The sequence below is a fragment of the Cheilinus undulatus genome, linkage group 18 (assembly GCF_018320785.1).
Source record: "Cheilinus undulatus linkage group 18, ASM1832078v1, whole genome shotgun sequence".
Lineage (NCBI taxonomy): Eukaryota > Metazoa > Chordata > Actinopteri > Labriformes > Labridae > Cheilinus > Cheilinus undulatus.
Genome location: NC_054882.1, coordinates 8257657 through 8537785, shown reverse-complemented (window position 1 = coordinate 8537785; position 280129 = coordinate 8257657). Strand labels below are relative to the sequence as shown.

Sequence of the window (280129 nt, the reverse complement as noted above, 5' to 3'; positions counted from 1 at the left end):
ATGAACGTGGTGTAATTTCCACAAATTTCCTCTTTCAACATAATATTGTTGATTGGCCGGTTTGCAAAGACGATTAGATATTGTTCCGATAGGGGCTCAAAATTTTACACAACTCTTAATTTAAGCGACGAAAAAATATCAATCCAATCTAAGACTAGTTAGTAATTTAATACATTTAAAAAAAAAAAGAGAGAGTGAAACTAGAAACAACAACAAAATCACTTCAGTCCCAAAATTTTCTCAGACGTCTTGTCCTTTTCTGATTCAGTTCAGTAGTCAATTATGTTATTCAAAAACTTTTAATCGTGATTAATCCCAGAATTTTTATTGTTAATCGCAATTAATAGCATCCTTTTATTGAAGGCCAATAGTTCCATCTACTGTCAGTTTTTTTTATTTTGCTGTAAGTACTGCTGCTATTACACTGAAATTGTTAGTCATGTGTTGAATTTCACTGCCTGTTTATCATGATAAAATCCATTGGAGTTATATCTAGCATAGCTAGTATTTATGTATTCTTATTATTATGTCTGCTGCAAACAGAATTGTCCTTTGGGAGCAAAAACAACTTTCTGTTGTAATCTAACTTTATAAAATTCCTCTATTTTGTATTTTAAACTGTTTTTGTGTCATTTTGGGCTTTTTTTTTTTTTTTTTTTTTAAAGAAATGGCCTTAAACAAATGGCAAATGACTCCAAGACCTTCTTTTATCGGTAGATTGAAGATTAAAACATGGCCTTAACTGGCTTATAGAAAAAAGGATTTAATAAGAAACTAGAGAACAGAGAGGTAAATGTTTGCTACAACAATGCACAGGTGACTTGACTTTTCCACTGAGCTGTTTGTGAATTTTTTTATCAAACTGAAATGAGACATTAAAGAGCAGAGGTGGACTTATTTTATTATCACTGTGGCTGCAGAGAGGAGCTACAGTGGTTTAACCAAAGTGAATAAAGTGCTGTGATTAATCTTGATAAAAAAAAATAACGATAATGTACTAGTTGTGGATCTTAGTTCATCGCAATCAATGCAATCAATCTTGATAGCCCTAGTGATTTTTCAAATAAGTCATGAAAGAGTAAAAAGAAAAAGAGATATACTGGGTACCTTAGGCTAGTGGCTCTGTTGGTCTATTCCCAGGACCTATTTACATGTCTTCAATTACATATTTCTGACAAGTTTCAACTCAGATTTATTTAATAAAAAATGTTTTTCTATTAGACTGAAGAGAACAATTTAGTTAGCCTATTTTAAGACAAAACAATATACAGTTATATTTGCAGCCCAAATAAGCTAGCATGAAAAGGGAAATATTTCCTGTCATCCATTTTGTTACCAGTCTTTTGGTACATAAAATAAACAACAACAACAACAACAAAAAAAAGTGTACAAACTGAGTGAAGGTATACCATAGCACTCGTTGGTTTCAAGAGTTTAACTGTTAGATTACCAACTGGCAATTAATTCATTTACTTAAATACTGTAAGTAAGCTCACCATGGTGAAATGCCTCCCCCATAAATATTTGCACAAATCAGTCTATTTACTGTACTCAAATACTGTAAAAAGCTCACTGTGATAAAAAAAAAAACTCCCTTCATGCACATTTGCATTAATCAATCTACTTATTGTACTCAAATACAGTAAAGAAGCCAACCGTGGTAAAATGCCTCCCCATTCACACTTCCACTGATAAATCTACCTTAAATTGTTTTACCTACTTCATGTAAATCTGCCCAAATATTTGCATACTTTATATATCTAATCATTTCTATTAAGCATTCTTGCACCCTTTGCACATCTTGCAAGCATACTGTAAATGCACATGCTGTATTAGAGAAAATACCTGACAAGAGCATGTACATATTTTGATTTTATTTTCAAAGATACTTTTCAGTTTTATTTATTTTTGTATTTAATGTTTAAGTCCTATTCATTGAGAACAAGGCTAAGTCATATTCCTTGTTGCGTAAGCAAAGCTGATTTTGATTTCAATGTTTACATGGGCCTAACAGCATTGTTTTATAAAGGAATATTATTTTTAAGGTTATTTTGGGCCTTCTGCCTTTATTAGGCAGGATAGCTGCAAAGAGATGGAAAATTAAATGGACCAAACAGTACCAAGATAGGGATATGGGCCTGCAACCAGGCTCTGCATGGGCACCTGCTCACCAACTTGGCTTAAGGGGCACAAAAAAAAACAACAACAAAAAAAGAAAAGATATTCAACTAGTAGCAGAATGCTTATTTTTTTTCTCCAAAGCATTGATGACCCACTAAAAACGTCTCTGTGACCCACTTCTGAACCCCGACCCACCAGTTTAGAACCTCGTTTTTAAGCCACTGTTAAGCAAAAGAGACATGAAGACATTCTTGTACATCTGTTAACGATAGCCTTCTCTATTTTCTGGAGACTCAGCTTTTGTGACTTGCAGTCCTTTGATGAACGGCTCCAAACCCTAGCTCTAATTCACCCAACATTAAAGAATGCCAGGGCGGGTAATATCATTCATCCATCCGCCATGACCCTTATTAATTTATAGATATAACCACTTAAAGCTAACGATCCCCTATATTGTCTTCATAGCTGGAAGGCTGACACAACTACGTCGCGTGCTCTCATGTAGGTAGGCCCTCTCATCACGCGACTACTGACCTGATTATAGAAAAGCAGAGCAGGGGCCCTGTTTTTTTCCCCTTCACATAAACACTGAACTGTAAATTCAAGCATAAACCTGCAGTACCAACAGACGCAGCTGAGGGGCGGTAAACAAATTTACTATAATGACACAACTTCCGGCAATGGTATACCTTTCACAGTAAAACTTGATACAATACAATGGGGCCTCATGCCCGTATTTACTTGTGAATATTGACTGAAACAATATAAAAACATGAAAAACTGTTAGGTGCTTTTGTTGGTTCAGTCGGTGCATTAATCAAAAGGTTATGACATCTATAAGAAACATTTGGCTTTATATAATAAACAGACAACAGAGATTTTTTATATGTAGTAATGAAAAACATGTATTTTAAACATTTCTGGAAATGAACCTATATTAGAATCATCATAGAAAACAGTATACAGAAATCAATATATGCAATATGATATGCACAGCAAACTATAGCTTTTCTTTTTGATCATGCACATCAGGTTTTAGCTATTTCATACACACACATCTCATATCTGGTGCAATGTAAGTTGGGCAGTTAAGTTAGTTAAATAATAAATTGTGGGTCTGAACCGTACCATCTGTGGTACCTGTTATATACCTTACTCTTTTACCTTCCTAATCATACTTTTTAAAAAAACTATCATATTTAGGGCAGACTTTCTTTAATTTAAACCACTGATGTATTTAATTATTGTGCATATTATTTATTTTCTATTGGTTACTATTATTATTTTACTTTGTATATATTGGGTGCTCTTGTGTTCATGCTTGTTATTGCACCATCGTGCCAGAGCAATCTGGAACCAAATATTCTTTCAGGATGAAGTTCTGCTTTATCTTATCTTATCTTATCTTATCTTATCCTATCTTATTCTACCGGTGCAGATTAATTGTGTTCATAATTTCTTTCTTTATATATATATATATATATATATATATATATATATATATATATATAAAGGCCAAACAAGGGAAAAAGATATTTAACAGCAAAAGCCTGTTGTGCAGGGTATACATTGGTGTACATTGGTATACACAGTATACATATTTTTCAGTCTCCATGGTGTACATCCACTTCTAAATCCCCTCTTTAATGATAGCAAAAGCGACAAAAAGTAATCTGAGTACATTAGTGTGCTGCTTTGTGTTGCATTACTCCCAAACACTGCACAATCTTAAAATGCATAAGCCCATAGCTGTCTGTAGGGATGCATTAGTACAAATATCTGGTATTGATGCTGATACCAAGATAAGTACTTGAACAATCATGATATTAGCCTTTTATTGCACAAATAAGTAGTCAAAGTTAGAGACATGTCTGCTGTTTGGTGATATTTCAATACAAACAAGGATGACTAAAGTAAAGGAGAAGGAAAATTATGCACTGATAAATTGTAAAGAAGGGGGATAGGAACATCTGATAAAAAAAAAAACTTTCATAATAGTTTTTAGAACAGTTATGGTATTATTAAGTACTAATTTTGTACCTAGAATTGATGAGTAATCAAAAGCAAATACTTGTACTTGGGTCAAAAAAACTGTAGTATTGGTGCATCCATAGTTGTCTGTGGGCAAGTGGTCATGGTAAAATTTGTTATTCGGCTGATAATTTTGTAATGATAATTACTCCCGGACACAGCAATTTTAAGGAGAAATATGTATATATTAAATGCTCATTGTTGGGGGAACTAAATATCCGTGTCTTTGTGTATAACAGGGTGAGTTTCTTTTGCTAAATGGGCCATTTAAACAAATGTGGGGAATAAATTTAATGCACAGCAGCTTATCCGGGCATCACTATGCCACTTGCAATAGCTGTAACTCTGAGTACATCCCTTCCATGTTCTGTACTGAAACCATGTTAAATTGCATTTCCTTACACAAAATAACGATTAAATAAAATCAGGTACATGTTAAATTAGCTTTCAGTACAGTTTTATTGCTCTCTCTAATTTCACAACTGTCTAATGTTAAATTTCAGGGGAATTAATTTCCTAGCGAACTTACCTGCAATGCTCAGTGTGTACGGTAGATGAGAAACGCGGGCTTTTATTTTGTTAATTAACCGGAAGTGTCTCCTCCCTGCACGCACAGCGTTACTTAACAAACACGAGACCTCAGTTTGACGTCACTCGGGAGCCTGGCTCGGCTGTCATCCGCCGAAAAGGAAAGGGCATGACATGGAGCTAAATTTTCCTATGTACAGTCATATATGCGTCGTGGACTGTTAGAAGCGTAGAGGAATTGTCGTTTTTATATATTTCTAGTTAGCGGTCGTATTGTCTCGACGTTTTGAAGAAACGGCGGCTGGCTAACCGGCTAGCTAGCTCGCAGACTTACTTACTGTAACTGTTAAAGGTATTGAGTTCAATCTGAAAGCCTCCGCATGGCGTTAATCCTGTTTACGAGGTCTCGGGCGCCTTTAATGAAAACGTCCCGTTCGTTAAAGAATGAATTCAGGAAAGGTAAGTTCAGTGTTTTCTTAATTATCGCCATGGATTTAATAAAAAGCCTACAATTAGCATATACGTATTAGGAATTTGTGGTGTCATGGCTTAGCAGAGGCAGGTGGTCCTGGGTTGGTGGTGTTTTGGTTTCCAGGAAGATGGTGGATGACTCAAGGTGACAAATAACTCTGCATCACACTTTAAGTCGTAAATTGCTCACTATTTTGAGCCACTTTACATTTAACATTATGCATCTAAGCTATATTTGATGTGAAGTTAAAGTGTTATCACTTGGCGACATTGGGCAGCTCAAGGATGTGCAGGAAATCAATACAGGAGCAAAACATGATTTTAGATTCAGGTTATTTAAGGACAGCACGGTGCAAGTAGAGGCTGGCGAGCGCCCCCTCCTTCCACTGCGGTCTGAGGATGCTCGTTATGGCAGACAAGATCCCATCTGTTTATCCAGCATCTCCAGGATCTCCTTATCCTTGTGCTGTGAGGACAAACGGGATATAAAGCAGAAGAGGCTGTATTTTGGATGCTAGGTGCGCTGATGCTGCTTACTTAGCCCTTAGGATACAGCTTATCTCACCTATCTGGATCTAAGACAATATTTTGTTATGCTGGGGCACGTAAATGTTGCTGATTCATTCGAAGCTTTGCCAAACAAGGGTTGCTGATAATATTTTTATTAATTTATGGGTAATAGAAAAACTAGGCCTCATCTTGTAGAGGTACTCCTTTTATTTTAAATTGTCTTTTAACTGCATTTCACACCAGTGTCAATTAATATGTTCAATAAATCATGCAATACAAGTATCCATTGCTTTGTACCATAGTTAACCACAGACTACTTTCATATCTCTAGGATTAGAGCAGGTAGACACACATAAACATCACAAGGCTAGCCTGTATCTTGATGCTAACAGCACAGTCCAGGGCCTAGTGTGCTTCCTAAATTTGCTTTATGTGTCCATACACCTGAAATACACTCAAGGTATTCAAGGATACCAAGCAGCTAATCCTCTTTAAAGGCTGAAACCAGTCAATATTTAATTATAATCAAAGAGATTATTGAGTATTTTTTCAGCACAAATCATTGTTAGTACAAAATTGAGCTGTGCTTGAAATATATGCTTAAAAACATTGTGGAAAAATGCCTCCACAGCAGACAAAATGGCATTACTTCCTCCTGTTATTTGCCCCAGTTAGTTTTAAGGAAGCCACATAATCACAATAAATAGCGCTATTGTCACACAAAACTACAATCCGTACTGCAGTAGAGAATTTATGAAAATTGAACACAAAAGAGACTTATATAAGTCATCAATTCACCCATTAACCACCATAAGTATTGCACTAGATCAGGGGGCCGGGTTCTGGATTTAGGTCTAACCTGAGGGCCTAACAGGGTCAACATTTAACCCTGTTAATTTTCACCAGTAACAAAATATGAAAAAAGCACTGATATTAAGTCATTTTGGAATTCAAGTCAAAACGATAAGTTTAAAGCTCAAGAAAATCATTTTAGAAAGTGAGAAAAAAGGTCTAAACACAAAATTAAAATGTAAAAAATGTGTTTTTAAGTAAAATGAATGAGTTTGTTAAGTCAAATTATGAGATGAAATTCAAAATCATGAGTTTAAAAGTCAAAATATGACTTAGAATTTTAAACTGGGAGGCTAAAATGTAAAAATATGGGCTTACACAGCCAAAGTTGGGGTTTAAATGGTCAAAATATGAGGGGAAACATGAAATAATATGTTTAAAAGGTCAAAATATGACTAAAGATTTAAAACTGTGACTCTGAACAGTCAAAATGTGATATAGAAAGTAAAAATCATGATTTGAAAAGGTTAAATTATGGAATTAAAAGTCAAAATCATAAGTTTAAGCCATCATTTTCAGAAACATGAAATCAAAGCACAATTTTTCTTCTCCAATATTCCTGTTTTTTTATCTCTTGATTTTCACTTTTGACTTTTTCAGATTTTGATGACTTTAGGAAGGATATTTTAAATAATCAAGGTTAAGTTTACAATTTTATACTGGTGAAAATCTGCAGACCTCATACCGGAGGGCCGGTTGTAATGGAAATATGCTATGATCTTCTGGGCCAGAGTTGGCCCAGGTGCCTTGAGTTTGACACTGCTGCACTAGATGTATATTATTTAGAGATGCAAATTTTCTTTTACCAGGGAATCCTGACCACTTCAATCACTGGTCTGGAACTTAGCAGGGCTTTTAAGTAACTTTATATCACCACAATGCTTTGATAAGCATTTCACTTAAGTTCTTATACAACCAGATAAGATATGAAGATAATGTGTCTCCATTTTCATTGTTGAATACAACAAATGGTTGCAGCACTGCCCTCAATGAGAGATGTAAAGGTCGTTAGTGGGTAGACGAAGCATTAGAGTAATGTCTTCACATTAGTTGGTGCATTAAACCCATGCTTATAAATAGATGAGAGGGTTGTAAAGGGAATTTGTCTGTCTGCAATGTGCCGCCTGAGACTGTGCTGCTGGCTTCAGGCCCAGATTATCAGACAAGTTGCATGATGAAAGGTCAGAGGCTTTTATAACTGCACCTGAGACAGAGAGAGATTCATTTTGATGTGGATTAATGGACGTGCTGACATTGAGGCTGTCTGAAATGTAGCTGTCGACACTATGGTTGTCTCAATTGCAGATTTTGAAACTTGGATATGATACTAAGAAAGATGAAGTGATTTCACTACCTGTTTGATACTGCTAAAATAAAAATACATCCTAATAGACATCCAATATTGTGCTGTTTCTTGTTTTAAAATCCAAAACTTGCAGGCAGTCTGACTGATGATTAGAAGTTTGGACAAGATATCCTCCAAGTGTTAGCATACAGAAATTGCAAAATTTCACATCTATTTCTTGGCACTATCGACTGTTTTTGAGCCATTATTTTTAAGATCTAAATTAGTAACTTTCGACAAACAGTTGAGAATAAACTTGTAAACTTCTGTGCTTGAGCACAGTAGTTCTAGTGACCAATAACTTTTTGTTTTACTGCTGAACATTGACCAGAATGCTGTCTTTGCAAAGTAGTTGTGTAGCGGTTGTCAATCAAAGGTTGTCAGGTCAACAGCAGTAAAGATTATAGTGTTATCTAACAGTGTCAATAAACCTCAGAAGAAACAATAAAGTTCTTGATCATTTGATTCTAGTCATGCATGTGTCATGAAGACAGAGGATGTATTTGTTAAAAGGCATCTGTCACAACAAAAGACCACTTTATTTGTTTATTTAGAGTGATCACTCGTATGTAGTTTCTCCAGCTGAGCTCGCAGTTGTTTCCACTCACTACACACTCTGAGATGCCTGATCATGCAATTTTCTGCAGTCTGCACCAGCATTTACTCTGTAAGACTGGGAGAGGGAGAGTAGTCCCAGGGGAAATAACCTAAAAATGTCATTTTAATGGCTTCTTTGAATGGAGATGTTTGGCATTTGAGAGCCACTAAAGCCACATGGCGAGAAAGCCGGGCATCTCTAAATGACACACAGTCTGGACTCTAGCTTACCTGCATTCTGTGCTGTGAACACAATTGTTTTGAGTGTATTTCATGTCTGTTTCTAAGCCATAAACAGATGCATACGAAGTGAAGCTAACTATGTGGCCGTAGATCTGAATGCAGTGCTAACAACGGGGCTGTTTGGAGAGCTGGCAGTAGGAGAAACATCTGTGATGGGTGTATTCTCTGGGGTAAACCAATTACGTCGCCCTACTGACACTCCTGCTCTGTCTCTGTTACCTTTTCACCCAGAGCTAGACATGTGAGATGGCACTGCTTCAGACCCAGCAGAGGGCTGACTATTACGTCTTATAAACGGCATGTATGGATTGTTTTTAGTGCATTGAGCTGTTATGAAAGAATTCAGAAATCAAGTAACAGCCACACTTGATCCAAATTACTCATGGGAGCACATCAGAGCAGTGACTCCCAGCCTGTTTTGGTGTCCCACTGTGAAGGAGGAAGTGTTATTAGGCTGCAGTTTTAGCTCTTTACAGCCAGACAGCTGCAGGCTGCGGGTCACACGTGAGTGCTGCTGCACGTAAAAGTCAGGCAAGCTGAGCGTGACCATGTCACGACCTCTCCTGGCAAGGCCCAGTTTATTTTGAGTCAGGACCAAAACTAGGCCATTACCACAGTAAAATACGACCAAAAATGGCCTATTTACGCTATGGGTTACTCTGCAGGAACAACAGTAGTGCTTAATATGCTGAAGTAGATGCAGAAATCTCGGTAGAAACCCTGTGATGTAGTCTAGCCTGGAGAACCTTAACCAATTTCTAAAGAGGCTGAATCACAGAGAAACAAAACAAACATCATTTATAGGTCACCAGACTTGTTTTTATAGCAACATTGACCTGCATTGAAAAAAAGCATTGCAGCAACATTTCTTTGATTTCTAACCTCATTCCACAACTGTATATCCAAAGATATTTATTCTAACAGATGTTTAGTAAACAAGCTTGGTTATACATTACTTTGTGATGTTAACAAAGCTTTCTGCTTACGGGAATCGTTTTGAGGTTGGGTTGGATTTTGTGTATGACTCATAATCTTCCCTCAAGACTTCAGTTATGTTGCAACAGAGCAAGCTGCAACTACACTGCCATAGAAACAAAAAAAAACAATTGTGAAGACAGCTGAATTGATGTCTCTGTGTATGCATATATGCAGCCTTTCTGGCTGGTTTGGAGATTCTTCTGCTCTTTCTTGGTTTGTTAGGCCGGCAACACAATAGACGATTTTTTTTTAATCTTAAACGATTTTAAAATCGTGAGAGACCACAGACTTGAGGACTGTTTCCAAAGATTTTTCATCTTTAATCCTCTGAACGCACACACTAGACGACTCAGCCAGACTGTCAGATCACTGGAGACCACAAAGCTGCCGACCTGCCTCTGACCTCGCGTGATCACATGACTTCAGAAAAAACAAAACAAGACACCGATGTCTGTTGATACCGTCTTGCTGTCTCTCGTGTCTCTCATCAAACGTGTTTGATATTTACGATTCGGGATTTTGGAGGCTATGACACGATTTGGAGCAGTAAAACAAACGTGTTGACACCGCACACATGAAGATTATTCAGACAAATAGTCATTTGCGACAAGGCTTCTTTCGGGATACGCCCCCATGATCGTTGGGGGAGGCAAATCTTGCCCTGAATCGGGCTTAAAATCCTGTAGTGTGCGGCCGGCCTAGGTGGGGATGCTGAGCATCCACTCTATTGATTTTCTGGCAGCCATTTTGTTATTATTTTTCTTCTGCGCCAGGTATCTCCTCCTTCATACTTAGTCGTATCGACACTGTTTAAACTTAAAAAAAAAAAAAAAAAAATCAGTTTCTTCGTCATTTGACTGCTATGACTCTTCTCATTTCTAACTTTTACAATTTTTAAAATATAGCTATTTTCATGCTATTTCCAGCTGTTTTAAGGCTACTTCCAGCTATTTAAGGTTACTTTCAGCTTTTTCTAGGCTACTTTCAGCTATTTTTATCCTTTTTTGAAATATTGAATGCCGTTTTTAGCTACTTTTATGCCATTTTATGCTATTTCTATGCTAATTTCAGCTATTTTTGTGCTTTTGGCTATTTTCAGCAGTTCTTGCACAACTCAGCTCTCAACATCTCCATGCAATTTCAGCTGAAATTGCAGTTTTGATCTAGTTTGATTTAATGTCATGCCCCAGTTGAGAGGGAGTCAGTATGCTTTCTCTGCGAAGTCTTCAACGGCAAAATGATGCTTTTGGGCTGTGCAAAACAAACGTCCTTCACTGCAAAATCCAATCAGAATACAATGTTAATGCCTTCATTGCATTGCATAATACTCTTAATGCATGATGATAGGTCCAGGCCTGCAACTGTGGAACATTTAAAATGCTGGTTTATCTTTTGATTATCTGTCTGTAAGTTTTTAAAATAAATGTCAAACAGTTGTGAAATATGTCTATGACCTAAAAAAGAACCCCAGTATGACTTACTTCTACAGATGGCCAGATTTAGCAAGGCTAAATTTAATGAAAATATGTGATCAGTTGACTGTAATAAACACCTCTAGTCACAGGTATTGGATTTTTGCAGACATCTGAAATGCAGAAATTTCCAGATGCATTTTAGCCAGAATGGACACTGATAAATGCACTTTTATTATTGTAAAAATCCCCAAGTGTCTCTTGTCCAGTGAAAGGCTGAGTCAAGTAGCTGAGAGAGAGTGAGGAAGTAGACAGTCTGATAGTTGTTTTACGTTTGGAGCTTCATTCAAAATATTCAGGGCTCAAGGTCAAGGAGCCCCCCTTGGTGAAGCACCCAAAGCAACTTTCTGTTGCACATTTAAGATCAATATATGATTTATACTGCAGAAATGTTGGCTATAAATATCTGCAAGACTTTTCACGTCTGCCAAAAAACCAATAATCAACATTTTATGCTAATATGTGCCGGTACTGATATCATGCCTATGATATTGTGCATCCCTTGTGGTTAATACACATCTTGTGTGTGGTAAACTGTAATTATACAGGTGAACCAAACTGTTAGCCAGCAACTACTCTACTAAGCAAATGAAACTGAAATGCAGCATCTTCATCTTCAACACTGTCGCAATCTGCCTGCTTCTGAGTCATCCTTTCTTCTTTGACTCTTAAAGCAGTTGTGGTGAAATCCCCAACTTAGTTGCCAGTCCTGTTGGTAAGATAGAGACCCAGTTTTGGAATCCATGTTGAAACATGCTGGATGAAACTTGTTAAACCTTGCTATCTAAACAACCTGACTTAATGTTACATTATAATTTGGTAAGGTTGGGCCAGTAAAATGACTGATTATTATTGTGTTAATTTCCATAAACTAACATGTAATAAATGAATCAACACATTGTATGTTACAGCTGTCTTAACTGTAGCATGCTTGTTGCAGTGCTTTGTGGCAGAGGTTCTCAACGTTGGGATTGGGACCCCGTTGGGGGTCGTGAGACACTGAGAGGGGGTCTCCAGATGTCTTAAAAAACTAAGAATATTTTTTTAATGATACTGTTGCCAATGTCTTAAAACCCATTTTTTGTCAAGTTTTAAACCCTCTCTGCCTATTGTTGGCTCTGTTGACCCATTATTGCCAATGTTAATCCCTCAATACCATTTTTACGCCACATTTCACTATTTGATGTGCCAGTTTGACCCATTTCTGCCTATTTCCTCCTCAGCTAACCTTTTTTGCCAGTATATATCAGTATTTCATCCCATTTCACCCAGTTTTCACTTATCTTTGCCACTTTAATGCCATTTCAGCCACTTTTAATCCCCTTTTACCACCTAATATGCCCTTTTTTGCCACTTTAACCCATTTTTGCCATTTTTTTTACCACTTTTATCCAAATTTTGGCACTTCTATCCCATTTCTGCTATTTTTAAAATCCAATTTCACCACTTTTCCTACCATTTTTTTTTTGCCATTATTTACCAATTTTGGCTATTTTTAACGTATCTTTATTCTGTTTGTAACAAAAGCATTTACAGTTTTAAGAGGGCTACTTACTACACAAATAAATTAAAAAGATGTTTGTTTCTTTGATAAGAGTGGTTATTATTTAGGTTAAACAGAAAATACCACAGCTTAACTTTACAATGGACCATGATTTTGCTGGCCTCCAGTTTGGCTGGGCCCCAGAAAGCTCTCCCATTTTCACCCCTAGTGGGTGGCCTTGTCTGCACATGACTATCCTTGAATGTGCATGGCTGTCAAACACTTTCAGGTACAGTGGAGGTCCCCGGTCTCTGGCACTTGTATTTTGGGGGTTGCGGGCTGAAAAGGTTGAGAACCACTGCTTTATGGGATTGTATAGACTGATCTCCCTCATAAATGATAGGATTGATACTGGCAGCCATAAAATGTGACCACTGGGTCATTCTTACTTGCTTCTATATTCTATATTTGCAAAAAATCAGCACTCAGTTTACTTTCATAGTTGATGAGGAGAAAAACAGAAGCTATTCGTACATTTTCTGCAGGAAAATTGACTGAAATTCATTTAAGTGGATTTTATTGGGTGTAAAAACAACATGTGATAAACACTGATGTAGTACCATAGGTGACAAGTTCAGTGTTTCTCTAATTATATTGCCTTACATTTTCCAAATGATTTTATACTTATCTGGAGACAGGATTATGCTGTCTTTTTTGTAGTATTTATCATATTACAGTACTTTGAACATCCAGCCCTGTGTTAATTGAAGACAGTCTAGTTTTTGAATGTGCTTTAAATAGATTAACTAAATAAAAGCTTAGCAACCAGAAAAACAGCTTTCACTCTGACCTAATGCGACATGATGTTAACTGACAGAGGTGTCAATGTGAAACCAAAACTGTTACTCCAGGGTGTTAAAACCACAACGGAAACTGTGCAGTAGAGTGAAGCTGCCTGCACAGTCCAGGTGAATGGTACAGTGTCAGAGGCGGTCTACTGTATTTCCAGGCTTTTCTGATGGTGCTACAGTTCCCGGGCCGCTGGGCCACAAAGGTTACTCTGTTCCAGTAAACTCTGTGTCCTCCTGGCCGCCTCCCAGCCGCAGCTTGTCATGTTCTACCAGGCCTTACTGGATTCTCTCCAGCCAGCCATGTGAGAGCGAGGGGAGGGGTGTGGCTTGAGCATGTGCTTTAAGATGATTGGTGGAAAGAGTCTCACCACTCCGCCTTCTCTTTGCATGTACGTCACACTCATGGCGGCCTCAAGGGTTTGGGAGCCTCAGCGTGGGCCCCACAGAGGGTGTCAGAATCCTGGCCTCAAAGACAGGTTACTGTAAAGATCTTAACAGAGGAATAATGCACTATGTTTGTTTGAAATATAACCTACAAAATAAATGATTTAGATCAAGTTGTAAAGATAGCTTTCAACAGACTGGTGGAAGAATAACTACATGAGAAAATTATTTACTAGTAAAGTAGAGGTTCCTCTTTGTTCATTTCTTCATAACTGAATGCTCTGTTGCTCTAACATAATCAGTTTAGCCTTGTGTCTAACTTTATTGCCAGCTGATAGAGGTATCGCCTGTTTTAGGAACTGAAGATTAACCCTTGAAGGCCAAATTGTTAGATATTCTTTGTTTTGGGAGAGCTAAGGTATAACGGGGTAATACTTGTCAGAAAATTCAATTAAAATGGAGAAGTAATGAAAAGCAAAAGCAGCAGATTTTTGTGACATATCCTGAGAAAGAACAGTCAGGAAAAATAAAGACAAATATCTTTGGTTTATATTATGTGTTCGCTAAAGGCACATTTTGCTGGTTTCATATCTGAGTAAATACTTTTTTGTATAAAGAGACATTACTGAAAATACATTCTGACCAATCAGAGTCTAAACGTAGTTACCGCTGTGTAATTTGCTCATTTGCTCATCAGCAGCATGCTGTTTGTTTGCTTGTGTCTCTGTCTAATGGCTTACTATCAGAAGACAGCTGCTCATGTTTTCTTTTCTTCCTTTCAGGAAAAGTACAAGATGGTGCCTGTTTCAACTGCACAGCGCTCAGACTCTCCAGTCAAAAGTAAGCCTCATGATTAGGGATGTATATTATCTTCATAATACTGTTTTTTATCATATTGGTTTAAAGAGTTAAAGCTGCAGTGTGTAATATTCAGCCTAGTAGCATTTAGCTGAACAAACTTGGTAAAATAAAACAAAACATTTCTCAGACGGTCTATCTAAATAAGTGTTTAGTCATCAAAATTCAAAAATAGCTATTTTGAATAGAACAACTCAGAATTAACCTTTAATTCATACGTAGGGAGGGTCCACTCCATGGATGCCGCCATCTTGGATTTTTAGATGTTTGGTAACATAGAGGAAAAAAGGATAAATAAAGTTATTGTATTGTATTCACATTACAGATACACATTAAATTCAACTGGTTGCCACAGTTTCCAGCAGAGAAATGCAATCTAGAACCCACTTCTAGATGTTGATATTCAGTTTTACACGCTGCACCTTTAATTATTGGTGTCTGCAGATATGAAAATTTCTGCAGATATAAACAGCTAATTTATTGCCTGTACATATAAGCAGTATGGGCTGTGCATTTCATAAAAAAAAACAATTCATTTGTACAAAAGGACCCTTGGTGGACATAAAATATTCAGCAAAATAGGTTATTTCTTATGTTAAGAAAAGTGAGGTTAATTTCTTAGCACCTCATTTGTGTCAGCAGACATTTATACCTACTTGTTTTGTTTTTTGATGCCAGTAACAGGCAGCTTTTGGATACACTACAACCATTATGTGGCAGTAGAAATGCATTAATACTGAAAAATAATGGGAAAAATATCATTTAAAAGATAAAGATAGTAGTCAGATATAATCTTGCTTGTTTTTCTTTTGACATATAATTATATAATAAGAATAAAAGAACTAACAGCCTGATTGATAAGATTGCTCACACATTTGCTGACCCACATAGTTATGTTGATTTTGGATCGATTTGGGAAAATAATGTGATTGCGATTTTAACCACTATTGTGATCGCAATTTAGTATGCGATTATTTCTTAACCTCCTCATCTCATGTAATTTCCTTGCAAAGACAAACAATAATTCATTCTAAACTATAACCAACACAATATTTGATTAAACTGGGGCTGAACAATTTTGAAAAAATATATAGCTGTGATGGTATTTTCTCATTTTGCAAATTGGATATGAGCTGTTGTATTAAAGGGAATGATAGTTTTATATAATCTCATATTTAACAAGACATACACACAAAAATGAAGAAAATAGGATTTTTTTGTACACTGTTCTAAAAATATGCCACAAGAATGATTACATGATATGTAATGCATAATATCTTTGCTACGAAAAAAGTTTAAAACTAGTATTTTGAAACAAATTTCAGATAAAAGAAATATTGAAATCTCTGCAATTTGCAGCAGCAAGAGGTTGCTATTAAAGTTAAGGTTTAAAATGTTAATGAGGAAGAAGAGGGACGCAGCTGTAGCTGGTTTAATGTTCATTTATCAGGCACTATTTCGTTTCATATTTTCTTCTAGCCTTCTTAAAAATAAAAGACAATATTGTCATATTATCATCTTAATAACGTTAAATCATAATATAACCCCTGACTTGAAAAAATGTATATTTTGGCTATAACGATTGAAGTTACATTATGATGTTTGCTTTGTACTAAAATATTAACACTTTTCTTCTCAGTGAGTATTAGAAATAAAGGCCTGACTCCAAATAAAGAGCCTCCTTCCTATAAACGCCTGGTACCCTCTGCAATTTTGCAAATAAAGACCCCAGTCTTTATTTTTGGATTAATAGTTTTATCAATATCTGTTAATGATGGTCCTTTGAGTGCGTGCATGCAAACTTCATGCCACCCATAAGCAGGGGTCTAGTTGGGTACCACAGTCAAAATGTCCGGATCCACCTGTGCATACTTGTTAAACTGACACACTGCAAGCATGTCATGCCTCTTTGGCTGGCACCTGGGTGAGGGCTCTTTTGATGTGAGAGTAGGGGTAATAAGAAGGACAGGGACTCTGATATCACTCCAGACAACTGCTCAGAGATGTATGACCATGTTTCCTTCATTGATGAGGAAGCTTATCAGACAATGCGGCGCACTGCTCTCTTTAAAAAGACATCATTTAAAAATGGGATTTTGCTGTACAGAATCAAATCAGTGTTTTGAAATACCATTGCATTTATCTACTATATCCAGGTCCCACTATTTTTGCACTGATAGAGCAGCATGCTTGACTTGTAAGTGGCGATAAAGGTTTTAAAAGTGGTGGATGAACAAAAGCTGTGTCTCAGTTTATGACCAGGTGCTGCACAAGGGTCTTTGTGTCAAAGATGAAAACTTTTCCAAAAGGAGCACATGAGCGGAGCAGAGACATTGCTCAGGAATTAAGACCATGAAATACATAAGTCACTCACACTTTGCTGAAATAAAACAAGTAAATTATGCAGCTTTTATTAAATAAAGTTTTTGTGTCCTACATTTGGAGTGTCTACGAGTTCAAATGAATGGCAGGGGAAACACTGAATATACATGTTGCTAAATGTCTATAGTCCCCAGAAACACCTGAAAATAACCTATTAAATGTAAAAACTCAAGGTCTGTGTGCAGAACCTTAACTTTAGTGTCAGAAGACTGAGATTGGCATTGTTTTCTGGTGCCTCACTTATTTGACTAAAAGGGGAAGTTTGCTTGTGCAAAAATGGGACACACCTTTCTTTTCTAAGCACTAACATCAATTTAAAGATAAAGTCTTGAAAGGTTGCTTAAATGCAGTTATATTTCAGAAAGCAAATCCTAAATTCAACATTTTATTTGCTATATTTTCAAAAGAATACACTTCATTAAGCTATCAGAAACAACGTCTTAGAGGGACAGATTTTGAGCTTTACACGTCCTTTTGCATTCAAGTTTTTGACTTAGTTTATAATATCCTGGCTGTGTGATCTTTCTGTTTGTGCAACACTGATTATAATCTACTTGCTTTGTTGATAAGTCAGTATTTTCATTTCAAAGTACCAGTTTTTAATGGAGAACTTAGTCTGAAACGTATTTTCTGAAACTCTCGATCCTATTGTCTCCTCAGGCTTGATGGGCTCCGACTCAGTAGTGTAGTCTCTGCTTTTGGCCCTTCCCTCCCTGTATCAGACAGCATCATCGGCCCCAGCCAGAGTACGGACTCACAGCGACTTTACTGCGGCTTTGTATCGGGGGCCTCCTCTCTACCTTACTCTGCAATCACAACGGGTCCCCAGTGGACGATAGTGCGACCACAGGACGCCTATGGTGTCCGGTGGATACACACCTCCAGAAGAAGACTGGACGATTCGAAGGTGGAGAAGTCGCTACGTTCGTTAAAGGACAAGAAGAAGAAACTGGAGGAAGGAGGGCCGGTGTACAGCCCGACTCTTGATGCAGAGCCTGTGAGAAGGACGCTCAGGCAGCGGGTTATAGATGAAATCAAGCACTACTATCACGGCTTCAGGCTACTGTGGATTGATACCACTATTGCTGGGCGAATGTTGTGGAGGGTGCTGAATGGACACCCGCTGTCCCGTCGCGAGAGGAGACAGGTGAGGTCTGCAGGGAATGCATCCTGCTTTATTTTTAAATTTGATTATTGAATTGAATTAACTGTAGATAGTGAATTACTTGCAGCACAATCAAATGTGGCCATTACCGGGCCTCACATTCATTCACCAATTACAGTGACATGTTTACTGTTGGCCTGTGAGCAGTATCATTAAATTAGTCCTCCAATAACGGTTTCAGGTGTTCTCTTTTTGGCCCCCTTATGAAAAATGATGACAGAGACTCAAATGATAAAGAAAGAGAGAGATTATACAGTTAGGAAGCTAAAGTGCTATATGTTTTTGATTCTGAATTTGTTTCTGGGGTAGCTATTTAGTTATTTAACTCAGTCACAAAGTTGCTCTTTCTTGGATTCTATGCTAAATCCCCCCCCCAAAAAAAACTCTCAAGTATTCAGGTAGATGTTTGTACACAGTATTTTAATGATTTAAAACAGCCTGCAATGCAATAATTATTATTCATTTGAGATCTCCCTCTCATTATCTGCCTCCATCTTTTACTTTTCTCTGCATGCATTTGTTTTTGCTCCGGTGTGTCGGTTAAAGATCTGTTTTAATGTACTGTAAAATGTGGAGTATGAGTCACCCCGGTATATAAGCTGCAGTCGGTTTGCCGCCATCCTGCACGGTCATTTTGCTCAGCACATTCCCCCACATGCAGTTTCTGTGCAGCTGTATCACTCTTTTACTACCTGTTTTTGATTTGTGGAGTTTGTGCATCTACTAGCTACAGTACAGAAGCTGATAAGTCATTCTTCCCTCCTCTGCCTGCCACATGTTGTCCTTTCTGATGAGTGTTTCCAGCACTCAATGGTAACAATAGCATGAATGATATACTTCCTGTTTTCTTAAAAAGCCTGATTTTGACTTAATGAGGAAGAAAAGCAGTTAAAAGTGGCACCAAACCCCGCCCCACGTCACCAGTGTGACGTTGCATGCCATAGCAAGTTATGCTATTATACAAGTTGCCCTGGGATAGTATTGTTGCTAACAAAGCTAAATTAGATTAAAAAAATTGGTTTTAAAAGTGCAGCCATTACACTTGATTTTATGGTAGCTTATCTATCAAACATCTATAAAAACAAAAGATTTCTCTGGCCTCAGAAACTGTTGGAAATATGTGAGATAATATCAGTACTCAACATAAGAATATGTATAACAACGGTTTAGTCATTTTTTAATCTATTTGGACTGGGGCTGAACGATTTGGAAAATAATCTAATTGCAATATTGCGATTTGATATGTGATTGTTTCTGAGTTCCTTATCTTATGTTACTTTTAACAAACACAAGCAATAAATCATTCTATACTATAGTAACACAATATTAGATTAAATACGGGGTAAAAATGTTTGAAAATAACTTATTGTTCTGATTTTGACTCATACTGCAAATCAGATATGAATTTTTGTATTAAAGGGAGTGGTAATTTTTATATCATTCTCATATTCAATAAGAAAAATGCATAAAAATGAGGAAAATAGTTTTTTTTTGCAGACTATGCTAAAACAATGTCACTTGTATGGTTGCATGAAAGCTGCAAAAAAGGTGTAAATTGGTATTTTAGCAAAAAATTCAGGTTAAAGAAATATTGCACCTTCTGCGATTTGAAAATTGCAACAGGCCATATTGCAGTTTAATCTAATTTACAATTAATTGCCCAGCCCTAATTTGGACTAAGGATGCATGGTACTGGGTTTTTACAGATATGTGATGTGCCGATATTTACCAGTTAATTTTAGCTAATACTGATATAAAAAAACGCACTTTAAATTAAAACAAACAAACTTCATTCCATTGAAAAGACTATCCAGTTTAAGGAATGGGGATGACTAAAGAGGAGACTTCCACTGATGTTGGGCAGTTAACCCTGCCTGAAACTCCACAAACGTATTCATACATGATGCCAATATAGGCCAATATTTTTAATTGATGCATCAATCATAAGTATCAGCAGACAATTTTATATCTGCCAATAACATTAATCAACTTTAAGATAATATTTGCCGACTAGTATGGATCATGCACCCTGAATTTAGACATTTCAGTAAGAAATTTGTTCCTTTACCTCCTCCATCCACCGCTAAATTTTTCATACATGCTCCCCTTAAAATTTCTCTAAAACATCATGCAGACTGTCTCTGAAATCTTCCTCACTTGCTTAACCTCACAGACTGGGGTTCTTCCATAAAACCGTGACATAAAAAGAACAACATGGAAGTGCTGGATGAAGAAACAGAAACCAACAACATGACAGTTTTCCATTATATCAAATATCAAAAGAGCACATATTGACAAGCTGGCAAGAAGAAAACAGTTTCCTCACATGCAAGGAGATTGCACTGGTCAGTCACTTTACAATGTTTGGATGGATATCAGTCGTAGAATATGAATGTCATCAAGGGGCTTGGCAGAAAAAAATCTGGGTAAAGTTAGGTTGAAAAATCTGCTGATTTGGGTAATTTTTAGGAGTTTTGTGCATATGTGATTAGGGTTGTACATGTGCTTCATTCGAAGGGTAAAAGGGGGGTTGTCTGAGGCATTAAAAGGATGCTGCACATCCTAAAGATGGTAGACAAAGCAATGAGAGCATAATTTTCTAATGACATTTTTTAAATTGAGTGATCCACAGTCTTCACAAACGAGTAAAAAAGGGCATACTGGTGAGCTGAAAATGGTGTTAAACTCTTTTACTACATCCAACCAGATTACCCTGGTTGTGTAACATAATCTGCACACTGTATCATGTCTTGCATGCATATTTTTCAAAATGTCTGAAAGTTTGCAGAATCTTAAAAAAAAACAAAAAAAAACAAAAACAATATTTGATTTGAAAAAAGGAGAGCCAAAACCTGCAGTCCATCAGCTGTTCCTAGTACAGGAAGTAATTGAGGATATTTTTCCACTCTCATTTAAGGTTCAGAGAGCAGATAACCAGCAGGTTCAGAAGATTACTGAAGACTTGGCGCGCTTTATGTCCAACAACCCAGACATCTTGTTCTGTAGTGTGTAATCCACAGCTTCTCCCACTTAATGAGATCAGTTAAAGAAACTGGCTGCACGCTGAGTTTTACACCGAGCAGGTTGGACTTCTCGATCAAAGCTCTTTAAAGGCTCTTGACTTGATGCCTTTGATTAACTTTAATGCCAGCCAGTGTTTACAATTCACCAAAGTTTCTCTTCGTTGCAAATCTTGTTGGAGTTGCCACCAAAGAATTGTGCTGTAGAAAAAATAAAACTGTCTTGGCTTTCTAAATGTCACATGGAGACGGAGTGTTAACATGCAATGCAAATATTTTGTTCAATTATGTGTGCACAACTTCAGTTGATATTAAGATTTTAACATCTCTTATTCAAACCAGATGCATAATTTTGAATGATTTTTTAATCATTTTGGTCATATTTGGAAATAACTGTAGACATGATAACTTCTGTGGGTTTTGCATGCTATTAAGTGATCTAGTGGGTTAAAAGGTCAGGCTCTTCTGATACTCTGACATGACTTGCTCCTTGTTCTTAATCCCCGTGCTGTTTGACATTAAGACACGTGTCCGGACTGAGGCCCGGTGCCCATTCAGTCATGTAATGCTGGTTTGGCCCACGTCGAAGTGCCATTTCAAGGAAGTTGAGCTTGTCAGTTCAGGTGACACTTCGGCCTTCATGCAGGACAGCACGGACTTGGTGTCCGTGTGATTGGTATGTTGTGAATGATCCTATTAATGTGTGAAATACTGAATGACTTCTGATGTTGACTTGGCCTCCATAACCCTTGTCTTGGAATCTTCTCACCTACATGATCCATTCATTCTAAAAAGATTTGTTTTATAAGTATGTGGGAAGTGAGGTTGCCATGAAACAAGATTATTATTAATCATAGATACGATTCTAGTAAAAATCAAATGTTATTAATACCTTCAACTCTACCAGGGTAATAGAATTAAAAGACCTAGGCACCAAATAACGGGTCATTTCTGTTTTAATCACCAAAAACGGCAGGCTAACTTCTTTATACTGTCTCATGTCTGTCTATCACAAATATGAAATATTGGCAAAATTTAGGTTAACATTGCAAATGTATCTTTGATATTTAGACTTCTTTTTCTTGCAGTAGCTTCTGGTCAAACATATGACTGAATATCAGCAGTTTTTAGTAGTTTTTGATACAGTCGATCATTTAAATAACAGACTGTATTGTTGTAAACGTTTAGTTTTGGTAGATATTTAGTTTTGGATCAGGATTCAAAAAGTGGGTTGCAGAGCTGTTTACCTTGTAAAGGTGTGTCTGGATAAAAATAAGACAAAAAGTCCTTGATGTATGGAAGTCTGAAACGGATATACATCCATACATTAAATTTTACATCGCTTTCCTGTAATAATGAGTATAATTTTTAGCGTGTTTTAAGATTTCAGCTTATTTATCTCCTTTTCCTGCAGTTACAAAAATTGTTTTCCCAAGAGAAGGAGGCTATCCCTAGAGAAATGGCCAGCATTTCCGTGCTATCTTGAGTAAGATGAAATGTATGCATGCCTGCTCTTTGTTCAATCATGGTTTGTTTCGTTTTAGGCCCAAGCTGAAACATCTTTATGAAATGAAAGTAAAACGTATTATTATAATTATCTTTAACTGATTCATGACTTGTCTTCAGGATGGGGAGCTGCGTTCTCAACCACTCGAGAAAGACTGCTGTAAAATATTGATTGGTTGACTAACAAAGTGTCAAATTCAGGTCTGAAAAAAATATTGTATTTACAGCAAGGCTTTAATCAAGATCCTACCTTTACATTCGTTAAACTGAAAGTCTTTGTCGCTGTATTTGACTCTGGTTCTCACATTCATCCAGGCCTAGCATCACGTAGTTGTTATATGCTTATTTTAACTTGTAAGGGCCTCAACAGAGTGGAAATACAGCTAAGTAAAAATCCTGTAAAGGTAAAAAAAAATTAAAAACCTATGGGTGGAGTGTGGTCGTTCATTATCAGTCGTTACACCTCCTTAAACACAACACATACAGTAAGATAAATACAAACATGTCCTAATGTAATTTAAGTGCGTTGTAGTGACGTTAAAGGATGTAAATGCGCTGTGAAGCTACATTGTAAACATGCTTGTTTCCGGATGTCCTTAATCTGCTCAGACCTGAAAATGTGGATTGTCCAGTTCTCAGTGACTCACTGAGTAAAGGAAAATTTGTCAGTTAACCACATCCTACCTAAAAGGAGAAGATTAAATTACTGGATTGCAGAAGAGAGAGATGTAGCATCTAAACACACAGCAGGAGCTTCACATCCAAAATCACACATGGCTGTTAGTTATAAAGCGCTAAGAGCAAACAGCACAGAGGAACACCTAAAAAATTATTGTGAGATTAGAATACTAATATATTGGCCGTCTAAGTACAAGATATGTCATTAAATATACATATCTTTTCCAGTAAATGCTGCAGTATCAAAGGTTTTTCTTATACAGTTTCATGTTTCATCAGATAAATTCTTCATAGACAAATACAATTATTGAATCTTATGAAAGGACAAGTTTATAAGCTAAGAATGTAACTAAAATGTTTATGTGATTTTGTTAAAAGTGAAATGGTATCATTTAGAGTTGTCCCAGTTTACAGTTTGGTATTGTACCAGTAAAGTCACGTAGTATTACTGGTGATATTGTTATATTGCATAACTGTTTCTAATATCAGATAGATAGATACTTTATTAATCAAAAGAGAAATTCAAGTATATCAGTATATATGTACGCATATATCAAAGTAACAAAAATAGAAGTCCTAGGCGTACTAAATTGGAAATCGATTATTTCTTCTTTTTAAAGACCAGAAATTGGGGTCCGACTCCTTCACCAAATTGCACAAAAAAAAAAAAAAATCTGCAAATGTTTTTGTGCAATTACACTGTTTTCTTGCCTTTGTTGTGGATTTTTTTTTCTCCAGACCTTAAAAAGCACCTTTCACATAGAATAGATTAAAGCCCCCAACCCTGATAATATTGATCAGTGTTTCCTAAAGTGGTCGCAGAGATTCTGCTGCTGGGCCACGAGAGGTCATTTACAATAGATGTTGAATTTATCTTTTTAGATTTGAAATTTAGTTTGAAGTGATCTTAAAATACACTCAGTTGAAAGTTTGTAATATATAACATTTTTTTTTTTTTCAAGAAGTCCTACAACTAACAAAAGAATCCAGAGGATATAACTTTGACAACATGTCAACTTTATATGAATTTTTTTTTGGTCTCATGTCATGAACCAGTATGTTTGACTGGAGGCAGATTAACTGGTTAAATGCTGTTAAGCATTCAGCTACACCTGGTTGTTACCCGGTTATAAGAAATCATCAGTGCCTTTGGAGACACTGCAATGAAAGGAGAAAGTTTGGGGAGTCACAAAGTATGTTTAAAGCAGAATATAAAGGTAGCGCTGCAGATGCCCAGTTAAAACAGCTGTAGTGGCTTGTTGATTGTACTGTACTTTGTGCCTCTGCAAACATACACTGTCCTAGTAATGAAATATCTCAAATTGATGCATTTGCATTGAAATGATCTGTCTATATTTAGATATTTTGGTTTAAATACTGTACTTTAAATCTCTGGTCTTTTAGTATAGTTGTATGTGGGTTTTGTGGTTTCAGAAGGTCTCAGACTTGGCCATAGCATGCTAAATTTTGGGAAAGGCTGGTAGAGATTTTCGTTTGATGTGTTATGTGTTCATTTATTTAACACTTGTTACTGACTAGAGTCAAAGCATGGAACATCCTGAGGCCTTAAATGGGATAGTTTCCTTTTATTCTAACTCTTGTTTACAAATGTTAGCCTTCTTTCAAGCTACAATTTGCTGTTTAATTTAGCAGAGGCGGTCCTAGTGTAGCATCTTTGCTACATCATAAAACAAAGCTAGACACTAGAAAATAAAGCAAGATCAAAATGGGGAAATAGGGGAAATGCCACAGGTTTAATGACTAAACACTGGAATCAAATTTCTGCACACGGTTTATATCCAACAAATACAATGGCAACATGTTGGTGCAGAAATGTCTGCTTGTGAGAGAGAAAACATAACTTGATAGTGCTGACCTGAATCTCAATCCAAATCTGAATGGACCTCTGCTGCTCTCGCTTTCATGTAGGAGCTCTTGGTTAAACTATGACTTAAGAATCGTAGTTTTTTTTAGCTTTTGTACATTTTTAAAGTATTTGATATGAATAATAGAGAGTGTGATGTGTAAAACACCTGGTATCAAAATGTATCAAAGCCTTGACAGTTTAAATGTATAATTCAGTTGTTTTTAGAGTTTAAAGTTGTTGCTTTTAGCCTGTTCTGTATACTGTGTGATTATGTTGAAAAGACTGAGGAGGTGAATTCTTCCAGTGGTGCTCAAAGCTGATGGTCAGCGCTGGTGATGGCCCTAGTCTCCCTCCTCCATTAACTCGCATCACAGACCCATCTGTACCTTTTCAAATGTAGCTGACTCCCTCTGAGCACCCTCCACCCTCCTTTCATGTAACCTGGGCTGGTTTTTACCTCCTTAATCTCCTCCTTTCATATTCACTCACAACACTCAGGCCTCCATTTAAGGCTATTTTAATCTGTCAGCCCCTTCCTCCCTCCTTTTGATGTGGGACTCTGGGAGATGATATACATGTCAATAGCTGGTGGACAAAGGCCTTTTCACTCATGCCAGCCTAAATCCCTCACCCTACTTTTCTGCTGACATGCAGGTGGAAAGGGCGGAGAAAGAAGGACTCGTGTTTTGGCCTCCACTCCTCAGGAGCTGTTTCTGTAAATGCCTGATTGGGATTGTGTCCCAGGACGGTCAGTAAGCCACAGTTGGACAGCTGTACAATAAAGTGGCCCACTGTTGGCCTGGTTCTTCTAATCTCTGAGGATTGTTCAGGTCTGTGCTGAACAAATGCGCTTCCTGTTGGCTCAAGGGGACAGTTTCTGAGCCTTGTGAGGCAGAATGTTCACCGTTCACTCTACACCTCAATGCAAAATAATGCACCAATGAATTAGGAGGTTTCTGTTGCTGTGGAGATGTATGGGGCTCAGGGTCAAAAGTGCTGACTGCTGGAACTGTTATTAGAGGGATTGAGCACAGCGATTGTACATGGGACAAAGAAGGATGAGGTCAACACTTTCATGCTGTTGGCTTTTCTCTGTTGCCCTCTGGTGGAGAAATGCATTAAGGTTATTCAAAGGCCACACACCCTAGAGCAGGACTATTTAACTTTTCACTTTGAAGAAGGCTCAAATAGGAAAATAACAAGGTGCAAAGAGGCCTGACATTTTCCTTATTCTAACAATTCACTTTTATTCTTAAAGCCTTGGTAAGATGCTGTTAATATAAACATAAAGTTGGATTTAACATACTTTTAGTTGGAATGCCTTTAAGGATGATCAGCTGGGAATTATTAAGAAACAGAGTAGGGCAAAAATATCCCCCAGTTTAAGTATAAGACACGTTCGGTGCAGCCAGGGGAGAGGAGGGTTTCAAGTTAAAGGACTTTACAATTTCACCTGTACTTTCTGCATATGATCTGGTTCTGTTGGCTCCCTCACCTGAGGACCTCCAGAAGCCACTGGGGTTGTTTGCAGCCACGTCTGAAGCTTATATGACAACCCTAACCCTCCAAGTCCAAGATCATAGTTTTCTGCATGCTCCCATTGGATGGATAGTGAATCTGCTTTAAGTGAAAAATTAAAATGTAGCGCAGTCTTTGAGTGTGAGCTTGACTGCTGGATTGGTGCAACATTGCAGGTGTTGTACCAGACTAGCTTGCTGGAAGACACAGCATTTGATTTATTGGTCAGTCTACGCCCCAACCCTCATGTTAAGTCATGAGCTTTAGGTAGTGACTGAAAAAATACGATTGTGGATACAAGAGGCCAAAATGAGTGTCCTCTGGATAGAGATAGGGTGAGGAGTTCAAACAACCAGAGGGAATTCAGAGTAAAGCTGATGCTCCACCGCACTGACAGGAGTCAGCTGAGGCGGGCATTTCATCAGAATAGCTCCAGGATACCTCCCTTTGGAGGTCTTCCAGGCACAGCCAACTGAGAAGACACCTCAGGGTAGACCCAGAATGTGCTGGAAGGATTTCTTCTGGCCTGGAAATGTCTCGGGATCCCCCAGGAAGAGCTGGAAAATGTCACTGGGGAGGAGGATGTTTGGGTCAAATTAGTTAGCCTTCTGCAGTGGTTCTCAAATGTTACACCTAAACTAGAGAATCAGTAGGACCTTACATTATTACTAAAACAATAGAGCGATTCAAGATACTGTTACAAGTTTGAAAGAGGATATGAATATGGTATGCAACGACCACAGTGACCCAGCCCTGGATAAGGAGAAGAAAATGAATGGATGTCTGGACAGATGAAGTTTAGAGTAACAACAGCTGTGTTCTATACTAGTACATCTGTGTGAAAAGTTGGTGTCATTAAGTGAGATGAAGTGCACCAACCGAGCATGTAAATCTTTCTCCACCAATCCACATCTTATCTGCATAATCAGATGTTTATTTTCTTTTTGCCATTTTTGTCTCAGCCTTTTTTTACAGATGCAGTCTCGTTATTTATGTATCTGGCACTGATTTGGATTTTCCTGAATGTCTTTAGATGTCAGCACTTTAAAAGAGTTAATTCTGATGCCTTTTTCCCCCAATCTGTCTCTCTAGTTCCTCAGAACATGTGCAGATGTCTTCAGACTTCTTCCCTTCCTCGTGTTCGTCATCGTCCCCTTCATGGAGTTCCTGCTTCCTGTAGCTCTAAAACTTTTCCCAAACATGCTGCCGTCCACATTCGAGACTCAGACCAAGAAGGTAAGCCAAACATTAATGCTGCATTAAACAGCCATGATGCATTAGATCAGTTAAAGCTCTTTTTTGCTGCTATAGGGCCTATTAAATATTTGATTCCAATACATTAGTGTGGCTCCAGACATTTCTAACATTACTGTATCATTGATCATGTGCCATTGGAATTATTTATTCACTGCAAGGTGGTTTCAAGTCATTTTTTGAAATTGCTTTGTTTTTTTTAATCCAAAAATCCAAAACAACTCAGTTAACTAACTACAGAATGAGACAAAGAAAATCATTTCTATTTTCTACAGTTTACGTAAAAAAAGCAAATCTGTTTCTTATTTTAGAAACATTTTAGTATTTGTTTAGTATTTGTCTGTCACTAATCTGAATCCTCATGTGTGATTTAACTTTCACTCAGGTTCTTGATGAGGCGATCAGGCTGTCCTTACGAGGGTTAATCCACTTACAGTCTGATCTACAGCATTAAAGATCTTCTTCCAATAGTTGTGTAATGCTTGTTTGTCAATGTATATAATTCTACAAGACTCAAAATCCCCAATTGTCACAAAATTAAAGTTAGGTGGTGAAATGTAGTAACTGTCAGTGCAAAGGGCCATGCAGTTAAACCACGTAAACACATCCTCATGGACACAAAAATATCAAATAATAAATAAAATAAATAAAAATGCATTTTATGTAACCTTTATTCAACCCGAAAAACCTCATTGGGATTAAAAATCTCTTTCCTAGCCAAGCAGGCAGAGGAAAAAAAAGAAAAGTTTCTGATAGACAGTCAATCAGTCAAAATTTATTTATACAGCACTTTTCATACAAGACAATGTACTCCAAAGTACAGACAGATAAAGGAGATAAAATAAAAAAAGACCCTAACCCACTCCACCTAACCCTCTCATCCCCACCCCACATTTCAAACACAATATTGGCAAAATACATCATAAATGAAAAGCACTATAAGAACAGGAACTTACGTACCCAGTAAGTATGGAGGAACCGCCATCTTAAAGGTTTAAAATGAGGAAACACTGGAGGTTAGGTTAAAGTGTAGAATAAAACCATTAAATGAAAGAAAAATAAATTAAAATTGAGTAAAATACAATTAAAGGGTACTGTAAAAAGAATAAAAACACTAAAAGGTAACTCAGGGAAATGCTCAAATAAAAAAAATAAATCACTTAAAGAGAACTTGGATAAGCTACTAAGAGCTGTGACTTTACATTCAGAAACTTTAAATAATTATATTGCAAATATTTGCCAAAATAAATCTTGTCATACAAATATCAGGAAGAAAACCTACAGCTAGATGTGTCTACTTCCAAGTTTTTCCACATATTCTATATTAATATGTACATAAATATAGGAATACATAAGTTTAGAGGATAAAAATGCCAAAACAGAATGTGATTCGTCAATTGCTGTGCACATTATATTACAAGAGTTACAGAACTTTTAAGAGTATTGTGTGTTAATTTGGGTTAAATATTGTTGTTTTCTTATATTTTTAGTGTTCTTTGAGTTTGGGTTGTGCAAATCAGCATAATTAAAACCATGATGCACAACCTTTAAAGTCTACAATCATGCTGCCTTTATTGCTGCAGTATATATGAATGGATTAACAGTTTATATTAACACACAGATCAAACAGAATTTTAAACAATGCCTCACAAATACACTTAGAGAAAGTTGTTGTGCAAAATTGCATTATTGTTTAACCTTCATATTTTCCATTAAATAACACAAGACGCACTCCTGAAATAAAAATACCACATTGCACATCTTATCTTGTTATTATGCCGGGTTATTCTCACCACGCTGAAACTGTGACTTGTTTTTAGGAGGAGAGGTTGAAAACAGAGCTGAGAGTCAAACTGGAGATGGCTAAGTTCTTGCAGGATACCATCGAGGAGATCGCTCTGAGAAACAAAGCTGCCCAGGGAAACGTGACAAAGGAGTTCTCCACCTTTTTTCAGAAGGTTTGTGCATCAAGACTATAGGAAAAGGCTTAATACCGCCCTCTGGTGGCAATAATGATGAAGTGTGTTCTGTAGGGGTTGGAGTTGGCATGGAAAGTAATAAATGTACAAATTTACTGTGCAGATTCAATCAGTAACTTTCTTTTCTACACTTGAAAGTAAAGATGTAATCTGTCTTGTTCTGTTAGAATACATGCATTTAAATTGAATCTTAGTATAAGTTTAAAACCAGGTGAAACAAACAGCTTCGGTTAAATAACCTGTAAATGTTTTACCTCATGATTCAGATGTTAAAAGCAGACTCTTCCCCTGCTTTACATTTTGGCCGCCCTTCCTCTTTCAGAAACATTAAGTTGCTGCTTTTTTGTCTTTGTAGATCCGGGACTCTGGGGAGCGTCCCAGTAATGAGCAGATCATAAAATTCTCCAAACTGTTTGAGGATGAGCTGACTCTGGACAACCTGACCCGACCTCAGCTGGTGGCTCTCTGCCGTCTCCTGGAGCTACAGTCCATCGGGACCAACAACTTCCTCCGCTTCCAGCTCATCATGAAGCTGAGGGCGATCCGAGCTGATGACAAGGTGTGAATAAACCTCTGTGATGGGCCGCTGCGCTTTAATCAGAAAAAAAAATCAGAGGAAGAGCATTTTATTGTTGCATCTTACTTGCATTTTTGTGTTTTTTTTTAGCTGATTGCTGAAGAAGGCGTGGAGAGTCTGAATGTCAACGAGGTGCAGGCGGCTTGCCGTGTCAGAGGGATGAGATCTCTTGGAGTCACAGAGGAAAGACTGAGAGAGCAGCTAGGCCAGGTAGAGTGGGCACACTCTGAAGATTCCTTAAATCAGCCTCTACATGCATGGAAGTCATTTTTTTCAAGCATGTATTTAATTTCAACACAAGTAAACCTCATTCTACTTGGTGAGGTACTAATTTGAAACCATGGTGCTTCATTTTTTGTGTCAAGAGTCTTTTAGTATCAGTGTGATAGACAGGTGGAGAATGTGCCAAGACAAAGGAAAGCTGTTGTTAAAAATCAGGCTTATTCTATCAAACATTGACCTCTGAAATCTTCCCATCAGGGCTTTCAAGTAATGCATTTATTATTATTTGCGATTAATCACATTTTTTGTTTGTTTAAGATTCAATTACTTTAAATTTTTAACAAAAGCTCTCAATTGACAAAAGAAATCCTTACTTGTGTGCTTATTTGTGAATCAAATTAAGTAAAAGAGATGTATTTAATGGTGCACTGCTACACCAGTGTGGTCTGAAACCAAAACTAAGAGTTAGGAGTCAACTGAGTACTTATTCTGTGAAATACTGTGTGAAACACTGGTATATGTGAGGAAATAAGCAGGAGTGCATGTACAGAATGACTCACTGACATCTGCTGTTAAAGCAGTTGCATTTTAATCATGAAATAGGGGCAGATTATATCAGATCATTCGTCTCTCTTCTCCTTTTCATACAAGAAAGAAGATTTTAAAAATTATATATTAGCTTAACAAAGCTTCAGATGACTTTTGACTCAACTACTGACCTGTCTTCACATTTTAGAGTAAAATAAGAAAGGTGTATCTGTGTCTTTATATTCCATTTCTGTAAAACAGTAAGGATTAGGAAGAGTAGTATCCAGCTGCTGTACTGCTATGATAGACTGTTAATTTTGTTACAACATTCAAGACTGAAGTATCCCAACGCATCCATCTCTGTTTTCAATTTGCTGGGATTATTACAAAGCAAACAGTTTGTTTATGAATTCTTTAGAAGATTTGAAATCCTCTTACTTTTATCCACGCTTTTACACATCTTTGACTAAACCTGTTTCAATGTTTTGCTCTTGCAGTGGTTGGAGCTTCATCTGACTCAGCAGATCCCCACGTCCCTGCTGCTGCTGTCCCGGGCCATGTACCTTCCAGACACCCTCTCTCCTGCTGACCAGCTGAAGACGACTCTGCAGACGCTTCCTGAGATGGTGGTATGTAGAGAGTCTAGAGTTTTTATGAATTGGAGAAGCTCCCATGCTCAACTATGGACAGGCAAAGGTTGTGTAAAAATTATTCCTCTGAAATAACTGCACAGATATTGGTGCTCTGTTTTCTCTCTAGACAAAGGAGGCCCAGTTGATGGTAGCAGAGATGGAGCTCTCTAAGGTGGACAATAAGACCAAACTGGAGACGACGCTGCAGGAGGAGGAGGCCATACGCCAGGACAACAAGGACAGAGAGATGGAGAGGCTGGCAGATGCTGCAGAGAAAGCAAGGGTAACGAGACAGTTTAGTAGTATAAATATATCCAGACATGCACAAAAAAGGTCCATAAGTGTTTTACTAATTTATTAAAAGATTTATGAAAGCAAATTTGAAGGCAAGCAGTCTTTTAAGGCTGAAAGTCTAACAACATGTCATAACAGCACGCGACACAAGTGAGCATGAGCAGCAAAGTCCACTTTCTATTCTGAGCCCCAACAGACCAAAAATTATATGTGCAGTTTTATGCAGTGCAACACTTTTACCTTGATATCCTGTGTAGATTTTCTTTCCGTTGCTTGCCTAAACAATATGACAAATTTCATGTTTGTAGTGTCTGATTTCCTCTTTTAATATCAGCCAGTATTGATACCTGTTTTGTAACCAAAGGTCACAGAAGCGCTAGTCCTGATCAGCCCATACTGGGTAATTTATTGTGTCCTATGATGTACCAGCCTATTTTTGCAATTTAGATATTGAGTTCACTTGTAATCTTTAATGAATTCTCCCTCACAAAGGCACTTGTCTTATAAAATAGAAATGCTATTTGAAGTTTTAATACGTACAAACACCATTGGTCACAAGAAAATAGAGATTATATTGCTTTTAAATGCATGATATAGAAAAGTTTTGAAATTTTTGCCAACCTTACACTCAAGTCATCCTTGTTTCTTTATCTTAAAATTGTAGGGTGAACGATTTATCTCTAAAAATTAATACACATCTTTTCAAACTAACTTTTGAACATCTAAACCATTGATTTGTACATTTGTAATTCTTCTGTCTTGTTTCATTTTTATGCTATTTTTTGTTTATTTGTTTTAATTTTGTGTCCTTTCACTGGAAAAGGGGCTATATTCATAAAAACTTACCTGCTTAGTTACTGACAATACTCACCTCTAGTTTTCTGTACATTTGACCACTTGCTTTGTTTCACAGGAGGAAGAGATGGAACGTGAGAAAGAGCGTATCAGAGCTGCTTCAGAGATCCTGAAGGATACAGCGCCTGTTATAGAAGGAATGAAGGTAATGTCTTTCAGCATAACGTCTGAGATCAATGAATTTTTAGTATCTAGTACTTTTGTCTCTTTTTTAATACTGTGTTTTCATTTTTTAATCACATAACATTTTTATAAATGTTTAGTGATAAAAATGTCTCAAAAGCTACAGCTCTTATCAGAGAAATGCAGATGGTTCAAATACTGTCTGCTCACGATTTGCCAACATGATTGATTTTATATTTTACAGTTTTACTTCACGTTAGACTGACCACTAAAAATAACCATTTCTTGATTTAGGGTTGTTGCGGGAAGTTTTTTGCTTACCTTACTGAAAAAAATCACACAACACACCACATTTATTTGTAGAATTTCTAAAGTGATTTTATACGAGTAAATGTAAAAATCGAACTTGACACTTTGAGAAAATGGTATCATTTTGCCTGATCCTACTAGATGCATTTCTGCTGTTGCATCTCTGTGTACTGCTTATTCCCAGGACTGTTATTCCTGTTATTTTAACATGTCGTTGCCTTTTCATGCTCCACTTTTGCGTCTTCTGTACCACACAGTTTGCACAGTGGCAGTCATTCCTGCGCTTCCAGGTTAGGTTTGATGATGTCTCCTCCTAAAATGACCCTCACATCCACATCAGCCTGTCCCTGCTCACACCACTTCTGCTCCCTTTCTCTTGAGCGGACCCAGATGAGGGTTAAACAGCACTTGCGTTCGGTTCTGGCATTTGATGAAGCTATTTTCAGTCCGCAGTTTGATCTCAGGTTCTGAAGCAGTGAGAGGGTGATTTAAATTACAGGAAATAACCTCTAAATGTGAGGTTTAATGGCTGTGATGAGATGAATCTTGACATCGGCCTACTGTGAAGAAGAAAAATGAAGCAAAGGAAAACCACTAAAGCTCATATTTAGCTTTGTGTGTTTTTAATGGGGTAAAGGCAGAAATGTTTAATCTTTGCAAAGAGAGCAGACAAATCACAGACAAGAAGCACTGGAGTCAAATTATATCTTATTATTTCTATCTTTTTATAGCTAAAATACAGGCAGCTATATTTTTCCTTACCAAAACAAAACCCTAGTCCTCATGGCCAGCATGTTCAAGTATTTCCTCACTTATTATAGAAATCTCTACTGAGATGGGTAAAGAAATGCCAGATATCGTGCAGATTCTGTTTAGCCCACATCACTGTAAACCTCTCCTCTTTTCCTGGTGGATCCTTCCAGGCTGTGTCACTGAACAAGATGAACCCTTCCTTCTTTATCTAACAGTCTTTGTAGCTCCACAGAGTCCTCCTCCTCATGTGGTTTTGTGTTTTTGGGTTATGGGGTGTATCCCAGTGACCACTAGATCTTCTCCTTATTTACCCATTTTGTGTTTTTGGGTCGACTGTTATGTGGGTTTACATAAAATTGCACATTTGGAACTCATCGAGTTAAGGCACTTTTTGACCTACTTTTCAAAGCAGCTAAAGGTTTTAGTCCAATACATCCACTTTGGAAAGAAAATATGATCTTTATTTGTCTTTATTTTATTTGCCTTTTATTATCCACCATTTTATATGTAGTCTCTAAAGCAGTATAAAGAAATAGGTTTAATTTATGTCACTGGATCTGTCTTTACCTGAGTGTTTTCTGTTCTAGGGTGAGGAGATCACCAAAGAAGAGATTGACCTGTTGAGCGACGCGTGCACGAAGCTGAAGGAGCAGAAGAAGCTGTTGACACTGGAGAAAGAAGAGCTGGAAGAGCTGAAGGACGATGTCCAGGAATACAATGAGGTGATTTTCTTAGCTTTGGTTTTGCAGAGAAGAAATAGATTACAAAAAATCTACTTTACAAGATTCACTTTCAAAACCTGTTTTTGATCCAAAGAGTTGGCTGTGAACTTTATAACAATGCCACAAATATACCAGAATAAAATGATGAGACAAGCCCGGTTATAACTGCAGCACAGTTACCAGCATCACAAAATGAAACGACTGAAAATTTGCTCCTGTTGGTAATGTTTTGCAAGCAGCTGTTAACTGCTCAAAATATGTGAAAATACAAACAACAAACCATAGAAGCAAAGCAAACTGGTTGGGGTTTGCACTATTCTTTAGCAGTTTTTATCCCTCATTTATAATCCAAACGAGCAGTAGCAGCTATACAGACACTACGCTAAGTGGACTTTGCCAAATGCCTTTTTTTCACGAGTATCTGTAGCATTACCTGTAAATATCTCTGTGCCCTTAATATTTTTCTTTATTCGAGAGTATATCACCAAGAAAAGATGAGAGCAATGTTATAGAGTCCCATCCTGACTTTTGCAGCAGCTGCAGATGGGGAAATTCTACCTTTAAAAAATGAACCAGATTGGTTTCTCTTCTGCCATTTTGATAAGTCCCACCCCTTCTTGTTTTTGATTGGTCAGTTAGGGAGGAATAACATTGATGAGTGCATTGCTGTCCTAAAAGGTCAAATATTTTCAACTGAGTGTGAGTGTAACAGCAAAAAACAGCTGATGCTAAGGGTGTTTCAGTGCTGGACTTTTATTTATTTTATTAGAATTATTTTTATTGAATTTTGATGCTGTTATGAAGATTAGATCAGAATAAGAAGGTAATAACCACAGTTTATTGGACAAAATAAATAAACAAGAGTATTTGACTGTTGCATGTCCAAAAACCCCTCTGTTTCAGCCCTGCTCAGAACGAGCTGTTTCTGTGGCTTTAAGAGTTAATGAGCTGTCTGACAGCGCCCCTCTCAGGAAATGGGTGTGGCTTAGGAGGGCGGAACTTTCTTCCAAGTAGGGAGGGCCAGCTGAACCTAAACACCTGTTAAAAGCAGTTTTTTTTAATACTAGAAATAAACTGGTTTACAGCCAGTTAAAAAAAAAAACACAAACGTGTCTCATTAGCTAATGTCTTCTTGTGCTCTTACTGTATGGAGTGTACATTTTTTTGTACCACAATCGTTTAGATTATATTTAGGAAAAACCTCACTGCGCACTGATAGGCGAGTCTCATTTGACTGACAGATAGCTGGACAGGCAGAAGCTACGTTTCTGTCAACCAGAATGTTAGCTAGCTAAGTGACAGGAAGCCAAGTTAGTGAGCGGGCCGTTAGGTTGATCCAAATTTTGGTTATGGAAGTCACCGCGGATTGGCTTCAAGAGCTGTTTGAGTCCGCCTACTGTAAGCAGACAACTGACGTCACACAGGCTTTGTCCAATTTTTTTCTACAGTCTATGATTTTGAGAAGAAAGAGAGAGGGAAAGGGAATGGATTTTTCTGATTCTTCGGGGGATTGTGGATGGGCCAGGGGCACATAATTTTGTTAGAAAAGCCTGAAAAGTGATTTTTGAAGTGTATGTGACCTTTAACCAAATACACTGACAGGGGCAATAAAGCATGTGGTTAATGCAATTAATAAAAATCAATAGGCTAATTATGGACCTTAATCACATTGCAGTTAATACATTAATTATAATTTCACTACTCCAAATACAAATAGCAGCTCAGTAGTTTTTATGAAGACATTATAATATGTAATGAAATAAAAGAGGGATAATTACAACAGGTATGTTTGCAGTAAATTGATTTTCAACACATTTAAGTCTCATAAATGAACAATGGAAGATGTCTGTTATCCTCTCATCTTAAATATGAAATAACTCCTTAACTCAGAGAACATTTAAGTTCTTTTATTTGATATAATCCAGATCAAATGTTGAAGAACTTTTCGATGTTTTTTGCCTACTGTGTAGCTTAAATGCCTGTATAAGTGTCAGATACTGCACAAGTATGTGCTTAGTTTGATAGTGTATTCATGTTTGTCTTTCAGGATCTGGAGGAGATAAAGAAGGAGCTTTCTAAGACCGGACAAGAGAAGGTTGTCGAGGAGTCAAAGGCGAGCCAGCGTCTGTCGAAGAGAGTGAACCGAATGATCGGTCGCATCGACAAGATCATCCTGGAGCTGGAGAAGGACAAGGTCATCCTGGACGGACAGATGGACAGTGGGAGCTCTCCACCTGTTGGGTAAGACTTTACACCTCACATGTGACTCCTCAGATAGTCAGTGTAGGGATCTGTTCTATGTGACCTCTGTGGTGTAATGGTAAAATGTGAGTGTGTATGTAGATAAGTCAGGGTGTGTTTGGCCTAGCTTAGATTAACACACCATACGTTAATGCTGTGATTGCTGTCTGTGCTGTGTTCCATCTTAGAAGCTGTATGTGTTTTTACTTTTAAGAAATCAAGCTTTTAAAAGTGAATGGTGCAGAGGCAACTTTTTCATCATATATATATTCAGAGAAAGTTTGAAAATGTTGACTTTGTACCATTTTCTTTTTCTGTCATGGCATTTAAAAGCTTAATGATCAGTTTTTAAATTCTATTTTTGTCTTGTTTTTAAGTAATGATAAGTTTTAAATCCTCATCTTTGTTATCATCATTTTCATCTTCATCATCATTGTTCACATCGTAAAATGGTGGTGGAGATAAATTAAGGAACAAATGGTGTCCCAGAAAATAAAACAACATAAATTTCAAGCTTTGCCTGTTACCAAATCACAATCATTCAACCAAATCCAGTTCCTAATTTATTCCAAATTTTACAGATTGTTCTTTACTAAACATAGCGATGCCACAAGGTAAGCTCATCTGTGAAGAGTTGCCATCTGCTTGCTTGCCAAGTACTGACATTGCATCATGGGTGTTGCTCATCAGCTGCTGAAATGAAGGGTGCATAGATCCAACACTGATATCAGATACTGGCCCCATACTCGCTTTAAATGCTGGATCTTTGATTGGGCAACCTGTTGATATCAGTGTCTAGAAATACTAAGATCAATGCATTCAGACTTGAAATTGTGCTGCACAGGATCAACAAGCTGCACTCTGGTTGTTGTGCTCATGTTGTATCTCAACATGATGCTCTTGAATTAAATCATATGAAATAAAAACTACTAACCCAAACTACCTGATTGATCCAAATCAACATAGTTGCATTCATGAGATTAACACAAGGGTAGCTAACATTAGATTGCTAGATGCAGAGTCAGTGAGGAAATAAAAACGCAGCTAAAACAGTTAATTTTGCTGAGTTAAAACCTGATTTTAGCCTCATATCTTTAAAACAAACCCCTCTTTAAAACCATCTACTAACTCAAAGTGAAGCATGAATCAGCTTTGGCCTATCTTAACCCATCCTGATTAGAGATTAAATTTGATTGGTGTGATCTGGGAACCCCGACTGCAGCATGCTGACTTCTCCACCACATTTTACGTGCGGTCAAACCTTGTAACCGTTTCCTGTATGCAGTCTGTTCTACACCTTCAGGGAGAACCTCGTCAGCATCGACGAGCTGATCAGCGTCATGCGGCAGATCCAGAACATTCCAGAGCACAAGCTGCAGAGCATCGCCGACGCCCTCGACGACAACAAGGATGGGAAGATCGACATTGACGATGTCATCAAAGTACGTATGAAGGACGGACACTGATTGGAGATAAATGGCTGCAGACAATGAACCATTTCGTCCAGTGGTGAAGTGCCGTGCATTTACGGGTACAGTGCCTGTAAAAAGTATTCACCCCCTTGGATGTTTTTCTTTTTTATTGATTGTATAAATTAGTCATGGTCAATATAATTTGGCTTTTTTGACCAAAAAATACATGTAAATCTCTTTCATGTCCAAATGAAAGCAGATTTCTTCAAACTAATGCCAATTAAATAAAAAATGTAATGTCAAATCAGTGACTGCGATTGACCTAATCCAACAGAGGTCCAGCCAGTTGGTGCTACTTGTCTCACAGTTAGTGAAATGGAGATCACCTGAGTACTGCGAATGTGCCTCAAGGGATTCTAGTATAAAAACACCTGTGTCTGGAAGGTCCAGATCACTGGTTAATCAGTATTACTGGCTACGATTACACCATGAAGAAAAAAGAACACACCAAGTAACTTAAAGAAAAGTTTATTGAAAAATATAAATCAGGGGATGGATACAAAAATGTTCTTCCCTGGAGTTCAGTTAAATCCATCATCAAGAAATGGAAAGAGTATGCCACATGTGTATTTCAGACCGTCCTCACAAACTGAGTGAGCGTGCTAGAAGGACACTAGAGAGAGAGGCCACCAAGACACCTATGACTACTCTGAAGGAGTTCCAAGCTTCAGCAGCTGAGATGCAACTGTTGCATGGGTTCTTCACCAGTCAAAGCTTTATGGGAGAGCGAAGCTTTATGGGAGAGTGACAAAGAGAAAGACACAGTTGAAGAAAACATATTGAATCTTAACAAGAGTTCTCCAAAAGGCATGTGAGAGACTCAATGGTCAAGTGGAAGAAAGGTTTTTGGTCTGATGAGACCCAAATGGAGCTTTTTGGCCATCAGACAAGACACTGTTTGGCATGTCAACACAAACACACCATCCCCACTGTGAAGCATGGTGGTGGCAGCATCATGCTGTGGGGATGCTTCTAGGCAGCTGCTCTGAATGGCTTTTAAAGGTAGAGGGTAAAATGAATGCCGCAAAATAGCTTGGGAAATTTGTTTTCAAGTAAGACAATGACCCGAGGCATACATTTTTGGTCAAAAGCTAAATTGTATTGAAAATTGAGTAAACATCCACGGGGTTGAATGCTTTTGATAGGCACTGTACATGACAAAAGCATTTCAAAATCACCACAGGATTTCTTTTCTGTATTTTATATTCCAAGAAGATGTTAAGATAATTAGATGTATGTATAAAAATGCTGTCAAAGACTTATCTGTGATGGGCATCTTATGAATTTCCTTTTCTTGCCTCATCCCAGGTGGTGGAACTGATCGACAAGGAGGACATCGACATCTCCACCACTCAGGTGACGGACATCATGGTGATGTTGCAGAAGGAGGAGAAGCTGATCGAGAAGGAGAAGGCCAAAGAGAAGGCGGAAAAAGAGCAGGCAGCTACACTCAACAGCTAACTCATTTTCCACAAAGACACAGAGCACTTGTAAGGAAAACAAACAAAAACATACCACTGAGAAGTTTGCGGCTGGTACCTGGACACAGAAAACTCTTGTATCAAGTTAGCAGAGTCCTGAGGTAACCACCGCCTTCTCAGAAGTGTCATTTCACTAAAAAATTAGCTTCTAATAATGTATAAAAAAATGAAATGGAAGGCATATTGCCTACAAAGCGCACAAAACAGACAAACTCTTCTGAATTAATCATGTACTATATGTGGATATTTGGATTGTGTAAATTAGACTATTTAATTTATTAACACAGGGAACATGAAACCATGGTTGTTCTCCAAATGACAGTAGGTTGAGGAGAAAATTGATGAAAAAAATTATGTTTGAGGATATATAATGAGGAGATTTATTGTTTAAAGTTTGAGGTGAACCGTCTTGCCTTTCCTTTCCATTCATGTCATCATCTCAGAGAAATGAGGGATCATTTCTGGACTTTGCACAGTAAAAATCACTGTCATCACTACTATTTCTTTTACTCTTTGATTTTGTTTATCCATCCTACATGCATATTGTAAAGTTACTTGTTATTTTTTTATGAATTGTACTCAGACAGGGTAGCTTATCGCTGGATTTAGCATGCTTAAATGGTGGCTGCAACCAAATATGTAATAATACCGAGCAAAGTAATTTATCCAGTAACACAAAATTATGTGGAAGTTTAAGAATTTAAAAAGCTTTAATTCATTCTCACAAAAAAGGCATAACTTTACATTCATTATTTCAATGAATAACCAAAGGTAAAGGAGAAACTGTGTTATAGAAGTGTTGAATGTATGACTTAGTAACCAAGGACTGAAGCTAGAAATACGTATTGATAATTATTAAACATTATTGCACTGTAATATATTTTGATTCTGTGGTTTATATATTGATATTTCACCTCAGTTCAGCACCGCTCTTCGTATGATTTCCATTTGCATTTTTTTAGCTTTCAATAGCACGCCAAAGTCGCACTTTGGCACATTGAAAAATCAAAAATCATCTAAAAACGTGCAGATAAGTGTTTTCAGAGAAACATCAGTACACTGATTTGGTAGGGAAAATTGTCAGTATGGCATATGATGTTTTGAAATGTTGAGCGTAAAGTAAGAAAAGACCTTTCTTCATGAGGTGTTCACAAATCAGTTTGACAATGCCTGGCTACTCAGAAGGCTGCTTTCTGTTATTTATAACTCTCATAAAGAATATTTAATATTATTTAGCATCAACAATTGCAAGCATCTGCTCAGCTTTGTCACTGCTGCATGTGCTGCAGACAGTGCTGAGAGGACTGTAAACAATATGTTTGGGGCACACTGCTGTGTTATGGCACAGATTTGTCCACAGGGGGCGCCAAAATCAATGTAAATCATTTACTCCTCACTGGAGTTTTAAGCATAGTTTTCTGTATTACATCCTCTCTAAAAAGTGTTTTCTCCTCCTTTTTCTGAAAACGTTTGTTGATATCCATTCATCTGAGATTGGATGTTAATATGACAGATATATTAATCCTGCTCTAATAAAAGAGTATTAACTAGTTGATATTTAATAGCAGTGTAGATAATATCAGTGTAGGGAGACAGCAGTGACAGTTGGATGTCTGTTTAAGGGAATCGTAGTGGTTTAGCTGTCTAACTCTGCTTCTTGTGAACTGGTTTAGTTGGTGCACATAGTGTTAAAATGCAACGTGGCCTTCTCTTGACACAGATATTTTGGATCAAATACTGTATATTTATTTTTGAGTGTTTTGTAAAGATAGATATTCTACTAACGCTGGTGAACTTGATGTCGTTGATGACTGCAGAAGTGGAGATGATTTCAGCTGTAGATCAATCAGGATGTTTGAGGCACATTCTGATTTTGATTTATTTGCGCTGTGGCGGGGAATGTGTGCGAAGCGGAAGTGATAATGTCAGATAATATTTGAGTCAAATATGAACCATTTCAGTCATCTCTCTCTCTGTTGACATTACATAATTTATATTTACGCTCCAATCTGCTTGTCCAATGTATTTGTTTGACTGCATACTCCAATCACGGCTGCACTTGATTAATATTTGATTTAATATTTTTTTTAATAGTTTAACATATGAAGTGTAAATAAAAATATGAGAAAAAGACCCTTTACAAGATCCCATAAAACTGATTATCTTAGTGTACAACAAGAGGAAGGCGACACCAGTCTAGATGGAGGAACCAGCTTGCTGAAGTATTAACATATTTGAAATTAATTTTTACGTAGTGTTAAGTTTCTTTTTCAAAGTTTTCTGCAGTTGCTTGCCACTAATACTCTCCTGACCTCATAGTTAGGGATATTTTTTATGATACACCACATTGATTTGCCAATAACAAGCACCAACACTCTATTTTAGCGGCTTTATAAAACATACTGCTCATAGATATTGCCCTAAAGGTCAGAGATGCAAAATAAACCAGTGAAATCCAGGAGGGAGGCACTGTAGCTATTAACAGAGGAGAGGTGCAGGTGTGCGTGGGTTAAAGAAAAGAAAGAAAGGAGAAAAAGCACAATTAACATGGAAATCTAGTGTACCTAAAATAAATAAGGCCACATTCTGTGGGAAACAGTGGCATAAAAAGCCCTCAGAGAATATTTCAAAGTGGTGCTTAAGTTGAAGAAGCTCCATCTAATATGTTTATTGAATCCTCTCTCAGACGTGTGGACGATTAAGATCTCGTCCTTCTTGTATCAGACATCATCTCAGCTCAGACCTGACAGGACCAGGGTTCTGCTCCGTCTGGGACCGGTCAGACTGATGGGTGCCGGGTAAACACTCGCCCCTACATGGTCTACAGCCAGCTCCTCTGAGGGGTTGTGTTTAGGTTAGAGACGATCCTGTGGGACATGGCACGCTCCCTGCAGCATAAATCTAGCATCAGTGTAAACACGTCAACGAAATATTTTGACAGCTTCTCGATTACACTTGGCAGGAGAGAGTGGTGTGTGTGAAATCACGCCTTACGGGACAAACTCAGGGGAGCGGTGTGTACATTAGCAGTGCTGCCACTGTTTCTATGCACGGAGGGGCGAAAAGTCTGCATGACAGGGACGTAATCCAGGCTGGCAGAGGTCAATTTATGGGCTTTAGGCCTTTAAAATGAGCAGAATTTGAATACAAAAGCTGATGAGTTCATATAAATTGTAGTGTTTTATTAAATCCCTTAGTTTTAGCATTGGAATCTAACTTCTGAAATGTAATAAGGCTTCAAACTGTCAAATGCATTCAACAGATTCATGCTGAAATCCCTCAATTTTGAAATGAAAAGGCCCTTATCAATATAAATCTTTACAGAAAGCAACATGCCAACTCTAAACACAGACTTTAAATGAATAATGTTGCTTATATTCACAAAACTCAGACCTCTCACATTTCTCAAACCCCTAAACAAGCCTCCAGTCGCCCGTCATGTTAGGTCGTGAGTGTGCCTCCTCTTCTCTGCCTGCAGTATTTGGAGTCTGTCAGATTTCATGTCTCACCGCTCGCAGCAGTGTTGCACTGTGTTGTTCAAGCTGCTTTCTTCTAAAACATAAGATAGGGTGAAGAAAGAGATGTAATTGGCAGGAGACGCATTATGACAGCAGGCAGGTATCGCTCGTTTGTCTTTGTCGAGTCAAATAGCAAAATAAAGATTAGTTTCCTGTCTTGTTTTTTCTTTTTTAGTAACTTCATTCAGACATTTTCAGCTACTTTCAGCTTGCTGTCATTGCCTGTTCTCTTTTGCTGCCGTGTGAACGCACTATTCATTTTGGATTCAGCAGGTTTGTGTTGATGTTTGGACTCAGGACTCTGGTTTCAGGGGCTGATGATGGCCTCAGTGCGACTTAAACCGTCCATAAAGATTCCTCTTGAGTTTTAGGAGTGAAGTTGTGAACAAATATGAGAAGCAATATGTCATTTATGCAACTTGTACCTTCCTGAATTTTCTTGAATATCTTTTGTGAGATGCAACAAGTGTTGAATTTGTTGATGAATATTGTAATATATGTAAATTAGAAAAGAAAAGGTGCTGAAAGCAAAGAAACAGAGGACTAAAGAAAGTATTGTTTGACTCTCCTCTTTATATAAAGCTGCTTATTAAGGTGATGCTTGTGGTGGGTTATTGTACAGACTTTTCAAGGACAGATGTTCATGCTATTTTTCTTTTTTAAGTATTTTGCACTAGCGCATTTTATCACTAGAGGATGCTACTTTTGTAGAATATATACACGAATAAATGAGTTTCTCTTGAGACAGGAGAAGGGAGAAATAGAGTCTAACAGCAGGATCAGCAGCCTGTTTAAAGTCAGGAAAATATGAAGCAGGTTTATAGTCTGTTTCTTTTTCACTTAGACCTAAAGGAGCAGCTAAGACCGCTCTCAGGTTCATTGTAGAAGTCTGGAAGCTAAAACTAAATTTATCAGCATTTAAAATAAACACCTGTTTCTAAAATAGTTGGGGAGTTGTGTTGAAAATATGAAAAACAGATATGTGATGTTTAAAACACTGAAACCCAAATATTTAGTTGAAGACAGCACAAAGACAACTGAAAATGAGATTTTTTAATGTTATATTCGCTTTTTTCATTTGAAGCCAGTATGTTTTTCAAAAATTACAAAGCTACTTGCACAGGGGTGAATCACCCCCCATCTTAACCATCTGAGACCTGTGATAAGTAGGGTCTGATAAGTTAGTATTATAACGTCATTCAGCCGGCACTCTTATCCAAAGTGAGGCGTGGACAGTAACATTGGAGACATAGGCAGATGTTTGTGGCATTGAGGTCCTTGCCCAAGGGTCCACACTGGAAACTGAGCGTGCCCAGGCTGAACCTCCAATTTCCTGTATGGCAGTCATCATTGTAAACCACTCAGCTGCCACAGGGAAAACATCAGTCTCATGTTTGACCATATCCTTTTAAGAGAATTTGTTTGGATTTTTGAAAGGAAAATCTCTAAGAAATAACCTAAAAATGTCTATGAAAATCCTTAAACCTATTTCAAAGTATCCCTTAAAAGGTAGCCCAATGTTTCTTTAAATTTTTTAGTGAATCTTTATGATAAAGCCTAAACATTTTGATATAAATGTTCCCAAAAAATGCATGCAAAGTCATGAAAAATTTTCAAGCAAATTCCCCAAACATCAAAGCAAATCCAACCAAAATTTCTCACTAACCCACCAACCAATCAGTCAGTCTTCTTAATCTTTGTATAGCGCCAAATTATAACTGAAGTAATCTCGACAACAGCGTTAATCATGAGCCTTGTTTCAGTTTTGACTAAAACCTTCCCTTACAGGGCAGGAATGTCGAGCAGAACCAGACTTGACCAGGCAGGACCAGACGTGTTGACAGCTCTCTGTTTAAGCTGTGCTGGGGTTCGAAAGGGCTAGAAGAAGGGGTAGGGGTGAAGAAAAGCAAGAAGAGGAGAGGGACAAGAGAACCAACAAAACAACAAATGAAAGACAAATTTATGGCAGTTGTGGCTTCAAACTTATCTCCCATTTTGTAGGAAATTGCTGTAACTTTATTTATGATGTTAGCAATATGTGAAAAGAATATGAAAAAAAAATACAAGTACATTCTCCAAAATTCAATGAAAATGACAGAAACATCCAAGCATTGAAAGAAATTCCCTGAAATTACCATTAAAATTTCTTAAAATTTTGGGTGGGCAGATGGCCTACCAGTCTAAGGCGCTACCCATGTGCGTGGGCGGCCTGAGTTCGAATCCGGCCTGTGGCCCTTTACCGTATGTCTCTCTCCTGTTTCCAACTCTATCCATTGTCCTCCTCTATCGAGTAAAGACACAAAAAGCCCAAAAATAAATCTTAAAATAAAATCCTGAAAATTTCCAAGGACAACCACTGCCCCAAATTCCCAATTCAATACCCAAAAATATACAAATAAATTTCCAAAATTCCCAATTAAAATGCTGGGGAAATTCAGAGTAATTTCATCTAGTCTTCCAATGAAACTTTACAAAATATATGAACATATCCCATCAATGTCCACGACAATACTTGATCATTTCTAAGTACAATCCCCCAAATATCCTACAGCAATTTATCCCAACATTTCAAGCAAATTTCTTCAACTTCAACGGATATTTTGGACAAATGTGGAAAATATTCTAAACGCAGAAATTACTGCTATGTCGTAGAAAAGCATGCAGGATCTTTTTTCAGTATCCAGTCATGTCTCTAACTTGTCAGTATTAACTCTAAGATAGATTCACAGCTTTGAAGTCTTTTGTTGAAACTGTCCCAACTTTTTTAACCATGTTGCTGGCGTCAAATTCAAAGTAGGTCTATAATTTTTCAAAAATAAATAGATAAATAAATACATTTGGCATGGGGTCTTCGAGTGTTTCTTTTAATTAAATGGTGTTTCAGTGTTTTGCAAATTCCTACATTCTGTTTTTTTTTTTTTTTTATATTTAACACAACGTCCCAGCTTTTTTGTAAGAGTGCAGCCACCATCTTTTAGAAGAGGAAACTCGTGCTCATTAGTTGTGTTCAGGCAGAAAGCGAAACCTTAGAAAAACAAAGCAACCGCCTATTAGAGATCAACCAAAAACTGTTTTTTGTAGTTTTTCCCTCCTCTCTGCCTGATTTTTACTTCTTCTCTTAAATGCATAAAACCTTGAAGAGTTTTCCATTCACCTGGAAATGGAAGAATGCCTTCAGCGTGTGTTTTCCCTTCTGTTTGAACACATCATAAAGAGTCCATTCAGGTTGGAAATGTTTAAAAGCCTCACGATTCGCAGCCACTTTCAGCTAACTTAAGATTTCAGAGGTGCTCTAGAAAGAGAAAAGTCCAGCGTTGATCTGTTGTTATTTTAAAGACGACAGGATAAGACATCAGGGAAAAGCTCTACACGATGCAGTGTTTAATCTCTGGGTTATTTTTGTTTTTTAAATCATATTTGAATGAAAACATTAGGTATGGATCAGTAAATCATAGCCAACTGGAGTTATTATTTGAGCTAATTGTCTGCTTATTTATTCTATTTATTTAATCCAATTTTTTTTATTCATCTAAATGTAGAAAAATGACCTGAACTGGATTTGACCTGTATGAAAGCATCAGTTTTCCTATTTAGACACAAATCAATGTAACAAAACATTATTTAGAGAAATGAATCAGAAGTATCGAATAAATTTTGGATGATCCTGGATTCTTCTTTGTTTGATTTTCTTTTTCCTCTTTTACATCTCATGTTTCCCATCCATCACTGTGTGTCTCTCCTCGCTCCCACACAGCTGTTTTAGGTTGAGTTAGTGTTTTCGTGTCACTTCTAAGTCTTCCATGCAGCCATTTTTATTACTCTTCATCCCAAACCCTCATTCCTGAGTCCTTACCAGCCTCACCACACCACTGCCCCTCCCCTCGGAGAACTCCGACCTCTAAAGGCTGGAGTGTAACAGGAATTATTTTTCCAGCAACACATTTAACACTGTGAGCGGATGATTTAACAGACTGGAGCAGGATACACAAACACATGAATCACAAACAAGATATTAGCCAAACAACTTGTGTGTTGTTTTATCCATCATATAACACTTTTCAAGCACAGATCTAAATTTACTGTAGAAATAAAAAAAACAATAAGAGAGAGGATTAAAACCTTCAAAATTTGCCCTTTGGGTTGAACATTTACTGGTTTTGCTTGTTAATACAAGGCTGGAATTTTTCAAGCTTAAAACCATTTCATATCTGACAGTAGTGCTCTTCAGGGTCTTCTAAGGTCCTGTAAGAGCTTCTAAATAAACTTAAAGGCTGCTCTAAGGTTTCATTCAAAACTACAGCACTACTTTCGCTCCAGGACCTCTTTAGAGTCCTCTTAAAAAAAGTCACTGGTTTGCCTCCTGGCCCTGTCACAGTTTTATGCACGTCATCCCCCTCTTTCTTCAACCACTGCTCTTGCCTCTCTAAAGCTGTCCTTTCAAAGTAAAAGAAAAAAAGTCCGCCTGACAGTTGTATGCTTCCAGGTGTCCAGTGCCAGACTGGGAAATTTTTGCGTCAAGAAGAGGAACTTTTTGATATCATATGATTTCCTAGAAATGTTCCAGGCTAGGTCTGACCTTGCAGCTCCAAAATCGAATCAGTTCATCCTCCAGTTAGAGTGGACATTTTATGCAAAGTGTGAACAAAATCCCCCATAATGTTCTTGAGATATTGTGCTTTTGAATGAGAAAAAGACATACACTATATTGCCAAAATTATTTGCTCACCTGCCTTGACTTTCATATGAACTTAAATGACGTCCCATTCTTAATCCATAGGGTTTAATATGACGTCGGTCCAGCCTTTGCAGCTATAACAGCTTCAACTCTTCTGGGAAGGCTTTCCACAAGGTTTAGGAGTGTGTTTCTGGGAATTCTTGACCATTCTTCCAGAAGTGCATTTGTGAGGTCACACACTGATGCTGGATGAGAAGGCCTAGCCCTCAGTCTCCGCTTTAATTCATCCCAAAGGTGTTCTATCAGGTTGAGGTCAGGACTCTGTGCAGGCCAGTCAAGTTCACCCACACCTCTCATCCATGTCTTTATGGACCTTGCTTTGTGCACTGGTGCACAGTCATATTGGAACAAGAAGGGGCCATCCCCAAACTGTTCCCACAAAATTGGGAGCATAGAGTTGTCCAAAATCTCTTGGTATACTGAAGCATTCAGAGTTACTTTCACTGGAACTAAGGGGCCAAGCCCAGCTCCTGAAAAACAACCCCACACCATAATCCCCCCTCCACCAAACTTTAAACTTGGCACAATGCAGTCAGACAAGTACTGTTCTCCTGGCAACCGCCAAACCCACACTCGTCCATCAGATCGCCAGGTGGAGAACTGCGGTTCATCACGCCAAAGAATGCGTCTCCACTGCTCTAGAGTCCAGTGGCGGCGTGCTTTACACCACTGTATCCGACGCTTTGCATTGCACTTGGTCATGTATGGCTTGGATGCAGCTGTCCGGCCATGGAAACCCATTCCGTGAAGCTCTCTACGCACTGTTCTTGAGCTAATCTGAAGGCCACATGAAGTTTGGAGGTCTGTAGCGATTGACTCTGCAGAAAGTTGGCGACTTCTGCGCACTAGGCGCCTCAGCATCCGCTGACCCTACTCTGTCATTTTACGTGGCCTACCACTTCATGGCTAAGTTGCTGTCGTTTCCAATCGCTTCCACTTTGTTATAATACCACTGACAGTCGACTGGGGGATATTTAGGCGCTCCTAAATTTCACGACTGGACTTGTTGCACAGGTGGCATCCTATCACAGTACCACGCTGGAATTCACTGAGCTCCTGAGAGAAACCCATTCTTTCACAAATGTTTGTAGAAACAGTGCATACCTAGGTGCATGATTTGATACATCTGTGGACATGGAAGTGATTGGAACACCTGATTTCAATTATTTGGATGGGTGAGTGAATACTTTTGGCAATATTGTGTATGTTTTAATGACCTATGCCCTTGAAGTTTGGCCTAGTCAGAGGGAATAGTTGCACAAAATCCCTTGTGTGCACAAGCAAGGAATGAACATAAAGCCCAATGACCTTGACCTTTGGCCTTTGACCTCCATCATCTAAGCAGTTAATCCTTGGGTCAGAGTGGATATTTGTGCAAAGAGTAAAGAAATCCTTTTAAAGCATTCTCAAAATATCATGATCAAAAGAATGACTTTGAGGTACAGAGTGACAACCTGAAAAGAATGCCTCTGGCTCCAGCAGATGCCAAGATAAACAAATAAGAAAATCTGAAGAGGCTTTAAATTTTGATTTCCACTCAGATCTTGGATTCATTTCAGCAGAGTTAAAGCCAAACTTCCACCACGCATGATGAACAGAGAAAACTTCCTCTCAGTGTCATTTTTCAGGTTGACAGAGTTTCTAAATATTTCTCAATGCAGCCTTAAAAAAGTTGGAACAACTTTCAAAATATCTTCCATTCTCACTCTGCTCCATTTCTAGTAAAACTTAAACCCAGTCACAGAACTTCAGTGGCTAAATTTAGAAACACGCCATCAGCGCTCTAAAAACGCTCAAAGAAAGTTTCTGAGAAGTGCCGACAGGCTGATCGAGAGCGAAGAGGGAAGAGGGGGAACATTTACTCAGCTCCATCCATCATCACATCAGGTGTCAGGAGTTTGTCAGGGCTTCTGTCAGGACGCTGAAGTATGTCAGTAACAGGTTCACAGAGGCCGGGTCTAAAGCCTGGAGCCATTTAAACAGAAGAGAAGCTGGGATCTCAGAGAGTTTGAGCTGTCTGAGAAGAAGGAATAATGAAGGCCACGGAGGATTTTAGTGGCATCAGAATCACAAAGAGATGATGTGTACAGTTTAGTTTTTGTTTCTTGTTGAGGAAATTCTGACTGGCTTTGGATTATAACACTTAAAACATCAGCATGTGATGGCTGATGTTTGCTGTGACTGTGTGAGGAGTGTTCAATCTGATTTTTGTAGTGGAGATCAGTTATTTTACTTCTATTGTATTGTACGGGCACTGGTGTCAAATGTTTTAACTGTTTTATAGATTAAGTGTACTTTCAGGAATGAAGTTTCTGAATAGAAAACTACCTTTATGAGAGCAGCGTGGCACTAAAGTCGAGTTCGGAGATTTACGCCATTGTGTAAGACACATGGTGGATTTGAGACGCACAATGTTTGCAGGGTATTTGTTCTGTGATGAGGACACAACGAGGTATTACTTTATATGAAACCACTGCAAAAGCTCTTATTGTTTTTGTCTGATTTTGATCAAAATAGCACTAAAGTTAAGGCAAAATTACCTGGAAACTATAGCTGCAAGAGGTAGTCTCTTATGTCAAGAAACATAAGTGAATTCTGCTTACAGCATTGGCAGCTATTTTTTTCTAACATTGCAAAAGCAGACTCACCTGTCCTCAGGTGAGTCCATTTTGTAAAGCTACAAGCTGAAATGCTTATTCCAAGTCAGTGAATGAAAGGACCAAGGCAAAAAAACCTCACTGAAAATCACTAGATTAGAGGCTGGGGTACACAGGTGTATGAAGATTCAACACCAGGTGTGTAGATCCTGATTGCCAGTGATTGGCTGCAGCCGTGACCGTCCATGAGTGATGCCAGCTGGATTAAAACTTGAGTGGATGTGCTTAAAGTTTTACCCAGCAGAATTTAATCTTTTTTTCCCCTAACGCTGATGGTGGCTGGCAATAAATACACTTAAAAAAGAGTAAATTTTAGAATTTTGAGTAAAATATTTGTTAATCTGGGAAAATTTTCCTGTGTATTATTTTGCTTCTTGTATATAGAAATGAGATGTTCAATCTGGACTTGACAGATTCATATGGTGTATTTTAAATGTAATGAGATATTTTGATGAGAAATTAGACAACAGAAGATAGGAGTTTTTGCAGTGAAGTAAAATAAGCAGCTTTTGGGAGTTTATGTGAGATGTATTCGTGGTTTTCAGAGTGTTTTTGATTAAATGTGTTTAAATGTGCAGAAATGACAATCAGAGCAGAAGCAAGTCTGAAGGGGGCAATATTTAAAAACCCTGTAAAGTAAAAATAAATCTGTATTTAGATTTGTTGTATGACAGCTCACTGTGTTGTGAACCATCAGGTCAAGTTTTAGTCAAATAAAACATCTGTTAGTGTTGAAAATTAAGCTTCAAAATCATGAAAAAAGAGGCAGTAAAATCTGCTCCAGGATGGTGTGCGCATGTCTGTTGAATGATCTGAAGCCACGCCCACTCAGGAGAAATACCATCCTCTCAAATTAAAATGTTACAATCTGAATAGAGGAAAGCTCCCACGTCATTATCCTGCCCCTTGACCTTTTGTTGGCCTTATGATCAGACTGCAGCTTCCTGCCTCTGTGCCAAAGCAGAGACAAAGTCCGTTTTCTGGCACAAATGTCTGTTATGATGATCCATAGACCACTGTGGCTGATAGATTTGGTAAATTTACCTCACAGTGAACTCAGAAACATCATTAGCTGACTGTTTACTTTCAATAAAGGCAGTGACATCAGCTAACAACAGACTGTACTGAGATGAACTGCTCTGTGATTTTATACTGTAGTGTTAGAGGGGCGGGTCAGTCCCTACTGTGGGATGGTGACATCACCAGCCCACATATTGGCCCTGCCCAAATTAAACCCAGCCAGGAAAGAGGTGAAAAACTTCTCATGGTCTAAATCTAGAATTCAGTCACTTGTACTTTAGATCTCAGTGTTTTCACGTTTTCAGAAACAATATTCCAACATATCTAGAGTGTTGGGACACAAATTTTGGCTTTCACTTTACAGGGACTTTAACCAACATGATGCCTAAGCATGAATCTTAGAACCTTGAACAGGTAAAGCTTTAGCTGCTATAATGGGGAAGCTTGTGAAATACTTAAAGTCACTGGTTCCCACTACCAAAGATTATTGGAAAGGACTTGAGGCTTTAGTCTTCTCTGAGGTAATCAGAGATATTTTTGCACTTATATACAAAAATACAATAACAGACTTTCTGGATAGTTTAATTCAGAAGTATTTCGGAAAGAACATGTGTATTGGCCTATTCTGTTTTACTTTTATCAGTGAAAACAAATTAAAGCAATCTTAGTTTCCAACAATTATGCATGCAATTTCCTTCTTTTTCCAAAAAAACCCCAAAAAACAACAAAAAAAAAAAACGCTTACCCAAAACCTTCATGAAAAGAAGACTCCTTTAAGTAAAATGGTTGCTGTAAACATGTGACTGAATTTTAGATTGAGACCATTAGAAGGTTTTTTCACCTCTTTCCTGGCTGGGTTTAATTTAGGCGGGGCCAATATGTGGGCTGGTGATGTCATCATCCCACTGTAGGGAATGGCCCCGCCCCTCCAACACTACAATCTAAAATCACAGAGCAGTTCATCTCAGTACAGTCTGTTGTTAGCTGATGTCACTGCCTTCATCGAAAGTTAACACTTAGTTAAATGTTGTTTTTCTGTTCATTGTGAAGTAAATTTGCCAAATCTATCAGCCACAGTGGTCTCTGGATCATCATAACAGAGATTTGAGACTTTGACTCTTCTTCTAAGGTCAGCAAAACGTCAAGAGGCAGGCTAATAGCCTGACTGCTTTCGTCCATTCAGATTGTAGCATTTATTTTTTTGAGAGGATCTTATTTCTCCTATGTTGGCATGGCTTCAGCTCATTCAACAGACATGCCCACACCACTCTGGAGCTGATTTTTCTGCCACATTTTTCATGATCTTGAAGCTTAATTTCAAAAACTTAGAGATGTTTTATTTGACTAAAATTTGACCTGGTGGTTCACAACACAGTGAGCTATCATATAACAAACCTAAATGCAGATCTATTTTCACTTTACAGGGTCTTTGAGTACTCCATGTTTGCCAGTTTTTCATCGTAGTGTCATATAAATGTAATTCAGTTTGCATTATCTGGTTGTCAAGATACAAATTTGTTACAATTTTGATGTGTATACAGAATCGGTCTACCCGGGAAGTGATAAATGTGCAATAGAGTCCTGGTTATTTTAAATAACAAGAGAGTGAAGAATCTTTGGTGGACACTTGAAACAGCAGATGAATCCTTTTAAAGGTCCTAAATGTTGTATAAGATATATGTAAGCTTTCTTTTAATGTACAGCTTGACTGTAAATTCTCAATGTAGTCTTTGTGTGGTGGTAAATATCATCATAGACTGCATCACAAGGAAGAAACATCATTTACTGGGTTGCATGGAAATTTACAGACTACAATGTCCAATCTGTTTAACTTTAATGTTTTTGAATTTCACTGCTGCTAAGAAAATCTTCTCCACAGACTGACAACCTGGATATTTCAAAGCAGAGACTCCTTGGAGCTCCTGAGTTTTTGCACATATGTGCACGGACAGGATCAGCCTGCTGGACTCTAAAGAAATATACAGACTTTTTCTTTCCTTAAACTCCAGCTGAAGATAAAGAAGTGACTGTTTGGACCTACAGCTGAAGGCATTTCAGCTGAATATCATCTCATAAATGGTGCTTCATGCTCATGTACTGTAAGAATTCATGTCCTGTAAAAGTCTTGTGTTTTTTTTAATGATCTTCTGCGGCATCATCGGTGGGTTTTATTGTAATTTTCACACCATTTCTGTCACATTTTTTGTTCCAGTTATGCTAAATCTGGACAAAAATGTTGCTATTTCTTTTATTCAACACATCCATTGTTAACAGATGTTTGGGCATCAACAGGAAGTCATATCTGTGGTTTAAGCCAACTTTATTGTTGGTTTTGTCTTCTTTGAAATATGTAGGCTAAAGTGAAAAGAGATGGTTTATATTCAAATTTAGGGTATCTTGGGATAATTTGGTGACAGTTTCCACCCTCTTAACTTCCTACTTACATTTCAAATCCCTTTTTAAAATCTTTTTTTCCCCCAAAGTTATTTGTAGCAGCTTTTTCATCCTTCCTTAGAGAGAAGAAAAAAAAAGCATACTTGTAGCTGCACAGTTTTCCCACATAAGGCTACTCATCATACATTTTTCTGCCTATACATGGAAAAGAAAAAGCAAATGGAGGATGTACTGAAAAGAAAAAACAAAATGGTCAATTTGTATAGCAAAGAGAAGGGTATTAATGAATGCTTTATTTACGTCACTTAGCCAAGGTTGCACAGCATCTCTAACCTATAATTATTGAATTGGAACTCTATAGATTGAATCGCCTTACAGTTAAACACAGGGCCACTCACTCTGCTGCTCCTCCAGTGCCTTTGAGTGCCATTAAGTTCCCTTTTCATTACAAAGCCTTGATATTGAGTGTTGTATGAGTCCATTATCAGACATTTGAAGGCTGTATTTGCTGGAATTTCTAACCATACAGGGGCATCAGAACAAGCTGTAACTGTAACGGTTGTGTACATTTAGCTTATACAGTCATATACCCCAAAATACAGCTATTAAGGTACCAGAAGTGCAATCAAACTGGTATTTTAAACCACCACAACATCCTTGTGAGAAACTATGACCTACATTTTTTCAGCCAGCTTAGCATTAATTCATGCAGGAGTTCACACCAGCTGATCCTAATTATTGCCTCCCGGCTCCCACAGCCAATCACAGCTCTTCCTCTCAACATGATGATCCATTTAAATAAGACATACTTCTCACTAATCCCTGCTTGCATCAATGCTGCTGGCAAAATTTAACCTCCTCCACCCCAGCCTCCTCCTTTATAGCATAAAGCTTGTTGCACCCTCATATTCATATTCATGCTACTATGGATAACTGCATTTGTAATTTCAGTGTTTCAGTGAGGTACTGGACACGTTTCCAGTACCTCGTAATTTAAGTCTATCATTCAACCTCTTTTAGCTCTACTTTTGGTCTCCACCAAATCAGTCCTTCTCTTTTAGGCAGTCAGATGGGCGAGTCTCGGTTTGGTGGATGCATTGCGCCAACTGTGAAGTTTGGTCGAGGAGAGATAATGGTATGGGGCTGATTTTCAGGGTTTGGGCTAGGCCTCAGTATACCAAGATAATTTGGACAATGCTATGCTTCCAACTGTGTGGCAACACTTCGGGGAAGGCCTTTTCTATTCCAACATGACTGAGCCCCAGTGCACAAAGGCTGATAGTGGCCAATGATGATGCATTGGTGCATCTCTTATGGACACGTTTCCAGTAACCTCATAGTTTTAATCCAACATTCAACCTGCTTTTAGCTCTATTTTTGGTCTCCACCAACTCCTTAAAGTTGAAGGAAAATATGTCGTTATTAAGCAGCTATACTTGATCCTGTAGCATTCACTCTCTAATTTTGTCTGGTTTTATTTAGTTTAAACCGGCTGCCTTCTTCTTTTTGGATTATTTGTTACTAAAAGGTTGAATTTCCCTGCCAAAAAAGGCTAAAAATGATCCAAAATAGAGTGAAACTCCCTGTAGAGATGGTTGATGCTCCTCACTCTCCTGTGGAAACATGAATGGCTGCACTGCATTCAAAGAAGCTGCAGGAATCCGCCCACATTTAGTTTAAATAATACACATCACACAAACACACCCTTTGCTTGAACTACACTGGTGCTAATTGATAATGTACCACCTGCCAGATGATGCTATTACTGTTTCATTTGAAGGCTTGAAGCTGCTTGTGTAGTCATGTTGCTCCAGGCATCTTCAGTTCAGTTTCACTGTAATTATAATTTAAAACCATGTTAGAGATTTATACTCTCACTGTTCTTCCATGAGTCAGACAGCTGAATGTCACATTACAGGCCTCATGTTGCTTTAACACTGATGTAAATCTTCACAGAAATGAGGTTTATGATCCCTGTTTAGGGTGAAAACTGTTCTCATCAGTAGTGAAACTATGCTGTATAAAACACATGGTGCTGTCTGCTCTGCTTACTAATGTCACAAAGAAAGAAGATCCGAAGTCAGCTGAGACTTCTGGATTATTCACACGCTGCTGTGACCACGCTGTTCATAACGCTTGAGACAACCTGCAATAAATCTGTGAACACAGCTTCTCTCTGCTGCTCTGTCCTCTTATAAAGCTCTGTTGTTCAAATGTGACTGGATTTAAATGCTGTTTTCAACATTTAAATTCAGTCACATTTGCTCTGTGATGTTTATTTGTCTCTGCATTTATCTGTTGTGAAACTCAGCAGTAGCATACATCACATTAGCTTGTCTTCTCAGGTCTTAAGCTTTGTAAGCCACTAATAGTGACAATCCCACACTCCATTTTACCCTTACTTTTGAACCCGACCTAGAAATATTTAAACTCCTTCACTTGAGGCAGAGATCACTCCCCCAACAAGGGAGCACTCCCAGTTTTCTGACAGAGAGACATGGACCCAGATATCATTCCCTGACCCTCATCCCAACAACTTGCACTTGGCTGAAAACTGCCCCAATGTCTGGTGTCTGAAGAAGCCAGCGGAAACACATCATCTGCAAAGAGAAGAAAAGAAATTCTTTTTTTTTTTAAGATTTACTTTTGGGCATTTTTGTGCCTTTATTAGGTAGAGGAGGACAGTGGATAGAGTTGGAAACAGGGTCAAGAGTCGGGAAGAGACATGTGGTAAAGGGCCTCAGGCCGGATTCGAACACGGGCCGCCTGCGTACATGAGGACCACCTTTAACCACTAGGCCACCTGCTCCCCAGAAAGGAAATTCTGAGGTCCTCCAAACCTGAAACCCTCTTCCCTGGAGCTACACCTTTAGAGCTGTGCTTCTCAACTACTCGGGCATCAGGACCCGTCACCAACTCATTATAGTAAATCACACTGACATTTACGCCTTATATCTAAATAGCACAACAGTATTAATATATCCTATATGGACAAAAGTAAACCATAGTACTCCAGAAAAAAGTACAAGTGTAATAAAAGATACTAAAAGTTTAATACAAGACAACAAAATGTAAAAATCTACATATTTTTATGCCATATTCATAGCCTGTAAGGGCTGACTAAGTATTGTAAAAATAAATGCATAGGATGGAATTCAACAAATTAATAATGATAAAAACCATAATAGTACAAAAGACATAACAGTAATGTTCATGAGATAACCTGAAAGGTTCATTCATTGCATTAAGCCAGGAGGTGTTTTCAAAGTGGCCACTAGATGGCGGTATGTGACTGTTTCAAGGCTAGATGAATAAATGCTTCACTGGCACACTGTTTATTGTAGTTCCAGAGAGTTATGAATGAATGGACTAATAAAAGCCACAAAACAGGCAAGAAAATGAAGGAAGCTGTTGGTCTGTACACATTTTAAGCATCACTTCAGCTGGACTGAGCTTCACTGAGTCAAAAAAGAAGTACTAATTGACTTCCAAACCCTTGTAGATCATGATTGTGTAATCTTTCTGGTCCCGTTACATTTCCTTGTAGGGAAACTCCAGCGACCAGCTCCACCTGGCATCTCAGCAGAGAAAACAAACCATAAAAAGTGTTTTCAAAGACTTCATGTAACTGAGCTGAACTCAGACTAGATCTGCTTAATGAAAAGTTAACTTTTTATTGGTGGCAAATTGGCAAAATGTTCAGTGTTTTCTTTTTTAGAAATGTCAGAATGAGTCAGGATGTGATGAAAAAGTTGTAGCACTGGGCCGACTGAAGTCTAAACAAAAAGGCAAATAGAGTTGTCTTGAAGATGTAACCGAAGCGTTTACTAAAACCCCCACAAAAGAATAGAAAGAAGAACCAGAAGAGTCCAAGACCAAACTCAGATGAACAAAAATGAACGACCAAACGGTCTCATCTATCAGAGATTGGCATTGGAGAGGTTGACATGATTTAAAAATACCAACAAAGTTTTCTCCTAAAAGTCTCAGTTGAAATTGTATGGATTAACTAAAATACTGAGACACTAAAGAGGATTTTTAGGTACACATGAGTAGTTTCAGTTGATATATTGGTTGTAAATAGCAGCAGAAATTTTCAGAACTTCTGAAACTGATAATACATGCTTTAAGCTTGTACCTGCCAGTTCCAATATCATGCAGATACTATTGAGTATCCCTGAATTTTTCACCTGAACTCTAAAACCTGAACCTGTCATGATAAAAAAGTTGCTATAGCAACTGTAGTATGTATAAAAAGATAAATCCCATGTCAATAGAGAACAAACAATATGACAGGAGAGGGAGTGATGTACTGATTATTAGCACATCTTACATTTTGTTTATGTTCTACTGTGAATAAAAATGGGTTTTGAGGTTTGTAAATCAATGCATTCTGTTTTACCAACATTTTACACAGTTTCCCAACTTTTTTGGAATTATGATTGTTCATTTGTGCTAAAAATGTGCACAGAAACTGCCCTCTGAAATTGGAAATCACCCACCACAATGTTTTTATTTTTCATTTTTTAAATTTCTCCTGGCTGATCTGGTGATCGATTGTGACAACCAATGGCAGGCTGTTTCTTTGTTGCGCCATGCTTTGTCAAACTGCATGTCTTTAGACTTGGATTCTAGTGGAGATGGCCTGAAAAACTCATAATAGATAGAAAGAGAGACGTAGAAGCTGTAATGTGGCCCTCTGTGTCACTGTAGACCACTGTTATAATAGTTTGGGATTTTTCATTAGTTTTTATTTCTATTTCGTTTTCACTTTCTTTTCGATTGTAGTTTAGTTTTTATTAGTTTTGACTGCTGGTTTGTTAGTTTAGTTTTTATTGTGCAAAAATGCTTCGGTTTAGTTTAGTTTTTATTTGTTTTAGACTTAGTTTTAGTTTTTCACAGATAGAGGGCTGTCGGGGCTGAGTGAGTGTCATACTTTTTAAAAACATAACCAAACAGACTACTCTTCACTTATCAATTTATCTACTTAATGATGGTGAATAAAACTCCAGACATAAAACTACCACTATGTGAAGTCTTAACCAATCAGATCAGGCAATTTCACACTCCCCAGACTTGTGCGTAGGTGCCAGTCAGTATGGTTGTGTCAAAACTAAAACTGAGGATATTTTGTCTCCATTTTTATTTCATTTCAGTTATTTTTTTAAGCACACTATACAGTTTTAGTTAGTTTTCGTTTCTTGGGTAAAGCTTAGTTTTTATTTAGTTTCAGTAAAACTAAAATGATTTTTGAATTTAAGTTTTATTTATTTAGTTAGTTTGAGATAACTATAAAATCCTTGCTGCAGACAGGAGCTGCTTTGAATAATGGTACATGTAAAGCAATACAAAACAGTGCAAGGATTTTTTTTTTGCAAATTTGTGAACATTTTTAAGAATATTTGTCACAGAGTGACTATTCCTTTCCCTTTTAGTCCCCAAGAAATGGGACAACAAGTAAAAAAAAAATACTCATTATCGTTTACTGTGTCACATATAAAAATCTTTTAAGTTTAAAGTTTTTTCTTTTGTCTTTATAGTCCTATAACTTTATTAACATTCAAGTGACATTACTGCAGCATACATATCCTTAAAGCCCAGGTTGTCCTGAAATAAAGAACATTTAAAGTTTGAGTGTGCACCACAGGGTTGATGTTAAATGAGCTTTTTGAGACAAAAAGTCCAGATGAGACAAAATGGTTCAGAGATAGCTTAGGGCTTGAAGGGTTAACTTCACTTGTAAGAGCCAACAGCTTGAATTGGTGCTCAACCAAACAGAAATGTGGTTTTGACACTCAAAGATTGTAGGTAATGTAGTCCTGTTTCCCGAGATCAGAAATAAACCATATCTTTCTTATTGATGATATACTTGATATTGATTAATACATTAAAAATCTTTGTCATACCTTCATTACCCAACTTAAACCATCTTTGGTTGAAAAACAAGCGTTAAATTTGCTTCTAGTGGCAGCAGATTGAAGTGCAAGTTTTGTGAGTAATGGTGGGTTCAGCCAATGTAACACTATGGGATTGTGGGTAATGCAGTGCAGTTGGCCAAGATTGCAAACAAACCATATTTTTAATAGAATATCACTATTTCACACTCATGCTCAGCAGTTTTAATGTTGTGGCTGATAAGGGACAGTAGAAGGGAGAGTGGGCGTGTCTTATTTCCTTTCCTCCCAAGCCTTCCCATGATCCTCTAAAGGCATTTTAATGAACCTCAGCTGAAACTCTGGGGTTTAGTTACTCTTTAATTGTAGAGTGTCAGAAAAATGAAAGCTTCAGTCAGATAAAGTAGCTTTTTTGCAGCATAATACCTGATTACAGTGCTTCAGTGCTAATGCTAGCTGAGCTCTTTGTGTACAGCTCAATGAGTTGTTTCTGTGTTAGTGGCAGAGCAGCACTGAGGCCTCTCTGTAGCAGAGAGAGCGTCTCCAGGCCTGTCTCCCTTCCAGACCAAACACACATCCATCTACGTCTCCCGGCTGCCGCTGACCTCTGCTATCTGGCGTCGAGCTAACCTTCACTCTGGCGTCCGTAAACAGGCTGGCTTGTCACTGGGGGCCACCCAGCCTCTGTGGTCGCTCACAGGACTCTGTATTAGTGGGAGATGATGATGAACGACTTGGAGCGCTGCACACAGTGCACACAGGAGTTTTGAAAAGAGGTTATAAAACTTCCCCAACTTCTCACAGTGGCTGTTTCTTTAATCTGCTTGAGTTACACGGACATGAGTGCAGTTTGTCATTTCAGCTTTATACATTAGAGAAGTTGTCCTGCACATTTTCTTAATACAGTGCATACATTTAACCAAAAAGTAACCCAAAGGAACTTAACATAAAATCCGAACCATAAGCAGCAGCATTAATTCAGATTTATGCATCACTGAAGACCAATAATGGAATCAATAAAATACACAGTGGTAGAAAAAACCTCCTCCAGACTGCAGAGGAGGAAGATTTGACTCCTTTTTTGGTTGGATTTTAGTTTAGGAAAGAAGATTATTCTTCTTGTCATTATTTCTACCAAGCAGATTTTTCCTTTGGATTCAAGTTCTCCCCTCCTCTGCTGCTCTCAAGCATACAAAGATATTTAAGGCTTGAAAAATGCAAGCGTTTTAAAGAAATGCTCATTTTTCTCTAATGCTTTTCACCTTTTCTTAGCTGCAAATACGCCAACTTAACTTCCAAATGATTTGTAATGTCTGGAAGTTGGTGACAGGTTGTAATAAACTCTGTTCTAACTATCAGGCTGGTCAAAGTGCTCTCTCAAAGAGCCTGAAGTGGAAAGTTGATGTAGAAAACTGCAGATTTAATGAAGACAGGACTGATAAGAATGTGTTTTATCACGCATCATAATCACTAATCATGGCTTACTGGTGGATTTCTGTGAAAAATGGTCAAACATTAAGTCATTCCTTGTAAAACTGTCATAATATGAATCATTTTTGAGGTTGGTTTAATATGTATAGGGGTTGAAACTCAGTCAAATCACTGTCAACTCAGCCAGACAAAAGATACCCTAAAAATCCCATCCTTTTCTCTTCATCCTCACATTTTCTGAATTTAATGTTTTGGGGGATGGCGTGGACCAAGGGTTGCATGGGCTCACCAAAATGGGAAAGTGTAAGATAGAAAAACTTGCCTGGTCTCACGAGTCTCAATTTCAGCAGAAACATTTGAATGGTAGGGGCTGCTTTGGCATATTAAAGGCTCCTAGACCACCAAATACTATGGCATGTTCAAAGTCAAACCACTGTTGTGCTCAACCATGTTGAAAATGAAGACCTGGGCCTAGCAAGCACTGCAGAAACCTGTTTTTGTAGTTTAAAGGGAAATTTCATACAAAGAAACAGGATGCATAGGGATTTATCTTCCTAGAAGCACTTGCAGCACTTCACACTGAAGTGTGAAAAAGTCACAGCCTTCTCTCTAATTGGAGGAAACCCCGAGGGCCCTTATGATGTGGCACAGGTAATAAAAACCTCTGTGACCATCTCCTCCTGAACCCGTCCATCGCCAGCAGCAGCCACCTTTCACTGTAATTACTGTCCTGTGTTGCTTTACGGTCGTTTTCTCAGCTTCAGCTTGAGTTTTAGCACAGTCAGTAACTAACTAGTGAAGCACTGAGCATTTTCTTCTATAATCCTCTCTTTTACGTCAAGGAATGTACCTGAATAGGATAGCTACAGACTGCCAGGATCTAATGAAGGCCATAAAGAACTTATCTGCTGACCCAAAAAAAGATGATAGAGCCCTGCTTATCAGAAAGTTAATCCATGCCACCAAAACTTTTAACTTACTGGAAGAAACCATGGAAGGAACGTTGACTTCTGTTCGCTCACCTCTGAATCTAGCTGGACATCAGACTCATTCTATGTGCATTCAGTGAAAGCTACATTTGTTGTCTCTACTTATGTATTGTTGATTGACTTTCCTGTGTCCATTTATGTCCGATTCAGTGCTTTCGACTACACAGACATAAGTTTGACTGCCGTGGAATCAAAGTCAGGCAACTGTACCTAATGAAGTGATCACTGAATGCATGTTGCAGAAAGAAAAGATATCCCAATGCTAGGACTTCACAACAAATACAGATTGTTTTATTGCACTTTATATGGTTTTCTAATGTCATGTATTAGGCAGGTCTAATAAGGGGGTCATTAACATTTCTGGGTACTTATTAGTCAGTTAATTCTATACACGATGGCTTTTCGTACCACCAGACATTAAAAATGAGCATGTATCTCTATATCCTCTCATGTACAATCTTATACAGTATGCCACTGCTTCTTATTTTGTCCCTTTATTTCCATCCATTAGCACTTAGAAAAAACCAAGGACATTGACATGAACATAAAACAGACTTCCTCTGTTTAGAATGAGTCACGGCCGCTGTGACATGTTTACGGAGAGTCTTTACTTTACCGACTCTCCTGCATGCAAATCCTCTTAATGAAACAGCCAGCACCTCTGGAGTAATAATGAGTCACCAAAGCCAGTTTTCAATTTAAATGCAGATGATGTTTTCAGGTGACTGGAGGCCAAACGTTGGCCGGCTGTTCAGGTTCGCAGTTTGGCTCCAAGAGATGGAGGGCGGAGGGAGGGGCTGCAGCTTTGTGTGGCAGGTGGGAGGGCCCGATGCAGGTTGCAGCGTTGGCATGTCTGGCAGGGAGGAGGGCGAGCACTGGGGAAGAAATGATAGTTTTTAAAGGGGGTTTCCTGGCTGCTGCACAGCTGGCTGCTCCTCAGAGACTCATTAAGAGTTCCAGAGAGTCTCCATGTCTGGTGGCATCTCTGACTTCAACTGACAAACACGGAAACAAAGAAAACGCCTGATTGCTGCAACTGCTTCATTGACGGGAGACTTCAATGTGTGCAGAAGAGATGTAGTACTGAGACTGCACAGATTGTGCACATAAAAAGTGGCTGTGCTTATGCACACTAGATTTGATAAGGAGTATGGATGTTATAATACCAGAATTTAAACTTTAAAGGTGCACTCTTAAAGGAGACATATTTTACCCTTTTAAGACAAGTTTATATTGGTCTTAGATGTCCCCAAAACATGTCTGTGAAGTTTGTTGCTGAAAAAACACTCTGGTATTAGATTTTTGCATGTCTAAAAAGCCCTCTGTTTCAGCCCTGCTCAGAACAAGCTGTTTCTGTGTCTGTGGCTTTAAATGTAAGTGTGCTGTCTGACTCCACCCCTGACCACACCCCTCTCAGGAAATGAATATGGCACTACTGATTTTACAATGTTACAGACACTTTTGTCCAAAGTTAAGGACCTGTCGGGGATTTGAACCATCAATCTCCTAGCCCAAAGTCAAGAGGGTTACCCACTGTGCTATCCAGAATCTCAGCTGGTAGCTGAGAGGAAGATCAGGAGAGGAGGGTGGAACTTTCTTCCACCCTGGGACGGGCCAACAGAACATGGGTGTGGATGCTTCACTCCACGTGACATCATGAGGGGAAAATCTGAGAATGGCTTGTTTAAACACATATTTACTGAAAGGTAGAGAAAGAGAGGGTGGTAGGGAATGGATTTTTCTGGTATTTGAGGGGATTGTGGACAGGCCAGGGGCACATACTTTTGTTAGAAAAGCCTGAAAAAGTTATTTTTGCATAATATGTCCCCTTTAAGTGACTTCTGAGTAGACAAAATTTGACAATGTGTCCTCTTAAGTGATTTCTAAGTGGACAGAATTGGAAAAAGTGCATCTGAAGTACCCTCTGAGTGGAAAATGTTTGAAAAAGCGCCCTCTATGTGGACAAAATTGGACAAAGTGCCCTCTGAGTGGACAAATTTTGACAAGGTGCATCTGAAGTTTAACCTGACATACGAGATGGATTTGTGTCACACATCATTCTGTTAAACCACTCATACACAGCGTTTGGGAAAGGGCAGATGCTTTGAAAAGAAACTCGGTGCATGATTGGATGAATGTTCTGTGTGTCACATCTTTATGGGCCAGTCAGAGCAACAAAACATGTGACGCAGACGCTACCGAGCTGCAACGCTACCGAAGGAGTAAACTCCAAAACTGAATAACACGAACCATGGCGGCTGTAAACATGTCGGTACATGACTTTTGTCATTTTGAAAAGAAAACAACTCACTGCTGTTCTTTGTTCTTCGTTTAAAGAAGAAATGCTGTCAAGTTCTGATAAAACTGGTGCTTTAGCAGCATCCATGCTAGTGTCTTCTGCCATAAATGCACCGGCCTCTTATTGCTGATTGCTTATGTCATGACTCCGCCGCGCCCGAAAGTACTGCCCCTCCACGCTGATTGGTCCTGTCACTTTCTAAGTGGGCCCAAACAGTTCAGACGGGAGCTTTGCAAGATGGATTTGCCAGTGAGAAACACAGAAATGGGCGAATCCACCTGCTTTGCAAGGTTATCTGAAGTGCACTTTAAGTAGACAAAGTGCCTCTAAGTTGACAAGTCAGTCAAAATATTCTCTCAAGTGCCCTGCTAACAAAATTGGACAAACTGTCCTCTAGTTACCTGAGTTGGATAAAGCATCCTCTTAAGTGCCTTCTGAGTGGACAAAATTTGACAAAGTGCATTTAAAGTGCATTCTTAATGGAAAAAATTGGATGAGTATCCCCTCGAATGCTATCTGATTGAACAAAATTGGACAAGCTGTCCTCTTAAGTTCCCTCTGAGTTAGGTAAATTGAACAGAGTGCCCTCTTAAGTACGTTCTGAGTGGATAAAATTGGACAAAGTATCCTCAAATGCCATCTGAGTGGACAAAATTGGACAAAGTGCATCTGAAGTGGCCTCTGAGTGGACAGAGTTGGACAAAGTGTCCTCTCGAGTGCCCTCTGAGTGGTGGAAATTGGTCTAATTATTCTCAAGTGCCTTCTGAGTTGACAAAATTGAGATAAAAACCTCCTCTCAAGTGCCCTCTATGTGCAAAAAATTAACCCTGAGGGTTAACCTTGCAAAGCAGATGATTCCCCCCGTTTCCTTGTTTCTCACTGGTGAATCCATCTTGCAAAGCTCCCGTCTGAACCGTTTGGGCCTGGTTAGAAAGTGACAGGACCAATCAGCGATGTAGGGCAGTACTTTTGAGCGCGGCGGAGACGTGACGTAAGCAAGCAGCAACAAGAGGCCAATGCAATTATGACGGAAGAGATTAGCGTGGATGCTGCTAAAGTGCCAGTTTTATCAGAACTTGACGACATTTCTTCTTTAAAAGAAGAACAAAATACAGCAGTGAGTTGTTTTCTTTTCCAAAACCACAAAAGTCGTGTACTGACATGTCTATAGTCGCCATGGTTTGCGGTGTTTACTCCTTGCTTTGTTAGTGGCGAAGCTCGGTCGCAGCTACGTCACGTGTTTTGTTCTGATTGACCTGTAAAGATGTGACAGACAGAACGTTCATCCAATCACCCTCTGAGTTTGTTTTTCTCAAAGGCTCTGACCTTTCCCAAACGCTGTGTATGAGTGGTTTCCAGGTGGATGTGTGACACAAATCCATCTGGCGTGTCAGGTTACTTGAGGGTGCCTTTTACACCAAAAATACATGAGTCACCCTCCCTGCTGCCCTTCCAGAGGACAATAAGTGATAACCCTGTCCCAGCTTTTTGAGAGGGTTGCCGCCATTGAATTCAAAATGAGCAAACATTTTTATGAGATAAAGTCTCAGTTTCAACATCTAATATGTGAATAATATATTGGACTATGAGATTTGCAAATCTGTGCATTCAGTTTTTATTCAGCCTTCACAGTGCCCCAACTTTTTTTGAATTGACATTGTAGTATCTGAATGTTTCTGCATATCTAGGTACACACTCCCACCAGGCTTGAGTCTGCAGGTTTGTGTGTCTTATAAATAAAAAGGCAGAGCAGATAAAGCTTTATTGTTCCAGTTTAATCACCATCCTCCCTCTAATTGGCTGCTCTCTCTCACTGAGGGCTTTTTAAGGGCCATCATCAGCGTTTTATCACCATTAAGGATCACTCTCTCCGCCCCACACTGAGACGCTTTCCCCACTGTGCTGTTATACAGCCTGCATAAACAGAAGGTATAAATCCACAGTCTATAAATAAACTCTGAGTCAGCCGGTAGCAGCAGATGCAGGTAAAGTGAGAGAATTTGTATCCTGCTCTGAAACCCATGTAATGTTTGTTTAATAAGGAACACATTCCTCTGCAGGGCTCCTGAAGCTCTGGGCTCTGAGCTGGATTTGACTCATCCAGCCTCTCAAGTAGCAACTCATACAAGCGGACCGTACAAAGAAGAAGAGTTATTATTATTATTTTTTTTAACTTAAATGTGTTCATTAAACCAATACTAGGGCTTTAGAGGTTTTTGATATAACTTGAGATAGTGAAAAACTAAGATATTACTATATATTAGAGTTGAATAAAGGGATAGTTCAATACTTTTAAAGTGGGGCTGTATGAGGTTCTTGATAGTAGTGCACATGTTAGCCACAGGAAATGTCGGTCAGCTCAGCCCCCAGTTGATAAACTGGCATGACTGCATAAAGCTGGGCAACACTATATCTTAGGGGTGTAACAGATCATGGAGGACACTTTCTGGTTTGTACTTTGGTTCTGGAGTCATGGTTTGGTACAGGTTCAGTTTCAGAGTCAGAGTCTTTCAGCCCGGTCTTGTGAGGCCTGGATGTTGACTGATGGACAGAGGCGCCATCTGGACTCCTTTGTGACAACTTCAGCTCATCTTTGGGTATCTTTGGTAAGACCGTGTGTCTAATGCTGATGTCCTCACGAGGGCTGGGAGGCAAGAATCGGTTGTCTGAAACAGGAATGGCAGCTACACTCTTATGGGCACCTGGTGCACTTTCTCAGGCCTGATCCACCTCAAAAATACTGGGTGCCCAGGACCCAAAGGACTGGTCTAGATGCTGGGGGTCAGGAAGATACCTGGAGAGATGGGGCATGGGCCTGACGTAGGCCTGGACAATGGGAGGCCAGAGCAGTACAGGACCAAGGCATATGCTCCCTTACCTGACCTGACCTGGTCACATAGAAGAATGGGTGTAGAGGTGCTGTGGTGAGGCTTGAGCACTTTTCCCAAACTATGCTGGCCCACCGAACCCGTCTTAACCTCCAAAATTTCAAATTATACAGAGAATTTCTAATGTATTTGCCAGAATGTCATCAGGAGAATCTATCTTGCAAAGCTCCAATCCACAACGTTTGTGTTGAACCGATAACCGATCTGGCAAATGAGCGTCATTTGGGGGATACAGTTTTCCCATCATGCCCTTGGGCAGAGGGTCAAGATATGTTTAGATGTTTCCTGTTATACAGCAATCACTGCTGGGATTCCTTTGCTCATGTTTCTGGTGAATTGTTGCTTTTCATATTAGGTACTTCTGCACCATGACTGACGTTATCCATTGAGTTAGGGTGTTTTCACACCTCTAGTTGGGCTGATCTAGTCTAAATCAAGGACCAATCTGGTATATCGTGGCATTTGACATCAACTTTGGTCCGTGATCTATGGGCGCCGTTCTGCACCATGACTGAAGTTATCCACTAAGTTAATCACTTCCTGCCTGAGGCTACAATCATCACAGGGTGTCTTCTAGTCCTGCATTTGTCTCTTCACTCCATCCTTGCTCACACCTGATTTTGCTGCAGGTGTAGCAAAAAATGTGGCGATCTTTTTTTTTTTTTCTCAAGTATGAAAAGGGCTTTGCAATGTGTCAATAATTAAACTTGTAAATTCTCAAAATTTACACCAAGAATGAAAGGAAATAAGTGTTAAAAGTGAAGTGCTATAATATTCACATTACATCCCAGTTACTGAAATTCAGAAAAAAGAATCCAGGTATAAAACCAGTTTGTATTTAGGTTTGTTTTGGTCCTCCTGGTGGAAATGGGCTCTTCTTTACCAGCTCCTTTCTCCAGGCTAGTTTCTGAAGGCTCTCTGCTTCATCCAGCCGCTCTTGGCTGTAGGTGAGGACACTGAGTCATCGTCATCCTGCTGAATTATGTATTCAAGAGAGGAACAAGTTGCTGCGACCCAGACGGAGACATACTGGAAACACACAAACACAGCGTCCCTGAGAGTCTGTCCGTCAGATCTGCTTGTTTCTGCATATGAATGTCAGTTTCTGAACACTTTGGTGGTAAATGTCGGCCCTCCATTGAAATAATGATCCACATTCCCCTTTGGAAAAATGACACCGTGATTTACCGCAGTGATCCCAGACCTGTCAATGTGTCATTTAACTAATGTCCCCCTCAGTCTACTGGACACGGAGGTTTAAAAACCAGGAAACTGGCCCAGAAAATACCAGTTTAGAGTGCCACTTTAGGAAAACACAGTTACTTCTTTCAGCAGCTTCCAGGCTTTAAACAAATTACTTTAAGATTTAGAAGTACAAAAATAAAATCTCAGCAATGACTTTGACCCATCATGATCATTTTACTTTGTAATAGCAAAATCGAAATGTTATTTCTTAAGAGAGATTTCAATCACAATATAATAATTTTCTTCACCCTGAAATAAAATGAAATTGAATGGCCTAGTATTAAAAAAGCCATCATTGGTAGGGATGTCTGACTAATTCCCTTGTCTTATTCTCAAACCGCGCTGTCTGGTGTTAGGAATGCAGCCACAAAACAGTCAAAATTTATCACAAATGATTTGAATTATGGATGTCAGGTACACATTAGCTGGAAGCATGTGCATGTTTCTCCTGATAAGTGAAGAGAAATGCCCCTTCTATGCATGCTAGGCTGTGAGACTGCAGGGCTGTGTGCAAACACAGAGAAACAATCTAACTTGACACGCCTGTGTCATATCCACAGCATAAGATGTATTTCACATTTATCTGGGACACTCCCAATGCAAAGTGTTGGGAAAGGCAAGACTTTTCAAAAATTCTTGGAAGGTGATTGGACGAATGTTTTGTCTGCCACATTAACAGCGGTGGAAAAAGTACACGACTAGTGTACTCAAGTAAAAGTCCAGTTACTCTGGTTAAAACTGACTTAAGTAAAAGTAAAAGCACTGGTTTATAAAGCTACTCAAGTAAAAGTAAACAGATGCTACAAAACAGCTGGAAGGAGACTGGAAGGGAATTAAATGTCAGTCGGAAGTGAAGGGAGAAGATGTACTGGTTAACATCCATGCCAACGTAGAAGATGCGCAGAAGTGTGTGAGCAGTGATGGTAACATCATTTGTAAATAATGTATACATATCCATATGTAAAGGGAGTTTAAACGGGCCTTAATTCAGTGGATAACTTCACTCATGGTGCAACTGTGTCTAACAACAATAACAATCCCCTAGAACAGGGGTCGTCAACTACATTTGTCCAAGGGCCAGCTTTTTCCCATACAGGCACTTTGGGGACTGATCTCTTGAAAAAATGAAGAAATTTTAAAATTGGTCTTGTTGACATATTTCTGTTTTAATATTTTTAATTTTCTGTCAAATGTATGTAATTGTGAGGCTCTAACAGTGAGATCAGTCCTATTTATCACAGCCAGCCACAAGGGGGCGATTAAGATATTTTGGCTGAATATTCCTGAAGCCAAAAGTTAACAGAAAATGGCGGTTTATTAGGACTGAACTGATAATTCATGTTTAACATGCATAATATTTCCTAAGAACAGCTGACACGTGGTTTTCTGTAAATAAAAAATGGGTGAAACAAAGTCATCTTGATGAAACTGTTTCAATCTCAGTTGTTTTTGGAGTTTTAATAGCTTTTGGGAGCTTATCTATAAATAGAATAAAATAAAATGAAAATACAACATATCTTTTCCTCTGCACATGATCTGAATTTGGTGATGCTCATGGGGCGACGGGCAAAGATCTAAGGGGGGGCCGCGAGGCTTTGACTGCTCAGAGGCTGCCAAAATTAGATTTGTAAATGTTGACTAAAACCATGATGAAGCAGTTATTAAGTAGTTTATACAAAGGTCTTTAGATATGAAAAGCATGCATAGGCCTTTTAAGGATTTTACCAGTAAAACAATTAAAATCTATGTTGATATTCGGCGGCAGTGTGTCACTTTTTCGTCTCTCATGGGTCCTGGGGGCTCTGCTTTTCTTAAGGGGTTTACATGAGATCTGAAAGGGTGAGCTAATATGTGCAAAACCACCATGGTGCTTTAAGTTTGAATCTTTATTAAAAGAAATAGTTCCCAGGTCTTATTCTGGTCCTGGTTCCCTTTTTCAGAAAGTCTCACCACATCATCATAATGGCCAAATCTGATCACTATCCAGTCGTTTCCCTCTTTTGTTGTGGATTTTCCTGTGTTGAGGAAGTTTCATCATCTTTAAGAAAGGCTGCTTTGCACATTTGCATGCATGGTGTGGCGGTTATTAAGGTTATCAGACAGGAATGATGGACTAAATAAACAGAACAGACTCTCTTACACCACACACTTCCTCCCTCCCTCCTCAGACCACACTACAGATGTGGCGGGGGCTTCTCTGTGGGAGGGGGGAAAAGTAAAACCAGCGAAAGAAGATGGCTTAAAGGAGGAAGAACTCACCGACACACCGCCAAGAGGATATTTCCATCTTTCTTAAAAGCGTCTTGGTTAAATGGGAAACAAATGTGTGATTGATGTGTTCGACTTTGGCAATGACGACAGACTGAAAGAGAGGCCGGCCCCATCTCCAAACACTCGCTTTGAAATTAGAGAGCAGCGAGAGTGAAGTTATACCCAGTAAGAGTGGGATGTAGAAGAATGTGAGGCCACTTTGATGGTGAAATCGATGGATTTTCTCCAAAGCTTGTGATCAGAAACACATTAGACATAAATAAAGGTGTATATCTGAGACACGGAGGATTTAATTAGAGCTCAACCGTGAAGAAACAGCACTTAAACACAATAACATCCTAAGTGACCTTAATTGGATGTCTCTTTCATACGCTTGGAGAAAAATGAGGGCAAAACCCCCATGAAATAGAGACGCTGCATGTACAAATCAAGCTCTCGCCTCCAGGAATAACACGAGAACTACCCAACAAATCATTGACTTCCTGTCGCAGCCAGCGGCCTCTCAGCTGTCACTCAGAAATGACCTTTCCAACATGAAATCCTCTCTGGATTTGGAATCAAGCCTTGCAGTAAGGACTGAAAAACAATCAAGATTTCTTGGATTAAAATCCCACTCAGTAGCAGAGACAGTCCTCTAAATCCAGGCCTGTCCGTCAGATGTCACAGTGTCGTGTGGATAAGGTATCAAATCTTTGTGCTGGCAGGCAGACTAACACTGATGTGGATGAAAAATGAAACCCTTTTTGGCAGGAGTGACCATAAATCCCACCAAAACACAAAGACAGTCTTTTATATAGTGGATGCTTTTAATGTTTTCAAAGACAGAACAACAAGAACAGCTGATTTTGCTCCAGCAGTCATTTTAACAGAATTATTTGCACTTTTTTTTTCTGAAAAGTCGGCACGCCATTTCAAACAAAGTAAGAAATGTACAGAAATGAGAGTCTTGGTGCCAAAATATGGATTATAATTGGAACACATGCTTGATTGGGCGTTTTTATTTACTACACCTGCATGAAATTATCTTCTATTATGTTTATGATACTGATGCCAAATGCTTTTATCTCCAACCATAATGATACCCAATTTTTGCACAATTATGGGAAAAGTTATTATACATTGCACAGAAAAATTTTAAATTGCAAAGCTAGTGGATTGGCCAGATTTCATGTCCGTCTTCAGGCAGATCCATCTCGCAAAGCTCCAATCAAAAATGACTGTGCTCAGTCTGAGAATGAACCAATCAGCATCATTTGAGAAGAAAGAGGCAGTCTTAGGGTGGCAAGCCTGTACAACACTGGTGGCCAATGTAAGAGTTAGTTTTGATGTAGCAAAGGCTACCCATAGAACTAACAAACCCAGAGAATGGCCCCCCTAGCTGTGATTTATTGATCAGTAGCATTGGTGCTAGCGCCCTGGCTAACAGTTGCTTCATTTTGAAGCTGAAAAGTGTTCAGCTGTTACTGGATTCTGATGTACTCATGAACTTTCTAACCCCTTTATCACTGTTTCCACTCATTTTTGCCAAATTTGTTTCCCCTTTGAAACTGTTTTAAAATTTTAACCAAGTCATGCTACTTTAACCCTTTATAGCCACCATTTTTGATAGTTTCTTGGAACTTTTTTTTTACCCATTTTTGCCACCTAAACCCTATTTTTCAATTGCTTTTCGCCATTTTCTGCCCATTTTTGTCTTTTTTTAATCCAGGCTGGATGGCTCAGTGGGTCATAGTGGTGACTTTGGTGTGGTTTGTATCACATAGGCCTTTCAGACCAGCAGGGCTCCTTCTTCCAGAACCTATTTTGGAAGCGGCCAGCGCGTTCAAACTGAAAGAAATTTGGTTTGGAGCCTTAAAAGACTGTTCTAAGCTGGAAGAAAAAAAAAAGTTGTTTCTTCCTCGTGAACCGTGACATCATTAGTGTGAGCATCACATTCTTGGTTGTGAAGATGAGTGGAAAAATTGAGAAAAAGTAGTCTGCCAAAGGAGACAAAATGTTTGGTTGGGATCTGGCCATCGACAGAATTCCAGGTGAAGCTGGAGAGTAGTACAAGGAAGAGAAAGTTATATGCAGAACTTGCAGAAGAGATGACGAAGGCTGGGATCACCTGAACGCCAGACCAAATAACTCAAACTCAAGAAACTAAAGAAGGAATATGACAGCAAGAAAGACTTGGGGAAAAGTGGAGCTGGATGAAGTGATACATGTCCATCGTATCCTCCCACTTTGGTTTAACCAACACTGATGTGAACGCCATCTGGTTCGCCAGAAAGCCCCAAGGTTCTGAGACTCCAGAGCGGAGCCAGAACCAGAACCAGAACAGTGTCTGTCTGAAAGCATCAGTAAGGGCAAGATCACTATCTAGTTTGGGCCTTTGGGGAAGTTTCTTTACTTATAGGACAGTGGTTCCCAACATTTTTTCCTGGAGCCCCCCACTTTTATCTAAGAAAAGCTGAGCCCCCCCAGACTCACATGAATTAAAAAGTGACCGATTACTTTCAAAAATCAACATCAAATTTCATAGACAGAACTCAAAGAAAATAGGTTTATATATGTTTATTATACCAAAAGACATTTGTATAAACTATTTAGGTAAAGTTTTGCCATGATCTTAGTTAATATATGCTAATCTAATCTTGACAACCTCAGAGCAGGCAAAGCCTCATGCCCCCCACTGAGATCTCTGGCACCCCCCTTAGTGGGTCGCAGACCCCAGGTTGGGAACCAATGTACTCGAACATCTGCTTACCTGTAAGATGTGCCTTGCTTTGGTTGAAAGCTTCTGCTTTTGCCCCCCTCTTTAAACCTACATTGTTGCCAATTCAAACCCATTTTTCACCACTTAATTCGGACAACTTTTGCCACTTTTTACCCATTTTGCCACTTTTTTATAATTATTTATTGTTCGCTTAAAGCTATTTAAATTGCTTCTGCTTTTTTCTCTGGTAATCTGACATTTGTGCACATCATGTCTTAGCTTTGAAGTCTGACATATCTTTTCAAGTGGTCAGCAAAAGGTACTTTTGTTTTGAGAAGAGGGCATTACATTTTGAAAAAGGCATTAATGTAAAACAGCATAATAAATAAAATTCACATTTTGTTGCTTTGATGGCAGTGGTTATTATTCAGGTTAAAAATAAAATATTATCACAGATTGCCTTCACAATGGGCCATGGTTTTTCCTGACCTCCATGGGCCCCCCCGTTTTTCCAGGCCCCAGAAAGCCGGCCTTGGATGCGGCTTTGGTATGGAGGCAGTTTTATTTAATCAGAACTTGACATTTCTTTTTTAAGCTTTGGTTTCTTTTTCTACATCAACATTGAAATCACAGATTGTATCTTTTTTAAACAATGTGATTTTAAACAAGTATGAAAGAATTGCAAGTTTGACCACCTCATATAACAGTACTGTGAAACAGATGAATAAATCTCAGTCTCAGCAACTCCCACATTTTTAGTGTTTATGTCTAGTCTGTGTTGCAATGGACCTTTTTTCAACACTGCTCAGTGCTGCCCTCTGCAGGCAGGCGACCAAAAGACACACAGATGCTTAATTTTAAATTTCATGGTGTTTTGGGCAGCTAAGAGCCTGGCAGAGCTTCTGCTGGACGACCTGCCGCCACCTTGGCATTCAAACAGACGGCACCTTCTGAGTGCTGACTTTAGGGGGGGATTGAGGTGGACCCCCTCCCTCTCCTTACCTCCTCTCTCCCACACGAACTCTGGCTCAGTGAGGAGGAAGATTGAGGGAGGAGTAGAGAGGTGTTTTTCGTCCTGACTTTTCCCGAGATGTCCACCTTAAGAGTGAAAAAAATGAAAGTGACGGTGTTGGTGTGACAGGAGGTAGATGAGGATAGAGAGAGATGGGAAAGAGAATGAAAGATGTGTGCTTTTTCTCCACCTTCTTCTCTCTGCATTTTTATTTGTGCAGCCAGGTCCAGAGTGTTTGAAGGGCGACTAAACACACAGGCGGCTGTGAAAAGCTGCCAGCCTGCTGCTGTTGATGGGAGGGAGAGGAGCGTTTGCAGTGACGGATGCAGCCTTCTCTCATCCCCTCCCACCCATACCAGCAGCAGCACCGCTCTTTGTTTTCTGCCTCAAACTCAGGCAAACAAAAGAATCTACACTTTGGTATGATGCAAAGATTGGAAGATAAAAGAAAAGAAATTAAATTAAAAGTGCGCACAGGTGAAAAGAGAAAACAAAAAGGCTTGCATCCTTTGGATTTTTAAAATTCTATTAAAAGCACAAAGTCTGGATTTATTTCAGCTGTGTGGGCGTCTGCACACTTAAGCTCTGAGCCAATCCCATTCTGCCATGATCTCTCTCCATCCAACCATCCTGCTGTTGTCATATTTTAAAATCTGCTCTCCTCTCCGCCACAGTCAGTCTGTTGTTTCAGTACAACCGCTGTAATCCTCCTCCACCCCAGCTACCTCATTTACATCTCATCGTTGTCTAGGTCCAGCTCCTCTGAAGTCTATTCCTCATCTTGGTCTGCTCCTTTGATCACAACCACCAGGGTCTAGACTCCATAGGGGACTACCTTATCCTGCTACCAGCCTCACTATCCGTGCAAGCTCATTAAGACATCAGGGTGGAGTCTATTCGCCAAAGACAGTTCACGTTCCTGAACCTGTAAAATAAAACTATTGTTAAACTCAGTCTCTCCTGGTTGAACTGCATTTTAATCAACTAAAGCCAAGAAAATACATTTACAAAACTGAAGCTAAATGCTATTTATATATCACAGGATCACAGGCCATAATGTGCACATAAGTCAGAATGCCAGAGGTTAAAGTAAAGAAATGAACAACTTAAAAAGAGTGACAATAACTGTGAAAAGTAACCAAAACAAATGAGTGAAGAGTGGCAAGAATAAGGTTAAAATGGCAAAAAGACATGACAAAACAAGCAAAATGAGGCAAAAAGTGACAAAAATGGTTGAAAAGTGACATTAATCTGTTAAAAATGTCCAAAAAAAAAAGAAAATTAACTGCAAAAATAAGTTACAAGTGGCAAAGACATGGTAAAATATGGCCAAAAAAAGTGTAAAGTAGCAAAAAGATAAGGAAGACAAAAGGAAAAAATTGGTAAGAAGTGCCAAAGTTGCATTTCAAGTGGCAAAGAAAAGGCAACATTGGTAAAAAAATGGCGAAAAAGTGGCTAAGATTGGTTGAAAGAGTCAAAAATGAAAAAGAAATAGGCAAATTGCTGCATAAAATGGGTGAAAAGTGGTAAAAAGGACAAAAAAACTGCAGCAAAAAATGACAAAAATGGTTAAAAACTAACATAAACATGTTAAATGTGGCAAAAAAAGAAAAAAAAAAGCAAAATAAAGTAATAATAAAATAAAAATGTCAAAGACATGGCAAAATTTGGCAAAAAAAAAAAAAGGCTAAAATTGGTTGAGTCAAAAACGCAGAAAAAAGTGGGCATATGCTGCATGAAATAGGTTTAAAGTGGCAAACGGGGGCATAAGCAGAAAAAAAATGTGGCAAAAAATGGTAAAAATGACAAATGTGGCAGGAAAAGAGCTGCAAAAAATAGGTAAAAAGCATCAAAGACATGGCAAAAACGGGCAAAATGTGGCCAAAAAAAAGACAAAATGGGTGAAATGTGCTAAATTGCCATTAAAAGTCGCAAAAAAGGCAAAGAGTTGCAAAAATAAGTTACAAGTGGTAAAGAAAATGCAAAATTTGGTGAAAAGCTTTCCGTGACCAGTCTCCCAGTCTCTGCTGTTAAAAAGCACCCCCACGGCATGATGCTGCCACCACCATGATTCACAGTGGGGACAGTATTGGGCCGGTGATGAGCGGTGCCTTCTTTCCTCCAGAAATAGTGTGTACAATCAAGGCCAGACGGTTCAATCTTGATTTCATCAGACCAGAGAATTGTTTGTAACAGTCTAAGAGTCCTTTAGGAGCTTTTTTGAAAACTCCAGGAAAGCTTTGAGTGTTTTGCACTGAGGAGAGGCTTCTGTCTAGCTTCTCTGCCATAAAGCCGAAATCAGTGGAGGGCGAGAGTGATCATCTCACAGTCAGTCATCTCATCTCCACACAGATTTTAGAAGAGAAAAGAATGAATTCAAATGATTGTAGCATCATGACAAAACTGAATAAGTAAAGGGGTCTGGAGTCTGAAAACACAACAATAATAGGATATAATAAATATTTACAGTTTTTCACCCTTTCAGCACTTATTATTTATGTTCACATCCTTCAGGTAGCATTTTGTGTCCAGAATTACCAATAGCTTCCCCTCTCTGCGGTCCTTATTTCACAGATTTTTCTTGATGTTTTGTTTGGTTTTGCATGGACGGCCCCCGCCACTCTGTTGATTGGTAATTTTCAAGCACCGGCAGGCAAAAGTGCTGAGTATAAGCAGCAAATGAACCAATTTCTACCTGTCCTCCTGCTGTAATGGAGTCAGATGTACACTGTGAGTGTGGGGAACCTTTTCTCCTATGATAATCTATCCATGGGGGAGCGATTGAACCTCATTAGCTGACTATTTTAAATGTTGCATGTAAAGAAAAGGGAAGTCTTTGAGTAATATTAAACCCGTTAGTAACATGAATTTGCTGTGATATATGGTTATTCAGGGAGTTAGTTCAGCACTGGATCCTGCAGGCTGTGCAAAAAAACATCATTTTGCCCTGTAAAATGTGCATTTATCAGTCTGTTTGGATGATCTCATCATGGACAATGAAGCAGTGCTTGCAAACAGCATTTAGGAAAACCAGCAAGAAGTTAAGTTTTTGTTTAAAGACACCAAAGATTAAAGAGTCTGACGCTGACTTATTCTAGAAGACATCTTCAGGCAAATTTCGATTCAACTGACCACAGAGCAGTTTTCCATTTTGCCTCAGTCCATTTTAAATTAGCTTTGGCCCAGAGAAGATGGCTGTTTTTCTAAATCGTGTTCACATGTGACTTCTTTGTATGATACAACTTTAACGTGATTTCTGGCAGTGCTCCTGAGTCCATGCAGTGATTTCCAATGCAGAATCATGCCTGTTTTTAACCCTTTAAAACCGACGGGATCCCGGCGCTCCCATTTGCATTTAACCGTGGGTAGAATTGTAACCAAATGAGATAGAGCAATAATTTTTTTGGCATATAAAACCAGAGTAATAACACCAACATAACACACATTCAATATGTTCCAGAGTACTGTTTCCTTCTAGAAATATCCTTCCTTCTTTTGCAGAAATGTGGTACAAAAAACACACATCAAAAACAATATAATATATTATCTGGGCTACAAATAAGTTGTTTTCTTGCAGGTCACGAGTCGCACTTGTTTTTGTTTCAACATGGTCTTCTGCAAACATGTATGCTCAAAAGTATCTGGCACACTTTGAATTTAATTTCACTACTGTAAATTAGTTTATTTCTTCTAAAGATGCTGTCTTTTTTTGCAAATTGAGCACAATTTCATTTTATTTTTGTTTTTGCCACAGTTTGTAAAGATAAGTGTATTTAAAAAATGAAGTTATGAACATACTCAAAATCATTTTTTGTGGGTTGAAATGATCTTGTGCAACTTTTTTACAATTACAGTTTTGAGGGATACAGTAATGATCTCTGTATTTTGGAAAATTAATTTTTCTTGTTTTCTTGCACTTGAGCAATTTAATTTGTTACTATAGACTTATCGCATAGATATCATTAAAATTAGGATTCTGAGGGTTGTATTGATGTACAACACATTCAAATACTCTATAAAATGGCACTACAACATGTAAAAATGTAAAGTTATGCTCTGGTGGACTTGTTATATGGCAGGTCATAAAGGGTTAATGCAGTGCCATTTGAAGGCCCGAAGATCAAGAGCACCCAGTAATGACCTCCAGTCTTGTCCCTGGTGCACAGATTTCTCCAGATTCTCTGAATCTTTTGATATTATGTACTGTGGATGGTGGGATATTAGAAATCTTCATTGTTTTTTCATTGAGGATCATTTTTCTGAAATTGTACCACAATTTTAGATGCAGTTTTTGGCATTTGGGTTGGCGAAGCTTTGCCCATCTTGATTTCTGAAAGACTCTGCCTCTATAAAATGCTCTGTTTATACCCAGTCATGCCCCTGAGTTGTTGCTTATTATCCTAATTAAATGAAAAATACTCCTCCAGCTGTATTTCAATAGTATCACTTACTTTTCCAGCCTTTTGTTTCCCCGTCCCTACTTTTTTGATAAGTGATGCTGCTATCAAATTCAAAATGAGCTATTATTTTGCGATGTTGATGCACCATTAGTTCATCTTCAACAAACAAATACATAAAATAAGTATACTTTGGAATTTTATCTCGCAAAACTTACCATCATGTCGTGTAAAAATTCTCAAAGGTTTCTTAAAGTGACATTTAAGGAACTCTGGGCATTTCAGGTTCTTAGAGTACAAACACAAATGTATAAAAAAATAAAAACTCTTGGCCCAAAAGCAGCAAATGTTATAACTCATGTTTTTAAATGGGTGTTTGTAGCATAAATACGCTCCCTTTATCACCCTCAACCTGACTCATCCTTAATGAGTTCTGTGCTGCTTCTATAAGAGAGGGGTTTAAGGCCAAGAAGACTAAATTAAACACATTTAGGAGCCTGAGCCCAGGCTGCAGCTCTACCTGTGGCCGTCGGGGTTTGGGAGCCCTGCGTCCTCTGGCCGTGATGGCGAATAGATCTCACTCAGATGGGGATGGATGAGGTGGCATGTAGAGTCCCTGCAGCACTGCTACAACACCATTTGTTTTCATTATAAAGCCAAAAACCCCCTCAGCAAATGTAGAGACCACTGCTGAACACCAGAGTATTTCTCAAGTGTGAAGACTGCAGCTAAAACATGCTTTTTACCTTTTCAAACTCTGTTGTTATTCACACATGCATGATATCAGCTCAAAGAGAGACTTTCAGGTGGATAGATGATGGGACTGTAAATCTCACATGCAGACAGCTCAGGGCCCATTTTTACCTCCTCTCTGTGATTTCCCCACCATCAGCCCGTCACTCGAAGCTTCCCGAGGGTTGAAGTTAGCGACAGCCAATTCTGCTCACGGTAATGTGTTTTGTTGTCAGTGGACAGGTTTTGTGATAGAGTTGTATTCCTCAGGGACGGACCACCGTCTCTCCTCCAGAGGCAGACAGACGTGTACGTACAAGCTGATCATGAGCAACAGTTGTCTGATTTTCAGGACGACAGCGCAAAACATTTTCAAGCCTTCAGCAACACATCGAGACAGTGTTCCCCAGGCACACACGTCAGATTACAGAATAACAGAAAAAAAGGAAAACTTAAAAATCAGATAGTGTCTTTCTGTGAGATACAGGATGGTTGAATTGCTCCTTAATAAGGATAATGAATTAACCAAGGGTACAGACAGACTCTGCTGTGTCTCAATTCAGTGATGCATCCTCCAACAGTTTCATCAAGTCACAGTGATGCGTCACAGGCGGTCCTATTTCAAAGGCAACGAAGTCCTGTTTTATCCTTTGTGGCTCGACAAAAAGTTTCATTGCACACTTAACTGATAGAATAAGGAGACCTCTCAAGAGGCTTTCAGTAACATTTAAATGTAGGCAATGCAAAAATGGAGTCTGTAGGAGGAACTGAGAGTTACAGAAATAAATTATGTGTGTATCAGAAAGTACAAGGACTCTCTTAGTAAGGTTAAAGTAAATGTCTCCTGTAGAACAGCACAGCAACAACAGGAGGAACTAACATAATTGGTTGATCTTAGTCTTGCTTCCTTTTGGACAGTTCATCAAAAAAAAAAAAAAAAAAATCCAAGAGCAAATATGTGAAAGGCCTGCAGAGAAAGTTTTGTGCATAAGCAGAGAAAGATTGTGAGTACATGGAGGAAGAGTTTCGTAAGTGTGCAGGGAAGGTTCTGTAGGCATGAAGAGAAAGTTTCGTACGTGGGCAGAGAAAGTCTTGTGAGTGTGCTGATAAAGTTTCGTGCACATGCAAAGAAAGTTTCATGCACGGGCACAGAAAGTCTTGTAAGTATGCAGAGAAAAAGTTTCGTCCATGTGCAAAGAAAGTTTTTATTGTGGCCAGAGAAAGTTCTGTACATGGCTTGAGAAAGTCTTGTAAGTGCAGAGAAAGTTTTGTCTGCGTGCAGAGAAAGTTTCATATGATGGCAGAGAAAGTTTTGCAAGTACACAGGAAAAGTTTCAGCACATGCAGAGAAAGATTTTAAGTCCCTGTTAAGTAAAATCCAAAATGTGTGTCTATGCTGTAAACCAGGGGTCATCAACTGCATCTGTACAAGGGCCAGCTCAAGGCCATGCCGCCACTGTGAGGGCCTGCGCGTTAAACTAAAAAGAAATGTTTTTGTCTAAATAATTGTATTTTCTTTGAAATATGCCTTATTTGTAGCTCATACCAGTGAACTCAGTCCCCATTCACACAGTTAAATCCATCTACTGCAGCAAGCCACAAAGGGGGGATTGAGATATTTAAGCCACATATTTCTTAGGCTGCCATGTAGTTTGCTGTGAATATGCTGAGCTCTCATTGGTGGAAAACACATGAAGGACAAACAAATTTATACCGAGATCCGCTACTTTAAACAAGAATGGATTTATAAGTAAGTTTGTCATGCATCTTATCTGCTAATATTGGTTAATAATATGGATTTTTGTAAAACTGATCAAACATTAGCCAATCTTTAAAAAAAAAAATCAATCATGTAATTTTTGAGTTACTTGAATATCTGTAGGGATCATAAAAAGCAAGGTAGAAAAGATACCCTAAATACAGCAATATATATTTTTTCCTCAGCACTTTTTCTGAATTTAATCAACCCTCTGGGGGCCGGATGGGAAGCTGTGAAGGGCCTGATGTGGCCCCCGGACCTCCAGTTGATGATCATTGCTCTCAACTGTCTGTCATGACATAAATGTGATTGTTTCTCTGGTGGTTTAAAAAAAGAGAGACGTAACCAAGCAGCACAGCAGAAAGATGATTCTTCCATTCAGGTTGTAACATTTCTTTTAATTGAGAGGGTCGTATTTCTCCTGAGTGGGCGGGGCCTCACTCATTTAACTGACACGCCCACACCATCCTAGAGCAGATTTTACTGCCTCATTTTTCATGATTTTGAAGCTCAATTTTATAAACTTAGAGATGCTTTTCATGACTGAAATTTGGCCTGCTTGTTTGTTACACAGTAGCCTGTCTTACGATAAACCTAAACACAGATTTTTTTTTATCACTTCACAGGGACTTTAAGCTGATACGTCAGATTTTCATATATCCACTGAAATCAACAAAAAACACTTCTGGTCCTTTTTTGATACTATCACTCATTTAAATAACAGACATTACAAATAAGGAATCAAAAAGTATTTAGCTAATTTGACAACCTTATGTGTTATCTTTAATATCCTGGGATTTAGTCCATGGGGGCAGCAGCAGATATTTTGGGGTTTCCGCTGCAGCCAGCAGGTGTCCAGATAAATGAGATCTAATGCCGGCTGAGACGTTTCTTCCTTCAGCTGGTCACAGTTTATAGTCGGGACAAGCAACTCGAGACTCCAGATACCAGCCTGAATATAATCTGGACTAACATGCAGATCAATTTAAAGAGTCTAATGAAAAGCCAAGTGGTTGTCTGGTGACAGCAGTGAGACTTGGTTTTGCATTTTAACCAGTAGATTTGTTCTTTGTACTCTATGGAGACAAAAGACAGCTTTAAACTCAATTCACCACCTCACAGATTTTAGATTCATGAGTAGATACGTTCATGAACTTTAAACTTTTGAGTCTGTTTTGATATTTTCAATCATATTCTATTGGACCAGCAGTAATAAGCATGTCTGATGTAACAGAAATAGAGCGTTAGATTTACAGTCGCCTCATTTGTCTGTTAGAACACAGCAGTGGTTTTTAAACTAAGGCCAAATATGTTCATTGTTTCATATCAGCCCCGCCGTACTGGCAGCTCTCTGCAGGTTTGGATTCACACCTCGTTTTTGGAAAGGCTCCACTCAGCAGCTTTAGCTCATTTCCAATCAGGTTAGTTGGCGCCGTCTGCCAGCCAGAGCACAGATGTTTTTAACCTTCACTCATCAGGAAAAAGCTGAAAGAGCAATCTGCTGCTTTACATTCATCTCTCGCCATCTGCAGGTAGTCCTCGTTTTACGTAAACTGCTTAGTTAGCAGGAATTTGTTTATGACGAGAGGGAGGTCCTCAGGCATTCTCATGATAATCATTTAATTTGTGTTGACAGTGATGTTAAACTAAAATATCTAAGAAGAGGGGTAGGAAAGCACCAAATGCAGGAAAATCTGTGTTTACTTGTTTTTTCTTTACTGTTCATGTAGTTTGGATGTCCCAGGACATTTATAACCATTAGGTTTACAATCACCACTCAGCAAAATCAACAGTTTTAGGGTTTTAGTGTTAAAGGCGATATTAAAGAGTTAGTGTTAATCCAGGGGTTGAATGCCAAATTCTCCACTCTACAGTGTTGATATCACTCCATAACCAGAGTTGATGCCACACCAAGAAGTCCTGTGCAGCTCTTCTCTCTAGATACTGAAAGTACAGAGATGCTTTAAGGAGGTCTGAGGTGGGTTTTGACCTTGTACCTCCTAAAGGTATTCAGTGTATCCTCAGAGTGGACATTTGTGCAGATATCTTGTTCAAAAGAATGGGACAGAAGGATGAACAACCCAAAAACATCACGCCTCAATGAGTAATTAAAGCTCATAACCACAGTTATGTCAGCTTTGAGTTTAGCAGCTGCAGTCTCCCTAGAGTCAGAAGTGAAGTGTTTTTGTGAGAAGATTAAAGACTCTGAAGTGAAATCAAAAGTTTTTGTCTTAATGCTCTAGATATGTTGGAATGTGGTTGCTGTAAACATGTGAAAACACTGAGATCAAATGTGACTGAAAACTTGATTTAGACTGTAAGAAAGTTTTTCACCTCTTTCCTGGCTGGGTTTAATGTGGGTGCGGCTAATATGTGGGCTCATGATGTCGTGAGTTCATGCTGGGGAATGGCCCCGCCCCTCTAACACTGTAATATATAATCACAGAGCAGTTTTTCTCAGTACAGTCTGTTAGCTGATGTCACTGCCTTTATTGGAATTTAACAGTCAGTTAAATGCTGTTTTTTGTTTATTGCGAGGTAAATTTGCCAAGTCTAGTCTGTTACTTAAGGGGATTGTAGACAGGCCAGAGGCACACTTTTTTGTTAGAAAGGCCTTTGTTACTTTTCATAATATGTCCCCTTTAAGAAACTAAACTTCTGCTGCCAAGCAGCTGACAACAACCTTAAACAACTTGTGAGACTGAGAAACTCCAACATGAAATGCAAAGGCCACTAGACCAGTTTGAAAAAGGGAACCAAAGATGGCTGAGTTATAACCCTCAGCACTGACACACAATGGCCTTCGAGTGACTGGTAAACTAAGAATTCTTACTGAAAGTTTGAGAAATGCTTAAGCAGACGCTTTCATGCAAACACAAGAAAAGCCAGAGAGATGCTCTCAGTATCTCTGAAGGTGAGATAATGAATCAGCAAAGAGAGCTGGAGCCCAAGAGTATATATAACCTTCCCACACCTGGTCATCATCAAGGCTAATCAGCCACACACCTGACTCTGCAGGTGAGCTGAATGATTGCCTCACCTGCATCAATGAGCAGCATGAGTGAGTGTCCTCACATTCATGAGTTGTCCACACTTTTCTTGCACCTTTCCCGTTTTATTTTTGGAATGTGTTGCAGGCATCAAACTCATAATGTGTGTTTATTTCCAATAGAACAATAAAGTTTATCAGTTTGAATGTTAAATGTCTTGTCTTTGTGCTGTTAATTGAATTTAGGTTGAAAAGGATTGACAAATTTTGTTTTTACTCAGATTATACACAATGTCCCAACTTTTTTGTACCAGAGATTTGTTACAACCGTCATAATTTATGACCTTGTTGGTGCTTGAGCGCTTTCTCTTGAAACTTTACAAAGACTGCGGTCTAGATTGTACTCTTTGTTATTGAAAGACCAAGTATGAATCTACCGTGAGCTCAGCATTAGGGAACATCTGGCACAGATAAAAAAGTGAAGGAAAAACAACATTACTATTGTTTTCTTCGCTTTTTTTGACATTAAAAGGAAAGTGCATGCATATAAATGTGCCGGTGAATCTTAATTAGCATTTCTGTTGTTTTATCAAAAGGCTTTTCCCAGTTCTGCAGGAAAAGAGAAATAAATACACATGAATAATTGTGATAATGCCTATTTTACATACATATTTGGCCTGTAACATAAATAAATCAGCTGTTTAAGCATTCTGAGTGTTTAAACCATATTATAGCAGATTAATTCTTTGGTTGACTGGACTGATGTGAGTGTGCATCTCAAAGATTTCATCTATAATAAGAATTAAAGCCAGAGGCTTAACTTATTTGCCATGACAGTATGCAGAACTACTGGCGTAGCTGTGATTGATTGACTCAGGCTTATCCTTTCAAGTGCCCGGGCATTTATGAATCTCAAATATTGGCTGATTTCACGGATAACTCTGACGCTCGGGCTCCACGTCACGCCCGGCTTTATCTCTCTGTGGATTTGAGCCTCTGCAGGTCAAAAACCTCCAGCAGCAGTTGATGAAATTTCATGAAAGAACAATGATGAGTTAGTCACAGGGGCTATACTGGGACACGTGGGAAAGTGGATGTGTCCCCCTCCTCTCTGGTCAGCTCATACAGTCTCGGTGTGAGAGAGAGACCCCCCAGATGTCTCATTAGGTATATCATTAGGGAGACAGCTGGAAGGGGGTGCAGACAGCTGACACGGGGCTGCAGGGGCAGGATTAGCTGGGACTTCTTGGAAGGATGGGGGTTTGAGATATATTCAGATCTCATGCCCACAGTTTGAGGGTCTCATATGAAGTCCCACAGAGAGTTTAAATATGTTAGATCCCTGACTGGAGGCAAACATTTTTTGGAAACGTCCTTTAAACACATAACCACTCTTGAAGTAAGCTTCATAGCTGGTGATCTGTCCTCTTCAAAAGTCAAAAACCTGGGTGAATTTATTGCATTTTCATTCTGCCATCATGTGATATCATCACTGCAAGTCTGTATTAATAAGTTTCAAATAGTGATAGTGATCATTTTAAAGTAAATGTTGTGGGTATTCCACAGTCAACTGTTAGCAATGCTCTTAGAAAGTGGAAGCGTTTAGGAACAACAGCAACTCAGTCAAGAAGCAGAAGACCATGCAAAATCCCAGAGTGGTGTCAATGACTGCTAGAAGTGGGTAGAAGTCACAAACACTGGTGGAGTTCAGAGTTCTGAACTTCCGCTGGGTGAGTCTGGGTTTGGTTGATGCTGGGAGAGTGTTTCCTGCCTGACTGCATTGTGCTAACAGTGGAGTTTGGTGGAGGAGGGATGATGATATGGGGCTATTTTTAAGGGTTTGAGCCCCTTATCTCCTGTGAAGGCCAATCTTGATGCTTCAGCATACCAAGACATTTTGGACAATGCTATGCTTCCAACTGTGTGGCCGAGGTGGAAAAAGTGCACAACTTTTGTACTCCAGTAAGTACGGTTACTCTGATTAGAATTAATGTGAATATAAGTATTGGTCTAAAACTCTACTCAAGTAAAAGTAAAAAGTAGAAAAACAGACATGTCCTGATTAAGACTCGCTGGAGTCGAAATGCATAGATATCCATGTTAAATAAAGGATTTTTATGACATCAGAGTGCCTTGTTTTCGCAGTTTTGACTGCCATCTACACTAGTATGGACTCTCTCTGAAAGTAATCTGGCAAGTCGTTGTTCCTCTTTTTTACATTAAAAGTAAAGAGTATCTAAAGTTCACTTTAAGAACTGAGCAGCTTCTGAGGAGTTGTACGCAAAATACAAGCAATCAAAATACAAACTTTCCTTAATGGTAAGAACAAGACAATAGATCTCCAACCAGATTCTTCAGGTAAAGTCACACCTGCATTCTAAAGTCAAATACAGAGCAAACTAACAGTGTTGATAAAACTCAAACAGTTCAATTTAACTCTTTAAATGCAAACTCAAGACCTGCCTTTTTAGTTTAACATTTAATCACATTTAAGATCATCAACTTTAACATTTCAGTCCTCTAGATTTTATCTGATTCCCTCTAAATTCTTTTAGAATATTACAGAGCAGATGCAATAAAAACTTTTACCTCTAACTCTCTTTTTGATCTTTTATCCTTTATCTCGTGACAATATGGATTGTTGCCTTTTTGTATATTGTCTGATTTTAATGTATTGACTGTGGGTAGCTAATTTGCAACTTGGCCATGACAAATATCCCAGTAAAGTGTATCCCTAACAATTCACCCAAGGGCATGATGGGAAAACTCCAGCCACATCCCCCAGGTTTGAAATAGTATTGAACCAAGATGAACTGACTCTTAACAGAGTTGAACTAACTGGTGGACAAACACTGTCAAAAAAGTTCAACACTGAAGACCATTTCAATCAGAATGAAGTTAAAACTACACTAAAAAAAATAAACTCTGAAATGGTTCACCCTGAGATTTTAACACTCCAGTTTTTACAGTCTGTCAGTCAGCTGTTTTTGGATTTTGCCATGTGCTGATGTAGCACAAAGTAAAAGTACAGTTACTCTGGTTAAAACGTACTTAAGTAGAAGTAATAGTACTGTTTTAAAAATGTACTCAAAAAAGTACAAGTACCCCCAAAAACTACTCATTTACAGTAATTTGAGTTAATGTAATCATACATTTTGGACAATTCTATGCTTCCAACTTTGTGGCAACAGTTTTCTATTCCAACATGTCTGTGCCCCAGAGCTCAAAGCGAGGACTATGAGGACATGGTTTGATGAGTTTGGTGTAGAAGAACTTGACTGGCCCGCACAGAGCCCTGACTTCAACCCCAGCAAGCACCTTTAGGATGAACTGGAATGGAGATTGTGAGCCAGGCCTCCTGGTCCAACACCAGTGCCTGACCTCATAAATGCTTTACAGATTGAATGGGCACAAATTACCACAGAAACACTCCAAAATCTGTGGAAAGCCTTCCCAGAAGATTACAGTGTCTGTGTCCATCCAGACCAATCAGAAATACAACATGATGATACATTAAATAGATATTACAACAAATAAATGTATGATTCTATTGATTTGCGCCTTTCCCAAACTTGAGTATGGGACACGTGCACTGCAGAAGACAAGATACTGCAAAAAACTGCATTAAAGGAATTTCAGATGGACAAATCAGCCCTTTAGTGGTACTGAATGATGAATGAAGAGGCGGGGTAAACACTTCCAGCAGATCATGTCGAGTGTCTAACTCTGACTAAAGCCTCCATACTTCAGCCGTTAATTCGCTCTGCATCGACTCAGGGATTGCTCACGGCTAAATTACAGGTTTGCTTTTGCTTATACCATCAATGTGGAAATTAATGATGTAGCAAGTCTCGGTGAAGGCGCCTGTAACTGATGATTCCTTTAAAGGGTAATATGGTTTTCACATTAAAACATGAAAAGTACTCCATTGCCACTTTGGCTGCACACCACAGGGATAAAAAGCTCTCTGTTTGGATTATATAGAGTGAGATGGGCAATCCTGTATGACTAACACATCGTTACTCAGACTCAGATTAACAATCTGGCAGTTTGAAAAGTTTAAATATGTCATAAGTTCTCTTTGTTTTTGTGCTTTTAACTGAAATGACTAGAAAACACATGCATCTGAACTCAAGTGTTTATTTCACTTTAAATAAAATCAGCACAATCTGAAATATTTTTAGTCTACAGCGTGGGTGTCAAACTCAAGGCCTGGGGGCCAAATCCGGCCCGTGGTGCAGTCATAACCGGCCCTCAAGATCACATCATACTTTTATTGTAACTGGCCCACCAGTATGAGGTCCACAGACTTCCTCCAGTATAAAAATGAAAATGCATCCTTAGTAATTTAAAAGATCCTTAAGTCAGAAAAATCAGAAAACATAAAGGATAAAAATATTTAGAAATTAGTCAGCAATGTGGGAAAGACATTCATTTGTAATTTTATTGCATATACTCAATTTTGCATGTCATGATTACAAGTTGAACTCATAATTAAGACTTTTTCTTTCATATTTTGACCTTTTAGATTCACCTTTTTAAATATTAATTCATATTTTGACCTCCAAAAATCATGATTTCAAATTTCATCTCATTTTTTTACCTTTGAACTCATGAATTTTATCCCATATTTTGACCTTTAAAACTCATGATTTCTGACTTTTATCACTTATTTTGACCTTTTAGACTCATGATTTAAAATCTTAATCAAATATTTTGATTAAAATTGATTATCTTAATTCATGATTTATACTTCTATCTCACATTTTGATCTTTAAAACTCAATATTTCATAATTTTACCTTTTAAATTCAAGATTTTGACCTTTATTTCATATTTTGACCTTTTAGATTATGTATTTTAAATTTTGAGTTATATTTTGACCTTTGAACTCTAACCTTTGACTTGTTACACTCATAATTCTCATAAAAATGTATCTCATATTTTGTCCTTCAAATTCATAATTTTGAATTTTATAACAAATTTAAACTTTTAAACTCATGATTTCAAATTTTTTTTAATATTTTGACCTTTGAGAGTCAACATCTTAAATATTAATTTATATTTTGACATATTAAACTCCTAACCTTGACTTTTAATCCCTTATTTTGAACTTTTAGAATCATAATTTAACATTTTAGCTGGTATTTTTACCTTTAACTCATGGTTTCAGATTTTATCTCATTTTAACCTTTAAAACATACGATTTCATTTTTTTGACATATTTTTTTACTTTCTATCTCATATATTTGTCTTTTAAAAGCATAATTTTGATTTTTAATCTCAGATTTTAAGCCTTTAAATTGATCATTTGACTGTATTAATCACAACATCATGTATGATCAGTGCTTAGTGTTTTTCCTATAATTCATTTGTGGTAAAAATGAGGTTTACGGTTTAATGTTGACCCTGTTAGGCTCTCAGGTGAGGCCTAAACTCAGAATCCGGCCCCTGCTGTGATTGAGTTTGACACCCCTGGTCTACAGGTTTCTATTTCTGTCCCTGCAGTGATCTAAGCTTCATAAACCGCTCATTCTTTGGTAGACTTCTCCATTATGGCAGATTTACTGATACACAAATATCACAAAAGCTGATACTGCTCTGATTTTAGGAGTAAAAAAGTGTTCCAGGTGCTGTATAAGGGTCCAAGATGACGAAAACTTACAACTTAATCTTTTCTGAGGTTCGTTATGTGATGTAAATGTGTCATTTTGAAACGGTGCAGAGTAAAAATGCCTGGGGCTGAAGCTCCTCGTAGTGTTCGATAGTAGCTACTACTGCTCTCAGCGCATTTGAACTGCCAGGCCTCCTGGAGAAAAGTCACATGACTGAAAGCTATGAATGGATATATAACACAACATCACTTCAGAATCAAACCAAATCCCAGTCCAGTAAAATTTACTTTCCATTAGATCAGGGGTGTCAAACTCAAGGCCCGGGGGCCAACTCCGGCCCGTGGTACAGTTACACCCGGCCCGCAAGATAACATCATATTTTTATTATAACTGGCCCACCCGTATGAGGTCTGCAGATTTCCTCCTGTACATAAAAACATTTCATAAAAATGTAAATTTTACCTCGTTGGTTTGAAATATCCTTGTTATGTCATCCAAGTTTGAAAAAGGAAAGAGAAAAATGATTCTTCAAAAAGCCAAGAAGGTGGGAAAACAAAATTAATTTTTGTTTTCATGTCAAATTTTTAAATTTTGCATCTCAAAATTGGAACTTAAACTTATAATTTTGGCTTTTACTTTCATATTTGACCTTTTAGAATGACATTTTAAAATTTCAAATGACCTTTTAAACTCATGATTTTTAATTTATCCCACATTTTGGCCTTTTCAACTCCTAACCTAGACTTTTAATCCCATATTTTGCCCTTTAAAAACTCTTTTAAAACCCATGATTTGAATTTTATCTCATATTTTGACCTTCAAAACGTTCTGTTTAGGCTTTTATCACTTTTTTCCCTTTTAATCTCATGATTTCAACTTTTTATCTCATATGTTTACCTTTAAACTCAGAATTTTGATTTTTTTTTGTATCATATTTTTACCTTTTGAACTGATTATTTTGACTTCTATATCTTATTTTTACCTTTTAAACTCATGATTTCAATTTTCATTTAGTATTTTTTAATTTTTTACAATTTCATCTCATATTTTGACCTATAAAACTTGTGATTTCAAATTTCTATTTAATATTTTTGCCTTTTAAAAACTTAATTTTGAATTTCAATTTTATTCTTTGACCTTTTTAACTAATACGTTTGTCTTTTTATCTTAGATTTTGAGACTTTAAATGTATAATTTGGACTTTTTTTTAATGTCCACATCATCTTCCATCAGTTCTTTTTCCATATTTCATTAGTGGTAAAAATTGTGTCGACAGCTTCTGGTTAAATGTTGACCCTGGTAGGTCATCAGGTTGGATCTTAATTCAGAATCTGGCCCCTGCTGTGATTGAGTTTGACACCCCTGCATTGGATGAAGATGAGTATTTCACTATTTCTTCAACCACTGTTGAGATAGATGCTCAGTGAATAAGAAGACCAATGCTGAGAGGAAATCACAGTCATGTAAAAGTTATATATCCACTTTCAGACTGATAACTTTCACCTTTCTCTCTTCCTGGAGTTTAGTCTTGATGTTCCCCCCAGCACAGACTCATGTGATGAACATGAGAGTGTGATAATTGTAAGAACAGCACTCAGAGGGGCGGAGGAGGGGCTGGGGGGGTCGGGGTTTACATTCTTGGGGTATTGCATTTTGCTGCACTTCTGCTCCCTCAACAATGTCATGCCTCATCGGGGCCACAATCCTCAGCGACCACAGGGCCGAGCGGGGCGACAGCTGCCAGGCCAGAAAAACAACGGACGCCATTTTCCTCCATGTGAGCCCGTGAGAAATTCCTGGAATGGCCGTGATTGTAATGCGCTCCTATAAGGTTACATAATGAGGGCGCTTCATAAACATAATCTCTGCTTCCTTTTTGCTTCCTCTTCCCTGGACTTCACCTTCTCATCTCTTCACTGTGGGCAGGATTGCGTTATCGCAGCCGTGGATCTGTTTCACCACCCAACACTGTCTTTACATTTTCACATGATGATTGTAGACTAACAGAGCCGTGCTTACACAGCTGTGGTTTGATTGCAGATGTGATTTTGTTGTTGTTGTTTTTGACAACAGCCCACTGTGGGCCATAAAACAGTAAACAGCTGTAATCTCTCATGTTTCTGCCTGAATGATGAGCTGTAGCCTAATTATCAGCTTCTTTAAATCAACTCAAAGCAACAGCCAGAGTTTATTTTACCGATGGTGTCAGAGCCGTAGTCTGCATAATGTCAGAGCCCAGTCAAACCAGCATACATGCTCTTAAAGTTATTGGTTTCAATGGAACCAACTAGTCTTCAACTGGAGCAAAAATGAGGTTGAGAAGGCATGGCATGGGTTTTAATCCTAATCCTGCTGTTGTTTGGTGCATGTCTTCCCCCAAACTCTCCTCCCCTTTTCCAAAATTGAGTAAAACCAAGAAGCCTGCTGAATAATCTTCCAATAAAGTGACAAATGAAAGAAAAGAATTTCCATTAATTCTCATTAAGTATGAAGTCGGGGGTCTTGAGGCTAGGGAGCCATTGGTTCAGTAGATTTGCTGGTGTGCTTGCCTGGTCTCCTCCCTGTGGAGGTCTTCTGGCTGTGTACAACTGAAAGTGGACCCCAGGTTAAACTCACTGGATGGATTATATTTATCTCATCCAGCTTCAGGGCGCTTTGGAATCCCCAAGGAGGAGCTGGAAAAAGTTTTGGGGATAAAGGAGTCCGGCTGACTTGTGCATAGCTAATGAAGCTAAAGCAGCTGCAGTTTTACATAACAACTTACCAAAAAGGTTTAGCTTTAGCAAACATAAAATGATCTAATGTAGCAAACATAGCTTTGTTTGCTTTAAGTCTAGATCGGTTAGTTATTTGGCTAAGTTATCTCCATAGATTAACTTAATTTAGCTAACTTAGCTTCATTAACCTTAGATTTAGCCACATAAGCTATGTAGCTACATTATCTTCTTAGCTAACATAGCTTAATTCACTTTAGAATTAGCCACCTAGGCTACGTAGCTACATTATCCATGTAGATTATATAGCTTCATTAACTTTAGATTTAGATATGTAAGCTACTTAACTACATTATGTATGTAGCTAATTTAGCATCAATATTTTTAGATTTAGCCACGTAAGCTATAGCTACATTAGCTACAAAGCTAACTTTGCTTCATTAACTTTAGATCTAGCCACGCAAGCTATAGCTACATTATCTACAAAGCTAACTTTGCTTCATTAACTTTAGATTTAGCCATGTGCGATATAGCTACATTAACTACATAGCTAACATAGCTTCATTAACTTTGATTAAGCCATATAAGCAATGTAGCTAGGTTAACATAGCTTAATTAACTTTAGATTTAGCAACCTAGGCTATGTAGCTATATTATCTACGTAGCCTATATAGCTTCATTAAACTTTGATTAAGCAATGTAAGCTTTGTAGTTTCATTATCTTTATAGTTAACAAAGCATAATTAACTAAAGATTTAGCCACCTAGGCTATGCAGCTACCTTATCTACATAGCTTATATAGCTTCATTAACTTTAGATTTAGCTATGTTAGCTGCATAGCTTCATGTAGCTAATTTAAGTGCAATATCTTTAGATTTAGCCAGGTAAGCTATATAGCTACTTTATCTACATTGCTAACTTTGGTTAATTAACTTTAGGTTTAGCCACCTAGGCTATGTAACTAAATGATCTATGTAGCTTATGTAGCTTCATGAACTTTAGATTTAGCTATGCTAGCTCTGTATCTACATTACATATGTGGCTAATTTAACTTCAGTATCTCTAGATTTAGACACATAAGCTATAACTATATTATCTACATAGCTAACTTAACTTCATTAACTTTAGATTTAGCCACATAAGCTACATAGCTACATCATCTAAATAGCTAACATAGCATAAGCTCTGTAGCTACATTATCTATATAGTTAACGTAGATTTAGATTAGATTTACCTATGTTAGCTGCGTAGCTGCATCATCTAACTAATTTAGCTTCATTAACATTAGATTAAGCCATGGAAGCTATGTAGCTACATTATCTACATACCTAAAGTAGTCTCATTAGCTTTGATCTAAGCTATGTTATCTGTGTAGCTACATTAGTGAGGAGGCTGAAGCGGTGGGAATGCTCATCTCTTGGGTGGAAATAAAGATCCAGACATTCGGGGATGCTTTGGATGCTGCCGTTGTATCTGTGTCTGTGACTGGTGAGAGCTCCTGGTAGCATCCAGACTAAAGCCAGGGTCTTGTGAGGTCTCTTGTGAGTCCTGGACACTGACTGATGACCAGAGGCACCGGCTTGACTCCTTTGTGATATCAGGGCGTCGGAGCAGTACAGGACCAAGACTGACGGAGTGAAATGATGAACCAGCAGACGGTCCCATATGTGACCTGATATTGAAAGCATTTGGCCCAGTCTCATAGGCGAGTTCGCTGGACGGGCTTGGCTGTCCGAAGACCAACCGAACAACAACTGATGACATCAAAAATGGAAAACAGAAACTTCATGACCACAGTGGCTTTTCAGGAGTCCCCCTAAAACTCCCAATGGCCACACCACCAGTAAACATGATGACAGAGACGGCGCTTTCAGAAGTTTCCTCTCTGAATCTGACCAGACAAATCTGTTACATCATGGAAGCCTTGAGAGGCCCTTCTGAGGGGCTCCAGACCTTGAACCTCAAGTTTCTGGTTTACAGAACTTTTGATTGTTCCCTTTTTAAGCAGCTGAACAAAACCAGAGCGGTTTGCCAAATATTTGGTCTCAAACTTTATGACTGAACTTGAGAAGTTTGTTTAACCAAAACTGTCTTCATAAGCGTAGCTCTCTCTGTTCCTTTTTAATTTCATGTATTGTATAGTTGACCAACATTGTTGACAGCATGAAATAACAACCACGCCAGACAAGAGACTGATGGCGCACTTTTTCCACAACAGAGGGAGCTGTAGTTTACATCTGCGGCTCCTAAACAGACCCGTTTGAGTTCTTTGAGTTTTGTTTACGGTGCACTCGTCCTCCTCTTCAGCCGCCTCCTCTCCCTCCTCTTTGTTTCTTGGAGTACTTGGAGAGGGTGTTGCATGAAAAGGCCTATTTAAGAAGGACCTGAGGGACCCTTGGTTCTCCCCAACAGCTGCCCAGCTGTGCCCCCTTTGCTGCCCCGCCCCCCAGCCACTCAGCGAAGCCTTGACATCACAGCAGAAACGCGTACAACAGCGCCAGCAGCTACTGCCCAGCTGGAATGAAAGGAGCCTTTTTCTGTGCTCTCAGGGTGATGTGAGGGTCAGCTTTCAATTTGTGTTAGGTTACCGAATCAGTCCCTCAAAAATATACTCTGACACTCTCTGTCTGCTGAAAAAAAAGCCCTCTGAAACAGCCAAATTCCTTTAGATGTGATGCAATGTGTTATGAATGCAAATCAGTGGATGAAAAAGTGCACCTGATATCAGGAAGATTAACTCTGATTTAATACCACCACGACTTTCTCTCTCCCTGCATGCTTTGTGTCACTCCTCCTGCTTCACCCTCTGCATCCTCCTCCTTTTTTTTTTCTCCTCCTCGGGCAGGAGCGGCACATGAAAGGAGACCGAGTGAGCATGAAAGGCAATCGAGCTGACCTCCAGGCTTTTTTTTTCTCTCCTCTCCTGCCTTTTTTAATCCGTAGCCTCCCACTTTATTCACCTGCAAAGCCCCTCACCTCTCTCCTTAATGCCCGTCTGCTCCTCCAACGACCCCCACAAACTCCTCCATGTCTGTGGGTGGGATTGAGAACTTTTAAAGGTGATTAAGACTCCAGCCTCCCATTATTCCAACACCAGAGGGAGAGCCTTAATGGGCATGATTTATTTTGAAAGCACGGTTTTGTTCCTCTCTGCGGGGATGCTAAAGTGTTCTGGCTTTTCTATTAGTCTTATTTTAGCTTGAATTCTGCTGATAAGGAAAAGGGTCAGGCTATGGAAGGGGGTCGGTGTTTACGTAAGGTTGAATATGAGTTGCTGATCTGAGGCAGTCGCCTTCGGTCACGCCTCAAAATGCAGAGTGCAGTGTAAGCATGCAGCCGTAGTATGCAGGTGTGAATATTATTAGGGGTCAATGATGGAGTTATGGATATGAGGTAAGACTATGCAGGTTTAATAGTGAGGTATAAGACCAATTATGCAGAGATAAGAAGGAAGGAGCATTACAGTACTGTTAGCATTTCCCTTGGGATAAAAAAATCTCTTTTGCATGGGAATCTAGGCCTTGACAGGTCAGGTATGGGAGCATATGCCAGTTTGGCATTCGCCTGCTCTGGCCTGATGGCCATCATCCAGGCCAATGCCCCATCTCTACATGTACCCTCTCAGCTGCCCCCTCCACGATGCACGCGGTCACTCCAAGTGTCTGTACCAGCCTTTTAAGACCTGAGCGCCCAGTATGCAGTGATCTGGATCAGGCATGGTCTTGCCAATGATACTCAAAGATGTGCCGAAGAGAAGTTGTCACAAAGGGGTCCAGTTGGCGTCTCTGGCTGTCAGTCAACATCCATGCCTCATAAGAGTATAGTAAGACTTAGGTGCCATAAATCAAAAGACTCTGACTACTGTCAGCATGCTCAGATACTGGAAATGCCAAGCTTTCTTGCTCAGCGAACCCATCGCCCCATGCATGAGTCTAAGTCTGCTGCTAATCTCAGCCTTGTGGTCGGTGGATTGATGGCTTGCGCTGCCGGGGAGGATAGGCTGCTCCATTCCAGACACAGATTTGATGACAGCATCCAGGGCATTCCCAGGTACCTGGGTCTTTGTTTTGGCCCAGGAGACATGCATTCCCAACACTTTGGCCTCCTCACTCAGCAAGTTTGGAGCCCCCATAAGGACGTCTACAGTCTCAAGGATCATAGCATCATCAGCAACGTCCAGATCAGTGATCTTGACATCACCCAGTGACACCTGACAGTTCCCTGCCCCGTTACCTGCCCCATGATCCAGTCCATAAAGGCGCTGAAGAGTGTAGGGGCTAAGACGCACCCCTGCCTCACCCCAGAATCAACTGGAAAGGAGTCAGAACATGCCTTACAGCACATTCTGTACCAGAATATAGACCAGACATCAGCTAGATGAGGGAATTATGGATCCTGCAAAGGTCCAGAATCCTCTAGAGGGCATCTCTAGTCACCGAGTCAAGCGCCTTCTGAAAGTCAGCATAACCTGCAGGCAATGCTGACTTTCAGAAGGTGCTCAGTGAGGACCCAAAGTGTCAGGATTCGGTCTACCTTAGACCTCTTAGGTGAAAAGCCTGACTGTTCAGGCTGCTGGTGTTGGATCCTGCTCAGCAGTATCAGTGCAAGGACTTCACCCGGCACTGAGATAAGTGTAATACCCCTTTAGTTGTTGCACTCTCATACACCCTTTCCTTTCCAGATTGGAATAACAATGCCCCTCTTCCAGTTGGGATGGAGAGGGACTCTGCCTCTCTAAAATGCTCCTTTTATACCCAGTCATGTTACTAACCTGTTGCCATTTAACCTGATTGGTTGCAAAATGCTGCTTCAGCTGTTTTTCCCCTACTTTTTTAGATGTGTTGCAGCCATTTGATTCAAAATTGGCTACATTTTTTTTTCAATAGAGTGTCCCAGTGTTTTTGGAACTGAGGTTGTAAACGTCTAAATTAAACTAAGTAAAAGAGAAGAAATGATTTATTATGTTTAGAGATTGATGAAGTTTGGGAGTAATTTCCTCCTGCAGTTCTTAGCTTTGAAATGGAGACGTCGCTGTTTTAGGAGGAGCAGATGCCGCTACAGCTGCTGAGCACCAAAGGGAGCAAAAGAATTAAGAGAAAAAACTCAAACAACTGGATGAACTCGACATCCCATCCCCTCAAAGCACCTGTCAGGCCTGCTGGTTGCTAAGCAACAGCTCCCCTCGCCTCTCTCCTCCTCTGCGTTTTTTCCTGATCACTGTTTTTTTTTTTCTCTCTCCTGCACACGCCCTGAAAAAGTAACCTGGTGTTCTGCTTAGCAAAGGAGGTTTTTATTACCTCAGGGACGAGTATCACATTACCACACAGAGACAGGGAGCGGTGTTAGCCGCCGTGGTGTGGACAGGTTTAGCACTGAGGCTAACGAGCCTTGGAACCAGACTGTTTCCTTTTCTCTCTCTCTTTTTCCCCTCTCCCTCCTCTCATAGAGATGAACAGCAAGGCGCTAACAGCCATAAGAAATCAGGCATGGAATTATTCAAAAAGCAATTCAGTCCGAACAGTGGGGAAGATATGGAGCGGGCCTTTCACTGAAGGAGGCACCCGGTGAAAAAACACCCACAGCTTCTCTTCATTTCTCTCCATGAGTGATTAAATGTTGCAGCAACAAGCCTCAACACTCTGCAGCTTTTCAACACACAATACATGATTTAAGAAGCTAGCATAATTATATTTAGAGGAGCATGCAGGTTATAGAGCAGGTTTGGACTGAGCTAAAGTCACATTTTCTCTACTTTCAATCAAACTTTAAACAAAAGGTAAAGTCAGAATGAACACAGCTTTGTGGACACATTAATGAGCACCTCGTTTCTTTAGATTTGTCACACCAGCTACACGTGCAAAGCTCTTATCATTGAGGTTAAACATCATGCATACAGTCAGATAACAGGCGCAGTAACAGGAGAAAGGAGAGAAAATCTGACATGGCCCAGTTGAAAAAGCGTCCTTTATGCTCTCGTTGTGATGAGCCAAAGAGGAACAGCTGAGCAGACAGCCGCTCAAAGAGGAGATCAGCTGATGAGAGGCAGGTGTGCAGGAGCAGGGAACTGCCAAAGACTCTTATATCTACAATCTTCTTTATGCTTACAATACACAGGCTTTCTAAGAATTTAATCCAGCATAAACTTTTTTTTAATATCAAATGTGTGATTTTGAGAAAGCCTTGATACAAAACAAACATCATTAAATTTCTAAGTGCAGAACTTTCAAAGGTCCATCTGCCTTCATCAGTCTTCAGGGAAATTCTAAGAAACAGAAGTCATGTTCTACAGAGTAAAAACTTTGGCCCAGCCCTACCCACTGATTTAAGTGCCCCTCCCCCTTTGAAAAAGAGTTAAAACCCACTCAATCCATTCATCCATTTTCTACACCGCTCAGCATCACGGGGGCTGGAACCTATTCCAGCTGTGATTAGGCAAGAATCAAGGTAAACCCTCAGTTGGTCTTGAGTCAACTGCAGGACTGACTTATAGAGACGAACAACCATGCAACCATGCTTATACTCACACCTACGGGCAATTTAGAGTCACAAATTAACCTAATGGTGGGAGGAAGCTGGAGGACCTGGAGAGAACCCACATGCACAGAGAGAACATGCAAATGCCAGAGAGGACCTGACCCTGATTGGGAAGTAAAGCAGGAACCCTCTTGCTGTGAGGCCCACCCATTCCAATCAAATCCACTTCAGTCTAGTCCAGTCCAATTTAAACCATACCATTCAAATTAAGTCACATCAAGTCCAGTCCAATCCAGTCTGACTTATGCTGATCCAAACTGATCCAATTCAGTCCAGTCCGTTACATTTTAAACCATTCCATTAAAGTCCAATCTAGTACGGTCAAGTCTTATTCAATCCAATCCAATCCAATCCAATCCAATCCAAGTCCAGTCAACAGTTTAATCAAATCAGGTCCAGTCTGGTTCAGCCCAATCCTATCAAATCCAGCCCCATCCAATCCAATTCAAACCATTCCATACCAGTACAGTCCAAGTCCATTCCAATCCAATCCATCCATGTCCAATCTGTTATAGTCTGGTCTGTTCTTGTCCAGTCCAGTCCAGTCCAGTCCAGTCCAGTCCAGTCCGATCCAATCCTATCCAGTCTGATCAAGTCCAATTTATTCATCCAGTCCGGTCCAGTCCACCCAAGGCCATTCAGTCTAGTCCATTGCAGTTCAATCAAATCAGGTCCAGTCCAGTTCAGTCCTTTTCTATCTAATCCAATCCCATCGAGTCCAATTCAAACCATTCCATACCAGTGGAGTCCAAGTCCAGTCTAATCCAGTCCATTCTATTTCAGTCTAATCCATCCAATGCAATCCAAATGTGTAAAGCACCTTTTGCTTAGCTAGCTAATTTTTACACAGTAGTAAAGCACATCTTTTTATTGAACATGATAAAATTAAAAGCCATCACACTGGCATTACATGTTTTTGCATATGTGTTAAAAAATTAGCAACTCTCCCAACCAAAGTCAAAGTTAAGTCAGTGGTTCCACCGTGTTCTTAATTAGAGAATATTTCCTTTTTGAAAATGAAACTGCACCAAACAGACTCATCCATCTCTAACAATCACGCTTCATTAACTTCACTAAATATAATTTGGCAGAGACTTAATCACTTTCTGGGTTGGGATCACTGGAAACATTCATCCTATTCCAGTAAGAGCCACAGTTATTAAAATTTTCCTGTATTTTTTGGAGTCATTTCCACTTCTTTTCTCTAAATTACTATAAGTGTTGATGAAACTCTGAATGAAGCTGGCCTTTAATTTGCTACAAAACATATTTGCTTCTGCAGAGTGGTTGCACAGAGAAATAAAGCATAATTAAACTTTTTTTTGGAGGCTTTTATACCTTTATTTAGTGGAAAGAACAGAAGATAGAGAGAGGAGGTGTGAGGAATGACATGCATTAAAATGTCAAAGTCAAATGCAAGGTTGTATTGTTTGCATTTGCTTTCAAACCACCATGAAACATGTGTGATAGCTTTTATCTTAGACATGTAGGTTTCTCTCTCTGTACTGTAGAGAGCCTGCAGGCTGCAGATAGACCACGACTGGAAAAAGAGCCTCTCTGCTGGGTTTGAAGCAGAAATGTTATTGTCTGACTCGACAAACACACCAGCCTGGTAGCTTTCTTTCAACTTCCCGTTTTTGCAATCCTCACCACATGATTTGAAACACATTTTAGTGTTTGTATAACCCTGGAATGTTATTTTCTTCCTTGGACATATATTTCAAACTCAAAAACAAATTACCAGGGGAAACACAGTTTGTGGGAGAAACATTTACAGTATGATGCAACTGGGGAAAAAACAGACGCTCAACATTTGGTGGCCATTTCTGTTTAATCCACCGGTGATGAACAGAACCAGAAAAAACAAACGTCTTTGTAGAGTTTACACTCTATTAACTAAAGATTTGCTGTTTCAGTTAAATGGGACAAGATGAAGGTCCAGATGTGGACATGAAGGTGACCAGGTCAGATAACAGAGTTCATCAGGGAGGATGTGAGTTGATAGAGGACTGAGGACGTCAGGAAGAATGTTCCAGATGTGACTGTTCACAGAGAAAGGCAAAGATGGAGAAAGAAGAGAGCAATCAGAAAAAGAAGAAAAGATTGATCTGCATTATAAATACCCCAAACACTCCGACCACCACTGCCTTCCACTGTCCTTCTTCCTGTCTCTTCCTGTATTTTTGTCCTCTGCCTCTTCTCTTGCCCCGTCTCCGTCTTTTGTCTGTTCTGACATCCTTCTCCTCCCCACTTCATTTCCATCCTCCATCTTCTCTTCCTCTCCATCCCTTGCATCCTCTTCTTCTTCTCTACTTATTTTTCTGTGCACTGCAGCCTCCAGGAAGCGCCTCGTCAATGGGAACTATTGAGCGGACCCAGTTTTGGCCCAGTCGGGCCTCCTTGGCCCCGTCAACAGTTGTCTTGGAGAGGGACAGCAGCAGCCAGAGCTGGCAGTCCTCCCGCCGTGCTCCTTTGACCCGACTCGGCCCGGAGCTGCCGGGCTGCCCGCTTCCAGCTCTAACAAGCCGGTGGAGAGCCAGCGGTGGCGCTGCTGGTGGAGGATGTGTGTGTTGGTGTTGGTGTGTGGGCTGCTAAGTTGACTGGCTGAGCTCAGTGTCACAGCACAATAAACGCTCTGGACGGGATGGACAGTCAGGCAGCTGACGAGTAGAAGGAAGACTCTTTCATTGATTTCGAGTTTCTTTCTCCTCTGCTCTATAATAACATGCTTAATGTACATCTATACTGTAAAAAATGATAAACAGATGGATGAATGGGTGAATGACCGTCTGTTAAAGTGCAGCACTGCTTATAGAAACCATGATGGAGCCACAGTTGTGGGCATCTTCCCTAAAAAAGAACATTTCTGTGATTTTGTTTGGCTCTTCTTCAGCTGGCTGTAGGAAAACACTGCAGCAGTAAGGGTTCATGTGATACTATAATAACACAATGTACATGCTACAGTATGTAATTATGCTATAAAGCACAGCCTGTGGCTTCTTTCAACAAGAAAGGCTGCTGTGAGAAGAAATGGCAACATATACCAGGAGACGTCTGTGTCTTTACTTTGCTCTTCTTCTGCATGCAGCTCTGAAGAGAAGATGGAAAAGTTTCTTATAACTTTATCGATACTGCCAGCTTGGTAGAGCGAGTTCCTTCTTCTATGAATTGTTCAAGAGGTCAGGAGTGAAGGTCAGAGCTCACAGAAACTCTGACTTTACTGAAGACAATGTGAAAGTTTGCAGAGATGCCCTAATCATGCTGTTTCTCTGCAAATACAAATGATCTGAGGGCGTTTTCACAGTCTGAGCATTATCTGGTACCCTGACCTGAGCACATTAGTGTTTGTACACAGTCTAATTTAGTAGGTTGCAGTAGTTGGTTTGAAAATCTGCCATGAAGAAAAAAAGAGGTAAAAACAGCCACCTCCAGAAGACCAAAGTCAGCGTTACTGACTGACCAGGATCCCGTTGGAAATCTGTGAGACCTTCAGATCTGGGGGAGCTTTAGAGATTCACTAAAGAAGAATGGGCTGGGGGTCAGTGGATTTACTGGTAGATCTACTTCCTGTTTGAAAACAGAATAAAAAAAATGGGAGAAACTCTCATTATTCTGTGTCTGTCAAAAAAAATTGAAAAAAAAAAGAAAAACTAGCAATTTTCTTGTATTTTTATATTTGACAAAAAGTATTTTTTTCATTTCGGTCACAAACCCTCCCCCCAAAAAACATAAAGGGGTCCATTTTTTTCAATTATATTGTTGTTGTCTTGTATTCATGAAAAACTTGAGGAGAAAGAAATCATGTGACCCACTGGAAACGTTGAACATTTCAGAATAAAAGCCCTGATTTCAAAATGTAAGCCTGTGTTTTACAGTATAACAACAGGCCTGTTTGCTCTATTCAGTGTATTAAAAATAATGTCAGTGGTGAAAGTACTGGTGATCCAATGGTTTACATTAATATCAGGAGGAAAATGAATAATAATTATAATATGCATACTGTAATATATGTAGGACAGGCAGTAAACCAGTCACTGCCTTTGTTAGTACACATAGAAAACAGAACATTTTTGTTTTCTTTGCTTAGAATAAATGCAGAATACCACATATGTGTGCCAGCTCATAATAACCATGTTTATTTATGCACTATATAATCAAATGCACCACAGATGTGCAGCCTTTTCTAGTTTACACTAAAAGAACCGTAGCATGTATGTGCTTTTATTTGGCTCTGATTGTAAATATGTGTGAGTCTTTAACTCTACGCGGTATTTATATGTGATGTAGGCCAGACTACAGACCACAGTCATACTGTTAGCAGTGAGACTGTATGAAGGTCTGTGTGCTTTGTTATGTGCTGCATTGGCATAATGTTTGCAAAACTAGAATGACAGGAAATACGCCAGACAGCATCAAATAGACTTAAAAAATAAACATATGTTTGGAGAAAAGCTGAGCAACACAAGAAAGCCTCTCACACTGACATGAAAATGAAAAAAAATCTTTTCACAGGAGTAGAGAGGGAAGAGTCCTACACTAGAATTACAAGAGAGTTTCGGTTGCTTACCTCCCAATCTAGCAAACAGCTTTCCTCTATGACTGGGATATCTCCTCTGGAAGTGACGGCCGTCTACTGACTCCGCCATTCACAGAAAAAGACTTCACACTAAGACTGTTTTAGTTAGTTTACAGGCAGAAAGCATGAAGTTGGAGTAAAAAGATGTTAGCAGCACAAGCGTAAAATATCAGCTGATAGACATTCATAGATGTTAAAATGTTAAATTCCTGCCTGTGGAATTCCTTGCATTTTTCTGCCCTTCATTACAACTGTGTGCCACTTTATGCCAACTTTTACCTCTGCTTTTTAGTATTTATATCCCCTTTTGCCATTTTTTGTCAATTAATTTAATTGTTTTCACACATTTTTACAAATTTTCCTACTTCTTTGTGGCATTTATAACCTGTTTTTGCTGCTTTTAATGCCCCTTATTATGTTCTGCACTCATTATTTGCCACATTTTGCCCATGTTTGCCACTTTTTGCCCATTTTTTGAGTTTTCCACTTTATCCCCATTTTTACCACTTCTTTTTGGCATTTATATCCCATTTTTTCTACCGTTTCACTCATTTTTGTTGCTAATCATTCATTTCTACCACTTCTATTTGACATTAATAACCCATATTTTCTAATTTTGCCAATTTTTGTTGCTTTTTACTCAGTTTGACCACTTTTCTCCTGTGTTTGCTGCTTCTTTTTGGCATTTATTTCCAATTTTTGCTGCTTTTTCACCCTGTTTTAAAGGTCATTCTTTCCCACTTTTTGCCAACTTCTTACACTGTTTTGCAACTTTATGCCCATTTTTACTTCTTTTTGACATTAATTACCCATATATTCTATTTTTTTCCCCAATTTCTGTTATTTTTTACTCATTTTGTCACCTTTTCCTCATGTCTGCTATTCATTTTTGGCATTTACATCCCATTCTTTCCACTTTTGCCCATTTTTGTTGCTGATCACTCATTTTTGCCACTTCTTTTTGACATTAATAACTCATATTTGCTATGTTTTGGAAAATATCTGTTGCCTTTTCACAATTTTTTTTGCCTTTTTCCCTATCTCTACTACTCCTTTTTGGAATTTGTACCCCATTCTTTCCACTTATGCTGGTTTTTATTGCTTTTTTTTTTTTTTTTTTTTACAAATGTTTGCTTTTTCCCACTATTTGCTACTTCTTTTTGGTATCTATATCCCATTTTTTGCTGCTTTGTTGCCCCTTAAGTAATGCTAAACACCCATTGTTACCTCTTCTTTTTGGCATTAATAACCTATTTTTGCACTTTTTTAGCCAATTTATGTTTCTTTTCACTGCTTTTTGTCACTTTTTTGTCCACTGTTTTGTCACTTTACAACCATTTTTGCCACCTCTTTTTTAGCCAAATTTATATCCCATTTTTGCTGCTTTTAGCTCATTTTTAGTTGCTTTTCACTCAGTTTTGCTGCTTCTTTTTGCCCATGTTTGCCACTTTTTGACAGTTTTTACCAATTTTTGCTGCTTTTTGGCCATTTTTGCCACTTTTTTTTTCATTTTGTAAATTCTCATCTATTTTTATAGTTGCCTTTTTTCACAACTATGCATTTATTCTGAAGTTTTTCAGTTGTATTTTCTGGCATCCTGACATTCGTGCACATCATAGTTTGGATGAATTCTTACATTACTTTCCAGTGGTGTAGTTCAGCGTGCACATCCGCATCGTTAACTTGACCAATAAAAAGAGATTTGTTGCAAGAAAAGGGGTTTACATTATGAAAAAAAACTGCACTCGTACTACCACATGAATAAATAAAACTCGTGTTGATTAGACTGGTTTTAATTCAGGTTGAAAATAAAATATCATCATCACAGCTTAAGTTTAAGGTGGATCAGGCGTTATTTTCAGGTGTTGCCGCTCAAACCGTACCTGTACCTCCACCACCTTCCTGCAACCTAACTGTCTACCCATCAGTATTCCTGTAAGGAGTCGATAAATGGCTGAACTGTCCATCTGCATTTGGACTCTGCCCTCACTGCCTGACCTCAACCCCCTCCAGCACATAAAGGATGAACTGGAACACCAGCAGACCTTCATCCCCATCATCACAGTTGGACCTCAGTGATGTCATCAAGGCTTAATTGGAGTAAATCTCTACATTCTGATTCAAGTATTTGGTCTAAAACCGGAGGAGGGTGTGCTTTCACAGCAGCAGTTCATTCTGCCACCATCTGGTATCAAAAATCTGGTATGAAAACAACCCAAATGTGTTAAAAAGTATATTTCTAATGCTGGGAACAGGTCATAAAATACTGAAACACACTACAACACTGTAAATCATTTTTATGCCAGTAAACGCGCTCTTCCATGACACTCCTCATTTTAGCCCCCACTCTAATTGAACTCTCCAAACACGGCCTGCAGTGCTTTCCAGCCCTCTAACTCCGTATTGATCTTAGAGAACAATGGAGACCTGGCGAGGCTTTGTAGTCCGGCTCCTGACAAAGGGCCCGGTGCTGGCCGGAGACAGATAGAAATGCAGCGTGGAGCACAGAGCCGCTGGACTCGGCTGTCACTGCACACTGAGGAGCGTTTAATCTCCCTCACAGCTCATCCATCACACGCTGACAGCACCGGAGACAGCCGCTATGTTTACATGCACACGGCGTACAATTCTTAACCCGGTTACTCCAGCATTATCCATTTTTTTTTTACTTCCCGGGACAAGTAAAGGACCTCTTGGAGTAAATAAAAATTGAATACAGCCGAGCTCTAAAGGAGATCGGTGCCGGCCTTCTGTGAAAGCCAAACTGCTGAGACAGTTTCTGATGGATATTTCATTTACATGCACAGTGCCAGTCTGGGTTTGATCAATGCCATAACTCTGAATAACCTAGCTATGCTCATGATTTAATTATAGGCTGTAGGTAGATTTAAATGTCAATAACACAGCATGGAGAGCCTGCAGTACCTGCCATGGGAATCCTTCTATATTTTCCCTATAAGCTTTAAGAGGAAGCCTCGGTCACTGGGGCTGCTGGGACCTGGAGCCTTCAATACATTTTATGGAATTATGAGCTTCTTTTGACATCAGGGAAACTCAATCCCACAGTATCAAAGGTTCATGTAAAGGTCTGCCAGCTTAACCTGAATAATACTTTAAGTATGACTGAGTGGCGAGGTGGCTCTGAGCTACATTTCTATCCCACTATACAGGCCTGTATATGGTGTCACACATTTACTGCATGGCTGGAGAGCTCTCTTAGAGATGGTCCTGTTTGTCCTCCTGATACCAATCCAATACCAATACCAATGTGAACTTTCTGGACTGACTGTGCAGGCTAGCAAATTATTTTAGACCCATAGTTGACTCAGAACATGGCTCAACAGATAGAATCATAATGTACAGCAGTGATTTTCAAACTTTTGTTTGGCCAAGGCACACCAAAGGTTAAGGCAAAATCTCAAGGCACACGGCACACTATATTCAACTGGATACAAAGTAGACTTTTTAAAAATGTTAAAGTCAAGGTGGCCTATAAGAGGGGATAAGAAGGAGAGCTTTCTGGGCCCAGCCAACTGGGGAATCATAGAGATGGAAAAAGTGGGCAAAGGGTTTAAAATCTGGGTTAAAATGATGACAAAAACATGGCAAAATTGGGCAAAAAGTGGTAAAACAAAGTCAGAAATGGGCAAAAATTGGTAAAAAAAAAAACAAAAAAACAAAGTGGCCAAATAATGGGTTGAAACTGGCAAAAACTTGTTAAAGGTGTCAAAATAGTAGCAAAAAGAGGCTTACAAATGGCCTAAAAGGCTTAAATGTTGTAAAAAGGTGGTCAAAATGGGTTAAAAGTAATAAAAAAAAGGGCAAATTTGGGCAAAATAGTTGTCAAACAAAGGCAAAAGTGGGCGAAAATTGGCAAAATGTGGCATAAATGGGTTAAAAGTATCAAAAAGGTGGCAAAATAGATCAAGTGTGGTAGAAAAGTGGCAAAAAAAGGGTTAAAGTTGCTAAAAGGTGGTAAAAGGGATTAAAAGTGACGGCAAAATAATAAAAAAAAATGGCCAAACAATAGCAAAATTGGGCGAAAAGTGGCAAAAAGGTTGCAAAAATCGGTTAAATTTGGCAAAAAGTTTTAAAAAATAGCAAAAATGAATCAAAAGTAGTAATAAGAAGTGGCAAAAATGCTAAAAAGCAGCAAAATGGTTTAAGTGGTCAAAGGAAGTGGCAAAAATGGTTAGAAAAATTAGTCAACTTCATTAAAAATACTAATAATTTCAACACCAATTTCAACCCAACAATAGTTTGCCATTCTTCCCAGCTCTTTATGAGGTAACTGTTAGCCAGGATGCTAGCACCAGTGCTACTGATCCAACACACTGATATCATCAATATCATTTGGGGAGGTCCTATTCTCTGGGACCCCTTTATGTTTTTTTTTTTTGTGCAAAAACAACAAAAGTCGTGTACTGACATGTCTACATGGTTCGCGTTATGCAGTTCTCTATGGAGTTTACTCCTCGGTAGCGGCTACGTCACGTCCAATCACCCTCCGAGCTCTTTTTCAAAGGCTCTGACCTTTCCCAAACCCTGTCTATGGGAGATTTACCGGATGGACGGCAACGGTCTGGAAAGCATTTCAATGATCACGTTCAGAGAAAAACTGTCACGTAGCCACCATTCTTTGCTGCTGCTGCGGGACCTTTGCTTCTTCTTCGCTGGTCTAAAAACGGTAGCATGCAGTGTTTTCCAACAGCAAAGAAGAATTGATCTCTGGTTTGTAGCGCTAACATTTCTGCTGCGTTCCATTCGTCATCGTAACTCGTATTCCGACTTTGTTTCTGACTTCCAACCAAAAGTATCAAATGGAACGTCTCCCCAAGTCGTATTTACAAGTCATGAACTCGTTCTTTCACAGAGCACCCAGAACTCAGTGATACAACATGGTGACACAAAGCAATAAGTGTAGCAAAAGCTGTGATTTTGACCTGTTTTCAGAACCTTTTGATGTTTCTCAGTGCATTTTTAGAAATTGTAGACACAGCACTACCCTGCAGTTGCATGTCGTGTGCAGCAAATGTCTTTAAATGCAGGAAGTACTGCGCAATGTGTTGTTTTAGAGGCTCATCTGCTAGCAGCTGGTCAATGTTGCCTAAAACGACTGGCTAACGCAAGCTCGGCATCCATCATATTTCCAACTCGTCATGGTTATGACAAATGGAACGCAAATAATAATAATAATAATAAGTCTGTTTTTTCCAGGCAAATGTGACGTCATTCTCATTTCTGACTTCTGACCTCTGAGGTAAATGGAATGTAGCATTAGCATGGCTAAACAAAGCAAAATGTAAAGTTAAACCAAACGGTATCAGATCGGTGCATAAACTCATGTACTTGCCGATACCAAGACCTGCATTCTACATTTGTTTTAAACTCTTACGACTAGGATTGTTCTCAAACAGCTATCACCCTCCTTAACCAGCATCAGCAATCATTAGCTAGTCAGCCACCAGACTCAAACGTACCCACACTTAAAGATCTGAAAATAATTCCTCAGCACAACCGGAGGGTTCATCTTTCATTGTTGTTTGAGCCAACAACTTAAAGTTATGTGCCTACATTTAAGTTCAGTATCTCAGTAAGAAGCTTCCAGCTGATCAGTTTGCCTTTTTACTTTGGATTTACATGGCGCCCTTGAAAGTCAGTGTCTTGTTCGGTTAATTCTCCTGCTTCATGCAGATGCATGTTTGGACTTTCCAGCAGCAGAGATGTGATGAGATAATTTGCAATTGCAAGAACTGGACAAATTGGCTGTAATGTTAAATAAAACATGAGCTAAACTGTTATATGGTGGCATAAATAAGAGTGTTTCATCATGCTTACAGGATACTGACAGACACGTGGTAGCCACAGGGGGTGAAGCTTTCATCCTTTCAGTTATTGATCGGTCTGAGGGCTGATATCTTGAAAAGGAGCTTTCTGATTTGGTTGGGGAGAAGGTCATTACCACAAGGTGAGAGAAAAACAGGCTATTAAAATCAAGCAAAATGAGATAAAAATTAACATGTGTGACTTTGTAAACCTAAACAGCAGGATAGGAAGCTGAAATTAAGTGATAGAAAAGCAAAACAGTGACCAATTAGCTTAAAGTGTGACATGGTAGACATCTAAAAATAAAAACTAGTGCAAACGTTCAGATTTTTGTTAATATTCACGAGATGACAAAACCCTAAAATCACATGCTTTTAATCAAACTAAGCAGAAATGTAGTGTTTTAAACTCTGTGTCCTTTACCAGCTTTTGTTTTTGGCTCTCGTGGCAGCTCCGACTCCAATTTAGAGTGTTTCTAACACTCATTGTTGCTGAAAAAGCTAACTTTGACTTCTCTTATTATTTACAGTTAGGTGTGTTTTAAAGAGCCTGAAAAAAGAATGCAATTTTAACCTTAATTTCAAAAAAGTTGGGGTGCTGTGTAAAATGTAAATAAAACAGAATGCAGTGATTAACAAATCTCACAACACGTTTTATTCACAATAGAACATAAACAACATGTCAGAGTTTGCACCTGAGGCATTTTACCATTCCAGGTCAATATTAGCTCAGTTTGAATTTGATGGAAGTAACTTATTTTTAAAAAGTAGGGACAAGGCCATGCTTACCATTGTGTAGCATCCCCTCTTCTTTTAACAACAGTCTGTAAACGTCTGGGAAATGAGGAGTCCAGTTACTGGAGTTTGGGAGAGGAATGTTGTCCCATTCTTGTCTGATATAGGATTCTAGCTGCTCATCAGTCCTGGGTCTTCTTTGTGAGATTTTTCATCTTAGTGATGCTCCAAATGATTTCCATTAGTGAAAGGTCTGGACTGCAGGCAGACCAGCTCAGCACCTGGACTCTTCAAATGTAAAGCCATGCTGTGGTTTAGTAACCTGACACGCCAGATGGATGTGTTTCCCACATCCATCTGGGAAAGCTTCAATAGGAAACGTTTGAGAACAGGCAGAGGCTTTGAAAAAAACTTGGAGAGTGATTGGGTGAATGTTCTGTCACATCTTTATGGGCCAATCAGAGCAAGTTCTGATAAAAATGGCGCTTTAGCATCATCTACGCTAATGTCTTCTGCCACAGCTGCACCGGTCTCTTGTTGCTGCTTGCTTACATCACAACTCCGCCGTGCTCGAAAGCACTGCCCCTCGATGCTGGTTGGACCTGTCACTTTCTAACTGGGCCCAAACGGTTCAGATGGGAACTTTGCAAGATGGATTCGACAGTGAGAAACAAGGAAATGGGTGAATCCATCTGCTTTGCAAGGTTAGTGGTTTAGCATTATCCTGCTGAAATATGCAAGGCCCTACCTGACAGAGACATTGTCCAGATGGGAGCATATGTTGCTCTATAACCTCTATTTTTAAGCACTGATAGTTTCTTTCCAGATGTGAAAACTGCCCACACCCTAGGCACTAATGCAAACCCATGCCATCAGAGGTGCAGACTTTTGACGGCCCCTCCCCTCTTTAGTCCACAGGACTCTGCATCTGTGGTTTCCAACAAGAATTTCAAATTTCATTCATCTGACCACAGAACAGTTTTCCATTTTGCCTCAGTTCAGTTTAAATAAGCTTCAGCTAAGAGAGAAAGACAGTGTTTTTGGAAGGTGTTTACATATGACCTCTTCTTTGCTTGATACAGCTTTAACTTATGTTTGTGAATGGCAGAGTGAAGTGTGTTGACATAATGATTTCTGGGATTGTTCCTGAGTCCATGCAGGAATGTCCAGTACAGAATCAAGCCTGTTTTCAATGCAGGTGCTGCCTGAAGGCCCAAAGATCACGAGAATCCAATACTGACCTTCGGCCTTGTCCTTTTTCACAGAGATTTCTCCAGAGTCTCTGAATCTTTTGGTTAGAGCATGGGCTGTCGAGGTAAATAATCCTTTTTGTCATCAGTTTGGTTGTCATCTTCCCTTTTTCCTGTTAGTTGTCATTTTCATTGCCATCATGTTTGTTGTTGTCATCTTTTTCATCGTAGTCTTTTTCTTTGTCTCTTTGTCAGTGTTGCCTTGATCTTCATCATTTTTGTTGTCATCATTTTTCTTGTCTTCATTTTCATTATCTTCTTTTTCATCTTTTTCAACATCCCCGTCATCGTCATAATTTACGTTGTCATCTTTTTCATCATCATCAATTTCATGGTCATCATTTTTGTTGTTGTCTTCTTTTTCATCGTCCTCGTCAATTTCGCTGTTGTCATTTTCATGATCGTCATTTTCATCGTCAGCTTCTCTGTTGTTGCTCTCATCTTCGTGGTGGTCGCCATCATTTTTGTTGTGGTTGTCTTTTTCGTTGTCGCCTTCTTTTTCATGGTACTCATCATTTTTGTAGTTGTCTGTTTTTCGTTGTTGGCATTTTTGTCGTTGTCAATTTCCTCGTCGTCTTCTTTTTTGTTGTCATCTTCTTTTTCATCATCGTCATTTTGTTGATGTTGAGTTTTTTGTTGCAAGTCTTTGCAATTTCATGTTGAGGAACTTTTTTCTGAAGTTGTTTCAGGATTTTAAGACTCAGTTTTTTCACAGATTGGTGAACCTCTGCCCATCTTTACTTCTGAGAGACTCTGCCTCTCTAAAATGCTCCCTTCATACCCATTCATGTTACCAAGCTGTTGCCAATTAATCTAATTAGTCGCAAAACACTCCTCCAGCTGTTTTTCACCAATACCACTTTCCCAGCCTTTTGTTTCCCTGTCCCAACATTTTTGAGATGTGTTGCTGCCATCAAATTCAAAATGAGCTCGTATTTTTCATAAAATGGTAAAATGTATCAGTTTCACATCTAAAATTTTGTTTTATGTTATTTTATGAATAAAAATGGGTTTTTGAGATTTGCAGATTATTGCATTCTTTCTTAATTTACATTTTACACAGCGTCCCAACTTTTTTGGAACTGGGATTGTGCTGATCTGAATTGAGCCTAAAACTGTCACACCCATTTTCCAAACTATTCCCTTTTCCTGTCAGAAATGTATCCCACACGTCAACCAACAACGCCGAGCTCCTGCGATCTAACCTGATGAGGTCATTGTGCGTCAGCTTCGGGGAAAATATCCTCCGTCGCCATCTGCGGCAGCCGTGAACTTCCTGTTCACACCTTCTATCCATCGCCATGTGCCCGGCTTTCTGCGCACACGGACCGCATGAGCTCTGTCTCACTGGCGGCAGCTAAGTTTCACAGACCCACTTTAAATTCCACGTCAGTCGCGTTGTGTTTCCTCTGTGTCATCAGTCATGTTCGTTTCAAGCTGACGAAAAAGACGGAGGAGAAAAGTGTGAGTATGTGTGTGCGTTTGTGAACACTCTGCAAGGTCAAAGAAAAAGAAAACAGAAAAAAGGAGATGAATTGTTTTTGGTGTGAGCTCTTACATTTGTACTTGATGCTCCTCTCTAGGTCAGACGTCTGGTGAACGGGAGATTTGTGCTCTCAGCGGGGTTACCTGCGGAGGGCTAAAGGTTACCAAAATAAAAGCATGGGGAGATGGAAAGAGGGAGCATGTGAGAGAGAGAGCTGTCTGCCTGTGTTGTTTACCTTGAACCTGGGATGGAAGACAGTTTTCACATGTGGAACCGCTCAGATCAGCCTTAATGACGCCTAATTTCATGGCAGATAAACTAAACAATGATGCCTTTGAATCTGGCTTTATTTGTGAAGCATTGCTTCAAGAGAAAATCACATTCTTTTCCAGTCAAAGTACAACCTAAATGTTCCTTACTTATCTACCGGTCGACCTATAAGTGCACTCAGTTTGTTTCTTTGAGTTTGTTCCCCAGATTTGGGTTCTTATCCTGTTGCTTACTTCAGTATCAGGGCTCTGGGATTGGGACAAAATAATAATTCAGCAATGCATCATCATCATCATCCTGACCTGTGTGATGCAATCATACAGTTTCTGGTAAGGTGTACTAAACTGATATTCCTTGCACTTGGACTCTTCACTCTTTAACAGGATATTTTTTAGTTTGTTGCTTTCTGCTGCCGTTCAGCACCTCTAAGTTTTACTCCAGAAATGACTACAGGGGTGTCCAAACTATGGCCCAGGGGCCAAATGCAGCCCCGGGGCATTTTTAATTGGCCTGCAGCAAATTCTACAAAATAAAAGGAAATATGACTCATTTCAGATCCTGAAGCTTGTGCTCAACTGTGTCGTACTTCTTAGCTTCAGAACAAGGCAGGGCTACTATGTTAATTCTGTGAACAAACATTTTGACAAACAGATATCTTAATTACTAATATCCTGATGGATTAATGCAACAAACCGCAGCACCAATAACATTCCAGGAGCAGTGCCAGTGGTAGGCAGGTTCAAACAGGGCCTCCTGGAATCTGATTGGCTATCTATTAACTAGCCATTTAGTTGCTCATTCACAAAGCTTCATTTACCTTACATTGGATTAGTCTTTCTAACTTTAATATCCTCAAGGCATGAATACAAAAGTGGCTTCACCATTCTTATATATTTCTGTATATATGGGTCAAATACATCACAGAAATTGCTTATCGGATACAAATGCATGTGAAAGTGGTGAAAACTGCATAGGAAATAGCTAACTGTCCTTAATACTTCACAAATTAACAAAAAAAAAATGTTGAAAGGGAGTTAACAGTGGTACAAATGTGTTAAAATTGGCAAAAATGGGCAGAAAGTAGGTGAAATGGAATCAAAAAGTAGCAAAGTGGGTTAAAGTAGGCAGAAAAAGGGTAGGAGGTGGCACAAATTGGTTGAAAGTGGTAAAATCAAACAGAAACTGTGGGGAAAATTGCATAGAAAATGGCTTATTCCAGTTAATATTGCACAAATTGGCAAAAAAAGTGTTTAAAGGGAATAAATAGTGGTAAAAATAGTTTAAAATGTGCAAAAACAGACAGAAAAGGCGGTGAAATAGGATCAAAAACTGGCAAAAGGGGGTCAAAGGAGGCAAAAAAGCAGAAAGTGACACACAGTTGGTGAAAGTGGAAAAATAAGGCAGGAAATCTGGTGAAAAAAGCATAGAAATTAGACCATTGCTGTTAATACTGTACAAATGGGCAAAAATGTGTTGAATGGAAGTTAATAGTGGACAGGGGCCCACATGACTAGTATGAAAACTGTGATGGCTCGTGATGCAACTGCCACCCAGGAAACATGCATCCAGTCTGGAACAGGTATAAGGGGGTCGCCTTCATTACTCAAGGGGACAACATGCTGCGTATGCCTGAATGATGAGCATTCAGAAGCATCGCCAATGGAGACTAAATAACAGGTGTGTGTAACCTTCACTGCAACACTGGTTATTACGTCTATTTATTATCAGTTCATTTTGTTATAAAAGGATATTATGTCTGGAAATCTACTCAGGAACCAGAAGTATTTAAACATGAACAGCAAAGATTTTATGTCCTCATCAGAAAGTAGGGCGTCTCTATGTGACAACATAAGACAGGGGGCAGATTATTATTATGGTGCGTTTCCCATGAAGCCACTGGTTTTCTGCAGCACCAGGAAGGAAAATGAAGAAGAAACAGTGAAAGCTTTTATCTGTAGTTCTGTTACTTGTGTTTTATTAATATTAATGTATTCATATGGTATGTGTCGTGCCTCTGGCTTCTGTGTTTTATCTCTTGGAAAGCATGCATATTTAACACACTATTTTAAATATCTAATTAGTAAAACTGTTGGAACACACGGAGCCAGATGAATATTAACAGTGTCTGTTTCTGGGGTCTTATTCTGTTACTCTACATCCGACATCTGCATAGCAAATATCATCCATACTTTATATGGGATTTAGTTTGGAACAGTAAAGAAGCTTCAGATGGAAATGTCATGTACTCCTCAGACTCTCATTGTAGTTTACGCTACACAGGAGGAGTTATGATGTGTTAGGATGACCTTTCTCTCTGTAAATCACTGAGAAAACGACCAGAGGGAATCGTAAACACACCCTGCCCTCCAATCCCTTGAATCATCCCACAAGATGCTATTGAACAGTGAGATACCACGACCCAGACCAACATTTTTCCCTCATGATCACACATCATGGGTGAACATGTCAAAACAGCTCAGAGACGACTCTCAACAACCAGGGCCTTCCCGTCACCCTCTAATCCAGCAATTAGAGACGAGGCCAGGGAGATGGAACAGATGTTCCATAAATGGGAATGGCAGAGGGAGTCCTGGCCGCCGATGGTATTCCTAATCTCTCCAAGGAGGACGGTGGAGAGGAGAGACGGTGCAGCCACCCTGCAGCAGTACAGACAGAGGTCAAACGCTGCTCCTGTAATAACTCTTTGGGTTGTTTTAAGCACCATTGGTTACCTAAAGGGTGTACTTTGCTACTTTAAAGGTCACTGTGCTTTCAGTAAAGTGATTGTCGGATTACTCTGCTTTAAGCAGATTGACCCCCCTCCCCCACAGTTTAGTGAGTGTGTATGCCCAACAGTTTTTTAACTTTCCGAAAACATGAAGTCGACAAGCACCGCCACTTTACGCAAGTAATGACCAGGAAGGGAGAGGCTAAGAGGATCTGAGGGATCTCTCTCTCCAAACTAGTACTACAACGTCAACACCTGACAAGACTGTACAAGTGTGCCCCTTATATCCTTTCTCTCTGATTAGAAAAAATGACAATTCTGCAGACACTGAAACAGCTGACAGCAGTTTTTGCCTTCAGACATTATAAGTAGATATTTTTTTGGGTAGAAGGCTAAACTATTGAGTTCTTCAGCACAGTACAAATCGGTTAAAAATGATTTTATTTTTTCAAAAATAAAGAACTCAAAATGGCACTGTTCCAAATTATTATGCACAACAGAGTTTCAAAACATTTTATAGGTTGTAAAGAACTGAAAATGGTCATTTGTTGAATTTGCAGCATTAGGAGGTCATATTTACTGAAATCAAAGCTATTTCAATCAAAAACATCTTAACAGGCAAAGTTCCATGTTAACATAGGAGCCCTTCTTTGATATCACCTTCACTATTCTTGCATCCATTGAACTTGTGAGTTTTTGGAGAGTTTCTGCTTGAATTTCTTTGCAGGATGTCAGAATATCCTTCCAGAGCTGCTGTTTTGATGTGAACTGCCTCCCACCCTCATAGATCTTTAGCTTGAGGATGCTCTAAAGGTTCTCAACGGGGTTGAGGTCAGGGGAGGATGGGGGCCACAACATGAGTTTCTCTCCTTTTATGCCCATAGCAGCCAATGACACAGAGGGATTCTTTGCAGCATGAGATGATGCATTGTCATACATGAAGATCATTTTGCTACAGAAGGCATGGTTCTTCTATTTGTACCATGGAAGAAAGTGGTCAGTCTGAAACTCTATATACTGTGCCAAGGTCATTTTCACACCTTCAGAGACCCTAAAGGGGCCTACCAGCTTTCTCCACATGACTCCTCCCCCTCCCTGCTGACATCGCAGCCTTGATGGGACATGGTGGCCATCCACCAACCATCCACTACTCCATCTATCTGGACCATCTAGGGTGGCACAGCACTCATCAGTACACAAGACTGTTTGAAAATGAGTCTCCATGTATTTCTGGGCCCACTGCAACCGTTTCTGCTTGTGAGCATTGGTTAGGGGGGCTGAATAGTAGGTTTATACACGACTGCAAGCCTCTGGAGGATCCTACACCTTGAGGTTCTTGGGACTACAGAGGCACCAGCAGCTTCAAATACCTGTTTGCTACTTTGTAATGGCATTTTATCAGCTGCTCTCTTAATCTGTCTGGCAGAAACCTTCCTCATTATGCCTTTATCTGCATGAACCCATCTGTGCTCTGAATCAGCCACAAATTTCTTCACAGTACGATGAACACACTTAAGTTTTCCTAAAATATCTAATGATTTCATACCTTGTCCAAGGCATTACACCATTTGAGGCTTTTCGGCAGCAGAGAGATCTTCTTTCTTTCCCATATCGCTGAAACCTGTGGCCTGCTTAATAATGTGGAACGTCCTTCTGGAGTAGTTTTCCTTTAATTGGGCTCACCTGGAAAACTAATTATGACAGGTGTCTGAGATTGATTTCAGTGATCCGAAGAGCCCTGAGACACAATACCATCCATGAGTTTCACTGAAAAACAAAAAAATGAATGTTTATGACACTAAAATCCAATTTGCATAAAAATTTGGAACACAGTGTATTTGGTTTTGGAGGTCAAAGGTCAGTGCCATTTGGCCTCATATTCGTCTCTTGCTTGTATCTCCCGACTTCACGGAGGAAGTTTTTTCTAGCTTGGCACAAATGTCCGCCACGACTAAAGGATGAACTGATTAGATTTTAGAGGTCATTGGGTCACATGGTCAGCTAGTAACATTTACACCGCTCACTCTACCTGTGATTAAATATCTCACAGAACTCTAGAACCACCAGGCGGTGGTTCTACTTTAAAATTTGTAGGTTGAAAACAGTGCAGCACTGTCCCTACAGTTGTGTATTCAATGGTGTGAAACTGATTGTTACAGTCCGTTTATTTCCAACACTCGTGTTTTGAAGTTGTGTCCAACACTTTGACAGATTGCTGCTTTTGGCTGCAGACTCAGAGGGTTTTATGAACTTCTGCTACTTCTGGTGTTCACAAATACACATGCTGTGGAATTAGTTACAGTAATAAAGCGCTCTCAACACAAAGCAAGAGGGGAGGGAATGTGTGGAAAATTTTTTTACACACTTTAGTTCTATGCTTACAGGCACCCTCAACCTCCCAGTGACTGCTGAAATAAACAGTGTGACTTCAGTGAGGACAGCTCTAAATTAAAGTCAGATTCAAACAGCTCCTGATGGATTTATAGTCACTCAGGTCGGATAGTCCAGACTTTGTTATGAGAGACTGGGGGTTCCAATCCCAGTCAGAATACACTGAGTAACCAGTATGAGCCCTTAGGTATGTATGGCCAGTAATGCCAGGACCTGTCCTAGATGTAGGCTTTGCATAACAGCATCTGCTAAGTAACATTGCAACTCTCAGAACAGTAAATATCAGACCTCACATTACATCATGTGTTATTGTATTGCACGATCGTTGTCTACACTGCTTCTGTTAAGAATGAAATTCTTTGCTTCTTTGGATATTTCAGTTTTCCCTTGTAAACAGTAACTCATCGAGAGCCTTTATTAAGCATGCAAAAAAAAGGGGGTATGGCCTCTTGTAATGACGATCCTTGACAGCTTTAAGCCTTTGGTAAAGCCTCCAGGGTAACATAAGTCAAAGCATTTCATTTCCAACACAGGTACTGGTATTATTAATGCACAGAGAGCTCTGTTGAATGTGAAAGAAAATGTTTCTATCAGGAACTCCTGACACCTTGTCATCTCCCTTTTTCCTTGATACTTGCTGATTTCAAGGTGAGCAGAGAGAAAAATAGGAATGGGGGAAAAACATTGCCCTGCAGCATGCTGCATCGTGCTTTATCGTGATGTGTCACACTGCATCTTGCTGCATGATATGTCGCACTGCATCATGCTGCATCACTTGGATGCCTTCAGGATACTACCATAGAAATTAATACAATAAAGCTAACACTTGCTAGCATTGTATAGTCAAGACTGTTATGTTTCCCCTCCAAGAAACACAAATTTTTACAAGGGTCACTTATGGGGAAACTAACAAGTACCGCATGAGCCAGAAAATGGAGCTTGATAACAGTATGGGTCTTGGATTTCTAAAAGGTGGCAGGGGATTTTGTTTCCAACTGCCACCCACTGCGTCTATCAAAAGGATAGGTGAACTTAAAATCTGACCCAAACGAGGACAGGTAGGGGTCAGTTGAGTAAGGGCTAGATAAAACAACAATAGTTTTTCTCCCACACACATGCAAAGGCATTCAAAGCAAAATTTCTTTCCAAACTTAAAGAGAAAGTCGACCCTCTGACACACACAACCCAACTGACCTGAGCAGCAACCTGCTCCTTATAAAGCCTCCCAGCCCTGCTGATCACTAACAGCTCTCACCTGTGAGCAGCCAGCACAGGTGCAGCAAGATTCCCTAAACGAGCAGGGGGCATTTTCACGTATTCATAACAACGACACACTGTTATTACTGAAATATGTTGTTTATTTAATCTTTATCAGTATAATATCAAAGTTGAAAATTCTGTCATCATGACAACACTCATATATAAAACCATCATTTGCTAAATTCTCAAGCTGGAAAAAAAGGCAAGACTGGGAAACTGTAGTTCCTTGAACGGCCACTTGAGTCTGTTACTCAGTGGGACTCATTCCCCCTTAGACCCCATAGGAAAGTGTCAACATACTTGCAGTCTAGTATAACAAAACAGCTTAAGGCTGTTTAAGTATTTTTTCTGGGATCTACGACTGCCTAACATTGCTGGCTTTAATGTAATTAAAACATCTATATGATAAAATGGGATGGTTCAGTGGTTAGCACTCACAGCAAAATGGTTCCTGGTTCATATCCTGGTCCTACAGGTCTTTTCTGTGTGGAGTTTGCACATTCTTCCTGTGCACATGCATATTCTTTCTGTGTACTCTGGCTTGTTTCCTGTAAGTTATGTGCATTAAGTTAACTGGTGACTCTAAATTGCCTGCAGGTGTGAGTTTGAGTATGGCTGCTTGTTCGTCTTATGTTGGTTTGTGATTGACTGGTAACCAGTCCACTGTGCCCCGCCTCTTGACCACACATCCATCTGGTGATTGGATGAACGTTCCGTCTGTCACATCTTTACAGGCCAATCAGAGCAACAAAACATGTGACATAGCAGCTACTGAGCCGCTACCAAAGGAGTAAACTCCATAGAGAACTGCATAACGCGAACCATGGCGACTACAGACATGTCAGTACACAACTTTTGTCATTTTTGAAAAGAAAACAAATGAATGCTATTCTTTGTTCTTCTTTTAACGAAGAAATGTCGTCAAGTTCTGATAAAACCACGCTCCATCCACGCTAATGTCTCCTCCATAATTGCACCAACCTCTTGTTGCTGCTTGCTTACGTCACGACTCCGCCACTCCTCGACACTAATTGGTCCTGTCACTTTCTAACCGGGCCCAAGCTGTTTAGATGGGAGCTTTGCAAGATGGATTCGCCAGTGAGAAACAAGGAAACGGGCGTATCCATCTGCTTTGCAAGCTGTTATCCTGAATGAGAATAGATGGGTGTTTGGGAATGATGGTTGGCTGAAATTCCTTTTATTACATTTTGATGCTGGAATCATATTGGAAACTGGCACATCAGTTTTTTCCAGAAATGTCTTGGTTTCAGTATCTGAAAAGTTTTCTTTGTGCTATTTTCAATTAAATACAGGTTTTCAATGTTTCTTTCAACTATCGCATTTGTTTTTTCTATTTCACATTGTCCCAAGTTTTTAGGAAACAGGGTTGTATGAAAAAAAGAAAGAAAAAACAAAATTGCTCAATTTTTCCTGAATAGCATTTTAGAATTGCATTTTGAGAAGAACCCTGCTGTCTGAGGGGCATCCACAACCAAAGCAGCAAACAAACCCAAGTTGGTCCCTAAACTATCATCAGGTCTATTCCTGCAGTCGGTGGGACTGCAGTTCTCCAAGGAGAGCTGAAAACCAGATTGTTTTACACACACCTGTTCCTGAACATCACTCCACTACACGCCTGTCTCACAGGGAGCGCAGTTAATCGCTGATTTGGCACACTTACAGTGACAACATACCAAGGTCCAGTTTCAGGAACTTAGAACACGCATACATGAACAAATACACAGGAACAAATACACTCCCACGCTTAAACACACCCTCACACACAAATAGAAGCAGAGTAATGCTGAAAACTCCAAGACCTGTGCAAATATAAAAACATTCAAGCACACTTTAAGAACAAATACAATGCTAACAGACGAAGGAGCATACTCCCAAGATCGTACACTCTCTCGCACTCATAGAAATGCTGAACCCACACAGGACATCGGTCCATTTATGTGTGCTGCAGCAATACATGCCATACAGTTTTTATTAATGTTCACGTCTGGTTTAACAAGCTGATCTTTTAAGAATCTGCTCTTGTAAAGGGCCTTAGCATGCATGCCAAAATATTAGGAACGGTTTATAAATGCTCAAGATGCTGCCGCTGAAGTGGTTCAGGTTTAAGTTACCACCAGTAGAGCTGTGGCACACATTCATTCATCTGATAATACTCTGTTATCAGTCAGTTATAGGGACCTTTAATTTCTAGTTAACTCAGTTTCCATTAACACAGTTTTTAAATTCCACCAGCGTAAGCCAACCTTTTTTGTTACTGACTCTGAAGAGACAAGACTACCATGTTTTGACCCATGAAAATCTGTCATTTTTGGACTCTAAAGAAAAAAAGTTCTACCACAACTGAAGTTTCTATATCATTGGTAATGTTGGTCATGATTAGGGAAAGAAAATCTGTGTAAAATGTTGAAACATTTTGCCAATATGTGGCACCGCTGACTTGCACTGAAGGAATACTGTTTACATGAAAACAAAGAAGGCTTACAGCCTACATGGTAAGAATGACTGCTGATAACCTTAGCAAGAGTGGATCCTGTACTTCAGGGTTTCTGAACAGCTGGGAGCTCGCTAGAGGTTGCTACAGGAATCATGGGAAATTCAAGGGTAAAAGAAGAAAATGAGGGAGATAAAACCTTCTATATCTATCCATGAATACTGAAATCTGTATTCTTTTTTCTGTGGAAATAATAACAAGATGGAACAAATGTACAAAAGAAAACTGTTGATTTATCTTGCAAGGCTGATGATTGGCCAGATTCCATGGCTGTCAACATTCAAATCCATCTTGCAAAGCTTCAAGCTGACATGTTTATGCCAGATCTGACAACAGATGGACTAACCAGCATTTTTTTAGGGAGAAAGGGGTGGTTTAGTTTTACTGCTACCCTGCAAACAATGGTGGCTAGGTAGCTAGGATGTAGCTATAGAGGCAGTTTTATCAGATCTGGACATTTCTTACTAAAAGAAGAGTAAAGAACCACACTGAAAACTTTTTTCGGTTAAATATTTGTTTCCCTCTTCTATGGATGGATTTTGATGAAATTTTCAGGAAATATCAGAAATGGCATAAGGAAGAACTGATTAGATTTTGGGAGTGATCCGGATCACTGTCTGGATCCAGGAATTTTATAAAAGAATTCTGTTCTATTGGGAGATAGGGCTAATGGCGGAGGTCTGCGCTCTCTGAATGCTTCTCTAGTTAAATGTTAATCTCAAATTAATTTGACATAGGGTTTTTATATGGGGGGCATTGTGGATTGTAGTCAAAAGTCACGGTCAGTAATCAGATGGCCTTGTGCTAAGTTTTCTACAGTCCATGGTTGGTAGTCATAAGGAAAAAAATGTTAATTTGTGATATTTATTCATTACTAATTACAATGAATTGTGTGTTATAAACTGTATGTTAAGAAATTTTGGTAGAGGAAGGTTGCTGTTTGAGACTGAAGCTATATGTAGTTCTATGTACGGCTGTTTGGGACCCTCAGATTCAGAGAAATGCCTGTCTCTGCTCTGGGCTTTTATTGTGAAATGCTGTTTGACCTTCGTGAAATGACTGGAGAGAGTGGCATAGAGGGAAGCAAGTGGTAATAAAAAAAAAAATGTTTTAATTATTTGTAGATTTTCTACATAGACTTGTTGTGGTGATTTATTTCTTTGGCAATGGCAAACAACTTCATTATTTACATGAAAGTAAAACTCTGATTGGCCCACTTCTGCTTCACACGTATAACTGCTCTGATTCATTCTAAAAAACTAAAAACTTGCTAATTAGTCTGATGATATCACACTATAGATCCCAAAACAGACAGAAAGAACACCTGGATAAGAAATCCAGCCGTCTAATAGCAGTAACAGATGCTATACAATTCTGCCTAGAGGAGATTTGTTTATTAAACTATGAAAACCAAACTTCAAAAACTATTTCCTAAAAAGCATGGACAGAACTTAAACTGTTGCGAGTAGCTTTGATTTTGCAGCTGCTTCTGTGCTCCTGGATTAAAGAGGAGAGGAAAAAAAAAAGAAAATAAACCAATCCAGAGCCCAAGACTAAAGGTTTCTAGAAGATTCTCATGAGTCCAGACAGGCCTAGCCTTGAGGCCTCACCCGTGCTGAAAAGCTCAGCCATTTTTATCGCCGTCTGGCTTCATGTGCTGCCAAGAAGCACTTTAATTGTTTCCCTTTTAGTCGAAGCCACAAAGCTTCAGCGTTCCAGTATATACAAACTTCTGGCCCCTTTTTTCTGCACACGACTGAAAATAATTGTGAGTTTCAGGCTTTGAAAGAGAAGTCATCTGTGTGTTTCAGTGTTTGAAGTTATTTTGGTTTGTCAACAGTGAGAGGAAAATCAAAGATGGCTGCTGCAGGGACAGACTGTTTGTGTCATCATGAGGTTTCAGCGGCTGTAGTAACAGTCGGGGGGCAGCATGAACCCAGCCGGCCACTTTCAACAGCTTTTCTCCCTCATTATGAGAAATTTGATTATGAACTATTTATATTTTGGAGGTCAGTAGTCATAAATATACTTGACACTTTTGAACGTTTTTTCTCAAGGATGCTCTGAGAGGTTTTCTTCAGACTTTACACAAATGTTTTCGCTGACTCAGGGATGAACTGATGACATTTTAGAGGTCATCAGCCAAAGATCAACATTATGGGCCTTGTGCACATCCTTTGTTTGTGAACATGATATCCTAAGTATGCTTTGAACAATTTTCTTCAAACTTTGCACACATTATCACTGTCACTCAAGGATGAACTGGCCTGATTTTGGAGGTCAAAGGTCAAAGGCAAAGGCTCTGATCCACCCATCAGCCAATCGAACTTTATTCATATAGCACTTTTCATAAAAAGTGCTCTACATACAATGCTATGAATAATTAAGCAAAGAATACATGCCCTCATCACAAACCCCCATCCCACAACCCATGCACCAAGTGGGAGAATATGTTATAAATGAAGAGCTTGGTAACCAAGGATACCCTATTGTTTTCCTCTTGGTCATCATTTTCCCATGAGTTTGTTTTTAATTTGCCTGCCTTAACATATCTGAAAAGTCCTGAATCTTGGCACTTGCATGAAACCTGGTGAGATATTTGACATTTTGATGGTTTTCGTCATGGGTGATGGGAATTGACTCGCTAGCGCCCCCTAAACCAAGCTCAAAATTCAGCACCTCAAGGCTGTTTTACCTAGAGAAATGAAATTGTGTACACATATTCCCCTTACCAGAACGGACAAAAAAGTCTCTCATCATCATGGTGAATTTTCAACAGGAAGTCTGCCATATTGAATCAAAGTGTAAAATTTAGTGGTTTTCCAAGGGTTGATTGAGGATGAACTTGTCCGAGGGGGTTCATCCAATCAAGCTGAATTTTGGTATACAGCTAGAAGAGACATGAATGATGAAAAGTTATAAAGCTTTTGTTCAACACTCAAAGGGCGTGGCTGTGATGAGCCCCCAACTTGCATTTTTTTAAGAAACAGGAAGTTGTCTATAACTCAACACTGCATGGTCCAATCTGACTGAAACTTTCCAGGTTTGTAGAAAGTCCAGTCCTGAACAGATTCATGAGGTAAGATTTTGTACAGATCAAAGCACCCCCTAGTGGTGACAGGAAAAAACCTAGCAGTACAGCATTAGCTACCATTTCAAGCTGATTCAAAACATTAACTGACTGCAGCTGGCTATTGTTTCAGACTAGGCCACAAAAAGAGTTTTTTCCAGATTGCCTTTGGGCATTAGATACTTTTGCACCATGGGTGAAGTTATCAACTCATTTAGGCAAGTCAAGACTTTGGGGACCATCCTCAGCATGGCAAGGATAAGTAACAGAACTCTGTAGAAGAGCAAATTCAGTTTTTCACTGAAAAGCTGGAAATTGCTTTAGAAAACAGACGAGGATGATGAAGTAAAATTTAGTTAAAAGGCAGACTAAACTGTAGGTTTTGAGTTTGCTTTCAAAAATATCAACATTAGGTGCTGCCCACAGGTTCCAGGCTCTGTGAGACTCATATGGTAGAAGCAAATTATACAAATAAGGCTGTTCAGGCCTGATGGTCAGCCCTTGCTTATAGCATTTGTACCACAGAAAGTACCGGTCCTTCTCCTTGACCCACCACTCAACTTTTACTGCCATGAAACTGGACGCTTTAGAGGCATACCTCCAGGTAGTGGGTCTAGTTTTCTTATTATCATTGCTGAGAACAGCTGTTTTTCTTCAGATGTTTCTTTAGATTTTATGTGTAAATTCTCACATTCTTTACACTTGTGATGTGCGAGAAAAATGCATCAGGTGGTTTAACAAGCCATGATGCATCTTGTCTTTGTGTTTTAATGGAAAGTATCCACCAGTATCTAATGCATGCTCCTTTTTCATCCAAAAATTGGTACCCATCATTTTATGGCTAATGAACAGACAACTCTTCCTCTCTGCTGCTCCTCCCTCCCTCAAAAGTTTGGTGAAAGGTGGTTTAAAGGTCATACAGCCGCCTGAAGAGGGCCAGAGTGGGTTTGATGACCAACAGCCAATGGTTGGCTGAGAGGAGAGCGGGGCGGAGAAATCAGGGCAAAGGAGAGCAAAAAAGGGGGAATGGGAAGTAGAGAGGAGGAGGAGGGAGGAGGAATGGAAAGCGTCCACCAGCGCAAACACCTCTGAAACAGAAACATCCATTTAGCAGCGAAAACAAGCCCCCCTCACAAGACCTCCGTGAATGGGCCACTTCAGCCGGCCGAGGAAGTTCCAACGAGGGGCAGGATGTTCCCCTCAGGACGCACTTGAGACGGGCTGAGGGCCAAAAGCCTGAATACATAGACCCCCTCTCTCTCCCACTGTCACTGTCCAGCTTTGCCCTCCCACCCGGGCAGAGTGGCTTTAGTGCCCCCCCCCCCCGAAAAACAACCCCGGTCCTCCCCTTCTACCAGCAGTTTAGGAGCCGCAGCCAGCAAGGCGGCGAGTGAGGGCGTGGAACTGTACTCAGCAAACAAAGACAGAGAGGCAAAGACTCTCTGTGATTAAAGAGCAGTTAAGATGCTATGAGAGGCTAATTTGTTCACTGTGTGACAGAATCAACAGGAACTGAGGGCAGAAACATGCTGCTTGCATTTCCTGCAGCAATTTAAGGTGAATACAGCTTTGGTCTGGAGTTATACTGAAGGTCCTTTACCATCCAGCATCTACTTATCCATCAACCCCCCCCTCTCTCTCTACAGCCTCATGTGTATGCCTTTAAATATACATATATATATAAAAACCTATTTTAATACTCTTATTAAATGTAACGATCCATGTTCAGATGTAGAAATTAGACTGTGGCATGAGATATGATTATAAATCATGAGCTGCACTGGTCTTAATCCACAGCTTAAAGCCAGATAGAACCTGGTTCTATCAATACATGTGCACACACTTTAGATTTAGACATTCACATCTCGATATCTCTCTGCATTGAGATTGCCTCCAATGATGACAAGACTTGTTTTTTCCAGTGAGGGAGATGTCACCCCACACCATCACACTGCCTCCACCAAAAGATGTTACTCTGTCAGTGCAGAAATCAGCATAGTGTTCGCCGCGTCTTCTCCACACTTTGACCCTATGATCCAACTGCCGTAGGCAGAATCTGGACTCATCACTGAACATAATGATCCTCCACATGTTCAGGTTCCAGTGCATGTATTGCTGACACCAACACAAACGGGCCTGACAGTGGAGGGCGGTCATGGCAGACCTCCTGGCAGCCCTATGAGACCAGAGATTGGCTGTTCTGGGTTGTCTGGACAGAGAGCCGTCAGCCATATCGCCCTGCAAACCTTGACTGCAGAAGACAGCCTATGGTACCTAAGTGCTGACATGGTGAGGAAACGGTCTTCTTGGGAAGCTCACTTTGCGGCCTGTCTCTGACATCCCCGTTATACGGAACAGGTGCTGCCAATCAGCCACCTGATGTGGCACCATTTAAAAGGGAAATAAACAGGCTTTCCAATGGTATAAGATTTATTGCCAAGAAGCATTGTTACAACAAAGAAATAATCTACCAAACACAAATTTCCTTACTTTTTGTGCTAAGTTTAAGTGTGACTGATTTCTGGATTTAGACCGTTAGAAAGTTTTTCACCTCTTTCTTGGCTGGGTTTAATTTGGGTGGGGCTAATATGTAAGCTGATGATGTCATGAACCCACAGTGGGGAATGACCCCGCCCCCCTAATGCTACAATGATATAAAATCACAGAGCAGTTCATCTCAGTACAGCCTGTTGTTAGCTGATGCATTTACTGAAAGTTAAATACCCTGTAAAGTGAAATCCAAAATTTGTGTCTTAAAGGGATACTTCAACATTTTGGCAAATTTGCCCATTGCCATAATCCCTATAGTCTTACTAATTGGTTTGTTACCTTTGGTTGTTGGAGCAAGCTATTTTTAGATCGGCGCTGCTGAGTTAGGAGCTGCCCTGCCAACGCAATGGATTCTTATGGTATCCTGGCCTTCCCTCATGGTCACAACTTGTCCACGAGAGCGTTTTGGAGTTGTTGGATTGTGTATTTGATGAGTTTGATGAGGGAAAGCTGGAATACCGTAAGACATCATAGTGTTTGCTGAGCAGCTCCTCCAACTAAAGGTAATGAACCATTACTAAAACTATAGGGATTATTGCAATGTGCAAATTTGCCAAAATGTTGAAGTATCCCTTTAACGCACTGGATATGTTGGAATACGGTTGCTGTAAACATGTGAAAACACTGAGATCTACATGTGACTAAATTCTGGATTTGGACTGTTAAAGAGTTTTTCACCTCTTTCCTGGCTTGGTTTCATGTGGGCGGGGCCAATATGTGGGCTCATGATGTCACAAGTCCACAGAATGTAGTGTTAGAGGGGTCATTCCCCTCTAACACTACAATATAGAATCACAGAGCAGTTCATCTCAGTACAGTCTGTTGTTAGCTGACGTCAGTGGCTTTACTGAAAGTTAACAGTCAGTCAAATGCTGTTTTTGTTCATCATTAGGTAAATTGTCAAATCTATCAGCCACGGCGGTCTATGGATAATTTAAAGCAGTGTTACTCAACCATACTCAACCAAAGAGCCAAATTGTTGAAAAATATCTTTGCAAGACCCACAATCTGAGTGGTAAAAAGTGGCAAAAAGGGGTTAAAGTGGCAAAAAAGTGTCAGGAAAATGGGTGAAAAGGGGCAAAATTGGCAAAAGGTGGAAAAACTGGGTAAAAAAAAAATGGGGAGAAAAACAGGCAAAAATGGTCAGAAAGTGGCAAAAATGCATAAAATATGAGTGGAAAGTGACTAAAATCGGCAAAACGCAGCAAAAAGGTGGGAAAAAAGTTGCATGTAATGGCGAAAAGCAGCTTTATTGAGCAAAAAGTAGCATAAATGGGTGAAAAAGGGCAAAAATGGGACAACGAAGGGTTTGAAAAATTGATATGAAGTGGCAAAAAAGGAAAACAGAGGCAGAAATTGCAAAGGGCAATGGAAATATACAGACAAAAAAAAATAGCTAGAGGAAAAAAATGAAAAACAGAGGGTCGTATTTATCCTGAGTGGGCGTGGCTTCAGCTCATTCAACAGACACACCCACACCATCGTGAAGTAGATTGTACTACCTCATTTTCATGATTTTGAAGCTTAATTTTATAAACTTGGAGATGTTTTATTTGACTGAAATTTGACCCAGTGGTTCATAACACTTTGGCCTATCATACAACAAACCTAAATACAGATTTATTTTCACTTCATAGGCTCTTTAAGAAAAGAGCCTCAGAGGTTTTAAGACAGAAGAAGACTGATCTGATCAGTGGAGACCTGAACTCAGCAGTGATGCAGACGGGGGGGAGACTGAAGGAGAAAGACAGTGAAAAATGTTTATGTTTAATAACATTATATCACATATATATTATATACATTGGTGGCTGTGACAGTACTCTTGTGTTCACACTGATCAAATGACTTTGAGGTCAAGCGTGCTCAGATCCGGGCTCCGGTCCCTGATATGAAACCATAAACGTGCCTAACATCATTATTGTAAACATTATTATTGTCTGAGCCAAATAACAGCCTCAGAGCTGCTCTCTGACTCCCCGCCTTGTTAGCGTGTGCCGTCCCTCTCCAAAGCTTGTTTATATTGAATGTGACCGACGTCAAGTTTGTGTTGGGGAAAAAAAAACCTCGATATCCTCTCCGCTGTACTAACAAAGCGCTCAGACAAAACAAACGGAGACACTCGGCAAACAGACTCCCTGCTGCGTGCGTTCTGTGATATTTTGGTTTCATTTCATTAACATAAACTTCTAAACTTCTGACGTGTTCCCCCCGAATCACAGAGTCTGTCTGGGTTCTTGTTTGCCGTGTTTTTACCACCGGATCTGTTTGTTTTTGTGAAATACAGCGATGACAATGAGCGCTATTATAACATGTTTATTGAAAACCTTTTTTGACAGTATCAGAAAGAGAGAGAGAGACAGAGAGAGAGAGAGAGAGAGAGAGAGAGAGAGAGAGAGTTGTTTTTCCCTGGTGGAGATGTTTGCTCTGAGGGCTGTTTGTGCTGGAATGTTATGATCAAAACAGGTACATCACAACAAACAAGCTGGAATTAGAAGGAAAAAAGCCACAAAATACTGAACGGTTGTTTCCACCTTTCTATGCTAGAAACAGAAATAAAGAGCAAGAGGGAAATAAATCAGATTTAACTTAACTTTTGAAGCATAAATCACAGGCACCACTTGTTTTTTCTTCTGAAAGCCCTTCCTTGTGCCATTCCAATGACGCTATCCACACCTTTGTAGTTCATACAAAATATTTTCTAGAGAACCTGGAACTTGGGTGATTTTCCGGGGTCCTGAAAGATTAAATCAACACTAGTGACTCCAAGATTAGACGTCTTTTCATCCATTTATAATCCAATTTTTGATAATTCCTGCAAGTATTAGGTAGGCCTGCCACCATATTGTCTGTTTGTATCCCAGAATGCATTGTGACTGGGTTGTGACAACCAATCGTCCGCTGTTCCATTGGCATGTCATGCTTAGCCGAACAGAGCATGTGCACAGACTTTGAAACTGTAGAAGAGAGACTGAATGACTCATAATAGAGAGAAAATGACACAGAGAGGCTGTGACGTGGCCCTCAGAGTCACCTTATGTCACAGAATGATTATTTTGTTTATTTTTTGGTCCCAAAGAGATGGGAGAACAAGTTTGTGCATAAAAACCCTTAATCATTATTTAGCAGGGATGCTGAGCATCCATACTATTGATATTCGCGTCGGCCATTTTGTTTATTATTCTTCTTCCGTGGTGGCTATCTCCTTCATACTTTGTGGTATCGACACCATTTAAACTTAAAAAAAAAAATGTTTTCTTTGTCATTCGACTGCTATGACTTTTCTCATTTCTAACTTTTAGGATTTTTAAAATATATTTTCAGCTATTTCTATGCTATTTCTATGCTTTTTCAGCCATTGAATGCAATTTTCAGCTACTTTTATGCTATTTTCAGCTTTTTTAGGCTACTTTCAGCTACTTGTATCTTTTTTGAGCTATTGAATGCCATTTTCAGCTACTTTTATGCCATTTTATGCTATTTTTATGCTATTTTCAGCTATTTATGTGCTTTTGGTTATTTTCAGAAGTTCTTCCACATTTCAGCTCTCAACATCCCCATGCAATTTCAGCTGGAACTGCAATTTTGATCTAGTTTTTACTGTTTTTAATACATCAAAATCTCTGAGTTTTCATTTCCGTTTGTTTTTCTTTTGTCTTTATTGTATTGTACCAACTTTTTTTTAAATTCATGTGACATTACTGCAGCACAGATATTCTCAAAGCCAGGTTGTTCAAAAGAAAAGGACGTTTAGAGCTTGACTGTGGACCACAGGGTTGATGTTTTAAAAGCTTTTTAAGACAAAAAGTCCAGGAGAGACAAAATGGTTAAAAAATAGCCTATAGGGCTGTTAGGGGTTAAGATGCAAGACTTCCAGCCTCTCCTTTGCTGTGCATTGATGCAATTGCAAAATCAGTGCTGCACTCTTGCTTCCAACCCCACCAACATCCCACCATCCACCTGTCGGCTCCAACAGGGGGTTTAAGATACTCAGTCATCACTCAACAAATTCTAAAACACTACCTGTGTTCTTCTGCTATATGAATGCTTTAAATGTAAGCAGCCTATGGAAACCCGTACATGAACATGGTAAAAACCCACTTTGCTCTTTTTTTCTGAGCTGGTGGCATCGCCATCCTAGCTTTATCAGACACATTTCAGGCCAAAACTACTTTCCTGCTCAGTGGATTTTTAAAATTCATCAGACGGTGCCAAACAATCCCAGCTGAGTCTGGAGCTGTCACCTGTATGTGGTTGCTGCTGTTAACCAGGCTCACCTTTCACCAGCCTTTTCCATCACCTAATATTTCAAACCCAAACAAAAATAAAACTGGATTAAACAAAGCAGTCAGACAATGTGTGCTCCCTTCAAAGACCTTCATGAGAGAGGTGATTAACTCAGAGGGGAAAGAAAAACTCAGAAAAATAAAGAAAAAAGAAAAATGCTACCCAAAAGGTCATGTTTGGAGCTGTTAACAACCGTGTCAAGCATTCAAAGTGTGAAAATAAAATCATCCTTGACTCTTAAGGTACTTTTGTGTCCCTAAATAGTGAACTATTCAGTTAAAAATTAAAAACAAAAGTTTAAAAAGCTCACAGAGAAACGGCAGCAGGCAGGAATTAGATAATGATGAATCATGATGATTTTTTTGGTCATGGCTATCAAACCCAACCTCGCAAAGCAGATGGATACGCCCGTTTCCTTGTTTCTCACTGGCGAATCCATCTTGCAAAGCTCCTGTCTGAACCATTTTGGCCCGGTTAGAAAGTGACAGGACTGATCAGCACTAAGGGCTATATTTTCAGGCACGGCAGAGTTGTGACGTAAGCAAGCAGCAACAAGAGACGGGTGCAATTATGTCGGAAGAGATTAGCGTGGATGCTGCTAAAGCGCCAGTTCTATCAGACGTTATCAGACGTTATTTCTTCATTAAAAGAAGAACAAAGAACAGTGGTGAGTTGTTTTCTTCTCAAAAACGACAAAAGTCGTGTACTGGCATGTCTATAGTCACCATGGTTTGCTTTATTCCTCAGTAGCTGCGCACGCGCACCTTGGTCGCGGCTACGTCACATGTTTTGTTGCTCTGATTGGCCCGTAAAGATGTGACAGACAGAACGAGTTTTTTTCAAATCCTCTGTCCTTTCCCAAACACTTAGTATTGAAGGTTTTCCAGATGGATGTGAGAAACAAATCCATCTGGCGTGTCAGGTTATATAAAACTGTGGTCCTTCGCCATACTGTGAGACAGGTTGACAGATGGCTGTTGTCTTGGTCCTGCGACCAAAGTTAGCCTGGGATAAAAATCTGGGAGTGTCAGAAATTTAGGATGACCATTTCACAGTGTGACTGCTGCTATGACCTACATCGACAAACCAACCAATGGGAATGCAGCCAAAAATGACAGAACCATAGATGCTCCACTGGCGCAAACATAAGAACGGACACAATGCCAAAGACCAGAAAGTGAGGAGCTATTCAGCAGCATTTAGTAGGAGTTGTCATCGTACAGTCTGCACACATTAAACTTGATGTCGTATGAGATTTATGATGCATGGTGTAGCAACCAGAAACATGTAGGATTGCTAAAAACGCACATGCTGTAGGAGGCTTAAAGCCTGGATGAGCAGTGTCACACAACACTCATATATGGTCCGTTTCCACAAAGCGGTCTGGTTTGGTTCAATAAAGTTTGTCACAGTTTAGCACATTAAACTCTAATCTTACCCGTCTTTCCTCATCTGAGGTCCTTCTGATCAAACTCCAGCCTCATCCGCTGTGGTGGGATATCTGTCTCTATTACGAGATCCAGATCATTAGGATCATCCTCTGGTTTCATCAGGGGTCATCGACTACATTTGCTCAAGGGCCAGATTTAGTCTTGACAGAGACTCTGGGGGCCAAACTTTCAAAAAAAAAAAAAAAAAAAAAATCAAATAAAAATGTTGGCCTAATTAACATATAAATGCATTAGTATTTGTGTTTTCTTTCAAATCCCAGAGAATGGGCCATATCCACTTGGGATTTAGCACCAATATTAACTTATATTTCATACTTTTTAACCCATTTCCCTACTTCATTTGGCCATTTCTCCAACATTTTTTGCCACTCTCAACCCATTTTGATAATTTTTGCCACTTTTAAACCAAGTTTTGCCAGACTATTTTTGCTATATTTTTGCCACTTTTAACACATTTTTGATACTTTTTGCCTCCTTTTGCCTCTCTAACTCAATTCTTGCCATTATTTCCCCTATTTACCCCTTTCCCTTCATGTTTCATTACCATTTGCCACTCTTTTATCCATTTCTGCCACTTTTTAATCCCATTTTTATTACTTTTTGTCCAGCATTTTAGCTACTTTTAACTCATTTTTTAAAATTTTCCCTTTTTTCCTATTTTACCATTTTAACCTCTTTTCACAACTTTTCCTGCCAATTTGTGTCCCTTTTTGCCACTCTCTAACCCTTTTTTTTTTTTTTTTTTTTACCATTTTATCTGGCCATTTTTGCAACATTTCCATCAGTTTTAGCCCATTTTGTAAAATATATCTTTAAAATACTTACCAATAATGGCTGACAAGGGAATTTTAGTAAAAATGTTCTAAAACTATTTCAATATTAATCATCTTTGGTTGATTTAACCGCTGCAGAAATTTAAAACCCAAATATATCTTAAAACCACTGCATCTTCTTTTCCTCCTTTTCTGAGTTTAATGATCTTCTAGGGGCCAAATAGGAAGCCTTGGGGGTCTGATGTGGCCCGTGGGCCACCAGTTGATGATCAGTGGTCTACGCCATTGGACTGGACTGTATGTAAGAACTTGAGCCATCTGTTTAACTTGCACTATAGATCCGTGGAGGGCAGCAATACGCTTTGGTTGCATCTAGTCTGCCGAAATTCAAAAGAAGAAGGTTGGTCTACTGAAGAGAAAGGCAGTGCAGACTTTAAACTCAGTGTGCATCCTAATTCTGCATCAGTCCCTTTACCCCGGGCATGTCCAGCTGGAAGGAGACATCAGGAAAGACCTAGAATGTGCTTGAGGGGAATGTCTAAGTTGACTTGCTCAGCCTGCTACCACCGTGACCCGGCCCTGGGTTAGTGGGATGATGGGTGGATCGTCTGGCTTAAGGGACAAAAACATCTGAAATGAAACCCTGAAACCCAGTTTTTGGTAGCTTTTATCAAACCAAATTTTGGATTAAAAATATGACCCAACTCACTGGGTCAAGGCTCTAACCCAACCCTGCTGAGTAGAGATAACTCAGGGTTGGGTCAGTCCCTTTTGGACCGAGTGCTGGGTTGAGTTAAATAGTAGTTAAGAGGGTAAAGATACAAATATTATAAGGAACTGGAAGCCTCATTGACTCTTTATCTGTCTTGTGGATTGCTTTCACAGAGTTTGCAGATAAGAATGCTTTTTATTGCTTTGTGCCATTAGCAGGCCATGATTTGTTCCTTCGTTCCAGCATTTTTGGGCACGCAGTCATGATCTACTTTTATTTCCACAAGCAAGACAACCGTTAAAAACAACACATCCTTTTAAAAGTGACATTACAAAAGAACTTATCTTTTAAGAGGGAAAAGCTCGATAAGTGTGAGGAAATAAGACGAGGGAGGACACCCAAACAAAATTAAACCAAATCAAAGATAAATAAAGCCAGAGGGGAGCAACAGTACTGAGTAAAATGACTACTCTACATCACCATCATCATCGTCTTCTGGCTCTTTAATGAAAAACAACACTGAAAAGCAGATAGCTATGAATAAAAATACTCTCACCATAGGGAAAGCTTTTACCCAGCATGGAAGAATAAATAAAACAAACAGCATCCGTTTCATTAGATCCATCCAAACTTTACACAAGTGCCTTCTTGTCTCGTTCAGTTGGGAAGAAAAATCAGACTAATATGTACATAGCCTGCTTCTAGTGAGAACTGCTTTTTATTTTTATGGTTTTTTGCATTTATACATTCAAAATGTGACCAAAATGAATCAATTCATCTTCTTCTTTTTTTTTTTTTACACTAAATCGTTTGAGGCACTTCATAGATTCGGGCCAAAATTACAAAACTGTTCAGAAAAAAAGAAATACCATTAAATGTGTTTAACCTCTCACTTTACAAAGGCCTTCTTATGGTGCTTACAACAATGAAAAGGTACACAAATCGGTGATAAAAACATACAAATTGACCAGTGTAGCATCATATTTAAATACAAATTCTCACTCTTTAAGTACTTTAAATTTAAGGAAGCTCTCATTAAGTACTGACACAGTCTTGTTGGGTAATCACAATAAATTTCTCCACATAAATTCAGTTCACACACTTGAAAAAAGGCCATTGCACAGTAAAAAGTTAACACTGTTTCCATTTAGCAGCGAGTGGATCGTGATTGTGAACCCTTCAATGCCACCTGAATGCTCTTTCCCTTTTGTGACTTTGCTAAAAACAGACTGTAAACATTTCAACCCTTGTGTTTTTTTGGGGTCAGCTGGAGTTACGACTGCATAATAAAAGGGTGGATATACATTTGGCAATCCCATGATCCTCCCCTGCACGTGAAACCACCGCCAGCCTACATTCGACAGTGCAGTATTTGGTTCAGAGATCTAGAGAACTCGGTGAGACAGACTTTAAGACTAATTTGGCACTTTTACTCTTAGCTGGAAGAAGGATCCACCTCAGACTTCAGAGTCTCTTTTAAAACATATATACTGTTTATATAGTTTCTTTTCCTGCTGTGTGAACTCACGCAGCATGCCTTCATTTCAGTTTTAATACTATAGAGCAGCGATAAAATCTCAAGCGTCTGGGCAGGTTTTTAGGAACGCTCAAGCACAAAAGGACGTACCAGCTTTACATTTCTGCCTTTAAGCTGATTCATCTATCCATAAGTGTGCACACAGCTTGTTAGCCTCGACCCTGTCACCTTTCTTTTACAACATAAGAGTATACAGCCTTCAGAGAGAGCTTTAAAAGAAAAAAATCCTCAGAAACTAAAGCATGTTAATGTTAGAAAACACCACATAATAGTTTATACAAACCCAATCCCGTGCAAGATGGAACATTGAATAATGTAATTATTCTACAACTTTTCAAGTCCCAACTATTTTGAAACATTTTGTCCTTCTCAAGTTCAAACTGCACATAATTATCATCTAAATAGGAGGTGTATTGGTGCAAAATATAACTTCATTTTACATAATGTCCCAATTTTTTTAGAAATGATGTCCAAGTTACTATTTCAGACTATCCCATCTAAGTAATATTGACTATCAGCAATTAATGTCAAAGCTACCAGATAAAATAACAAGAGTCTCTGTTTTTACTGACTGAAGCCACTCCTGAAATTGGAGCAGAAAAATAATGCCTTTTGTGGACTCTGAATCCCAGAATGCATTGCAGAATGCATATCCCTTTAAATGATATGGTGTATCCAATGTTAAAGTAAGATTTAGTGTCAAGAATTTAAATATAACGATTTTCTACTTCAGGAAATCAATCTTTAAAGTAGAGAGGCACCATGTTTTTTTTTTTTTTAACCCTTTTTGTGGACTCAGATTCCCAAAATGCTCATAGCCAAAAGTGCCATAACCTTAAAAATACTCAACTTTTCTTAGTTTTTATTTTCCTTGACAATCTACAACTGATGTTAGGTTATGAGCAGGTTTTAACTTGTCTTCTACAAACCAAAATTTAAAAATATTCTTAAAAAAGCTGCTAAAGGCATTCTGGGTACAGTAGTCCATAGTTCACATCTTGGCTAAAATTGCTTTCACTGTTTACCGATAACGCCATGTGTTTTCCTCTCATCGTAAATCATGCAAATATGGGGTTAACTTTTTTTACATTAAACTTCCCTGTTTTTATTGAAATTCTACATTGTTTTCATAATGTACAGATAATGTTTGTTCTTGGACAAGTTTTCATATGGTTTTGCAAGACCAAAAATGCAACAGTTTCTTTAAGAGCTTCTAATGGCATTCTGGGAATTGTAGTTCATAGCTTGATTTGTTTTAAATGTTCTTTTGATAACAGATGATGTCATTTATTTGAACCATGTATTAAGTAAAAGGGTTCACTGGCTTGCAGATCATTATCTCCGTGTGTGGACTCAGAATCCCAGAATACATTGCAGCTAAAAGCATTGTAATCTTCTGAATACTAAACTCAGAATGGAGTTTTATTTTCAGATAAACTTTTCTGGTCCTGATTTACACTTTACACAATGTCCCAACTTTTTTGAAAGTGGGTTGCAGTTGCTTTCTGCAATATCACAGTTAATCAAAAACCCAGAATTTCAGAAATCAGCATTTCAAATACAGCACACTAATTTCTTCATGGACTCAAACCCCCAGAATGCATTGCAGACAAAAGTGCCATAACCTTATAAATGAGTGACTCAGCTGTGTTTTGTTGTTTTCCTTGATAATCTATGGCTAATGCTGGTTCTTGGGCAAGTTTTCACATGTTCTTGCAAGGTGCGAAGCGGAATAATATTCTTAAAAAGCTAAAGGCATTCTGGGAACTGTAGTTCTTAGACTAGGTTTTGTCAAAAATTGTGCTTTCTTCTTCAGGAATTTCCTCTTTTTTTTCTAATGACTAACTTTATAACAGTAAAGTTTTTGAAAGTTTAATGATATGACTAAAGAAATCTCACTAGAGACGCGTTGCATTCTGGGATTTGCTGTTTTTTAGTACAAGCTTCCTAAATGTGTATTTGAAGGGCATTATTTCATTCTGTTTTGGGGATTTGAAGAACGAAGACGCTACATAATGAAAGAGGATTTTTTTCCTAAAGACCAGCTGAGGATCTCTGAAGGCTTTTTCACAGCTCGTTCTCGTCGATGTCTTTAAGTACTTCAGTCAATCTAAAAGGCCTCTCTGGTACATAACTCGAAGCGCTGCTATTTCTTGCCCAGCAAGAGCTAATCGTTGCTTTCATATTGCAAACGTCATCTTTTCAGACCAGGATCTGAACTCGACAGAGACATCGGGCTCCTTTCACGTGAGCCTTCAGTCCTCGAGTCCGTCCTCTGGAGGTCGAATCACACTCGCTCTCGAACATCATCTTCACCTCTGTCATACATTCTTATTATTCTAAAACTGTAAACAAAGAAACAAAAAGATGGATCAAAAACCAGAGGAGTCTACCTGTCATGAAAAATAACATCGCAGTTCTGTTGTAAAATAAGTTACAAAAAAAAAAAGAAATAAAAATCTTTGCGTACAGTACTAAAAACCTAAACTAGACCTTTCAAACTTAAGAACCACATGTTAAGTCTATAAATATCTTTACAAATATACACGTTAATTATTCAAATAAACCTTTTCTGTGTCACTTTAAACGATTAAATGATTTACACTTTCATGACAGTGTCTTCTAGATTGCAATGCTTCCATCCTAAAAACAATACTTTAAAAAATGTAGTTTTTTTGTCTTTTAAGTACATGTCTGTGGACAGCATCATGATACATATTTCCATTTATATATTTACAATAAATCATTTTCTAGATATATATAAAACCTCCAAACCTTGCTGTTCTAATTACTGATGGCCCTGAAAGTTCGCCTCATGTTTGATGAGGAATTTGTTACACAAAATGTTTTCTCTGGATGTTAAAATGGTGTAAAAATTCATAAGAAAACACATTTTAAGCTCTTGTGATGCTCCTCGTTGAGTTCTGTAAAAGCTGAGACGAGTTTTCGAGAGTCATAGGAAGAACAAGTCCCATCATTGAGTTGATTCTGGCTTTGCTGGTATCTTGTTGATGGATTTTCTTTAAGATCTGCACGATCTGAAAGCTCTGTGAAGACGAAAGGATAAAAATCGGAGGTCCTCGCCTACTAGCCACTGACCAATGCCCTTCATTTCCTCCTCTTATAACCTTTTAGTCATTTTTAAAGTCTCAGGAGGTTTTTTAATCCCAGTAGGCACGGAATGGTTTCACCCCACAGATTGTCCATAAGAAAAGACTGGCCCGAGTACAAAAATATAATTTCTTTTCTGAAAAATGGAACATAAACATGGTTTAACGGCAAAAAAATGATCCTTCACTGGTTGAGGAGTCTGAAGAAGAGTCCAAAAGAGCTTAAGACGAGCTGTGGAAGAGTCGCATGCAGAGTCTGAATTTCCACACTTTAAGGAGTCACTGAGAGGAGTTTCTAAGAGAGGAGGTCAATGTTCAATCCTCCCCCCTCCTCCTCCCTGGCTCAGCTTTTATGTCCTGATCACCCCGTTACTGGGGAGCTGTTTGGGAAGACAGGGCTCGTCAGGCAGCGGGTCGTGGGCGAAAACCGAGTCGTCTCCTGAGGAGCAGGTGCTGTTGGAGTCCTGACAGGTGGGCGAGTACTGCTCGAAGGGCACGGCCAGGTCCAGGTACTCCTGTCAGGGGAGACACCAGAGGTCAGACTGGAGAGTCACAGAGAAATCACAGAGTAGTTGCACAGTAAAGTGAAGAAATATGAAGTTTAAGGCTGCATCCAGAAGGTTAATGAAGTCTTTTAAAACAGGGGATTTCAACTAGTGGGTTGGGACCCTAAAGTGGGAGCTATTTCCAGTGGGTTATTGATGTGTGCTAGGAAAAAGGAGTTGTAAAAAGTCTATGGTGTCCAGAAGTTTAGAGTGCGCACATGCAAGCATGCTACATTTAACCCTTTCATTGTAAAATGAAAGTTCTACTATGAGGGTGCAACAAGCTTGCTTTTTATGCTATAAAGGAGGAGGCTGGGGTGGAGGAGGTTAAGCTTTGCCAGCTGCAGCAGTGTGGTGCAATAGCATTAATGCCAGCAGGGCATCATATTCAAATACACTGCAGTGTTGAGAGAAAGAGCAGTGATTGGCTGTGGGAGCTGGGAGGTGATAATTAGGATCAGCTGGCTGATCCCGGCTGGATGTATGACTTCCTTGACTTGCATGCTTCAATTTTGGGTTGACATAACCCCCCAAAATGTTGCTGTTATAACACTTAATTAACACTTTGGCTTTTCTCTTCCAACACAATCATAGACAATAAATTTTTTTTTTTGTTAATCCATATTAAAGCCAACTGACTTCATCTTTTCTTTCTCAGTCTTTTACACAGTTTTATATTGGGCTATAAAGAAGATTTCCTATTGAGTTTAAAAGCTTTAACTCATCAGTGTTATCTGGTCTAAGTTAACAGTAGTCCAAGGTGAAATTAAAGGTACATTTCTATGATTTTCCTCCTGTTTCTGTGCTTATCAGTGAGCAGCAGCTGTGCAGGGAGACTTACGTCGGTGGAGGTCATTGATAAAACCCGGTCATGATCTTCCACCAGCTGTCTGAAGGTCGGCCTCTGCGACGGCACGGCGTGCCAGCACTCCCTCATGATCATGTACCTGAAACAGCCACATCAAGGCTTGGTTACTTTGCAGCTCTTCCATTACCAACTTAAATACATTTCAAATAGATCTCAAAGGGACTACTTTGGTCTGCAGCTGGATGGGGACGGTCTGTAATTGAGGTTAAAGCAAAGTAAAGGCTCATCATCATTTTAGTGGTCTTTGCTTTCATTTGTTTCCAGCAGCAATAAGACTCTTTCACCACAAATGACAGTAATGGAAGTCTTCTTGTTACAGCCACAGAACTAGTAAAAACCCAAAGGAGCTGTTCATGCATATGATGGTCAGTAGATACCTCAAAGACATTTAAAATAAATCTGAAAAAGTACACAAGAAGGAAATTAATCTTTATTTTCTAGTGATAATGACACTATCATTGATATTTCTTATAAATCTATGTAGAGTTAAAGTTAGAAAAGTCATGTTTCCAGCTGTTGTATCTATAAATATCTATATCTAATAAGTTACCTGCCAAAAACTGAATCTTCTTCACTGAGATATTTAAATTTAAAATCACCCAACAGTCATTTTACTAAGCTGATCTTGAACACATCATAATATAAACATCTGTCAGCTCATCAGTGAGCTTTTTAACTTTCATTCTGCCCATTTTATCACAGATTCCAACACTGGATTTTTATTTTTACACCACAGGACATATATTGAAAAAATCAGTCATTATCAGAGGAAAACCAGCATTGTTATCTTAAGAAATCAACAAAAAAAGATGATATTTTAAGAAAAAAACAGAAAAACAATAAAAACATAAAATAAAAACATTAAATCTTAACCCGAATTTTTCACCATTTCACCTTAAATGAAACTATAATTGACTAGTTTTTTAAAAATTAGTGCCCAACTGCACACAGTAGGTCCCCTTTTTATCAGCTGAGACCACCACTGCTCCAGACAAGGTCTGACTTTCTCTCTCCTCATAGTTTCAAACCCAGATCAGACTTCCCGCACCGATCTTCTCCCTGCAAACACAGGCGACCAGACAGAATAATAACCCCTCCAGACACTTACAGTTCATGTGTGCAGTTTGCAGGTTTGTCCATCCGATGTCCCTCCTTCAGCAGCTTGAACAGTTCCTCTACAGGGATCCCTGGATACGGAGATCCACCCAGGGTGAAGATCTCCCACAACAACACCCCATAAGACCACCTAAACGCACAAACACATACAGAATAGCCAGCATGAATACAGATGAGAGGTCAAACATTTCTCTCCGCCTGGAGCAGTCAGAGTTCAGAGAGGGGCTTGTGTTCCCCTGATAAACCGATGAATCTGTTTGGGGGAAATATTGATCTTCAATAATGTTTACTGCATCCAATTTAAGAATCTATTTGACTTTCTCATTGTGTGGGACAGTCAGTCAATATTTGTGAAAATCAACCCTCAAGCTAGAGAGAAGACGTGTTAAGACTCAAAGTCATTATGAAGACATAGGAACTAGAATCTGCTGTGTCAATAGAAACAGAAAAGAGGTGAAAAAGACAGTTTTATCTTATACAATGCTTAAGTCTGTGATCAGAGTGTGTTTTTACAGAAGAGGAGAAAAATAAGTCATATAAGTCATTCTCGTATATTTAGCATTGAGCCTGATAGAGGTAAAACGGCAGTTTCTAGGTATAAACACTTTTCAACACGGAGAAAAAAGGTGGGAGTACTTTTCAGATAAAGTTCATCATTGATTTTAACCTTTTCATTGAATTAAAAGAGCCTGAACTTTATCTACAGTTACAGTCCAGCTGCTGTGCGAACCATCCTCTCTCTCTCCCTCTCTCTCTCTCTCTCTGTCCACAGTAGTGGCTTGAATTCACTGCTAAAAGCCTAAATGAGTGAAGGTAATCAGATAATGGTGGTCTATTAACTCAGGCTGCTATTGTTCAACCGTTTGTCCAGTGAATCAGAATTGGACCCCTCCTCTCTCTGCAGCGTTCAGAGGGTTTAATCTAATTATCCTCGCTCTGGTCCAGAGCCCTGAAAACAGACGCTGCAGACCGAGTCGACTGGTCCTCTGAGCAAACACAGAGAGAGAGGACACTGGAGTGAAAGAGAGACATCTACGACAAGAGCTGAGGACAGGCGGACTGCAGAACGTCGCCCCGTTGTCATTCTTGTGTTTATGGCATGAATGAATCAGGTCTTTAGGATCAGGATCAGAGACGAGTGGACTCAGGCTACGGCTGTTTGCATTCACGGCTGGATGTTGACGATGGATTTTCACAAGCTTTGATGAGTCTAATGAGAGGCGGCAATCAAGATGTAAAGTCTAAATGTTTCATCAGCACCTGCAGCGATGAAAGCTGACAGAATGAGAATGAGGGGAATGAATTGTGATGTTTGGGACTGAAGGAACAAGACTAGAGCTGGGAAAAGAGCTGATTGATTGTGCCGTTAATAGATCAGTGGGGTCACTGTTTTTGCTTTAAATATCTGCACTAGTAGGAAGATGTTGATCCTCCTACTGAATTTCTGTAATGTTTTATAAATAACATTTAAAATGCTTTATTTGCATGGAAAGGACAGGCTTCTATTGCCAAAGCAAATCTGAAATAAAAGCAAACATACATAGATAGATCTCTGCAGGTCAGACACAATGAGCACAACTGGTGAGACTCTAAAAATCAAGTCTCTGATATGGTTAAGTCCCCGAAAGCAATCCTGTATTTTGTGGTAAAATCAACTCAGCTGGTTTGGGTCCTGCTGTGATTGGGGTTAAGGAGGCATAGGTTAAAGACCCTGTAAAGTGAAATCCAAAGTTTTTGTCTTAACACTCTAAAAATGTTGGAATATGGTTGCTGTAAACAAGTGAAAACACTGATATCTACATGAGACTGAATTCTGGATTTAGGCCATTTCATCTCTTTCCTGACTTGGTTTCATGTGGGCGGGGCCAATATGTGGACTCACGATGTCATGAGCCCACAGTAGAGAATGACCCCGCTCCTCTAACGCTACAATACTGTGGAAGGAAGCAGTCACCTGGAGCAGGGACTTCTGGTTCATTTTGTGCACAGGAACTGTTGTGTACTTTGTGTTGAACATGAGTTACAATTAAATGATTTGAGTGTATCAGGACTGTAACACCTGCAAATGTGATAAACATAACAAATTTCCCTCAAATGTAACAACAGTCTCCTACTGCAAATTGAACAACTATTACATTTGAAGGGATTTATTACGTTTGTGGGAAAATAAAATCACTGTCTTTCAAAATTGTATTGGTCATTGTTTGTTTGTTGTAGCCTTTATACAGCAAGAGTTTTTTGTTCGCCATGAAACAGGAAGTTTTTTCCCAAGAGTCTTTAAACACTGGTAGAGCCATGAATCTCAGCACAAAACTTTTGAATGAGAAAAGTAGATGATTTATGTCAATTCAGGAAAATGCTGCAAAATCCTTATTGAATTAAACCCTCAGATGGGTTTCTTCTCATCCAAATATAAGTAATTTTACAGTTCATCGAGAGCTGACAAGAACAGAACTTTTTTAAAGTGAACAAAACTCCCAGGACACGGTTGTGCTGGCTCGTCAAAGTTTGTTGTCACTCCCTATTAAAGTAAGTAACTTTGACTTAGACATACAGGGTCCAAACTTTTTAAGACTTAAACAAATTTAGAGTGGGCAGGGATTTCAAGCTATTGTAAATCAATATTCAAACATTGAAATCCACTCTGTCAAAAATAATGGCTCTAGCAGTGTTTTAAGAGTGAAAAAAACTTCTTCCTTTTGAATGGCGAACAAAAAAAAAAATGCCATGTCTACATTTTTGTGATGAAACTTGACTTTAAGCTAACTTGAGCCGACTGGCAACAAACAAACAATGACCATAGGCATTTAATTTTCATGTTCATATTACATTTGTGGGAAATAATTAGTTTTTAAAAGCTGGAGATCTTTTCTAACACGCTCCGCTCAACCTCTGCTGGACTACTAACCATCCCCACGTCACGCCTCAGTACCATGGGTGCCCGAGCCTTCAGCTGCTCAGCACCCAGACTCTGGAACTCCCTCCCCCCACACATAAGACAGTCAGACTCCATCACTTAATTCAAATCCCAACTCAAAACCCACCTGTTCAAACTGGCATATTCCCTCTAACTTGACACTGTGCACTTCACTTGTCCTTTATGTTGATGTTTTAATGTTGTTTTATTATGCTTTTACTTTATGTAAGGTGACCTTGGATGACCTGAAAGGTGCCTCCAAATAAAATGTATTATTATTATTTATTATTATTATTGCAAAATGGATAGACAGTTTTACTCTGAGGAGAAGGCTCGGCTCAAAAGGTGCTCTCCCATATGGATGGACACATTTACGACAATGTGTAGTGAATATAATAGAAATTAGTTCAAAAGCAATTAATCTGAAGTAGCATGAATCTAAATATGAGGATGCAATGAGCTTTATATTAAGGAGGAGGCTGAGGTGGAGGAGGCTAAGCTGCACCAGCAGCAGCAGTGGCATGGTGCATCAGCGTTTATGCTAGCAGGGATTAGTGAAATAAAATATTTAATATACCGGAGTGTTGAGAGAAAGAGTTGTGATTGGCTGTGGGAGCTGGGAGGCGATAGTTGGGATCAGCTGGCTGTCAGCTGGGCGTATAACATGTTTCCTGCATGAACTAAAGCTGAGCTCCATCTATTATTCTGTGGGAACTTTATTATGGTTTCAAAAACTACCTTAAAAACTATAGATTTGTATTATAGTTGTGGTTTGTTATGTTTGCATGCAGTTATTATGTTTGCAGATGTAACTTTTTTGAACATTGTCATCACAAAATACTGTTATAATACTGATAACCTTGATAATTTTGGTTACTTTAACCGTGATATGAAATTTCAACATTGTTGAATCTCTAGCTGTGGTGTCTGGACACCTGACATAACAATCATGAAACGTCTACATCCTTAGACACTCTGAAGTACAGCCAATCGGGATTTACTACATCATGATACCAGTGTATAGCTGATCATATAGAGCAGCATCATCAGTGGGCACAGGACCAAGAGCAGATCTGACACCCATGCACAACAGCTGATCGACACTGATTTGCACCTCCTCTAGCATGTACCCATTCAAACCCAACTTAAAATTCCAAGTTATCACTTGAATTTTAGTTGTATTATCTTTACTGTAAATAAATAAAGCTATTCTTAAAATACAAGATGGGGAAATCCATCAGAAGTGAATCCACTTTAGGTGTTTTGCTCAGCTCTTCATTCAAATGGGGACAGGTGGAGCCAGAGGTCCCTGCTCCACCTCCTCCTCCTTGGTTCAACATATCAGCTGTTTTTTCTCCATCCTTTTTGCTGCTTTTAAAGGGTTAGTGAGTGTGAAAGTGTAGTGAGATTTGTTCTCTGTGGTTTTTATAGATCCTGGGACACCTCTAAAGCCTTTAAAATAAAATCCACACCTCCACAGTGCTGGCAGCGGGAGGAAAATCACTGGCAAAGGAATAAAAAGGTTAATGTCGGCGCTATATAACCTTGATATATGTATTTAAAAATGTGAATACACGTCTAGATTTACTGGAGCTGCGTTAGAAATGTGTGAACCAACAGTGTGAAAATGGCTCCTGAGTGTTCTCACAGCTATACGTTTAAATGTTTGCAAGCTGCACCAACTGTTGGATGAAAAGTGTGCTGTGAGCTGCTAGAGTTTCCTTTTGTTCCTTTATTTCTCCGTTTCCTTGTTTGGCAGTGATTGTGTGACAGATTTGTTTAAATGTTTCTCCGTCTGTTTGAGTGAAAACCATCAGAGGTCAGGAGTCAGAGTCCCGCGGGGGTTTGAGAGCGTAAACTGGCTGCAGAGCAACTACTGTATGAAGCGAAGAGGAGGAGGAGGAGGAGGAGGGAGGAGGAGGTTTGGCGGGAGGATCGACTCTGTAATCCAGACCTGCTGAAATAACAGAGCGGCCCGATTCTGCTCTCGACCCGTTCCCAGTCTGGTGTAATCACACGGCGAGCCAGTGTTGACAGAGGCCCGTGTTTGGCTTGGATGGCTGTGCTGGGGACACGACGTCTGACTGAAGAGAGGAGGGGGTGAGGAGAAGAGGTTGAAAGGGGGGTGCAGCTACCACGGGACAGATTGACTTCGTGACCTCTTCGCCTAAAATCGCCTTTCTTCTTCTGATCGCAGCCTGCACAGGAGCAGTCCGAGGTCATAAAGGGTCTCTGCTGCTGTGATTCGTTTGAATTATTGTGGAAAAGCACCCCTAGGGAGCACCTTTAATAAACCCCCGACCCTCTTATCTTATCCTGCTCTGGTTAGGTCGGATTTACACTGATAAAACAACAGTAAGAAGCTGCCTCTCTGTTGTGTTTTTGCCTCTCTCTGATGTCTTGTTAGGAGATTAAAGAACAAACGCAGCCAGGAATGTGGAGCTCAGGATTATGAAGCGAGCACAGATGACAGCGAGCGGGAAATATTTGGAGAGGGAATGCTATGATTCCATATTCACACGCACAAACTCAGCTTTTGATGCTAACACGCTCCGTCATGATATTTCAACACCCGGATTCCTACAGTGTACAGCAGCTACACATGAACGGACAGTTGGCATGTGACGGTTGGGTTTGTGCAAACTCACACATCGCTCTGGTGCGTGTAGACCCGGTCGAACAGAGCCTCCGGAGCCATCCATTTCACGGGCAGACGACCCTGCAACAACAGAGGTGACAACAGAACCGCTTCAGTCAGCAGAACCTTTCTGTACGGAGCAGACAGCAAAACATGGACCCAAAAACACACTTTGTTTTTGTCCTGACTGTCCTTGAACTCATCATCACAACCGCAGCTGCACTGTTACAGCAGGTGTAGAATACTGACCTCACTGAGGCCCAACAAATCTACCTCTAAAGGAATCATTACTACCACAAATGATATTTTAATGAGTCAAAAGCATTCATCAACATCTTGACATTTTTATGAGCATGAAAATTATATAATTTCTTTCTTTATAGTGCTTATTATAAAGGATGTCCATGAGGGGGGATAAAGGGAGCGCCATTTGGGGCCCACCCAACTGGGGGTGGGGGGTGGGGGGGTCTATGGCCATCAGAAAAATCACGGTCCATTGTAAAGTTAAGCTGCAATAACCATGTTTAATCTTTAACCTAAATAAGAACCACTCTTATCAAAGCAACAAAAACAATTTCTGTTTTTTTACTTTTATGCTGTAGTAGAGTATGGCCTTTTTCAAAATGTAAACCCCTTTTCTTAAAACAAAATTACCAAAGAATTATTGAACTAAAACATTCTGAAAGCAAAGTCAGACTTCATAGCTAAGCTGAACACAAATATAAGGATGCCAGAGAATGAAGAAGAAGGAACTGAAATAGCTTTAAAGGAAAATGCATGTAATAATTGAAAAAAAGAGGCCAAAGAAGTTGTCAAAATTTGACAACAAAAAATGGTTAAAATTGCCAACAATGCATAATAGAGGCAAAAATGTACAAAAAAGGAAAACAAAGGTTAAAAAAAGGTGAAAAGTGGCAACAGAGGGGCTTAAAAGAGACAAAAATGAGATAACAGCAGCAGAAATGGGCTAAGAAAGTGGCAAAAAAAGGTTGAAGAAATGGTGAAAAGCGGTTAAAAAGTGGCAAAATGGGTTAAAAGTGGCAAAATGGGACACAGAGGCTTAAAAGTGCAAAAACTGGCAAAATAGGGTTGATGAAATGGTGAAAAACAGTTAAAAAGTGGCAAAATACTGTAAAAATAGGCATCACTGGGTAAAAAAGGCTTATATGTGCAAAGAGTCGATAAAAATAAGTTTTAAGTGGCGAACATGTAGCAAAAAGGGCATCTAAAGTTGTGGAAAGGATTTAAAAGTGTAGCAAAAATATGTTTAAGGTGGTAAAAAGTAGTTTTCAGAGGGAAAAAAATAGAGTATAAGAGACAAAAATTACATAACAGCAGCAGAAATGGGCTAAAAAGGCAAAAAGGGGCAAAAATAGGTGTAAGCAATGGAGAAAAGCAGTTAAAAAACGGCAGGCATGATGTAAAAGTAGCCAAAATTGATCAATAGAGACGAAAATGACATAACAGCAGCAGAAATTGGATAAGAAATGCTAAAAGGGAAAATGTTGTTGGAAGAAATTGTGAAAAGCAGTTAAAAAGTGGGGAAAATTGGTTTAAAGTGGCATTAATGAAATATAGAGGCTAAAATGAGCAAAGAGAGGCAAAAGGTGGTTTTAAGCTGCAATAAAGTGACAAAAATAGGCAACTTGAGTGGTTTAAAAGGGTAAGAAAATGTAGTAAAAAAGGCAAACATGGGTTCAAAGTAGAAAAAAAATGTTGCAAAAACTGACCGAAAAGTGATGAAAGGGGTCAAAAGTGGCATTAACACCTCATGAAAGTTGGACTATACTTTCATGAGAATTTCACTCTTCAAAGACCTATTTTAGCTAGTCTTAGTCTGGTATTACTCAAGGAAAAAAACTTAGTCAACAAACATTTTTAGTCATAGTTTTAGCTACAAAACATTGTGTCAAACCAGCTCTGACTTCTCTCCACTGGCTCTCTGTTGGCTTCAGGAAGTGCTTTTTAATGTTTGATAATGTTTTCATTGTTTATTTTACTCTTACATGATATTTTATAGGGTTTTAAGCCTGTGCAGGACTTTGGTGTATTTAGATTTTTTAAATATGCCTAGATAAATTAACTTTGACTTGACTTTAAAAAATGGCTTGAAATATGTGTCATGAATCCAGAAGATATGTTTTTTTTTTTTAAGTAATAATGGAAAATATTAATTTCTCTGAGAGATTCTAACTTTTGAGACACTCCTGTAGAAATCTGTTGACTTACGTTTGGTTTCACTTTCATAATGACACAAAAATAACTCTTGGGGAAACAGACTGTACAAAGAGCCTGAACTTAATAATTTCCTCTATCTACTCTCCTTTCCGTAGAATACCGAGAGCAATTCCCACTGCACCACTGAAACCCTGGAAAAGAAGTAAATTACATTTTTCTGTCAGGATCTTGATGGATTGAGACTCACATTTGTGGTCTTTTTGTAGTAGTCTATATTGTGCACGTCTCTGGCGAGACCGAAGTCGGCGATCTTCATAACATTGTCCTCCGTCACAAGGACGTTTCTGGCAGCCAAGTCTCTGTGGATGCACTGAGGGAGGAAATACAAAGACATCAAACACACATTGACACAATGCATCGCTCAAACACGCTTGCACACACACATTTGCATACGCTGATACACTGCAGACGACTTTCATTTAGCTTTGACGGACAATATAACTTGCAAATATTGACCTTTACCTGGCGATTAATCATTTTAAGGTCAAGTCCTCAAACTTTTTCAGGAAACTTTTTAATTCTGGATAGAAAGGCCTTAGAGGACTGATCATTTTGGCAATTACTTGGGAGTTTTTGTAGGATATTAGGGAGTATTTATTGAAAATTCTTCCAAACATGTTGCATACATCCATCAAACATGACTTTAAATTTGCATATCTGCATTAGCAACACATTATCTCAGCTCTGACCTTCTGCGAGGCGAGGTACTCCATGCCTCGGGCGACCTGGTAGGCGCAGGACACCAAGTCTTTGAAGGTGAGCTGCTCGTCTGGGATTTTACACGTGTCGAAAGAGTAGTCCATGCCCGGAGGCCGCCGCGCCCGCAGGTACTCCCTCAGGTTACCTTTAGAGGCGTATTCCACCAAGACGTACAGAGGTCCTGTGAGAAATACAGAGCATAGATTCACTTACAAGACACGGATAGTAAAGTGTTAATAATCTCCTCTATTCTGTGTTGCAGCCTCACCGTCCTGCGTGCACGCTCCCAGCAGGTTGATAATGTTTTTGTGCTTCCCGATCATTTTCATCATCTCCATCTCCGACACCAGGTCTGACAGATCCTTATCTGTGGCGTCATCTGAGACAAACAAGAGAAGAAAACAGATAAGAGGAAATGTATCTTAGTAAACAGAGACGAAGGGCAAAAATATAAAACATGTTCAATAAATGTCAGAGGAGATAACGACTTGAGTTTAGGAATCTGACAGAATGAGACCAGATAAGTGGAATGAATGAATGTCTATAGGGAGAATGACTGAGGGAAAAGAAAGACAGTTTTACTTTAAGAAACAACAGTCAAACTCATGTAGAACAATCTCTAACCTTTAAGCATTTTCACAGCAACAGTGAGCGGCTTGTTGGGCTTCTCCTTGTCAATGCCAACCGCCTCAGCCATCACCACCTGTCCAAAGCAGCCCTCGCCCAGAGGTTTACCCAGAGTCAGCCTGGAACAGGAATAAGAGAGTCAAGAAATTAGTTTTTGGTAGTGTTACTGTTGTTTTTGTAAGTAGTGTCACCGACTGTTTCCAAAGACTGTATGGAACAGGTAGATAAAGACAACATAGCCATCTTCATTCACCATACCATACCACACCATGCAACACCATACCATGCCATACCATGCAATATCATGTCATACCGTGCAATATCATGTCATACCATGCAATACCATGCCATACCGTCTAATACCATACCATACCATACCATACCATGCCGTGCCATACCATACCATACGATACCATGCAACACCATGCCATACCATACAATACCATGCCACCCCATACCACACCAAGGCATACCATATGATACCATACCATGTCAAACTATGTGACTTTTTTTTGGTAGTGTTTGGGCAATCAAAGATTGCTACATCACAAGCAAATGACATAGAACTATAAGGGTTTTATTTATTTTCTTTTTTTTTACTTAATTGGACTTCTTCTCACAACCACAGGTTGTATAAAACATGGACAAATTTGTATAAAACATGGACAGACACAGTGATGTCACTGTATGGTTTCTAGAGAGAGGTAATGAGACTAAAAGTGGTAGTCATCACTGCTGGCTCTACTTAACTTTCTGTCGATCTTTTTAGATAGAATGACTGTGGGCCTGTAGTGTCTTTGCAATTAACTATAACATACCCTATGGTCAAGGGTGCATTGTTTTGCACATTTGCACTGACTTGAAGTTTTCAACACTCATTAAAACTAGTGGAGCCACCCTGCTCAAATCTAGAAGTGCTGGTTTAAGTCTCTTCCTTCACTTTTATGACCAGAAGTCTGTGTCTGTGTTATAAACAGCCTATAGATGGTTTTTAATTCCTCTGCAGTTTTCACTGATGCTGATTTGACTGCCAAGCACATAACTGTGGGGGAAGGTGCCACATTGACCTTGATGCATTGATGGCTTTCATGTTTTCACAGCACGTCAGGGTGCAAGGACAACAGAAAGAGACCGTCAATTCTGAAATATGTTGCTTGGCAGCATAAGAAAAAGAAGTCATAACGCTCTATGTTTGCTTTCTGACAGGCGTGTAAACAGCAGTGATAGATGTAGACCTAAAGGACAATTTTTCAGGGTTTTTCTTACCGTGTTCGAGGAAACTCCCATTTGGGGTCTGAGGGCAGCTCCAGCTCTGAGACGTTGGCCAGCATTGGTCCATCGCTGGATGACAGGCGGGCGATCCTGACCAGCGGCGTGTTGGAGTTCATGGAGGAGTTGGAATCCAAGGACACCTGCTTGGGTGCAAAAACGGACTGTTATAGTCTCTGAAAAGGGAGAGCTGATGTGTCTTTAAACAAGGTGACAGAGGGAAGAGAACCACAGAGAACATAGCACTTTTTTATCTTTATGCTCAAATTGAAACTTTTATCTTTATAACCCGTAACTTTGCTAAGAGAAGAAAACAGCATACACTTAATCCGTCTTTTTGCAAGTCAGAAAACTGCTTTACTGAAACTGTATTCATCTCACATTATTGTCAGAAAGTCTAATTGGTTTTAGGCTGAAGATTCAGTATAATTGCTGTTTTAACCTTGTCTTCAACTATACTTCTGGGTGCATCATGAATTTAAAATTAGATAAAGGTCACTGTGCAATGCATTTCACTTTAGAATACCTTATGAGGTTGCATAAATGAACTCAGGCTGTATATAGCCACCTAATGTGCAGGATGTAAACTACAAACATGGCAACACATAAAGAAGGCTATGGTTTAACAAGTGACCATGTGAACTGATGACCTTCAGCCAAGTGCCTATGCAGATGCTGTCATAACAGCAGATGTTAAAAATTGAGCATTTTATCTTTGTTTAACATTCAATTAGCCTTGTTGGGTGGCGTTACCTTAAGACGTAAGTTGTTAAGAAAGTAACATGTTAGCTTACTGTCGTATGACCAGAAACTGAAACTATTTAACTACTCATTATACATGTGCTGACTCTACCATCATCACAGCCTAATTTATGGCCTATAGTCTGTTACTCTATAGCCACATAACAGTGTAACAGATATGATAACCTTACGGCTCTTCAATATGCTCAAAATCTGATAATGAACTGGGAATAGGTATACAACATTACACACAGGCTGTGCGTAATACTGCATACCACATTGAAACAACTGAGCGGCACAGCTGTTTCAGTAGAAACACTACCAAAAAAGGCTTCTGAACTTAAGTTCCAACCATTCATCATGAGGGTCTATGTCAATGATGTAATGTCACCATCTCTACCATCTTGCTAGCTTTACCTAGCACACTGATAAAGCTGTTTCCCTTTGCTGGCAACAAGGTTATAATAGTTTTGGATTTTTCATTAGCCTTTATCTCAATTTTGTAATTTTTTTGGGGGGGAAATTTTAGTTCAATTTTTATTCTTTTCTATGCCTTTTTAAATTTCTTATTTGTAAGAATGCGTAATTTTACTTTAGCTTTTATTAGTTTCAGTTTTTTTTTTCTATAGCAAAATGGGATACCTGTTAGGGACGAGACCCAAGAGTCTAAGAAGGTAAACAAACAATTTTTATACACATTCAAAAAGGATACTCTTCAATTTTTCTTTTATTTATTCTAATTTGATATTTGAATACAACTCAAAACCTAAAATTAAACATTGTGTGACATCTTTTTCAAAATCAGGCTGTTTTACTGTGACCTCTTTAATATAACAGGCTGTGTGTAAAACTATGTGTCTGACTGAAACAAAATTTTGAAAAAATGAAAAAACAACCAAATTTAAGATTTTATCTTAAGACTTTTTTAAAATAGTTTTAATCTAATACTTCTCTAAGAACCGTGGACAGCCTGAAAAGGTAAAAATAAATTGAACAGTTTTTTCACTACCTGTGTTTAAAAATAAGCAATGACAGATTATGTAAATTAAAAAAGCTAATGTGTTACATTACTTTTAACAACAAAATGGAATCTGAGAGCTCTAATGGGTTACTTTGTAATGCATTACCCCCTACACTTTTCATCTGTATGTCAAAATATATTAATTTAGAAACAGGCGTGTTTGACTGAAGGTCACCAGTTTACAGGGTAACTCAATAAACCAAAACACCGATCTTGTTTGCATTGAATTTTTCATGTCTTTTAATTAAATCTGAAGCAGAATTTATCTGTCCCAGCTAGTTTGACCGACAGGACAGTGGCTGTGCAGTGATAATGACACAGATGTGGACAGCTGTGAACTGGGGAAATTAGCTGTGTCACATCCATATCTGCATCCACGTAACCCGGATTGTCTTGACCAATGAAGGAGACGTGTGGCAGCTCTCATGCATGTGTACATGTAGTCAAATGTAAATAGATCTGTTAGCTTTAGTTTCAAATATGAGGCAAATAGACAGCATCAGAAATAATAAATATTAATAAGATAAAAAATTGCTGACATTATTGAGCTCTAGGAGGCAGATTATCTGTGTGCATGAAAACTCAATTATGGAAAACATCTTAAACATAAAACTGCAACCTTGATTCAAACTTCTTCTGTAAATTGCCACTTAATGGCTGAATAAATAATGACTAATTTGCAAAGATGAAAGGTTTTTTCATGCAAACATTGAATATCTCTGGACCAATGTCAAAGCTTAATTAGCAGCGCAGAGTTTCTCAAACAACCAGTCCAACTTGTGACACAAGCAGTGACTTTTACAAACAGCCAGCCTGTGGTGGAGCACAGGAGGAAGCTGACTGTAACAAAGACAAATGAAAAAGGAAGCAGAGGTGGGCGAGCGAGTGCATGGCGAGGTGGGATGGACGTCTCTATCCATCAGCCGGCTCCATTCCCAGACCGGTGGCCCCACCGCCCGAACCCGCTGGCTCGCCGTCCTCCCACCATTTATCTGAGTGCAGGGGGGGCCTGGGTGCCTACTTTTGATGGATCTGTTTGTGTCAGAGTATGCCAGCTCGGCCCCTTCAGGTGGGGTCCCGAAACAAACATGTCCACTTACCAGACTTCCCTCCTCCACCTCTCCACCGGAGGAAAATGAGAAAAACACTGTGAAGCTTCAGAAAAAACAACCCCGCCACAATTTCAGAGGCATGAAAAGTAATATCTGATAGAACATGCCAGGGGGTTTATGGGAGCTTTAGTCAGAGTTATGAAAAAGAAAGGAGAGAAGCGGGAGATTAGCTTTACAAAAACGAAGCAAAGATTACAGAAAAATGCAATAAGGTCTCTCCTGTGCTACCTTATAAGAGCATGTTTATGAAGGTAGAAGAATAGGAGAGATTTAGAGGCTACAATTAGAGCAACTTTCCAAAGTGAGCTTCGTACCTAATATAACCCACAAGTCAGCTTTTATGTCACAAAGACTAATTAGGGAAAATGTGTTTTTTTTCCAACCTCTTATTCCAGATTAATCCGTCTTTAGATGTCCTGTGTGTTACCAAAGAAGTAGCTGTGTATCATTTTCCAAAAACTGCATGTTCAAGCATTTTTGGGAGTAAAAACCTTCAATTATAAAACTGGAACAACTATGTTAAGGCTGTTCTGCACACAGTGGTTTTGCAGGGTGGTGTGTGCTGAATGATGACAATCTCCTCTGCATTTGAGGCATCTGAACCGCATTCACAAATGCACAAATCTCCTGAAAATGTCTTATTTTTTCTGGTTAAGCTGCATGTATAGGCAGTATTGAATCTTAGTCAAGGGTGCAGTTGGACTTATTTAGATGCTCTCCTCCAAGGTTCTCAATAAGCCTCTATAGAAGGCCTCACAGCTAACTGTGCATATCAGAGCAAGAACCAAGTCATGAGGTCAAAGGAGCTGCATGCAGAGCTAAGAGTCAGGATTGTTGCAAGGGCACAGATCTGAGGAAGGCTGCAAAAAATCTGCTGCACTGAAGGTTCCCAAGGGAACAATGGCTTTCATATTTCTCAAATGGAGGAAGTTTGACACAACTGGGGTTCTTCTAAAAGCTGGTTGCCTGGAGTAGGGACTTTAAGAGAGATGACCAAGAACCTGATAGCCACTCAGACTGAACTCCAGAGATCCTGTGTGGAGATGGGGTAAAGTTCCAGAGGGTCAACCATCACTGCAGCCCTCCACTGATCTGGGCTTTATGGCAGAGTGGCTAGTTGGAAGCCTCTAAACTGGTTGGAAGCTTGGCTTTTTTGCAAACTCTAAGTGAGCTTTAATGTGCTTTGCATTTGCATCAATGGAGGGCTGCAGGCCTCACGGCTTAGTTTTTACTCTGATATGCATTGAGGCCTTCGATAGAGAGGTGTGTGCCTTCACAAATCATGCCCAATCAGTTTCATTTCATTTCATTTATGTGTAATATTTGCAAAAAAATCTAAAATTCTGTTTTCAGTTAGTCATGATGGGGTACTGATGGTAGATTAATGAAAATAAACAGCAATTTTTTGACTATATTATCTGGCTGCAACATAACGAACCTGGAAAAGTGAGGAAGGTCTGAATACTTTCTGAATGCACTGTATGTTTTGTTCAGATAGATTTGGGGTGAGCTTAAGTGTGAATACTGGGTGAAAATTTCTGAAATATTCACCACAGGTGGGCAAGCACAGTTGCTTTATTATATACCTTTACGGCTGTCACTGTAATCTTCCCTTTTCTTTGGTTGATATTGTGATTACATAGTATTGTTATGAGGCAAGAAAGCCTCATAGAGGCAGTCCTCTTAATTTTTTCAGTAGTGCATATGTGGAAACAGCTCTAGATGATCCTTACATCCACTGTGGTTAACCATCATTGTGAGAAACCGAGAAAATGAGGCCTGTTGCAGTGCCTGGTAGACTTTGAAGAAGAACAAGACGGTGAAGTATTGAGAGAAGATTTTGATGCCCAGGAGCTCAGACTGCAGTCTTTTGATTAGTATGAAGTGGAGTGAAAAGAGAAGGGTGAAGGCTAACTAACAAGCGTGCACAGGGAAAGCCTGCAATAGAAAGACAGCCTGTTCTAGTCTTCACAGAGCTCTTGTCCCTCCTTATGTATATTTCTGAATCCTTGTTTTGACGCAGACTTGTCCTGGTCGACCCTCTGGTGTATGCTGACTCAATAGCCCTCTGAACACTCTCCTATAGCTGTCTTCCCTGAAAACATCCTACTACTGTAAGTAAAGTCTAGATTACCTGCTAAAACAGCGTCTACTTTGGCTTTAGCTCTGTATTTGCCACTCAGACACAAGAACAGCATTGATCTCCTCATCTAATTTCACAGTAGTGCTACAACAGCTCTGGTCCTGGTCTGAATTCCGTTTGAACTTTGGTTTTGGACTTAGCTTTGACTTTCTTGAATGCAGTCCTGAGAGACAATGACGTAAAGAGTTCTGCAGACTGTGGGCTGCACGGCTGCAGCTGCTCCACTCTATGTTTCTCCCCAAACAGTTGAGGGTCGAGTGTGCGTTACCCAGAGAGTGAAATCTAAAACTAACACTGACAGTCACAGGAGGGCATAAATATCCCTGAGCTGAATCTCCTCCAAGATAAATGCGAACACATGTCACCAGTGTGTAGCCTTCCAGCCTCCGCTAAAACGTCATCATAACAGCAGGATGGAGACAGATCTACGACAGATACATGAACAATAACCTTTTTTATTTATATGTGCCCTAACCTGCCTGTGCCATGCTCTGGTTGCACTCTGTCCTTTGAGACTTATAGAAGTTGAAAAGTCAGACATTACAAACTCTTCTGCAGGTTTCTCATTGTGACAGTGTTTTTCCATGACTCCCCCGGGCTAATTCAGGGAGCTTCCTCAAGTTAACAAAGTTACTCCCGTCTTGACTGTTGAGGTTGTTTTGCAGTTCAATTTAAAAGAAAAAAAAAAATATAAGAAATATAGCTAAAACAGAACCTTGTGCAATGAATTTCTAAGGTTCTGTTGAGTCTTTTGAGTCTCTGACTTTTTTAAGAGTTTATCCGACTTTGTGTCTGGAACAATCCCTTAAATTTCAAGTATTTCAAGGACTCCAAGAACCATCTATATTGTAACTTAATCTTCTGAAAAAGACAGTGAAGTTTGCTGGAATTCAAGAGTTTTATAACTCTTTTCATAGGGGAAAGTCTTCTACTGCTTTTTGAACATCATAACATCATTGGCATTTTATCATATCTACATTATTGAACCTACACTTCAGGCTGCAGTAAACTGAGAATTAAAGCCAAAACTGCACTCCTGCAATGAACTTCTAAGCTTCTGTTGAGCCTTCATTATGAAGAGTTTTTCCACCTTTGTGTCTGGAATAAATCCATAAATTTCAAACATTTCAGGCACTCTAAGTGTAATCTAGCTTGCCTCTTAATCTTTTAAGAAATAGAAAGGAGTTGAGATGAATGAGTTGAGCTGAAATTCAAAAGTTTAATAGCTCTTTTTCAACAAGTTTTATAGGGAAAATTCCATACTGCAACATAAACTACATAACATCATCTGCATATTATTAGAAATACATTATTGCTCCTAAGCCTTAAGCTGTAATAAACAGAAAAATAGAGCTAAAACAGAACCTTGTGCAATGAATTTCTAAGCTTCTTTTAAATCTTAATTTGGATATTTTTTCTACCTTTGTGTCTGGAATACACACTTAAATTTTAAGTATTTCAAGAACTCCAAGGGCCATCTCTTAACTTTCTTTGAAAGACAGTGGAGTTTGTGGAAATCTAAGAGTTTTGTAGGGAAAATCCCATACTGAAATATGGACTACATAACATCATCTGCATATCATTGTCTCTGTATTATTGCATCTTAGTTTAGGGAACAAATATAGCTAAAACAGAACCTTGTGCAATGAATTCCTTAGCTTCTGTTGAGTATTTGGGTTTTCATCAAGAGTTTTTCCACCTATGTGCCTGGAATAAATCCATAAATTTCAAGCATTTCATGGACTCCAAGTACAATCTATTTTGTCTCTTAACCTTCGAAAAAATAGAAAGGAGTTTGCTGAAATACAAATGTTCAATAGCTCTTTTTCAAAGAGTTTTATACGGAAAATCCCATACTGCAAAATGAACTACATAACATCATTTGCATATTACTCGACTACATGACTGTACCTAAGCTTTAAGCTACAATAAACAGACAAATAAAGCTAAAACAGAACCTTGTGCAAGAAATTTCAGAGCTGGTTTTAATTTTTTATTTTGAAAAGTTTTTCCATCTTTTTTGTCTGGAATACACACTTAAATTTCATGTATTTCAAGGACTCCAAATACAATCCATATTGTTGCTGAACCTTCTAAATTTCATAAGGGAAAAAATATATGTAAATAATTTAAACAGAACCTTGTGCAATGAATTTTTGAGCTTCTTTTGAGTGTTTATTTTGAAAACGTTTTCCACCTTTGTGTCTGGAACAATCCCTTAAATTTCAAGTATTTCAAGGACTCCAAGAACCATCTATATTGTAACTTAACCTTCAAAAAAGACAGTGGAGTTTGCAGAAATTCAAGACTTTTATAGCTCTTCTTAAAGAGTTTTATGAAAAAAACCCTACTGCTTCATGAACTACATAACATTGTTTGCATATCATTGTATCTGTAATACTGTACCTTAGTTTAGGGTACAAATATAGCTAAAACACAACCTTGTGCAACAGAGCTTTGAGCTTCTGCTTACTCTTCTTCTGGAGTCTAAAATGAAGCTACCATCTGTATTGTCTCTAAACCCTCTGAAAAAGACAGTTGGAGTTTGCTGAATTGCAGCAGTTTTATGGAGAAAATCTCCTATCACTATATGAACTCAATAACATCATCTGCATATTATCATACCTATGTTATTGTACCTATGCTTTGAGCTATGGTAATCAGACAGGAAGAGAGAAAAGAAGGAAAAGTGTTCATACGAATCTTGTATCTACTTTCTGTTACCTGTCTCTTGAGGGGGAACTTGGACAGCTTTTGCACGGGTGGCGTGGGCAGCGTCTTCTGAGTGGTCATTCTCATACGGCAAAGGACGACGATGACAACGGCGAGGATGAAAAGCACACAGCCCGTAACGTAGATGAGGATGTCGGCATAGTAGTCTTCCTTCTGTGGGTTCACTTCTTCACAGAGAGAAGGTCAAATTATACACGTTGGACAAGGAATATGACAAAAAATCATCATGATGAAAGCATTTCTACTCCAAATCTCAACAATTACAATTGAAAGACACATTTCTGCCCAGCAGCAGATTAGACTAGCAGATTTCTATGGATTTGTAAATCAAAACAGACACAGATCATAGTTTTCTTCTTGTAGCTCTGTGCTGCAGCAGGTAATTGCAGCCATGATATGCTTCTCCTCAGGGAGGTAATTACAGTGTTGAACACTGAACACAAAAATGTCTTTAAATTGCCTTGTAGCCTTGAGACATTTAAACAAACGTCTGCTATGATTAAAAAGCGGCATTCAATGAAAACTGGATTTTATGTTCGCTTTGTCCAATTAAAGGGGCGTTGACACACTAGCAGCACTCTTTAAACGTGTTAACAAGTAGCAATCTGCAATAATATGCAGTAATGGGTCTGAAAATTAACGTCAAAGATTGTGCTACTGAGCAGAATATGACATTTTAAAAATAATTACAGCAGCAGTAATCATTTTATAGCATTTAAAGGGGATGAAGAACAGAACAAGCCCTGAAGAGTGAGGAGGAATATACCTGGAAGCACCGTCAGCCAGGCAGAGTGGTAAGCAAAGCCGATAGAGTTCCCTGCCAAACAAGTGTACTCGCCCGCATCCTCAAAAGACACATTGGTCAAGAGGAGAACCTCTAGCTCCTTATCCGTGGTGTTAATACCAGCCGTCTGTGGAGGAGGAAAAGAGAAAACAAAGGAAGAGAGGAAGGAGATAATGAGCCCCAAGCTTCTGAGAGGAAACACCAAATATGCCTTGGAAGGAAAGGACAGAAATGTGGATTTCACCGCCACCAAGAGCTGAAAACACCCAAGCAGCACCAAAAGAAGCTTTCTGGTTTAAACGAACAACATCAATTCTAAAAACTTGAACCCTGTGGAATAAAATCATTCTTATCAAGCAAGTTTGATCTCCTGAAACTCCTGAAAGTCTTAAAAGAAGTGAAACCCTTTGACATACTGTCGAAAATAGATCCAATCCCAGTCAAGTTGATTATTTATTTCATCTTTTCAGACAATTTTTGATACCTTAGAGAAACTTATGGAATTAAACTTTTAATAGGAAGAGGATGTAAGGGCTAAGTAAGAGCCAACAATCATGTGATAGGATTTTAAAATGTTAGTAGGTTTTACCAGGGTAGGGTTTTTCTTCAAATCATTGCTCAGACACATGTTCTCAAATTAAGCCAAAGTTAACCTGATGAAGCAAAACAGATCCCTCCACCACGGCAAAACCAATGACTACCACAGATGTCGCATCAACGTCAAATATGTGCGAGAATATTTCTGACTTTTTAGATATGCCAAAAAAAAACAAAAACAAAAAACAAAAAAAACCAAAAACTTTTATGATGCAAAAATAGAAATCTGATGTGCTCACACCAGATGCAAGTAAAAGCATTTGCACGAGTGAATTACATTTAAAGTCAGTTTGAAGACACAAGTTTGCTTTGGGCAGTGCAAATGTGTAGGGTGAATTGAAAGTAAATAAATTTGAAGTCAAGCAAATTACAGGCATGGAGATCCTCCGGTTACGTATTTTACGCTGGTCACTAGAGGACGAGCCTGAAGGGAGGAGGTTAACTCAATCAAAACATTGAGGAGAAACAATACGACACAACGTGCCTGTTCTACTGGCGCAGGAATAAAAAAGAGCTTGCTTTGAGGAAAGTGAATGAGGAGGTCAGAGTTCCTGGTAAGTAGTGAAAACATTCGTCTGCCACTTGATTTTAGCTGTCTACCAGCAAGTTAGCATCATAGTTATCTAAGCAAGTTAGCATAACCCCGTCAGACAAGCTAATTTTTCCTTCCTTACTTGATCAAATCTAAGTCCTCCTATTTTTTCCTAAAATGGTGATTGCTTATTAAATAGCCTCAGATGGATAAACTCACAAAGACAGGCTTTTTATAACTTTATAATATGCTTTCGCTTTAGCATGGTTAATTATAGATAGCCTTTGAATTCTGAACTGTGTCACAGCAGTTGTGGCTTTCCTGGTGTGATGACCAGTGGGGGACTCATTTTCAAACCCACTGTCTGATGTGGCTTGGTAGGGGGTAGGGGTGGGGGACTCTCATTCCCCAGGCTCTGGTAATGAACAGTGACATCCAGACCCAGTCATGAATCAGAGTCCTGCTGCATGCTTTCATATAAAAGCACATTAATACAGCTGGTGGATGCACTCCCAGGGAAATCAATACTGCTGTGTGTGTATGTGTGAGTGCAGTATGATGTGGTGGGGGGTTTCATGTCGCTTTTTCATCTTTGTGTGTGTGTTTTTTTTGTCTCAAGGTACTTTGCTAGAAAGCCAGGCTGAGACTTTTGAAGTTGCTGCAGTAATTAAAGGTGCTATATTTTGTTTGTTATTGATCGGGGAGGAAGACAAAGTGGCACAGGGCGTGGAAATGGATGAAAGCTATGAGCTAACACAGTGTGAGCGTTTAACTCCGATCCCTGCAAAGGTCTGTGTGTGCGTGTTTGTCCTATTAGCAAGCCAGCGAGCCGATGAAACCCACAACCAAGAGGAGCCCCGCAGAGAGGAGGAGACACAGCAGAGGATCAAATGGAGAGCTGTTCCCGGTTCAGGATTTACCTTTTTTGTGTACCTTAAGCCAGAAAGCGTTTTCCGACTTGCCTACAAAGTTGGAGGCCCGACACCAGTACTTTCCAGAGTCTTTCTCTGTCACGTTGGACAGTTTCAACCTACTGTGGGCCTCAGTGTGTTTACTGACAACACTCTGTGAAGGAAAATCAAGAGGCACAGTGAGGCCTTTATGACAAATTCCTCTAAGAACATGTAATAAAGTATAACATGATATTGTAAGTACAAAAAACAAATACATACAGACCCAAGCAGATGAGGTAATGCACGACAAGCATGATTCAGTTTTCTTGTGCATAACTTGTATTTTAGTTGTTGATTTGATCATTTTAGGTTGTTAGGTTTATGGCTGCTGTATTAGACAATATATCCACAATGGCATTGCTCCAGTGTTGCCATGCAAATGCTCAGAGGCAAGTGTTATCATGCTGTACTTGTATTCCAAGTTGCTTGGCACGTGGGCATTAAGTATCTGACTACAGTGCAGTTTAGTTTCTAATTTTTATTTATCAGCAGTTTGCTGTAAGAATTTTCCAGTAACCCAACTGGACAAAAAAAAGAAAAAAAAAAAAAAAAGAAAAAAATCAAATCAGAAGCTAATTTATGTCTAATATCCACAGTGCTGGAAGGGCATCTGGCTACAGACCTTTATGGTGGGGCGTATTGGTCTCATCTGTTAGACCTTTAGGATGAGGCAACCTCATGGGGGCGTGAAGTGACCTTGTTTTACCCTTGTAAGTGTTTTCCTTAGTTTGTGGTGTTATTTTTCATTTTATCCCCCTTAATCTAACCCTAACCTTAAGGGTTTGGGGGCCTAACCCTAACCCTGGGTTAGAGTTCCCGCCTGTGACTTTAGGTGTTCAAGGAGGATGCAGAGTGTATTTTTAAAACCTGTTGCAAGGTGGGTCTCCTCAGGCTAGAAGAGACCCACCTTGCCACAGATTTTCAAGAATACCACCTATGCATCCTATAGGAACACCCAAAGTCATGGGCAGGAACTCTAGCCCAATGGATAACTTCACTCATGGTGCAAAAGTGTCTCGTATCAAAAACAACAACAAAGAACTCCAGCAGGGATCACTGTACAACAGGCAACATCCAAACACACCTAAACACACTGCCCATGGGCATGATGGGAAACGGTTGACTCTTTACAAAGTTGATCAAACATTTGTGGCTCTTGGATGAAGTTATTCAGTGTGTTAGAGTTCCTGCCTGTAACAGAACTGTAGGCGTTCCTAAAGGATGCATAGAGTGTATCCTTGAAAATCCATGGCAAAATGGATCTCCTCAGACTAGAAAGACTCACCTTGACACAGATTTACAAGAATACAGTCTATGCTAACCCAGTGGATAACGTCACTCATGGTGCAAATGTGTCTCACAACAAAAACAACAACAATCCACCTGAATAATGAGCAAAAGAACCCCGAAAGGGATCACTGTACAACATGCAAGAGTTAAAATTACACTTTAGGACTTAAAACCAACTCTGAAATGTTTGACCCTGCTGCTTATTTTCAATTGCCCATGATGGAAATGCCTCAAACTAAGCTTTATTAACAGAAGCAAACAAAAACAGTGAGTAAAAAACTTCCAACCTACCTAAGTGAGGTGTGATCTTGGTAGACATGATTTTTCACCTGCAGAGACATTTTTTTTATGATGTTGCAATGGCTGAATGCTAACTTTAGCCTTGTTCTGATGGTGCCTAATGGGTTATCAAAAATATTTCTTCTCTTTTTGACAAAATGGCATCATTACTCCTACTGGATTTTCAGTAGCCTTAGTTTTGTGGATGCTCTCTGATCAAGAGGCATTGAAATATAAAACAATCTATCCAAGTCTCAGAGTTTGTATGACTAAGAACGTGGAATAACAACGTCTCAGCACAAATGTGATGTCACAGAAACATGCTGACCACGGGAGTTTGGTCTGTTTGGTTAGCTTTGATCCATAACTACAGGAAAAAAGTCTCTTTAAAGTTATAATATTAAACTAGCTGTGTCATTAAGTGTGACAAAGTGGTACTTTATATGTATATATGATTGTTTAATTTAGGCTTTTACATGGGCCTCAGAGAACTGCTGGTTAAAATGTGATACTAAAGGATAAATCCACACCCACACTCAGAGTACACTCAGCTGTCTGTCTGTGAGATTAAAAGCACTACAACCTCCACACTGTAACATCACATTCACATACATACACTCTGTACACTGCATGGAAACACAAGCTGTCTAAGAGTAGATTAAAGGAGTTACAGGACGTCAATCACCAACAAGTGCGAGCACAGAGCGTATAAACACACTTCCACGCTCCTCACACTCACTTCGCTCGTGACAGGCTCTCCAGTGGAGTAACAGTCGATGAATAATTAAACAGGCAAAGCACATAAAGGAGAAAACATATCATGTTTTATGGTTGCTTAATGAACATCCAGGGCTCGGCTCCAGACGCCTCCCTCTCCCTCTGCACGCCGGGCGAGTCGCTCATCGTTAACTCTTTTTCCAGGCATCAAAAGAGCGATTCAAGCAAAAAACGAAAAAAAACCAAAATTCCTGCATGACTCCCTCCTTCATGCACACACAGCTGTATTTAACTCCTACAGTATATACCACACATGAAATGTCTGAATGAACTGTGGTGGGGCCAGAGAGAGAGAAAGCGAGGGCGAGAGAGAGGCACACAGATCTCTGTAAATACTGTTTCAATTATGCGGTAGTTGAAAATAGAGCGTGGAGCCGCGGTCTGCACTGTCAGGCTTACTTTCCCCTACTCTTTGCTTTTTCTTGGCCTGTCTTTCTCCTCCTCTTTCTCTCCTTTTTCCTCGCTGTTACCACCTCCTTCATCACTAGAAGTATCTCACTTCTTTCTTGCTTCCTCTGGCATTTTCTGCCACAAGTTTGAAGAGCTAAAGCAACTTTTCCAATTAGACCAGGAACTGTAAGCCTGGCTAAAGTCTCAATCAAACATTATCTAATAAAGCAAAGGCAATGGCTTTCAGATGTTGAGTTTAGAGCAACTGTTCTGAATCTGTTTACATGTGCACTTTATGGACAAAAGTATTAAGCCATCTGACCATTACACCAACAAGGACTGTGATGACATTGTATTAAAATGAATGTAGTTTAATATGGAGACGGCTCCCCTTTTTGCAGCTATAACAGCCTCCACTCTTCTTTGAAGGCTTTCCACAAGAGTTTGCAGTGTTATTGTGGGAATTTGTGCCCATTCATTCTGTAGAGTATTTCTGATGTCAGGCACTGATGTTGGACAAAAAGGCCTGGCTCTCAATCTCCAGTCTAGTTCATCCTAAAGGTGCTCGATGGGGTTGAGGCCATGACTCTGTGCAGTCCAGTAAAGTGTCTTTATAGTCCTTGCTTTTTGCACTGAGGCACAGTCGTGAATAGAAAAGGGCCTTCAGAAAAATGTTGCCACAAAGTTGGAAGCATAGCATTGTCCAAAATGGTTGGTATGTTGAAGCATGAAGACTGGCCTTCACTGGAGATAAGGGGCTTAGCCTAAACCCTAAAAACAGCCCCGTACCATTATCAACCCCCCACCAAACTTCACAGTGGGCTTTACATCACTCCATCCAAATGCTTGGCATTGGTGAAGGTTCAACATGAAAAAACGTGCAGTCTTTACTTTTTCGCAGTTGTCATATGACGTTAACATGAGTCGTTTTGAAGAGATAGAGAATAAAAATGCTGGGTGCTGCAGCTCCACGTAGTGGTCAATGGTAGCTTCTGTCCAACACTCTTATTGCCCTCCAGGCCTCTGTATTGTCATGTGACTGAAAGCTATGATAGCAATTCAATTACACATTAAAAATCCCCCCCCCAAAATATTGAAACCTGTTTTGATAAGGCACAAACAGTCCCTAGGTACCCAATATGTTGTAAAGTTTAAAAACCTGCAGGTCAACTCAATTTGGACACATTAGCAAAGTTTGCATGCAGTTTTTGAAGTATAAATTCCTCCCCAACACACCTGACCAATGAGTAAGTGCAATCTTTTAAAGCTTTGGTCATTTTTGATACTATTAATCATAAAAAAAACTGTTTTTTTGTTTTTGTATGCTGTTGAAAGATGCTGAAGTACTGAGAATGCAAAGGTGGGAGCCTAAGTACTATCATTATTATTTTTCTCATTTTTTTCACTAGTTTTATAATTTTCAGCTTCAAAATAATCATCCAAAAGAACACAATAATTCAGCAATACTACATTAAATCAGCTTCTTTTTATCCCTGTTGTTTCCTTTCTCCTCCTCCTTTATTTTCTTTCTCTCTCTTTCCTCCTGTCTGTCTTCCTGCCTCCCTCACCACCCTCAAACCAACTCTCTCACCCTCCATCTTTACCCACCACTCTCTCTCTCTCTCTCCCTGCTGACTTTGCCCTTCCTTGTGCTCCTCTCACTCATTTTTTCCATGGCTTTTTTGGGTGCCTTTTCCCTCTCTCTCCTCCTCCTCTCGAAACCACGCGACGCAGCACATCTGACGGCAGCGGCGGTTTACAGAGCCCGTCTCTCCCTGCGTCGCCGCCACCACGGCAGTTAACTTAGTCCAAACCAGATGTTTGTTTTATTCCCCCCGTTCTCTCCAGAGGCAGGAAAAAAAAGAAAAAAGAGGAGAGACCAAATAAGAAAGCAAAAGGCCCTCTTGGTCTGACGATGGGAGTCTTCCTCTCTTCACCCCAAATAAAAAACGCTCCTCTCAGCGGGTTTAGGGTGTTGTCCTCTTTGGTGAGGAATGCTTTCTACTCTATTCCTGAACAGCAGAACTGCCCGGGAGGCGACACCTCAAGGAGCTGCTCTTTAACAGGGGCAAACCCTCCTAAGACTCTCTGACGCCTTTCCCACTGAGTTTATTTAACCTTCATTTCACCAGGGACTGCTTGGGATGGAGTAATGCTTTTTAAAGATGCAGCAACTCAGCAATTGTAAAAGCTGCACACAAACACCATGCATGAGACACAACTTTCCATCCATCCTAGTCATAAGTCTATAAAACAAGTCATTACAAAGGACCAATCAGTGACAGGACACATCATGGACTGACTGTGCTATCCAGGACACCACATTACGCTAAATTACATAATATAACCTTTTAGACCGATCCATCAGAAATCTCACAGTCAACAAGACTTGAGAGTAAACAAGCTAACTGTAGCTACCTGCTACTTCCATTGTAGTAGCAATTTCATTCCAATCTGTGCCTTTGTCAGTTAGATTATGGTAAATGTTAAAGACATGTTGTGTGAAGAACATGCTAATACAGTAAAATCACTCTTAACACCCCTCACACACACCACAGGAGAATCTGGCATGATAATCTCTAATAACATCAGATAACCAGGCATTTGATCACTTTGGACAAAAAAGGCAAATCGGGCCCAAAATTGCTGATTTATTTCCTGATAAAATTTCTGTTTGTTACGGTCTGTTTGTCATTTTTGTGTAAAACTTTTATGCTGCTCTCTTGGCTAAGACTAGAGGCACACACAGTCACTGTTTCTTTGGTTTGATTCTTTGCGTTTATCCTGGTCTTTCAGATGAGGTGACTGACTATTCACAGCAGCGGCTGCAGCTCTCTCTCTCTCATACCTTACACCAAAACTTCTCTTTAAAAACTTTTTCCAATGGATGACACCCATGAAACTTTAAAGATAAAGGCAATAAACTTGCACTCAAAGCCACGTGACAAAGGGACTTAATACAAAACAAGCATTTTCTCTCTCAACTTGGCACAGCACCGTGAGTCACGAGCTTGAGCAAACAATTGACATACATGATAGGCTTTGTCAGAATGGATGGTCCCATTGTTTCCAGTCATTTATTTCTTATTTTATTTTCATTGATTTTTGATTTAATTCCATTTTCATTTTCTTCACAGTATGGGACCGTTTTTAATGCAAATTTTCAAAGTGGATGGATAAAAAACTAAATTTTGGTCATGATGAGCTGGGTCTGAGTGCATGATGTTTTTATTCGATTATAGATCAGAAAAAAATCACTTAAACTAAGTGGGCAAGGCCCTTAATTTACAAAACAGATTTTACAGCTCAACAGGATTTCTTTCTTGTAAAGTAAAAGTTAAATAAAGTAAATTAAGAAATGCATCAGATGGAAAAAATGTTTACCAACATTAGTCTTTAGGCAAATACCACATAAATCCACCGCTCCCAAACTTTAGTCTGCTTGACCCAGTTTGGGACCTGAAAATCTTCTAGGGCCCACCAAAAGACCCTCATGCAATCATAACATAAGACACATATTTTTTACCTTGTATTTATCATATTTCAGTTTTGTAAACAGGAAATTCATATGGAGAGGCTTAGCTTTAACAATGCCATTCATTTAAGAGCTACTACTGTTTATTTTGCTTTGAACAGGGTCTCTAAAGCCAATTGAAATATATTTTTAGAATACTTATCTCTGCAAGTGTAACCAGTCGCCCAGCAAACTCTATCCCGGTATAGCATTAATGCCTCTGAAGAAAAATTCGAGTGGCACAGCAGAAAAAAATAGAGTGTCACCAGTTAAACCAACACCAGTTAAACCGTGACACTAGCTGTATACATCAGACAAAATAAATGATAAAAAAGTGACACAAGTTAAAACTTCTGGCTGTGTTATGTTACATCTGAGACTCAAATTTTGATATCAATTTAAGTACAATTCATAACTGTTTTTTTTATATATCATTTTTTATAGTTTAACTTATTGTTAATGACCTCTTAGCTCACCTGAAGACATCTCTGGCCCACCAGGGGGCCCTGACCCACACTTTTGGAGACACCGACATAAATAATGCAAAGTAAGTTCTCTATTAATCTGATTCCTGCTGCTTCAAAGTCTTGTTTATGATATTTACCACCACTAGAAGGGGGAAAAAACAGATTGTCCACAAAACTAATACTTGCAACTCAAGATATTATCCTGTACAGTACATCCCTACCTCCAGTGATTCAGTACAGTTTGTACAGTTAAAGACAATGGGTTCTTTGCTGATCGGTCAGTGGAACTACTATTCATATTTTTACAAAAACCCCTGAATAATTTCAGTTTTGATTGTGAAAACCCTGCTGTCATTTTAATCATTTGATTAACTTGGATCATGTGCAGCTTGAGTTTGAAACTGAGGCAGCATTATGAATGCATGCCTTTCTATTATCCGCCCTTGTGACTGCATGATTTAAACGGGAACATGACTTTTTCAGGGGCAACTACTGACATTTCCATGTCTTGCTGAGGTAGTGATATGGCAATAAAAGGGTAAAATTGGCATCTGAAATCTAGATCAGCTTGTATGTTTGACGCTTTTATTCCAAGAACACTCTGAAAACATAAATCTGCTTTTAATTAGGATTTAATTTAATCTAATCCACTCTCTCTAGTTGCTAACCACTCTTCAAGCCAACAATTGAGAGTGCTGCATGTGTGCGTGAAGTGTCACATTTTAGAACAGAAACCTAGACTGTAATTTAAAGTGGCATTATGACATTAATGAGAGTAAATCTGTATACACTGCAGTATCTAGTGAAGTACAGGTGAGGTTTTTATGCCTCATAATGAAGGTGTAGTGCTGAAGGAATGAGCTCATCAATTATATGCTGCAGTGAGGAAAGCCTGTGAGCCCTGAGGACCCACCTGCTGTAAAAACTCATTAAATAAGACATTTTGGAGGGATTAATTATCGGTGAAATGTTCAATTCTACTCCAGGCTAACGGCTCTGAGATCAGGCCTCATTAGAGAAACCAAACCAGAGCATCAGGCTGCAGACCCACCTTCAGGATGTTGACGTAGGGGACGCCATCAGGGCCGTAGCGGCTGCCGTTGACCTCGATGTGTTTCAGCCACTGGATGTGCGGCTGGGCGTCGCTGTAAACCTTACAGTGGAACTCCACGTCGCTGCCCACCACCACCGTCTGATTGGCTGGGAGACCTGCTTGAAGGATCGGCCTGTGAGGGGACCGCTCTGAGAGAGAGAAGAAACAGGGAGTCATTAACACATGGATGCATGGGAATAACGGCTGCGGGAAATGGACACATTAGGTAGGCTTGAAAAATCGTTCTTCCATCGACAAATCTCGTGGGCTTTTTAAACCACTCTTGCATGCTAATTTATTCAATATTTACACAGAAGCAGGAGTGGAAGTAAATGTTTTGAAGTTGTTTACCTAGCACATCCAGCTGGTAGGTGTGGGTGATGGTGCCATACTTATTCTGCACCACACATGTGTAGTTTCCTCGGTCTGATGGCACGGCGCTCTCCATCACCAGACTCCACTGCTGGTGTCGCAACTAGGAGAGAGAAAAGAGGAAATGAATGATGAGAATACATCACCAACAACACATCTAAATCTGCACAGATGGTCAGTTCATTTAAGATGTGTGTCACTGTCATATTTCAGAGTATTTTAACACAGGGGAACACACTAAAACAATTCAGTTTCATGTGTTTTGCTTCTCATGATCAATACAAAAATAAATCATGCAACCATGGTGTTAGGATTCACCTCACAGATGCAGATTAGATACTTTCCCCTGAACCACACACCAAAGCTTAAATAGAAATACCCCTCTTGCAAGAAAGATTTGTCTATATTCAAAAATGCACGCTCTGTCCAGAGAAAACCCTCCTCTGCAGCGTCAGATCTCCCCTCACTCCCTCCTTTGAAATCGTTTGGGATAAAACATCACAGAGCGCTAAGGTTGTTGAGTGCAGCGCCTGTTTACCGAGGTGCAAACCACCCTCGAAAAGAAATTTAAAATGGTTTAACCCTCTTGTACAAATTGATGTGGAAGAGATGTTTTGAAGGGGACGGTTTTTTTTTTTGACATGGTTTAAACGTGGTGATGAGAAGCAGCTCTGAGTGCCCACAGCACCGAGTAAGACTGAGATGAAAAGGATTCAGGAGTGGAGAGCAGTTTGATTTGGTGTCTGGAGCACTTTGGATCACATTTTCAAAGTGTGATTTTCACAGCAAAGAAGATGTTGAGAAAGCATCATTCCGGAGATTGCTAAAAAATGGTAGGCAACGATGGAGACTGAGAAGACGAGTACAAACACTTAAAGAAGGAGAGAAAAGGGTGTTTTTTTAAGGTAAATCAAGACTTTGATAACTCATAACCCATTGTTTTATACATTCCCATTCATTCATGCAGGGGTGTAGTATATAGCAGTGAAGCTAACCCATAAATTCCAGTACAACAGTTATTTTAGCCAGGAATAGAAGTAGACCTGTTTTAAACACTCAATTGCTTCCTTGCTAACATTAAAGGTGCAGTGCGTAATATTTAGCTTAGTATCTTTGAGCTACCACAGTTAAAATGATACATAATATCCTTAGGTAGGCCAATCTAAACTAATGTATCGCCTGAACATATAAAATTCATTTAATATAATTTGGTCCTTTCTGTGGTGCTGTAGAAACATGCAAGATAAGAAGAAAAACAAGATGGCGACACCCTCAGAGGGGACCCTCCCCATCTATGCATGATCAAGCTTATTCTGTGTTAATAAGAATAAACAATTTTATAAATTCAGGTGATTAAACATTAATTTATGGAGGCCTAATTATATATTTTGTGTTCCATTTGTACTGAATTTGCTTAATTAAATACTTCAAGGAAAACTATAACACACTGCACCTGTAAGATAAGCTAATATTGTTAGCTAGAAAGCTAGCACCTCTATATTGTATAGCTCTGTGATATAATATCATTCAAATACCTTGTAGCTTGATACATCAGGAGTTGGATTAAAAATAAATATTGCAAGGAAGAGTATGGATGTTCAACTATTGACATTCAAAGCAATACTAATTTCCGTGCTACAATTACTACAAGCTAAAAATCACTGTTAGCTAGGAGTTTAGCATTCCTTACGTCATTTTGTGAAATTGTAGCAACATTGACAGAACTAGCGCTGAATTAAAAGCCATTTTTGCTGTAATAAATTTAACTTACACGCAGAACAGAGCACTTACTCACAGCTTGTTAGTAACGTCTTAAATCTCACTTCTGTTTTGCATTAACAGGAAGTGACAACAGTTTGACCTCCTGTTTTTCTCTACATCTTTATTAACAGCAAGTCATGAATAGATGGGCCCTTATTATCAAAATGTGTTGTTTATTTTTACTCTCTATTAGATTCATGTAACTTGTATTTCATGTTAGGCATGTGCACATAAAGAAAATGACCTTATTTTGCTTCTAATGTCTTTCCTGGTTTGAAACCTGCTGCTGTTACTAGTAGCACGTTAGCTAGCCAGCGGATGCTAATGCTATCCAGCGTGCTAGCATGCTCATTCAAGGTATACTGTGAGCACTATAAATAATGAACAAAGTATATGCTAAGTACTGACTTGAGTATATTTCTCAGTGTGAACGCACTTTGTGCACCTATTCACTCAAAATGTTTAGTATTTAGTACAAAAGTATGGAATCTGGAACGCACATTTAGATAGAAATGGGCTAATGCTAGGAATCACTGATACTACTACCGTACTATTATCAAAATTAGCTGAGTCTGTTTTTGGCTGGGATCGTAACCATCTCCAAGCTAAATTTTATCACATTAGCAATGAATTAGCAGCTTACGACAGCAACTTTAGCCAAGAAAATCTATTCTAAGCTTTCAGCTGTTTCATTGCTAACATTATGATAATCTAGACATTATTAGCTACAAATCTAGAGCTTCTGTACTGTACAAGTTTACTCCTTAAAATGATAATGTCATTTAAAAAAACTTACTGGCTAAAATTTATGAAAAGTTAAGATTTAAGCAACTCTAAAAAGGCACTGATATCGAACTAGCAGTAATTTTAGCCATGAATATTTTAGCCGCACGAAATTTTCTGTACTATGATTTAAAATAAGCTAAGAATTTACTGTACAAGAAGGCAAGAAATAGGAAGGAATTCACTCCTTTTTCATTTAATTGTTTGATATTCACTTTCTAGCTAAAATGCAGCTTCATCAGATGTTAGCTAGGAATTTGCTAATGCTTGGAGAGGCTTAAAATGCTAACTAATGTATTTTTAACCAAAAACAGCTAAATGCTAAGCTGTTGAGCCCATTGTTCCCATTGATGTTTACCTGTTAGTATCATCTCAGTTGCTGATCACTACATCTATCAGATTTATTACATTTATAAACAATAATATGATGTTAAAACAGCATTAAGCCTCCACCACTGAGCCTGATTTTAGTGGAAAGTGGTCAAAAATGTGCAGCTCTTTTAATTCACTGATATCCGAATATTACTCTACATTCAGATAATATCAAAACAACAGAAATAGAGGTTTTAGGTGCCCTGTGTGTGCTTTACGCTTTTAATTAGGAAATACTGCAGATTCATTAGATTCATTCATCTCTTATGCAGCTTTCTTATGAAAAGAAGTTTTCTACAGAACTTTTGGATGCTCTCAGTCATTAAAATAAAAGACATTGTAGTGCGTTTAAAGACAGCATCAAAAAGTAATGCAGAACTAACATTTTGACACCATAGAAACGGATTTAAAGAACATCTCATGTGTGAATATTTTCATAAGAGAGCACTTAGTAAAGTCTCTGTCTTCCCTCCCTGCAGCCGCAGAGATTTTTTTGCACTTCTAAAATTGCTTCGGCTGTGGCAGTCAAGAGCAATCAATCCCCTGAGAGTCGAAGGGTAAATTTTGTGTAATAATTCAAACCAGGTGCTCCTCAATGGCAGCAGCAGCAGACTGATACTAACTTGACAGATTCAGGAGCTCAAAGCGAGCAGCCAGACCCGGCACAATGAGGCGAGAACAGAGAAGCTGCCACGCATCGATAGGCAGAGTCTCCACGGGCCAAGAGGGACGACCTCGCCGGCTTAAGTGGAAACATGCGCCGCTGTGCTCACAAGCGTGTAGGGAACACCCCCGTAAGAGGCCAGAATTGCTAAAGACGGGCGAGGGGTGATGTCAACAAAGAGGCTTTTCAGGGTGGAACACTTCACATCACCTGTGTAGGAAAATGTACCCACCAAGAGAGGGGGGCTTTGTGTTTTCACAAACGTTTAACCCCACGCGTTTAGGTAAGAGGCCAGCCATTCACAGAACGTATGCATTAGTAGGTCGAGGATCTCGCCTCCTCTGTCTGCCTTACTGTACACGCTCCTCCACTCTCTCTCTCTCTTGGAGGTGCATGCGGAAAATACTGTAACAGTGTAAATATTATGCCTGTGTGTGCGTTTCTGCAGTTGCATGGTAACATAGAGCCAGGCAGCCCTGCTCAACACTGGCAAATGTGATTTTTTTTTTTTTTTTTCAGAGGGTCTGGCTCCACCCCGTCTACCCCCTCTCAGAGCCGAGGAGTCAAACTGAAGTCAATGGCTGCTCTCATGAGCAGATGAGTGACGCCTTCTGCTGCGGTGGCCGAGCCTGGAGCTCTTCAGCGGAGCAGAGACGAGGAGGGAGAAAAAAGTGGCGACGCATGAGGAGGGAAGCTTAAAGGTGGTAAAATACGAGCTGAAGTTGATGCTCAGAAAAGGCCAAGACCACCAACAGAAACAGAGAGAAGCTGCGATCAGAGTTATGGTCTTATTTCAAAATAAAACCTCATTCTAATGATAACCTACAGACAGGGAAGGTACATTTACTTACTGCAGAGCTATTTTCAAAGTACGCTTTCTCTCTCTCTCTCGTGTGAAGTGAAGTTTATGCTCTTCTGGCTGCTGTCGAGGAAAAAATTCTCATGGTGCTAGTCAGAAAAAGAAAATATGTTGCTCCTCTCAGCTAAATAAAACAGAAGTTTTGAACCCAATCTGTAAACAGGCATGTTTTCCTTTAATTTATCATATTGCATTAATAATTCAGAGACACAACACTAAAAAACTCAGCTAGAAAAATGTTTTCTGATGGGAAAAATCAACAGAATGATACAAACTGCAAAACTGTTTTGACCCACAATGTTTTAAAATTGTAAGTAAGACCTTCTGAGTTCAGGCTGTCTTTAGGGATATGTTTTATCAGATTTTTAAAAATGGTTTTCATCCTTATATAATGGGTTTTAGACTGTCGATTTTTGGAACTTTAAGGGTTAGGGTGCTGATTTCAACAGGAAAAACTTGGGTGAGTAAAAGTTGTCAAAAGTCAACATGCAACATTTTCTCTGTCATGTTCTGCATCTATACACCAACAAATACACTTGTTTTTGTTGTAAAATATAGAGCTATTGTTGTTGCAAAACTATTTCATTTGCAAATGTGTACACAGATCTGTACACAGATTTTCAAATGTGTAGATAGATCTGCAAATGCATGAACAAATCCACAAATGTGTACAGATCTGCAGGGCCATCTACTCATCTACAAATGCTGCAAATGTATGCAAAGTTTTGCAAATCTGTTAAACGATATTCAAATTTGTAAAAAGATCCACAAATGCTAACCAATCCTTAATTTATTCTTGTTCAGAAAACCTGCTCTTCTTGCTTCAAGTTATCAAAATACTCCCAAGCTCTCAGTTAAAACTGAAATCCACCTCTCCATTGGCTGTCATACACACGTGACTTTTGCAAAACTATTTGCCCATGCATACACACATCTGTGTACACAAATCAGACAATGTGTAGATAGATTTGTAAATGCATGCATAAATCCACAAATGAATGCTCATATCTGTGTGTGTACAGATCTACACAAATTGCACACGTTTTCAGATCTGTACATTCATTTGTGTATTTGTGAGAGCATTAGCAAATCTATCTATAGATTTCCAGATTTGTGTACAAATCTGTATACACCTTTGCTAATAGTTATGCAACAATAATAGCTCCAGACAAAAACACATTTTGACAATTAGTGCATTTCTATGGGCTCATTGCTATGTATCTAATTTGAATTTACTTTCATTAACATTAATCGTAAGGCTGTTGGACTTTAAATGAATATAGTTACACAATTTTACTTTTTCTATTTCAACTATAGCGAAATCACAAGCAAATAAAATAAAAATAAAACGCAACTGTGTAGACAGGGCTGGAGTCTATCACTGCAGAGGTGTCCACTCCGAATCAAGGATGAACCAAACAGATTTTGGACGTCACAGGTCCAAGGTTAATGTCACTGGTCCTCATCTTCCTCCTGTTCTTTTAAATGTAATAAAGCAAAAATGCTTCAAGGATTTTCTTTAAATTAATGTCCTGATCCCAAGATGAACTCATTAGATTTCAGGGGTCACAAATAACAGGTAAGTCTAATTAGGGTGTGATGTTAAGAATGCTTAAGGTGATTTTTCAAACTCTGCACAAATGTCCACCCTTACACCAAGATAAAGTGATTATATATTGGAGGTTAAAGGTCAAGGTCACTAGGCCTCATACTCATTTCTTGCTTTTGACTGCAATACCCGGAACTCTAACTCCAGGATGGACTGGTTAGATTTTAGGGATCAGGGGTCAATCACTTCAAAAATGCTTTGAGGATTTTGCATGAATGTCCACTCTGAATTAAAGATAAACTGAATGTATTTTTGAAGTACAAGGTCAAATGTCAGTGTCCCTCAGATCTTATGGGCGCATCATTTAAAGAACGGATTGAAGGATTTTTTTTGGTAAAATATGGCATAAATCCACACTTGTACTTTAGTGTGAAATTATCAGATTTTGGAGTTGAAAGTTGCAGAGACCACATATCATGCTGTTTCCACTCAGGAGCTAAAGCCTCGCTGAAGTATCGTCTTTAAATGTTTAAATGTGTGTGAAATTGCCTGGTTTTGTTGAGTATGAAAACATAAGCAAGCAATTCCAGCCTATTCTTACTGCTCTAGACTGACAAAAACATTAATAAACAAAAGCAGAACACTGACAATAGGAGGGTCACAGAGGCATAGAAGTGCTGGGTGATAGTTCAGGTAAACAGAATGCACAAAGCACTGGTTATCAGGTACTTTCTTGAAACTCCCCATAAAATGTTTCTCTGATTAATCAAGACATGTCTGGACTCTTTGACTGTAAAATATTATTTAACAATGTTGTGGACCTTTGCTGACACTGCTGTTAAGTGTGAACCTCTTGTAGAGAAAAGCAGAGTTCAACCTTTAAACTGACCGGCTCATTTGTGATAATTACTGAGTGACATTTCAGCTTTAATTCTCCTCAGCATGTTTAATTATTTTCTCTTGCCAGTGGCTTTTATTACCATGTTACACTGGCTAACCTCTGTTAAACCTGCAGAATTAAGTCTCCAAACGTGATAATCCCATCCACTCCAATCACGCCAGATTCCAAACAGAATTAAATTATTAAGGAGCTTACGTTAGAGTCATACGAGGCTTTAAAGGTTTTAGGGCTTTGGCTGTGGACCTACAGAAGGGCACAAGCCATGGGAATGGACAGGGGGACAGCTCTACACTGCAAAAAGTGTGAATCTCAAGGAGACATCAAACAATCTTTGCATTAAGAGAAAGAAAAGGGTTGGCCAGAATGATGAAATTCTTCATTTGTGCATCAAATATATCAAAAAGTTTATTTTTTAAACACATTTAGTTTCCACATTTAGCACCACTCAGTTCTAATACATTCCAATCACTCTGGTCAATTGGCTTAACCTCCTGAGACCTGAGCTTTTGGTTGCATTTTTAATTTCCCCCACTTGTTTGGGATAAGCAGGGCCAATAAGTTTAAAAGATCAGCCTTGTCTTTGAACAGGAAGTAGTTCAGACCAAAAATGATGACCACAAATCTCCTGAAGGTCCTGTTTCTGCAGAAAGTCCAGCACTGGGTAGGTTTTTGAGCATGTTTTGGCTGTGTGTCAGTCGGTTGGTCAGTACAGAAACTACTGAAAATTTTACTGGATATTCATATGCAGTGACCCAAAATTTCTCCAGATATTCCATAAAAGATTCAGTGAAGTGCTATCATCAAGCATGATAAGCGTTCCAATTAAAAAAAACCCTGAATAATTCCATTGAAATTCCTGAAGATTTCAAAGCCAATTTCCTCCTTAAATTTAATATCACATTTAAAAAAAAATTACAAAAACATTTGTCAGATTCCATGCTGATGATGGAAAACTCCCAAACATCCAAACAAATTCCCTTAATTTTCATTAAAATCCTCAAAAATGAAAAGGACTGTCCCCAAATCCCAAATTTGCACCTGAAACATGCCAAAGAAATTCAACCAAGCATACATTGCCTTTATAAAGTATTCACCCCTTAGATATTTCACCGTTTAATTGATCTTATGAATCAATAATGGCTTTCTTGGCCAAAAAATTGCAAAAACCCTCTTAAATGTCAAAGTGTTCCTACAAAATAATGCCAGTCAAACAAAATTATGTAATGCAAAATAAGTGGCTGCATAAATATTCACCACCTTCGAGTCCAGCCACAAATCCTCTATTGGATTGAGTTCTGGGCTCTGACTCGCCGGAAAATAAATCTTCTCCTAAGCCGTAGTTCTCCTGCAGACTTTCTTTATTTAGCCACATTCATTTAACCCTCTACCTTTACAAGCCTTCAAGGGCCAACTGCTGAGAAGCATCCCCACAGCATGATGCTACCACCACCGTGCTTGGTAACCTGATGGATGTGTTTCACACATCCATCTGGTAAAACACTGATAGACAGTGTTTGGGAAAGGGCAGAACCTTTGAGAAAAACTTGAAGGGTGATTGGATGAACGTTCTGTCTGTCACATCTTTATGGGCCAATCAGAACAACAAAACACGTGACGTAGCCGCTACCCAGCTGTGCGCCTGCATCCCCACCGAAGGAGTAAACTCAATAAAGAACTGCATAATGTCGCGAACCATGGTAACTTTAGACATGTCAGTACAGGACTTTGTTGCTGCTCTCTTACGTCACGACTCCACCGTGCCTGAAAGCACTCCCCCTCGATGCTGATTGGTCAAATTTAATATCCTCATATGTACAAGCAGGGACTTATAAGATTAAAGCAGTGGCAACATAAAAACATACAAAAGTGAGCATAAATTAGTTACTGAAAGGATAAAACCTCCATCAGTGTGTATAACTGAGCACTGCTGAGCGTTTAGAGATCTGATTCCAAAGTCTGTCATGGGAAACAGTGAAGTTAGCCCACCATATTAGCAGGATCCTTCATTTTTTATTATCAAAACGATAATTCATGACTCTACTGCCAGCTCAAACAGGTCATAAATACACAGATATTTTTTGCAGCGTGCAGTTGTCTGAGAAAACACAGGAAGCTCAGCTCCCTTTATGGTCCAAACCCTCCGTCTTCACCTCACAAAATAGCCCTGTCAGAACCAGCGGGGCCAGTTACCAGAATTTATGACTGTGTCAGAGCGGACCAGTGGCCCGGATCTGCGCTACTGTCTAATTTGACCCACAGAGAAAGTGGAAACAGATAGAAATGGCCCTGAGGGCTCGCTAATAAAGCCGGGGAAGTTTGTAGGTCTATTGCCTGAGTTTGGCTCTACATGACATTGCATCAAGACTGTAAAATTGGAAGCATGAGAGTTCAAAGGAGCAAAAAATGGGCAAGAAAACCCAATAAATGGGATAATCTGTCTTTTGATATCCGTGGTGTGTTTGGGTAAAGCAACAGGGGGAGAAAGGCGAACGAGCGCGGCAGGTCTGCAATTAAAGGAGGCCAAAAATAATCATGCAAAGTGTAGGAATTCCAACACGGCCTACAGAGACTCACAATCCGGCCTGTGTTAAAATCTGGATCGGAAAAACAAGGATTTAAAGCGCTTAAAGTCTTAAAAGTAACAGTGTGGAGCCAGTTTAAGAGCCCGGCCTTGGAAAGCTGTCAAAACACGGATTGAAAAATCACTTAAGCACCGAACGACCTGGATGGAATGAAACACAATAATTACTTTGTCAACTTTTGTCCCGCTTGTGCCGCCGCAGTTTAGCATGAACACAATAAAACCCCTTCCGCCATATGTGGCAGCGCACAACAGCATTGGCTTTGGCTGTCAAAGACTCTGGACGACTCAATAGATCCGGGACACGCCCATTTTTCCCCACCTCCATGTGATAGCTCAATAGAGCGGTGATCTTTAACCCCCAGGCCACGCCCCCTCCACAGCAGCAAGCCTGTGAGCGCCACAGTTGTCTGGGAAGGCGAACAATGATCTGTTCTGCTGGAATTTTATTTTCTATTTTACAAATGAGCCACACAGCCTATTTACTGATTCATTTGTTTACGACAAACGTAGCGTTTAGTCCCCTGTGTTGCATTTCAATGGACTTACAAAGTGTCTGAATGGGAGAAGTGAATGTCTGAACAACCTGCAGCGGGCTCATGGGAAAGAATACAGACATGTTAGAGAGACCTACAATAGATTTGTACAGTTTGTGCTTTAAAGTATGTTAGCAATGTGACATATCTACTGTAAAAGTATTTACCCTTTTTTAAATACTATTATAAATCAATCATGGTCATTATAATTTGGCTTTTTTGATATTTACCCCCTTTAAAGTGACTGACCTAATCAGACAGAGGTCCAGCCAATTGGTGCTAGTAGTCTCACACTTAGTGAAATGAGTGCAGTGAATGGGTTTCAAGTGACTGTAGTATAAAGACACCAATGTCTGGAAGGTCTGGTCACAGGTCAAACAGTATTCCTGGCTACCATTACACCATGAAGACAAAAGAACACTCCAAGCAATTCAGAGAAAAGGTTATTAAAAAGTATAAATCAAGGGATGGATACAAAAAAAATCCAAGTAACTGAACATCCCCCGGACTTTAGTTAAATCCATCACATAGAAATGAAGGAATATGGCACATGTGTGAATCTGCCTACATCAGACCGTCCTCACTGACTGAGTCACTGAACAAGATGGAAACTAGTGAGAGAGGCCACCAAGAGACCTATGACTACTCTGAAGGAGTTCCAAGCTTCAGCAGCTGAGATAGGGGAGACTCTGCATAAAACAAGCATTTCCCAGGTTCTTCACTAGACAAAGCTTTAAGGAGAGTGGCAAAGAGAAAGCCACTGTTGAAGAAAACTCATTAGATATGGACTAGGGTTCACCAAAAGGCATGTGGGAGACTCCAAGGTCAAGTGGAAGAAACTTTTTTGGTTGGTTGAGACCAAAATGGTGTCAAAAATGCGCCACTGCAAAGCAGGGTGGTGGCAGCATCATGCTGTGGGGATGCTTCTCAGCGGTTGGCCACTGAAGGCTTGTAAAAGTAGAGGGTAAAATAAATGTGGCAGAATATGGGAAAATCAAGTCAGTCAAAGAACTACGGCTTGGGAGAAGATTTATTTTCCAGCAAGACAATGATCTGAAGAATACAGGTTTGAAAACAACAAGATGAATGTTTTAGAGTGGCTGAGTCAAAGCCAAGACCTCAATCTAAAAGAGAATTTTGTTGCTAGACTAGAAAAGGGCCATTTATGCCAATGCAATCTGACAGAGCTTTAGCAGTTTTGCAAAGAAGAATGGAGTAAAATTGGAATCCAAATGTGCAAGCCTGATTGAGATCTATCCACACAGACTCAGTGCTGTGATTGCAGCCAAAGATGACTGCTAAAAACAGACTCATTTATGCAGTCATTTATTTTACATTACATATTTCTATTCAATTGACATTACTTTTTAGAAATCTGTTTTCACCTTGATATTGAAGAGGTGTTTTATTTTGTTTTGCCAAGAAATAGTGTTTTAATAGTGCTTTACCAATGCAAGGCATTTACTTAGAAATTAGTTAATTATGCATTATAGTTGAATTTGGTAAAAGAGCATGGTTTTTCAACAATCAGGGCCAAAAAAGAGAGAAACATCAACCGAGAAAATCATTTGATATCACAAATAAAGGACTTCCTGATTTATGCTAGGATGCTAGAAATGATTTAGAGATGAAATAAATCAATGAAAAAAAGCAAGTCCTACTCTAACTTCCTGTTAAAAAAACAACCTTGAATTCTGAACAATCAGACTGAACTCTGCAAGCTGTATAAATGTTTGAAATATGAAAAACTCTGCAGCTGTCTGGAGGCCAATCTTTTATGAAGTGACCAAATAAAACCCACTCTATCTGTATGGCTTTTTATTACTAAGAATGCAGTGATTTATCGAGGATGATTTTAGAACAAAGGCAGACATGGTTCATCCTCTAAAAGCCCATTTTAAATCACTTAAGCGTTTAGATGGGATGCTTGGATGCTTTTTTTTGCAGCCAGGTAATAGAGCTTAATGGTCTCAGTCTGTAACATTCAGGCACATTTGTGCAGATCAGACAGTACTCAGAGTAAATGACAACCTGAGAGCAGAGAGGACTCTATTGTGCTGAATCAGTTAGCCACTCAGCTAAAGTCACACACTCCGAGCAATGAGAAGCGTGTGACAAAATCAGCCCATCAGCCGTTCCTTAAAAAAATCAGACGCACAGAGGAGTCATTGAGCGGAAATTAACCACGGCTGTCAAATCAAAAATCCGATCGTTCAATCTAAGAGGAAGATGGCTTCACCTTGAGGACCCTGCTGGAGGAATAGAGTCTTTGGAAGGCCATTGTCAGACTGTCAGGACTCAGCATGACCCCTCTAACCCTCACCCAGCACCCGTCTAACCCTCACCCTGCATGATGAACTCATCACAGGCGGATGTGAGCTGGGGTGATGAGGGCTGTGACACAGACGGATTGAATGCTCTGCAGAAAATGTCCTGACAACAGACTCATAGTCGTGTCGATCACGTGTCTGACTACACAATGACGATTCAATCTACTGCCAGCTTCTCAAAGATGATTATTGTTCTCTTTCTTACCTTTATTCATGTTTGTAGAATGACAATGAATATACCTGATTTAAAAATGATGGCATTAAAGAACATATTTGATTGATTTTACTTAAAAGGATATATGATCTCTATTTTTGTGGTTGCAAAAATGTATTCCTGTTCTTTGGAGGATTGGTGTAATGGTTATATAAATGTTTATGTAAGTTTTGACAAGGAAAGGGTGAGATTTCCTGATTTCCAGTCAGCATCATTGATCAATATGGTTGATATCAGTGGATGTAGTAGGGAACGCCAGCTGCATTTGCCATGCTAATTTATAGGAAATCAGGGTACTGCATAACTAAGCAATCGGGATTTATATTTGGATCAAAATCAAACATTAAAACCGACCAATCACAGCCCTCTTTGGTCAAAGTTTCTTTGTTTTGGGCAAATATTTCACATAAAGTTTGTGCAACTGCACAAAATCCACCTTTCCTGCACATTTCCATGAATTGGTATATAAGCTAGAATGATATTCTGGACCAAAGGTGTCCAAGCTTTTTCTGCTGAGGGCAAAATACAGAAAAAATTTAAGTATGGCAGAGCCACTTTTATATATCTCATCCTAAGTGTATTAAAGGAAAACTTAGTGTAGGGTTGAGATATGCTTATTAATTGAATATGCTTCAAGCAAAAACAGCCCAGACCTTTCCAGAAATGGAAAATAGGGCAAACAGCCAATCAATGTGAAGGATTTTGGGGTGGCCAAGATTCGGGATCCACCCTGGTTAGAATGAGAATGATGCTCCATGCAGGGAAAGGGAGGGGAGACACTGACAGCTAATCTCCACAAAACAAGAGAAAACTGCACAAAGGTTCCAATCTTTCTAAGAGTGTTGGTTGAAGATGATTAGCCTGAAATATTATATGAATACAACCTCAAGCCGGAGCATAAAAGCAGAAAAATGAGCTCCATCTGTGCATCGCACTGTCTTTAGGACTAGATATTTTTAATTTGGTTGTCAATATGTTTACCATTTACACAGCTGCCTCAGTTAAGTCTCTAAAGCATGCCTCTTCATGAATTTTTATGGTCAAAATGTTTGTCTACATAATTAAGACAGCAGCACTGCTCATAGTTTATTGTTATTATTATAATTTCCATCCATCCATCCTCATCCGGGCCTGGCCGCGGTGGCAGCAGGCTAAGCCAGTCAGTGCGGATCTCCCTCTCCCCTTAGTGACATTTTCAAGCTTCCTGGGGGATTCTGAGGTGATCCCAGCCAGATGAGATATGCAATCCCTTAGTGAGTCCTGGGTCTACCTGGGGGTTTCCTCCCAGTCCGATGTGCCTGGAAGGCCTCCAATGGGAGGCGATCCTAATCAGAAGCAAGAATCATCTCAACTGGTTCCCTTTGGGATGAAGGAGCTGCTGCTTAACTTGTAGCTCCTACTGGATTTCCGAGCCTCTCACCCTTATCTCCAAAGCCTGGTGCTGAAGTGGCGCGACATGTCTTTTACCGTGGCTCAACTGTCGTCCCTTCGACACCAGCGTGTCAAGGGTCAAACTCCCTACTAGACACAGCTGCACCAGAGCCAAAATGACACCAGAGCTGAAAGCCGACTCAGTGATTGCCTCCTGTTTATTCTACAAAAGATGGCGCTAAATTTCTGTGCTCTCAATAAGAGTTGTTACTATGGTAGTTGAGATGAACAAAGACGAACAGCTGTGGCCAGTGGCGTGAGCTATAGAGGGGTAGCCTAAAATGCCACCATTAGGTGCATCCCCAGGTGCCTCCGCTGGTGTGGGTTTGTGCATAGAAAATAACGGGGCTATAGGTGTGTTTTGAGCTTACGGCTGAGCCCAGCTTCCCTCCTGGGAATCTCATTTTGCCCACTTAAACCTGTGATCTTATTATTTCAGTGATTACCCAGAGCTCATGGCCACAGGTGAAGGTTGGAATGATTATCAGCTGGTAAATTGAGAGCTTTGCCTTCCTGATCACCTCCCTCTTCACTACAGTGGTCCGGTCTAATGTCTGCAGCACTGCCCATGCTACATCAATCCGCCTGTGACTCTTGCAGTCCATTTTACTTTCACTCACAAACAAGACCCTGAGAGCAATTCCAAAAGAGAATTCAGAGAGTTAGGATTGGTTGAAAACTATCTTGGTTAAGAAAAATGTTGTTGTGACAAAAAAGGAGTCACTCAAATGTTCAGAAGAGTTGGCAGCGCTCCCCACAGAGTTTAAATGACAATGACTGCTGTCATTCAGACATCGTGCACACAGACTTTTAACAAAGGCAGAAAGAAAACAGACTCTGATGGATGTTCAAAATTAAATGACTATATAATCGAATCAGACACATCACTCAACTTAACTACACATCACTTGATTGATAATTTTTTGAGCAAATGTGGCGAGCAGCTGGAGCATTGTCTTTTGAATTCCTAAATGCTTTAAAGCTCAAATTTGCTCAAATTGACATTTTTTTGCAGGCTGGTGTTGAGGCTAGCAGAGGTTTTGACACTATGGGATGGGGTGAAGCTGTTACCCCTGACCTCCTGGAGGCCTGACCGTGTCACAGGCTTGTCCGTCACCCAGCACCCTGATTCTAAAGAGGGTGACCTCTCCGTTCACCTCCCTCAAGGCCAACAGCGGCCACATGGTGACGGGCTAACTGGATTTTAGAGCAGGACGGAGGGAGGAGGCATGTGATGCCATCCTGATAAAGACGCAGAAAGGAACGTCTTAATAACACCATTATGAATCTCCATTAGAGAAAATGACTGATATATAGTTTTATAGACACGTCATCCGGGTGGATTAATGTGTTTTCATTTGTGCTGCAGAGCTGAATAAACCGATAAGCTAACACACAGCACAAATTTAACTTTTCCCATAGGTCGTACACTTAAATCCTAATGAGTGCCTATACTTTCAGCCTGGGTGGCCTCCAAGGGAATGTGCGTGGTGCCAAGCTCGGCCTGCTGAGCTATACAGAGCGGAAAATGTACAGGAATTTGTCTGGTTGGCTTGATGACAACTTATAGCGTCACTGCCACATTGACACAGCAGAGGACAAGGCCAACAGGAGCCACATACGCTGTGAAGGCTTACTATGGACAGTCAGGGATACATATCACCCTCTAATTATGCATTAACCATCCTGGAGGAGTCTGTTTTAAAGCTGTGGAGAGTATAAAAGGACTACTGCTGCAGAGGGAGATACAGTTAGGGTTAAATGAGACTAATCAGGCTGACATTAGCATCTTAACACAGCCTTAGTCACCATAAAAACATCCCTACTGTGGTTTATAATCTGCCATGAGGGCTTCATTCAATGCTAAGAAAATACATAACAGCAAACCCTATCATCAGAAAACTTTCAAGCATGCTAAACACGCTAAAAGTTGCCGTTTGGGGGCCGCTTCAGTCCAAGTTGGAGCGTCCTGAGGGCTGGTGACAGGTGTGAGAATCTCTGTGAGAGTGAGTGGGGACAGAGGGAGGGAGACAACTGCTGTTGGTCTGCTGGGAGCAGATGTTGGAGATCTCTGTAAACTGTTAATAGCTGCAGGATCTCATTACATTTAACTCTTTAAATGCCGAGCCTCTGCCGGGGAGAGGTCGCACTCTAACTGCCCCTCTCTGCTTCTCACAGGCAGTCTGACACTTTTACTCTGCTGAACATTACAGGAGGAAATTTTAGTGCATGGGAAACTATTTCAGTGGCTATTTTTCACTGCTATGATTGTCGATTTTTACACAGACACTGAAGATTTTGTTATATGATCTGTGCTTTTACTTCCACTGCAACTACTCTGTGTCAAAGTGCTAAATATATATTTCATTTATCATGATCTATTTTATATTTTCATCTTGTCCAAATCCTATACAGTAGTGGTTCCCAAAGTAGGGGTCAGGACCTCTAGCAGGGTTGCGAGACACTAAAGGGGGGGTCTCAAGATTCTTTCCAAAAAAAACAGGCAAATTCAAAAGGATTTGATATGGTACATTTTATCTGTTATTTTAGTAAAATCAAGTCTTAAAATGAGTTATATTTGCACAGAAACTCCTTAAAATGTAAATTTGTACATGATCCATTGTGCAACATCATATGCTTTTACCACCTCCAGGAACGGTGGGGACCCCCGGCTCTGGCGCTGTTATCTTAGAGATTATGGGCTGGAGTGTTTTGGAACCCCTGTCCTATAGAAGAAATGTTGTTCACTGCTTTGCTCCCTCTCATCTCTTTGTATTTCACACAAGATAACCCAGATTAATTCCATGACTGTGAAAACATAGTAGGCAATAAATCTAGTTGTAATCTAATTGAATGTAACATTTTTTAATATCTTGTTTTTAGCCTTTAGTTGAGAGGGGTGTGGCTGCAGACCGTAGCTCTCATGAGCCCCATAAGGATTAGGATACCATAAGTTAAAAGTTAAAAACCTGACCTACGAAACCTGATTACAAAACGTTTGATAAATCCAAGTAAATATTCTGCTTAAAAGACAAAAAAAGCTTGCCTCCATTTAAACATTCTCATGAAACAAATGTAGCATATGTAGCTCCATTAGCTCTGTGAGCTATATAACAGAGCTATGTAGCTAATGTAGCTAAAGCTAAAGCTCACAAAGTGCATTGATATCTATACTAATGAAGCTACAAAGTTCACATTAGCTATGTGACCTATGTAGCTAACGCTACAAAAGCTGAATTAGCTACATATGCCTAACGTTGACTTCGTAGCTAGCATAGCTATGCTAGCTTTAGCTGAAGCTACTGAAGCTAAAGTAGAACCGTTCATTTTATCTACTTCTAAAACAGGTCTAAAGATAATGTAACCCTGGATTGGACCTCTGATCTCTTTTGTTTTATCTATGAAAATGTTGTTCAGCCTGTAATGTTTGTAATGTGGTTATTTCACAAATGTAATTCATCGTATACAAATATGTTGTACAGAGACGTTCAGAGACGGCGTCTCACATTAACGGTCTGTGAGAGGGCATCTGAGATCTACAGCAGTGTTAATTTTGGCAGCTATTTTTGATTTTAGTCTTAGTTTTAGTCTTTAAATGAAATGCATTTCAGTTTTAGTCCCATTTTAGTCATTTCTATCCTTTTCAAAATTAGTCTAGTTTTAGTCCATAAAAAGTCCTCATATTTTAGCCTTTACTTTTAGTCCAAGCATTTATTTTTTTGCCTAAATCTGGTACCAAATCATTGTATTGTGTTCTATACACTCTGCCAAACCTGGGGTTCCGGCAGGATAGCTGCAGCTGCACTGTTTTTGACAGATTTACCCACAGCGGTGAAATATCATGGATTTTGAATGTCCGACGAAAACTAAATCACATTATAATCTAGTTTAAGTCATCTTGACAAAAATTAAACATAGGTTTTGTCAGTTTTAGTCATCACAAATCTATTTTTGTTAGTTTTAGTCTAGTTTTTGTCATGGAAAATAAGGCTGACTTTCAGTCAGAGTTTTAGTTGATTAAATTAACACTGATGTACAATTTACAGCCAAACTGTCTGGCTTTAATTTGGCAGATCTCCTGATCTCAGTGTTTATTGGTGCATTAGGAACTCAGCATGCTTGGGTATGGTACCTTTGATATGTTCATGGTACATTTGTGCTTATATGATTTCATCTTTTAAGCTCTTTAAGGATGCTAATCTTATAAGCCATTAGTGCAGGCTTAAATCTGACATGTGGCTCCTTTCCTACATTTCATTCCTCACTCTCTCTGTCTGATCTCATCCACTATCCACCATCCTGTCCGTTTGGAATAAAGGCAAAAAGCCTCACAAAAATAAATCTTGAAATACCAATTTAGATGATACTCAAAATCAATGTTTTTCTCCTCACTTCTTTTGGTGTAAAACTCCAAAATGCCAACCTATTCTCTTGTGTTTGACCCTGAAAACAGATCAGAGGTTACCCAACAAGTGACTTCTTCTGCCCAGTATGAAATCTCTTCTTTGATTCAGCACTTAGGTATGCCAGATAACAGCATGATACTGATTGGACATAACAGACACTGACTACTGATATCCGTTCATCTCATTACTTACTGATGGCAGACGTCTGTCAGCAGAGCTTAAATCAGCTGATATCAAGGTTAAACCAATGCATCCTTACCAAATATAGTGCACAAAGTTGCTTCTAATTGACTAATAATTTGGTTTAAAAGTAACAGAGCTACTTTACGAAGGTAGATTTTACTTATATAAAAGTCATAATGAAATAAGGATGTTTTTTGAAATATGATTATGGACCAGTGAGACATAGAGCAGAATAATCCAGGAGGAATTTACATCCCAAGGCAGAAAATTTGAAATTTGGGTCATAAGGTCTGAGTTTCTTTTGAATTGTTTTTTGCTTTTTGACTGTTTGGATGCCGATGCTCTTACCACACCAACTCTGTCTTTTAACGATGCAGCTCAGGGCTATTAAGAAGCACAAAAGTAAACCAAGCTCTGTTACTTTAAGCAGTGCCATTCCACATGAGAGCCCAGTGTTTAGAGCGAATCTGATGACAAAACTGAGCACAACAGCTGTTTGCTGCACTGCATTACTGTCAGCACGGATCTATCACGCGAGCACGCATGTATCTGTGCGCCGCTCCGTTTTCAGCACAGCAGTTTGACCCTCTGAATTTATTTCAGTCAGCTAAACCGCTGCTGAGAGCGCCCCGAGTCCCGCTGAGGGCGTCAAACTCCTCGATGGGTTTTCTGACCTTTATTTACCGTGAGAAGATTCAGCGAGCATGAACGCTCTTTCAGCACTCTGTTTCACACTTTTCCAGTTATAGACATCCACAGCGGGGAGCATCACAGCACTCAGGCCGACCCACTGACGGACGCACAGCAGCTCTGCAGGGCTGGGAGGGGATTAAGATGCTTTGCTAAAAGGTACTTTAATAGTAGGTGGAGGAAGGAGCAGCATCCCCTCCTCCGGAGCAGAGGATTTTAGTCTCTAAATCACGTCCCTGCCCCGCTAACCTTTAAGTGTTAACAGGTTTGACATTCTCTCACCTTGATGCCCCCCATCCTCTGCTCTCCCTTGAACTCCTTGCCGTTCTTCAGCCAGTGGATGGTCGGCGTTGGGTTTCCGGCTGCAGCACAGCGGAACTTGACCGTGTTGGCAGCCGGTACAGCCAAAAGCTTCTTGTCCATCCGTTCAGGCCTTGTCCAGTACGGCGCTTCTGTTGGTGAAACACAAAACAGGAGGCCACGTTAGTCATGGAGAACTATTTTAGCAACTTTTTCTTTCTAAATCGAGTGTTAGAAATATAGAATACCAAGGCTGACCTTGTTGGATGTGTGGGTTATTCATTTTGTATTTAATAGTTTTTTTCTTACGTTTTGCTGACCTCTAGATGATTTCTTGCTCTTGTTGATTTGTAAAGAAGTCATATTTTATGAGGAAGTACGAATACAATACAAAAGGATTTCATATTAATCCAGGGTTACATGCCATGCTATCATATCTCAAGTAGCATGATAAAACTCAAGAACTGAGTATAACACATGTCCCAATCATGTCTGTAGCGGTCTAATGCCTTTGAGGAAAGTTTGAGGCTGCAACAGCGGCAACAAAAAGCATCAGAACGTGGACTAGAACCAGCAACCAAACTGTAAAGACCGCAACTTCTGTTCATGGATACCTGCTCTGTGAACAAAGCTACAACTCTGATCCCGAGGTATTTATTTTAGGGGTCAACCTAAAATAGTTTATGAGACTAATAACCAATATCTAGAACTTAAATGCATTTATTATGACGTACAAACTGTACTAAAAGTGGCGGAAGTAAAAGTGCATGTTAAAAAAAATGCAGGAGAATGAAATTGAGCCCAAATTCAGTGGTCAGTGGCACCCAGGCTTGAGTGCTGATTGGCTTGTGCTACTCTTGTGACATCTAGCCAATCAGATTGGACTATACACAGGACATTTAGTCTGACCATGGGGGGTGAAAATAAAGCCAGAGGGGAGGACACACCAAAGTAGAGCACTATCTGATGAATAATTCAGTAAAATATTATGCAGATACCAATAATTGGCCAAATCCCAATCCCTGTCCCAGACCTCAATAAACCGTCAGGCCAGTCTCGGTCTAGTATGGCTTGTTCTGGGGTCTTAGATGTATGGGTTGACAATGTTAGCTGAACTCTTCATGAGCTCTTTTACTGTTGGGTTTTTGTATTTGGAGTTGTGTTTTATGCTTTATTTACAGCCCCAATTCCAGAAAAGTTGGTACGCTGAATATAACGTAAATAAAAACAGAATGCAGTGATTTGCAAATCTCCTGAACCCATATCGTTTTCACAAAAGAACATTTAATATATCAGATGTTGAAAGTGAGACATTTTACCATTCTATGAAAAATATTCGCTCATTTTGAATTGATGGCAGCAATTTATCTTGAAAAAGTCAGGATGGGTAAGAGGTACTAATGGAGAACAGCTGGAGGGGCATTATGCAATTAATGAGGGTAACTGGCAACATGCTAGGGTATAAAAGGAGCATTTTAGAGAAGCAGAGTCTCTCAGGAGTAAGGATGAGGCTCACCAGTCAGAGAAAAACTGTGTTTAAACATTTCAGAAAAATGTTCAGAAATATAAAATTTCAAGACTTTAAATATCTCACATCTATAGTCCATGATGTCATCAAAAGATTCAGAGAATCTGGAGAAATCTCTGTGTACAAGGTAGGGGTGTGAGAAAAAGTCTTTACAGCATAGTATCGCAATATTTGTCTGGTGATATATCATATCGTCTCATCCACCAATTGTCGTTTTTTTTCCAAATTAATTCTAATATGAACTGAAGTCTATGATAATGGAAAAATATGTGGAAAAATGTCTGTCCAGTGAGTTCGGCAGAGGTCATAGAGCAGGAGAAAGTTAGCACAACAATCCTGGCACCACTAGGGGAAGGACATTAGGAATGCAAGCAGGGCAAAATGAGATGGAAATGACATGAGTTTTGCAAAAAGTGCCACATGAAAATAAAATACTGTGGAAACATGACAAACATGAGGGCAAGACTAATGCTAAATTAGCTAAAAAGGAAAAAAAAAAAAAGGTATAGATCGCAATATATGGTATAGCAATACTCACTGTGTTGCAAAATGTTTAAAATCGCAATAATATCGAATCATGACCCAAGTATCTTGATAATATCGTATTGTGGGGCTACTAGTAATTCCCACCCCTAGTACAAGGGGAGGCCAAAGGTTGGTTTTGGAGCCCTCTTAGGGCTTCAGGCAGCACTGCATTAAAACAGGCATGATTCTGTGCTGTTAATCACTGCATGGGCTCAGGAGCACTTCAGGAAATTATTGTCTGTCGACAAAGTTCACCATATCATCCACAAGTTCAAGTAAAAGCTATAGAAGGAGCAATATGTGAACACGAGCCAGAAATGCTGCCATCTTCTTTTGGCCAAAGCTCATTTAAAATGGACTGAGGCAAAATGGAAAACTGTTCTGTGGTCAGATTAATCCAAATTTTAAATGTTTTGGAAACTATGAAAGCCACGTCCTGCAGACTTAAAGAGGAGAGGGACTGTCCAATCAGCACACAGTTTAACAGCATGCATCTCTGATGCATAATTACAATTTAGTACCTCCTAAGATTGATATTCTTTACTAAAATTTTGACTTTTCATCTCAATTACTCATTTTAGATTTTTTTAAATAACTACCTAACCTCCTGTTTCCTTTTTTAAGTGGAAGAAAAGAGCTATCATACCCTTTTGAATCATTTCAGAATTTTAGAAATAAATATCTGTGGTTCTGATGTAATTTCCTCCCCCCCAGAAAAGCCCTCTATCCAACAGTGGTTGATTTTTCTGCTGTATTACTGCATAACTGAAAATTTGAGAGGACCCTCCAGGAGTTCTTCGTTTCATGTTTTTTAAATTGCTTTAACATGGCACAGACGGGAAAACTTGATCTCCTGCCCTGTCTTCAAATTGATCCATCTTGGATGAGTTATGTACTTTACCAGAACAGATGTGAGGTTTTCGTTCTACTGGAGGTCTCCCCCCTCTGCTCTGATAGACATCAGGCTCTACCTGCACCCATCCAGCCCTCCAGTCTGTCCCTGGAGATACAGTTAAGGTCAAGATGTGCAAAGAGTGTAAAACACAGTTTGACAGACTGATAAAGAACACCAAACTGGAGCCTGGAGCGTCACGAGAGCCAAACAATGCTCATCATCTTCTTCCCCTGACAACAATGCGAGAGTTCATTTGAATCGTCCGATCCTGAGAGTTTGGAAACCTGTCACAGCGATTTATTGAGTTGTATTGAGAAGATGGAGGACAAAGAGAGTGTAGCGAGTCAGAGCGGTCTATTGTTCCTGTGGTGTGGGTGTGGAGGCTGAGAGCACTGAGAGCACTGAGGCATGGCTCTCTCTCTTTATACGTCTCTGTGAGTGTGGACAAAAGCTGGGGAGGTGGCTGACCGGTCATCAGATGTCTCTTTTACTTTTCAAACCAGGAGGACAGAGAGGAGCTAATTACCATCTCAATGTCTGCGCTTGTGGGTGTCTGGCTGTGTGCGTTCATGTGAGTTTATGTGCAAGTTCGATCAAATTTGAGTCTGACGGGAGCTGAGAGACGTCCAAACCAAGAATAATGTGCAAAAAAATGACCGAAAAGATAATGCAAATATCCAAACTGACAACCCCTAACATGCTGTAAACGGTCACAGTGAGCAAGTCTGGCACTCTCCACCTGTTTGGTAGGTTAGGGAAATTAATATTTAGGACCTGCAAGAGAAGTTAGCTGTGCAGAAAACAACAATCTTTGACTAGAGGTGCTGCTTTAGAGACATTTTTATCCAGATTGGTTTGCCTTCATTTTTTCCTGGTGTCAGGGTGATAGTTAAAAAGGTCTCTGGGCCAGAAAAAACTGGTTCCAGCATGGCATCAATTCCCTGGAAAAGAAGTGGCTGGACGAAAAAGTGGTACAGTTGAACCAGCTGCTAACTGGCTCCAGCTCTAGCACAAATATGAGACCACGCTGTTTTTAAACTAAAGCAATGCATGCATCATGTTACGACATGACGTTTACCTAGAGGTTACCATGCTCAGGCCCGGCTGGATATGGAACAATGTGAGTGTAGGCCAGCAGAGGACTGGGGAAAAGGCAATATTGCTGTGGCACTGTACTGGGGCCTAGTGTGGGTGTGCCCCAAAGTAAATCTACTAAATAGGCCCTTGCACCTTTGCACATGCTGGGGTTTAGCCTATGCTGAGTTCACGGCACAGCCTCAAAATGGGCCACAATGGTGTCCAATAGACTCAAAAGGTTAAAGCACTACGAGCTGTTATGTCTTCTATGACCAGTGTCGGCAAACAGATATACTTAGAAGTGGTCTGCAATCACAAAATTACAATTTAAGGCCGTTTACTCCCAGTAGGTTTGCATAACATTAACTTTCTGTTAGATGGCAAAACATGTAACTTTGATGAGCCACCACTCAAGCCACTTCAGTTTAGAATAAAAGCTAAAGTGTTCTTCTTGGAGAATGTCTTTTCTAGTTTTACATACAATTTTACAGAGATTTTATTCATTTTGTGAGAGTAATTAATTTCAGGATGTTGGGGTCATGGCCCCATCTCAAAATGCACTGCCACACTGATGTTTATAAGGCTCAAGAAGGTTTAATGAGCATTAACTGTCATGTCTTCTATGGCAGTACTGGCATACAAATTTGTTTAGAAGTGGTCTGTGATCACATAATTACAATCTGAGGCAGTTTTACTCCCCAGTATGCTTGCATAGCAGTACCTTCCTGTTACATGGCGTTACACTGAACCTTGATTAGCCACCACTCAGGCGCCTTCGGTTTTGTATTTAAGCTAAAATTTGCATTTTGGACAAGGTCTTTTCTAGTTCTACAAGGCATTTTCCACAAATTTGTATTCAATTTGTGATCAATCAATCTGAGCATGAGGCCTGAAAATGACAACTGTGATCCATTTCGTGTAACAAAAATTTAAATTTGTGGACTTCCTGTCTAGTTTGAAAATATGGTTGTCAAATCAACAGGAAGCCACAATGATGTCTCAAATAAAAAAGGTAAACAGCTGTGAACTGTCATGTCTTCTATGACAGATGCTGGCAAACATATGCTTAGAAGTTGTTTGTGATAACACATTAACAGTTTGAGACAGTTTCCATGTAGTGTTTGCATAACAGTAAATTCCTATTAAATGGCGATGCATAAAACTTTGACGAGCCACCAGAGTCATGCCCCTTTAGTTTTGTATATGAGCTAAACTGTTCTTTTTGGACAAGATCTTGTGTAGTCCAAACTTTCCTACATAAAGTTTTATGTATTTTTTTATTTTTTATTTTTAAGGAATATGTAAATTGTTGGGAATGTTGGGATTATGGCACACCCTTATATTGGGCTACAACAATAATGTATAAAACAATTAGGTAACTGCCATGCCCTTTATGACAGATTTTATCTGTTGGCATACAGATATGTTAAGAGGTGGTCTGTTATAACAATTTGAGACAGTTTACTCCCAGTATGCTTGCATAACAGTAACTTCCTTCTACATGGCGACACATCAGTCTTTTTTGTTGTGTACAGTTTTGTATCTTCTTTTAGGACAAGGCCTTTTTTGGCTTTACATGTAATTTTACACGAATTTGCATTCATTTTGTAGGAGTAATTAATCCCAGAATAAGTGATTCCAAATCGGTGGACTTCCTGTTTTGACAATGTGGGTCTAAGAGGCTCTTTTGTTGGTGCTGACATGATAAGTATGCCTACCAAATTTCCAAATCCTAGGTTGACTGGGTGGTCAAAGCTGAAGAGCTTAATGTCTCCTTAATGAAATCAATTATCTTTCAAAAGTAACAGAGGCAGGATGACTCCTTTTTGCTTTCAGCATTTCTTTTGCTCATCAAATCCTTCTGACAGTGATTCAAAGCATTCATTTTTACTGTTGCACAGTATTGGACTCCCTTTGAGTTACTGGACTGAAATATTTACAGTGACTACTCTCATTATAACTCATTGTCTGGTAGAGACTTTAAACAGTAAATCTGACCCTCAGGCATCACCAAAGTTGGGTTTTATCTCATCAGGACAACTCAGGTGAGATGTCAATCAGCCAGGTGAAGCTGTGAAAGTATCATCTCTGATCTCCCAGTGTCTGATAGCGTCTGATCTACTGAATCTGTTTGTCATAACACTCAGGGAATCCTGATGTATCCCTGACACACATTTTTTTGGCTTCTGCTTCAAACTTTGGCTCCGGCTGTGCTGAGTAATTACTACCAGACTGAGAGCAGTGATGAAAGACACAGACGTATCTCCAGAAAGCAAACAAACAGAATGTAACTGCTCTCTATTGTACGGACGATAAAGCCCTGTGCGTGTTTGTGTATGTTTACCACCTCTAACGTAGCAGCTGAAAACAGCTCCCTGCTTCAGTTAGAGACTCCCCAGCTCGCTCAGACGCTCCACGTGCTACCACACGCACTCTTTCTCACACCCTCACACAATCTGCCTCCACCTTAAAAGGGAAATCTCTGTTAGATTTCACTACTTCTCCCTCCCTGTGTCTCCTCTGTCTGGGCGTATTTGGAGCGACACTCGGCGCAGCGTGGGACAACCCTCCAAGGAGTCTGAACACATTGTTTTCTTGGCATCATAATCAGCCACACACTCGCTCAAAGAAGAGAAACACATTCTGAGTTTTAAACAGTCCTGATGTGTGGTCCTCCCTCCCTCCTCCTCCTCCTCCTTTTTTGTGCTGCTGCTCCTGGACTCATCTGGGTCTGAAAACACCTCCTCGCTGCTGCTGATCGTCTGCCACAATGACGTTTTTAACCCAAAAATAGACGTCTGTGTGGATTCAGCATCAGCCCGCCTGCTCGTCTCGTCTCCATGGTTTTGTCCCAAAAACACGCCGAGGTTCGTTTTATTCTCTGACCTTTAGCTGCAAAATGCTAGCTGCTGTGTTTCTGCACATGATCAGCTGTCAATCAAACAGACTGGGCGGTGCTATGTCATCTTATTCCTCTGGTTTTCTGGCCTTTAAGTCTCTGTAATTGGTGCAAATGCTGCTTCTGCTTACTATAAAGGATGTTTACAGCCTTTTGAAAGCTTTAACTTTGAAATTAAGGCACAGTACTTTTCACACATAGAGCAATTCGAAGTGCTTTACAGAGTTAACAGAAAACATCTATAACATTAAAAGCACTTAGAGACAATTTTTAACCAATTCTGTAAATTCCTTTACTTTTCTACGCATGCGAGATTTCATAGGGTAACATTGGCCATAGTTAAAATTAGGTATGCACTGATTCAATCCTAGTATCAGATCTGATATAGACTCAAGGTATCACTGACGATGGCTCGATCCATGATACCAACCCATGAGGGCAAATCTTTCCCTTTCTGGCCAATCTTTGCAATTCCACTGCACACACTCTAGTCTTGCTGCGCCACAGAGTATATGGAATTTAAGGGTAATGCATAAATGATTCCCAGTCTCACTGTCACAGGAAGGAAACAAGTTGTTGACTCAGTACTGGTGTCAGATCAGATTGGTGTGAAGGGACTCAATCAGCTTAAAGGTCAAGAAAATCCAAATCACCAATCATGATTATCCTGCTTTCATGAATGTGGGGAGCTGGGAGTTGTAATTTAAATTAAATCTGGATAATTGTCCAGCACTGGAAAGAGGTGGGGTATACCTTGGACTGGTCCTCAGTCAACAACTGAGCTGACATACAGAGGCAAACAAGCAGTCACACTCACAACCACGGGCAATTTAGAGACACAAGTAGCAAGCTGTAAGAGGTAGCCTGTAGAGCAACCAAACATGCAAACTCCACTCTTAAAAAGGCCCTGTTTAATAAAAATTAATATCATTAATGTCCAAGATCTCTTCAAATGCGTTTGACAAATCTGCCATCTTTCCTATCATAATCTCAACAGTTTAATTTAAAAAGCTCGTTCAGTCTGTCTGCAGAACAAGAACAGAAACCCCTGCTGCCTCTTCCAGCAACAGTGGATCCCTGGATGTCATTTTGTTTTTGATTTACTGCACCGTCCTGCTCCATTCGCTCAGCAACACACAGGAATCCCATCCCGTGTCTAATTGGCTGGATGGTATTTCCTCAGCAGAGGGGAGTGGGATTTTCTTGGCAGAGAAGGGAGAGGGACCACAGCAGATACCCCACAGGGACTGGGGGGGTCCTGTAGATAACCCTCCCTGCCCTGCGCTGATATGCAGCCACTGTAGTGGAAAGTGGTTTAGCGTAACATGTTCTCTCAGCTCAGCAGTTACAGTGTCATGTCCACCTGTCAGCTGCAGAGGTTAACCGAGGAGGGGGAGCCTAAAAATACACCGCTGTATCTGTTTGTTTGGTTTGACGTTGGATAACAGGCTCCATAACAGATATTACCAAACTCAGGCATTCACATTCACTAGATATGTTTACTGCAAAAGTCAACAAAACTCGTCATGTTTACTTAAAGTTTTAAAGAAAGAAGTGCTGCAAACTTTACATAACTGCTGCGACTTCAGAAGCTGAAAGATTTACTTCTTTACTCACAAAGTTGGATGCATCACCGCGTGCATATTCCGTATTTTCTACTGTCGACACTTCAGTCGCTCGTCTGTTAGTGATACCTTTAAATTGTGAGAAATTTCAAAGAGGATTGCTGGAAAGTGAGGCCACAAGCCAACAAAAGACTCCTTCCTGGTCTGGGTCCAGGGATTTTTCTGATGATTATTTTTCTAGCATGATTATTTCTTGAGATTTTCTCATAAACTCCTGCACTAACTCAAAGGAGTGGAAACCTGGCACATGTTAAATGGCTCCCTGTCGCTCTGTGTATTTTGATGCAGATCCAGCTGCAGATTAAAGTTTTTAAAATACTTTCTTTTATTAAAATAACAAGTTAAGAGGATTGTGAAGCCTTGGCAGGGGTCTCCACTGTCTGAGTGGACAGCAGGTGTAATGACATTTCTTTGTGTTCTGCAGACCTACTAGGGCTGGGTAATAGATTGAGATTTTGAGAGTTATTGACACATTTTTAAATGAGATACAAGGTTAGAACGTATTGCTTGTATCAGTGTAGTTTTTGATGAGTGAAACTAACTTTATGCATTTCCTCTCTGGCCAGTGGTGAGTTTAGCAGTTACATTCATGAAATAACCACCCTGCAAACACCACAGACAAAGCAAAACTTCATAAATGTATTATGGATGGATCCGTTTTAGAAGTAGTTATATGAACAGTGGCTGGCTTTAGATTCATAAGCTTTAGCTAAAGCTAACATAGCTTCTCTAATTGCACAGGTAAAGCTACTCTGTAAGCCAATGTAGCTATGCTAACTTTCTAAAGCTAACAGGGCTAAAGTGAGCCACAGTTTGTAGAACTTCTTCTAAAGCAGGTCTAGCTTTAGCAAACAAGGCACAATCTAATGAATCTTTGCTACGTTAATTTTGTAGCTTCATAAACTCTGTAGTTTAAATAGCTCATGTTGCTAATGTAGCTTAATTTGCTTTAGGCAATTGGAATTATCTATATAATTAAAAAGGCTAACATAGCCAATGTAGTTTTGTAAGCTTTAGATTTAGTCGGCAAGCTTAGCTGTGTTAGCTTTAGCTGTTACCTGCGTTATAGTGTTTTCACGGAGGAAGCGTTTTTTTTGCTATAGCAGACAGTTTAGTCAGCTTTGTTAAACATTCATTAGCTATGTAGCTAATAGCTAAAGTAGCTGTGTTAGCTTTAGATTTTGCCTTTTTTACTTTAGCCTTAGATATGTGTGAAAAATTCACTAGCTATGTTGCTTTGTAACCTAGGTAGGTTACACGGCTTACCTAGCTAATGTAGCTTGGTTTGCTTTAGATTTGCTATATTATCTATGTCATTTACATAGCTAACATAGCTTGGCTGGCTTCAGATTTAGCTATGTAGCTACATAACCAACGCAGCTAACATAGCTAAAGTAGCTATGTTAGCTTTAGATTTTGCTTCTTCAGCTATTATCTATGTCATTTACATAGCTAACATAGCTTGGCTGATTTGAGATTAAGCTATGTAGCTACATAACCAATTTAGCTAACATAGCTAAAGTAGCTGTGTTAGCTTTAGAGTTTGCTTCTTTAGCTTTAGCCTTAGATATGTTCGCTATTTTCGAGTGTTTTTATGGAGGACAAGCTGTTTTCCTATAACAGCTGTGTTAGCTTTAGCTGTTACCTGCGTTAGAGTGTTTTCTTGTAGGAATAGTTTTCTTTCCTTATAGCAGACTGATTAGTCAGTTTTATTAACATTCTTTAGCTTCAGATTTAGCTGTGTAGCTATGTAACCTATGCAGCTTACATAGCTAAAGTAGCTTGGTTTGCTTTAGATTCGGTATCTTATCTTCGGCATTTGCATAGCTAGCATAGCCTGGCTTGCTTTCGATTTAACTATGTTGCTACTTAACATATTAGCTAGCATAGCTTTGTTAGCTTAAGCTTTAGCCATGTAAGCATTTTTTAAATAAGCAATTGTAACATTGTAGCTTTAGTAAATGTGTAGTTAAAAGGTTTTGCAGGTCAGAAAGTTTCCTACCATTTAATTTTGAAAGTTTAAGTGTGTATTTCTATTCTGACAGATGTGGCGTCCCACTGTTGTGGTCTGTAAGAGGGGGCATCTGAGTTAATCAGATTGCAGCTAGACTGCCTTGTGAAAATGTTCTGTGTAATGTGGCTATGTTTATAATTAATGTCTTTAAAAGTGTGTCCATTTTAATCAGCAGGTAAATCTGGTTTGACAGTAATGACAACAGTGATTTATTGTCACAGCAACAAAAATAGCAGTCCTAAACCCTCAATGTTGGACATTTCATTGTTTGAAATGACCAAAACGGGTTTGCCTCCCTTGCATCCAGTCTAAACTGCACAATTATGCTGGCGAAATTTGGAAAAAATGGGTGGTTTCCCTTCCTCCTCACCAGATCAACTCACTTTTTCAATTGTTGCTGACATATCTATGCAATTTAGACAGAGATCTCCCCATGTGGTCAAAAATTTAACTGAAGATCAGTCAAAGATCTCCAGCTGAATTCTTTGAATATTCTAGTAATGTTGACACCATTTGGAGAAATTTACCTTGTGCATCACCATTCAGCTAGAATAAATCGAGCTTTGATTTTTGAGTCATATCACCTTGCTCTCACACCTACACACATCCCCTCTCCTCTGCCTCCTGGCTCTGTGCTGCAGACCGAAGGAGCGTGACTACAGCTCTCTATCAGCCAAACTTTAGTGCAACAGCAATTAGTTGGAGCAGGACGGGACACAGCGAGCCGATCGCCACGGCACAAGGCCCTTCAGCGCTCAGACACCGATCTGGGGGGAAGGGGGGGGGGGGGGGGGGGGATCTAATTGTGTAATTGTATAATTTGCCCTCGCTGACGCCTGCGAGCACACAGGCAGATTTCATTACAGATTACACTGGTGCTCTTTGAAGGCACGCTGCCCCGGAGGGCCTGCAGGGACTCAAGGCAAACAGAGTCGGAGGAATGGCGGCCGTGGAGCAGTGTAGCGTGGCCCGGCGTCCGGCTCTCTGCTCTCCTGCCAGGGTAAACAAGGAGGCTGCATAGCTCGGGAGCACAGCACAGCACAGATTAGGCTCTGTTAACATTCCTCCCCCCCCCGACACACACTCTCACACTGTCCTTTCACTTCACACAGGCTCTGAGTTTGTACAACACTCTCCACGCTGCAAAAAGTACTGCTGTTCATCGTGTGAGGGCAGAGGATGGTTCGATCTCTGACCTTATTTGATCTCCTGTCACGCCAGTGCGATACCCTCAGATAGCTGGTTCATTTCGGTCTTAAAGTTAGGAAACTGTACCTTCTTACAGCATCTCAGGAGGGTTCAAACACAGAGAAGTCTTAGACATTACAAGCCAAAACAGTTTGGATATTTTCAAGTGATGAATGCTCAGAGTTAAAGTGAGAATGTGTAACACTTCTACCCTAAAATGGTAGCTCCAAAGTGGATCTGATAGACACTGATAGACCACTCTCCCTTTAAAAGTTGTCAGGGAGCTGAGCTGGAAGGCAAAGTGCTCAATTTACTCTTCTATCTTTGTTCCAACCCTCATCTTTGGTCATGAACTCTAGGTAACTGAAAGCATAGCATTGCAGGTTCATCATCCATCCATTTTCTTCCACTTATCCAGTCAGACGTGCGGGCAGCAGGCTAAGCAAGTCAACTAGACATCTAGAGGATAGAGGTGTTCCCAGGCAAGATAAGATATACAATCCCTCCAGTGAGTTCTGGGTCTACCTCTGGGTCTCCTTCAAGTTGGACATGCCCGGAAGACCTCCACAGGGAGGTGACCAGGAGGAAGATGCTCAAACCACCTCAACTGGCTGCTTTCGATGCGAAGCATCAGCATCTCTACTTTGAGAGCCTGATCGCTTGAACCCGCAGTCTTGTTCTTTCAGTCATTACCCAGAGTTCATGACCACAGGTGAGGGTTGGGACGAAGATCGGCCGGTAAATTGAGAGTTTTGCCTTCCGGCTCAGCTCCCTCTTCACCACCACAGTGCAATACAATGTCTGCAATACCGTAGATGCTGCACTGATCCGCCTGTCGATCTTGCGGCCCCTTCTACCCTCACATGGAACAAGACCCTGAGGTACTTAAACACCTTCACTTGGGGCAAAGACACTCACCACCTGGAGGGAGCAACCCACTGTTATCGAGGAGAGAACCATGGCCTTAGAGTTGGAGGTGCTTCCTCAGGATGGTAGTTGGGCTCAGCCTGAGAGATAAGGTGAGGAGCTTGGACACCCAGGGGACGCTCAAAGCAGAGCAGCTAGTCTTTCATTTCGAAAGATTCAGTTGAGGTGGCTCAGGCATCTGATTAGGGTGCCTGTAGCACCACATTATGTAATAATGTAATACATTTTCAATTCATTATGTAATAACGCCGCATTTTGTAAGCCAGTAAGCGGTTGGGGTTAGGGCAAGGTAGTAGGGTATACCCTGGAGCCCACCTTAAGTCCTAGGGTTAAGGGTAGGTGTCTAGTCTAGAGCCCTGAAGGGGGGTTGGGTTTAGGCATAAGTCCCTAAGCGGTTAGAGTTAGGGCAAGGTAGTTGGGTAGGGTGTACTTTGGAGCCCACACTAAGTCCTATGGTTAGGGTTATTACATAATGGGGCATTATTACATAATGTGGCGCTACAGTGCCTCCTGGTCCCCTCCCTGTAGAGGTCTTTTGGGTGCATCCAACTTGGGGAAGGACCCCGGATTAGAGCAAGGACTTGCTGGAGGTATTATACTGTATATCCCATCTGGCGTGTACGCCTCGGAATGCCCAAGGAAGAGCTGGAAAACACTGTTAAGGAGAGGGATAGAGGGATGTCTGGGCTGACTGGCTTAGCCTCCTGCCATTGCAACCCGGCCCAAAATAAGTGGAGGAAGATGGATGGAAGGATAGACAGTACACTCAGTATCAGTTTCCTGTACAGAGGAAGGCAAGAAATGTTGCAGAGAGACCTGGACCTGGCATAAAAGCCACACTGCTGTAGAGCATTTTGGCAAAATGTTGCTAAACCATGCAGACACATCAGTGCATGAGTACGTCTATGGCATGGCTACAGTGGTGCAGCTGCACTCAGAGACTTCAATTAGTGCCAAAGCTAACAAAATAAATTCTAAACTAAATGATTTAATTTCCTGTCAGAAATGTGAAAAAAATGAACAGATGATGTTTTATCAGCTCCTTCTCTTGGTCTAATTATCTTTCATTCTTCTTTCAAAAAAACGTCTATCCTGACTGTGAGGCAATTTCACTTTTCAACTCGTTTCTTTCTGGCTATTTCTTGTCCTAAGAATTTCAAGATGATGCAACTATGATTCAAGAATTTCCTTTCAGTTTTTTCCCAGCTCAAACGGCTGAAAGTTAAGATTTTTCCAGCCCCCTTGATGACATTTAAGGACATATATTAATCTGATTAATGCTTGAATGCATGATCTCATTAGGCATTTTAAACCAAATATCTACAAAGTTTACTCTGTATGGTTTCATGTCTGATCTGTTTAATCAATGTGAAATATTGATCTGGATCAGGGATGTAATAGATGGTTTATAGTGATTATTTCAACCCCTCTTAAGTAGAAGTTGTGTTGCATCCAGGAATAGAAATGCTAAATTTAGACCTCACAGTTCGGTCAATAACACACAAAACCTCCCCTGTGACTGTAGGTGTAAACTTTAAAGGTGTAAAATCTGCCGTCGATCTCTCCTGTTAACCGTGAAACACAAACCTGGTGTCAATCTCCCAAATCTGTCGATACTATCATTTGCGTGCATCGACGTCTCCACTGTGGCTGCAGGGCAGACGTCTATCTACTCTGCCACTGTTTTCCCAGGAGGCTTTGGGAGATGGCTGAGCGAGTCCTGGAGGCAGTTGGAGAATGAGCTCATGACTGCAGCAGCGTTTCTGTCTGTCTGTCTGTCTTCTCTGAGATCAGTCAGCTGTGAGCCAGCAGCATCATTTCTACTGGCAGCCATCGAGTGACTCAACCCCTCAAATCTTCTGCTTTTTCTGATGTTTTTTTCCTCATCCTTTAATATTCATCCTGCCACTGGTCATAAAACTCTCTCCCTTTCTTACTCATTAATGTCTCTGACTCTTATTGTCTTTATGAGTGTGGATGTGGACGTTTTGTGTCAGCCAATTGTGCGCCTCGTCACATGGCTCCTTCCTGCTGCTGCCGGCTAATTAGCGATGGCTTAGTGGACATTAAGCAGCAATATGGGGTTTAACATTTCTGGGATAATCCCTTTTCTTTTGGCCAGGAAATCGGAGCCCTGTATGTCATGAGGTAGACTTACATGCAGAGATTAAGTCTGGCAGTCTGAGGCTATTTACCAGCATTCAGGACGTCTGCAGTAAGCTGCTGCCACTTCAGCCACTTTAAAAAAACGCCTCGGGCTAAAGCTGTGAGCTGAAAGTCCACATTCAGGTTTTACATTGCAGGTGTAAAGCTTATCCACAGCAACTCTCTGAACAAAGACAGCGACAGAAAGCTTTCTGCAGTCTTACCCTGCAGCATCCTTCTTTCTATCTCCCTGCATATCGCATAAACGCCCCATAGAATGAGCCAAATTTCTATTAAGACATCACCAAATTACAATAATAATCCTCCAGCATCCAAGTGAGCAGAAAGAAGGGATTACATGCTGAAAGAGATAGCACCAAGACAAAGAATATTAGCAGACATTCCTTTGTTCATTAAAAGATGGAGTGCTTTGAGTGCTACAATAAGAACTAAAATATTATTCTTTAATTTCAGAGTCTTAAATGAATGAATTTGTACAAATATGGAGGGAATGACTTGATCTGGAACTAAGGCTTTTTCCAGACATCAGCCTAACACTGTGTTGTTGTTTTTGACAGACTTTTTCAGAGCTCAGCCGCCATGCTGTCATCAGCAACAAATACCTCATTAGAAATCTCTGAAGTTCACTCTAACAGAGAGGGAAAGCATCACATGAATAATGCAGGGAATAGGAGTAGATCTCACTCCTGGTGAATGATTTAAAGTCAGTGAAAGGCCAAAAAAACTCAACGTGGAAAATGATTACAAAAAACTATGACATGTCTTTTCTATGAGCTCATTTTGGACCTTTTTCTACAGGGATTATTGATTGCTGGTTACTTTTCTGCCAACTATAAATGATTAAATTCAGGTGTTTCAATCAGACCTGTTGCCGCAGGTGTATAAAATGACCTGGTTCTGAAGTCTGCATTTACAAACATTTGTGGTAAAAATGGGTCGTTCTGAAGAGCTCAGTGACTTTAAGCGCGGCACTGTGATGCATGCCATCTTTGCAATAAGAGTTTGTGAACTTTCATCCCTGCTGGATATTTCCCAGTCAACTGTAGGTGATCTGATCATAAAGTGGAAGTATTTAGGAACAACAGCAACTCAGCTGTGATGCAGCTGACCCATTAAACCCTAACTAAAGTGCATGGTGCAGAAAGAGTTCTACACTTCCACAGGTACTAATGTAGACATGCTAATTAATGTAACAGCTACACTAGCTATGTAATTAACATTACTACATAAGCCAATGTAGCTAAGTCAGTTTTAGCAAAGTAAGCTCAAGCAAAAGAAGCCAAAGCTGTCATAGCTATGTAGATAACATAGCTACATAACTTACAAAGCTGCTGTGCGAGCTTAGATTAGCTACATTAACTACATAGCTCTGTCATCTTAAACTAAATAAGCTTAAGCAATGTGATCCTTAGAAAACGCAGCTAAAACTAACTTAGCTGGGTAGATCATGTAGATACGTAGCTTACATAGCTGCTGTGTGGCCTTAGCTTTAGCAACATAGCTCTGCTATCTTAAACTAGGTAAGATTAAGCAATCTGTGTAAATTGTGTAGACATGTAGCTCACGTAGCTGCTATGTGAGCTTAGCTTTAGCTACATAGCTGTTATCTTTAACTAGCTAAGCTTACGAAATGTGAGCTTAAGCAAATGTAGCTAAAGCTAACTTATCTGTGTAAATTGTGTAAATACGTAGCTGCTTTGTGAGCTTAGCTTTAGCTACATTGGCTACATAGCTACATTAGCTATGGGCTTTTTTCCTCTTTAAGCAGTCTGTTCATTTACAGTTTTGTAATCAGGATTTACATGTCAGGTTTTTAACCTTTGGTATCCTAACACTTACCCTAACCCTAAACAGAAGTTTAATCTGATTTATTTTGAGAGTTTTAACGTGTATTTCCATTCTGAGACATACGGTGACACAGATGAAGTGTCTGCAGCCAGACTGTCTTGAAATATGAAGACATTTTGGGGCTCTCTGGGGCTCTTCAACTATGTTGTGAGGGGACAAGGGTTCTTTCTTGGATAATCGGAATGTATTTGATGCTATTGCACTCACTCTTGGTCCCTCATTTTCATTCAAAATACACATCTAAATCATCAAAAGTAGTTGGACTAATAAATATCTTTAAGGTCCTTTGGCCCCAGATAATTGCCCAACCTTAGCCTTATTGTAGTATGATGCTAGAATAATCCACATATTTGATACCACAGCAACAAAAATAGAAGCCCTTGGTACCCAGTAGTATGTTATTTATTGGTTTTACCAATCAGTGTCTACTCTGAACAAATGCATTTGTAGGGTATAATTAGGGCACTGCTCTCTCTTCTTGGGTTACAAACATGACTGTAGATCTGTTTTTGTAAATTCCTAGTAGCTTTTCGGCCATATATGTCCCTAAAAACTTGATATTCTAATGTTAAATTGCCCAAGAAGTGCTGAGGTACCAGACATTTTGAAAGGAGTGTAGACTGTGTGATCATAAACATAGACCACGCTTCATTCAGAGCCACCGTCTCTGTCTCAGAGTTTTTGTTTTTTTTGAGCTGAATGTGACGAGTAAGACAGCTTTGATTTCAGCTGCGTGTCCGTCACTGAAACAGTTCCATATTTTGCCTCTGGCTTTGATTGTGTCCGGCAGTAACGTTGGACTGGGACTCAGTTTGAGGCATTATGGATGGTTTGAGACTGCTGACATGTCTCTGGCTGTTCCTCAGCTTTTCACGTCAAGATCTAGACTTGCTTAATCGCATCAGTGTTCTTTGAACTTTTGCTAAAGTTTGCAGACAGTTATAAAATGTAGGAAAAGCATTGTAATGGTGTAAATATAACTTAAAGACATCCGCTCATAAGTATCTCTGTCTGGATTCTCTTGTCTCACTCTTTACTTCTCTTCCAATAATTTTTATTTTTACTATCTGTCTCTGCACACATCTCACTCTTCACTGTCTCCCTTGGTAGCTGCAACAAAGGGGTCTCAGTGTGGCGTCTGGCTGGTCGCGAGCCCGCCGAGGGGTGGAGACGCTTTCTGTCTCTCAGGAGTCGTGCTCGCTGACAGAAAAGAGCGTGTTAACGCCGCACTCAGCCGGCAGAAGACATCCGTCGTCGTTCTTTGTTCACCTGTACCTGAACTCGGCACGGCTCTGAGTGCCGAAACAGCTCACATCACAGCGGAGCACAGAGAGGGGTGTTACCCTCCAGAGAAACAGCGGCTTTTGATCCGGGGCGATGGTGCCGTTTAGTTTAGCGCTCTGGGGAGACGCTTTAATGTGAGCACAGCGAGACAGACAGCGATTATAAGGGTCGTATAACTCAAATAACTGATCTAAAACTCTAATCAGATGCATAAATCCAATGATTGTGACAAGACTGCAGACAAAAGCTCCTTTCTGAGCAATAACCGTGGCTCCTACAAACAAAATCATTCGTCATCCTGAGCCTAAATTGTAAAATGCAGATTAGATGTTGGCACAAATATTGTGTTGAGACCATTTTTGCTCCTGTAACTAAAGCAAACACCATACTTTAACTTCATCATTTAAACAGCCGGCTCTGTTGAGAAGGGTGTGCATGTGTGAAACAGCAGGTGCTGCACATTAAGCTTAACGACGCTCTTCATGCTGCCTTAATGGAGCCCAGGTCACAGTTTCTGACTGAAGCAGTGAAGAACACATTAACACTTGGTTTTTAAGTGTTCGGGATGCTGTTTCTAATAGTGCAAACACCTGCAGGGCTACTTTGTTCTTTTTCAGAAATGGATGAAGAAATCTTTCTTCACTTGAGCTTTAAAAGTCTGTTCTGGTGTTGTTTGAAGTGCTATGACCATTATGAGTGTAGATGAAATGATATTTAGTTGAGCTGTGGCTAAATATCCTTGTTGAATATGAGCATTTCAGGAAGGCTCCAATCAAATCAGTTTACCTGACATGCTGTTTCATCCACTGCATGACTAGATTTCACATTTATTACAGGCCAATCAGAGTAACAGGACAGAATGATCTGGTAGATATGCTCAGCACTGATACTGACCTGAGCTCTACAGGCTAACGCTGCCATAGTTTATAAATGGCGGAGCTTCTGAGTGAATTAAATAAATGCCAAAGCCGGTCAAGAGATGTGCAAATACACCACAGTTTTCAGTGTGGCTCTTTGCTCTTTTTTGATAAAGAAATGTGGGCCAGTTCTGATTTAACTGCTGCATCGTTACAGCGACTGCCGAGCTAATAGCTACCATGGCAACCTGTAACCTCACAAACTCATGTTGAAGCATCTTTTCCCTCAAGGAAAGCTTCAAGTATTTTTTTTTTTTGCATTTATTTCATAAAGAAATGTTGCCCAGAAAACTGCCACCAAACTATAGCTACATCCCAGCTAATTTAACCTAGTATGGTAAACCTTCCATAGACGCCGTTTGGGAAAGGGCAGAGCCTTTGAAAAAGAACTCGGAGGGTGACTGGATGAACGTTCTGTCCGTCACATCTTTATGGGCCAATCAGAGCAACAAAATGTTGCAGCTGCTTTTGAAGAGTAAACTCCATAGATAATTGCATAACCATGGCGACTGTGGACATGTCAGTACATGACTTTTGTCATTTTAAAAAAAAAACAACTTAATAGTGTTCTTTGATTTTCTTTTAACGAACGTTGAATGTTCTGTCACATCTCTACTGGCCAATCAGAGCAACAAAAAACTTGACGTAGCCACTATCGAGCTGCGTGTGTGCAGCTACTGAGGACTAGCGTGGAACATGGCGACTAAAGGCCATGTAGGCTAAGTACTTGACTTTTGTCATTTTTGAAAAGAAAACAACTCAATAGTGTTCTTTGTTTTTCTTTTAACAAAGAAATGTTGTCAAGTTCTGATAAAACTGATGCTTTAGCAGCATCCACGCTAATCTCTTCCTCCATAACTGCACCAGCTCTTGCTGCTGCTTGTTTACGTCACGACTCTGCTGCGCCTGAAAGCACTGCCCCTCGTAGCTGATTGGTCCTGTCACCTTCTAACGGGCCCAAACGAATCAGATGGGAGCTTTGCAAGATGGATTTGCCACTAAGAAACACGGAAACGGGTGAATCCATCTGCTTTGCAAGGTGACAGCTAATTGCTATCGGCTTTCAATACAACTTAACCCTCCTGCAGCTACCGCCTCAATCTCCTCGAATGACGCTGATTGGTCAGAACTGATTTCAAATCAGCACAAATGTAGACTGAAGCTTCATAAAATGGATTTGCAAAATGCGAACATGGGTGCATGTAAAACCATCTGCTTTGCAAGGTTAACAATCAGAAGCATTAAAACAAATGTCATGTGTTTCTGTGCTAATGGGCCTTTCCAAGTTTTGTCAGTCTCAACAGTTAAAACTGACATTCCTGATCAGAGTGTGACCCCTTACCATCAATGTCCTCCTCTTAGAATCTTGGTGTTGTATTCGACTTTGATTCTAATATCTCTAAGATGGTTCATTGCTGAATATTTCAGTTAAGAAACATTGAAAAAAATGAAATCCATACTAACAGTCAAACATACCAAAATTTTGTTACAATGTTATTTAGCAGACGCTTTTATCCAAGGCGACTCACATCTGAGACAGGTGTTACTGGCGTTAAGGACCTTGCCCAAGGACCTGGATACTACTGGCTGGGATTGAACCCAGATTTGATTTGAGACAGGTAGATAGTTGTCATTCTCTAAGCATTCCGGTTCTTGCATCCCTTCACTGGATACAGGTTAATTTTAGGATCAATTTAATTTTTTTATCAATTGCATACAGGACTCTGCATGGTCTGGCTCCTTCATATACAACTGAATTACTAAGCCCTTATTCTAGAGCCACCCTCTCTGATCGTCTGATCAGGGCCTTCTAACGGTTCTTCATTCCAATTTTTAATTCCTGAGGTGATGATGCATTTGCAGTGGCATCTCCTAAACTCTGAAACAGTCTTCCCCATATCACCATGCCTGCGAAATATCAAGCTTATAGCGTTAGTTCCGGCTGATCTCATGCAAACCCTAATCAGCGGACAACCAGATGATTTGTTTTAAGGATTTTATTGGCTAGTTGTACTCATGGTGCAATATTTAACCTACTTTAGCCTGGCTATGCTTTGCTGCTCCCTCTGCAAGCTGCTTTTTGCTACCCTCCTCCACCCCAGCTCCTCCTTTATCATGCTTCTGACTTAATGTCATTCTGTTGTCACTGATGCCTGCTCTGCTCTGGGGTGTTTGCTGCTTCTTTCCCTGCCTTTAGCTTTCCTTGTAGGCACAGGAAAGGCAGGAACGTGTGCAGTTTCTGCTTAATACGTTCCATATGGAAGGGCAGGGGGATCTCAGAACAGCCACACCACCAAATATGAATAATGGCAATATTTATAGCTGCAAATCATGTGTTTCTTTATATTATATTGAAACCACACACTTTAGGATTATTTGGATTAGTAATTTGTAGCCTTGATTTGGGCCATGCCCTCCTATTGTTAAAAGGAAAGGGGGAATTAGACCTAAAATTGTTTTGTGTTTAGCCAGCTCTAGTTGATTAAACTCATATGCAGTCAGTTCTGTGACTCAAAAGTTATCTTTGTAAGCATCTAAGGCTCAAAAAATGCCTTACTTTCATTTAATAACTCATAAAAGGACAAAAGTATTAGTAAAAATAATAATAATAATTGAGAATTCACCATTTCCATTACCTGCATCTTCTGGATCTTCATCGTAATCTTCATCATCACCAGATGACAGAGAATCTACAAAGAGAAGAGAAACCCAGAGGAATTAATGTCAGGATTTAGACCCATCTTACTGCATGTGAACTTTTTCATAACTTTTGTGCTATGATAAAATGTCTTTATTCTTCAGTCTACTTGAACTTTGTCGCCAACAGATAACATCACAGGTCCATCTGGAAACTTTGCAGCCTGGAACTGATTTTATGCAAGTGGAGAGTAAAGAGGGAGAAAACAAAGCAGGAATTTAGTGCATGTTAAACACCCAGTGGAGATTAAATGGTGTGTGCTCTTAAACGACTGTGATTAGATGCATGCACACACGGATACACTCTCAAACTTGTGCATGAATGCACACTGAAACTGACTCCGCTCATTGAGAAACTCATGAATGAACCTACAGTTCTCTGCAGCGTGGCGGCTCGCTCAGATACAACAACCCAAACATTTCCACAGACGTTACAAATGAGCAGGTCATTAGCCGGGCTGCGTTCGCGTGTGCAGTCACATACAGAACAACACAAACTCTCCCTCTATCCTCGCAGAAATCACCAACCAACAGTTAGCGTGTCATATGGCAGCTAATTATTCTCCACAGATACGACTGTTTAGATTCGCTGTATCAAACATTTTCACGGCGGCGTTGTAATTATTTTTGACGTGACCTTGAAGTTTTCAGGTTCAGCTCCGCAGGTCTGTTTAATGAGAGCCAGCTGTTACCTCAACAACCTCGGTGAGCTAAAACGGCTCCTGAAACTCCTGACATGCAGATTTTTATTTTCTATTTTCTGACACCGCAGCCCACGACTCCAGTCTGCCATTGTGGCGGCAGAAATAAACTAGTTTGACCCATATAGCCGTCTGGATCGGATCCATGTTTGTAGAAATTGAGCAGACTTTTAAAAATCTGCTGTGGTTGTTAAAATAAAAGCTCACAATAGTAGACTGTGAGAGAGTAATTACTGAAACTAATGAAATCAGGGGGCTCCTTGAACAGAAAGAACAACTCTGTATTCTATGTTCTCCTGCATTGACTTCTAAAATTGTTGGCAATTTAGATTAATTTAAAAAACTTATTTGGTTGTTTTGACGTCTTTGTTTTAGAGGACAGAATAAAGAGAGGAAAACTGAAAGTTTGGGAAAAAGAGGCGCGGATTGCAGACAAATCCAGGCGACCACTTTGAGGACAACAGTCTTGATACTTGTAGTGAATGTTTTCTACAGCCTCACTCTACAGAACATATCACTAATTATACCAATTACCATTCACAGGAAATACAGTTTGATACACATAATATAATATAATATACACATAATATAATATCACAATATAAAAACCATTATATAATACATATCATGATATAAATGCCATTATATAATACTTATCATGATACAGAGGCCATGATATACTACATATCATGATATAAATGCCATTACATAATACTTATCATGATACAGAGGCCATGATATACTACATATCATGATATAAAAGCCATTACATAATACTTATCATGATACAGAGGCCATGATATACTACATATCATGATATAAATGCCATTACATAATACTTATCATGATACAGAGGCCATGATATACTACATATCATGATATAAATGCCATTACATAATACTTATCATGATACAGAGGCCATGATATACTATATATCATGATATAAATGCCATTATATAATACTTATTATGATACTGAGGCCATGATATTCTACATATCATGATATGAAAGCCATAATGATTTAGAGGCCAGGGTACTAAACATGTCATGACCCTGAGGCCATTATATAATACTTATCACAATAAAGAGGCTAGATTAGAAAACTAATCATCATACAGAGGGCATGACACAATACTTAGTATTACATAAAGACCATTATACAGCATGTATCACCATACAAAGGTAACGCTATACAATGATATTATCACAATACAGAGGCCATGATACGACACATCATGATACAGAGGTAAAATTCTGATATTTATCATGATATAGTATAATATGATTTGTATCATGACATAGAAGCCACAAATTGTTTCTTATTATGATAAAGAAGTGGCCACAATACTTATCACAACATCGGTGCCAAGATGCCATACGTAACACAATCAATGGCAACGATATGAAACTTATCTCAAAGTAGAGGCTGATCTGCTACTTATGGAGAGTATAATACATTACAGATGCCAATAGGATACATATGATGTGATTCATGTCATGATATAGGCCATGATACTATCACGATATAAAGGCCACAATAAGAAACTCATCTCAACAGAGAGTTAGTAAAATAATAATATTATCATGATAATGTTGTTATGACAAAGAGTCCACTACACTATGAGATAAGATAGGATAATTATCACAATATAGAGGCAATAATACAATACCTATCACTATGTCAGGGCCAAGACACCATACATATCACAATATAAAGACCATGGTATGAAACTTATCTCATTTTAGAGGCACTGATATGATACTTAAACCAATGTAGAGACCATATAATACATATCATGAGACAGAGGCCAAGGTACAATGTATCTAAGGATTAACAGGCCCATATCAGGATAGAGGCCATGCTATAACATGCATAACAGTACAAATTCAGCTCTAGGCCTTGGTACATAACAGGCTTCCCTTGTTTGTCTTTGATAATTATTCTTTTATTCTGATAGTCTTGGATCAAATCATCTGAAACTTTAAAAACAAGACAGGCATCCATGAATGTTTTGTAACTTGGATCGATCTCCCACCTCCCATTAGAACTACTGAGTCTGTGTTTGTTTTATGTGTTATTCTCTCATTTACTTACTAAAACAAATAGTTTTTCTGCTGAGAAAGATGGCCAAAGACTCATCTTGAAACAATAAATTCTCCAAACAAGTGTTGTGGCACAGAGTCGTGCCAAAGCTGTGACACTTTAATGTGATCCAGTCCATTTGGAAACTATTACTCAAGCTTTCTATTTTCTTTACTAGATCAGGTCTTCGACCAGCTTCATTCAGAGTGTTTTTCTAATGCCTCTCCATAGATCGCTCTAAAACCTCTAAACCAGTGATACTCAGCGAGTGGCTCTGGAGCCACATGTGGCTCTTTTATGTCTTAATTTGAAACATTTCCCCCCCAGAAAACCTTAAAAAAGGGAACCCTGACCTCAGAAATTAATCACATTGATCAAGTTGTTTCCCAGACTTACTCAGAGGGCTTTAATTGTCAAACTTAATTGTCCCATTCATCTCATTTTTTACCACATTTATCCCACATTTAGCCCTTTTTCTCAATTTTTTGCCACTTTTCACCCAGTTAGGCTACCTTTGCCATTAAATACAACTTTCTTTCCTATTTTTTGCCCATTTTTTCCACTTCTTGTTACCACTTTTCCCCCATTTTTTTGCCACTTATATCCCATTTCTCTGCAGTTTCAATACTAAATGATAACTGCACTGAATGGAACTGTAAACAATTTCGTTGTACCTCGTATAATGACAATAAATGATTCTGATTTTTGCCCATATTCACCATTTTTTGCCACTTTTCGCCCATTTAAGCTACCTTTTGCCATTAAATACCACTTGTTTCTTTTTTTGCCCATTTTTATCACTTCTTTTTGCCATCTTTATCGAAATGTTTGCCCTTTTACACCACTTTTTGCCCATTCAAGCTACCTTTTGCCATTAAATACCACTTGTTTCCCATTTTTTGCCCACTTTTGCAACTGCTTTTTGCCACTTTTATCTCATTTTTGCTCTTTTTCACCACTTTTTGCCCATTTCAGTTAACTTATGTCATTAAATACCTCTTGTTTCTTTTTTTTGCCCTTTTTTGCCACTCTTCACTGTTTTTTGCCAATTTTAGTCACTTTTCTCTTATTTTTGCCCCATTTTTGCCACTTTTGTACCATTTCGCCACCTTAAATTATTTTCATTGCTACCTCAAGCTGTTTTTGCCACTTTTACCACTTAGATTGTGGTTCTTGCAAAGGTATTTTTCAACAATTTGGCTCTTTGGTTGAGCTGGGTTGAGTAACACTGCTCTAAACAGAGGCTGTTAATTTTCATTCATAGTGAAAATATCGTCTTTCTCCCTCTCACGCCTCAGTCCTGCTGCTTTAAACACGTGCATCATGTGTGTAAAACATGAGCTGGCCGATGTCTGCCGTCTGGACCCCGTCCAGGTGCTGAATCTGATACGGCTCCTAAATATCTGACACCTTCCTCAAGTATTTGAGGTAAAACACGAAGTCCATGCGCGCTTTAGAAGGAGCTGAGACTGTTTGGAGTGGAAGGAGGAGAGCGAGGCATGCAGGATATTGCTGACACATGCTGTAAAAGCTTCAAGAGTAATTTCAACATGTGCTGAGAGCTAAAATGATATAAAATGTACGTCAATGTGCTGTGATGAATTTGCTCCTTGTGAGTCTCTCTCCTTCAAGTGTAAAGGAAGCGCACGTGTCTGAGCTGAAGGGAGGTTTCTGTGCAGCGGATTTAAGAGGGAAAAAAAGTGGGTTTCAAAGCTGAATGTGACAGACAAAGATGGATGTTTTCTCCCTTCTGAATAATTGCTGTTGGGAGCGTGTTTGCATGTGTCCTCCTGCAGTTTGAAGATGATATGTGGCTCTAGGAGGAGAAACTGTCCACCTCTGATCAGTCCTGGAAAAGGCCATTTTCTCCCCGGCTTGCAGCCAAACACATACGTCTGTGTTTGTGAGGAGCTGGGGGGGTTAAGAGGGAGCGAACTCTCTCATTTCTTGCCACCCCATCTGTTTTCAATGATGAAATGTTTCGAGCTAATTGCTTTCTAATTAGTTGTCAATAACCGGCTCAGCTGGTGTCCAGGAGTTTTACAGGGGGAAAAAAGCAGCAAGGCTTTCACGTTACTGCTTGCTCCCTCCTGACCCTCTCCTCCCCTCCTGCATTCCTATTAGAGCTCTGTTTGCATCACGCACTTGTTTAAGCCTTTGCTCATCCCCTCATACGATAATGAATTTCACCTTTGACTGCGTCAGGAGGAGGAAGCTGTGTGAAACTTGGCTCGCTGAGAGTCTGTGCCGTGTTTGTGAGCTTGGCAGGAAGCTAACGCAGATTTGAAACCGAGCAGAAGGAGAAAATAATGGAACGCTCCTCCAGAGCTGAGTTTTCAGTGTTTTTCTACACACTGTTATGAAAAGATGTCATGTCGAGACATCGCTGCAGAGACTGTTCTGCTGTTTATTCAGAGAAAATACTTTGATTCTCGGTTGTCTGTCAGACGGGTAGAAAAATGGAGGGAGGTTTGGTTTTCTGGGCTCTTGGGGTGCAGCTGAAGTGTTTCCAGAAGAGGACTTTAAGTGACTCAAGTAGCTCAGAAAATTAGAATATCCTTGGGTCTCTAATAGTTTCAGAGCAGATTGAAGGGTGCAATCATTTAAAACAGGGAGAGTGGTGTCTATGCTGCTCCAGTCAAGAATCAAACAGCTTTAACCCACTAGTTCACACACCAGCCTTTGGCTCAAAAGAAGCCAGTTAACGGCTCTGTTTGATACAAACAGTGTGTTAGTGCTAGTTCACAAATATCATACCCCAAGCTGCTATCAGCTTCACCTCCTCCACCCCAGCTGCCTCCTTCATAGCTTAAAGCTTGTTGCACCCTCATATTCAGATTCATGCTGCTTTGGATTAGTTGCTTCTCAAATAATTTCATTGTTTTCAACACACACTGTCATAAATGTATCTATCCTTATGGGGGGGTTCTAGCTATGCACTCCCTGGAAAGTCGAAGCATCCTGCTTGGCTAATCCAGGGAGCATCTTTTGAGCAGAGCCTTCTCTGCCAAGTAAAACTGTATATCCATTTATCAATAAAATGGTTAAATTCATGAAGACTGCTCCTGACTGAATGTAGGTTATAATATAAAATGATGTATTGCTTAAACTTGCTGAAAATACATAAAAATGAGGAACCTAAGAAAAAATGGCAATTAGATTATTTTTGCAAATCTTTCAGCCCTAATGCCAATCAGACTTAATGGCGACAAATAAATTCTGTAGTATAGGCTAATGTTGAAATCTGTGAAATAAGCCTATCTGGAGCTGGGATGGACTTCAGAGGGGGCTGGAGTCTATCCTGGCTGTCATTGGGTGAGAAGCGAGGTACATCCTGGACTGGTCGCCAGTCATTTGCAGTTCTAGCCTATAGAGACAAACAACCAAAACATTCACCCTAACACCTATGGCCGATTTAGAGTCACCAGTGGACCAAATGAGCATGTCTTGGGTCTGCTGGAGTACCTATGCATGCACGTGGAGAACATGCAAACTCTGCACAGAAAAGCCTTGACCAGAATTTGAACCAGGAATCTGATTTTTGTGAGGCAACAGCGCTAACCCCTACTCCACTGTGCAGCCGCTTTTCATAAAATAACTATTTGAAAGAATATTCTAACTCTACACTGAAAAAAAATGGCACAAAAACCAGTTAACATAGTCACCGATAGCACCAAAACACAAAGACCCCTGCATCCGTGTGCAGAAAAAAATGCAGAATCCAAATGCAAGTAGTGTGTTCTCATTACTCATGATAATTGATGTTACTATAAAGAGAGCTCTGATCTCAGAGCTCACACAGTAGGCTACTTGAGTGTTGCCATGTTTATAGTTTACATTCAACATGTCAGTTGGTTGGATATGGCCTGAGCTCTCTAGCTTGCCCTCTAGTGGTAACACAAGAATGCTCATGATGTAGCAGGATGCATATGTGAATCTAAGGAAAAAGCAAGTACATCCATGACCTTAGGCCGTTGGTGTCAAAGTGCACCAAACATAATGTTGCTTTAATATTAGTGAAAATGTGATTTGTGCTTGTACCAGACTTTTAAACACATACTAGAATATGTACTTTATAGTGGTGCACCTTTGACTGATCAACATCTTCTCATGGGGAAACACTTGATACCAATGGTTGAAGTATTGGTTTCACACGTAGTGCCAGTTCTTAAAGCATGGGCTTAAGGTGCAGTATAAACCCCTTGTTGCTCACCTGTCACCCTGATGGTGTAGTTGCTGAGCAGCGTGTTGCTGTGGGCGAGCCGGCACGAGTAGACGCCTGAGTCCTCGTACGACACGTTGATGATACGTAACATCCTCTGGCCCAGCCGCGTCCTGTTACCTGGCACCAGCCCGGCGCCGTCTTTGAACCAGACGACGGGCTCCGAGTGGTCCTCCATGTCACATGACATTTCCAGGGTGTCCCCCATGCCCAGAACATAGTCCTCCAGGAAGGCTGTCTCGCTGGACACAGAGTCTGTAGACACAGAAGATACACAAGAGTGGTATAAGAAACCTGAGCTTCCATCTAAAATCTTTTATCAAGTGCTTGCTGTTGATCTTCTTATTTCCTTTTTTTTTGGCCTTAAAAGGGAAATTTCATGTCACTTTTCTCCCTGCAGGTATATATTTATGGTTGAGCTCTAATATTGTAAGGTTTAAACTCCCTCTTCATTTTTCCACAGCATGACTAAGAGGCAAACTAAGTCATACAGTTTCCTTAAGTTTAAGAAAGAGCCCTGCAACCCTTCTGAGACAAAGACGCAGTGATGCAGAATCTGCCACGACCCACTGGCGAGCTATCAGCTGATCTGCCTCTGGAAGTCAGAAAAGTCAAACTTCTTATTCCAGCGCTGTGTGGAAATGAACCTCCTCCTCGCCGTCACACACCAGCTCATTTACTCCACCATCCATGCACCAGCGCGGTCACGGCGGGGGAAAAAGTCAACATGTTTACTAGCCTTGCTAAGGATGCTGAAGACTGAGGGACAAACAAACAGAGGCTCCCTTGTCTCCCTGATCTATGGTGTCCTCTGCTACAAATCAATGCCATCAAGGGAAAGACAAAAACCAATGACCTCATGCACACTCTAGTCGCTCTGGCAACCATTCAAAGGAACGCCGCTATGTGCACGAACACAAGGACACTTTTAAGCACACAGGCGCATGCATACTTTCACATTACATTAAAAAAACACAGTGGGAGTGTTTGAATAAGCTGCTTGGGCAACAGAGTAACCACTTGTTTGCAACCTGAGCATGGGAAAGACAGAAGGAGGTGTAAAGAGAGCGATTTATGATGGCAAACACTCCCACTGTTGACCTGCTGGATGGGGAGGCGGCCTAACATAGGCGGACGTGAACGCAGCCGCCTCTCGCAGACAGCCTTGAACTGAAATTAGGAAATTGAAGTTGAGAGCGAAGGTTGAAAACAGGAGCGGGCCAGACGACACTGTCTTCACTAAGAATACATAATAGAAGTGTTGAATTATGGATGGTTCTTTCAATGTGAAGGAGGCTGCTCATGGACGAGGAGATGAATGCAGCCGTAGAGGCAGATGGGAGAGATGTTCATGTGGACGAAACAGCAGGTAACATGGCCAGTAATGCTTAAAATTATGGCTGACTACTGCTGTACAGTCACACCTCAAAATACAACCACAGAGTAGGGATGTGCATGAAAAGCTGACTCAACCCTTAACCCTCAGTTGTTCTTAGATTTGACTCATCTACTAAAGTTTTTTAAATGCTATTAATTTGATGTTTTAAATGTCCAACAGTAGGGTGCCAGTGGACTGGTGGTTCGATCGTGCCCCGTGCTTAGAGGCTCTGGTCGTCCAGGTAGGTAGTCCGGGATCGGGTTGGCTCCTTTCCCTCATCCCTGCTCTAGCTCCCTGATTTCCCGCTCTGTTCTCTGTCCTGTCAAATAATTACCTCACAGCCCCAAATTAAACATACTGTCATAAAAATATGGTAAATAAGTGTATAATAGTCTCAAGGACTCCAAAATGACAAATGCAAAGACTCCTTATTTGCTGTCATATTTGAGCAAGAAAGCTGAAATCCTCACTTTGAGATGATTGAACCAGAGGATTTTTGACATTTCTGCCTGAAGAATGACTGAAACTACTCAGAAATTCTCTAAAAAAATATTCTTTCAAGTGTTCAAGCTGAGAAAAAACATCAATGAAGAGGTTTAACTTAAAAGCTTCAAATGAAACCAAAAGTCCATTTGATTCCTGTCACATTTTAAGTCATCGGAGAGAAACATCTACAAAAGTGGAAATCCAAAATCTAAAACCACCCTGAAGATATCTAACTATTTGGTTAGTACTCTTCTTTGCACACATATGTTCATGCAAATACTATTTAAAGTTAGAAAAGAAAGAAACGATTTATGAAACTGCAAGTTTAAAGATGCCCACATGTTCATGCGAGAAGTCCACCGATGTTCTTTAACTGTGATAAAAAACATTAGTATCATCAGCATATAGAATTATTTGATATTGAAGAAAAGTCATTGATGTATATAAGGAATAAAAAGGGGGCCGAGTATGGAGCCCTGTGGAACGCCACAATGTATTTTACAATAGCTCCATTCCAAACAACATATTGCTACTTGTCAAGCAAGTACAGTAACTTCTAAACCAGGGGTGTCCAAACTGAGGTGACCCAGCTTTGACTTTGAGCAGTTTCTGGAAATGAAATGAAATATGGCCCACATTTGAACATGAAGCTTGTGCTTGACTGTATCATACTTTAAGACTCCCAGTGTCAGCTAAAGGTGGGGCTACCCTGATAATTCTATAAACAAACATCGTGACAGATGAATTTACAGATATGTTTTTTGTCCCGACTAAATTGAGACAACACTCTATATGGTAAAGGTACTGGCAACCAACATAATAGTATCTTGTTTTTTAACTCCCTGATGGGTTCTGGCAGCAACTAGCACTACCATTGATATTCCAGGGGTGGAACCAGGGGCAGTTATGGCAAAACAGGGCCCCCTGAAATCAGATTGGCCTCCCCAAAAACCTGAACATGATTGTCTATTTGCCTTGTCAGCCATTAAATCAAGCATATAGCATTTGTTCAGGCAGGCCACAGAGTTGAGCACTGCCTTCATCACCCAAGCCCTCATTGGCTGACGGCCAGCTGATTTGCTCTAAGACCACTATTGGCTAATCGCTGTCATGCTGCCTTATCTAAACTGCTCTTGCCTGGCCACGTTCTGCTGCTCTCTCTGCAAGCTGCTCTTGCAACCCTCCTCCACCCCAGCTCCTTTACTCTGCTTCTGACTTGATCGATATCCTGTTGGCACTGATGCCTGCTCTGCTCTGGGGTTTTGCTGCCTCCTGAATAAATGAGCAATTTAGGACTACACAGTCACTAAGCATATCTTAATCTACATTATATTGGATTTACAAACTTTCATATACCTCACCTTGTGGATATCAAAGTGGCCCCAACATCCTCATTTATTTCTATATGTGGTCCTCTGTGGAAAAAGTTTGGACACCCCTGTTATAAACCAATCAAGCTTGACTCGAGTGACCCCATACTGCAGTATTTCTTGAACTTTTATTCTTGTGACCCTTTTTTGTCCAAAAACTCCAGACAGTTTGAGATCCCCAGAGTACGAGCTAGATTTGAAGTCAAGTATCACACTAGAGAAAACAGCACACATGCAGTGAAACACACGTGCCAATAGTAATGTCTCATTCCTCATGCCTGTCTCATTGTAGCCGTTACTTCAGGCTCAGCTCTGTTCTCCTCTTTGTGCTGCAGCTCTGCACTAAAGCAAGCTCAACAGATGAGTTGTGAATTGTTTTCTCTCCCGTATTATTCCACCCATTAAAACTCCAGGAGATGTTAAGTCAATAGTGTTCTTAACATGGCTGTGCTGTGCTCTGCATGGCCCCTAGCTCTGACATCTATATTTACAACATGTTGTGTTTTTTTTTTCAATGCAGAAAGGTCCATTCAGGAGAAGAAAAACAGAGAGGCCACGCTGCACAGAGCGTAAATTCAGGCCCAGCATGAATGGCTGGCTGTACCTTTGAGTATGACTTATGACCTCTGTGAAAGAGGAGGAGAAAATGGCTCTTAGAATATCGTAGAGTCTTAAACTTGGGGGATTGGGATTAATTCTCTAGAGACTCATAGCTCACTTAGGCTTTACGGAGCCTGAGGAGCAGTGCCGATACCAGACCAGAACTAAGAGTAACTACACTAGACTTACAAAGACTTATTCTTTAAAACAGCCAAACCATGCTGACACTTGAATTCCATGTGCTTCTGTCTGAGACGTTTGTCTTAAATATGGTTTCCTTGTTGTTTTCATGGTATTTTTGTTGAACTACTCCTTTAAATATCAACCTTATTATTAAGTAAATGAGTTTAAGTTATTATATTTTTGATCAGCATGATAATCATTGCAACATTTAGCTGAAAATCCTAGTTCCTAGCATAAATCTGCTATTATTCCTGACATAAACACATGCATTAAAGCTTCTGTGGTCTCCTCAGAGCAGAATATAGATTAAGCATTGCAGCTTATTTAATTAGCATTTGTTAATAGCAAATTCAATGCCGTGCCTTTGTGTGATCCTTTTGTAAAAGGAGGACTCTTGTTTTGATCCTGGGAAAATAGATAGGAAGAGCGTTTGTGCACCGCTTGGATGTTTACACTGCCAGGGGCTTAGCAAATGCAATTTAGCAAAAGGAGAAAACAAAACACAGATATATCCTCATACATTGAAGCATTTCTCAGGTGTCACAGCAAAGAGAAAAGCCTCTCTTTCTGTGGTCACTGTCACCGACAGAATATCTGCCTCTGCTTCTGATCCTTGGCTTTGAAATGCAGATTTGAACGAGGAGAAAAGAGAGGCGACGAATAAAAGTGGGTTTTGGTTTGAAAGGCTTCACTGTGCAACCCTACACGACCTCACAGGACACATTTATCAGTGGCTGAGCTTCAGAGAGAGCCTGGTGTACCTTTGAAAAGACTGTTCTTTAACGCACAGTCAAGTTTGATCACAGTGACATCTCCTTATGTAAGTCTTTTACACAGAAATGTGCAAGGACAGCCAGCATGACATCGAAATAGATAATTTTCCACCTCTGTGTGTCCAGCTGTGCAGGACTGGGATGTTGCACAGCAGTGGTTCCATATCTGTTTTACTAAACATCCCCATCTGAACTATATGGACGAAAATATTTGGCCATACCTGTTAATTACTGAATTCAGGTGGTGCCTCTTTGTACCCACTTGTCACCCATTTCTTCCACTTTTTTGCCACTTTAAAGTGATCTTTTGGCTTCTTTTTGCCCATTTTTGAGCCACTTGTCACCAATTTCTGCCACTTCTTTTGGCTATTCTTCACTTATTTTTGCTACTTTTTGACACCATTTTGAACTATTTGCCCTATCCAGCCCCATTGCACCCACTTGCTGCCTATTTCTTCTGTTCCTTTTGTCACTTTAACCCCCTTGTCTTTTATTCTTGCCAAATTTTGCCACTTTTAACCCCTTTTTTCCAACATTTACCCTATCTTGCCTCTTTGTACCCACTTGTCGCCCATTTCTTCCACTTTTTTGCCACTTTAAAGCATTCTTTTGGCCTCTTTTTGCCCATTTTGAGCCACTTGTCACCAATTTCTGCTGCTTCTTTTGGCTACTTTTAACCAACCTGACCCACTTTTCACCTATTTTTGCCAGTCTTTCCTCCTACGTTAAACTTTTTTTGTGCCATTTTTAACACCATTTGGCTGCTATTTACCCTTTTCTGCCACTTTTTTTTATCCACTTGTCACCCACTTTTTCTATTCTTTTTGCTTCTTTAATCCATATTTTCCACTTTTAACCTATTTTTGATACATTTTGCACATTTTTACCATTTTATATCCATTTTTGTCTCTTCCTTCACTTACCCAACTCTTGCCCATTAAAGTTGTCTAAGGTTTTTCTACTTTATTTTCTGACATCCTGATGTTTGTGCACATTGTGGCTAAGCTATGAAGTCCAGCAATATTTCCTAATAATCTGGTTCAGTGTGCCCATCCACATTGTTAACATTAACAATAAAAAGGTAATTCTGTTTTCAGAAATAGTAGTAATTATTCAGGTTAAGATTTGGACTGGGCCCCAGAAAGCTCTCCCCTTCATCCCCCTTCATGGGCGGCCTTGCTGAATGCACATACCACTGAGCATTAACAAGCATACCACAGTTCATGTAAATGCCCTGTCTTATGACCTGTAACCTTGTTTCTAGAGCTGCTGAAAATACACAAATAATCAGAACTCCTGGGAGTTTTTAATGCCGTTTCAGCAGAGATGTTAACAAAGCCCTGCAAAAGTTAAGTACTGTGCTGAAGCTGAGCAGCAAATGCAGCATGAACACAGCAGAAGTTAACGTGCTACTTTAACGGCACTGATGCCACAAAGAGAAATCCCACTTCACAATTTGTTCTCTGTCATTAAAAGCTGTGATTCAAAGGCCTCAGTCCTTTTCAATCTGCTGTTTACGCTCTTTGTTCTCTGTGAACTGCCACTGTGATCCTCTTTGATATCAAACCCCTTCATGAATAAATCAGACCTGAAGTGACTCTGACTAAGCAGATAAATGAAATCTCAGCCGCAGCTTCAAATCAACGCCGAGACGTTCCTGCTGCTTCCCGGTCCGGAGCTCCACGTGTGAGCTCTTGGCCCTCTGTGTGCCAGTCTGTGTTTGATTACAGGGTGGGAGCATTTTCACCGGAACTCGTGGCCAGCTGGAAGCAATGTGTGATATGAACTCTGTGAGTGAGTGTAAATGTGGGGTCTGATATGAGAGCAAGCATCTATCTGTAATGAGGAACGCTGCAGATGTATGCGAGTGCAGAACAAGCTGGACAGTCACTTCATAAATCAAGAGGCCCCTGCCCTCGTGGCCCTTCTAACCCTCTCTGCTGGATATCATAACAAATAGCCCTTCAGAATAAAATAAAGTCTCTCTTTGAGATACTGCTGTCCACTGACGCGCTGCTTACAGACTCCATCTTTTCTGTGCGTCTGAAGAGGTTTATTTATCCTCGACAAACTTGTCCAGGGGCCGGCGGGCAGGCTGCAGCCCTGGGGATGAAAAGACCTCTTTATGTGGGGAGCCTTTCCATGCCTGCCTCTCTAACACACTCACAGAGAGAGAGAGAGAGAGAGATCCTGGAGAAACAGGAAGGAGGGTAGACTGAGTGAGACGCTGTCGCCATGGCTGCCATCGTATCAGGAGGGAACAGGGATGACGTATGGATGAGAAAACCTGCTCCAGTCGAGTTTATCAAACTCTGGTGCCAAACTTTATCTTAGAGGGGCAATAAAAGTAAAGTTTATAACACACAGATCCTCTGCTGGCAGCTGACAGAGCTGTTTCATCCTTACTGATGAGGTACGGGACAAGTCTGTGGCGTCTACACTTCTTTTAATGCAAATGTGCAAAAAGGATATATTTTGTGCCTTTTATTATTTCATTTAGAGAGGAAAGGAATGGATTAGTTACAGGTTCTCTGAGGAAAATGAATCAAAATAATATTACTTAAACAATCATGTAAGAATGCTACTGCCGCATAGACACACCTCTGCTCTCTGCTGCTTGCAGTGTTGTGGATTTCCCATTTAGTCCCAATATAACCATTTTACAGCCATGTTACAGTCATAACTGAACATTATCATGCACATTGTTATTTGGAAAGAAATGCTAGTTTCAATGAGGACCGTGGTTGATTATAATATTTAAGACCTTCCAGTTGCATATGAGGACATTTCATTTTGGTGTTCCTATCACATAAAACTCATTTCTTCTATTGGAAGTTTAGGATAATTGTCCTAAAAGTCTATGAAGTTAAGTAATCAGTTTGAAATGTTGGTGCAGTTTGGATATTTTGTGGAATTTGCACGGAAATAACTAAGTTTTATCATGGAAATTCAAACAAATGTTTGGATTGGGAATGTAGCTGTAGGGGTTGACCACTGAAATTTTCATAAAGTTTGAATGGAAACTTTTGGGGATTAGTTTGAATGTTTTTGTCGTTTTGTGGACTTTTGGAGAGTGTATTTGTTTTTGGAGGAATCTGCTTAGATATTTTGGGAATTTGCACGTTTCTTGGGGGGGGAGTATTAAAGCCTCATAATAAAGTTTCACAAAAAAAAACTGAGTACTACTTGGCACTACCTGCTTTTAAGAAAGTTCCACCCTCCTCTCCTGATCCTCCTCTCAGCTGCCAGCTAATAGGATATCAGGAGAGCCACATTCATTAAGCCACATCCATTTCCTGAGAGGGGCGTGGTCAGGGGCGGAGTCAGACAGCTCAGTTACATTTAAAGCCACAGACACAGAAATGCCTCGTTATGAGAAGGGCTGAAACAGAGGGGTTTTTAGACATGCAAAAATCCAATATTGGGGTGTTTTTTCAACAACAAACTTCACAGGCATGTTTTAGGGACCTCTGAGACCAATATAAACTTGTCTTGAAGGGGTAAAATATGTGACCTTTAATGAAATTTTGGGGTAACTCTTATGGGATAATTTAGAAATATGCATCAGAATTTTACAGAAATGTTTGGTCAATTCTTGAAATTTTAGGAAATCTGTTTGGATTTTGTAAAGGAACTTTTACCAAGAAACTCCTTTTCAAAGATAAGGTTGATGTTTACACAAATAAGTAGGGCTGTCACAATTTACTACGATCTACAAATATTGCACTGATTTTTTAAAATCACAATAAATCGCATTCTTTTATTGTCCCTTTCAACAAACTTTGGTTAATCCAATGCAGCATCTCCCTGCAGCCACAGAGATGTAAAAATAAGTCCACCACTGCTTCTTAATGTTGACTTTGACTTTTAAAAACTTCACAGAAAGCTCAGCAGAGAAGTCAAGAGTCACCTGAACCATGTGTTAGAAAACATTCACCTTTTTAAGTGTACACATATTTCATTTTCAATCCATAACAAGTTCCTTTATCCGTGGTTAAATCTTCAATCTATCCATAAAATCAGGCATGTTTCCAATCTGCAAGTCAATTACTGTTAGTAGAAAGACAAAAAATGACTGTTTTAAACTGTAAATTGTGCAATTTTTGAATGCAATAAAAAGGGTGCGATTATTGGCAATTAATTACTGCATTTGACAGCTCTACAAATAAGTGGGAGATATTTGTCCTTAGTGGTCTTAAAGGTTGTAAATTTGTATGCAGTCTATCAAAGACTGGATGATAAAAATGCATCAGAATTTCTAAATTTATTGGGGAAAAGAAGACTTAAAGATAATTTTGGGCAAAGATGATACCAGAGGTCTCTCTCCGTGGTTAGTTAATCAGATTTAGTGGACTATCAACATGGCCCATCGTTGTTTCTCTAATTTATTTGACAAGAAGAAAAGCAATCATTTCTAAAACCCTCCTCCCATTAAACATTTTGTGGAAATGTTTTGCATCTTCACAAATCATCCGTCAACTCTAATGATTGCCTCATGATGCACATTTGCATCTAAATTAAGTGAAACACATTCTTCTATTTCATTACAAGTGAGGCTGTTGCTGCAGATCATGTCGATCTGAGCTGTCAACTTAAGCATCTTTCACTCAGTCATTACTGTTTAAGCTCTCCACACTCAGGTTTGAAACTCTCAGCGGGTAAAAATGGAAACATCGGCTCCATATTCAAGATATAATGAGACAACTGTGCATCCTTGAAATGCTGCTTTAAAGCTTGTTCTGTGTCAGAGTGAGTGCCTGGTGTTCCCTGATATCTTTCCCTGTTTGAAATTCAGAGTGAAGGGAGTATTTTTCTGATTGTCACGTCTGTCAGTAAACAACTAAATCATGGCATCACTGTGCTGGCAGTTTGACGAATTCATTTTCTGCTCTGGAGGAGACAAATACAGAGAAATATTGTCGTTGTGCCTGAAAAACTAAAGCTGTAGGTCTTCAATTACACCAGATAGACTCGGTTTGAGAACTTAGTATCCTTCAAACTTCCCCCCGACTCTCCAAACTGATTTATGAAGCAGCTTCAGAATGATGTCTTCTTCTTCCTCGGTCTGGCTGCTTTGCATAAAGAAGCATCCCTGCAGGTTCAAACAGGCCGGCATGAAGGATCATAAACTTTTAAAAGATTACAAGTCTCCCCTTCTTTAGGGGGCTTAACAGGTACTTTAATGGAGTGTAGTAGAGAGGTAGCCACACATACCTTTTTCAACCCTATCTGCTTTTAGAGCTCTTTTGAAAGTGATGATTTCCAGATGGGCCATGGAGACATCCATCTTTATCAAGCGTCCCTTTTTTCCTCCTCCTCCTCCTCCTCACTACACTGAGCTAATAATACAACATGTTTCCAACATCTGCAGAGCGGCCTGCTCCAGAACCAGTGGCAAACAATTCAGCGACAAATGGCCTTTTTTATTGCAGGTAATTAGTTGTTTGCTTTGCTGCTGAAAGACTGGACTCGCTTTCTCTCTCTAAGCAGGAAGAACAAATACTTTCCACATTTCTGTAAGCACTTACAGCCAATTGGTGTGCATGTGTGTGAAGCTGGGTTGTGTACAGTGTGTCTGGGCTGTTTTTAATGAGAGAGAAGGACAACATGCTTGTTTAAGTGAAATACTGACTCCAATCTGGAACAACTTGAGTCGTATTTTGTCATTGAGTGGTTACAATTACCCTTATGATAAAGTAGTACGCTGCACATTAAAGTAGCTACAGAGATCTGGAAACGTTAACATCATCAAAATCTAAAACATTAGCACAAGGAGGAAAAGGTTCAGGATTTAAATGAGCATTTACAGCACTTGCACACAATAATGGTGGATTATTTTATCACTCCATGGTGTACACATCAACTTAGACTGTAGCAGAAAAATCCAGGTCAAGATTATTGCTATATGTTATTGTTGGTACTATGCTACTGAAAGAGAGGGAAATGTCTTCTTTAAAACCTTCCAGTCTGCTTTAAAATGAGCTAATTTAGCTAGCAAGGTAGCAAAATAACCAAATGAGTCTAATTTATTGGTTACATCGCTTATTAAAGTAGTTAAATCTGCTTTAAAAAGGGCTAATTTAGCTAGCAAGGGTGCAAAATAACTAAATGAGTCTAACTCATGGGTTATATCGCTTATTAAAGTTGTTTTATCTGCTTTAAAATGAGCTAATTTAGTTAACAAGGTAGCAAAATAACCAAATGAGTCTAATTTATGGATTTTATCTCGTATCTAAGTAGTTTTGTCTGCTTTAAAATGAGCTAATTTAGTTAATAAGGTAGCAAAATAACCAAATGAGTCTAACTCATGGGTTGTATCTCTTAAAAATATCTTAGTCTGCTTTTAAAGGAACTTATTTTGCTAGCCAGGTAGCAAAATAAACCAAAGTAGCCTAGTAAACAGCTTATTTTCCTTTTTTTAACCATGAAGTTTAATTTTAATGAATTGAATTCAGCGAGCCAGGCAGCAAAACAAACAAAACCAGCCTAATTAAAACCTTATTTTCCTTTAAAAAATGAAAGTCCGATTTTAAAGGAACTTTTTCAGCTAGGCAGGGAGAAAAACAACCTGAACTAACTTAATAAAAAAGCTACGTGTCTTTTTAGAAATAATTTCTTCTGCTTTAAAAGGGGGTAATTTAGCTAGCCAGGCGGCAAGTAGCACAATAAAAATATTATTTTTCTTTTAGAAATAATAATTTCTGCTTTAAGTTGAGCTAATTAAGCTAGCCAGGAAGCAAAATAACCCAAACCAGCCTGAAAAACAGATTTTATCTGTTTTTTTCTCTTCAACTGAGTCTGCTTTAAAATGGGCTAAATTAGCTAGCTATCTCTCTCTCCTTTTTAACTTATAACATATTGTCTTTTCCTGTATCTACTGTTTTAAGTGGTTTTCAAGATCATGTGTGCCATTTCCATCCCTTTCAATTGTGTTAATTGTTTTTAGATGTTGTTTTTTACCTTCTAAATTTCTCTGTTTGGTTCATTGCTAATTGCTAATTGAGTTCATGCCTTTGCTTTCTGTTTAAGCACTTTGTAAACGTCTCTTTTAAAAGGTGTAATAAAAAACATTTACATGTTTAAAGTCTACTTTGGGAAGAGCTAGTTTTGCCTAGCTAGGTGATGCAATAAGCCTAAGCAGCAAAATAAAAAGGACATTTCTCTTTTAAAAGAATCAAAAAAGCTTTAAAATAGGCTAATTAAGCTAGCCATGCAGCAATTTTACCCAAACTAATTTTAAAAAAGTATATCTCTGTGCTAAAGTCATGAAGTCTGCTTTCAAAGGTGCTTATTTAGCTAGCACCTAGCATATTAGCCCAAACTAGCCTTATAAATGGGTTATATCTCTTTTTGAAAATCACGAGGTCTGCTTTTAAAGAAGCTAACTAAGCTAGCTGGAAAGCAAAACAACCAAAACTTGCCTAAAGTATTTCGAGTTTTACTTTTCAAATGAGGAATACTGGTTTTTCTGTCTTTTTGTGTTAAAATAGCATTTGGCTAACTGTTAGTTTTTGTTACTCCTTCAGTTTATAAAAACAGCCTTACTTGGAATGAGGATAAAGACTAAAAAAATCAGACCAAAGATGTGATAAGATAGATTATCTTTTAGATAAACTCTCTAGAGAGCTACAGGCACACAGACAGCTAGCTGCTTTAAGCTAGCTTTGTAACCAGATCACTTAGAGCAAAGGTCAGAGATTTTCTTTATTATAAAGTTGGGTATTTTATCACTAACAGACAGGCATTTTTATTTGCAATTGGATGGATGAGTTATACATATTTTTCAAAGTTATAAAGTCATTTTTAAGGGAGCTTATAGTAAGCTAGCCTTGTAGCAATGATTCCTAACCTAGCACAGTGTGGTTGTAGAGAAATCTGGAAGAAGCACCGCTTAAGTACTAGAATTAACAAAACTTTTCCAATAAGGAAATAATATCTGTAAAGTTGGGGTTATATTTGAACTCTTTTCCTCTATTTTCTGTCTAAAATGCATGAAGCTAACCTGGGAGTTTGATTTAAATCTGACTGCTCATGTTTCTTGCCTCTCTTTTCCTCTGTGTTGCCATGTTCCCAGCCCCTGCAGCTAACTTTAAAATACAGCCTTATTAAGAATGATGGTCAAGATTAAAAAATGGACAAAAGTTGTGATAAAAAGATATTATCTTTTAGATAAATGTCCTGAAGAGTTACAGACGCAGACTCAAACAGACGGGCTGTTTCAGGCCGGGATGTCCTCCACAGCAGCCTGTCTGCTCGCTGCGTCCCGCCAACAGATTCTTTCACTTCTGCTTCCTCTGCTGAAAAAACGGAGCGGCTGCCAACGGTTTGGCACACTCAACACCCCCTCAGACAAGCCAGCATCACATGACCTTCAAACAGGATCTGTTGAGCCCCCAACCAACCATCACCCCCTCCCCTCTCCATAAAGAGCACATTTCTCTTCCTCCATTTCACAGCTATGCCAATTGTAAATCCTACCCGTCCTGAAAAAGCTCCTTCTTCTCTGCTTTTTTCTCCTTTTTTGCAATGTGCAGTGAAACCCCCTCTAATCTCTGTTTAATATGGTTTGGCCGGATGTAAATACCTTTGGACAATGCCCTTAATCTGGGCCAGCCTGACAACCTCACACCGTTGCGGAGAAGCCTGCCAGGAAGAGACGGGGAGAAAAGAGGGATGGCTCGGCAGAGATCAAGGAGGAGAGGAGAAAAGAGGAGAAAGAGGGGGAGGAGGGAGGGAGGGTTTCCCCAGCTTGTTGCCTCTATTCTCCACCAGGCTTTATCAAAAGAGCCTCTAAAATCAAGTTAAAGATAGACGTTGCCTCTAAACATCCCGCCCCGGCCTGTGCCAGCCTCACCCACCCTCCCCCCCGGTGCTAACCCTTCGCTCGGCTGCGCTAACGAGCATCGGAAGCTACTGTACGTCCAGAGCATCTTGGCAGCAGCCAATCGTCTTTGCTCCTTTTATACCCTCATCATCGCCCCCACCTGCCCTCCATCCCTGCAGCCTCCCTCAGAATAGGGCCTGGGCTTGGTCCACGCTTAATTGTCATTCCAAAGACGAACTGGCCTAGTTTCAATTCAGCAGACAAGTGTAAGAAGCTCGACCCACAAAAGCCAGGATGTCTGCAGAGTGCGTGTGGGGCTACTAAACAACATAATTACACTTCCTTTAACAACACGGAGGAACCAATCCGATTACAAGGCGGCTTTTAGGATCACAAAATTTGGACGTCAGAGCTTCGGGATCTTGTTAAGGCCATAAATTACCCAATGTGCTTATTTTACTCTTTAGCAAAGAGTGCTGAGTGGCTAATTTACTGCTCAAACTGTGCAATATGTTCATTTACAGTCACTTCTGGAGGGCGATATGACTTCACACAGATTTGGAGGGAGAACTGACACTATATCAGCATTACTGTATCCTGGGAGAGGCCTGCTGGACCGGAGCTGTGTGCAGCTTTTTAAACACTTTTCCAACTCATTTTGGCCACTTTTCATCAGTTTTGCACACTTTTGCATATTTTTCCCGATTTTTCCACTGATTTCTTACCACCTTTAAGCCATTTTTGCCACCTTATGGCCTTTATTGGCCTCTCTTGACCAGTTTTTGTCACTTTAAATCCCTTTTAACCACTTTTTATGCCCATTTTTGCCGCTCCAAACCTGTTTCTGCTACTTCCTAATCCCATTTCACTGCCTTTTCTGCAAACATCCGCCACTTTAAGCCATTTTTTGCCACTTTTGTTGCCTCTGTTAACAGACTTTTGCCACTAGAAACCCCTTTTCATCAATTTTTCATTCCCTTTTTTCCAATTTTAACCTCATTTCACTGTTTAATTTTTCCATTTTGCCACTTTAAACCCATTTTTGCCACTTCTAACCCCTGGACACATTTTTTTCTGCTGGATTTTGACAATTTCAACCTTTTTTGCCTTTGTTGACCCATTTCTTCTACTTTTAAATTTCATTTCACCAACTTTTTGCCCACATTTGCCATTTTATCCCCTTTATTGCCACTATTGCCATCCTTTCTTGCCTCTTTTGACCCATTTTTGCCACTATTATCCCCTTCTCACTACTGTTTATGGCCTTTTTTGCCATTTAACTGCATATCAGTTTTTATGCCAACTTTCGCCACTTTAAAATCATTAATGCCACTTTTCAATCCAATTTCACCAGCTTTTCCACCAGCTTCTAACACTTTCAAACCTGTTTTGCAACTTTCTACCTATTACTGCCTCCGTTGGCCATTTTCAACCCCTTTTCACTACTTTCTTCACCCATTTTTGCCAACTTTAACAGCATGTTACTTGTTGTTACGCTAATTTTTGCCACTTAAAAACCATTTTTACCACCTTTTAAATTCCCATTTTACCACCTTTTCCACTAATTTCTGCCATGTTAGAACATTTTTTGCCTCTTTCCACCCATAGTTGCCCCTGTTAATCCATTTTTGCCTTTATAAACTAATTTTCACCCCTGCAGCATTGATACCCTGACCTGACATTGATGACACCCACCAATAGGAGAAAATTTGCTCTTTATGTTTGCATCATTATTTACCAGAGTGACATTATACAAGTCCCCAATTCTTCTCCCCCTGGGATTCTTGTGTGCATACACTGAAGCTGGGTGTATTAGTGAGGTTAACTGGGATAATTTTCTGGATGTTATCACATTCACACCTACAGTTCTATCTGAAGGAGAGCTGGTTCCTATCCTGCTCTTGATTCATAGGAAATGGGATTTGTAATTGATATCAGTAAGGTCTTTACAAGGATCTAGTCTAATGTCTAATGAGAAATGATCAGAAATGTTCATGATCCAGAAAATACCCCATAAGGAGCTACTCTACAACGAAGCTTTCTGCATTTGGCCTCTGAATTACTGAGAAGTTTCTTGAAGGAGCAGAAAAGCTGATGCAAACCATCTCGGAGTCTCTGATTGAAACGTTGAACTTAGACCTCCACTGACCCCGACCTTTACCCTGACCTCTCAGAGTGGCGACTGTGACCCCCTTACACGCAGAGATGCACACTCGCTGACTCACAACTTCTGATACTCTCCAGCTGGGATGACCTGCCCCCCTCCCCCGGTGCTCAGCCCATTCATAAAGCCTTGCTCTGGTGGAGCAGTGACAGTGTGGGTGAGGCGACAAAGACATCAGTGTCAGAGTGATCAATGTAAAGGCACACTTGTTTGTTGGGCTTGAACACACACACCTACACACAAATTCATACAAAGGATAAGGACTGAAGGCTGGATTGTCCTGCTCAGAGGTGTCCCAGTAGAAACACTACTTTCTTAAACACTGTTTCCATCCTGTAAGAAGAAGCCTGCTGTAATCATGTTTACTCTCACAGAGATGCCTTGCAAAAACCAACAATGACAAAATAAAAATGCTTTCAAAGGAAAGTTAAAACCTCATCTGGACTTTGTTAAATAATTTGTCGAGTATAACTAAGACTGAGCTTTATCAGCTTTTGCCACCTTTTTAACCATTTATGCCACCTTTTTTGCCAATTTTTACCCACTTTTGCCTTTGATTGACCACTTTTGTTACCAAATGTTGCCCTTTTTTGTTACTTTAAACCTTTTTTAACCACCTTTTTACAACATTTTACCCTTTCAGACCACTTGTTACACTTTTTTGCCACTATTTGGACACATTCAACAAGTTTTTGGCAATTTTAACCCATTTTTTGACTACTTATTATTATTATTATTATTATTTTTTTTTTTTTACCAATTTTTGCCCATTTCTGACTTTGTTTTGCCACCTTTTGCCCAATTTTGCCATCTCCATGATCGCCCAGTTGGCTGGACCCCAGAAAGCTCTCCCCTTTATCTCCCCTTATAGGCCACCTTGACTGTAGCATTATTTAAAAAGTCTGTTTTGTAATGTACCACAAAAATATGGTGTGCATTGAGATTTTGGCTTAACCTTAGGTGTGCCTTGGGTGAAAAAAGTTTGAAAACCACTGATTTAGAGCACTTTTAAACTCATTATCTGAAAATATAACAACTTTGTTCCCTATAAAATACAGTTTTACTTGAAAAGTTAAGCATTTTCCTGATAGAAACTGAAAATTAGTCGACAACGCTAGTTTAAAGAATTCTCTGACACAGTATTTAGACTGTTAGTTAGGTGAAAACTACAGCATTAAGGAGTAATTTCATGTCCTTAATCAATGGCGTAAGAAAGAAGTTGTTAAAATATTACAGAATAGTTTGCAAATGCCAAAAAAACTCATGCAAGCCATCATAAACTTACAGCCTGCTGATTTGCTCTAAGCACGCTATTGGCTAATCGCACTCAGGCTGATCTTGCAACCCTCCTCCACCCCATCTCCTCCTTCATTCTGCTTCAGACTTATTTTATTGTTATTTATTGGTTTTTATTCTGCTTCTCTTCCTGCCTCAGACTTTTCTTATCAGCATTGGCAGAGCAAGAGTGTGTGCCTTTCCTACTTGATGCTTTCCACGCTGGCCCATGGAAGGGCGGGGGGATGCCAGAACAGCCACAACACCAAACATAAATGTCAGCATCAATGCTAATTAATAAATGCTAATGAAGAAATATTTACAGCTGCAAATCATAGGTGTTTCTTGACAAAGTGGTCCTGACTTGACTGAATTAATCTGCTATGCCAGTTTGGAGAAGCAGTATTTAGTAGTGGTGTAACTTTATTTGTATTCACCCGTAGACACATGCACGTGCTGGATACAGGGACTCTGCATGGTATCAGCAGGCCAATCCAGGTGGCAGTAATGCCCAGAACTTTTGCCAACTGCTAGTAAACAAAAAAATAAGAAGCAGGAAGCAGCAAAGATTAAGTGGAGCTACATATCCACCTTTCAAAAGCTTTCAAAAAGCTTCTAGATGTGGAGCCAAAAAGGTCAGAGACATGCAGATATGCTCAGAGAAGAGTCTGGCTTCAACTTTGTGTTGAAAGTGATCAAGCATTGTCACAATGTCCTTTCCTTTATTTACATAAACCAGTATGTGGTCTTTTACTAGCTGGCATGCTAACATAGATTATGGCACAGGCTAGTCAAGGCTGCAGCCTAGGGTCCCTCATGTGCAAGGGCTCCTGGACTGGTCAGATTATTAGAAACTTCAAATTTAGTAGGAGGAAAATCAACCAATATGAGTCCATAAGAAAGATGTATTTACTGAATTATCATCTGATTGGTTAGACATAAAAGGCAATATTTAGCCTACCAAATTTAGCAGCTGGTCTCTGGCACCCATGTCGATTCAGTCAGGACCACATTGTCAAGAAACATATTTTCCTTATTAGCAGTTATTAATTTGAACCTATTGCCATTATTTATATTTGGCAGTGTGGTTGTTCTGGGATCCTGCTGCCCTTCCACAAGCCTAAAGCATCAGAATAAACTCACATCCCTGTGCTTACAAGGGTAGCCTGAGGTAGGGGGAAAACAGCCAAAAAAAAGGAAAACCAGAACAACAGAATGACATGATAAAATCAGAAACAGAATAAAGGAGAAGCTGGGGTGGAGGCTTAATAGTACGCATCGAGAGAATCAGCTGATCTCAGTTACATGGCAGAGCTTACCTGAACTAACGGTATGTGCTATATTATCTGAGATTGTTCTAGATGGAACAAAATCTAAGTGCCTGGTTCAAAATAACTAAACAAAGGAAGAGAAATCAGGTACTTCTTGTTGTCTTTTCCTGGTGAATTAAAACTGCACTGAAACATGACTAAGATATAACCCAGACAATGACCTCTTTGAGCTACTCCACCCTCACATTAAGGCTTTTATTTTGGGAAAGTTTGAAAATCCAGCCTCAAGAAAACCATTATAAATCCTACTAAAGCACCACAAAATGGTTCAATAAGGCAAAATGAAATTCTGTGGAAACTCTGGATCAAATAAGGGTTTGCAGGTGGATTCATGCTGAGGGGGTGTGTCCCTGTGTCGGGACCAGCAGGACATAAAAGCGTTTACTGCTCTGTTTATGATGCTGTTTATTAGCGTGCTGGGACTGCGTGGGTCCGTCTCTCTCCTCCCGGTTGTTACCTCACTACATTAAACCTGCTGTTGGTCTCCGCTGACATGTGCTTCTGATCACCAGAAGCACCCACAGCTTCCTTCCTGAGCTGCTTCCTGTCCCGTACCGGCCTGCTACTGAACAACCAACCACAAAGATCTTCGATTTTCCTTGTTACTCTCTTGTTTCAGGATCCATCAAACTCAGGGATGAGTAAAATGTGCAGAAGAAAAAGCATGAAAAAAAATGACCTGGTGAGATGTTTTGGTGTGTTAAGTGTGTTTGCTTATGAGAGCAGGGAGAGAGCAGGAAAGCCTCTAATCCCATCATCCCTCCCTCCAGGACCGGCCTTCACTTACAGCACAAACAGGCCTCAGAGGAGTCTCTGTTTGAGAGAGAACGGCTGGAGCTCAGCTTTACTGAGACATCAATAACCCAGTCTGACCGCTGCAATAGTCAGTTACGAAATATCTTCATTTAGCGAAAACGCTTCTCAGAATACTCAGGATTTCAACACGTTGTATTTGGCCCCCAGTCCCTAGTTTGGACACCCCTGTTGTAGATGCATTTGGACGGTTTCAACAGTGTGCAGGAGTCTCTCTGCATATTTTATTAACAGCTGGAGATGGGTCATGATTACAGAATATTTAAATCATTAAGAATTTGCAAAAATCAATGTGTTCCTGTGACCTTCATCTCATCTTAAATATATAATTTTTTGGAAAAGTTTCTGGTCAAGCAAATGTTCAGTTTGAGTTACTATTTAGTCTTGTCACATAAAATAAATCATTTCCAAAGGTAAAGCAAAAAAAAATGTAGGATTATGGCTAGATTTGCTTTGGTTAGAGATGCACCATACAGTTAAAAAAAAAAAATCTATTATGCAGATATTTTTGCACTGATACCAATGTTGATATGATATATAGATGTATTTCAGACCTAAAACCTAGGCTTAAATGACTCTTTAAAGCTCAAGAATAAAAAAAACAAAGAAACTTCAGTCCTTACAACACACTTTAAGCCAATATAAGCAATATATCAGTTATATATAGGCAGAAATTGCAGCTAGGAAAGTTGACTTAATCTGCTGAATGGATATAATGCTGATAAGACTGTACATCTCTTGCTCGCCACTATAAAGATGTCATGAAAGGCTCAGATTGATCATAGATTAACCTTACAACATAAAAAGAGCCTACAGTGACAAGCCCGAGCTGAATGCTGAAAAGACCAGAGCGACTCCACACTGTGAGGCCTCTGTCTTCAGAGACAAACGCCTCAAAGACCAGTTCATAATCTACATGGTAGCATATCTAAATATCTCCTCAGGCCTTTTTAATCCGAGGGCTAAACTCTTGAATTGATCCGATTCTCTGGAGCAGTTGGAAGTCAAGTACGAGTGTTTTGCTCAGTGGCACGTTGGCGCCGGCTGAATAGAAAAGCGACTGAACATTTTCATGTGTGAAGCTCTTTACTGTTGCATTGTCCTCTTTAAGAAACTCTATTGACTCTTTAGTGAATGGCAGAGCAGGACAGAGGAGTGAAGTACATACAGGCACAGTCACCCTGGTTACTGAAGTGGTTACCATGGAGACGTCTGGCTGTCTCAGTACCTGCCAACTAGCTAGCAGTGCTAACTGTCCTTCTGGAGATACATTAGCACTGAGCCGCATCGGGTCAGAACGCTGCGTCATCAGCTCTAGACCCGCCCTTGAATGGGAACTAAGTTGTTGCTGCGCCGAGTCAGACCAAGTAGAGCCGACCTGCTTCATGTAATGGCCCAACAGTCATATGCATAACTTTTAGGCCCTGAGGACTCATCACGTGGCCCGAAGTGCCACAACCTGGGGCTGGGGAGGGCAGCCAGAGTCAAGCACGACAGCATCTCTTTGGTCTGGCCTTCTCACACCTGGGGATAAGACGATGGCAGTTTTAGGTTCCATGAGACATCCACAGCAGGACCAGGGTTCCAATGTTGAAATTATTTATTTGTGCCACTTTACAACCACTTGTCCTGCAAATTTTGACACTATTATTTGCACATTTTTCCCTCTTTACCAATTTTTGCCACATTTTATTAAGTTTGCATCTTTTTTCCCTCCAATTTTTGCCACTTCAAACATATTTTTGCACTTTAAAACAATTTCTACTACTTTTAAGCCAATTCTCGCCACTTTCGACCTCATATCGCCTTTCTTGACCCATTATTATCTCATTATAACCACATTCTACTTTGTTAAGCCCACTGTTGCACGTTTAACCCATTTTTGCTACTTCCTCAGTTTAAACAACTTTCTCTCATTTTTAATCCCAGTTTAATTTTGATTCCTTTTTCCACCAATTTGCCCCAACTTTTAACCCTTTTTAATTCACTTTTTAATCCCATGTCTCCACCTTTTCTGCCAATTTCTTGTACTTTTAACCCGATGCTGCCACTATTAACCCCTTTTACCACTGTGTTATGTCATTTTTTATCCCATTTTGGTTACTTTTTGCCCATTTTTGCCACTTGAATCTTATTTATGCCACTTTTAATCAATTTCTGATACTTTAAAATTCCCATTCCACCACCTTTTTCATCAATATTGCCATTTTAAAACCAATTTTAGCAACTTTTTAAAAATCTCATCTCACCACCTTTTCTGACAGTTTCTTTTACTTTTAACCCAATATTGCCATTGTTAACCCCTTTTACCAGTTTGTATGCCATTTTTTTCTACCCCATATTGGTCACTTTTAGTCATTTTTGCCACTTTACATCCATTTCTACTGCTTTTAAACTCCCATTCCACCACCTTTTACACTAATTTTGCCATTTTTAACCCATTTTAGCCACTTTTTAATCCCCTTTTAATTCTGTTTTTAAGACAAGACAATTTTTAAGATGGCTATACTATGACACTATGCCATTATGCCACTATGATGCTTTAATAAAAAAAAGTATTAAAATATTGAAAAGAATTTGACCCATTACATTTTTTTGACTCTTAAGGGCAAAGATTAAAAAAAACAGAACAAAGACTGAAGAACTCTGAGACTAAGTCGTGCTGAAAACGGCCGTACACACTGGAAAGTGGAGCTCTTTCCTGTATAAACAAGAATTAAATCCTCTGGCTTACTAGAATCTAATGTTTTCCGATTCTGCCTTTGCAGTGATATACAGTAGATAAACCGCTGTAAGCAGTGGCTGCCATGAGGGAAAAGTTGTCACATGAGGAAAAAATGCAGGCATTACCAGATCCACCGCACTCAGAAATAACATTTCATGAGAACGGTGAAAAAATTCTGTCCTTGGTCATTGTAAAAAAAAAAAAAAAAAACAAGTCAGCTCGACTGTCACTGCTCTGCTATTGGACTGAACAACACCAAAGTCTCTCTCTCTCCTTTTCCACAGAGAAAGCCTTCCATTACGCTCTGCAGACGGTACAAGGGTTTATTATTTTAGCTCTCCTGGCAAAATAACATGAGAGGAGAGAGGGGGGAGACGTGGGAGGGATGGAAGCCCAGTTTGGTTTCAATATTAGATGTGTCAGCTGCCCTGGATGTGGGGGGGCTTTAAACAGAAGCGCATGTGAGGGTGCGGGTGCAGACCCTGCAACCTTTATGGAGGACTGACGGGAAAGAAGAGGAAGGAGAATATGCTCCTACTGTAAACATGTATAACAGAGCAGTGATTAATTATAGTAAAGCTAATATGAGTTTGTCCCTGCAGTACAAAGAAGAGGAGGAGGAGGACGATGAAGGGATGGAGAGAGCAGATGTTTGATACCAACAGAGGGGAAGACAGAGGGAGGAGGAAGATGAAAGAGACACAGTCACTCACTCTCACAGGCGAAGAGGGAGACACATACCCCCACACAGTCTCCCCCAACACCCTCCCACTCAGCATCGGACCCCGTGTGTTGGCTCTCTGTTTCCATTCACAGAAATGTAAATGGGGTGTAGCAGAGCCAGACGGGGCAGCTCTGCTTCTGGTTAGTGGTCAGAGAGAGAGAGAGGGAGTGGGAGGAGGATTACTTAAATCAAATATTTAACATCACACATGTGACTCTGACACACTTGGACCTGCAGAAGCGGCGGCCGTTTTTAGATCAAGTGCATGTTTGTCTTCTCTTAGCACCTGTGAGGGTTCCTCCTAAGATCGAGGATATTCAAAGGAACTCCAGGATCAATGACTTCTGCGTTTTAGGTTTGTGTTTTAAAGAATCAGAGATGGAATTTACAGAGGCCCTAACTCAGGGGTGTCCAGTCTTTTTCCACTGAGGGCCACATGCATGAAAATACAAGGATAGTCGGCTACTTTCTTACACCTCACCTTTAGGGTATTAAAGTTAGTAAAAACAGTAAGTTAATATACGCTACGTGATTGGATATGCTTAAATGGCACATTAATTGCTGAAAAGTCAAATCATTTTAGGGATTAAGGGACAGCCAGTCTGACTTCAGGGGGGGTCAGCTGCCATGACCCCAGCTACCACAAGCATGAAGCTAGCAAACACCCGAGTGTTGGGGCTAAAGATGATTAGTGTGACATGCTTCGCAACAAAATAATGCAACAGCGTGCGATAAATCATAATATTGTTTTGATTTTGGTCAGAAATATTTTTGCTATTCAGTGTTGTTTCAAATTATTAACAAATTCCTGATGTCAAAATGTTTGTTTATAGAATCAGCACGGTGGCACCACCTAGTGCTGAAACTGGGTAAAATACATATATATGACGATAACACCACACTGCTAACCCGTTGGGGGTTGCTGGGGGTTGCTGGGGGTTGCTGGGGGGGGGGGGGGGGGGCTTTCCCAGCTGCCACTGGGCAAGGACTCTGGACTGGTCACCACAATAAAAGCATGAATAGTTGAATCATTTGATTGTTTTTAAAAACAATCAAGTTTACTAAAGTGCTGCACAGTAAAATCAAAGAAGTCACAAAGACTGCAGAAGTTAAAAACATTAAAAGGAAAGACATAAAAGCAGGCAAGAACATCAATAAAACAATTAGAATGAAATGAAAACACATAAAAACAAATAAAAGCCATAAAAACACAGGGTTAGGAATATAAAAGACATAAAAGTACAGAGATCACACAACTCTCATGCTGAATTAAAAGCCAAAGAATAAAAATGAGTTTTAAGACACAATTTAAAAGTCGGTAGGGTGGGGGATGTTTTCATTTCGATTTCAGTTTTTAATCTGGTTTTTGGGACAATGAGGTGAAGCTGATCAGCAGACCTCAAGGACCACACAGGAGTGCAGACATTTAAAAGGTCAGAAATGTACTGAGGTGCTGATCTATTCAAAGATTTGAAAACAAACAATAAAATTTTAAAATGAATTCTAAAATGAACAGGAAGCCAGTGGAGGGACGCCAGGATTGGGGTGATGTGGTCATGTTTTCGTGTACCTGTTAAAAGACGAGCAGCAGCATTTTGGACTACCTGTAATCGTGCAATGGAAGCCTGATTAACACCAATGTAGAGAGCGTTACAGTAGCCCAACCGTGTAGAAATAAAAGCATGAATTACTCGCTCAAAGTCGCTAAAAGATAAAACCGATTTAATCTTGGATAAAAGCCTCAGATGATAAAAACTGGATTTAACAACTGAATTTATTTGTTGATTCAATTTAAAATCACTGTCAACTTTTACACCAAGATTTAAAACTGTGGGTTTAAAATAAAGTAAAAGAGGATCCAGGTTCCTGAGAGGTGCCTCCTGGGCTCCACTTGGGCCAAAAATAATCAGTTCTGTTTTATTTTCATTAAAGAGAAAAGATCAGAGATGTGCATTGAGACCTGCAGTGTGAACGTAGCCATGCTCACACCTACGGTCAATTTAGAGTCACCAATTAACCTAACTGGCATGTCTTTGGTGGTGGGAAGAAGCCAGACTACCTGGAGAGAACCCAGACATGCTCTGGGAGAATATGCAAACTCCACACAGAAAGGGCCTGACCGGGAAGCGAACCAGTGACCTTCTTGCTATGAGGTAACAGAGCTGACCCTTTACTGCCCTGCAGCGTGAATGAGGCCTGTTGATCTTATGTACACAAATGCTGCATGCCTGAAGAGGAGGCACAAATCTAAAACAACTAAAGTGAAGCAACAGCTTAAGTACATAAAAAGTTGCATCAGCAACAGGGCTGAGACTTCAAATATTAGCTCCAAGAGGCAGAAAAAAGGGGACGTGTGAGTTTGTCTGCATGCTTGTGAGTGGTTTGGGGTGTAGTATGGGAGTGAAGACGCTGACTGATGGGTGGGACACATCAAGCCTGGACCGTCTCTCTCTCTTTGTGTGTTGGACTCCTTACAGCTCTGCACACAACCCGCCATCTGTTTGCCTCTGCCTGCAACAAACACTCTTCCAACAGGGTTGGCTCAGACATACACACTCACCACCACGCACAAACATGTTTATACATGCATGAGGACAGTGTATATTGGCTGCATTTTGCAATTGCCATCCATCACAACAATTCAATTGGAGTTATGCAACTATACAGGCAGCAATAAATCAAAGTATTAATGCAACAAAGACAGAGAGAGAGAATGAAAGGAGACACAGAAGTTACGGTAAGACACGGCCCACTGTCACTTCACAGCAGAAAAAATATTGTGTCAGATTTAACTGCTGCCCCCCTCCCCGCGCGCCCTCTAAAAACAGTCCTCCTGATACGACACAACGAGCCTCTTTGTTCCCCGACCATGTCTGCCTTATCTGTTAAGCATCTCAACAATTTCCTTAAGGGGAGCTTTGTAATTAAAAACCCTCCGTATGTCAACACGGCTGTCAGCCGGCGGGATAAGAACCCACCTGAACCGCAGCCAGAGGTGGAGCAGAGGACACGTACAGGTGCTGGTGTGTAGTAGAAATCACATGGCTGAAGTAGACCATGCAGGCTGCTACTGAAGAGCTCTGACGCTGACGGAGATTTGAAAACAAGCCAAAAAAGAGATATAAATGAGCAGACACCTGGGAGGTTTAAATTCTAATTGTGTATTTTACCTGAAAGCATGATGAAAGAGATGTAAAAGGGGACAAAAAAATCCCACTGTGGCAAAGGTGGCAGTAGTAAGACATGAGCAGAACACACACAGGTCTGTATCATTCATAATTCATAGAGAGGCATGCAGAGGGAATTTCAAAGGGCATTAATGAGGTGTATTAATACATACAGAACTGTGGCCTGCAGACACGGTTCGTACGAAGGCCGCTCGCTGACAGTGACCTGCCGATCTACAGCGGTCTGCTGATTTCGGCCACCCTCAGAGGGCTTGTAGTGGTGCACATTTAACCCCCAACTAAAAGAGGCTGAGGACTTCTGGGAGGTTTTTACACATTGTGACTACAGAACAAGAGAAAGCAGCGACAGTTAAGTATCTGTGGGTTAGTTTAGTTTTCAGTTACGTACGTGTCTCTAGCTGAAAATGTTCTGCCTTGGTTATTCTGATAGTGCTGTTTCATCTGTTTCATATGCACAATAGTATTTTTTTTGTTTAATATTTGTATGCAAGGCTACAAGTTTAGAAAATTTAACTGTGCTGATTTGGCTAGAAAAATCTTGAAAATTAGATTTTTAATCCTGCCAAAGTTTCTCTTTCTCCCATTTAATCCCATTGAAGGTCTTCTGGGTGAGACAGTAGCTGGGTTTCTATTAGGGCTGGGCATTTAATCGAAAATTAGATTAAATCGCAACATGGCCTTCTGCAATTTTCACATTGCAAAAGGTGCAATATTTCTTTGACCTGAAATTTGTGTCAAAGTACCTGTTTTCAACTTTTTTTTTTTTTTTTTTGCAGAAGAGATGTTATGCATGACATATCATACAATCATTCAGGTGCCATTTTTTAGAATAGTCTACAAAAAATCCTGCCTTCTTCATTTTTTGTACTTTTTTCTTATTAAATATAGAAGAATGACAAATCCCTTCAATGCCACAATTCATACCCAATTTGCTATATGAGTAAAAATCATCAAAAGAAACTTTTCAAGAATTGTTCAGCCCTTGTTTAAGAATTAAAGAAAGTTAAGAAATAACTGCATATCAAATCGCAATTGCAACATTGGGGAAAAGAATCGCAATAAGATTATTTTAAATCGTTCAGCCCTAGTTTCCATTACAGTTTTTCGCAAAATAAAAGCGATGTCTCTTAAATTTGGACAATTGCACTTAAAATGTATTTCGATTGAAGGCAGTTTTGGCCATGAGTCTCACAATTCTTTTTTTTTTAGATTTAATTTTGGCCTTTTCATGCCTTTATTTGATAGAGGGAGGACAATGGATGGACTCGGAAACAGGGAAGAGAGTGGGGAGAGACATGTGGCAAAGGGCCACAGGCCGGATTCGAACCCGGGCCGCCTGCGCACATGGGTAGTGCCCCAAACCACTTGACCATCTGCGCTCCCATGAGTCTCACGATTTTAGTAAAATCTCATCTCACGAGACTCCACTGCAAGGAAGCTGGACGCTAAAACCTGTTGTGTGTTGGTACGGTTATGATTTAATCTACATCTACAATTGTCTTGACAATTTTGAACAAAAGATGAAGGCAACGGATGATAATTCAGAGGCAAAGTCCGTATGTATGGCAAAAGCCACATAGAAGGTTGTAAGTATGATGTTAAGAAAAGTCTTGTATTCTCTTCTGTCCACACGCACCGCGCCACGTTGTCTGAACTGGTCACGTGACACCGTACGTCACATCCTGTGACTTGTAAATGCGAAACAAGTGTTTCAATTGCACTTTTTGCGATATATTTGTATATCGAAACGTCTGAAAAACCTCCTTATGAGAGTCTAAAAACTTTATTGCGACATTTGAGGTTTTTCGAAATTCAGGTGTTTCCACTACCAGCTTTTTATTGCGCTATTTAGATTTTGCACATTTCTAAGGATAATGGAAACGCAATTTTAAAAAGCGCAGAACTGGGGAGTGGGTGGCCTAGTGGTTAAAGGCGCTCCCCATATACACGGGTGGCCCAGGTTCGAATCCGGCCTGAGGCCCTTTACAGCATGTCTCTCCCTCATTCTTGACCCTGTTTCCAACTCTATCCACTGTCCTCCTCTATCTAATAAATGCCCAAAAATAAATCTTAAAAAAAAAAAAAAAAGTGCAGAAGTTGCATTATTTCTTTAACCTGAAAAGTGTGTCAAAATACTAGTTTAATACGCTTTCTTGCAACAGCAGCATTGCGCATCATACAAATGTTCAGGTGTCAATTTTCACAGGACAGTTTGCAAAAAAAAAACATTCACAGCCAATCACAGCTCATTTTCCAAGCATGGTGCTCCATTTAAATGTGACGTGCGCCTCACTTCATCGATAACACCACACTGCCACTGCTGGCAAAGCTTCACCTCCTCCACCCCAGCCACCTCCTTTCTAGTCAAACGCTTTTGTTGCACCCTCATATTCACCCAGCCCATAGCAATACCATGATAATACTAATAACTGTGGGATTTTTGGGCATTATAATCATGATATGGGATACCATCTCTTTCTGTGAATCCCAGTATCAAACCAATGTTGAAATGTAGGAAGATTCACATCTCTAGTCACTGTTGTAACAACACATTTTCCCTTCATCAAAAAACCTAGATTAAATATTTCAAGCCCAGTAGTCTGAGTAAAGCAAACAGATCAGACCTGATTTTATATGAAAAATCTCTCAAACTGACAGCTCTCTATTTAGGCGTATTAAATTTAAGTGAGCTCTAATCCACTATTGCATAGCAGTAGTTCACACAGAGCCCAGGTCCAACAAAAACAACACATTTTGTTTCACATTTAGTTTGATTAAGTCCGTGATCTGATATGAGAACCTTTAATAACATTTCACTCAGCACGAGGCTTTTTCCACTTCTGCTCCGCTGAGTGTTATCCTTGGAAAAATACCGTCTAGACAGTAGTACTCTACGAGCGCTTAACCCAAATCTCTCTGATACATGACATGCTTAAAAAGATGAGGCGACATAAAAGAGAATATGCTGAACTACTTCTAAAAACAGTGATTTTACAGTGTGTTAAGATCCTACTGTGTAAATCTAAGAGCTTTTACAGGTGAAAAGGTGGCTGTGTTGTGCTGTTAATCCTGTGGGACTGTCTTACAGGAGTCCTGAATGATCTTTTGATTAATGTGACTCTGATTCTGCTCAATGGTTAATTCCCATCCAACAAAGTGTCTGAAGTGTCTGCTGGATTAAGTGCTTGATGGACTGGGGATAGAGCAGCCATTGTTCAACGTATCGTCATCCTGCACGGCTCACACTGTTTGGCCTGCATGCTCCCCCCACATGCCAAAAGATTTCTTGATAATGTTGCCAAGGAAATGAACATTCATGCAGACGCGCCGAAAATCACGAGTGTTGCTGCAGAAGAAGAGAGAGAACCCACTCGGAGTAACTTTACACTCAAATTGTGATAAACAGCGCAGTTTTCAGGGACTCGTGTAAAGCCCACACATGGAGCACGACTCATTTACATAATGGGATGATTAAAGGGTAGTGATGTTGAGAGCCCCGCAGAAAATTACACCGCCATCATACTCGAGAAAATAACCTTTCTATAAATGGATGCTGGAGAGGCAGAGCTGGAGTATCTCTTCAGGAAGGAAAACACGCTCAACAAAAGCCCATCAGCAGGACTGAGTCCAGGTGGAGAAGAGCCTGCTGGGTGTTTGTGACCAACATTAATGCTTAACAAATGCTCCCATAAATATTCACAAAGACAGGTGACTTTAAGGGCAAACAGAGATCCAAGCAATGCAAAAACACTATGCAATCAGTTTAAAACAAATGAAGAGGAACCTGTTGATTCCTGCCTGCCCATATAAAAAAAGTTCAAACCCAGTTAAGACCAAAGATTTGCTGAGCAATGAGGCCGTTACAGAACGTTGCAGGGGCCAGCTGCAGCTAAATGAACTGTAACTACTTTTAATACCACTCTGCTTTCAGATTCTCCTTGTAGACTCTGAGATTCATTCTGTTTTGACCCAAGTCCAATGGGTGGACATAAAGACAGAGCAAATAAATTTGTGCTCGTTTCTAAATTTTCCTAATGGGAGGAATGATCAGAATTATCTGTGATTGGATCTGAAGTGAACTAATAAAATGCAGTCTGTTCTTTCTCAGCATCCATCTGGTGACAAACACTGGATTTTATTTACTTCAGCAGTTTCATCTGAAATCTGCTCATCAGAAATTGGCAAGGATTCTCTGGAGGAGTGTTTATCAGCATATAGATATGTACTTCAACAAGAACTCAGAGGATTATGCTGTATGTATAGGGAACAGGCTTAATACTGCATATATGATAGATAAAGGAACAAGCCTACTGACCAAAGGGTATGAAAGTGGAGATCGTATTTGTATTGGTCACAGGCCAAACTTTGCATACTAAAAAAATGTTGGAGGACAAGATGGACCATAAAATAGGATTAGGGGAACTACATTTGACTCAGAACATGGCTCAACAAATAAAATCATAGTGTATGTGAACCTTGAAGTTGTTTTCCTGGTGGTTATTGTGAGTTTTATTTTTAAAATATTCAAATAACAATGACATAAGGGGCTGCATCACAAGCTCTTTCTATCTCTAGCCTGGTTTTCATTACAGATCTTTGCAAAATAAAAGCAATATTTCTTAAATTTTGACTAAGTACAATTGCGCTTTGTATGTGTTTCCATTGAAGGGAGTTTTGGGAATGAGCTTCGCAATTCTTAGCTGTCATTCAAAGCCTGTTGCGTGTTGGTATAACCTGGCACGGCACTCATAGAGAGTGTTTGGGAAAGGGCAGAGCCTTTAAAAAAAACTCGAAGGGTGATTGGATGAATGCTGCGCCCCTACCGAGGAGTAAATTTCATAGAGAGCTGAATAACGTGAAACATGGCAACTATAGACATGTCAGTACACGACTTTTGTCATTTTTGAAAAGAAAACAACTCACTGCTGTTCTTTGTTCTTCTTTTAACAAAGAAATGTTGTCAAGTCCCGATAAAACGTACGCTTTAGCAGCATCCACGCTAATCTCTTTCGGCATAACTGCACCGGTCTCTTCTTGCTGCTTGTTACGCCACGGCTCCGCCGCGCCTGAAAGTACTGCCCCTCGTCACTGATTGGTCCTGTCACTTTCTAACCTGGCCCAAACGGTTCAGACAGCAGCTTTACAAGATTGATTCGCCAGTGATAAACACGGAAACAGGTGGATTGATCTGGTTTGCAAGGCCAGTGTTGGTACAGTTATGATTACATCTACAGCAGTCGCTTTGAAAATTTTTAACAAAAGACGAAGGATGATAGTTCAGTATGTACGGCAAAAGCCATGTATAAGGGTATAAGTATGATGCTAAAAAGTCTCGTCTCCTCTTCTGTCTCGGGGTGAACTGGTCATGTGACACCTTCACATCCTGTGACTAGTAAATGTGGAAACTTTTGCGATTTATTTGTATATCGAAACGTCTGGAAAACCTCCTCATGACAGCATGAAAACTTTCTAGCAATATTTAAGAGGTTTTACTAGTTTCTTGTTGCGCTATTTGGATTTTGCGCATTTCTAAGGGTAATGGAAATACAGCTTCTCTCTCCGTTATGGTTGACAGACCCTCACAAAGGGAAAACAATATGATGGTTAGCATGCAAGCTAGCTGTAATAAAAGATAGAAAAATGATTTTAAAAAAGTGGCTATAAACGGGTGTGGATTTAATCTTTAAAGTCACAAAATGTCACCCAAGTTCCAGACTTGCAAGAAATGCTGCCATTATGGATTCAAAGGCATGGATAGCAACAACGGGAAGGCACAACAGCTAGCTTCAAGAGGAAAAACAAGTAAGAGGCAAAGATGTATGGTTCAAAAGTTATTTAACTTTTAATAAGCCGTGTCACTTCTTGTTGTGTATGACAGCGCCAATCTGGAAGGCAGTTTAACGATCACATTCAGAGAAAAACTGTCACGCAGCTGCCATTCTTTGCCACTGCTAAGAGGGTCCTTTGGTTCTTCTTCACGCTCTAAAAACGGTAGCTTGGCATGCAGTGTTTTCAGGCAGCAAAGACGAAATGATATCTGGTTGATAATGGGAACATTTAGCATGGCTAAACAAAGTAAAATATAATGTTAAACCAGACGGTATCGGATCAACTCTAAACATAACGTATCATATCATATTGAAGTATCTTATTTATGTTGTGTCTTCTGTCATATCACATTCTTGTCTTATGTTTTGTCACATTTTCATACGTTGTCCTATATGTCAAATAACATTTGATCATGGTATCATGTCTTATCCCATTTCACTGTCTTGTGTTGTAAGATAGCCATCTTGTCTCTCATCTTGTCTTATGATGTGTAATTTCACACTGCACTGTACTATACTGGATATATTTAACATTATATTTAATAAAATATATCCTATCATATTGGTGCATTTTTTTTCAAACCAACTTGGTCAAACTTTTTACTCCAGTATCTTTCCTTGTGAAGTGAGCTGAAGAACAGTTGAGCCCACATCTGGCAGCAAACACCGCATGTTTTGACTGAAGTTCTGCACTGAAGCTGCTGGATGAACACATAAGAAGCTGGACTGCAAACACGCACACTAACTGCCTTCGGTCTCCACTGCTATCAAATACTCACAGAGCACAGGAGACGCTTTCAAAAGACAAATATTAACAAGTGCAGAGAGAGAAAAAGCTGAGAAGAACCGAGAAGAGAATGACAGCAAGAGAGAGGAGTGACAGTGTGTGCTTGAATTGTAGCACCTGAGCGTAAATCTGTGGACGGCGGGGTTTTAACGAGTCTCCTAACGACCCAAACAACCCCTGCTGACATTTACAGTCCTTGCCAGGAGGGAGGCAGGGGGTCAGAGACCTCACACACCCACAGAGGCACCCACCCATATACTCAAGCTCACACAGAAATACAGGCTTAGCCACACTGTCATTTTCTTTATAAAATGACGCAGATATTTGCTTTCTTCTTCTGTTGAAGGACGAAGTGACCACACGCCCACACCGTTTCTCCCTCACACCGCACACACACAAACGCTCTGCTCTCCTTTAATTTTTATGTTTCTCTCTTTTCATCTTCTTTTACTGCCTGTCTTTCATAATCAGCCCCTGCTCCTTCAGACATAACATTCACTTAACTGCAGACTCAATGTAGGCCTGCTGTCACAACCATATGGAAAGCCTTTTGAGCGTTTACTTGAAATTGGTGATCTCAGCCATCAGGTAGCTTGACTAGTACTCAGTTTTGACACGCTAGTACTCATCTAGTCTGTACTAGAAGAACTAAAAGTGTTACTTGTAGTACTAGTAAGGCCAAAAATGTCAACTTCTATGACTAGTACACTTGACCTTTTAGTACAGTAGAATTACCCAATAGTCAATACTTAATATCAGATGTTGAAACTGAGGCATTTTACTATTTAGTAAAAAAATATTAGCTCATTTTAAATTTGATTGCAACAATATATTTCAAAAAAGCAGGGACTTCGCCATTTTTACCATTGTGTAGCATCTGCTCTTCTTTTAACAACTGTGTAAACATCTGGGAAGTGAAGAGACCAGTTCATAGAGTTTTGGGAGAGGAATGTTGTCCCATTCTTGTCTGATGTAGGATTCTAGCTGGTCCAGTCCTGGTTTTTCTTCCTTAGATTTATGATGTGCCAAATGTTTCCTATTGGTGAAAGGTCTGGACTTCAGGCAGGCCAGTTCAGCATCTGGACCCCTTCACTGTGAAGCCATGATGTTGTGATGGATACGGTATGTGGTTTGGCATTGCTCCACTGGAAAATGCTCTAAAACCTATTTATACTTGTCAGCATTGATAGTGTCTTTCCAGATGTGTAAGCTGACCATGCCATAGGCACTAATGTAACCCCATACCATCAGATATGGAGGCTTTTGATCTGTGCGCTGATAACAAGCTGGATGGTCCCTGTCCTCTTTACAGTGTCTGTTGTTTTAAAAAATAATTTCAAATTTTGATTCATGTGACCACAGAACAGTTTTCCATTTGGCCTCGGTCCATTTTTAATGAGCTTTGGCCCTGAGAAGACAGCAACGTTTCTAGGTCGTGTTAACGTATGGCTTCCTCTTTGCAGGATACAGCTTTAACTTACAGTTTTTTGACCTTTGGCCTTGTTGCTTGCACACAGAGAATTCTCCAGATTCCCTTAATATTTTGATGATATTATGGACTCCAGATGGTGGGATATTCAAGGTCATTGCATTTTTACCTGAAGGAAAATTATTCTGAAATTGTTCCACAATTTTTAGACACAGTTATTCACAGATCGGTAAAGCTCTGGTTATCTAAATCAGTGGTTCACAACTAGTCAGACGAGTCAAATGCTAAAATTTACTTGCCACTATAGGATAACCTAAAAAAATCCACTTAGGGCTTCCATACATAGACTTTTTGCCAGATTTTTTTTAACGGCCCACTGGAAAGAGCTTTGCAGCCCAAATTTGGGTCCCCACCAGTTGAGACTGAGGTTGCAAAATGCTCCTCCAGCTTTTTTTCATTAGTGCCATTTACTTTTCTAGCCTTTTTCACCCTGTCCCTACTTTTTTGAGATGTGCTGTTTCCATGAAATAAGCCCGTATTTTTCATCAAATGGTAGAATGTGTCAGTTTTTAAGTTCTGTTGTCAATAAAATAAGGGTTTATGAGATTTGCAAATTGCTTTCTATTTTTATTTACATTTTACACAGCACCCCAACTTTTTTGGTATGCAGCTTGCAGAAAGAGGGGAGCATTACCTATTTTTTTTACTCCTATTTTAAGGCTTACTAGTACTGCTAAGAACACTTTTAGCTCTACTCATACAGCCTACTAGCATATTAGCTCACCAAAACTGAGTTCTACTGCTAAAAACTGAGTATGTTTGGAGCTACCTGATGGTTGACCATTATAAAATAAATGCTTGAATGGCCTCCCATACACGCTAATGCCCACACTGACTAATACTCTGCTTCTGCAATGTTAAACTGCATGTAAAGTTTATATGTCTGCCGTTTCACAGAAAACGTCAGAACAGAGGAGCCACATATTTCATCGGAGCTCCACCAGGGAACCAGCGGGGTGTGTGTGTGGTCAGTAAATATAGAGGGGGAGAAGAATAACAAACACACATACACACACATGCAAACACACACAGGCTCTGCTCTTTGTCATCAGACCCTCACATGGGTCAACTTGGCCCCACAAACTTTTTCCCCCCACTTAAAGGTTTGGAAATGCCACCAGGCTTTGGAGAAATAAACAATGCGGCGCCGTGAGACAACATTATGGTGGACTTAATGGAAACAAGGAACTACAACTCACATGGACCACATGTATACATCACATGTATAATTACAGAGCAGGGCAGGAGGTTTAAATGTATTCCAGAGAGATTTTTTCCCATCCTTAAGTCATTATGAATGATAAAAGGGGCCGGTATGTGTTCAGTTAGCTAAACAAATGAAGTAGACACCCTTTCTTTTTAATCAGAGACCCTAACCCTAAACTGCCTATCAACATCCCTACATAGAAGTAGATTCTCAAGCTTTTGAGTGGTTTTCTGATGAATAAATGCTGATATTCTTCAGGGAAATGTTACCTTTTCATCTGTAGTGCATGCCTGCACTGGGTCACAGGGTCGGAGTCCTCATACAAAACCCTGAAATATTAACAAGCCTCTCCAAATTGCAGCGTGTTATTTTTTATTAATGCTTCCAAGCTGGCTGTAAAATTTCAAGGGCATTCCTGTCCGTAGCACCTGCTAATTTTTGACCTCAGTGTAGACACACAAATCAATCTACACAACCCCCCACTCATCCACACATATACAAACACCGAGAGGAAAAACGCAAACCTAAGTGACAACTCTGCAGCCCAGCGCTGAGGCGGCTGAGGGGAAATTGTGCCATCTGCCAGTAAACGACAGTCATTTTATTCCTACTGCTAGTCCATCTGTGGACGGGGGGAACTCTGTTGGAGGGCAGGGGGCCATGGGGGAGAGATGGGGGGGTGAGGCCAAGGGTGGAGATGCCTGTAAGGCACAGAGGGCACGGCCCTCTTTACCTCCTCGGTATAAAGTCAAATGCAACAGCCTTATTAGTCAGGGATCTTTTTTAATTCTTTGAGTTTTTGCAGGCATGAGAGGCTGCATGATTTCAGAATCTTCTCAATAATTCATCCTGAAAATATCTAAGCAGAATCTAGATTATCAGCTATATTATCCCAGCAGCTGGGTAAGAGCCCATCAACCTTTAAGTAGGGTAAATTAACCAGCAGGTTTCCTGCAGTCATGAAGCAGATTTAGCCTATTAAGCACCTGCTCCGTCATAATACCTGTCTGTAAGAGATTTACTTCTATTAGGATGAGTTAAACCAATAAAATTATTATCAAACGCATGAAACAGTTAGATAAATTGGGCTTCTAGAGCATGAGCTGTTTCCTTTTCTAGTCAAGGAAGGCTGAGACAAAGAATGTAAAGTTTAGATGATAAAAGAATAGAGCATCCTTAACTTAAGTGAGTCAGAGTTCAACAGTACCAGTACTTCAAAAACTTCAGATTTTAAGCATTATTTTTGAATAGGGCTAGGCGATGTGGCTTAAAATTTAGAACACTTTTTCTACATTTTCAAAAACATACCTTATTAATCGGCCATTGATGTAATGTACCATATTATATTGCAGTATTACAAAATTAAAAGAGAAAAGGAATTGAAATGTATATTTAGGTTTTACAAATCCTCTTCTCCACCTAAAACAAGTTTTAAGTTTCATTTCTCTCCCGCTGAGGTGTGTCAAACTGCTACTGACCATGCCATATTTCCTCATGTGGATGTTTACAAAAGAGTTCACAAGCAATAAAAGAATATTGAGCTTTTATTGTGAAAAACTTGTCAGAAATAGTGTTGTTGGTATAACTTTCCTTTAGCAGCTATACCAGCAAGTGTATGCAGAGTTTACAGCTGCTTCTCTGACCTCATTTAATGCTACAACCTGCTTCTTTGAGTCAACGTGGGCTTAAAAAAGAGAGTCATGAGTTAAAACACAATTTTTAACAGTTGTTTGAGCCGTCTTAAGATGTATCACTGCAGTGCTCACAGCTTATGTTACAGAACCTGCAAAGCCAGCAGAGCTGCTTTACAAAGTGGGTACGCTCGCTGCATGCTGCTGTTATTACAAAAATCTGACTCTAGGAGGAGAGAACACATGTTTTACCTGTTTACTGTGCTGCACGTTAACTACAACTCAAGTCTGAGCATAAGATCACATAAAAATGATTTCACAAGTCTCTGTAGTTTTGAGTTTAATTTCTCTCCTGCTGAGGTGTGTCAAGCTGCTACTGATCATACCATATTTCCTGATGTGGGCATTAAAATAAAAGTGCTCAAACAAAAAAAGAATATTGAACTTTTAGAGTGGAAAAACTTGGATATTTAGGGTATTAAGTATCATTGGTTTAGCTTAGCTTTTCAAAGATATCAGCAATTTCCTGCATGCGGCTTAGTTGTCATTTTAAATGAGATAAGGGAGAGCCAATAGGAAGCCTCAATTCACTTCTTTACTGTGTCCTTATTAGCATTTAGCACTTACTAGCAGTACTAGTAGGCATTTTTAGCAATACTAGTACCAATAGTAGGTAGTGTTGCACAATTAGGTAATAAAGTGCATCTGCTACTATGCCAGACAATATTGTGACAAAAGGCTTGTGTACAGAGCTATGGTGTTTGCAGCTGTTTCTCTGACCTCGTTTAATGCTACAGCCCACTTCTTTCAATCATAACGGACTTAAAAAAGCAAGTTGTTTATTAAAATATACCTTTAAACAATTGTTTCGCCCGCTATAAGACAATTCGCTACAAGTCAATCCATAGCCACACACACAGCTTGTGTTAGAGCCTGGGACAGGCCGACAGAGACGCTTTGCAAAGTGAGCACACTAGCTGTATGTTGCTAATACTACAAAATCAATCTGTAAGTGGAGAGAACACACGTTTTAACTATTTACTGTGCTGCAAGTTAGTAACAACAACACACGTGGGTGATCTTCAGTTAGTTGCTAGGCCGGTATTAAGGCTAAAGTTATGCATCCTGAAGACTGGACTCAGACTGAGCCGTTGAGGTCACATATGACTCTGCTACGCTAATGGCCCTGTTGATTATTGTTCCTTTTTGCACAAAGACACAATACGTGTTTTCACTGGTGAGGTCTCTGTTCCAATCGTTGCAGAAATGTAACTCGCTCTAGTTAAAAATACACATAAGCATAGCAGACAAATGGCAGCTACACAATAATCTTTCAGTGATAATTGAAGGCTTGATGCAACTGCACGTTACACTAATTTCAGATGGTGTTATCAGCATTTGCATAAATATATCATCATCACCTCACAAAGACACCTTTCTGATGGAGACATGGCTGCACATGAAGCCTGTTCCCACCCATCATCCACTTCACATCATCTGAATCACCACATTGAACACGAAAAACCTGAACGACCTGAAACAGTGGTTTCTGTGCCCACTTCTACAGGTACACGGAGATCACAGCCTGAACCCCCGCCACCCTCAGGGGTTTGAAAACACACTCACACTGTCTGCTCTTCTGGATGATGCCAAGCATGATGAGCTGTGATGGCACCCTGCAGGGAGGGCAATCAGGCGCACGGGATCACAACACGACTATTGTAACATTTGGGTTTGTACATGAGAGAGGGCAGGAGGGCGGAGAGAGAGAGGGGAGAGGAGGTGAAAGGAGAGAGAGTTTTGGCTGTGAGGAGTGGAAATCACAGGAGCTGTCAGTTTGGCTTGACGAAGGGTTGTTTTTAGATCTAAGAGGGGGAAACTGAGGTCAAACTAAAGGGGAATTCCAATATTTAGATGTAAAAATGACTAATGGGTAAAGAAAGAATAGGAACAGCTCCACTGGATTTCTTCAGCCAGCAGCTTTGAGCCAGGCTTTAATGGTTGTAAGAGAATCTTTCAGGGCATTTGCTACAGTTCAAACCATGTCCATCCAAAATGCTTTTCTACCTTTGTCTCTCTTATCTTCATTTATTGTACAACCCCAATACCAAAAAAGTTGGGGCGCTGGGTAAAATGTTAATAAAACAGCATGCAATAATCTGAAAACCTCATAAACCCACAACTTATTCACAGTAGAACATAAACAACATATAAGATTTTGAAACTGAGACATTTTACCTATTCATGAAACTGATGTTTGAAATCGATTGATTACAATTAATGTACGTCCCTTTTTTGAAAGTCCTCTATTTTGCTTTTGGGACTGTTTGAGTTTAATTTTTGATTTTTGAACTGTCTGAAGAAATCAAGCCTGTAGAATAAGTTAAGATAGGCCACGGACTAAGGTGCTGCCACAAATTGAGATCAGTTGATCTTAGACAAGCTCTCATCAGCTGATGACCAGCTGATTCTCTCTAAGCCCGCTATTGGCTAATCATACTCCTGCTGCCATATTTAAGCTGCTCTAGCCTGGCTATGTTGCTTTTTGCTACCCCCCTCCACCCCAGCTCCTCCTTTTTTTCTGCTTTAGACCTAATCAGTGCCATTCAGTTGTCACGGATGCCTGCTCTGCTCTGGATTTGTTTTGCTGTTTCCCTCCCTGCACAGGAAGGGCTCAAGCGTGTGCTGTTCCTGCTTGATGCTTTCCACATAGGCTGGTGGAAGGGCGGGGGGAACCCAGAACAGCCACATCGCCAAAGATAAATAACAACAACAGGTGCAAATTAACAAGAGAAATATTCATGAGTGCAAATAACTGCTAACATTATTCATTGCATTTAGCAGTTTTCTTTGCAAATCTGTTTTTGATGCTCTTTTTTTTGCATTTTGCAAATTCTGCATTCATCTGAAGTTTTTCTATGGTAGGTAACTGGTGGTTAAAGGAGTACTTTTTATGTTGTAAGGTGTTGGCTGGGAATATTCTCACTAGTCAAACCTTTAGGGAGCTACAAATATGGTTTGATGGCAGCTTTGCCCAAGTCAAGTTACAAGTTTTTGGTTTGTGGCTAAAAGGCGTCTAAGGGTAAAAGGAAAATTCAGATTCAGCCTCACATATTCCACAGGTCTTCATATACACTACACATGTGCCAAAGTTAAAAGGCAGCATGTTTCTGCATACATGTCCACACACTGGATATCTTGCATAAGATAGTTGGTTCCTCTCCAGAAAGCGACGGCTCCTCGTCTTTCATGCGCTGTAGCGTGTAAAGTGTGTCAAAGCCTCATTTGAAATAACTCTCACATAAAAAGAAATAATCGGGAAGGGAGGGGTAAAAAACAACACTTGGCTGACGCCTCAGAGACAGATTACTCTGCTCTGTTCGTTTTAGTGCAATATGGAGAGATTAAAGCAAACACAGCGGAGGTTTACTTTGGACTGATCTTTGGGTTTCTCTCTGCCTCCAGAACAAAGCGGGAAGAATCGTGCAAAGCTCAGCGAAGCAAGAAGAGGCCAATTAAATCCTCCTCGTAAGAATAAAAAAAGACTCCGCCACATTGGTATAAACAATAAATGTTCTTTTTGAAAGGCGCCTATTTGAAGTGATGAACACACAGAAAACTGAGCCTGGCTCTGAGCAGATGTCGTATTAGCGCCAGACATGAAACGAGGGACAATTGAGGAGGAGACGGGAAATAAGAGCAGTGTTTTCTTGTTTTTGACAAGCACTCTGTCAGGCTTGTTCTATTCTTTAATGAGTCTAACCACAGTGTCAGGACAATTCTGCTGTTTTTAACTCCTTTTTCTCACAACATATGAGTTAAATCTTAAAGCGGCTCTTTTTCTTTAAAGAGAATTTACAGTAATAAAAATATGAAAAGCTTAAAATTTAAATTTGGTATTTTGTGCTTGATAAATTATATAAAGCTGGTAGTCCTGGTCAGGTGTTTATACTGTCAATAATAACAATCATGTATCAGTGAGATCAGACGATCCACTGCTAATAATCATCATATTTGTGTTTTGTTATGGTTCTCAGGCTTGGGGTCGGGACCCCCTTGGAGGTCAAGAGACACAGAGATGGGGTCACCAGATGCCTCAGAATAGCTAAGAATATATTTTTGTTGCCACTTTACACCAATTTTACCTAATGTTAACCCTTTTTGTCACTTTTTTACACCAATTTTTCCAACTTCAGCACATTATTGCCACTTAAAATAACATTTTTTGTCAATTTTAAACCCTTTCTACCACTTTTTTCTGCCTGTTTTGCCATTTGTAAACAAATTCTTGACACTTTCTCCCATTTGTGCCTCTGTTGACCCATTATTGCTACTATTAACCTCATTTTACACCCCTTTCTGCCAATTTTAACCACAGTTAACCGATTTTTGTCAGTGTATACCAATTTTTGATCCCATTCCAGCTATTTAAGCTGCTTTTGAATCCCCTTTGACCACTTTTTGGGCCCATTTTTGCCACTTTCACCCATTTATGTTTGTTAAAAATCCAATTTCACCACCTTTTCCACCATTTTTTGCCATTATCAACCCATTTTAGCTGTTTTTTTACACATTTGAAATCTGTTTTTAAATAAAGGTTTTCATTTTTGAGAAGACTATTCAGTACACAAAGGTATACATAAGAGGCTGCATGATGGCGCAGGGGTTAGCACTGTTGCCTCACAGCAAGAAGGTTGCTGGTCTGCTTCCAGCCAGGGCCTTTCTGTGTGGAGTTTGCATGTTCTCCTGGTGCATGCATCGGTTCTCTCCGGGTACTCCGGTTTCCTCCCACCACCGGAGACATGCTCGTTAGGTTATTTGATCACCCCCAAATCAGCCGTAGGTGTGAGTGTGAGCGTGCTTGTTTGTCTGTCTCTATATGTCAGCCCTGCGATTGACTGGCGACCACTCCAGGGTGTACCCTGTCTCTCGCCCAATGACTGCTGGGATAGGCTCCAGCCCTCCTGCGACCCCTAACGGGATGAGCGGTATAGAAAATGAATAGATGGATTAATAAATACAGATATTTGTTTCTTTGATTAAAGTGGTCAAATATAAAGTATGGTTAACTTCACAATGGATCATGATTTTGCTGACCTCTATGGGCCCCCAGTTTGGCTGTGTCCCAGAAACCTCCCCCTTTATCCCCCATTATGGGCAGCCTTGTCTGCACACAACTATTCTTGATTTTGAATGGCTGTGTTCAACCACCTTTAGGTACAGCGGGGGTCCCCAGTCTCTGGCACCTTTATTTTGGGCTTAAAAGGTTGAGAACAACTGGTTTGGTCTACTTAGCATTGTAGTGTGCTGTGCCATCCTATAGGTGGCAGTGTAACCTGATAAAATGAGCAAAAAAGTCATCCTTATTCAGTCAAAAAATGCTTTTACTTTGTACAGCACTATAAGAAACATCCAAAATGAAATTCAAGTATCCTGCTGAAGGTGCATTGCAAAAAAAAATTCAGTATTCTGCACATGTATCTCTGGATTTCATTGCAGAAGATCCCTCGTTTTGTTGCAGCGATGGTATCAGCAGCATGAGAGGCACTTTCATGTCATTTCCTACCTGTGGGCTGAGCGGTGGGCAGCCGGGCCGGAGCGACGCAGAGAGGCAGCAGGACAGAGAGCCAGAGTGAGCACCACAGAGCCGTCATTCCTCTGGACGACGAGGCGACACACAGAGCAGCTAGGCCCGACTCGGACTCAGACAACATCCTCCGTTTGCATGCTGTCCGGCAGAACGGCGGCCTCCGATGCCGCAAGAAACTATCCAACAACTCCCCAACACGGACCTGGAAAGCAAGCATACAGAGAAATGTTAAAATGTGTGGATGTTTGTCATGAAAATAAGAATGCAATCAGACGAAACAGGATCAACAAACTCTCAAATATGAAAAGTCAGCCTGCAAGTGGAAAACAGCACAAAGCAGCGCCCTGGGGTCTGCACACATGCTACCATATTTTGACCTGACATTCCACACAGATTTCAAGGATTAGGGTGGAAATCCCTCTTCGCAGATTTTCTCAGAAACTCTCTCAGAGCACCTGATCGCTAAGATGGATAGAAGAGGAGCTCAGATATTAGAAACACTCAAGAAACCTCCAGCCAGGTTTGTAAAAGTTAATCAGCTGGTCAATTAACCTTCCTGGTAGTGACTTAATGAACAACAGAGAGGCAAATGGTGATATTTCAGACTGTCATTCCTCCCACAGGACTCTTTTTCTGCTTGAGAAACTCTTCTGCTTGGTTTAGCACCCGACTGACACGGATTCTCTGATCCTCCTGCAGGATGAGGAATGCTGAAGTCTACAGTATCAGTTGCCCAACGTGCCCGCCGGCTCGTCAGAGAAGGAGGAGGCGTGACGGCTTTTCGGCGAGCGGCGGCGGAGAGCTCTGCCTTCTGTTTGCTTAAGCAGGGAGAAGCTGGAATGCGGCGAGGTGCACGGAGGAAAGCTGCGAGCGAGGTGCCCAGAAAAGCAAAAAAAAAAAAAGCACAAACCTTCTCCAACACAGACACACTAACAAGTGTTAGCTTAAACTTCAGAATAGCCCTGGCTGTGAGAAATCCCCCACAACCCAACAGAAAAACACAAGCAAACGCACATGCAAACACCTTGGAGTGGGCTTTCCCTGCACACAGGCACAAGAGAAAGGTTGTGTTGTCTTAAGTCTTAACAGAGCTGTTTTTCTTTCTCTCCTGTGACCCAATCCTAGCTCAGCACAAACTCAAGCCCAAGCCCTGTTAGCACATTATCGCTCCTCAGCTCACAAAACAACCAACTTTGCACAAGAGCAGAGAGACAGCTAAAGACCAAGGCTGGGCAACACACTCAGTTTTTAAGATATATCAGTATATATTCCGATGAGATAAGGGCTCAGGCATCATTATTTAAATAGTTATGGTTAATGTTGACATTGATTAAGAAAATATCAAAGATGCAAGGTCTACAGGTCACTGCTAAATAAAAACTGTGTAGTGTCAAATAAGAGAAGCAAAAACAGGCATAGAATTGATGTGTGCAGTGGCAACTAAGTGTATAAATTGTGCAAAAAGATGCGTAAAAATGAGTGTACAGTGGCAAATAAGTGTATATATTGTGCAAAAAGATGCATAAAAATGAGTGTACAGTGGCAAGTAGGTGGCCAACATGTGCAAAAAAGGCATAAAAATTAGTGTACAGTGGCAACAAGAGGCAAAATGTGCAAAAAGAGGCATAGAATTTAGTGTAAAGTGGAAATAAGTGGCAAAAATGTGCAAAAAAAAGGCATAGAATTTAGTGTAAAGTGGAAATAAGTGGCAAGAATGTGCCAAAAAGAGGCATAGAATTTAGTGTAATGTGGAAATAAGTGGAAAAAATATGCAAAAAGTAACATAGAAATTAGTGTAAATTGGCAAAATTGTAGTAAAGAGGCATAAAAATTAGTGTACAGTGGAAATAGGTGGCCAAAATGTGCAAAAAATTAGTGTAGATTGGCAAAATTGTGGTAAAGAGGCATAAAAATTGTTGTACAGTGGAAAAAAGTGGCCACAATGTGCAAAAAGAGGCATAAAAATTAGTGTTAATTGGCAAAATTGTGGTAAAGAGGCATAAAAATTAGTGTACAGTGGAAATAAATGGCCATAATGTGCAAAAAAAGGGGGGGAAAATGAGTGTACAGTGGCAATAAGTGGCAAAAATATGCAAAAAGAGGAATAGAAATTAGTGTAAAGTGGCAGAATGTGCCAAAAGAGGCATAGCAATTTGTGTAAAAAGGCAATAAGTGGCAAAAATTTGCAAAAAAGGCATAAAAATTAGTCTCCAGTGGCAATAAGTGACAAAAATGTGCAAAAAGAGGCAACGAATGCAACTGATCCAACACACATGTGCTAATCATCATAACTCAGTTCTTGGCCTATTCTTTGGGTTTTTGATTGGCTCAGCCAATTTTGTGGGTCGACCTGTGATTGGCTGATTAGATATTTTTGTTAATGAGTTGCTGAGTGGGTATACCTAATGAAGGGTTAAATAAGAGTTTATTATTTGAGATTGGGGATGCACAATATTAGATTCTTGTTGATATCAGATATGGTGATTTTTCCACATTCATTTAAGCCAATGAAGAATCAATACCAACATTCATATGTAGTTCAGAGCTAAAACCTGAGACCTGAAAACACTGAATTTGACAGATATTTACGACTGACAGAGGAAGATAGAGGCAGATATTTACAGCTGATAGCTTTGGTGCCAATACAGATAATTAACCATTGAAGCTACCAACACTGAAATCATGCAGATAAAACCACACATCACTATAAAAGACGGTAGAACTGGCCAGTTTACCAAAAGTTATCAACTCTTTTGTGCAGTTTAGACAATGCTGTCTCCCTTTTGATTTAGAATATGACTGAACATTGCTTTGTCATAGAAAATTTAGACAACCTCAATGTAAATTTTGCCAAAGTTTTTGTAACATTAAGGCAGTCAGAGAGTTTTTATGTGATTTGTGATGATAAAAACCATCAAAAATGCTGATTGTTAGGTGTGTAGGACTGAAATTTGCTGTGGAATCAAACACGTTTTAATGTCATAGATGTTTACAATGTTCATACAGTACATCACATACAGTCAGGAACTTTGCATGGGCAGAAAAGCAGCACAAACACTCCAACACCGCTCCTATCTAAACACCAATGCTGCTCCTTTCATGCTCTAATCTACCGCAGCTCTTTATGTTCATTGTGCTCTTCTTCTCCTCCTCTTTCAGCCCATCCTCACCGTCCCACAACACAAGACGCCTTTACGCCACTGCGGTTTGTTTACACAGCCCGATAAAACCCCCGCTCTGCAGGCGTGGAGGGGAGCTGATTGCAGGCCTCGCCGATTTGGAACTTTGTTTTCTCTGGCAGGCACGAGAAAAATCTCAGCTTTTCTTTTTAACGGGCACTTCACTTCAAGAGCCGTGGAGTAAGTTCACGTCAACGTGCAGATCTGTTTAGACGTGTAGCTTTAAAAGTGCCATGTAAGGAGAAACTTTTGGATTGACTCACTTGGTGACAGGTGATAGCTGTGAGTACAAAGTGAGTGCTTAAGGTTGACGAGCAGCCAAGTGGTGCAGCGTGATTGATAGAACCAAACAACTGAAATCCTGTGAGAGCGGGAGCTTTTTTTAAGTCCTTCTGCTGCAGAAGGAGTCACACAAATGCTCTATTTGGGATTTATGTGATATCAGAGAGGGACTTTTACACCAAAGTGGACTCAATAAACATCAAACAGGCGAGGTAATGGAGTACATAGACTCAGTTTTCAGGTACTTTGCCTCAGTATTTGTTTTTCTGGTGCCTTTTTATCATTACAACCTACATTTTTACAGCAAAATCTGCACTTTCAGGCACCGGTTTAGCTCAGCTGGTAGAGCTGGCACTTTGATACAGAGGCTAATAGCTTTCCCCACTCTTTCTCCTCATTGTTTCTGTCTCTCTTCAGCTGTCCCATCAAAACAGTAAAATGCCCCCCAAAAATGTGCACTTTCTACTCCTTATATTTTACAAACTGGCCTGTTTCCTCAGAAATAAGCATTTATTAAATAAGTTTTTGCATTTTTACTTCTATGATAGATGAAATAAATAAAAATAGGCAGGAAAAGAAAGAAGAAGTCGTAACAGGGCTAGGCATCTAACCTGAAACCCTGCAGCCTCTGTACCCAGGACACCTGAGCAAAAACACTGCCCCCAAGTTTTCATGCATTTATCAACCTTTTCTGCAACCTTCTTTTGCCATTAAAATGAGTAAAAAGAAGGTAAGGAAGTGGACATTATATGCAAAAATAAGCATCAGGACTTTGCATCAAACCTGCAACCCTGCAGGCTCTATATATGGGACACCTGCTCCATTTACTGAGCAAAATTGACGTCCCAACTTTAATGCACTTTGCAGAGAATTACTAACTTTTGTTTGCAACATTCTTTTCATTAAAACAGAAAGACAAAAAAGGACCATCAAACCTGCAAGCCTGCAGCCTTGGTACATTACACCTGAACAAAAGCAGCATCCCAACTTTTAAGTCATTTATCAACCATTTTTATTTTGCAACCTTCTATTCCATTAAAACAGACAGGAAAAGGAAAGAGGAAAAGTGGAATTAACATGCAACAGTTTGGGGACTGTGCATTAAATCTGCAACCCTGCAGCCTCTGATCATAACATGCCTGCTTTGTTTACTAAGCAAAACTGTCCCAACTTTTTTTTGCATTTTGCAGGGAATTATCAACCATTTTATCCTGAAACCTTCCTTTTTCCATTAAAATAGAAGTGAAAAAGAGGGTGGAAAAGTAGATATAACATGCAACAAATAGCATCATTACTTCGCATCAAACCTGCAATCCTGCAAACCCCAGGACACCTGCACCATTCATCAGGTAAAACCATCCCAACTTTTATGCATTTTGCAGGGAACTATCAACCTTTTTGAGCAAAACTTTTTTTCCATTAAAACAGAGAGAAAAACGGAGAAAACTGGATGGAATATGCAAACAAAAGTGACAGGGCTTTGCATCAAGCCTGCAATCCTGCAGTCTCGGTAGGACACCTGAGCAAAAGTGCCAACCCAATGGTTATCACCCATTTATCAACCATTTTTATTTTTCATCCTTTATTTCCTGTTAAAAAAGGATGAAAAAAAAGAATAGAAAGTAGATATGAAATGCCACAGATAGTATCAGGGTTATGCATCAAACCTGCAACCCTGCAGATTCCTGCTCCGTTCACCGAGCAAAACTGCTGTCCCAATTTTTATGCATTTTGCAGGGAATTATCAACCTTCTTTTTCCCATTAAAACAGAAAGGGGATAGGAAGGAGGAAAAGCGAAAATAGTAAAACTTTCAAAACTTTCGAAATAAAAGCAGGTTCATATCTAAACTAACAGCAAAAACATGATAAAAACAGAGGAAGTTCTGAGATTTGACAGCCCTAGTTAAACTTGATATTTTGTCATCATAAGTGGTCCTGTATTCCTATAGTTGATAAGGGCACACACTGCAAACATCACCTAAAACCTGCATTACTCAACACTGCTCAGCCAAAGAGCCAAACTGTTGAAAAATACATTTGCAAGAACCACAACCTGAGTGGTGAAAAGTGGCAATTAAAATAAGTTAAAGGTGGCAAAAATGGTCAAAAAGCAGCAAACACTGGGGGAAAGTGGCAAAAATGGGTGGGAAGTGACCAAAACATGAGTTAAAGGTGGCAAAAGTGGTCCAAAAGTAGCAAAAGCAAGGCAAAAATGAGTGAAAAGTGACTAAAATGGGCAAAAATCTGAAAAAAGGGATGGGAAAATGGGCAAAAAGTGGCATTTAATTGCAAAAGGCCTCTTAAATAGGCAAGAAGTGGCAAAAAGGGGGGAAAATGGCAAAAAGCAGGATAAAAGTGTAAAAAATTGGTAAAAAGTGACATAAAGAAGTGGCAAAAATGGGCTTAAAGTGGCACAAAAGGGCAGAAAGTGACATGAATGGGTGAGAAGTGGTGAAAAATGAGCTACAGGTGGCAAAAATGTTCAAAAAGAGGCAAAAATGAGTGAAAAGTGACTAAAATGGGCACAAATCAGCAAAAGGTGGGAAAGTGGGCAAAAAGAGGCATTCAATTGCAAAAAGCAGGACAAAAGTGTCAAAAATTGGCTAAAAGTGGCAAAAACAAGTGGCAAAAATGGGCTAAAAGCAGTAACCAAAAATTGCAAATGGAAATATACAGACAAAAAAGAGGTTGACAATTAAAGCCTCCTTGTACGTGTGGGAAACAAACTGATTAATGTTATTTGCAATGTATAATTTATGAGGTAAAATTTTCCATTTTAAGGTTTTCTGGGGGGATAATGTTTCAAATTAAGACATAAAAGAGGCACAAATCCTCACAAAAGAGCCACATGTGGCTCCAGAGCCACACGTTGAGTATCACTGCCTTAAACTAAGAGAGCAGGACTGCAGCATGCAGCTGCAGAAAATTGTTAGAATGACAGCGCAGGTGGCTGCAGTTTTAACAGGAGACATTGCAATTTAATCGATGGCTTGGCAGGAGGGACATTCCAGTGGGCCTCTTTTCCTTTTTATAAATACCACTCTTTTGCAGATGGAGATTAACATACATTTTGAAACAAAACAGAAGAAATATGGTTGGCAAATACACTTGGGTGGCTGTAAGTATACCTGGGCAGCCCACCTGTGTATCATCTGTGTATGAGAAGCACTGCTACTAAAAATGAAGCAGCCAATCTAGCACAGGCTTCAGAGCAAGAAGACACTCTCAGTTGACCTGGTTCACACATTTGAGCAAAGTTCATGTCCATTATTTTCAATACTTTGGGGTTCAAAACATGGCTTAGATGGCACTGCATGAAAACAGCTCATAGAAACATGCCACATATGAAAATTTCCTTCAGTTTCTCTACTGTGAGTGAATTTCAGAGCCTACACTTTTCCATTTAAACACCAGAATAGAAGTTGAGAATCAGTGCTTCCACTTTGAACCCACTCTAATTCTTCTTACCTCTTAAGAAAAGCCTGTGTGCACTTTTGCAACCTCTGCAAAAGAACCCTAAATCCTCTACTTTTGGACTATCTAGTGATGAAACTGTACCCAGAGCTTTCCACACCAGAGTGGACATGCTGCACATTGCAAATGAACTCTCCCCAGTTAACTAAAAGCGCGCTGATTTCACTTAACAACCCTGAGAAGCAGCAAAAAGGAAGACCCAGCGTGGAGTTCAAAGCCTCCAAAAGTGTCTTCATGCTAATATTTTCTTAAAGCATGAAAGGGAAACACAACCGCTGCCGTGAATAATACATGATCATTAATCATGCAGAACCATCTTCTTGTTGTAGTAGCTCCAAGGCAGAAAAATGCTTTAACCGGGGTTCAACTCCCTGTCATCCCTCTGAGGATCAATGCCAGGCGGTCACATGCTAGTCACACCTCCGCGAAGCGTCAGTAATCTTTAATAATTAAGCCGGGGAATCAACAGACAAGGCTGCACTGACTTTGTCATTTTTTTGGGGGGGGGAAGGGGGATTAGACTTTTTTTTTGGGAGGGAGGTTAGCAAACAGCAGCAGAGGAAAAAAATACACTCAAGAGGATAATCTTCCATATCAGTGCTCCTTTCTTCTCTTGTCCCCTCACTGCTCCTGCTTTTCATCACATCACCGCCCTCTTTTCAAAGCTAGCGCAGCCTAAGGTGAGAGGAGATATTGATCAGCTGAGAGGCTGAGAGAGGAGAGATCTACATTTTAGAGCAGAACGGCTTCAGGTGAGAGGAGCTGCAGGCTGGGGACAGTGAGGGCTCCACTCAGGCTGACATTGCATGTCTTACACGTGCTAATTTAAGATGCATGACAAAATCGGAACACGTTTTTGTCTTCTGAATGAAACAGAGGATGCAGGAACAACAGTTTAGTCACAGTCAGACTGGAGGAAACTCTGCAAAACAGCACAGAAGCTGCACAGAAGCAGAGATAAGATTGTTTTAGACCGTGCAGTGAACACTGTAGCACGCTATAAAGCTTTTAAAGGTCCATGCAATCCAGGTTTTTACAGCCTAAGACACATTTTAAGACCTTGTAGGGGTATTTAACTCACCACAGTGCCAGGGGTGGTTATGGTAGTTTGAAGGCTCCAGACAAAAAAGCAATTTGAGCACTTTTAAGTCATTATAGGCAGTGAAGAAAATATTTTGAGCATTTATTTCTGGCTAAAAAAACCGCAAAACTGCAAAACTACAAAACTACAAGATAAACCCAACTGTGAGCATGCAGTGCTCACTTATCAGGTCTTTTTTGAGAAAAAGCATGACTGAAAGTCAGATTTAAATAAAGTTTTACATGTCTCACAGCAGGGTGTAACTAATAAAGCAAAAACAGTATGTGCAAGCTAGTTGTAAATAAGCTCCTTTGCCTCAAATCACGATTTTCTGTTTGATTTGTGCCACTTTACAGAAGAAAAATCCACAATTGCATTGATTTGATGCATCATATGGATTTGGACCACAGTAAAAGGAAAAGGCGTCCTTTCCAATGACCTTTTAATACAATTAACGTCTATTTCCAGTGTTTTTAGGCATCCAGCTGCTATATTTGCATATGCAACTTTAGACACGCCACAAAATCTGTCCAAGCTTTTGTCCTCTGAATGGCTTCAGATGAGTGGTGCTGCAGACTGTATGGGCTCCACTCACGCTGGCATGACGTGAAGTGTTTCAGACATGCAAATATAAGATGCACAACAAAAGTTTTTGTCTTGAGGATGCAGAAACAGAACTCAATCACAGAGTGAAGGAAACTTCAGAAAGGGCACAGAAGCTGAAATGAGACTCTTTCAGCCTGTGTAATCAACATGCATGCTATAAAGCTTTAAAAGGCCCAGCTTTTAACAACTGCAGTCTCATTATAAGACCTTGTATGGATATTTCACTCACATTAATGGACCACATTACCCAGGGGCGGTTTTAGTAGTTTGGGGGCTCCAGGCAAAGAGCAATACAAAGCCTTCTTAAAGCAGTAAACAGGCAGTCAAGAAGTATTGATCCTTAATTAAAACAGCACAAATCTAAACACCTGCAGGAGTAACTCAAATGTGAGCGAGCAGTGCCGACTCTTTACCTGCTCTGAGTAAAACAGCTCTTCTGCCACACACAGTGATTTTTATTTTTATCCTTTATTTAACCATTCATTACCTTTTTAGGGGATTTGGACCACAGCGAGGAGGAAAGGCATCACTCACAAGGACTTTGATTTTAAGTTTAACTAAGGATGCACTGATTCCACACTTTTTTCCAGAAGTACTTACATTTAATTCCTCAGTGATACTGACAAGTATGAGTATTTAGTTATGCTGTAGATGTTTTTAAAACTATTTTGATCATTTATTTTATTTCCATCAGCTGTTCTTCATCCCTACCACTTTTCCCCTCTTCACTTAAGTTCAAATATCACAAACTGAGCACCATGCTTTAGAATGATGCTGAGTTTGAAGTGTTTAATGAGAACGCGTACTCAGGCCTGGTATTTGCACTGATACCTGATACTGGTGTCAGTATCTGTGCATCCCCTACCTTTAACTTTATTTTGATAATTACTGAAATAATGACTGGTGTATATGCACACCTAGGAGACCCCTTGGTGCACAAATACCAAGGCTATTTTCTACTTTTGGGGTCTGATAAAACCACCTATGATGGTGCCAAAAATGCTGGAATCCAGGGCCACTTTTTAGTTGTGTCCTAATCACATCCAGATGAACAAGGAGTTCAAATGTGTGTGTTTCTATAGCAGAAAGGGGCTGTTAAAGTGTCAAATATCAGTAATTAATATATAAATAAGTGTAAAATCAACTCTTCTGCCACAAATTGAGATTTTTAAAATTTACTTCATACAATTTTACTGCAGAGAATGTCACAAACTTATCAATCTGATATTTCTGGAGCTACCATCCAAACTTGTTCTGGATATGAAGACGTGATGCAGCTTTTAAAGGGATTTGGATCACAGTGAGAGGAAAAGATGTCCTTCACAAGGACTTTTATGGACAATATCAATCTACTTCAATGCTATTTATAGCACAACAGGATATTAATTTACAACCTAAGTACTCACTATTTCATACTGACTTAATGACTGGTATAAATCCACACCTATGAGGCCCCATAGTCCACAAGTCCCCATGCTATTTCCAGCAGTGTTCATTTTGGCAGCTATTTTCAATTTTAGTCTTAGTCTTTAGATTAAATGTCTTTTAGTCTTAGTCACATTTTTGATATTTTTACCCTTGAGTTTTAGTTGACGAAAACTCACAGACATTTTAGTCTTCACTTTTAGTCCAAGCATTTATTCCTTTGCCTAAATCTGGTACCAAATCAATTTTGTGTTATAAGCACTCTGCTAAACCTGGGGGTCCCTGCTTTCTACTGCTAAGAGGTAGAAGAAGCATTGTTTTTTGACAGATTTACCCACAGTGGAGAAATATCACGATTTTGAAAGTCAGACAAAAACTACAGTACATTTTAGTCTATTTTTAGTAATCTTGATGCAAATTAAACTTAGGTTTTGTCAGTTTTAGTCATCACAGATCTATTTTTGTTGGTACTAGTTTAGTTTTAATCATGGAAAAAAGGCTGTCAAACATTTTTAGTCGACGAAATTAACACTGATTTCCAGACAGTGCCAAATGTGCTCAAATCACAGCCTGCTTTTAGTTGTGCCTTTCAGAATCTCATCCATGTGAACAGAGTTGAAATTTCTGAGTAAAATGTCAACCATTAGTAAAAAATATGTAAAATCAGCTTTCATGCAGAGGAATTCACTTTTTTAAAATCTGATATTTCTATTTATAGCAACCATCAAATAATTTGATTTGATATTAAGATGTGACTGAGCTTTTTAAGAAATTTGGACCACAGTGAGGGAAAAGGCGTCCTTCTCAGGGACTTTTTTGGACAATTTAACTCTACTAACTAACTCCTGGTCCTTTATTCACATCTTCAGACCTCATTTTAATAACCACTGATGTTTACATGCACCTATAAGGCCCCTTTGTCCACAAGTGCACAGGCTGTTTCCTACCTTTGCCTTATGATAAAACCACCTATGACAGTGCCAAATCCCAGGTTGCTTTATGGCTGTGCCCTCATCTCATCCAGACAAGAGGTTCAACTGAAGAAATGTGTCAAATATTAGTAGTAACTACCCACTAGGTAAAGAATCAGCTCTACTGGCACACATTGGGATTTTTAAGTCATTTTACTGCAGAGAAATCCACAATTTTATTGATCTGATGTTTCAAAATTACAGTACTATAATCTGCTGATACGATGACAGAATGGGGCTTTTAAAGGGATTTGGATCACATTTAGGGGAAAAGGCATCCTAAGAAGGACTTTTGGGGCACTCCAGATGCTTTATTTACATCATAAGTGCTCGTTTTAATCACCGTTCTAATGACTGATGTAGTTGCACACCTACTGCGACCCTTGGTGCACAAGTCCCCGTGCTATTTCCAGCTTCTGCCTTACGGTAAAACCACCTCTGACAGTGCCAAATCTACTAAAATCCCAGCTTGCTTTTTGGTTGAGCCCCCATCTCATCCAGATGAACCAGGAGTTCAAATGTGAGAGTTTCTGTGGAAGAAAAGGCCATTAAAGTTTCAAATAGCAGTGTCAAATCAGCTCTGCTGTCACAAATCTTGATTCTTTTCTGCTGAACTTCCCAATTTGCTATTTCTATTTATAGCTATCGTACAATAATTTTCTTGATCTGCAGATGTGATGGGGTATTTAAGGGGTCTGGATAACAGGCATCCTTCACAAGGACTTTTTGGACAACTTTGCTCTATTTTCATGCTATTCTAAGCACTCCAGGTGCTTTATTTACATCTTTAGAGCTGATTTAATCACTGATATAGTGACTATTGTTAACACACAACTATGAGGCCCCTCAGTGCACAAGTCCCCTTGCTATTTCCGACTTCTGCCTCTCGGTAAAACCACCAATGGCAGTGCCAAGTGTGCCGAAATCCCAGCTTGCTTTTTGGTTGTGCCCTCATCTCATCTAGACAGACAAAGAGTTCAAGTTTCTGCATTTCTATGGAAGAAAAGGGCTGTTAAAGTGACACATATTTGTAATAAATACTAATAAAGTTTGTAACTGTGCCCTGGAGTTAATCCTTACAGCTAAAAACCACTTAAAGGAGTCTGATTAAGTCTCTGCTTCAGCACAAGTTTTGGCTAATAGAATCTGACTGAGAGTTGGCATTTCTGCGTGAAAGGGATCAGCTTTTCTTGTTGAATTAGATAAGTTTGGGCCAATTAATGCACTATTTACTTATTTATAGAGCAGCAGAAGAAGAAAGGCACCCTGAGCTACGCACACAGGGATGGTCCTGGGCCAATTTCTGTAATGAAAAGAAGCAATCAGAGTCTCATTTGGAGCTGAAATGTGTCTGAGCCTCGCCTCTGATTGAAAATGCTGCAAACAGACTGAGCGTTATTTCTCGGGTCAATAGATGCAATTAATTTGCAGCATTTACACAACTATTATCACGCGCACGCTTGTTTTATGGCCCTGGAACGCATTAAGACGCACAAATCTCATTCCAACAACCCCCCTCTCCTCTTTTTGGACGCTATAATCCGCTAATTTTCTCCGGTGATGAGTTGACATGGTGGGAGTCGAAGCCGAGAGTGGCCCCGAAATCACCATCTGAATCCTATCGAGGCGCGTGTGTTTGGAGAGAGGGGATGAGTGATCTGCTGCTGAGGGGAGAGAGAGAGGAGAGAGAATCTGCAGCTTTCTGGAGAAACCTCAGAGATGATCAGAGGCATTATGGGAGTGCGGCTGTGTGAAATAGGATGATGTGTAATTCATATTTCTGCTCCGAAGCAGAGAGAGAGAAGACGTCACTGTTTCAGCGAGGAGAAAAGGCGTGAACGAGCCAACCAGCCACAGAAAGGCGATGAGAGACGATATTTCACTTTTTGACAGTGAAATTATAGATGGAAACATTTGATTTATGATTTACCACAACCAAACTGGAATTAAACGCATCTTATGGCCATCTCTAACTGATCCTGGAGGACATATAACCGTGCGTAAAACCCTTATTTACGCATCTGCTTTCTCTTAACGTCAACCGCTTAATGTCACACATTCATCACATTTACGCGCTTTGATGAAGCCACAGAGTCAAATACTGTAAACAAAGGCGTGAGCATCACCTAATGAATTAATTTTAATGCTGAAAAACATCCTAAAATGATGAGATTTCTACTGAAAACAGGGGAAATTGCGCAGGGAGTTGCCAAATTTGAGGAAAAATTGTCTTTTAGGCAAGGTAGCGTGCGTAAATTGGCTAACTTTTAAGGTACCCGTTAAAATCTGAACATAAGGCTGCACTGTGGATTAATTTCATATTCAAATAACATCTTCAAACTAGTTTAGTACCACAGAGAACTTAGCAAATGGCTCAAAGAAAAGCCAGTTTGGAGGAAAAGTCAGGTTTTTAACCGAGTAGAGTGCGTAATTTCACTAACTTTAAAAGGAAACCAGTCCAATTGAACACAACAACACATACTACCTTCTTGAGAATTAATTTTACATTTCACACTTCTTGATTTAGTAGATTTCCAACAGAAACTGGGGAGTTTGCTTAGTAAACTGACAGATTTTTAGGAATATTTGTCCTTTTGGCAACGTAGCGTGCGTAATTTGGCTAACTTTTAAGGTACCAGTTAAAATTTGAACATAAGGCTGCACTGTGGATTAATATCATATTCAAAGAACATCTTCAAACTAGTTTACCACAGAGAACTTAAAAATGGCTCAAAGAAAAGCCAGTTTGGCTGAGTAGAGTGCGTAATTTCACTAACTTTAAGAGGAAACCGGTACAAAATCGAACACAACGACGCAGACTACCTTCTTGAGATTAATTTTATACTTCACACATCTTAATTTAGTAGTTTTACATTATTAACCGGGGATTTTGCTTTGCAAACTGCCAGAATTTGAGGAATATTTGTCTTTTTGGCAACGTAGCTTGCGTAATTTTTCTAACTTTTATGGAATCCAGTGTCAAAAATGAACAAGACGAGACAAGCTACTGACTTGTGGATTCATTTCATATTTGAAAACATATTTAATTACACGTCTGACTCAACTTGCTCTGAAAATTTCATTTTAACACCACTTGGTGCGTCAATGTCGCCAACTTTAAAGGAACAAGCGTCAAAATGTGAATATAATGGGGCCAGCTGCCTTGTAAATGAATCTTATTTGGAAAAACATCTGCAAACAAGTTGGATTTCATTGAAAACTTTTTGAATGTCTAAACATGTTGCAAATTTTAAAAGGAAATAATGTTCATTTTGGCGACACAGCGTGCGAAATTTCACAATTAGAAATCTGTGCGAACTTTCTTTAAACCAAAATGCTCCTTGCATCCAAAACGCACCAATTACGCACAGATCGTTCCTTCCCTCGGCAGCACCTGTGCTGAGCTGCTCCACGCTTCACACACTGTACTCACTGTTCAGTTCAACACAGCTACTTAACGCTCCCCGAGAGGCTGGAGAGCTCAACCTGTCCGACCCGCATCTACAAGGAAGTGGAGCTATTTTTCTCGCGCCTGAGAGAGCGTAAAGGGTGGCTCATGAATGATAAAAGTAACACCAGCAGCTATAATGAACTTTGAGAGAGTATTTACCCAAAGTATCCAGTCTTGACAGCAAATCCCAGTCTTTCAGATGTCACCACGCGTTCAAGGGAAGAAAAATCACCATTTAAAACTTCACATAAGCCCACAAAAGTGCGTTAAAATCCGTAAGTCCTCGCGTTTTTTTTGGCGAAAGTGAACAAAAAAGAAAAGTCAGAAATCCTCCACGAGTCTTGACAGCGAGAGTCCTCCGCTCGGGCACCGCTCCTAAGAAAGACAACTTCTCCACTAAATCCCGTCCTTCCACTGCGCGCTGCTGTCCAGAGTGTCCAAACCTCCAGAGAGCGGTTATCCTGTGTGGAGCTGCCCTGGGCAAAACACCGTGGCAGAGCCGGACAGGGCGCACTGATCCCTGGGTACCAGTCGGTGTGGCTTGTCGCCGCGGATCAACCAACTCGGACTGGTGGCTGTGCTCCGCTGGCTGACTGTGAAGTATGAGCTGCGCGGTGCCGCCGTCAACACAACCCGGCTGGAAGACTCGGGCAGTTCCGGTTTGTACCTCCAAAATAAAATCAGAGATGAAAAGCTGGTGACGCATTGCATTGGCGCACAAAAATTAGTTTGTGCACGAGTTTTACTCAAATTTTGTTGCTTAAATCTTATAGTAAAGATAATATTTGTTATATTGTTTAATATAGAACTTATTTAATCGTATATTTAATTCATTTTAATCAACAAACAGTATCATTTTATGTTTTATGACATGGAATTTATAGCGTAATATTTTACGTTCTAACCGGATTCATCCTCTTATATTTTAATTTTGGATCAAGAAATCGTCAAACTCTTTATGGATTTTCTTGCAGCAATCACTTCATTAATTTAAATGAGCTTTAAAATTCTTAAATTTCCACTATCAGGAAAAAAAACATTTTCGTTACTGATAAAATAGTCCCAGTTATGTTGGTCCTAATGAAGCCATCAGTTGATTCTCATCCTGCCACGCAACTGCAGAAAAGGAGGCTTTTATTTTGAAGGCAGAGCCGTCCCATGTGCTGCACTGTGCGAGAGTATGTGTGGGTGTCTGTGTTTGCTCTCCTCTCCTCCTCGGTCCCTCCGCGGTCTGGGATGCCTCCTGGCTGCCTCCGCCGGGCTGTGCTCCGCCGCCGCCGGGACAAACAGCAGCAGCAGCAGCGGGGGGAGGGAGATCAGATTTCAGCGCGCCGCCCCTCCGGGACCGCTGGAGGCAGCAAGTGACGCTTGATCCAAGCGCCTCCCTGCTCTGTGGTAAGTTCGTTCGGAAAAAAACTGAAATGAAGAGAGGCTTATTGCAGAATCCAGAGCGAGTGATGAGCCTCACCTGTGATTTCTGATTATTTAACAGCAGGGATCCTCCTGGGGAGGCCCTTTAGGAGAAGAGGAAGGTATTTGCCATTTTAATTAGTGGAGTTTAAAAGGCTGCTGCATCACAATGTCAAAAGATATACACTGTGACATGTCTATGCTAATCTCCAGGGGCGCCATTAGAGGATAAAATCCTGAAAGAACTGTGGGGCCCACAGCTGCACACAGGGGCCCTGGAACACGTCAGGGATTACTGATAATGTTTGCTGTAGGAGCTGCTTGGACTGATTCAGCTGTAGATCTTTATTATCACACCACATGCTCAACAAAATAGTCAAAAAAGCGACCAATACACGTTATTAAGTAATGTGTTATAGTAACTCCGTTACATTTTACGGTAACTAGTAGTGTAACACATTTCTTTTTAAAATCATTAACGCCGTTACAATTACTGAGAATTAAATCACTCGTTGCTTGTTACTTTTACAGCCGACAACTCGTTGATGAAGGTCAGTAAACACCTGGTTTGGTGGACGACGTGACGGAACCGTAAGCACATCAGCATCCTGTGACAGAGAATAGCTTCTGCAGACACACACGAACACACACAGGCACTGAAACACGCACACACATCATGGCCGAGCACTCAAGTGTGAGCTCTCTGTCTTGGGAATATGAGCATTACTTTTTCCTCTTTGGGAAAAAGAACCAGGAAGTAAACTTGTCCATGCGTGAGAACATGTTTCTGCTGAGGGGTGCTGCAAGGTAGAAGTGCGCGCATTACTGTTTTTGTGCAGGTGCTCAAGGCCCATTTATGCTCAACGTTAAATACGGGTACGGACAGGGCCTTCTATCCGTGCTCCGCGTTCATTTTGTCCGTATTTCTGCACGTTTCCGTGAAGCTTTTGGATACGGGCCAAACGGAGCAGTACCACTGGAAACCGTGGGGGCAGTGTTGCTGTCACTACCCGATACGTAGCTCTAGTGAGACACGATGAAGAAATAACAACGGCGGAGTTGGTTAGAAACTTAAACATCGCTATGATGTTACTTCACCTGGACACAGGGTTAAACAGATGCTACAAAACAGCTGGGAGGAGACTGGAAGGGAATTAAATGTCAGTTGGTCGGCAGTGAAGGAGAAGTGGAGGGCTGCCCCCCCCGGTGGATGTATTGGTTAACATCCATGCCAACTTAAAGGACGCATGGAAGTATGTAAGCAGTGATGGTAACATCGTTTGAAAAGGACGTATACATTTTTGTACGTAAAGGGAGTATAAATGGGCCTTTATACACCTTCAATTAAGGTGACATCTTCAGATACTGCTAAAACAAAAAGCAATCGATAGCCGCTTTAA

The 280129-nt window shown here is 39.8% G+C and overlaps 2 protein-coding genes across 12 annotated transcripts; one reads left to right on the top strand and one right to left on the bottom strand.

The window, feature by feature from the left end:
• The first annotated feature begins 4799 nt into the window (after positions 1–4799).
• Positions 4800–47487, top strand: letm1 (leucine zipper-EF-hand containing transmembrane protein 1). 9 transcript variants are annotated; one of them, XM_041813500.1, is made up of 17 exons: positions 12878–13784; positions 13899–13958; positions 14649–14706; positions 17767–18253; positions 27953–28096; positions 29935–30072; positions 30449–30652; positions 30761–30880; positions 31918–32049; positions 32180–32335; positions 33260–33346; positions 33891–33923; positions 34974–35108; positions 37156–37349; positions 37931–37963; positions 38653–38791; positions 40130–47487. In XM_041813500.1, exons 1-17 carry the CDS (start codon positions 13604–13606, stop codon positions 40280–40282), a joined length of 2454 nt encoding a protein of 817 aa, XP_041669434.1. In that variant the 5' UTR covers positions 12878–13603; the 3' UTR covers positions 40283–47487. The 9 variants fall into 9 exon arrangements, with proteins under 9 accessions (XP_041669440.1, XP_041669442.1, XP_041669441.1 ...); XM_041813499.1 differs by having other exon boundaries at positions 38635–38791; XM_041813506.1 differs by lacking the exons at positions 12878–13784; positions 13899–13958 and adding an exon at positions 4800–5139 and having other exon boundaries at positions 38635–38791.
• An 88965-nt stretch (positions 47488–136452) lies between these two features.
• fgfr3 (fibroblast growth factor receptor 3) lies at positions 136453–277873 on the bottom strand. 3 transcript variants are annotated; one of them, XM_041812347.1, is made up of 18 exons: positions 277479–277873; positions 262826–263051; positions 220475–220738; positions 213405–213470; positions 191870–192039; positions 172307–172430; positions 171914–172104; positions 162046–162190; positions 161271–161446; positions 153527–153675; positions 152258–152379; positions 151902–152012; positions 151624–151814; positions 151122–151244; positions 148707–148777; positions 143134–143271; positions 141999–142104; positions 136453–141127 (listed from the first exon to the last, which is right to left on the bottom strand). In XM_041812347.1, exons 2-18 carry the CDS (start codon positions 262971–262973, stop codon positions 140963–140965), a joined length of 2460 nt encoding a protein of 819 aa, XP_041668281.1. In that variant the 5' UTR covers positions 262974–263051; positions 277479–277873; the 3' UTR covers positions 136453–140962. The 3 variants fall into 3 exon arrangements, with proteins under 3 accessions (XP_041668281.1, XP_041668282.1, XP_041668283.1); XM_041812348.1 differs by having other exon boundaries at positions 153527–153672; XM_041812349.1 differs by having other exon boundaries at positions 213417–213470.
• Between the last annotated feature and the right edge of the window lie 2256 nt (positions 277874–280129).

Coding starts and splice junctions, on each gene's coding strand:
- fgfr3 (XM_041812347.1), bottom strand. CDS start 262,973: ATGTTGTCTGAGTCCGAGTCGGGCCTAGCTGCTCTGTGTGTCGCCTCG. Junction 152,013..152,257: donor TGCTGTGAAAATGCTTAAAG/GTTAGAGATTGT, acceptor TGTTTGTCTCAG/ATGACGCCACAGATAAGGAT. Junction 151,815..151,901: donor GGGAGCGTGCACGCAGGACG/GTGAGGCTGCAA, acceptor TATTTCTCACAG/GACCTCTGTACGTCTTGGTG.
- letm1 (XM_041813499.1), top strand. CDS start 13,604: ATGGTACAGTGTCAGAGGCGGTCTACTGTATTTCCAGGCTTTTCTGAT. Junction 28,097..29,934: donor TCGAGACTCAGACCAAGAAG/GTAAGCCAAACA, acceptor ACTTGTTTTTAG/GAGGAGAGGTTGAAAACAGA. Junction 33,924..34,973: donor AGTCATTCCTGCGCTTCCAG/GTTAGGTTTGAT, acceptor TTTCTGTTCTAG/GGTGAGGAGATCACCAAAGA.